The 226,977-nt window shown below is 40.9% G+C and overlaps 17 protein-coding genes and 2 long non-coding RNA genes across 33 annotated transcripts; 6 read left to right on the plus strand and 13 right to left on the minus strand.

The window, feature by feature from the left end:
* Positions 1-6,828: 6,828 nt before the first annotated feature.
* LOC6564484 (mucin-5AC) lies at positions 6,829-29,531 on the minus strand. Its single transcript, XM_001991616.3, has 7 exons — positions 29,509-29,531; positions 28,841-29,087; positions 14,020-14,149; positions 11,746-11,860; positions 10,809-10,969; positions 10,572-10,711; positions 6,829-10,474 (listed from the first exon to the last, which is right to left on the minus strand). Exons 2-7 carry the CDS (start codon positions 28,937-28,939, stop codon positions 8,411-8,413), a joined length of 2,709 nt encoding a protein of 902 aa, XP_001991652.1. The 5' UTR covers positions 28,940-29,087; positions 29,509-29,531; the 3' UTR covers positions 6,829-8,410.
* A 1,058-nt stretch (positions 29,532-30,589) lies between these two features.
* Positions 30,590-31,524, minus strand: LOC6564483 (arylalkylamine N-acetyltransferase-like 2). The gene has a single exon (XM_001991615.3). It carries the CDS (start codon positions 31,481-31,483, stop codon positions 30,830-30,832), a length of 654 nt encoding a protein of 217 aa, XP_001991651.1. The 5' UTR covers positions 31,484-31,524; the 3' UTR covers positions 30,590-30,829.
* Positions 31,525-37,763: 6,239 nt separating this feature from the next.
* Positions 37,764-38,976, minus strand: LOC6564481 (proteasome subunit beta type-7). Of its 3 annotated transcripts, none has more exons than XM_001991613.2 (3): positions 38,860-38,976; positions 38,558-38,737; positions 37,764-38,486 (listed from the first exon to the last, which is right to left on the minus strand). In XM_001991613.2, the coding sequence occupies exons 1-3, from the start codon at positions 38,934-38,936 to the stop codon at positions 37,841-37,843; spliced, it is 903 nt and encodes a 300-aa protein (XP_001991649.1). In that variant the 5' UTR covers positions 38,937-38,976; the 3' UTR covers positions 37,764-37,840. The 3 variants fall into 3 exon arrangements, with proteins under 3 accessions (XP_001991649.1, XP_032594142.1, XP_032594143.1); XM_032738251.1 differs by having other exon boundaries at positions 37,764-38,499; positions 38,860-38,925; XM_032738252.1 differs by having other exon boundaries at positions 38,554-38,737; positions 38,860-38,925.
* A 26,229-nt stretch (positions 38,977-65,205) lies between these two features.
* On the minus strand, positions 65,206-69,343 carry LOC6564479 (trichohyalin). 10 transcript variants are annotated; one of them, XM_032737941.2, is made up of 3 exons: positions 68,372-69,343; positions 65,580-68,320; positions 65,206-65,517 (listed from the first exon to the last, which is right to left on the minus strand). In XM_032737941.2, exons 1-3 carry the CDS (start codon positions 69,248-69,250, stop codon positions 65,466-65,468), a joined length of 3,672 nt encoding a protein of 1,223 aa, XP_032593832.2. In that variant the 5' UTR covers positions 69,251-69,343; the 3' UTR covers positions 65,206-65,465. The 10 variants fall into 10 exon arrangements, with proteins under 10 accessions (XP_032593832.2, XP_043072020.1, XP_043072021.1 ...); XM_043216085.1 differs by having other exon boundaries at positions 65,580-67,884; positions 67,981-69,343; XM_043216086.1 differs by having other exon boundaries at positions 65,580-67,480; positions 67,844-69,343.
* Positions 69,344-70,396: 1,053 nt separating this feature from the next.
* LOC116805544 lies at positions 70,397-70,940 on the plus strand. The gene is made up of 2 exons (XR_004365241.2): positions 70,397-70,506; positions 70,563-70,940. It is a non-coding gene; the product is annotated as an uncharacterized LOC116805544 (long non-coding RNA).
* Positions 70,941-73,070: 2,130 nt separating this feature from the next.
* LOC6564495 (NCK-interacting protein with SH3 domain) lies at positions 73,071-77,177 on the minus strand. The gene is made up of 8 exons (XM_032737944.2): positions 76,916-77,177; positions 76,691-76,840; positions 75,280-76,563; positions 74,838-75,035; positions 74,670-74,778; positions 74,034-74,243; positions 73,792-73,964; positions 73,071-73,718 (listed from the first exon to the last, which is right to left on the minus strand). The coding sequence occupies exons 1-8, from the start codon at positions 77,087-77,089 to the stop codon at positions 73,527-73,529; spliced, it is 2,490 nt and encodes an 829-aa protein (XP_032593835.1). The 5' UTR covers positions 77,090-77,177; the 3' UTR covers positions 73,071-73,526.
* A 16-nt stretch (positions 77,178-77,193) lies between these two features.
* Positions 77,194-79,311, minus strand: LOC116805543. The gene is made up of 3 exons (XR_004365240.1): positions 79,264-79,311; positions 78,312-78,845; positions 77,194-77,223 (listed from the first exon to the last, which is right to left on the minus strand). It is a non-coding gene; the product is annotated as an uncharacterized LOC116805543 (long non-coding RNA).
* Positions 79,312-82,050: 2,739 nt separating this feature from the next.
* On the minus strand, positions 82,051-96,489 carry LOC6564494 (glutamate--cysteine ligase). Of its 3 annotated transcripts, none has more exons than XM_032738353.2 (5): positions 96,353-96,489; positions 83,834-84,460; positions 82,637-83,754; positions 82,385-82,566; positions 82,051-82,307 (listed from the first exon to the last, which is right to left on the minus strand). In XM_032738353.2, the coding sequence occupies exons 2-5, from the start codon at positions 84,456-84,458 to the stop codon at positions 82,124-82,126; spliced, it is 2,109 nt and encodes a 702-aa protein (XP_032594244.1). In that variant the 5' UTR covers positions 84,459-84,460; positions 96,353-96,489; the 3' UTR covers positions 82,051-82,123. The 3 variants fall into 3 exon arrangements, with proteins under 3 accessions (XP_032594244.1, XP_043072026.1, XP_001991645.1); XM_043216091.1 differs by lacking the exon at positions 96,353-96,489 and adding an exon at positions 95,083-95,129; XM_001991609.2 differs by lacking the exon at positions 96,353-96,489 and adding an exon at positions 86,834-86,906.
* A 257-nt stretch (positions 96,490-96,746) lies between these two features.
* On the minus strand, positions 96,747-98,959 carry LOC6564493 (nudC domain-containing protein 1). The gene is made up of 2 exons (XM_001991608.2): positions 97,591-98,959; positions 96,747-97,307 (listed from the first exon to the last, which is right to left on the minus strand). Exons 1-2 carry the CDS (start codon positions 98,846-98,848, stop codon positions 96,823-96,825), a joined length of 1,743 nt encoding a protein of 580 aa, XP_001991644.1. The 5' UTR covers positions 98,849-98,959; the 3' UTR covers positions 96,747-96,822.
* A 436-nt stretch (positions 98,960-99,395) lies between these two features.
* LOC6564492 (transmembrane emp24 domain-containing protein 3) lies at positions 99,396-100,924 on the plus strand. The gene is made up of 2 exons (XM_001991607.2): positions 99,396-99,547; positions 99,645-100,924. The coding sequence occupies exon 2, from the start codon at positions 99,851-99,853 to the stop codon at positions 100,565-100,567; it is 717 nt and encodes a 238-aa protein (XP_001991643.1). The 5' UTR covers positions 99,396-99,547; positions 99,645-99,850; the 3' UTR covers positions 100,568-100,924.
* A 5,193-nt stretch (positions 100,925-106,117) lies between these two features.
* LOC6564491 (ctenidin-3-like) lies at positions 106,118-106,921 on the plus strand. Its single transcript, XM_043216217.1, is given in 2 exon segments — positions 106,118-106,182; positions 106,376-106,921. Coding segments are annotated over 2 exon segments (552 nt in total). The 5' UTR covers positions 106,118-106,176.
* A 5,744-nt stretch (positions 106,922-112,665) lies between these two features.
* Positions 112,666-115,806, plus strand: LOC6564490 (putative uncharacterized protein DDB_G0271606). The gene is given in 7 exon segments (XM_043216072.1): positions 112,666-112,744; positions 112,967-113,262; positions 113,512-113,727; positions 114,159-114,262; positions 114,264-114,354; positions 114,454-114,921; positions 115,009-115,806. Coding segments are annotated over 7 exon segments (2,052 nt in total).
* Positions 115,807-116,648: 842 nt separating this feature from the next.
* Positions 116,649-119,161, minus strand: LOC6564489 (probable cytochrome P450 28c1). Of its 2 annotated transcripts, XM_001991604.2 has the most exons (5): positions 118,931-119,161; positions 118,508-118,853; positions 117,923-118,333; positions 117,732-117,861; positions 116,649-117,403 (listed from the first exon to the last, which is right to left on the minus strand). In XM_001991604.2, exons 1-5 carry the CDS (start codon positions 119,125-119,127, stop codon positions 116,961-116,963), a joined length of 1,527 nt encoding a protein of 508 aa, XP_001991640.1. In that variant the 5' UTR covers positions 119,128-119,161; the 3' UTR covers positions 116,649-116,960. The 2 variants fall into 2 exon arrangements, with proteins under 2 accessions (XP_001991640.1, XP_032593960.1); XM_032738069.2 differs by lacking the exon at positions 117,732-117,861 and having other exon boundaries at positions 117,241-117,403; positions 118,931-119,135.
* Positions 119,162-120,561: 1,400 nt separating this feature from the next.
* On the plus strand, positions 120,562-121,705 carry LOC6564488 (transmembrane emp24 domain-containing protein 5). Its single transcript, XM_001991603.3, has 2 exons — positions 120,562-120,644; positions 120,710-121,705. Exons 1-2 carry the CDS (start codon positions 120,642-120,644, stop codon positions 121,427-121,429), a joined length of 723 nt encoding a protein of 240 aa, XP_001991639.2. The 5' UTR covers positions 120,562-120,641; the 3' UTR covers positions 121,430-121,705.
* Positions 121,706-122,050: 345 nt separating this feature from the next.
* LOC6564487 (NADH dehydrogenase [ubiquinone] 1 beta subcomplex subunit 7) lies at positions 122,051-122,727 on the minus strand. Its single transcript, XM_001991602.3, has 2 exons — positions 122,653-122,727; positions 122,051-122,584 (listed from the first exon to the last, which is right to left on the minus strand). Exon 2 carries the CDS (start codon positions 122,581-122,583, stop codon positions 122,230-122,232), a length of 354 nt encoding a protein of 117 aa, XP_001991638.1. The 5' UTR covers position 122,584; positions 122,653-122,727; the 3' UTR covers positions 122,051-122,229.
* Positions 122,728-123,131: 404 nt separating this feature from the next.
* On the plus strand, positions 123,132-177,130 carry LOC6565248 (E3 ubiquitin-protein ligase highwire). The gene is given in 23 exon segments (XM_032737903.2): positions 123,132-123,390; positions 124,062-125,148; positions 125,332-125,715; positions 126,058-127,162; positions 127,336-128,044; positions 128,113-128,252; positions 128,452-128,972; positions 129,475-130,531; positions 130,534-130,782; positions 130,856-132,543; positions 132,646-133,394; positions 133,862-134,006; positions 134,083-134,185; positions 134,260-134,395; positions 165,973-166,086; positions 166,547-169,404; positions 170,083-170,579; positions 171,267-172,634; positions 173,270-174,697; positions 174,756-175,097; positions 175,686-176,150; positions 176,226-176,419; positions 176,481-177,130. Coding segments are annotated over 23 exon segments (15,897 nt in total). The 5' UTR covers positions 123,132-123,319; the 3' UTR covers positions 176,968-177,130.
* On the minus strand, positions 134,673-144,541 carry LOC6565250. Its single transcript, XM_001991601.3, has 5 exons — positions 144,485-144,541; positions 137,128-137,641; positions 136,660-137,034; positions 135,966-136,125; positions 134,673-135,880 (listed from the first exon to the last, which is right to left on the minus strand). The coding sequence occupies exons 2-5, from the start codon at positions 137,293-137,295 to the stop codon at positions 135,165-135,167; spliced, it is 1,419 nt and encodes a 472-aa protein (XP_001991637.1). The 5' UTR covers positions 137,296-137,641; positions 144,485-144,541; the 3' UTR covers positions 134,673-135,164.
* Positions 146,817-160,960, minus strand: LOC122322819. The gene is made up of 6 exons (XM_043215934.1): positions 160,365-160,960; positions 150,943-151,213; positions 150,416-150,582; positions 150,040-150,329; positions 148,460-149,523; positions 146,817-147,488 (listed from the first exon to the last, which is right to left on the minus strand). The coding sequence occupies exons 1-6, from the start codon at positions 160,842-160,844 to the stop codon at positions 146,908-146,910; spliced, it is 2,853 nt and encodes a 950-aa protein (XP_043071869.1). The 5' UTR covers positions 160,845-160,960; the 3' UTR covers positions 146,817-146,907.
* Positions 177,131-182,761: 5,631 nt separating the features above from the next.
* LOC6565246 (potassium voltage-gated channel protein eag) lies at positions 182,762-225,973 on the minus strand. The gene is given in 17 exon segments (XM_032738300.1): positions 182,762-185,786; positions 187,443-187,730; positions 189,303-189,715; positions 189,792-190,044; positions 192,998-193,177; positions 193,179-193,198; positions 194,312-194,384; positions 194,498-194,653; positions 194,719-195,065; positions 195,128-195,224; positions 197,633-197,776; positions 197,862-197,974; positions 198,712-198,843; positions 201,611-201,661; positions 202,313-202,425; positions 207,529-207,649; positions 225,533-225,973. Coding segments are annotated over 17 exon segments (3,855 nt in total). The 5' UTR covers positions 225,612-225,973; the 3' UTR covers positions 182,762-184,511.
* Between the last annotated feature and the right edge of the window lie 1,004 nt (positions 225,974-226,977).

Raw genomic sequence — 226,977 nt, forward strand, 5'->3', positions numbered from 1 at the left:
CTATCTTACAGAGGCATTAGAGACGTAGAGACTATTAGATATTGGAAACCACAAATGTGCACTCATTCCTATTTTCATCAGTTTTTCCCATTCTTTTTCTTCTGTTGCTTCCTGTTAAGCGATCTGGTTGCAGAGAGCTTGAAAATTGTTTGAATTAAAGGGTTTTCTGTGTGTTGCCTGCGGATGCATGAAATTTAAACTTTGGTCATAAAAACCAACAACGATTTGGGCCAAGTTTATTGCAACTATAAATACAGTGGCCTGCAAGCATGAGCAGAGAGTTGAGCAGACGACAAACCAAATGACACACACACACACACACACACACACACACACACACACACACAAACACACACACTACTTAACAGTACGAGCGGATACATATGTAAGTAAATACATGGGACATTGGGATTGCGATTGGGATTGGAATAAAGATAGGAAAAGCGTTGAGATTCTTGTTGTTCTCAAGCTGGCCACAATGGCATGGGTGTGTTAGTGTGTGTATATATATGTGTGTGTGTGTGTGTGTGGCATGTGGCATTTACTGGCGTCGCGATGATATCTGTGAAGCGACCAGCTTCGTTCAGCTTGGGCACATTCGTTGCGGCTTTAGACTTGGTTTATTGTCAATGTCCTTTGTGTGGCACACACAAGAAAAAATAAAAATAAAAAAAGGACAACGGAGCGCAGCATTTGTTAATATCGCTGGCTTAACTAAGTGCCAATGCCTTTTATGTGATTTTCAGCGAATCCAGCCGCAACCTTCACCGAGTCCTTACAAGATTTCTATGCTCTCTCTCTCTCTCTCTCTCTTTTTACCTCGCTCGCACTCAGATCACATACATATTGAAGCAGCGCTAAAGTCGTGCTGTTTCCTAGAACTTGTGCAGGTGTGTGTGTGTGTGTGTGTGTGTATTTGTGTGTGTGTATTTGTGTATGTTTTGTTATTGAGGCCGCCTCGTAGTAGTGGGACCTTATTTAAGTGTGACCGTGTATGGTTTAGCAACTGCAGCACATTTGGTAGCTACTTCGTTTTGTATCTCGGCCTTAGCTGGATTCAACATTGTATCTTATTTCGGATTCAATAAAAGCACAAGCACAAGCACACACACACACACACACACACACACACACACACACACACATAGACAGACAGTAGAACGCACAGCTGAATCGGCGTCCACGTGCTGCCACGCCCATTTATTTCATCGCCTCAACAGCATACATAGTAAATTGCTTGTCTGGCATTTAATTTGATCTGCTGTTTGATTGTGTGCGTTTCACTTTAATTGAATTTTATGATGATAAACACACACACAGGCACACAGTTACACAGTCACTCACACTCACACTGGATAGGTAATGGCCGGAGAGCTGGCATTGAAAGGCATGGCAACTGCACACCACATCTCAGACCCCACCGCCAACTCTCCAACTGCCACACTAAAAGCCCCACAAACAACAAAACAACTAAAGCATTTCGGACACAAAGTCAGGCTCTTGAAATTCAACCGTGTTAAACTATGAAAATTTCTAGTTTTTAGTCAAACAGACACACAAACATATTTACTTTCAGATTGTTTTATCTAAAATTTAAGTCAGCCACGCATAGATTAGCCATAGTTTGCTATTAAGCTTACTTTGGAATAACTAAAATAAAAAAAAATCAAATAAATAACTGGATATTATTTATAAAAAACGAACACAAACCTTTAAAAAAAGTATACAATTTAAAATATATAAATTAAAACAATTCAAATTACAAATGGAAGAAAGAAATACACATTTAAAATAAAAATGAAAATTTGCTGTGTGGGGAGTATTAAAATATAAAGTGGTCCAACAAATATTACAAATATTGAAGAAATCCAGATAAGCACAAAGAAATAAAAAAAATCTGAAATGTTAGGCAGAGAGACAGAGGGAGAGAGAAACACAGAAAAAGAGTGAGAGCGAGAGTGAGAAAAGAAAAATTAGATTGACAGCTTAATTAAAGGATAGACCGTTCTTCCTTTAATTAAGATTTCAATCTTATTTCTCTCATTCTCTCTCTGTCTCTCTAACTCCTTAGCATTTCACATTATTTCTTGATTTGGTTTAATTAGGAAGATTAAAGTTAAGACGAAACTAACTATACAGAAAGACAATACCGAGTAGTGTTTAATGTTGAACCTTCGAATTAACGACGAAAGATTAATAAAAAGAAGCCTACTGAAATACGATGCAAAACGGAGACTAAGAATTAAGGCCAAGTCAGACAAATATAATTCCTTTTGAAGAGACGCAAGTTGATCTTGGACCAAACACATGGACAGTGTTCAAGATTGGGATAGACAAAGCACTCATAGGGAATTTTGATTGTGGATTGTTCAATGAGCCATAAAGGTAAATAACCACATGCTAATTTGAGAAATGTTTTGGGAACTTACATTAAAAGAGGACTGGCAAAAATAGGACTGTGGATTGGAACAGTTATGTGGTCTTTGTGAATCAGATTTGATTGAAACATTATCTGCTTATGGATGAATAGCCCTTAAATTATATATTACAGATGTGTACCAATTATCACAATTTGTTCTCTTGTTTCAAATTTGCCAACAAAGTTTGAGCAGCATCATGACCGCAACTAAATGCATGCAACATTTACTGGGGTTTTGGGGTGGTTGTGGCAGTGGCAAGCACAACGGACACTGCACGACGGCTGCGTCATTGACATTGTTGTAGCATTATCAAATTTCAACGGGATAGCGTTATTAATAAAACATTGCAATAAATAATAAATGTGAAACACAGCGACGAAAACCCCCAACGGAAAAGTAAAGAGACAAATTGCTAACTTTACAGCAGACAGCGGAGCAAAATGAGTTTCAATTATTAAAAACTAGCTATTCTCTCGATGTAACGCGACTGCAAAGTTTTTACAGACGATTAAACACTGTTATGCCAAAATTGTAATGTGTACACAGGGTTGGATTATCATTAATATTAAATTAAAAGACTTTTGGCTTTGCATGCATAAGATTGGTTTCGGAACCGGAATCAGACAATTTTTAAAACCCATATACTCGAAATAATATTATTTGTCCCGAAAAGGCCATTTCGGAACCAAAGCATCATAATGAAACATCATAACTTAGGTGTATATATCTTAATATGAATGTGCTTAAGCTGGTATACGAGAGCATATATTCGAAATTTGATGTCTTTAGTCTATGGGATCAATTGGTTCATATAGACGGACATGGCTGGATCGACTCTGCTGTTGTTTCTGATCAAGAATGTTTGCCTCATGGTGTAAAAAGATAGAACGGTTATTTTACGCATATCCTGCTGGCACTTCAATTTCATTATAAATTAACAAAAAAAAAAAACAACTTTTTGCTTAATCAAGAATTTTGTATTGTGCCATATATTGGTAGCGCACCGTCACTAAATATCATACAGAAATGTGGAAGAATTTCGGAATCTTTCTCGATATTTTTATACTTTACGTACCAGAATCGAAATCGGATCGAAAATTCATTGCGGTTTGACACCCTGCTTATTTCATACCCAATATAGGATTCTGGTATTTTAGAAGCGGCCATCTCTCTGTTTGAAAAATATTTATTTTAGACTAGGTCTTTTATAGTAACTTAACTTTTATAATTATAGACAGTTCATGTCTAAAACATACTCTCTAAATATCTAAAAGGTTGCTTTGCCTACTCTGTGTGTCAGAGTTCTCCTTGAACTAATTTAACTAAAAGGGCAAATGGAGCAGAATTGGCCACATCGTTGTCCTTGCAAATGTATTTATCCCCCAGCACTTGACTATAAGTAAATAAGGCAGTGAGTGTTTGTCTCTCTCTCTCCCTCTCTGTGTGTGTTTCTATTTATGTACACTCAGAAAAAAAGCGTTCTGAATTTAATTATATTAGCAACAAAAAAGCAAATGATAGAGAACATCTTAAATATTGGACATATTTTTTCTAAATTTTAAGCTTTATCCTGAAATTAGGAAAAGAAAAACAATCGTTTTTAAAAATATGCTTTAGTAAGTTGAGTTATTTTTGGCGTCAAAAGTATGGCGAATTTTTAAAATTCGGGGCCATGTTTTTTTTGAGTGTATGTATGTACATTGTTTGTGTGACAATAACAATGCCATTATTCTTCAAGGCTTTGCCACAATTTGAAATGGGGCTTTACTAGCGGTTTGCCTGTGGCTCTGTGTCTGTGTCCCTCCATTACTATCTATTACTTACACTTAAGCAACTGCGGCTAGTTTTGACTGCCACCAAGTGAAATCAGTCGGAATGAAGCAACAAACATACATTTGGAAATTGAAATCAATGAATGCTACTAAACAAGCTCTTTAATTAAAGATCCGCGTAGGGTATTCAACAAAATAATAATACCAAAAATTAACTGTTCAACTGTAAGTAGAAAAGGATGCCTCTGAAATTTCTTATGTTCATAACCCCAAATAAACCTACTACTACAGAATTTACATATCAAATAATTGCTGTGTGCAACTATTAGTAGCAACTTTCTAATTGCTAAACTAATGAATGCAACGAGAGGGATCTATGTTGCTCTCCTGCATTTAGAAATATAAGAAAACTTAACAAGTTCATTGTGAATGAATAATATCCGATTTTCATATAACAAGGCAGAATTACATCCTATTGCTGCAAGCTGTAATGATCGAATTTTAGCTGTATAAAATTCACTTTAGATATTTCAATTTTAAATTGATAATTGCTCAGAAAGCTATTTGGCATGGTATACAGATATAGATAGAAGTGGATCAAATTTAGTTGTTAGGATATATATCGCAGTGTTAATTGCAAAGTGTTCGTGACACGAGATTAAACACGACATGCGCCCATCACGAATGCGTACCTGACAACACCCTGAAGCCATATATGAAGCTTTTTATGGCGCTGCCTTTAGTTTATATTGTTAATAAAACATTTCATTTTACGCCAAATGATTCTCATTCGTTGGACGCGTGTCTCCGTCTGTCTTCATGTCTGTCCCTGTCTGCCTTCATGTCGGTTGTTATGTCAGCTGCATTTAATTTGCTGCCCAAGTTGACTGTAAAAACACGTCGAATAAAAGTGAAATAAAAATGTAGCACTTGGAATACATTTACTGCGAGCCCGTCTGTCAAAAGTTACTTAACACCCACACACACACACACACACACACACACACACACACACACACACACACACACACACACACACAGACGTGCAAACAGCAAGGATTAAGAGTAAACGAAAGAAATTACAGTTTTAATCATATGAATTAAATGCAACCACAATGTGAAAAGGGACAAATGCTATAATGCAATAGTTCTTTAAAGTTGAGCGCTCTTTAAAACCCATCAGGACCAGGCAAGCGTTAGGTAATGGCAGACTCACCAAGAGTGGGGGGCAGGGGAGAGCAGACAGTGTGTGTGTGTGTGTGTGTGTGTGTGTGTTGCCAGTGTTGGTCGCCTGCTGTGCATTGCTGCGTATGCCAAAGCTTCCGTTGGCTATCCAGAGAACTGTTTTTCGATGACAGCGATTGCCCCGGCCAGGAAAAAGCGTCAACGCTTCATTGGATATTAGGCAATCATAAGTAGAACGTCGCCTTCTGTCTGTCCAGCTGTCGCTAGTCAACTATCTCGCCCTCTCTTTCGTTTTCTCTCTATCTCTCTCTCTCTCTCTCTCTCTCTCTCTCTGTCTGTCTCTTTTGCGCTATCTGTCTGTTGAGTGTAAGTGCCACAACGACTGGTCTCTGGCCGCATAGCTGCCCTTTTCGCTAAAAGGGAAATGCTCCACAAAAAGTGGAGTGCCTGCGGCAAACGAGGCAGTGTTTGGTTGCATGACACGTTGGCCAGGGGAGTGGGAGGGGGGAGAGAGAGAGAGGGGGCGCTTACCGGAAAGCAATGTTAGCGTTGCCAGAGCTTTCAACTGCAGACTATGCCCGATTCAATGTGGCCTCTTTCTGCCCCCAGCAGGGGGTTGGGCCGCAAAATGGTGAGGGCGACTGCCAGCCAACTGCCACAAACGGACGTCGTCTTGTTCTCTTTGCTGCATGCTGAGCACTCAAATCGGAACATTTTTCAGATTTCTGTGTAGCATCCATACAATATTTATGCATACTTGTTTTTGCACTCCGAGAACTGAAACCAAGTGACATTGATATCCTATAATCATACAGAAAAATTATTTTTTAAGCTGAGGAGCTTAAAGATTTAGCTAAATTAAAAGAAACAACAGAGAACGTTGCAGTTGGACGTAACCGACTCCGAAATACTTTGATGCACGTAGCATGTAGGGTGGGTGTACCGACGAAGAAATACCGTTAAAGTTTGCCTTTCAAATTGCCGTAGATATCAGCTAGTAACGTTCCTTCGATCGGCATTGGCGATTATGGGCGCAGGTGCGGGCGTGGCCATACAAATTTATTATCAGTTCTTAAAGACGGCTACCAGCAATATATCTACCAATTTTGACGGCTCTTACTCAAAAACTGCGAAAGATATAGCCATTTCCGATTTTTAGGTGTGGGGGCCTGGGGTCGGCGGAGGTGGTCGTGGCATATGCCGATCTTTGACGGACCTCGCCAACCACATGAAGACAATTATCGATTTGCATATTTATTAAATTGGATAGAAATAAGCAAGGAGTGTCAGAATCGAATTTGAACGAGTTGACGGGAAGTAAAGTTGAATATTAATTTCTGTTCAAATTATTCCTTTGCCCACATTAATAAAAGCATTTCTGATTTTTTGTAATTTTTTTTTTGTATTTTTTTTTTAATGGGATTTTATTTGTATTTGAATTATTTATTTGGTTTATATTTATACTATTTACGCATACATATATTTCTATTTGCTTTACTTTGCCTTGTGCGCTTGACTCCAGATGCTTCTGCGCCTTTCTTCTCTGTTATTCTTTGACATTATCTCTAGCAAATTGATTATCATTCATTTTTTAATTTTTATTTTTCCTTTTTTGTTTTCTTTCTTTGGTGAGTACATAATTTTCTAGATCGAAGTACATGGATTTGGTTTTTTGTGTACTTGGGAGTGTGTTGTGTGCGTTTTTATTTCGTTTCGATTAGATTCGTTTCGTATTTTTTTATCTTTTTCTTTATATATCTTAATCTTAAGTATGTCTCAATCATTCGATCAAAAAGCTTTTCTGCTGCTCCACATTTGAATTCTAATAACTATGCAAAACTTTGCGATCCAAACTTACACACATATATTCACTATTTGGACAAAAAAAATGACCTTCACATCATATTTATGAATGTGTGAATTTATTTATATTATACGAGGCCCGTTTCGCATTTGGAGATGGTGAATAATACTTTTGTATGTATAATACTTGATGTTTATGGATCATATATATGTATATGCATATGTATGTATACTGCCATTTCAATTGTATTATAATGTGCACATAACCATAAATATTCGAAATGGATATCAAATATTTACTTTTTACTTTTAACTCGACTGAGTGCCGGCAAGGTAGGGAAGGAAAACGAAATAAAAAAATTGACTCGCTTCTGATGATTTTCATATTTTATGCGTATACGGCACGAGTAGCTCTGTAAGAATTTTTAGTACTATTTATCATACCTTAGATTTGGCCATTGGAAACGCGCACACGCACACACCAACAGCCACACCCACACACACACACACACACACACACATCTCTCTATCCGCCCTACGGTCTGCTCTTTACTTATTATTTTTCGCTTACTTTGACTGTCATTTACTTTGACAGACTTTTTCCGATGCCTGTCTCTACTAATGTGGAGGTGTGTGTGTGTGTGTGTGAGAGTGTGTGTGTATACTGTGTGCTGTGCTGTGGCGTGTGTGTGTGTGTGTGTGTATTTGTTGTGTGGTAGTACTTTGTGGCTTGTGCTGCAAAGAATTGACATATTTGGTGCTCCCAACTGGAACTTCTGCTGCCACTCTACACTGAAATGCTTGAGTTTTCTTTTGGCTGCTTTGCGTTTCCGCTTGGCGTTGACTAACAGCTTGAGTTTCCGGTGGGTGGCCAGGGGGGCGGAAAGGGGGTGTTACCAAGTTTTACAAACTTTGGCCAGAATGTGTATTTGGTTGATGCTGATGATGCTGATGATGCCGATGATTATGATGATGATGCTGCTGCTGCTGCTGGTTGGGTGTGTGATTGCTGGTTGAATCAGACAGTGACATCAACTTGATTCAATTTGCTGGCAATGCAGCTTTGATATTTTCCCTTCTTCTTCTCCTATTTTTTCTCTTTGCACGCCAATTACGTTGCAGGGGTGTCACTGAAATGGGGGTGGATGGGGATTATTGATGTGGGAAGTGGGATTGCTGTCGGAAATGGGTATTAACTGAAAAGAGACGCTTCAGTTGTGTGGAGCGCATTTAGCCCAAGATCTTCTTGAAATAGCTAACGGTTTCCGGTTTTGTTAGCGAACGTCGTCGATTTGGCTTAAAGGGCGCCTCAGTTTCCTCCTGCAGGAAGTTGTGACGTGCTGTTGTGGCGCTCGTTAACTCCAGCTCCTCCTCATCCTCGGCCTCGGCCTCAGCCTCAGCCTCGCTCTCGCTATCCACTTGTATCTTTGTATCGGTCGGCATTTGAGCGGCAGCTGCATTTGTTATTGCAGTTGCTGCTGCTGATGCTGCTGCTGCTGCTGCTGCTGTGGTCGCATTTGAGCTGTTTTCATTAGCTGTTGGCTGTTTTGTTGCGGTCGCTGACAGCAGCTGAGGCGCCTCTGTAGTCAGCACTTTGCCTGCTGCTGCCCCGATTGTTGTTGTTGTTTTTGAGGTTGCAACCGCTTTGGCTGCTGTTGTTGTTGTCGTTATCTCTGTTTCTGGTGCTGCGGTCGCTGATGCCTTGCTTGCGATATGTGCTGGCATCAAGGCCGGGAAAGGAGCGGTTGCAACTACTGTTGCAGCTGCAGCTGCAGCTGCTGTTTCTCCTGCTGTTCCTGCTGCTGTTGTTGTTGTTGTAGCCGTTGCCAGTAGATTGAGGATACCACGGTCTGCCTTATGTTCCCCATGCTCGACATGCTCCCCATGCTCCCCATGTTCGCCATGCTCACCATGCTCACCGTGCTTGGCTGGCGGCACATAGTGTGATTTGACCAGAAGCATTGGCGGTATGAAATGCGAATTGTCTACCGTTTCCTTAACATGTAGGTGCAACATTTCATCGCGCGTCTGCTGCACCGGATGTATGGGATGTGCAATGCTCACCGTTGATGTACCCATCGGGATTGCTGCTGCTGTGGTCGGAGCGGGAATGTTGCTGTTCATGCTCGTGCTGCTGCTGCTGCTGCTGCTGCTGCTGCTGGTGCCAATGTGGCTAGTGTTGCTGTCGTCGTTATTGAAAGTGTTGCCAGTTGTGGCAGCAGCAGTTGTATCTGAATCCGTTTCCACTTCCGCTGCTTGTGTTGCTGTTGCAATTGTTATCTTAATGTTCATTTCGGTTGTTGTTACGTCTGCTGTAGTTGTTGTTGTTGTCATTGAGGGTGCGCTTGTTGTTGTTGTTGTGGTTGTTGCAGGCACGGCAGAGGATCTGATTACTGTTGCTGTTGTTGATGGGGGTGCTTGAGTTGTTGCTGCTGCTGCGGTTGATGTTGCTGCCATGGTTGTTGCTGCTGCTGCTGCTGTGGTTATTGGAGGTGCTTCGGTTGTTGTTGTGGGTACTGCTACGGTTGTTGTTGTAGTTGTGGGTAAGGCTCTGGCTCTTGTTGATGATGGTGGTGGTGCTGCTGTTGCTGTTGTTGTTGTAGTAGGTGCTGTGGTAGTTGTTATTATTGTGGTCACTGGTGCACTGGTTAACGTTACTGGAGCTGCTGTTGTTGTTGATGTTGCTGCTGTTTCTTCGGTGACTGCTCCTGCTGTTCTTTCAGTTATGGGCTCCATTGTCTTCAGATCTTCCAGCATTATTTTCTTTCGGTGCGGCAGAGCCTCAAAGATCTCGTTAGAGACATCGCTCTCATGATCCTCGGCCAGTTGCTCATCACTCATTGGCGGCTGATCGCCCATCATCATGTCCAGGTGGGAAATTGGCTTCGGAGTCGTTTTGCGCTTCTGTTCCTGCTGTGCCTGCAGGTTCTTGGCGTATTCGTCGTGGATGTTAACCTTCTTGGCCGACTTCTTAACAGGCATGGGAATCTGGCCGGGGATGTGATATCGAATCAGTGGCACTGGCGCATGTGCCATCATTAAACTATCGAGACTGAAGCGTTCAACGGGCACGGGAGCGGCTGTGGCAGCAGTGGCAACCTGGATCTTAATTGCACTCGCACCATAGTTGGCCATCAGGGGCAGCAATTCGATGTCGTTGTTCTCATTGTTGTCCGTGGGCATGTTGTTGATGATCTGCAGTGACTTGAAGTGCGAGTTGGTGATATCGTTGATGCGTTGCGCCTCCAAGCGCTCCTTGGGACAGATTAACTCCCGAATGGCCCGCTCACGATCCTGCAACGAATGTGTGCAGTTTGTGCAGAGTTACAACTCTGTTATTACCGTTATCACCCCCCCCCCCCCCCTCTCTCCCACACCCCGCAACACTTACCTCCTTGCCCTTGCAGGTGTGCCGAAGTAGACCCTCCTCCTGACAGTTGCGGATCAGCTCAATGCTTGCCGTATCCGCCATGTATTGCATGGTCAGATTGGGCATATCCTTCAGTATGCAGGCATCTGCCCAGCTTGGCACTGTGCAGCAGACAACAACAAAAGGGCATACCATCAACTCATTTAAGCTCATCAAGTCAACCAGCCAACCCCTTGGCTTCCTCCTTTGTCTACTTACCAGGCATCTCGCACAGGAAAGAAGCCGTCTCGGGACCGCCGCAGCGCAGCGCATGCCAACGATAATCGCGTATGGGATCGATAACAGCGCAGAGGGGCGCATCCATTAGCGGTAAAGACTCCGCCCAGTAGCCAGTGTCCACCACCAAAGGTCGTGAGTTGCTATGTAATGTAAATAATTTCTTACTCCACACTCTAATCCAAGTTCTGGATAGATCTTCAGCTCAGCCTCTCAATTATAGTTAACAATTAATGTTTCTTTGTAATTCTGCTTATTTTAACCCAAAGTTTGCAATACTTTCTTATAAATATTAAACAGACAACAGACAACAACAGGGGAAAGTCAAATGTTGTCTGCCTTTCTTTGTTAAGTTTATGACTTTAGATATAACAGGAACGACAACAAAATATATTGAGACTTGAGATTTGATTACCCATTAATCTTTGAAAGCCTCACATGAATCTTATATAAAAAAATATTTTCTATGAATTGTTTTGCGTTTACATTTATAAAATTTAAAGGTGAAATAATACATTCAATTTATACTATCAGTTTCAGCTTATAGAAAATTACGTTACAGCTAAGATTTAGTATAGGATTAAGTGTAAAAACGATGCACTTTGAAGTTTGATATGCACACAATAAATGAAAAGTTAAAGCGTCACTAATCCAAGGACATATCGTGTTTAAATACACGCCGTATTCAGTTATCGACTCTAAGTTACGGCTCGCTCGCAAATATATTTAAAAGCAGACATAACATTCATCAATGCTCCGGCACCATAAATTCACATATCAACATCAACGATACAATTACAACGCAATGTTGTTGATTGTCGTTGCTTGGGTGTCGTTTAAATGTTGTTGTTGTTGCTGTTGTTTCTGTTCTTGTTGTTGTTGCTGTTGCTGTTGCTGTTGTGGCTGTTGTTTTACTTACGACCACATAAAACGATCCGAGTTCTGCGGTCGCATGAGTCCAATCCAAACGATGTCGTTCACATCCAATTCCCTTAGCAAGTCGCGAGTTGCATCAAATTGAAAACTGTTGTCAACTGGCAAAAAAAAAAAAACAACAAAAAAATATTAAAAAATTTAAGATACCGAACAAAAGGAAATCAAGAACAAAAGCGAGTGAGAAAGGAGAAGAGAATGGAAACGAAACAAATGGTTTTTATTTGTTCAATACGAATATTTCTATTTAATTTGCCAAGCGCATTGTTTTACCATGTTGGGTGTGGGACAGAGACAGCGACCCCAAAAGCACTCGACACCACTGCTCTCCATAGCACAACCATAAAACCACCTAAGCCACCACCAAAACAACCGAGGAGCCCCAAAGAGACAGCTGCTAATCCAGTCCGATCCTTGTAGACCAAGCTGTAGATATCCAATAACGAGCGACTAAAATACCCTTTACTTTTCTTGAACTGAACTTTGTTTCTAGTCGCTTTAAATTAAAGAATCACATTGAATCTAAAAAAAAATCCGACAGGGTTTCTATAATTGTGAGATAGTGTTTAGTTCATTCCTAGGTACTGTTTCAAGTTGAAACATTTTTGTACTTAAGAATTTCAATTTTTTACACTTCTTAATAGCTTCTTCATAACTTAAATCCATTAACTATTTTAGTGCAATTTGAATACAAATAAAACTTAAGACACTTTAAACCCTGAAAACAGGGAACGGAAACTTGGTTTTTTTCTTCTATTTGACATTGTTGATTTTTTGCTTATACTCGTTGTTTTTCAGCTGTGCAGTTGTGTATCAAGTTGTTCCTATTTTTTTACATCTTTTTTCTCATTTCATGTTGTTATTTCACACATTTACATGCATCCCTGCACCTCAAATTATTTGTGCACACTGCTCCTCGTCACACTCAGTTGACCCAAGGACAATTGTGCGCCCGAATGAACTTTTGGTGTTGTACACAAGTTGAAGGAAACTATATATAAAAAAAAAACATATGAATCTATTTATAAGACAATGTAAGCATAGAATTTGAGTGGAATTTCTGAGTTTACATATCTCTGGTGAATTTAAAAATTCGAAATTTCTGAGCTTACATATCTCTGGTGAATTTAAAAACTAAATACGGTTCGCAACTAAGAGTGGTATCAGTTCCAAGACCTGTAATTTAAGTATACCCGTCGAAGTCCACCAAGTGTCTACCACATTTTCAATGCATGTATTTGATAAATGTTGGTTAATTATCTCTTTTTATTTAATTAATTAAATAATTAAGCAACATATGTGACAAGCAATCGTTTAAAGAAATTGGATTTAGTTTTCAGCATCGAAAACAGCTGACCCATTGACCCACATATATCTTGTCGATATTCTGATTTGTAGCTCATCAGATTTGCAATATTTATCAGATTTTACAGATTTACAATGCGGCAATACAATTTGCATTATCTTTGAGTGGCATGCACAATTTATCAACAATCTACTTACGCATACTTATCCATTTACGAGGAGAGTATGCCCATAAGCCAGTTGAGCGACCCTTTGTTGATTTGGCTGTGTGTTCCCCACTTCCCCGGTTCCTGTTGGGCAACACGCTAAGGCCCGCATTGCAGTGACCAGTATTTGTCAAAAGGATTTATTGTGTTACGGACACAGTAGAGTGAGGAAATGGGAGAAATGTGGAGGTAGAGGGGCAGATAGACAGACAGGCAGGCATATGCGCATGATATACATGATAAATACTTAGCTGACCAAGTTCATCGGCATACTGTTAGGACACAGACATTGAGTGCTACATTATCCACACACCCCAATCCTGATCATACATAGGGCTTCAGCTCTTGGGTCTTTGGCACTCTGGATGACTGCATCAGTTTGCTGTTGTGTTCGTTGGCCAGCAAATAGCTGTCAACATTGTTACAACGGCTGCCGGACATTTGCAACCAAAGCCCCTCGACTCTCCACCCTTCACCCGACACCCTTTGTTACCTTGGTGGCCTGGTGTTTGTTTTGTGCTTTGTGCTTGGTCTCTTGTCATTGGGCTTATTTGCATTTCACATTGTGTTGGCGTTTAGCATAGCTTTATATATATATATATATATATATATATTCATTTCATTTATATATATAATTTCATTTCCCTTTAGCCCATTTGTGTAGCTGGGGACAGCAAATACAGCCATGTATTGAATATCCCTGCTGGCTTTGTGGCCAGCTTTCTTGTTTAGCTGTCTGTCTTGCTTACCTGTTACAAGATTGGCATGGTGAAACTGGCAAACGGCATCCGCCTCGAACCAGGAGATGCGATCACGAAAGAAGCGATAAAACACATTCAGGCCCTCCTGTGGCATTGTCCAAGTGTTGCTCACATTCACCTGCAAGTCACAAAAGGAGATATGTAGAAGATGGGCACAAGAATTTATAAAAATAATGAAGAAGGAGTAGTAGGACAAGAAGAAGAAGAAGAAGAGGAAGTGGAATAAGAAGAATGCGCAACAGGGGAAACCTGAGATGCATGGAAGGAATTTGTTACTTGTCGCTTTGGTTGTCAACGCCGCAGAGCTGAGGCGTATGCTTAATGCATTAAGTATACGCCACGTAAAAGTGCCTACATATTAAATGTTGTTCCTCACACACACGCACACACACTTCTTTAATGAGGCAGCAACATAAAAAATACACACTCTCACATATTATGCATGCAAATGTGAATATATATGTATATTTATATATATATATATATGTATGTGTGTGTTTTGTGCGTGCCTATGTTTAAATGCGGTTAAGAAAATAATAATAAATAAATAAAAATAAAACAAGAAAGAACAGCTATCTGGGGCTTGATGTACATTAAATACCCTACCACACTTGGAGGTCTTTTCAATTCAAACAACAAGCTGGTCAGTCATAATAACTTTGTGCCTGAATATTTGAAATATAATGAAAGAATCTTCAATTTTGTAAGGAGAACCATGATATCTAAAAATAAAGAGGCAACAATAAACTTACAACTCAATATTTAATGGATTGGGTTTGGATATGAAGTTTAAGCGTTTTTCACTGTGTCATCAAAATTAGAGTAAAATTTGCTTAAAAATATATTTCTATGTGCGATGGTATACATAAGACAGTTAGATATAGTAGTCCGATGTGATATTTGCGAAAACAACAACGTATTCGGTACACCGTCTCAATTTGCGACTGATTGTTCCTTTGTACACGGGGCCTACACATCAGCAGCAACATCAACATTATTCGTGAAGACTTAGCTGTTGTATGTTGTTTATGACCATATATACTATATGGGCTCAGAGATGTCTTCTTCAATATGTTACGCGCTTTGTGACAAAATTAAAACACACCCCTTGCCCCGGCAAGTGTATACAAAGGCTGCCACACGTGCGTCTGTTGGCAGGCATTCCACACATATATATACATATGTACTTCATTAGCTCAGGCAGCAGCCGGCTCAACGACGAGCAGCAGGTGACTGAGGGGTTAAGGTAGGAGGTGGGATATGGGAGGTGGGGGTTGGCAATATAGAAGGTGAATACCAGAGGGAGATAGCTGGCATAAGGCCTTGCATACTTAGGACAGGCCACCAACAGGCCACAAGGCCCAGAGCGAGTACATTTTTCACCTTTATGCCAACAAACAGGAAACAGTAGGCCTTGGGGGAGGGGGGAAGGTGGAAGGTTTGGGACTGTTGCGACGCTTTATGCCCGTAATGCCAATGTGACTGACTACGCCGGCACATTAACTAATTACAAATGCATGTCGGGGGTTGGGTGCAAATAGTATATGCATTAAAAACACCACACCAGACGTAGATTACGAGCACATCAAATCTTTTTATGCTTGTACACTCAGCAAAAAGGGTCTCGCATTGCAATGGGCACTTAAATTACAGTACAAATGTGCTTGACAAGCAGCCCGGAGAAGGCCAACATTTCTTGCTGTCATTTAAATTACGTTTATTCGAAACATTTGCCCTTCGTTGGCCCAGAGTCCCTCTCAGTAACGTTAACAGTAAGCTGACAGCACCTTATCAACGAGGCTAACAATAGCCTTGTTTGGCTTATGGTGTTGCCAGATGTGCTGTAAAAATATTTACTGCAGAGCGGCAACCTAAAGCTACTCAAATATTTAACAGTTAGTTAAACTTCTTGCTGTAAATGGACGGTTTTGAATTGAAATACTAAAATATAAGTTTGACAGGCGCGTTAAGGAGCGTGCATAAGGACAGCTAATTTACACACAGCTTCATCTAGACACACTCACACAAACACTCACACACACACACTCATACACACACACACACTCACACACATAAGTACCAGTATATTCTGCATATTAATGAAAATTCTTGACTTGATTTCACTCGCTTTTAATTATTTGGCTTTGGTATGCCACGTTTCCGTCCGTTTTACCACTCAGTCGTTGCTGAAGTTCTTTGCCTCTTCACTCAACATTTTATTGTTATAATTTTCTGTTTGTTTTTATTGTTTTTTATGTTCTCGCTGATTTTTTTTTTTCTTGTAACGCTTTCAAATTGCAATTAAAAGATGAAAGTACAGTGGCGCATACTTTTTGAGTCTGTAGAAAAATTTCAATTAAAAGTTAATTTAGTTAATGGAACGCTTTTTTTTTTTTGCCTCGCTTTTGAATTTTGTTTCCTTACATACACACACACACACAGACACAAATTCCAGTCTGGGCACGTGGCTCATATGGAATGCACATTGTTAATTGGCCCACAGCTAACAGAAGCAGCTCCCCTCTGACTGTGGAATCCTGAAACCAATTTGTATGTGAAACAACTAAATTTGTATTCGTTTTATGTCAGAAAAAGAATTTAATTTCTATCTGCTTCATTTGAAATACCTATTGCATCATCAATAGTATATAGTATATAGTATATCGAAATTGTCGCGTGTTTAATTAAACTTAATTTGTGTTAGTACTAAAATGCGCATTACCAACACTTTTTGAACAATTAGATATAATCTGGTCAATATTGGCATGTTTTGTATAAAATTAACTGTTCATTTAAGTATTTGTCAACTATTAAAGACCCAATGCAATAAATACCGTAGTTGTGAACTATTTAAAATATATGTCCTTATCGATTATTTCTCTTTCCATTGCTGACGGCAACAAATGAAATGGAAAATTTGCTGAATCTAAATAAGTAAAATGTTTGTGTGTAAATTCTGCATACATTAATGCAGTCATAATTAGTCAATTACTTATTCAAACACAATAATTTGAATTGTTTGCAACGTTTGCAGAAAAAATAATTATTGCGTTTACGCCCTAAACACACACAATACATATTTATTTTATATCAAGTCTGTCCAAAAAAAAATAAAATAAAATGCACAATCAACATTTTTATGAATTGATGTGCACGAAAATGCAAAAAATATTTTGTTTTATTGTTTTATTTTTGTTTTGAACATAAGCATATATAGAGGAGGGGACGAGAACAGCTCGCATATTGGGGCCACATCATGGGTCTATGTGCAACAGGAGGATGAGCAGCTGAGCTGCAGCTGCCCCACAACGGTTTGTTGACTCTTATGCCTTCTATTTGTGTTTTCATTGTTTTCTTTTCCATGTTTTTTGTTTTTATCTTTTTTATTTTTGGGGGTTTGGGGGGTGGGCGGTGGTGGCACTTAGCACTTAGTTGGAGAGCAAACAGTTCAGGTTCTTCAGCTTGTTTGACTGTTTGCCTCGTTATTCTTTGTTTGTAGTTATGATGAAGACGCGTCAAGAGCGGCCTCTTCCATTCCACGACGAGCCTGTTACAATTGCAACAAAGGAATAAGTGAAAGCACAAAAACAATATAATGCTCTTGAATACCCTGTTCGTACTCAGCAAATTAAGCAAACAGGGTATAAACTATATTTAGTAAATACCGGAAAAAGAAATGAAATAAAACCCATAGGATTTGATCACAGGGTATCTAAGAGTTGAGCCCTGACCCACTAGATCTCTGTGCTGTACAATTTCAGAATTTGCATTTCCGCTCTTTAGCCTCTTGACTTTGTCCCATTCCGTATCACTATTTGTCCTGCACTTAAGGACAAGTTTTTCGTCCGCTTTGTGTTTGTGCATCCTTTGAATATTACGTATAAGCCAAGGGTGGAAAAGGATGGGACAATGCATCGCTGGCTCCACTCACAGCCTTTATGTTTGGGACAAAAGAGTCGAGCTGCAAACTGTCCAAAAGCCAAATGCCATCATATGGCTTCGGAATCCATATTCTCCGGAATCTCTTTAGAAAAGATCGTAATGCTGTAATTTTATAGAAGCGAAAGCGCCTTAATATTTTTCCAATTGAACTGGCATCCCATTAAACCAATGTAAATGTTGCTGTTGCTGCTGCTGCTGATGATGATGCTGTTGTTTTTTGCTCTCAAGAAGTAAATGGCTGCCACAGTGGAACGGAAGGCAATGAAGCACCTTAATAAATATTGAGTATTATGCTTGAATGGCAAATAAATAGCTTCCTACACGATTGTCGATTAATAATGGCTGAATTAAGCCAACATAATTGCGGGCCATATACAGTGGGTGCCCGATAAGCGTGCCTCGCATACACGAGTGGTAATAATTGTGATTGTGTTATTTCTCCCCGGCTCCTTCTTCATCCACACACACACACACACACACACACACACACGCACATAGACAGCCTCGATTGGTTCCAATGCCACTTTGTATCCGTACATTGAAATTTAACATTCTTTATGCATAGACAGCGACACATACACACTCACTTTGCACTCACACACACACACACACACACACTCTCGAAGAAGTGGCGTGACAGTGGCGCTTAAAAATCAAAAGTGTGCAACATCCCTGCTGCTAGATGCCACACATAGATAGGGCGTGCCACTGTGCCCCACCTGGAGCTCGAGCACAGCACAACAGAGCAGAGTGTAGCCAGCATATTTTGTTTTTGTGAGTTGGGGGTTGAGTTTGGGGATTTGGCTGCCATACCTGTATTAGCAATCCTTTTGATATATTGTAATATTTTATGCATGCCAACGCTTTCAGCCTCATTTTAGGCCACACAGCCCCCATCCCTAAGCCAGACGCTTCGGAGCCTAAGTGAACATATTCTCTTCTCTTGTATTTTTTCTTCCATGTGTGAAGGTTAACTTAACTATGTCAAATGTCGTGTCATTCACAAACTCCCGTACTAACATTAACGGGAGAAAAGAAGATAGAATATCTAAGCATACACACACACACACACACACACACACCCGTACAGACACACACACACATATGCAACACCTGTCGTTACATTGTCGCATTGCGTTGGTTTATTTCGGCCCCTGATTGCTGAGTGCTTCTTATGGCCATTAAAGCAAATGTGGCCCAAATGCTGCCACGCCAGCTGAGTTTACGCACATACATACATACATACATAATATATATATGCCTATGTACATATGTAAGCTCTAAATAAAATATATTCTCGGTTGCACCAGTCACTTAAATGTACAAAGCTCTTTGCTTATACAGTGCGATTTTTGGGGTATTTTTTCGGTATATGTTGAAAAGCATCTGAAGTGTAATTTAGCAGAGCTATCAGTTTCAGGAAATGCAGTGAAAACAGTTCTCTCATATGCTGGAAAGATATTCGATTCTGTGAAACTCTAAAGCCACTCTAATGTACTTAAATTGAAAAAGAAAAACCTTTTCTATAAACGAAGGAATTCAATTTGTATTTGCCAAGAATATCTGCTCAATTGAGCTAAATCAACTCAAAAATGAAACAGAAAGCATTTGTTTCGTGTCGATGGATACAATATAACGATTATCTCAACAGGAAGTTATCAAAACTTTTCTGTTTCCTGTTTCCTGTTTCCATACACACACATTTACATTCACTTGGAACCCAGAAAGCTGATGAAGCAGATGAAGCTGAAGCCTGGCCACGCTCAATTTGCTTGGGTTTGCTGAAGCATCGTTGATAAACGCAATGCTAGAGCAATCCCAACGACTCTGACTGACGAACTGACGGACTGACGGACTAACTGACAGTCAGACTAGTAGCCAGACAGCACCAGCACCAGCACCAGCACTGGCAGCAGCACCAAGTGGATTGGGTGTATAGGGTCGGAAATAGGGGCCAGATGCCAAATGATAAATAGCGCTGTCGCTTTGAAGAAAAATGTTCGAAAATAACTAAAAGGTGGGTTAACCAATGGATGGGTGCTGGCCATGGACTTATAAATAAAACAGCAAGGCATACACACACACACACACACTCACACAAACACACACAAATACGCAAATGCATTGTCCTTGATATGACCTGCCCTTGCTGCTAGCCCCCAGCATAACAGTCTGTGGCACAAGTGCATCAGCAATTGCAACATAGCAACATTGTTGCCAGCGTCTAGCATAATTGTGGACCAAGTGACGTCACGTAGTTGTCGACAGCTGTCAACTGTCGCGCTTGCTTGCATACGAGTACATGCGGCCAAAAATTTATTAAGATTGAAGACAACTTGAATGTCATCCAGTTAGTCAGTGAGTCGGATGGCAGAAAATCCCCACCCTGTGCGGCACAAATGTTGCCTGCACCTTGTCCTAAAGCTGCTACATGCAGTGTGCAAAATCGCAATTTGAATCAGACGAGTTTAGAAAACAGATATAATTTGCATAAAGTTGAATTATTATATAGGTAACAAAAGAGCCAATATAAATATAGAAATCAATACAACATCCTGGTAACAAGGTAACAATTTTATAAAAATGCTAGTTGAATTTAAGAAATGCAGTCCTGGTTTTTAGAGAGCACAAATATATTCAATTTTAGAAATTAAATTTAAGGTGAGGATCCCTTGGCGCCAAGTGTACGAGTATATGGAATTTCTAAAATGCAGCGCTATTTCTTTTTCTGGCTGTGCCTTTCAGCTAGTTTGAAGTGCTTTATAGATAGATATAGATCTAAATAACGTACTAAAACTCAGCGAATTTCTTTTGTAAATGCTCAGTTGCTGGAACTCTCTCGCTTTCCAGCGATTTCTGAAGTTTTTTTTTTTCTTTTCAAAGCTATCTAAATAGCTGTTTATCCTTGGCTTTGTAGTTGTTATTCTTTTGTCACGCTAGGTTGAGTTTTCATTTAGTCGGGCTCAGTTACCAAAACGCTGCTACTGCTGCTACTGCTGCTGCTGCACTTGACATGAGCTTTAAGCCCAAGGATAGCAACGTAATTTGCTGTGTGCATGGTCTAATCCTTGCGCTACATACTGTCGAGCCAATGCTGAATAATGCACTCGAAAGACGCAAAAATATTAACAGTTGCACTTAAGCATGTGCCAGAGTACGTATGTATGTAAATATGTAAGTTTGTACGTATGCATGTATGTACGTATGTACATATGTATGGAGACGTGTACATGTGTATACATATTCCAGTATCTGGCATACACATGTCCACATCTCTAAGTCGTTTCTCATAAAATATTATAAGTATTTTCAAGCAGCTGTATGCTGGTGTGTGTGTGTGCGAGTGTGTTTGTGTGTGTGTGTGTGCCTGATGTGGAGGCCACAGTCTTAGCAAAGAGTGAGATTTTCTTTGCTTTTATTTTTGCAAGCGGCTTAAGTGATTTACTTTAAAAGTGAGCTGCATACATAGTTAGAGGGGGTCTGGTGTGGTTGGGTGGGGTGTGGTGGGTGTTTGGAAATTGCCAAGTCTTTGCAGCTTCATCACAAGACGTTACGAATGGCAGCTGAAAAGAAATTAAATTGCTGCAATGCAAAAGGAACTCACAGCAATGCGCTGCCAGCTGCCGTCAGAGAGAAAGAAACAGAGACAGAGGCAGAATAAGCAGCAGCAGCAGCAGCAAAAACCATTCGCCAGCTCAGTCACTGCAGCTGCTGACGACAATTTGAAACGAAGCACAACTAACACTGTGTGGATGTGTCTCACAATTGTGTGTGTGTGTGTGCGTGTGTGTGTGTGTGTATTTTTTTTTGCAAGGCAGTTAAAGTTTCTAATTGAAATTGAAAGAGATTGCTGCGCTGGGGTGCTGATGGCTGCAGCTAAATTTGTACGCAAAGAGGGAGAGATAGGGACAGAGAGTGAAAGAGAAATAGAGAAAGATACAGAGAGAGACCATGCACAAAGATGGTGCCCAAGCAAATTGAACGGTAACTCTAGCCAACAGCCAAGGCAGCCAAGGCAACCGAAAGTGTGACCAGGTATTCATTAGATTAAATTTCATGCTGTATTTGGCAAGTCAATTTTATTTGAATTTGATTGAAAACCAAATTAAATGTTATCTGTGGCTTTCTATGCAATTCACACTGAACGATATTTTGTTTCTACATATTCTTCGGATATGTCGTTGCTGTTGTGGACAGGTCTTTGCAAGTGAAATAAGTTGATAAGGCTACAATTATATGTTTGTACTCTATGCAATTTTGAATAATTTGCTGTGGAATTGCTGTGTAGAACAGCTTGTCCAATCACTTGGCCCACATCAAGGACATTTACTTTAATCTCAAGTTCGATTAAGTTGCTAACCGAAAAGTTTGCAAAGCCACAAAAGCAACAGCAGCAGGAGCAGGAGCAGGAGCAGGAGCAGGAGCAGGTGCATGCATTTAATATGTTTTTAAGTATAGTCATTTCATCTATTGTGTGGTCTGCACACGACTTGCCGTCTTGCGGCTGATCGAACGCCACCTGCGCCCAACGACAAACTTTGAAAGTGACACGCCCCTCAGCTCCATCATAGCTCCCCCATCATCACCTACAACAGCCACAAGTTGGACGAAGGACAGACAGGCTGCGGATTCGATTTGTAATTAAAAGCGCAAAACTTTTGGCCGTTGATCGAAATCGAAATTGTCGCACATGACGTTGGTATTTGTTTGCGGCCGAAGCTGCGACGAAGTCCAAAGTTTTGGGCTGGGTTTGGGCTTGTGGCGTGGACTGGACTGGAGTTGGCATTGGCATTGGAGTTGGGATTGTGGTGTTGGGCGGATCCTAAAGCATATGCCGCATCAAAAGCAAATGAATCTGTGCAGGACAATGCTTAGGAGAACGCCTTATTGGCGATACTTGACGATCGCATACCCTAGAATTCATCATTTAATTGTGTTCAACTATTTCCGAATTGAAGGCATATTTTCCTTTTAATTATTTCCGTGTGCAAAATGCAAAAAGATCTTTTTAAATGTCTGACTTTTAAATAGCTGTTCATTAGTTTTGCAAATCATATCAGAATAGTTGAATTTAGATAACGTTTAACAAAGAGCATATTTACAGTTGTTTTTAGGCATTTGTTGAAGGGGTGGCTGGGTGGGAGGGGGGTGGTTGCAGGTTGAGGCCTTGCTTTAAGCTTGTGTGCATGAATTGTGGCATTAAGCGAACATTTGTAATTTGCTGGCTCTGCGTTTCGGCAGTAAACTTTAAAATTTCATGACCACGAATCATTAAACTTAAACGAGCACTAAATTAACAATTAATGCACATGTGTGTGTGTGCGTGTGTGTGTGTATGTGTGTGCGTGGGTGTTTGTTTTATGACTTCGCATACACAAATTACTTAATGCCATGCTTTATTGTTCAATTATTAAGCAGCAGGGCACGAATAGCATAAAAAGTTTAACACACATTTCAGCTCAATGTTGTTGTGAACTTGGCTCAAGCGAGGCAAAAGAAACCACAACAACAAAGGCTACTGACTGCCTCGATTAATGGACCAACATTAGTTATCAATGATGCCCAAGTGAACGATAATGTTTCAACGCCTAGCAACCAGCTCCCTTTCGTTGAGTTCGACTGTAACCCTTGGCAAGCAGAGCCTACGGCTAGGCTATGTAGCAGGAGGCATCAACATCAGAGTCCGCATCAGGCCATCATCATCTCATCATCATTACTGTTATCATTATCATTGTTATCGTCGCCCATTGGCTCGTCAGGGCCAAAAACAAACTGTGCCTCATTATTGCAGCGCCTAGGCCTCATTACCAACAGCCACATTTATGCCTGACCTGAACTTTGACCGTCTCAAATGCCCGCAAAATTAATTTGCCTTTGACTTCAATGCTCCAGCAACAGCGCCAACCTCATCAACATCATCAGCATCAGCATCAGCAGCAGCAGCAGCAGCAGTTGCCATTCTCAACATATTCCCTCTTTGCAACTGCCTCTTCTAATTGGCGATACGCAACGGCAATCTTCACAAACAACATTCGTTATGTTTTGCACTGTGAAAAAGTGAGTGGAATTGAATTCACATTCAGTGAAACTATAATACAACATTATCCTCACAGAAAACAACTATATTAAATAGTTCTTACAAACACGTCGGCTCACTCCCCTAAGTCCCTCGTCGCCTGCTCCAAATTTCAAATCAATTTCAATTTTGAAAAAATATTTATTTTTAGATTAACTTTATTTAATCTCGGCTAATATTCGTTTTACTCGACAATAAAGTTGACATTATTGTTTTATGTTATTGAATTGAATGAACTTAAGGACTTGTACCTGAACTATTTAATCTAGTTTTTTCAACAAGGATAATAGCCTCTACAATTTTAATGAGGTTGAAGAAAACAAGCTAATAAGCTTACATTTTATTATTATATTATTTTTTTATCTTGAGTATTTGTGTATAACATAATATAAAATGTATTTAAGGTAGATTTTATAGACAATGAGGGAAGTGTTAAATGAAAGTAGAGTTGCCAAGCAAACAAAAACTATAAGTGTGATTAAAACTATTGAAAACGCCAGAACAATCAATCATTTAGGGTTGAAGTGAAGTACTTGATGCTGCCGCTGTTTGTGCTTTTGCTGCAAGTGCTGCAAGCTGCCTCATATAATTTGCTGCTAAATTGAAGTGAAACGCTTTGTTTGTGCATAACGAGGCGTGCAGCGCGTTGAACAAAGGATGCGTCCTAAAAGGCGCCACGGAATGGCATGCCAGCCAAAGCGAAGTGTAGAGAGAAAAGGTTCAACATGAGGCTGTGTGCCAGTGTATGAGTGTGTTAGCTTTGTTGCAACTTGCAAGTTGGCAGAGAAAGTTAGTAAGGGGAGGGAACCATACAACTGCGAGTGCAGTCGCGAATCGGGTCAAAGCTGACAAGGACGAGGCACAATTGAGTTGATTACCAGCAGTGAGGACAGAGACAAAGTAGATGTTACACCCAGCAAATGGTGCTCGCAAGTGGCAAATGCAATTGCGTCCTGCATCCTTCACATCTTCAACTCGATTGTACTTTAGCCATGCTTCCATCAAAATAAATCACACGCATTCACAATCTCACACCACAGATACGTCAATTATATAAATACATCTGTGAACAGAGCTCAAGTTGATAAAATACATTTCGATTACTTTTATATTTTATAGTCGCACATTTTTAGAGCATACTGTCTTGGGTACTTGGTAACTGCGATTGTTACGCCCAAAAAAGTATGCTACACATATTTAATGTTAAGTTCTGATAGATTAATCTTCTAAATATCTTGCTAATTACTTGGCTACGATTGACCCTGTGAGAATCTCATCGTTTTAGTTGAGTTTACCTTCTTCAATATATTTCAAGTCCCGTTGTGAAGAAGCAAAGAACCAATTAAGCAGATATATTCATGTAATTGTAATCATATTGAAAAATATGGCATAATTTGAATAAATACTTGATTCATCTGGCTTTCGCATCGAAATTAAAGTGTAAGCTAACCAATAAGCGAGTGAAAGTATAGTAAAAGTTGGCTCGTTTGCAAGTGGATAAGTGTGGCAGGCACTGTACGTTGCAGGTCAACTATTGTGAATATGAAGGTAACTGTAACCATGAGGGTAATTTGCATGGCACGCAACAACATTATGGCCTCAATCAAGAATTGTTCTCTCAATGTATGTGTGTGTGGGGTGTGTGTGTGTGTGTGTGTGTTTCTGTATGGTGTGTGTAGAGGCATGTGTGGCGCATTGCCTGCCACATGCAGCACATGCCATGGGATTTCCGTTTCCGTTTCTCTTCCTTTTTGTTCTTTGCGCTCTGGCCCTATCACTCTTTCTCGCTCACTCTCTCTCTCTCCCTCCCATTCTCTCTTTTTCTCTTTTTTGGAGCTGGGTGCCAAGTAATTGGCTGCGAAAATGCTGCCATAAATCAAAGCGATAATTATGTGGGCGACTGCGCTCCGCCGGAAGGTAAATGCCGTCGCAAGGGCAGAGACGCTGTGATGGGAGGATTGGAGGTGGTGGGAGTTGGGTAACAATTTGATTGCTCTATGCTGCCATAAATTATGATTTGATGTGCGAAATATATAGTTGCAGCTGGCTCAAGGTCAGGGACAATGTGCAAAACTTTTACAAAAAAAACAACAAAAAAATTCAATTTTTTTTTTCGTACTTTTTGTTCTTTTTGGTCTTTCTCTTTCTCGGTGTATGTGCTTTGTGTTGGCCTTCTTTGCACGTTGTTGCGGCACCCACATCGTAAATCGTAAATGCCACCGAGGGTAGATGCCATGACAGAGGAAAGGACAGGGGGGCAACAGCGTCTGAGGCAGCATCAAATGCTGTGCGTTGTTGCATTATTAAATTAGCTGCAACCGAGAGCAGCATGCATTACGCTCGACAAGACCAGGCCAGGCCAGGCCAGGCCAGTCTTTGTCAGGCTTTTGTGTCAAGCTAAAAGCACCCAACCGAAAACCAAAATGACCAGCAAAACCAGCTAAGCGACAGTCGCACCACCAGACGGTCTAAGTGCGTAAAAGGCTCTCTTTAAAAGGCAGCTCCTGCGGTGACTATGGCTATGCCAATGACTGTGGCTCCGACTCTGGCTGTGGATCTGGCTCTGGCTACGGCTACGGGTAAAAGCAATCACGATAATAAGCATAAATAAAAAGCCCAACAAAAAATTACACGACCATAAAAAAAAGGGCAAATGGCAATGGCAAAAGGCTAGGCGACCACTGTGTGGCAGGCAAAAGCGAGGGAACGAGGATTGTGTGGGACGTTGAGGGAAGAACATACAAAACGGCACCGCAAGGCAACCCACGAAATGCTGAAAGCAAGCTGAACTGTAAACTATGCACGTGTGCTCAACAACCAGATACCCTCTAAACAGCCTACACAATTTACAAAAAAAAAAGTATTTCCAGCTACCCTCTGATCAGCCATACAGAAAGTAGATTTTATATTATTATTATTATTATTATTATAAGCTACTATTTCTGTCTAAAATCGAACGTAAATATACAAAGAATCAAATCTATTATCATTGTTTCGACAGACTTGCAGTCAATAAGACTTTCACTCTCACATAAAGTGAAAAGCAAGAAGAAAATGTATACCCATTTAAGGGCATTTATTGTGTACAGGGTAGAAGCAACACGAGAATGGGAACACAAGTAAGTTTTGTAGTGGCTTGCACAACCGCTGAACAACATCGTAAAAACTTATTTAATTTGTGATTTATATGAATAAAATTTTCTAGTAAATTCCCTGAAATTATTCATTTCGTAGCGCGCTTACGGGCGGGTGGACAACAACAAGAACAACAACAACAAGAACAACAACAAACGACAACAGCAAAACAAACCAAAGAAAAATGGCACTGGCAAACTAGGGAGAGCTGGGTGGCTAGTGGGCTGGCAGGGAATTGGTTAGTGAGACTGGTGGATGGCAGACCGGTCAAAGGGATAGGACTCGCAACCAAAAGAAGTCGCCAGTTGGGCTGCGAGGAGCGGGGCATTGGGTTTCAGGACAGACGACAGACGACAGACGATGGCGGCGATGACGTCGCTTGTCTCCCCCCCCCCACACCCCCAAGCCCCAAACTCCGACTGAAAACAGCAAACAAAAAAAACAAAAAAATAACGTTTGACTTGACTAGCCGAAAGTTCACGTTTTTGATTTACTCACAAAAATATACAAACACAAACACAGCCACACACTGTGGCAGGCTCAACTTTGCGCATATAAATTGGGCAATTCGAATTTCAAAGTTCTGCCAGAAGCAGAGAGTTGCGTCTCCCCGCGTTGCCCCGCGCTGCCCCGCGTCGCCCATTGAAGCCTGTGGCGCAAAGCAGATGACTGCTTTGTAAGTATCGCTTAAATCTGCCCATTTACTGAGATAGATCGACTGATAAACTGCTGTAGGATTGCCATAGAGTTTGTATGAAAAAAGCTGTACCTGAAAACAAGGCATCTGTTTATTGCAACAATTTGTGGGAATAAGTTGATCTTTCAAATGACTTTCTGAGCAGTTCAGGAAGGAACGCAAATGTTTACCACTCTAAAGTTATTACAGCTATATTTATAAAGTATAAAGTTATAAATTATCCTATTTTTTACACTTATGATCCATGGTCACTAATCAGCATTACTCTGATAACTGATGAGTTCTCTCAAGAGCAAATAAAGTCTAACCTATACATATATAAAACCCATACTCTGATTCATATTTTCATTTTAAAAGTCATATTTGTAATGAGTGTTGAAACCATTCTGAACGTGTACTCTTAAAATATATTTAAAACATAATTTTGTATGCAAATAAACTGATTCAATTTGACGGAATTCAATTACTCACACACACAAATTTAGATTTCTCTTTCAAGCTTTCATTTTTTTTTTTTTTTTTTTGCTTTTAACATACTTACTCAAGGTGTACAAAATGATATAATAAAAATGTATGAAATAAAAATAGATTTGCTTAATATGGAAAAGAAGAGAAACGGTAAAAGTTTCATGCAACTATTTCAACTTTAAATGCTCTTGCTTAAACGTGTTTCTCGGGAGAGCACTTGATTTATCAATTCTGCTTTGTGCGACATCCTTAAACGCTTTGGCTGGCAATGGCGCTGCATTGCCTGTCGTCGCTCAAAACAAAGTAATCGCATTTTTTTTGGCTACGTTCTTTGATTTCGCTAAGCGAATTCAGCGCAAATTGTGGCCAACAGCCAAGTGGAGTCGGCCGCATGGCGCCGTGTGGAATGTGTGGCATGTAAGAGGGGGTGAGCTAGGCTAAGGAGCATAGCGACGGCCACTGAGTAATTTTATGATGTCTCAAAAACTTACCGCACGCGCATCGCAGCGCAGAGCAAAGCTGGCGAGGCATAGACCCAGCAGCGGTAGCATCAAAAGCCGGCTGCGTCTTTGTTGCAACTCGCGCGGCATTTTTAGTTGTTTGCTTTATGTCGTTTTCCTTTTCTTTCTTATTTTTTTTTTTTTTTACTTTATGCTTGTGGTTTTTTGTTGGGGATGTCTTTCAGAGTTTAAGATATTGTGGCTGGCGCTTTATGTTGTGACTTGCCCACGATATACACTGCAAAAAACAAACAGAAACAAAAACAATTTTGATAAACGGCCGCGCAACGCAAATTGTGTGTCTTTCAAAAAGAGTGAATCAATTTCGATCTCGAGTTTTGCTGCCGTTGCCGCTGCTGCTAAGTGTTTTATTCTATTTATTTTTTGTATTTTTTTTGGCAACGTTGGTAAGTTTCACATTGGACTGGGGTTCTTGTGCCGGCGCCTTGTTGTTTACTTTCACTAGACACACACACACACACATACACACTCACATGCACACTCTGCCACACACACACACACACAATCAGATAGTAAAAACAGCAACAAAACTGGCGCCACAAAAAACGGCACGTTTAAACGAACAAAATAGCGACACTGAATAGCAACAGCAGCAACAGCAACAGAAACGTCAGGAGCCACTGTTCAAGCGAACGAACCGAACGCGCACGCGGCACGAATTGTTCTGGCGTTTCGACAGTGTTGGGCGCTGTTTATGAATACCAGCAATGACAGGCTGAAGCAGCAGCAGCAGCAGTAGCAGCATTGTTAGAGACGGCCAAATGGTAAATGCGGCGAATTCACAACTTTCGCAGCGAATTCGCCAGCCATTGCCACCGTGTTGACGAGCGCAAGCAAGACAGCTGCTGGCACCACTCAGCGAGTGGAAGCGAGTAGGAGACATACAGCGAAATATGGACAAACGGCCTGACGTGCCTGCCATGAAGTTTATAAAATGGACGTGACTGTGGCTCGCATCACACTTGAAGTGTGTGTTAAGCTTTGCTGCTGCTGTTGCTCCTGCCCTTCCGCTTGCTCCAGCGATGCCTATGCATTTGGTATCAAATGTTCAAGGACACACTCGCTCTCTCTCTCTCTCTCTCTCTCTCTCTCTGTCTCTCGCACACTCAGCACTATACTCAATGCTTAATGCTTTTATTGTGTAGTATTTCTTTATTTTTAGTTGATGTTTTTTAAACATATTCAGTTAGCTTTTGATTTTTGTTGTTGTTGTTGTTGTTGTTTTTTTAGACAGGACTTGACCTTGAGCCGTGCGCAATCCGTCGCCATCCTAAACATTTGCTCCACTTATAAACAGGTTTCAATGAACAATGGTCGTCCCATAAACCTTGACTGTGACATAATCCGTCGTCGAATACTGCGCGTATTTCCCGTTTGTCATTTCCGGTTGCCATTTTGCCACTTCCTTTTCTTTATGGTGGTTCGTTTTTCGGATTACATCTGTTGTTGCCCTCATCTATTTGCACTGGAAGTGTGCATATATACTTATGTCATCTAATTAACTACGCGCTACAATTGCCCTGAAATCTGTGTTGAAAATTATGTAAAATATATACTTATTATATGCAAATATTGAAATAACGAGTAACAAAGGAGTAACTTTTAAATTGCCTTCGATATGTGCGCAAACCAAAAAAAAAACTCTTTTCTTTCAGCGAGATCGATGTCGATTACAAGTCTGGTTGCAAACCTTACAACTTCAATCAAAATACATAATCGTAAAAACACTGTTATTTATTTAACAAACGCAGAAATACATTCTAGGAAAGAAAACATCATACATATGAATAGTTTGAGTCGTTGACAACAATTACTGACGAATGCACCCATGATAAGAACTGACTTAATGATAAGTATGACAAAGTATTAAATATGCAACAACAAAAATACGACAAATAATACAAATCACATTTAGCTATATATGTGCACTATATACATGAAACAAGGATCTAACAAACCCTACAAGCGCAGCGCATAGGTCTCCATGGTCTCGTGTGGTGCAGGTGGACAAATGATCTGTTTGCCCGTCGCATCCACGTAATCCGTGTAGCGCATGGTGTTGACCAGATCGTAACCCAAGCGTTTCATCAGGCGAATAGAGTAGACGCTTGTGCAGTCGACGGTGAGCAGCGGATAGCCCAGCTCTTTGCCCCGAGCGGCCAAGGCGTTCATGATACGCTCGCCCAGAGCACGACCACGCAGCTGGTTATCAACGCCAATAGCATGCAGATGCAGTGCTCTATCGATGTTGAAGCGTTTGAAGACGTTCGCATCGCGCTCGGCGATTGCCAGAATGCCCAGAATGCGACCCCATTTGCTGCCGGCCAAGTGGGTGGCCTCTTCGAAGAGATGCGCCGCCTCATCGGCAGTCTTGGGACCGGCGACAGCGGCAGCCACGATGCGACCCTTGTGCAGTGCCAGCAGACAGCTACCATGCGGTAAATTGGAGAGCAGAAATTTTTCATCGGCCTCATCCGGCTCCGGTGGCTCACAGCCCGCGGTCAGCGGCTCCTCCCGATAATAGTGCACGTGGAGAAAGTCCATGAGCCTGTCGCCATCCTCTGTCGTCGCCACACAAATCTCGATATCATCATTTATCCCCGGGGCACTCATTGAGTACGATTTGTGGCACTGATCGATGCTCAAAATGTTTCTAATCTAATCAGTGTGACCGCGGCAATTATTCTAAGCAATAACAAATTCCAAAAAAAAAAAAAAAAATACTAAATAATACACTTTGATATCGATAATCAAAGAAAAAAAAGAATAATTTACTTTTTGGTTTTGTGTTGTACAATTTTAGAGATTGCCGAATTAAAATGTTTATTAATGAATATTCAATGATTATTCAATTATTTATTTAAATATTAAATTAATTCGTTTTTGTTTATGATAATCTAATTGGCCATGTGAGCATGTTCCGGAGCACAACTGAAGTTAGGATACGACAGCCAGTTGCTGCATTCCTTTTGATACGTCTCGTCCTTTTGGTATGCGTTGATTATCACAATAAGTAATGAACCGTGTCTAATGCCGAACTCAATGTGCCAGGCACATGTGGCCAGCAGGACAGATGGTGGAGGCGGATGTGAAGGTGAAGGTGGTGTCACTGTGCCAACAGCACACATATTAGGAATGATTTCAAACAGAGAGATTATTATAATTTTGTGCTGCAGCTTATTGTAGGAGACTTCTTATGGCACCATAAAAGGTTGCTATTCTTGATTCACTAACCAATTTAATATATACGGCAAATATTCAACTTTTTGTTGAAATTGATCAATTGATCTTTAGATGAAAAATGTATTTACTTACCAAATTTTCCGAACAAAACACACGAGCAATGTAAAGGAAATCATCATCATCGGATAACCGTATAAAATGCTCTTATTCCGGGCACTGTCATCTGAGAATATATACAATCTAAATAGCTTGTAGAATTAATTATGGACTACAACATCAAAATCTGTGCCCTATTTGAAAAATGCACTTGGGCAGCTGAAAAACCCTCACATTTCCACGATATGTTATAATTCTTGCTATTTTATTGTATACTTATTCTCAATGCGCGTCTTAATTTATTATTTATTATAATTTTTATGTAAATCGACAATAAATTTAAGGCTCGTTGTATTATTTTCGATGCAAACCATTGACTCGTTATTAATATATTTGTTTGCTTTTGTATTTTAATTAATTGCATAAATTTAAACTTCAATGTTTCATCGAAAAGTTTTACAAGTCAATCGACTGCTTAATGGTCAATTGAAGATTAACATATTTATATTTATATTTTTATTATATACATATATTTTTTATATTGGAAAAAATCAAGTGAGAACGTTACAGTGGGGCGTAACCGAATGCAAAATACTCTGATACCATAAGTAATACCTGCCAAATTGTATGGTTCTAATCCAAAAACTCTGGCCACTTCCGATTTTTAGGGGTGTGGGACCTGGGCTGGCCTAGGTTGGTGTGGCATATGCAGGTGAAGGACATCGCCAACAAACTACTTAAAAAAATGTGGTAACCGTAGCCTTTAAAGTGTTGAAGATGTGTGGTTTTATAGATTTGCGATTATCGACTTTATCGATTTCTTATCCTCCGACGTCAATTTTTTACTTTGTTTGACACGGGTACAGATTAATATATGTTCGAAGATCTAGGCTCTAGCTTTAAGGTTTTTGAACAAGACCAATATACTCTGGATACCTTCGGTATGAGAGTATAAAACAAAATTTAATCTTGTTTAATCAAGTAAAACTCTGGAATGGTATAAAATTCATTTGAGTGTTGTTAAATCCCTTAAATAAAACCAATGTCGGATTTTTTTTTAGCACATGGCTTATTGAGCTTAAAAATAGATATTTCCATTAAAAATAAGAGGACTTAACTTTAAGAGCTTAACTCGGCTAGTGAACTAAAAAGCAGCCAGCAAACAAACGCATGAACTGCTGATTTTATTGAAGTAGAAAAGCAAGTATTATTATATAATATACGTTAGTTACCATATGGTATATCTTTGCTCCAAGGCGTACGCAGAGGGTGGTAAGGCGGAAGGGGCGTCCCAACTAGATCTCAACTTTGCATAGATAAAAAGTGGTTTAGATTATAATTTCTAACAAAATTATTATTGGGCGCCCCTTTACAAAATTCGTCGCCTCCCTTTCGAAAAGCTGGGTACGTCCTTGTCTCTACTGCTGCTGCTGCTGCTGAGAGTAAAAAGCAAGCAGAACCCACCAGCACCAGCACCATGCAGAGCAACTGGCCACTGAACTCCACCGCACTGATAAAGTGACTACCACAATGCAAGCGACCCGCAACATCAGCTGAAAACTGACCGCACACGATTTGAATTTGGAATCATGCCGATGCGTTTGGCAATGTGGCGGGCTGATTGCTTTACTGGTTGAATAGTTGCCTGGTTCACTGTTGGTTGTGGTTGCCTAACTGTGTGGCACTGCTGCAGTTACCGTTACTACCAGCCAAGATAACCGCCAATTATTCATTGCTTGACGCTAATTAGGCGCAAGTGTTGTCGATAATGAACTGACGCCGTGCGCTCGATTATATCATTAAGCACTGTGTGCTGGAGTCCGCAACAGGACAATCAAGACAATAGCCGTATGTATGGCCGCGTGCTGTTTAAGCTGTGAAGCACGTCATCATACGTGGCTCGCATCACATGACGCACATCCTAGGAGCCCAAGGCGATATCTTGTCCTGCTGCTACACTCAGAAAACAAAATCGTCGAGAATTTCCAGAATTCGTCATGTTATTGAGCGCCAAGATTTTCTCATTCAGAAACTATATTTTTAAGAAAGTGTTTTTCTTTTCTTAATTTCAGGGTATATTTTTCCAATTTTAGAAAGAAAATATGTATAATTTTCTGGATATTTTTTCATATGTAAACAAATTAATTTTTTTGTATATAATATATAATTATATCTTAAAAAATACAACATAGTTTATAAACTCATATAATATAATTTGAAGAAAAAAAAAACGATTGTTAACGTCTTTTCTAGTTTTGTACAAATTAATTTCTGAAAAAAGAATAATAAAAAAAAAACATTTTTTTGGGATTGCCGAATTGGGGCAAGCCTCTTACTTCTTATATTTATAAAAGTTTTAGATTTTTTTCTGAGTATATTGCAGCTCCTGTTGCTCCTGCTACTGCTGGTGCTGTTACGCGTGCTCCATTGTCGTAGTGACAACTTTTTTTGTTCGCTAAAGACAAGCAAGTGGCTCGAGAATAGGCAACAAAATGAGGCAACCCTTCCGCTGCCGACTGGACGTGGTGCTTAACAATAAACTTGCTAAAGTTCTACAATTTCAAAGAGGACGACCAACTAGCCATAGCTGAAGCATATACTAAGCAAATACAGCTCCCACATTAGTTCTGCACTCTTTCTCACAGCCAACCAATTTAATAAGCCAGAAACTTGCAGTGCATGCCTGACAAAATATAAATATCTCATGGATATAGATTAGTATGCGTAGATTACTAGATCTGTTCAAGTGCACATTGGGCTTAACCTGAAAACTTCTCTTTTACTTTTACAAAGCTAATTTATTTCTCCACTGTGGTCAGTAAAACGTTTAAGAATGCGCGACAAAGAAGAAACGAATTAACACAGCATAAGTACAAAGGAAACTAGTTAAGTGTGTAATCAGAAGGATTTTGTTTTACATAAATTGTTAAAGCACATCTCGTTCTTACACGTAGAAGTATTCACATTTGTATGTATGTCCAAGCTCATCCCTAGTTATGCGTCCATCCCCTCATTTGTCCGTATGCCAGATCACGTGCTCTGTTTCTGCGTCCAGGGTCCATGACAAACATGAGCCTCATCCAAATCATCCATACGACTGCGGCAAATGGTGTGCACAAAATTTTAATGCGTGCCACAGTGGTGCGAGTAATATAAGTTAAAAAATTAATTATTTATTTTTTAATTTAATTGTTTGCTATTGATTTGGATAGCTTTGACAGAGACAATAACTAAACTATGCAAAACATATACATGAATCCAAATTCATAGCAAATCCAATTAACTGAGTAGTTGTGTTTATTGTTGACACACTGTATCTGGTAACTGGTAGCCGGCAACTGAACTGACTAATGTAGTTGCTAAGATGCACTGAAATACTTTGTGGCGCTTCGAAAGTAAACTGAAATGAACAGAAAACTCGGAAAACTTATCACAGTTTTCAAATGTCGCAGGTTGTGTGTGTTTGGGTACATATTAAAGATGTTTTGTTCGATTACTTCCATCCCTGTGGGATATTAAATTATTGACAAGCGTACTAATACCTTATGACAATACCAAATCCAAACACTTTTTTGACCTTCGTTTTCATCGTTTTTATCATTCACTGCAAGTTTGTTGAATTCAAAGTTTTGCTAATAAAAAAAGAAACAGATTTTCAATTATAATATTTAGAAGATTTTGTATATAGAGTCAAGTCGTTGTATCGTGTCGTGTCGTGTTTAATACGCATATGCGTGTTACGAGTAAAAACAGGACACGTACATCTATGCATATATTCCATATCACACACACACACACATATGTATATATATATATATATGTATTGGATATGTACATCTGTGTATGCACACATATAAATAAGAAATGCGGTTGGGTGTTCTTTTGTCTGCCGTTGGTGTCGCTGTTGTCGCCTTTTGTCGTTTTTATTGCCGGCCTGTCAATATCCGGCGGCATATTTCCTCGACTTGAGCGACAAATTTCGTCGGATTCGCTGTTTGTTGGCTTGCCTTTTTCACAATATGCTCTTTGATTCCATTTCCCGAGCGGCACATAAGTAATGCAGCCGTAGTAGTAGTAGTGGTAGTGGTAGTAGTAGCCGTAGCTTATGCTGATGCTGAGGCTGAGCATGGATCGAAGGATGTCACTGGCCGTTGCGTTGTTTGCATGCGATGACTTTAAGGATTTGTGTCCATAAACAACTGAATGTAAAATGGCAGCTCCAAGTGCCTTCGGGGAGTAACAACCTCATCCTGGACGACTGCCCGATACCCCTCTGTGACCTTATCTTGGTCTGGCTGTTACTCAAATATATGTGTGCCCACACCCCTGTCGCCTGTGTGGGTGCGAGCTTGTGGACATGAGCAAAGATATGGATGTGGGTGTGGATGTGGAATGTGGAATGTGAATGTGTGTGTGGCTATGAGTGTGAGTGTGGGTGTGTGCTGTGGAGGATATGAATGTCGTCGGCAACGTAACCGTAACCGGTGCCCTTGGCTACGCACGATTTGAATTAAATTGCACTCGACGCATTTTGCCTGCAGCGAAAACATTATCAGAGGCAAAAGGCAGAGTCAGAAACAGAGGCAGGCACCAAGGCAGGAAAAGTTGCTGGGCCAAAGGACGGACAGACGGTTGGCCAGAGCATAACCGTGTAGCTCTGCATCCAGACTTAACCACACCACGATTCAATTAATTCGAGACAACTCGAGTCACCTGCTCCCATGCGTACAGCTAGAATCAAGTTGAGTCCCAATTTAGTGAGTTTTATATATATTGGAAAATTGACTTCTACCAGAAGCCCAGCACACATACAGTAGTTCTTCGAAAATGTGAACTTTTCGAAATGGCAATCACACAAATCATATCTTTGGCATTTTCATTTACCACGAATGTCTTCATTAAAATTAAAACTAAGCTAGTACGTAATATTTAAAAATTAGTAATTGATACATTTTTTGCGACGAAAATCTGGAAATAACAATCCTATAAATTAAAGTTATTAGAAAAATATGAGCTCCGCTTGCGATTTGTAAGCGACTACTGCATCTAACTATTTATGTGTATGGCAGTCGGGGCAAGTGTGGGCAGAGTTTGAAACAGTTTTTTGTGTAATTTCAGAGGGATCAGTTGAAAGTTTTGCATCGGCTCGACTGCAGTGGGTGCAAGCAGTAAAGGTGACAAGGATATGCAGCAGACATGAACGTAATTAAATTTGTCAAATGCCCCCAGCTTTTTTTTTATCCTGTCCTGTCCAGCATCCATTGGTCAAAACTTAGTCTCAAAGCTTAGCATAAATGGCCAGACTGGTGTGCGAACATAATTTAATTGGAAGGAAGCCATAAAAAAACGGAACTAACAGTTGCACACATTTTTTGCAAATTCATTGCCCACTGAGCAGAAGTCCTTACCTCTCATAAGGCATACACGTCCTAGATATTCAAACCAAACCAGATTGAAAAATGAGTTTAGACTCGCTCGAGCATGTATTGATAATTTACTGGCTGCCTTAATTAAATACAGAGTATAACTAAGACTAAATTCTCTGTGTCAAATCTAGGATATAGTTTAGGAAGAGCACAGCTATAATTTGGAAAAATCTGAAACAACTTTGAAATAATTAAGAATATGTGCCAACTTTTGAATTGTTAAATGGAATGAGAGATATCTAATACTGTCTATAGATCGAAATTATTAAGTATCCGGCGAATGTTCATCTGAGTCCATTGACGAGTCCAAGCGAGACTGCTGGGATGTAGTATGGAACGAGGAGATGGAAGGGCGATATATGCGCTCCTCGACGATGTGAATGTCCTGCACGGAAATGCTCTTCACCAGGGTTGTATTGGGCAGGATGGCATATTTGGCCAGCCGCTCGCCCCGTTCACTGGCAACGGTCTCGGTGCGCAGATGATCGGCCCCGTTGCGCGTAATCACGCACAGATCAATGTTGGAGCCGGAGCCAAGATCATTGAGGACGCCAGCTGTGATGGCCTCGCGCACCAGCTGCTTACCCTGCTCTAGATCGAGTGTCGGCTGCCAGCCGTGCTCCAGCACAGACATGGCGGCCAGTGTGCCCGAGCCCATGGCCGCATACGGTATCTTATCAATCGAGCCGCACGGATGGATGCAATTGATGTGCGGCCCATATTTGTCCACGCCACCCATCACCAAGGCGGCGCTAATGTGTCCCTGGTAGCGGAAGAGCGTACGGCGCAGCAGCATGCTGGCACAGATCACCGGCACCTGGCGATTTGTATTCAGCTCCTGCAGATCCAGTTCCGCGGAGGTCACCAGTGTCATTTGCTCGGTATCAGCGGCAGTGCCGGCGCCACAGCAGCTGTCGGTTGTGGCTTAAATTATTAACTGACTTAAGGCTTGTATTCGAAATTACTGGGCGAGTGTACCTACAAGATGTGCTCCTGCAGGCGATGTATCTTCGAGCAGTTCTTGTCGGAGACAATCGGTCCCTCGGTGGCACGTGTATCGGCGCCCAGTATAACGCCATCATCGAATATAATACCCACAATGGAGGTGCCAGTACGCACAGCCAATGGTGCCCTAAAGCCATTCGCCAGCAGCTCAGCATTGCTATTTGCATATATGTGATAAACAATGTTATACAAGCGAAGTCTCTCTTATCTCAGAAATAAGCCTCATGCCAAATCATATGGCATCCATCCCACATGGTATACAGAAGCTCAAGCTCTTACCGTTTGGCATTCACAAAATTGAAGGTTCCTCGCAGTCCGCTGTTCTCCACGCTCGACGTTGCTGTTTCGTCGAGCATTTTTGTAATTCAACAAAAATGAAAGAATATATATGTAATAAAAAAAAGGTAATAGACAAAAATTTAAATTTGTAGTGAATGGCTTTGCTTTTGCGTTGTATGGCAAAGGTGATGTGATTGGAAAATTAACTTTTGTAGCACAGAGTCAAAGGATGCCACGCCTGCCATAACTAATTGGCTGCTGGCAGCACGGGCCAATAAACAAAAATGACAAAGAGTGTTCAGAGAAGGCCAAATAGCAAAAGGGAAAAAGATTGAGTTGGGACTGCAATTGAAAAATAGCCTTGGCCCCACAGAGGACACTGCTCCACTTTTCAGTCGACTAACAATTTGACAGTGCCTAATTGGTAAGTGTGTGCCACACTCGCTCACCCACTCACTGGCACCGGTATCACTCTCTCTCTCTCTCTCTCTCTCTCTCTCTCTCTCTCTCTCTCTCTATCTCTCTATCTATCTATCTATCTCTCTCTTTCTGTCTCTGTAGATTTACCTTTCCCGCTCTGTGGTCGGAACTGAAAGTTTGTCAATTTGTCAGTTTGCTCGTTTATCTGACACATGACACATTCGACTGATGCTGTTGCAGTTGATATTACGAATTTGTTATGTATGCAACGCATTGCGGAAGGTAATTAAGATAATCGATACTCAATACACAAGCACATGTATCATGAAGTTGTGCAAAAGTGCACTTAGAACAAAATTTAATTTAGATAATCTCGATATTATTCGGAAAGTATATTTCTAAAATGGTAGCTTGGGTATAGATATATTTCTAAAACGGTAAGTTGTGCCTTCCCAAAGCCTGAGTTTTACATCCTAAGTCAAAGGTAAAGTTTTCAAAAATGTAGAAAAATGAGAAGTAAAATTTCTGAAGTCGAGTGAGCTCAACTACGTGACACATATACATATTATATGTCAATAAGAAGTCTCTGGCTTTTAAGTGTATATAACTTGCCGAAGAAAACATCTCCAACCCCTTTAGGCTTATCATTAGCGTCAATAGCGGTATAAGATATAGAGACATTAAATTTTGAATCTTGGCTCTCACTTAACATAAGCAGATCGAGATTATTTTTCTGATATCTTTCTTTTTAAAGACTTAGGGTCAGTGTATCTCCCAATAATGTTTAAATATAATAAATAATTTATATTAAAAATGATGAGAACGTCATGATGGACATGGCAAATTGAAATGACCAATATGTTGATGAATTGCCGAGTAGAAAGCGATGTTAAGCCAATGAATCGTCATATTACGTAATTAAATGAAATGGCAATGTCTGAGCCTAGGGATAAAGGGGATAATCACGTTGGGATTGCAACTAACGATTACCACTGGTAACATGGCCATTGAGTCAATTAGGATTAATTATTTTAAGCGGCACTAGTATAGATGCCGTACGCATTTCCCAAATGATGTCCACAATGCAAATGACTCACACTTTGATTGGCGTGTGTATGGGCTGGGAAAATGAGTTTTGTTGCGCCAGGAAATGCTGAGGGAAATGCAATGGTCGAATATACTGCGTGCTGCAACTTGCAAATCATGTTGCCAACTTTTGTGCAACTTAATTACGAATGGAATGGGGACAGCATTCGGCAGTGGGATAGAGACTTTTTATACCGGTCAACTGATGGGGGACGAAAACAAGTCGCCAAGTTGCTGCCTGTTGGTTGCTGGATGTTGGTTGCCATCTGCCAGCAGACTGGCAACTTGGAAGTTTACTTAAGCGATTTTGCGCTGCATTTGGCCAAAAACTTTGCAGCACCAACAGCAGCTACAACACCACTCTCAAATCTCCAAATTCAAAATGCAACTTACTTTGAACAGTTTTGAAATTTGCCTTTAGCATTTGGGCAGCTGTGTCAGTTGTGCCTGAAAGGAATTGCCGTAGGTTGCGACTGGTGGTATTAGGGGGGAAATGTGGCTTTACACAACTTAATACATCTCTAAAGTCTATATTTATATCACAGCTCAAATCTAATAGGTAAATACTTGCAATCAAAGTAAATGGCAAATGAATGGTTTTGACACACTTTCAAAAACTTTTTCTTTACCTACTTCTTAATATTTTGGGGTGTGTAGATTGAAGTTTTTTGATATGCAATCAAATCAAAATCCCAAATTTATCACAATTGCTTTTGCTAGGCATTTTTGCGTATACCCTTAAAGAAAGTATTTTCATTTTGGTATAAATGAGACGCCTCTGACCCCATAAAGTATGTATATATATTGTATATATTCTTGATCAGCATCACTAGCCGAGTCGATATGGCCAATTTCGTTTATCTGTCCGTCTTTTTGCTTCTATGCTAACTAGTTACTCAATTTAAAGACTTGATACAATTTTGAAGGTATCCTTAAATTTCCTGCAGTCGCAAGCGACCATTTTCGAACTATATCGAACTATATATCATCTATTTGACATACGAACAATTACCAACATATTCGAGCAAAGAATTTTGTGCAATTACATAGCTGTGATAATACTTTGGTACAGTCTCATCAAAGCTGGGTAGTACACAGCCCAGGTTGCTGACATAATAAGGCATATACCAGTTACGGTTTTTTGGCCTTGGATATGCCCAATCTTGGATGCAATCTTAATGTCGTTTGACAAGATTGCTCATGTAGGGCATAATACGGCTTCATCAAGGGAATCTGCTGACTGTTAATAAATCATTTGGACGCCAACGCGTCATTAATGCCGCTTAAGCTGCTGTCGGAAATTTGGAAGTTTATTAGCTTGGCAGGCAGTCTAGACGCCCGCCTCCATGCCATTGCCACTGCCATTGTTCGCATCCCTTTCCTGTCTTCGCGCACTGTCTATCATTTAATGTCCACAACGCAGCTCAGCTTAGTCATTTATGTAGCTGTGAAGTTGGGGGCATTGAGACTTTGGGTGCGGTTGGGTGGTTGGGTGGCTGGGTGTTGGGGTTAAGGGCTTTGCGCGAGCTGAAGGCAGTCGACAAATTTGAGTCAATGGCTTGGAATCGCGATTTTCATGCCGCTCTCCTGCCCCTGTCGGCCCTCTAATCTCATCAAATGATTTATGCAGTCAAAGCAACAACAACAAAACAATAACTGACGCTGCAATTTGGCCACATAATTAAATTAGCGAATGCTGAGCTTTTGTCTTGCATACCCTGTGCTCAAGGCGCAGCTGTGGTATACACAGCCATTGATCGGGCAATTTTAGGTTAATGTTTTCAAGCTATACCAAATGCTACTGCAGACATATCAGAAACGGACATCCATTTTATACCTTGAACGAATTGAAAGTACCTTAAAAGAGTACAAGTTCAAAAGTATGTAACAGACAGAAGGAAACATCTGGAAACCATAAAGTGAACAGCATCAAAAGTCGAGTTGATTTAGATAAGAGTTCAAAGTTGGAGTAGTATCATACGCAGGTCTAATGCATTTTATTTAATGGATAGCTTCATCGGTTTCTCCAATTTCAATAAATATCTATTAGCAATAGCAAAAAAGCAAGTCTTTCTCATTGGCCAGACATATACCTCGACAAAATATTGATTATCGAAAAAGAAACAGGGCAGAAGATCTTATAAACATATTTACCAAATTGCACAGGAGCAAGTACAATCCTTTTTTGTAAATACATACTAACATGTAAACACATACATAAATTATTATTATTTATTTAAGACTTTAGTTTAGGGTATCCAAGAGTCGACATCTCTCGAAATGAGCATTCTTACTGGGTTTTAAATGTTTTCTTCTCGTTGATGATATTTTGGAAGTGGCCTATAAATTACTATAAATATATAATATATACATATATATACATATATATATATATATATATATATGTATATATCGATTTGAATTTTGGAAAATCCCCCTAAAATGAATCATTTTTAAATACACAAAACAACAAATTTTTCAAATTAGAAAGGCTTGAAGCCTTTCTAAAAAAAAGTAAACACTTTAAATAAGACAAATTTTTTTAAATTTTGGAAAAATTGTTTTTATAAAGACACAATCTTCCGTTTTGAAAATATACTTTCTGAATAATAAGGTAAGTTGCTCTTGGTGCCCATTTCGACTTTTTCCCGAGTGTTCTTGCTTTAAAACTCGCCACTTGCACTTTCCTCTTCTGAAATAGTTTTCTGTCTTCTGGCTTACTTAAAGTTTTGAGAGCAATAATTTGAGTCTTGATCGAAATCCAAAAAATAATAATAATTACTGTAAATGAGTGGATAACAAGGAGTTGTATATATTGGACACATATGTGCCTCTTTGTGTGTATGTGTTTGTTTGTGTGTGTATGTGCAACATGTGTAGCAATTATAGCAGAAATTCTGGCTTGGTTAGAGAATGCAAATTAAATGGCATCCAAGTCATGCGGGGATACGTGGCAAAAATGGTTTCGTCGCTGCGGTCGGGCTCTTGCCACACAGCTGCCGTTGCCGTTGCCGTTGCCGTTGAATTTACCATAGTTGGCGCCACATAATGCCATGCTTGAAAATACTCCTTAAATGCATAGCGAGATGGAACTATAAGCAAAACGTAAATATTCCCAAAGTTTGCATTCAGCCATCGCAACAGATTCACACAGATGTATATGTATCTGTATATGCATATGTAATTGCAAATGTGCGTGTTTTCTTACACAGACAGAGTCGTTGCGGCCATAAGTTCAGTGTTCATTGTTAACACCATAAAGGTTTAATGGGCACACTTATACATAGAAACACATGCCTAAAGACATACACATACATATATGTATGTATGTTGAGATACACTGACTTTGTAGTATGTGTGCTTTTCTTTTGCCACAGTTGTGCATGTTGCTGTGGCTGTGGCAACTTTTCCCCTTGCCCATTTTATTGGCGCAGGTGTAAAGTGCATCTCGTGCACAGTGCTACCAACACCAATTGTATGTGGTAAAAATGGATGCTTAAGCCTCGGCAAGCCACAACCAAATCGAATTTCCGATATCGCTTCCGCTTCCGCTCCTATTTCTGTATTTCAAATGGTTAATTTTGGTTAACGATTCCGATCCCGGCTCTACCATTCAAACATTCGAAATTCGCTTTATCCGTTTCATCCGCAGACCTATCAAATCACTAAGCATTCATTTTTCACTCTAAACCAACGCAATTCCATATTCACTGCTGTAATTTGATAACCAAAATACGCTGCACGACCCACTGTCGTCTGTGCAGGATAAACGCTTCATGTGGATCCACAGGCCGCATAGTTACGTTCATTTCACTGCGTTTGTGTAATGTGAATGTGAATGTGAATGTGAATGTGAGTTTGAGTCGAGTACAAGAATGTGCTGCTGTTGCTGTTGTTAGAGCTGCCTAAAGCTTATGACTTAATAAATACTTGCCAGTGAGCGCAATGTGGCTGGCAATTTAATAGCGAAAGCAAACGGCATGGAAAACCAGAGGAGCAAGAACGAGCAAGAACCAAACAACAGTAGTAGAAGAAAGACAACACTTTTGATTTACTCATATGCATGCCATTTCCACATGCCGTCGTCCTCGCCTTTGTCTTCGCCTGCAATTGCAGACACTGATTATTTCAACATAGTTCGGGTTCGCATATATCATTGGTATTTTAAGTAGAGAGCGGGAGGTAATGCAATAAACCTCTACTTGCCACCAGATGATATTTGTATATTCAAACATGTTTATATTCATATCCTTGTTATGTCCTTTATATTGTGCTTTTCAAGTGGAAAACGTTAACATGAAATGGTTATACTACATGAATATAGGACCAAGTTTGAAATTGAAATTTGAATCAAGCATAAATCTGGCTAGTCTACACAGCATTATATGAATAAATATGTTTATTACAGTTGATCTAAATCTAATTATACTAGAATGTATATTTAAGTGTTATAATTACAATACAATGCTTCTGCATACAACATATGAAAATATTAAGAACTTTAAAGAACTAAAGCCAATTTCCATGCCAACAAAAAAAAAAAAAAAAACAGAAGACAAATATGACGGGAAATTAATTCAATAGAGCGAAAAATATTCCAAATGGAATATGGAATAAGGAGAACTTCGCTCAAAGCTAAAAATACATATATATTTACTTTAATTATGACATAGCAGTTCAATGCTATGATTCTAATAAGAGGTGGCTCCCATCTTTTGATGTTTTTCCTCTTGGCCAGCGGAGTTTGCGAGCATGGGTAGAGTAGGATAGGTGGTATCGTGGGTGGTGGGTGTGGGGTATGGGGCGTGTTAAGGTGGAGATGTAAGGGGATTTGGTGCTGTCTCCTAAGTGTGCTGCGTGTAAATGGTGCGCAATGCTGCTAAATATTTGTTCTATCAAATTCAATTAAAGTTGACATGGGTTCACAGCTGGCCGGCAACAGAAATAGCACCCCAGACACGGTCCCAGATCCACGACGCCACCGCCACCCACACTCCGACTCGCACACAGGCCCAGACTGAGAGCCACTTTCCCATTCTCATTCTCCTCCTAAGCTGACGCTGACGACCCACCTACACACTGGCATGGGTCAAAAGTCAAAGATGGCCCCACAAGGCGCTGCAGTCCCAATTAGTGATGGATGCTTAGCGATTTTTTAACACGACAATCTATACAACACAATGAATAATTTTCTTTTCCTTAAGTAATATTTGAATTAAATAGAAACAATTTAATTAGGGGCCAAAAAAAGAAGAAAAAAACATTTATATACATAAGTAATGGGTTGGACTCGTGCCAATTGAGTTGTTCAGTCAGGAACCATAGACACGTGCCCATCTCTAAGCCCGGTGACCGGTCGACTTGCCTGAAACCAATTCTTGATTCAATTTGAGCACGACAAACACACACGGTTCCGCCTAGGCATACTCGTACAAGAATCCGGCAAGAAAAGCTACAAAGCACGGTCGAGGCCAAGCGCCATTTAAAGAAAATGCTCGCAAAAGATGCTGCGATGCTAAGCGGCGCGGGCTGTGGACTGTGGGCGTGCCACAGTCTGATTGGGGGCGTGGTATAGTGAGACAAACTGTTTGCAGTGATACGCACACAGCAGGCCTCACTGTAAAGTTCCCAACGTCCCCAATGCCTCAAACGCTGAAGCACCAGCAGCAGACACAATTCCGTAATAAGGTACAAGGAGTCGCAGTCGAGGCAAGAAGGTTCCAGCATTCACTGGTTTTTTTTTTTTTTGGGCAATTGCTTTGCTGTGTTCTCCAAATTAAAACAGGCACACAAACACTAAACACACACACACACACACACACAGATAGACGCACATTCATGCACATATACAGAGAGTAACTGCCACTGGCTCGGAGCCCGGAAGCACAAACACAAAATTTACAACTGGCTGGCGCTCCTAAAGTCCCATTTTGATCTGGCAAACGGCTTGTGGAACAGCAGGAAGAACAGCAACAAAGATGACGACCAAAAGGAGGTGGGTGGGTTCAGAGGGAAATGCTGCTAGACGAAGAACCGGACCATGCCGTACCGCTGACCGCTGCTCGCGCCTTTTGCAAGTCGGCTTTCAAAGTGAATTCCGTTGGTGGCCGCTGCTCGAGTGTAAATTTGCTCGTTAAATTTGTTGGCACTCTCGACTAATTTGCACTTGTAACGCAATGGGCCAAGGGGGCACAGAAGTCAGTTTTATGCGCTATTTAGAGGGGTGGGGAGTCGTGGGTTTAGGTAGTGTAGTCTGGTGCTGTAAGTAAGTTTCCTGGCAAAGTTTTTTTTTCAGTAATTGAAAAGACAACCGGCCAAGAAAATGGACACAAACGAATTGTTGGCCAAAGCAGAAGACGTCAACTTGTTAACATCATTTCCGCGAAGTTCTGCACAGATAACATACATACAAATACACAAATAATAATCTGCAGCAATTAGATATATTTGTATGACAGCTAGTTAGCTGTGCTGAAAGCTAAAAGTTACAAGTTTAATGAATGCAGAAGACAACAGGTGATGACAACTGGCAAGAAGTCTTCTTACAAAGGGGGCTTTAGTTGGTTTGGCGTTGACCAACCTCAAGTCAATTTGTAAGAAAAAACTTTTATTTCTTACGGACAATTATAGTGGAAAGGAAAAAGCAGATTGATGAAAGTTTGAATTTTTAATTGCATATCTTTTGCTGTAATTTGTATACCCTTGCAGAGGATATTCAGATTTTGTTGCGGAGTTTAAATTACATTGAAGGTAGAGGCGTCTTCAACTCCACGACTCCAGTCCGTTAATGATAAACGCCTTCAATTTACAGTTGCAACAAAGTTTTTAATCAAAGTTCTAAGAGACGAACTCGAACCGCAAATAGCGCTTGTCAATGTATCTGATGGATAACAAGATGGCTAGATGGATACGAAACCATCTGGGCGTGCCACAAGCACTAGGGAAGCCGCATAATCAAACTCATCAGTGGTTGACTGCCCTGGGGGTCGGAGGTTGGGTGTTGGGCAAGGGGGAAGAGGGAAGGGGAGTGGGAAGTGGGTTGGGGATTGGGGATTGGAGTATTACCAATCTCATTCGCATGCAGGAGAGCAATCAAGTGGCTTTGGAGCCACAGTCTGGGAACTTTTTGCCGATGAAATGAATAATTGTGCCACATTATGTTGCATTGTTATTCGTCAACGGCAAATCAGTTGCTAAATTAATCGTATTGAATTCATTGGCGGGCCACGAAGCTATCCATCCGGTGGCTCCATTTGCGCAGCCTGCCTGATTGATGGCCCTGAATGTACATATATATATACATATATATATATATATATATATTACAGATATGTATCGATAAATGTTCTATAGGCAACAACTTTGTGGAATTGAGATTACGATAAAGAAAGTGAGAGAGAAAGAGAGAGAGAGACAGGGGGGGAGGCTATTTTTAGGTCGCTAGGGAAGCTCAGTGATTACAGCAACCGTTGGCGCCTATTTGCGGACTAAGTCTGCGATCCGCCAAGCAGCTGTCTCATTATTATGCAGCTCATGAGTCTCGTTAGTGGCAAAGTTATATGAGCATACATCAGCAAGACGCACAACTTTGCAACATGCGGCAGCAGGAGCAGCAAGAGCAGCAACAAGAGCAGCAGCTAGGGACTGAGCTGCGGCTGCTGTTGCTGCTGCTGCTGCTGCGGCTGCGGATGCGACTTGCAAGCGGAAAGTGTTAAGCACAACGTACTAGTAAATGGTACCAACTTGCTGACTTTGCCACCAGTAGTTGCCAATACCAAAGCTAGAACGATGCCACGCGTTGCGTCCTCAACTGAGCTGAAGGCGCGTGCAAATAACGGAAGTGGCCCCGACTTGACTTAGACCACCTACACACGCCCCCTCTCTCCCCAACCAACTACCTACGCAACCCACCCGCAGTACTTGCAAATACTGCAAAGCTTTAGCGAATTCGCCGCAAAATGTTGTTGCCAACGCAATGCCAACATGCTCGGGTGTCGGGCTTCGGTTTTGTGCTTCGGTTTTGGTTTCGCCTCTTGGGCTCGCCGCCGTTATATAAGGAGGTGGTTGGGGTATGGGGGGGGTTTGTTTTCAACAAATCGACCATGTTTGCACAATGCAAAAAAAATAAAACGGCCTCCTACCACCACTTCATGGCCCACCACCGATGTCTGCTTGTTAGCCGAACCTTCGAGAATGTTCAGAGAAAACGCCACTACACTGAAATAAAACCAGTTGAAGTGGCGAATTATTTGACTCCCACTTTCCCATTTCGCATAAGTATTTCGAAAATAACATGAAATCGAAAAAAATCAAAACCTTTTTGCCAATCCGCATTCAGATAATGAAATACAAAAGCTGAGACACCAGAGTTTTGCACAGCATGGGCAGGCAAGGAATTTTCTAGCAGTGTATGGCACTTACATTGGGACTCAACTCGACAACACGATTAGCTTTAATTAGCTGCAAGTGGACAACGAGAGGCAACTCGAAGTGGCCAAGGGCAATGAACACTTTGGCCCAAGGAATTCAAGTGAATGCCTAACAAGAACAAGCAGAACGACAACAACAGCACACAAGAGAAGAGCTCCAAAAAGTATGCAATGGACGACGAAAGTCCTAATTCAATTATCCAAGTTGCTTGACAACCCCCCCTCCACAACCACTACACTATTCCCAGTCAGCCACATGATGATGGTATGAGTTATGGGCCAGCTAATGGCGCTGAAATGAAGTCCGAATGTTCGAATGGAGCAAATGAGTGATTTGTGGCAATGTTGCAAGAAAATTTGATGCTAGTTGATCTATGCTGGATAATGTGGCAGCAGCAGCGGCAAATTGTCGGGATTTATGGCCAAGGCAAACGCTGCGTAGCAGGTAAACAAAAACTCTTATAATGTACCACAGATGACAGCCAGACACACCCCGCTGCGATTCCACGTCAAGCGGTGCGTCAAGTTAACTGTTTAGCTAGGCACCACCAGCAACAGCATCAACAGCAGCAACAGCAGCAACAGCAGCAATAGCAGCAGTAGCAGCAGCTGCAACAAGAGCCAACCAAATGCATCCCTTGGGCGCAGTTGTTGCCGTTGCATCTGTTAAATTGCACTACAATCGTTTCGGGTAGCTATGAGACTGGGAGTTTAAAAGATTGGGGAGTCAGGGCGTCCGGCAGCTGGGTCCACTGTGTGCTTTCAGTTGGTCGAAAGCGCAGCGAAGCAATAATTAGCAACAACTGGCGAGGGGTTTGAGGAAGAACCAGAGCGACTGCCTGCAGAATGGCGTGTGTTGCTGCTGCAGCTGGTGATGATGGTGGTAGTGGTATTGGTGGTGGTCATGATGCTGGTGCTACGTGACGGGGCCATTTTGAGAGCCGAACTTAATTGAAATAAGCGCCAGCTGCAATTATTTTTCAGTCTAATTCGAGCTGCTCCTTGGAGGCCAGTTAAAGGCAGACAACGCCGCAACAAAAAAAAACTATAAAAAAAAAAAAGAAAGACCCATTGCCGCCTTTGGTCTGGTTTCCATTTCGTATCCGTATCCGTATTCGCATTCCACATCCACCAGACCGCATCCGCTTGCGCTCTAATTTGTAACCACGTCCGGGTTTCGGCTGTCTGTCTATATTCAATTTCGTATCAGTTGCTGCTCCAATTGAATTTCAATTTGAATTGAATATAACCAGAGTGAGTCGTTGTTCGCGAGATGAAGCACATTAAATGCCATATTATAACTTCAATCAATCTATTAGAGGAAATGCCTTCACTTAAATGTAAATATATTCAATTTGCTACTGTTAACTTTAACTACCATCTTGGCAGACTATTATTAACAACTAGGAAACGATTTTTCGATCTTCCTTTATAGTTAGTCGACTGAGTATAGAATAACTCAAGTAAACAAATAAAACAAAATTGTTTTAGCTTGCATATGATCTGATGATACAGATTTTGGAACGGATAGATAGACAGGCTTACTTATTTATAGTACACTGGGGTCTCCAATTCTGGTAGATAAAGTATACAAATAACTCAATCAAAGTATAAAATAATCCCTCAAAAATTGCTTGTAGGGACTGATCAAAATTTTGCAGAACCATAACTTTGTCAAAGCTCAACTGATACCTAAAAACCAGGACAGTAGTATAAATATGAGCGATCTGGGACAAGGGTTTTGGCGTTGAGTACTGGGGTGTTTGACTAAAGCTTTTATTGATAAACTACATATATAAAACGCCAAAGTGTGCAGCGGGATGTTTCTTTGACATGGTCATTGATAAGCTATAAAGAATTGTTCACCGTGTACAGTTCATGCGTTAGAAGTTGAAAAATTCTACCATGTTCGGTAACAACCAGAACACCTTCGCAGAAAAAATGAACATTTTGAATGCCAACAGCGTCACCACCAATTAAACCTAAGCCTAAGCCGCGGACCCTGGGTGCGCCATTAAAATTGGCGGACGAAGATCCCTTTTTTCGTAAGCGGACAGTCCTTTGATATCCTACGCCGCAAATGACAATTTTTCCATGACTGTGAACTACGGCGACTCCGTGAGCTACAGAACAAATAAACAGTCGCACAACGCAAAAAACCAGAGCTTTTTAATCATGCTTTGATGTCTATATAAATCCCACATTCACAGTTGAAACACCTATTCCAGCTCAAAATTCATGATTGCCTGTGGGCACGGATCAAAACTTTCCACAGTCATAACTCAAACGATTAAAAAAAAAAACCGTCTGTGTGTCCTTCTGTATGAAAAAAATGGATCTGGGAAACTATAGGAGCCGCAAAACTTCAAATTTGGAATATAAACTCATAAGTAACGTGATCTATCGTTATGATATCCGCTTTGTTGCTTTAGTTTTGGGGCATTTAGATTCTGATTCCTATTTAATAGGCAGATATGCGGTTCCGATTCCAATTTTGGTAGGACTCCCTGTTTTATACATATCATTTAGAGTTGTTCTTGAGTTCCATGACGTTTGTTAGGTGCTCTCATATTATATATAGAATAAATCAAATCACTTGCTGTAATATTCGTTGACGTTTGTTTAGGTTCTCATAGCATAGCCATTGCCAGTGCCAGTGCCTCACAGTTCAATGATTGAGGCTTGTTGCCTGCTGCCTCATTCTGACTTGGTCATTTTGACAATTTTGGTAACCATTTGAATTCTCGCTTTGTAGCTTTCATGCAATTTGCGCGTTTAATTAGCTGCAACGTCATGTGGCTGCAGCTACATTTTGGCATGTGGCCAAATTCGAGTCTATGTCCGTTGCAATATGCAATTTGTGCAACCATGTCACAGTCCATCAACACCTTTATATTTTAAACGCTTCTCCCGCATCCACCCCCCGATTGGGTGGGGTGGTCTCGCCACACCGTCCAGTTGTCTGGCCGCAGAAATTCAATTTGCTACACTCTGTTGCATAATGAATGAAAATGTGGCTGCGGATGTGAATGCCGATACAGTTGCCGTTGCAAAATGTGATTACGACTCTGGCTCAGGCGAATTGTGCCACGGGGTATAACGCAACAGTGGCCAATTGGACCTTTCACCCCCAACCCCACCCACCCATCCCCCTCATCCCTTATCGTAAGAGGAATAAAACGGCACCGATGTCAGCTGCACTGTAACTATTTAAGTTTTTAATTGTATTTTTAAACTAACATCGCCGAACCTAGCTGCCAGTTTTGAAGTGCCAGTCGAGGCTGAAAACATTTGGCACGGAAAGTCGTGACAAGTGCAACTGGGGCAACAATAATGCCATAACGGTAAACTGAAACGACGACCATCTTTATTAATGCACTCCACGAAAAAAAAAACAACAATTAGGGTAGCAACTAAAGCCCTAAAACTGCCAACGAAATGGTGTGGAAATGACACATAAAGCAAACAATTAAGTTTTTATGCTAGAAAGTCAGTTCGTAACTAAAATCGGTAGTTTTTGAATTTCTTTTGCGAACTTAATTCACTCAGTGCAAATTTACATTAATGTCCTTGCACAGCTGCATTATGTTGCTGCAACACTCTTTTTTGTGTTTGCATTATTTGGAGCATTATCAAACAACAAAAGTGTAGTGAAAAAAATGTTAAATGCTTTGTGATATTCAAGTTGTGTTCGCTGCACTTATCCACTTTGAGCTACTTTTAAATCTCTCAGCTTTGAGAAGTTTTATTTTATATATTCGACATTGATGAATTTCGGATAAGTGCTAAACAAAAATAAAGACGCCTTTTCACCTTCAAAACTTTCAATTTCATTTAAAGCTTTCAGAAACTTATTAATGTGCCAAAACACATGTCCAAGCAATAAACTTTGAGTGCAGTCCTCGTATGAAGCATTCAGGCGTTTTCCAATTGACTTTTGTAGCTTTTCGTCTGACGTGCTCCACAATTTCATTTATTTCCACTCTCATGCCAAATTGATTTGTAATTTACTTTTTGAAAGAGATCGACTGAAATTGAATTTTTTTTTTTCTTCATGCTTTTGAACCCAAAACTTGTAAGCCTTAAATAACACCATCTTGATGACTCGCCACACAAGAAGACCGCTAAATTTCTATACACTTACATATATATCCTTATATTTATATATATATATATATATATATATATATATATATTTATATATCTTGTAGTACATCTGGTAAGTATGTATCAATGTCGTAATGGTACCAGAAAAAAATTGCTAAGCTGCAATATGCTCCAAGTCCTTGCTGACCGCTGGCACTGGCCAACTGTGCCACACTAGTTACCCCACTGCAACCAGCACCACCTACTACATCTACTACCTACACAGCACACACACTCAATGTCCTTTTACTTAACTTTACAGTACTCCGCCACGCCGGCACCCCAACAATTCGCAGCTCGTTACTCTCTTTCCTTACTTTTTGCTGTTGACCGCTTGGGGCTGCAATTTGGCCAGTGCCAATGTGAGCGGAATGCGCTGCTTTGTGGCATCAACAAGAACATACCACTCGAGGGCGACTCTAAGATCCTTCTGCTTCTGCTTCTACCTCTGGTTCGTTATTTTTTCTCTTCTATTTTGCTAAATTGACTTTGATTTGCCGCTGCTGCTCGCCCCCAACTGACCGAACCGAACCAAAAGCATTTCCTCCTGTAGCCAGAATGCAGCCATTTTTTATGCTTCGTTGCGCAACAGCTCACACACACAGACTCAGACACACACACACACACACACACGCACACACACACGCACACACACACACACACACGGACACAGTTGGGCACATTTGTTAGCAAAAGCAAAGCAAACACAACTTTTGCTGCAGCTGAAGACTGTCAGCCGCAACCCGCAATCGTAGACCTAAAGTCAAAGCCAAAACCAAAGCAAAGCGATTGTAAGAGCGCAATCTATAAATATCTAAAAATCCCATAAAACTCGAGGACGTGGCATGTGGCAAGAGCAACGAGTTGGGCGCGCCAGTAAATGTCATCATTGAGATTGTGTGCAGCAGCACCAACAGCAACAGCAGCAGCAGCATCGGCATCAGAAGATGCAGCAGAACAGGCAGCCGCAACCAAAGTGAACCCAGGTGAGGGCCACCTGCTCCCTGGCCACCTATTCCACATCAGTTGGCCAGGGAGCAGTATGAGTAAGAGGGTGGGGAGGAAAAGAGTTTGCGGCAGGTCGGGGGCGACATGCTGTTCGCCTACCAATTGACTACGCTTGCACTTGCTGAGGCGTTTGCTTTCCAATTGATCAATTCAACGACGAGCCGTGGATTATCAAAACTTCTCATGGCACAGCAACAACATATATCTCTGTGTCTGTGTGTGTGGTGTGTGTGTGTGTTGTGTACTTCAAATAGAGATGCGTGCGTGCCACAAAGTCAGCAAATGTTGTAGTCAGTACATATGGTATCGGAATCAGTATCGACCGATCTAGAAAAAATATGCTGATTTTGAAAATGTATATTTAAGTAATATAATAACGAACAGCAAGGGTATGCAAACTTCGGTGTGTCCCTTCTATAAATTTCTTATTTAATTAAGTACTGTGTTTTTTCTATTTTTCTTTACTTCCGATAATGAACATATCGTGTACGGCTCAACGCACGCTCGTGTCACGAAAGCTAACACGAATTGCTCGCAAATCAAGTGTCTACATTTTTATTTATACATATATAATATAATATATATATATATATATGATATTTAAATGTGTGTGTGTGTTTGTAAGTGATTTTGTGTGTGTGCTTAGACAATATTTGTGGATGATTGCATGCTTGTGCAAACGGCTTTCATGTACGTGAACAGCAAATTTATTTGCACGAGTGCAATGGATGCTGGTGCCATGTTTGGTACCCGAAACCAGAGACCAGGGAGAGAACGAACCCCCTCTCCTCGAGGCAAGCTCAGACCCCAGTTGCACTCTGCAGCAGACCAGCATCAACATACATATACGTGTAGTCCACACTACACTCAGAAAATAATCGTGCTGAATTTTTCGAAATTCGCCAAGTGTTCCTCACCTTATTTTTCAGAATAAAAAAGCAAATTTCCAAGATTGAATGTTCTGGCTTTCTGAAAACCAGGGATTTCATTTCATAATTTCAGGTTGGATTTTTCTAAAATTTCGAAAAAAAATATGTTGCATTTCCAGTGTGTTGTTTTCTATTTGTACGTTTGTATACACAAATTTAAATATTTATAAAAAAAAAAAGAAACGTTCTGCTTGGGATTGCGATTAATTTTTTAGAAAAATAATTTGTAATATTTATAAATTATTTCTAAAACCAAGAAAAATGTTCTTGTTTTCGGAACGGTTTTTTTTTGCCTGAGTATACTACATATAGCTCCAGCTCGTTTCTATTTAGAAATTTACCTGTGAATGCGATGCGCTGTCAAAGTTTGCCATTGCCAAATGCTTCGCTCGTTTGCCCCGGCCTCTGATGTGCACCATAAAAGTCTGTTGCATAATCCAATTTCGCATTTGCTCGCACAAATGCATCTGAGCGATGAACGGGTGGTGGGGGTTTTGGGACTGAAGAGGTAGCGATGGGGGGTGGATGTGACTGTTTGAGCTTGAAGTTGGTCCTGCGTATTGATGGGGGTGGGGACTGATTGGTTGGGTGGGGATTATGCAGACTTTTGGTGCTGTCAACGCAACTTGTTCGCATTGGAAATTCGATGAGCGCCTACCCAAACCCGATATGGACCGACCTACCATAGAAAATCGTCGTTGATAACGTAAACCGCTTTGATTTTTATTTAACTGCACATTTCGCTTAGGGCGAAACACAGCTTCAATGCCGTCCCTGCAATTCCGCCAACTCAGTACCAAGTCAATACTAACTCCTACTATTTGCCAGTGGCGAACTGCTTCTGCGACAATCCAACAATTTCTGGGCCCTATTTCGCATTCAGCTCTATTGACATTTAATGGCAACTTGTGGTGAAATTTCGCTGATGCTGCTCGAATTCCTGCGGTTTTCCCACCCAAATTTTCATGAATTTTCACAAAATTTACCCAATTCATTCAGTTGGCAATTTTACGCTTTATTTTGTATTTTTTTGTACCCATTCGTATTCCCATCTCCATTTTCCACGTATTTCTTTTATCTATATATTTATTTATTCGTTGGATGGCTGCTCAGTTGCCGTTGAAATTGATAATTTAGAAAATTGCTAGCAAATGTCAAAACAAATGTCGCCCACTCCAACCCATCAACCCATCAACCCACATAACCCAAACCCTAACCAACTGCATGTTGGCATCATTGATGTGGGCGCAAAAGCTGTTCTCATTTAACAATCAATTCGTAATGGTTTTCATGGTGACTGCACTCCCCATCTGGTTAGAGAGTGCATTGGGTGGCAACTTAAAGTCACGAGGCACATGCTTAAGGAACAAAGAGGATCTCTCAAAATAGACTTGTTGTAGCTTTATTAGTACATTAACATTGTTGAAAAATCGTTTGATATTATATTGTTTTAATAAAAGACTCATATTTTTAGTTTAGTAGTATCTTATTTGTTTAAGTTAAAGTACTTTCAATATGAAAGAATGACTAAAAGCAAACAATCTGCGCAATAAGCATAGCTTAGCTTTTTAAAAAGCATATTTTCTAGTTTTTTATGTCAGGTAGTTTGACTCTGATTGAGTGACTCTCGAGTTCTCCAGCCATCAAACACATCCGAAATCTGGCTGTTGCATTTACTGCAAAAGCAAACTCTTCTCTTCCGGCACTTTTCCCTGTAGCTTTCTGCTGATACATGGCACACGCCTTGCTCTCTCTCTCTCTCTCTCAAGAAGCATCCGCCTGCTTCCAGTTTAAGTATTTATTTGGTGCTTCGCTGGCTTTTGACTTGAGGGTAGTCGGATTTTGTGAACAAGCATGTAACGAATTGAAAACCATTTTTAAGCTCAGCATGGGGTAAATGGAATTATTAGAAATTTATAATGGGAACTTTAGCTGTAAAATTATGAGTATTTTAAATCATTCGTAATTTTTTGGCTTTAGAAGGAGGTGATTAATGGTAATTTACATATGACTATTTGGTGACTTTAACTCCAAAACAGTAGAAGCTATTGGTATTTTCGAGCAAAGACATAAAAATATAGCGATTTTAGAAGGAATTCAGCAGAAATCTACTTAAGAAATTAGGTATTATTGTTATAATTGTGGGAGTTCATGCATTGTGGCCTGGTGAGATCTATTGTGCCCCCTTCTGAGCTCTTCCATCTACTCTGATTCTTGCAAAAATTCAAGCATTTTTGTCAGTTTGAGTACTTCTATGACTTCTGATTTTAAAAAGTGTTAAGCTAGGATTTTGCACCCTCATCTGGCCAAGGAGACACAATCCGGTATTATGTGCTTTCCAGAGATTCCAGAGACCTCTTGGTCTACTCTGGCATTAAAATTGTGGTAAATATAAGGTTTTATCGCCTCTGCATTTTATCTGACCAATAAGTATGCCAAAGTGTTTAGCTTCAAGGGTAGATGATATGTGGATAAGATGTATACTCTTCTGCATATAAAGGGAATTGTTCTTCACACTTAATTAAAAAACTTTATTCTCAGAGCGCATATTTATATACCATATTATATTATTTACTTGCCTGAGTATGGGAAAATATGCATAAATTACGTATATACCAACAGATGCTTCTGACATTGCTCGGATTAATGCACAATCAGCTTAAAACTCTTAAAACCAAACCGAAACTATAAAGCATAATAACACAACAACAACAACAACACCAGCAGCAGCAGCAGCAGCAACAACAACAACGGTGACAATGACAATGTTGTAAAGTTTGTTTTCGCATTTAACTTGCATACGTTTGCGGCGTTTTGTGTAAGCAAGGATTGGCTGAGGAGTGTTGTTAGAGTTTTAGATGGAGAGAACTGGTATTATACCGGCACCCATTCCCAGCGTGCCCTCTTACACTGAGTGAAAAGGGCGAGGGAGTGAAAGCATCTGCGTTTATCCATCTGTGAAGTGCCTTTCTATCTGCAGCAGGCAGCAAAATGTTTGTCAAACTGCCAAAATGTCCGCCGGCTGACTGACAACTGGGCAACAAAGAGGCACGAAAGGGGAGCCACTCCCCCAGAGTTGGGAGTTGGAAGTTGGGAGTCGCGCACAGTGTGCGACAGTCAAAGAGATTTGCAATTCACATGCATAAACAATGACAACCAGGCAACAGCAACTTCAGGCAATAGGCATCATTCAGTGGACAGCAGGAGGCAGCATTGCAGATGCCAAAGCCATCGGACAACTAGCAATGCAAATCGACTTTATTTATGACTATGCTGAATACATGTGTGTGTTTTGTGTGTGTTTGTGTGTGTGCGATAGTGCGTGGGTGAGAGCTCTAATGGGCATTACATACACTCTGAAATAAAACACAAAAAAATGAGCAAGAATGTGATTGACTGAAGTATTCCCTAGGATTAGGTAAATCGATGTAAGATCTAAGAAATTATTTGTTGATCGGTTAGATAATATAGATATAGTACTAGACACTATACAATATACCCTTCGATCGGGCCTAAGCTAGCCCAAAATACAGTTGCAATAATGCCCCTTATAAAACATTTTCAATTTAATTTTAGTGTCAGTCTATGCGAATTTCTAGTTAATTTATACATGATATATACATAAGTAGTTGTTGTCTAATAAACTAAATTGCATTTAATTAAATACTCAATCTCATATCATTACAAAAATTGTTATATTAGATAGGATTACACACTTTATAACACCCCATTTTGATCAATTTGGAGTTACAGGGTATTGGTGTAAAACGTATTTGGACACAAAAACTTTTTCATATTTTTCCCATTTGCTCTTTAACATCATTCCAGGCAAATTTGTATAATTGGTGAAAGGGTTTTTAGAAATTGAAGTAACCTGCTATCTGCAGAGTATGTGGGAGAAAGCAATCCAAAATTAGATGGATGCTTTTAGGCAATTCGACAACTATTCCAACTAATATGCTCGCTTTCAAGTGCTTGGCCACAGGGTATACAAATAAACCAATCTTTTTCACTCGACTGCGAGCGTATCTGGTGAGGTAAACCAGTCTCATAATCTCACATTGCGGCTTACTCACGGAGTATGCATTTGACTTTTCTCCGTGTCACACATCGAAGTACATACAAATAGAGTTCAGCCATTGACAGTTGCAGTTTGCGGTTTGCCTCTGCTGTATTTGTCGTGAATTCGCTAACGTGCCCACACTTGTGACAATAATATTGGGCACGGTACATATTGTTAGAGTTGGTTTGGTTTTGAGACAGAGAACGGAAATGCATTCTCAACACAAAATAGTAAGTCAGAATTTAAGCACATTTCATTGTTGAACGGAATACCAATATACAAATTGACAAACACTCAATGCCGGATAGGCAAACAGACGAACATGGTTAGAATATATCTAAGACGTAATTTTATTTGTTAATATATGCAGAACTTCTTCAGTTTCAAATCTATTTTGATAGAACTTTAATTAGGAATGACTGCTAAGAGTGACTCCCACCTCAAATTTGTATCCGCCATGCTGCCCCACTGGAAGTAGTGAACTTTGGCATCACAACATTAGATTCGAGCTGTCTGCTCTGACGAGCAGGCCTTAATTTTATTGAAAATCCTTAAACTTACATGTCTTAATTATCAAAATCAGCCGCTTGTAAGGTGATCGCTATAAACCTCGTCTGCGATCTCTAAAAATAGCGTGACCCTCAAGTACCTTGAGAATTCCGAGTGAGTGCGCCATTTGATTAGAGCGTCATATTTTCATACGTGAAGAGTCGCAGTTCGCTTATATTGTATTGTTCTTAGCATGAATGTGTCAGCTGCCTGATTACATTTGTAACTCGCATAACCTGGCGTTGGCACAAGCACTGCCCTCCCACGATGGATTTAATAATGAAACCACGCGTGGTTCGTGCTGCTCGTACCTCAATCATCTGCCTGATGCAAGTGGCTCTCAGGGTTGGGCACACGTGCATGTCGGTCGCCATTGTTGCCAATCGGAGTCCTTGAGCAGAGCGCCAGGACTAAATCCCCATTGGCAATGTGCATGCAAACACGTTTCTGATTAGAAATCATCCAAAATGACAGCAGCGAAAGTCAACTTGATGATGGAATGTTCGCATTCATTTTCAAAATTACAGCATGCAAATACCCTGCTTAATATTAGTATGATTATTGAAATTCTCGTTGTTGTTTAATAATATAGGTGGATCAATAAATTGAGATGGTTCATACACGATAGAGATCAATAACATATTTAATTAATAGGAGCTTAACATGAATGTGCACAACGAAATTCGTTAAACTATTCTTAAAAAGATATCAAGGAAATGGCATTCTACATTAATAATTTGCCACATCGACATCTTATTTACTGTTAAGCCTGCAACTATATATATAAATACGTACACCTTTGTACATTTATATATATATATACTCGCATAAGGAAATACTTAAAAGAAAAGGTTCAACTTCATTATTTGGGCATTTTTGTGCCATGATTGCCTGCAGCTGTTCTTAAGTTCTGTACACAAGTATTTATATGCATTATTATCGTTAGCAGTGAAGAGCCTAAGGGCTGCTTAAGGTTCTAATGGTAATCATTAGCCCCATAGTTGGGGCTGCAAAGGCAGGATTGGGAGTTGGTTGGGGAGTGGGTGGGGTGTGTGGCAAATTTATGCAACAGCTTTTGCAGCTGGCATCAAAATGCTTAATCAACTTGTTCTAAATTGTGCAAAAATTAAATTTTTTCCCTGGCAAATCGCATTATAAATGCGAGAGAGCGTAAGATATAAAAATTTCAATTTTTGAAATGCAAATGGAATACAAATATTTGCATAAACACGGGCAGAGCTCGCAAAGAGAATGGAGAGCACAGGCCAACACCAACGACCATCTGCCAGTTCAGCATGGCTTAGGAATTTTTTTATTTTTTATTTTTTTTATTTTTTTAGCAAGGACGCAGCTTAAAACATGTCCATAATGTGCTGACTACCCAATACCCTGTACATTTGAATTTTAACCAACATTAACTTGTGCAAATTCGTATGAAATGAACTCAAAAAGAGTTTGATAATCGATTTTCAAATAAATTGAGAATTGAACACATCAACAAACTGGTAGTACACATTCGAAACTGATTCAGTTTGAATAACTTTTTCATCTGAATAACTTTTTAATCATCTCACCGACCATCGGCATTTTATCCAGGCAAACATGCTTAACTGTTCACATTGTGCCATGTCGATTGATCGATACAAAATGCCAATTAAATTCGACACCAAAGTGAACGAGGATTGTAATTTGAAAATGCTGAATTCAACCGTGGATGCAGCCGCAGCTGCACTTCAGCGCCCCCATCTTTGCCCCACTTCAGCAGCTCCCCACACCAAATCATTACCATTCATAGTCGCTCAAAAACGCTGGCAAGCAGCGCTAATCAATGTTGAAATATGCGGGTCGAGCGGTTGGGTGTTGAACAGGGGTTGCTGGTGTAAGGGAAGAGGTAGATGGCGAGTGGGGGGTTGCTTTTGGGGTGCGGGTAGCGTTTGGTTGTCTGTTTGCTCGACTTCAATCAATATGGAAAATAAGAACGTGATTCATATTCAGTACGCGCAGCGCTCAACTGAAATGAGCAGCAGCAACAATTCGAGATGGGGGCGAGGACACTGAAAAAGGAAATTAAATACACGCTCTACTAGTGTTGTAGTTGGGGGTGGAGGGGTGGTGGGGTGCGGGTCCTATTTATTTGCAGTACGGAAATTACGGCTGAGACAAAATACGCAACTCACGCATAAAAAAATCTTATAAATGAATGATAAATTTGAGAATTACGAGCACAACAAATAATGATTATTGAACGATTTGTTGTGACACTTGAAAGCGTTTTCACGCTACGTACGAGTGTCCTAAGTCTAAGTCTATGAAAGCGGAAAACAAACCAACAACGCCCGCTCTCCAAAAAAAAAAAAAGGGCAAAAGCCTACATCTACTGCAGGCTTAGATGAAGACTTACCTAACTTAGAAGGCAGATTTTTATGACACTTTTTCTAAGATTGGGAAGTCAATTTATTTATTCAACCCGACACCAATAATTGGGAGATTCTATATCTCTCGTAATTTTACAGATAAAATCACCAAATTTATGAGGCACGTTAATGATTATTCAATGGTATGGCACATTCACATTCAGCTGCTCCAGATGAAGGTTGGTTGCCACCAGTTATCAGTTGCTAATACATTGATAACAGAATATTCCACAAGGGTTTATACCCGATTGCAACGTTCTCGCTTGTTTTATATACTTTGATAGCATAGGTATCATATTCAATTGGTTTAGAGCATTGTCCGTCATGGTGTCTGTCCATCAAACATGGATATACAGGTCTGTGCCCGCGATAATGTGTACAAATTTGTGTGCTACGTCCACTAGGAGAATAGGAAACCGATAAAAGTGATAAAATCGCAAATCGATAAAGCCGCATATCTCCCACAATTGTCTGATTAGTGCTAGTGTGGAGATATAGTGATAGAATTAAGTACATGCCTCGGGTTCCTCACCTTATTGTTCAGAATGTAAATTTGGAAATATGAAAGTTGTCGCTTTGTAAAAAACACTTCTTGTATTTCTTAATTTTATGGTGGATTTTTCGAGGATGGTGCTTTCAATATGTACACCGTGAATAGTTGTTAAATTAGCATTTTTGTAGCTTTATATAAATTATTTAAAAGTATATTATAATTGAAAAGTTGTATAAAAAGTCAACAACAAAAGATTTTCTCATGTTTAGAAATTATTTCGAAAAACAAGAAGAACTCTCCAATTTGTATGCGATTCTGTAAATATCAGAGGGATTTTATTACAGTGTACTCAATTCAATATATTGCATATGTGAGTATCTAAGGGTATTTCAAATTCGATATCTCCGTAAAAAAGAAAATAAACTTTTTTGCCTTTATTGAAATTTATGATTTCTGAAACAAAATTTATGTTGTTTTGCATTTGGTGTGTCTGTGTGTGTGCGTGTGTGTGTGTGAGGGGTTGTGTGTGTCTGGGTGTGTTTGTGAGTGTGGTTAAAAGCATAAAATAAACCTCAAATGCTCGTAAAATGCCGTACGTACACAAACCCAAAAGACCCAACGGAACCCGAACTGTGTAAATGCCAGCGCCTTTATTCAGTAACGCTTCTTGAGCCCTTCCGGTAGTCTAGCCGCACACACACACACACACACAAACAGAGGCACGCATTCACAATTCAACCGCTCGCAGTTCCTCTATGTGTCTCTCTCTCTCTCGCTCTCTCTCTCGCTATCTCTCTCTCGTTTGCTCATACGCTGCTGGGCTGTGCGGTTTTCTTTTGCCCAGATATGGTACTCGGCCCAACGCGCGTGAATTATTTAATTCGAATAAATATTGAAAACTCAATTTTTTATGATATTTTCTTGTTGGTTTATTGCGCTTTTGTGGCATTTTAATATCGAATAACCCTGCTGCGAGTGTCGCCATTTGTCTGTGTGTCCGTGTGTGTGTCTGTGTGTGTGTCTGTGTGTGTGTCTGTGTGTGTGTCTGCGTGGGTGTATGTGTGTGTATGTGTGTGTGTGTGTGTGTTTACCTTGGACATGCATATAACAACCAAAGTTACACAGAGCTGAAAGTGTGCGGTTATAAGCTCATAAATTGAAAATTGTTGTTGTGCTTGCCAAGCTAATAGCAAAGATACACAGCAATGTTTATGGGTAGTCAGCTGGAGTTCGTTACATATTGTTTATAGCTGCAAATGACAATTAGGTAACAAATATGAAGTAAATCGAGCCAAGTCCAGCTAATTATGTGAGACAAACAAATGGCGTTCACGCCGTGGAGCACAATCTTCTCATAAATTTCCATTTTATTGCTTCGATAAGCGCTTAAACGGCTCGGGGGATTTTGGATGCGTACATAATTATCTAAACTGGCTTCAAAATCGATTCAACTTTTGCAATCAAGCCGAACATTAAGCAAAAAGCACACAAATGTTTGAATAATGTGTAATAAAATAACTTAATGTGAATTTTTGGAAAGAAAGTTCAACATTTCAGATGGTATGCAACTTATGTCATTGAACTTTGCTATAGTTGTATAAATATACGTATTTTATTTAATTTTAGTTTTAATTCTAATTTTGTAGAAAATCGCCCTGAAAACTATAAAGTTTCTATTGTTTCTCAAAATAGTTTGCAAACAAAAGAAAAGAAATATCTAAGAAATTAAATAGGCTTTCTCTAATTCGTCAATCCCAAAAATACGGTGCTTTGAAGGTATTTCTAAAAAGTATAAATGAAAATCCTCATTTTTGAAGAGAAAATCCTCTCTACAATTCAGAAACAAGTAATGAAATTTTCAGGCTTGTCTTTTATATAAGAAATTAGCTGTCCTCTCCGCGTATCTCAGTAGGAAGTCACTCGACTCGCGACTAATCAAGGATAGTGGACTCAAATCGTGTTGAGTTTTTTTCGAAATTAAATTAAATTAAATCTAAAAATACTAATGTTTATCAATAATAAGAACCAGAAAAGACTAATTTTAGAAGTTCTTTGTCTACATGTGGAAAAAACACCCAATTAAGAAGAGAAAAACAATGATTCTAAGAAATATACTTTCTGATTAATAAATACAGTTACATTTTGCGCCATGAGAGAGAATATATTTAATGTGAAAACTGCAAAGAAATTTGAAACACACACTGCAAGTGTTTATAATCTGTTTGTATGTATGTCTGCATATCCGTCTGTCTATGTGGGTGCAAGTCCTGAAATTGAGTACACACACATTTACCATTCAAAATAATCCCCAGTAGAAGAAAATGTGTAAAATTTGTGTTGGTCTCACTGATTAAGGATGGCTTACGGGCTCTAGTCGGTCAGCCTTGGTGAAATCCTCTGAAAACCGAAAGATGTATAGACCAGTCCGGCAACTATGTGCGATACGATGATACTCTCTACCCTACAAAAGGCGAACAAGGATGAAGGCAACTGACATGGAAAATCGCAATAATATTTTTCCACTTCAGACCTGTGCGTGAGTGTGTGTGTGTGTGTGCGAGTGTATAGCTTGCTTGCTTGTTTGCTTGCGTGGGATTGCCCAAACTTTTAAGTAGGTACAATCCGTACTCGTATGCATTGGCCACTGCTGGCAAGGCCAGGTATGTGCTCGAATATGCCAAGAGGACTATTGGAGCGGCCCTGGGGACTGGTGCTATGGGCGTTACCCTGGCAGCCCAAGTCTATGCGATTTTGTTGGGCCGAGCAACCGCAGATGCCCACACTAGGAAATAGAATTGAAACACAGTACTCGGCTGCATATGCTCAACTATGTATAACTTATATTTGTTGGTTGCTAGTTTCGTGTAGTTTTTAGTTACAATAACGTTTGGATTAAATTGTACAATGCATTTGTAGCCACATCTCAGATCCACTCTCTGCGTTAAACTCGTTGCTCTCTATGTTGTACGATAAGGGACATATGGTCCATATAATAGGATTTAGCGATTTATTAGGTACTTATGCGTTTCAGGTTATCCGGTTATCAGGTAAAGCCTTGTCTTAGAAATCCTAACAGTCGATTGGATGTAGAAAGCTCTGGATATGATCACCAAGCTTATTCCTATGGAATAATATAAATATTTTAAATATAGTATGAAAAGCAATTGCGCCACAATCGCTTACCCAAGATCGAATCCTTTGCGGCTGCTGTTCAACTTGGTATATAGTAGTAACAGAATCAGCGCCTGGCCAGTAACCAAAAGTCCTTGTTGGCAGTAGTTATTGCTTAACCAACTAATTGCCTTTTTCTGGGTGGTGTGCATTTGGTTTTCCAGACTCTCGTCTAAATACATTAGCGACAAATCTCGTTCCTGTCTTCGCTGGGTAGTCAACTTCCGATCGACTTCCTGTTCTCGCTCCTGCCGTCGTTCCTCCTGTCGTGGATCTTCTCGTCGGAGATCAGTATATCGCTCTCGTCGGCTTTCATCACGATCCACATTTCGTGAAAGACTGTCCCGCTTCTCTTCCAAACGATTGTCATTACGATTGTCTGTGCGCTCACGGACTTCCCGTTCCTGTAGTCGGGACAGTTCATTCTCCTTACGATTTACTCGCTCTGTATTCAGACGATAGCGATCCTCACGCTCCTGTCTTCGAGATAGGTCTCGTTCCTCCTGTCGGATTTCATTTCGATCCTCACGCCTGAGGTCGTCTCGTTCCTCACGTCGGCGAGCATTGCGTCCCTCACTTCGGACGAGATTGTCTCCTCGTACTTCCATGCGATTTACATTACGACTATCTAAGCGAACGCGATCTTCTCGTACTTGTCTTCGTGTCAAATCATTCGCCACCCTTCGCTCCATACCCACACGAGAGTGGTTTTCACTCTCCTGTCGTTGAGATGAATCTCGTTCGTTTTGCGTTAGATCAATGCGACGAACTTCCATACGATTTTCTAATCTACCATTAAGAAAATCTTCTCCTTCTTGTCTTCTGGTCAAGTCTCTTGACTCCCGCCGCATTTCCTCCCTATTTTGTCGTCTGTTTATTTGCTCCACTTCCATTCCGCGGCTGTCTTCACGTTCCTGACTTCGAGATATATCTCTTTCCTCATGCCGATGATTGACACGTTCCTCTCGGCGAGGACTATCTCTTTCTCGGTCAACGCGCACCTCACGTCGTAGATAATCACGTTCCTGCCGTTGCAGATCTTCTCGTTCCTCACGTCGGAAATCACCTTGTTGATTCCGCCGAAGAGTGCCTCGCTGTCCTCGTTTTAGATCGTCTCGATCAACTTGTTTGTGATGGCGAGCAGTTGAGCGCTCTTCAACTTCTCGTTGCAGTCTTCGGGTAAGGTCTCTTTCCTCTCCGTCCAGCCGATTATCCATTCGCTCGACATCCAAAAGTTGGCGTTCTTCACGCTCCTGTCTTCGAGAAACATCTCGTTCTTCTCGTCGGAGACTAGCTGGGTCCTCTCGTCGGAGATCGGTTCGCTCCACTTGACGGAGATTGTCTCGTTCTTCTCGTCGGATACTTGCTCGGTCCTCTCGTCGGAGATCGGTTCGCTCCACCTGTCGGAGATTGTCTCGCTCCTCTCGGCGTAGATTGTCTCGCTCTTCTCGTCGGTGATTGTCTCGCGCCTCATGTAAATTATTAACGTGATCTTCTCGTCTTGATAGAGAGCCTTCACGCTCCTGTCTTCGAGAATCATCTCGTTCTTCTCGTCGGAGACTAGCTCGGTCCTCTCGTCGGAGATCGGTTCGCTCCACTTGACGGAGATCGTCTCGCTCCTCTCGGCGGAGATTGTCTCGCTCTTCTCGTCGGAGATTGTCTCGCGCCTCATGTAAATTATTAACGTGATCCTCTCGTCTTGATGGAGAGTCTTCTCGTCGGAGACTAGCTCGGTCCTCTCGTCGGACATCGGTTCGCTCCACTTGACGGAGATTGTCTCGCTCATCTCGGTGGAGATTGTCGCGCTCTTCACGTCGGAGATTATTAACGCGATTCTCTCGTCTTGATAGAGAGTCTTCACGTTCCTGCCTTCGAGAATCATCTCGTTCTTCTCGTCGGAGACTAGCTCGGTCCTCTCGTCGGAGATCGGTTCGCTCCACTTGTCGGAGATTGTCTCGCTGTTCTTGGCGGAGATTGTCTCGCTCTTCTCGTCGGTGATTGTCTCGCGCCTCATGTAAATTATTAACGCGATCCTCTCGTCTTGATAGAGAGTCTTCACGTTCCTGCCTTCGAGAATCATCTCGTTCTTCTCGTCGGAGACTAGCTCGGTCCTCTCGTCGGATATCGGTTCGCTCCACTTGTCGGAGATTGTCTCGCTCTTCTCGGCGGAGATTGTCTCGCTCTTCTCGTCGGTGACTGTCTCGCGCCTCGTGTAAATTATTAACGCGATCCTCTCGTCTTGATAGAGAGTCTTCTCGTCGGAGACTAGCTCGGTCCTCTCGTCGGACATCGGTTCGCTCCACTTGACGGAGATTGTCTCGCTCCTCTCGCTGGAGACTGTCTCGCTCTTCTCGTCGGGGACTGTCTCGCGCCTCATGTAAATTATTATCACGCTCCTGTCTTCGAGAATCATCTCGTTCTTCTCGTCGGATACTTGCTCGGTCCTCTCGTCGGAGATCGGTTTGCTCCACCTGTCGGAGATTGTCTCGCTCCTCTCGGCGGAGATTGTCTCGCGCCTCATGTAAATTATTAACGCGATTCTCTCGTCTTGATAGAGAGTCTTCACGCTCCTGTCTTCGAGAATCATCTCGTTCTTCTCGTTGGATACTAGCTCGGTCCTCTCGTCGGAGATCGCTTCGCTCCACTTGTCGGAGATTGTCTCGCTCTTCACGGCGGAGATCGTCTTGCTCCTCCCGTCGGCTGTCATCACGTTCCTCACGCAATGAGCGATCAGCGCGTCGATCTTCACGTTCCTGTGTTCGAGATAGGTTATTATCCGCCCTTCGCAAGCTCTCCCGACTTACGCGTATTTCCATACGCTCCGCATCTACACGTTGATGGCCATTACGTTCTTGTCTTGGAGATATATCTCGTTGCTCTCGTTGCAAATCATCGCGTTCCTCTCGTCGGAGTCCTTCTCGGTCCTCACGTCGATGTTCGTCTCGGTCCTCATGTCGGCGATCATCGCGTTCAACTAATCGTAGATCAATGCGTCGGGAGAGATCATCTCGCCGCATATCCCCGCGATAAGCATTGTGAGTATTAAGCTGCGAATCACGTTCGCGATTCATTTGCCTGCCCAGACGACTTTGCATACGCTCTACATCCACACGTCCGCTGTGTTCACGATTTTCCCTTCGAGACACATCTCGTTCCTCACGTTGCAAATCATCGCGTTCCTCTCGTCGGCGGCTATCGTGTTCCTCTCGTCGGCGGTCATCGCGTTCCTCACGTTGTAAGTCTTCGCGTTCCTCTCGCTGGAGCTCCTCTCGATCCTCCCGTCGACGATTATCGCGTTCCTCATGTCGAAGATCATCTCGGCGAGAGAGATCAACTCGTCGAGCTTCTCTGCGATTGACTTGCCTCTCGTCTCGCTCGAGTTTTCGTAACAAGTCATTCTCCTCGCGCCCAGAAGCACGTTCGATTTGTCGGTTATCTTCTCGCGTTAAGCGCCTGTGCTCAAGTTTGTCATTCCGCTCAACCATTTGTCTGTACACAAGATGTTCATCATAATCTTCCAGCTCGCCTCGGCGGTCTTCCATCAACCGATCCAGCGAGCCCAAAGGACACTGCTGGACACGACTGTCGCAAGTCTGACTGTCAGCGTGCACGAAGCCGAACCAGACCAACTGCGTAAGCAGTATGAGGATATTGAGCCTGATCCATTGTCGATTTGCGGCCATCTCGGTGTTAGTGATACTCCCAAGCAAATGCGTTTTCCAGCTACAGTTTATTAGCAACGGTCTCGCAATTCGATTAAACTCTGTATTACCAGTTACCTCAGCAAGCTTCGGAACTTGAATGATTTTCTCTGCTGCGATGCTCCGTTTTTATACAAACATTTCTAGCCAAGGACCCAATAGGAAGGACAGCGCCCACGCAACGTTTAAGACGCAGTTTTCCGAGTGAACTTCTATTTGCCACTGATTGATTCAATTTCGCTTATCGCACATGTGCACCAATGCGCATCGTCCATGCCACAGCTACAACTCCGCTGAAGTGTTTCTAATACGTACATACTGTTTCCAATCAACAAATTTTATGAATGAAATTGAAACCATTCAATGACGTCAATGAAAATAGAACCCTGTCACCGAATGTATTGATTTTAAGTTGCTCAAAATATTTGAAGTATCGTTTGTGTTGTTGGACTTAAGGATATATATTTATTTAAGACGCATAAGAATATACAAGTGATACCAACCGGACATATTCCAAGCGAGTGTGGTGCATTGGAATACTTTGACTTGATCTTTAATCATGTGTAACATTCAGCTTTAACATATACGTACATGGAGAGTAAATATCCGAACAAGTTTTTCTTGTTTTCTTTTTAATAATTTCCATATGTAAGAAAACATATTTCGTAAAATTATAATTCGTTTTTTTTAATCTGAAATGCAAACTCAGGTTTTAAGAATATCTGGCGCCAAAACTAAAGCGAATTTCTAAAATTCAGTGAGATTTTTTTCCGAGTGCATACTTAGCCTATATATTGTTTGCTAAAATGAAAACAAAAATCGTCGGAAGTGACGTCAAGGATATAAGCATATATGTACAAGCACATGTTAAGCAGGCGAGACTGTTGAGCATAGTCTGGTGTTTGGGATGTGTGCACAATTGCGATAAGAGTGCTTCCAATCAAAATCGAATTAAAGTGCAATGAACAATATGCTTGAGCAGTGTTGGACAAGCGCTCAATAAATGAATCAGGTTAGATGCGCATCTGGGCGTAAAATTGTGTACAGGACACGCAGATGGGGCCAAGCAGAAATAACGGTATAAAAGGCGCCACTTATCGCCCACACGGCTGACAGTTGTGCTTCAACTTGGGGCGTGAACGCCTCCAACGATAGTCGCCCCGCGCGACAACTCGGTGGTGCGGCGGCGCAGCGGCTAGTCGAAAAACAAATTGGAAAACAATTGTAATCAGTGAGAGGTAAACTTAAGTAGCAGTGCTAATGGTATTCCTAATAACTTACGGCACTCTTTCAGCGCTCTGGAGGAGCAGTGCTTGACAACACTTTTGTTCGACTACCCTACTAGTAAGGAAGATGTGAATCGCCATTATGGAGATCTCTACGGGAGAATACTACAATATTTTTGATGGAAATTTAGTACAGTTGCACTTGTAATCCCACTAGTTAACCGACTCGTAATGGATGTACGTAAACTAATCACATATATAGTATTATACTAATGAATGTCTATGTATATGTATAAACATGTTAACTAATTTACCATAGCGGTCCTATGCCGTAGTTAAATGTTGCTGTTGTTTGGGATCGTATTGTCAACAGAATGGCAAATGTCTTCTTGTCAAAATTCGATTAGCACTTAAATTTATTACAAATATATGCATTAGAAACAATATTCTTCAATATATATATATATATATATACATATGTAATTTATAAATTTATCACATTTAGCAGTTGATACTGTTATACACATGTCTGCCACGTCTAAAGAAAGGTAGCATGCAAGAAGCACAGATGATAATATACCACTTAAATAACATAACCGTGTCCAAAATTGGCACCTGCTTACATACATATGTACTCTATACTCGTAAATCGCAAAATAAACTAAACTTACCCATGTGTTGAACAAACAAAGATGATTGGAATTTCTTTATCTTATTATTCACAAGGCTATTTTTATTATTTCCAAATTGCCGCATATAAATTTAGTTTGGACGTTTGGTAAAATTTCATGCGGAACAATTATAATTTTGAATAAATGTATGCAATTAAAAAGAAAAACTATGGAAAATCGTGTGTGTTATGAATCTGCAATTGTAATTGATCTCATTATTAAAGCATATTCTTAGGGGAGAAATATCAAAGCTACTCTTCCACAAATCAGTAGCATAGTTCTGGGCTGAGTCAATACGCAAGGATAATTCTTTAAAAAAACTATATATATCTATCTCGGCCAAATCCCTTCATGTTTTGCAAAGGATATAATGCGCAAGGATGAGCTCTATCTATCAAAAATTTTCAGAAAATTTCAATAAGTCAAAGTAAGACAATAGTTATTAAATGCTAGCCCAGAAACCCATAATACAAACCGGCAATAAAAATGTAAATTTTATTTTAAATTTTATTTTATATCATTATTATATTGTTTTACTCTTTACAATTACTGCAATTTCATTGTTTGTTACATTTTCAATGCGTCTTGCGTTGCTTTTTAATTGTCTTTGAATTTGTTTTATTTATTATAATAATATAATAATATTCGTGTGTTCTCTTTGGTTAAAACTGAGCAAATTAACAAAGTTGAAAACTTGATTGCTAAATTTTTATAAATAGTTAAATTTCATTTAAAACGTTTCTCTGCTGATTTTCTGTCTGTTTTAATGGTCATTATTGGCATTTAAATCGAAAAAGTACAAAATTTGAAATGCAATTTGCTTTTGAGTACTTTTGAGTATGAATATTTTTGTATATTTGATTTAAGTGTGCGGCTTTTTAATTGCATTTGGTTAGTTTTTTCTTTTCTTTTTTTTTGCCCCGATCAATCATTTAGATAATAATTGTTTCTTATTTTGTACATTTCTTTTACTTTGATACAATTCAACAATGCTAACAATAAACTTAATAGTTTTATAAACTTCGTTACCAATGAAAAACGGCTTACAAATAAATAAACAAATTTATAAAAACACATTTTAAATTTCACTTGTTCAATGTGTGCATTAAATAGAGAGAGAGAGAGATACAGGGATAGGGATAGTAAGAGTCTGAGTTAGAGAGAGATAGTGATTAAGTTAAGAGTGTTTTGTTCTATCTCAACAAATTTGTATATTTTTCTATTTGTATTTGTATTTATTATTCGGATTTCTTTTTCTTTTTTTTTTGTTTTGCATTTTTGATCTTACTGTCATATATGGTTTTTATGCCTTTAGCGGCTGAGCTTTAACAACAGTCGTCGATTTTGTGTATTTCAATTTGTTTCTCATAGATTATATAAACAAATGTAACATTAGTTTCGTCACCGAATTCGATTTGATTAAATACCAATTCTCATATATTGATTGCAATTAACATTTCTCTTTTACTTTATGGACTTACAATAAATATAATTTGGTTGAAGTGAGTCTATAATGTTTGTTCTTTTCCAAAAGTTATTAATTTGTTATTTATTTATAATTTTAGATATATATATATATATATTTTTTTTGTTGCTAAACAAATCAATTGCATGCCTTTTTTAACTATAAATTTTTATGTAAAATTTGTGTCTTGTCCTTTCTATAAATTTGGTTGATAGTCTCTAAAAAATACACAGTATGTATGTATGTGCACATATGTATGTATATATTATACACTAAAATAGTTTATTAAAAAATGAAAATGCCTGCATTTTAAAATCAAAATTATATTTTTATCATATCATCCAAACATTGCAGTAATGATTTTGGCTTTTCTCAGACTTAAATATAAATGTCTATGTATGTATGTATAATCAATAATCATATATATATATATATATATATATAGTATATAGCAAATATAGATACTGGTCATAGTTCTATAATGGTGGCATACATACGTAACTTGTATGCTGCCTTTGCTTCATAAGATACACTACGAAATGTCATGAAACTGAACAATTTGCTGGAGACCGTCAAAACGAAACTTAGTATTAAGCTAGATGTATAATTATGTTTTTGTAAAAGTGTGAAATGCAGTGGATTTGATAAAGCTTTCCGAAAGTTGTATAATGCTAATGCCTGCTGATGCGCTGTTTTTTTGTAAACTATTTGAAATTAAAATTGAACAATTTTTTGGCTTCATTTGGTAGCCTCACTAGCAACGCTTTACATTTTGGATTTGGTTTTTGTTTTCGTTTTTCATTCTTATTCATTGTTTGGTTTATAGGAGTGTTTTCTTAATGTTCGTTATATTTTTGTTTTTATTTTATTTTATATTTTGGTTTCCATTGTTAGGTTTATGCCTTAAACAATTGAGGAAATTCGTTGGCTATCTCGCGCACAAGCTGCTGATCGGATGCGCTGCATTCGGTCTCCTCGCAGAAGATGCGTGTAAAGATTTTCATGAGATCATGCTTGCGATGCTGATGTTCCTGATAATTTGTATTGCGCAAAATGCGGCGGCACAGTTCCAAATAGCAGGGACGTGTCTACCACAAAGTGTACAAAAAAATTGAGAAATTAGCTTAATTGGCTGGCTATCATATTATTTAGCATATTTACCGGACTGCCCGCATCCAAATCGGAAAGCTGACGCACCACAATGTCTATTAGCACCTTAATGTCATTCGTATAAAACATGCCAGCCGTATCCGCATGACTGAATATGTCAATAAACATACGCAGCACCGTATTCATATTTTCATTATGATGTTTGAGCAGTCGCGTCGGATCATCTGTTAAGATCATTAAAAGTGAAGAGAGTTAGGAATGGGCTAGTTACTAACGAATAGTGTGCAACTTACCCTCACGATTGAGCAATAGCAATAGCTTCTCGGTGAACACTTTGCCCGTGGGCAGATTCTGCATGGCCTCAATGATCACATTGACCGTATGCTCCCCGAACTGCTGATTAAAGGCCAGTATTAGGGCTATTACCATATCCACCAGCAGCTCCGGATTGTTCCCCTCAACAATTTCCAGCAGAAAGCTGGCAAAATGCACGCCCAAGTAATCTGCAAATGGAATTATTAAATTAATTATAAATCTATTCTGTATGTAATGTCCCATTTCAAATATGCTAAATGCTTTAAATTACTTGTTACCAATTCTTAATTGTTTTTTTTTCTGACTTACATGCAGCTAAACGAAATTATAAAGTTACATGTACAATTTAAATTTACAACGAATTTGTATTGTTTGCAGTTTGTATACATGTCAAATATCATATGAAGTTGCAATATAGTTAATAGTAAAATATAAATGCATATATAAAATATTATTTGAAGTTTTGATTGAGGTGTATCCGTTACAAAATCGATCAGTTATATTAATGCATCAATTATTAACCGATCAAATCATAAGAGAAAGGCACAATAAATGCAACACTTGACTCCAATTGAATACAAATCCTAAAGGTAAACATTTGCCGAGCAACGCACCTTGATGATTAACTGGCATTAGCTGTCCCAGTGAGAAGATTACGGTCAGCATTTTGACCAGTTGCTTGAAGCGATCCAAATTGGCAAAGTGTGTCTTCATGTCCTCTACCTGATAAGCAAATTCGATTTAATTGCAATTACTTTTGATAGTCTTCTATACAGTCTCACAATCTCTAGGGGCAGAACCGAGGTTAGAAGTATGTCAACAATGATGTGGTCCAAGTGACAGGCAGCAGTGAAAGTCTTAAGCAAAAGGTGTTTGATGGACCAGCGTGTCTCCATCTGATAGTATTGCACCAGATTGATGAACATCTGGTATTGATCGCACGACATCTCGTAGCAGCTGATGTTCTCATCCGCATTGTTCTACAATGATGAGAAATGTGGTCCAATTAAAATATATTAAATTATAAATGCATATAAATCATTTTCGGATTTTTTAAATATGAGTAGACTAAGAATTCACTGATGATGTTCTGAGTATATCATCATTATCGAATATTTAACAAATCATTTTATTCAACTACTTTCTTTGGGCAACAAAATCTCAACGACTTTCGAAAGGATTTCCCAAAAATAAATAGTGGTTTCTTTTCTTTTTAGAGCTCACCAGTATCTCAACAAGCTCCTCGAGAAAATGCATAATGTCCTCCTCATCCTCGTAAAGCATCCAGGTGCGCTGCTCCGTATCATTCTTACAATCGGCCAGTTGGGCAAACAGATACTGCAACCGCTTCGAGTCGTGCGTGATGCCCAGTAGCTCTTTGGGAGTAGCCACCTTGCCGGTTACGTGCACAGCGACTGCCTCCAGATATGGATTGATGGCACCATTATACAGCTGCTCCAGGCTAGTTAGCACGACGCGCAGCGCCTCGCAGGACAAATCAAAGCTAAGATTCGTATTGCGTCGCAACGCATCCACAATTTGATACACATCCGATGATTCAACCTTAAGCTGGCCACGCCCATTACCATTGCCATTGCCGGCAGCGAGCGCTGCACCGAGGCGATGCGATAGCGATGGACTCTCGATGCTTTCGTCCAGCGCCTGGCTATTGTCGACGCTGTTGTTGGCCGCATCGATGCAGCCATTGCAGCCGTCATCGCTCGCCTCCTCGGACTTGTCGGCCGCACTATCCGCCCCCTGGCTGAGGCTCAGACTGAGCGGCTCGTCGTGGCTGGCAGTGGCACCAGTGCTGCTGCTGCCATTGTGCGGCTTGTGCGATGCAGCAGCGACGGCAGATGATGATGATGCTGCTGCTGCACCTGATGCTGCGGCTGTTGTTGCTGTGGCGACGGCGGCTGCGGCGGTTGCAGCTGCTGCTGTTGTTGTTGCACCGTTGCTGGCGCTCAGCTGACTGGTCTCCTTGTAGGTGGTCACCACATCCTCGCTGGTGGTCGTTGTTGTCGTTGTCGTCTCCGATGGCTCCGAGGTAATGCTGTTGTCCTGCGTCACATCCGAAACGGATGCGGACACCTTTTGCGCTTGTGCTTGTGCTTGAGCAGCTGCAGCTGCTGCAGATGTGCTGGCCACTAGCGGAGGCGCTGGCAACGGCTGCTGCTGCTGCTGCTGCTGTTGCTGCTGCTGTGGCGTCTGTATGGTGCAACTGCTGCTTTGGAGCTGCTGCATGCTGCCCATGCTGGGCGATTCGGGCATCGAGTGCGGCATTTTTCCGCCCACCGCCGGACTAGACATGCTCTTCTTGCTCATGTCCAGGCGTTGCATAGCAGGCGGACTGTTGCTCCCTTGCGATTGGTGTGAATGCAGCTGGTGTGGATGCGTGTGCGAGTGCGAGTGCCGATGCGAATGATTGTGGCTGCCACTCAGCTGCTGCTTGTCGCTGCAGCTGTGCGAATACGACAGCGACGAGTCCCCATCACGCTCCCAACTCTCCTGGAAATATAAGTCACTCAATTAGTTTAATCGATCAAATTTAAAGGTCGCTTCGAAATTAAAACTGGCTACAACATTTTAACAACAATGTGCTAAGCAAATCTAATTTCGGACGAAGCATTCTTACGGCATAGAGACGCTCCATGGTGTTCTTCTTTTCGCGCAGCCTGTCGAGCAGCTCATCCTTGGACATGATGCCATTTATCTCTGGATCAGTGCACTTCTCCAGCGACTCAATCGATGAGTTGAGAAAACTGATGAGAAAATCATGTTCCACCTGCATAAAAATAAAATCAAATTGATTGTGGCTGGCTGGCTAAGCAAACAGGAATTGCTGTCTGTCGACACCTACCTTAATCTTCATTACGTAATTTGATGGCACAAAGCCAATGTTGCCCTTCATGCTAACCACCTGCCACCAGTTACGCTGGCGTGCGGATGTCTGATACAATATAAAATATTCGCCCTCATCGAAGCTAATCGTCTTGGGATAAACCGCCTGAAAATCATAGAGTGCCTTCAGCATCTCAATGCCGTTCCCAGTATCGATGCCGACGCCAACTTCAGCTGCCGCTGCAGTTGTTGTTGCTGTTGGTGCTGTTGGTGTTGCTGCTGCTGTTGCTATTGTGGGCGATGTTGACACTGCTCCTGCTGCTGCTGCTGAAAAACAACAACAAAAATAATAATAATAAATTAACATATAGAATATTTTAAATTTATACGCAAAAAATGTGTCCTTTTTTGTTGAATAACTTTACATTTATAATACAGTCATCACTCACAATGTTGAACGCTTCAAATTGCCAAAAATTATCAAGTGCAATTTTTGTATTACTCTGCAATATGCGAAATATATAAATAGAAATATCAGAAAGTCTAAGTTTAGAATATATTGAAAATGTTAATTAGTAGAAGTTCAATATATCGGATCGACCACTGTAACTGTAAAGGGGCGTGAACAAATCGCACACACACACACACACACACACACAATCACAACACACCGCAAAAGCGCAGTGAAGCGAATTTTGATGCACTCGCCTGGGCTTTTGCTTGTGCTAGCGGCCCTTCCTGGCAGCCAGGCGCTAAAAAGTTCACTGCCGAGGGCTCCAACTGCTTGCAGAGACTTTGGCTATGCACACACACAGACACACACACACACACATACACACACACACAGTGGGAGCGAGGCACGAATGCATTAAACGAACGGCGTCAGTAACAAAAAAAAAAACAGCGAGAACAAAGGCGCAAAAGGCAAAAGACAAAAGGCATTATTACAGCGCACAGAAAAATGCAATTTGTATATTGTGTGTGTCCTTTTGAACTTTCTTAAGCTTACATTGTTTTCGTCACACACACACCTATACCTATACAAGTGCGCATGCTAAAACCTTTTACTGTGTGTAGGAATAACTAAAAGAAAAACCGTTTCAAAACAGGACATAGCACTTTCCCGCTCGCAAACAGCGGCGCTCGTTCGCTCACTCTCAATGTTTTGTGCTCTCTCTCTCTACCTCTATCTCTCTCTCTCTCTCTCTCTCTCTCATCCTCCATCTTGCTCTTGCTCTCTGCGTTTCTGGTATCTAACTAATTTAACTGTCAATTGCTACTGCGGCGGCCATTGTCACCTGCAACTGCTACACTACACTCTCAATTACACACTCACACTCACACACACAAACAGACATATACATACGCACATACACATTTGTATATTTTTTTGAAATGTTAAACAACCCACTTACCCATATTTTTGTAGCACACCTTTTTTTCGCTGTATGCCCGTCCTTCTGTTTGTTCTTTTTATGCCTGTTCCAGTTTTAACGTTTGCCGTTACCAAGGACGTTACGTTACTTATTGTTACACTTTGCGCCACTTGGCAACACTGTCTGCGCTGCTATTTTTGTTGTTGTTTGACCAGGAGTATTTTCCTCGTATGCAACACTTTATGGATTTCGCTATGGGCGTGTTACGACGTTTCCGCGTTATTTGTTATAAATATTTATATAAGCATGTAAAACCACATGCATCTACGTATGTGTGTGTATGGATGTATGTACTTATTTACAGTTGCAGTTTGCGATTATTTATCACTTGTTGTTGCCTCGTCATTTATCTTGTCCGCCCAACAGTCCACTCCGTCTGTTGCCCTTATGCCGACGAGTATTGTATATTGCAATTTCTTGTTAATTTTCCGTGTTTTCAATTTGTAGCCATACTTTTTGCCCGTTTTGCTTCGCCTGCCCAGCTTAACACATTTGTGGTCTCATTTCGTTCTTCTAAGAGCGGCACACAACACACATACACTAGAGAGATTTTAATGCGGAAACGGAGCAAAAGGATACAACAGAGCATCGCAAGTAAATACATTATTCTTAATGTTAGAGTTGGGCGCGTATCGTGTTCTCTATCACGACAGCCCAGCTTTGAAGTATTATGGCATAAAATAAAACCATCTAAATCAAGCAACAGTAAAAACTGTAAACTGATGCCAATTTACGAAATATCATAAATATTATATAATTAAAGAGTATAAGTAAATATATTGCATAAGGATATAGCGTGCAACTATTAAAATTGTAATCGTATACAAATTTCGACACGCGTCCATCTCTAGCTAATATGTATGTATGTGTGTATAACTGTATATACGCATACATCAAATATATACTCCACCCAAGAAAAGCACACACATACATAGACTCGCACGGCGGCGCACTAACAGTTTAACGGTATTTTTCGTGTTTTTGTTTTGCTCGGAATGCAGAATGTGATTCACAAAACAAAACAAATTAAATAATTGCAATGACACATTCACAACACTCGATGCTTCGACGCTTTAATAATTAACAATATATTTAATTGCAGTGCACGAACGTGTCGCGTAACACTCACATAGGAGACGGTAGCCGTTTACTGTTTACAGCTGATTTTCTTTATTTAATTATTTGTTGTGATCAACTAAATTACATTCAAACATGCATGTGCAAATGCACAAATATTTGGACACCACGCAGAGACAATGCAATATATTTGCTAGAAGGGTTGGACATTGTAACGTAACATTTAAACACACACGTTGTCTTCCAAAAATAAAAGAATATGTAAATTGAAAATTGTATGTTAATATGGGGCTTGAGATGTAAACAAAGCAAAAAGAAAAACACAACGTAATTGGCCCAACGTAAGGTTAACAGAGCGTTAACAGGCGGCAGCATAACGCAGAACGGAGCAACATAGTACTAAAAGCGAAAATTGGTACGCTGATACACAGGCAAAATTGATGGGCAAGACCAATTTTGTGCATGCGCCCAAATCAATTTTATGGCATAAATATTTGGAAATAAAAATGAAAGTCTTTGCAAATCAGCTGCAATATTGTTTTTATTTGCATTCGATGATTGGTATACATATGTAGATATTAATATGCACTTGATATTATGAAAATACTGTTAGCGCCCATTGGCAGAGCTGGCAAATCAACACACCGAACGAACGAACACAAATTGTTTTTGAAAATATATTAACTTAAATGCTGTTCTGACCACACCATGTGCAAGACAATTTTCAAGTGATGTACATATGATTTAAATTGGCTAAAAATATGGTTGCTTTTATTATTATTTCCATTTTCTTTTTTTTTGTTTTTTTTTTCCGATGCCAAAATTTATTTTGTATAAGTACAATTAATTGTATGTATGGATTGGTGTATAGTAAGTAAAGTAGCACATTCTGATCATGCATTATATTTCTTTGATTTCGCTATTTACGCTAGTCTAGTTAAAAGTTCATTGTTTCCCTAACTTTGCTTCGTTTTATCTTTTTCTTTCTGTGTCTCTCTCTCTATATATGTATATATGTATATGTATGTATGTAAGTCTAAGTATAATTTGTTAATTTTTTAATATGTATGCATGTATTTTATATATCTCATTCAGAAGGCATTTTATCAAAAGTTGTTTCTTTATAAATCTTACGAAAGGAACAACACATGCACATATATACACATTCTTGCAAAACAGTTATAAATCTATGTATTTATATAAATTTTTGTTCTGTTATACATGTATATATTTTTATTAAAGAACAACGATCTTTAAACTGTCTTCTTTTTTTTTGTTTTTGTTTTGTTTTTGTCTTATATAGGGCACAACAAATTAACGTATAATTAAGTTTCAACAAGAGTTTTCAATGTGTTTGTTTTATTTTCTTGGCTTTCGGTCACACTAACTGCAGTAATAATGTTTTTAGAGTACGATAGCCATAATGATAATAATAATAATAGTAATCGTGTTACAAGTACATACACACATAATAAATCATAATAATACAAGTTTTTTAATGCTTTCATATCATTTTTTTTTTTTTTTTGTTTAGCATTTACATATACAAATTTAATAACAGCACTTTGTAGAAAATTAGAAAAAAAAACCAAACATTTAAAAAATATATATATAATTGTATATATGCATGTAAATATATATAAAAAAAAAACAACTCGGTTTACTTTGAACTATATATTTCATAATGGTTAGGTAGATTTTGTTTATTGCATCATGTGGAACGACTCTTGGTTCAGATTTAGCTAACTGCGCCTGGTCATATAATTTTCTTCTTCTTTGGGTTTGGGGCAGAATTGGGGATACGGGGGGAATGTGGAAACGAAACGAGATACCCAAACGCAGTTGGCGGTCTTTAAAGCATAGTTTGCTTAACTTGCGGCTAACGTAATTATTTAGTAGTAATAATAATACAAACAGATCTCATTTTAAAAAACAGAAAAACTAAAAAGAAGAGCACAGAATATTAAATAATAGTAAATGTATATAATAAAGTAGCCAGTAAATTGTAATAATAATTATTATGCATTATGTAATAATAGTTTTGCAACTAGCGGCACACGCCTATCAACTAATTCGCCTACACTCCGTCCTCCGTCCCACAGATCCACTATCCGCTAGTCCGTACAACCATCCATTCGATACATTGTTGCAATCAATCTCGAAACATATTAAACATGCCACGCCTTCGGCTTTGCCCTGCGCGTTTTACACAATCTTTCTGGTGCACTATATCTCCCTCTCTCTCTCTCTCGCTCTCTCCCACACACGCTGTGTGTTGTCTGGTTTACACATTTGCTCAGTTTGCGTTGTAATTGTTAACTTGTTAGAATTATGCTACAAAAATAATAATATTGATAAATGTTGACACCCCCCCTTCCCCACACCACACCGGGTCCGGTCCCCCTGCCATCGCACCGACCAACATCGATCGCCCAGGACCCAATGTGCGCAATTGCAACACAAGCGCACATCCTCCTCCGCATCTGCATCCGCATCCCCTCGTCACGTTTCGTCCACCAGCGGCTGGTCAGCTCGATCTGTGTCAGATTCAGCTTTAGCTGCTGCCAGCGTATATACATATATATATATATATGTACACATAATGATATATATATATATATATATCTGTATATATATGCATATGTTGTATGTATGTTATGTTGTTGTTTTGTTGAAGTTGCAGTTGCGAGTTGCGATTGATTGATTCAGCGCGATCATTTGTCCTCGCAGCAGCAATTCTCGGCCAGCTGCTTCTGCAGGGCGGGCGGAATGAAATCTTTCGTCTTGGAATGATTGCCCTGGCCAAGCAGCGCTGGCTCAATATGCTTGCCCTCCTGCATGGCCTTGATGCACTTGAGCAGATCATAGTTAATGCGATCACTGACCACCGAATCTTTTCTGCAAATGCACAAACACACGGAAATCAATTACAATCAATCAATCGATCAATCAAACAATCAATCAATCAGACTCACTTGTAATCCGGATGGCTGAGCACCTGTTCGCGTATCCAGGTGGCCGTTGTTATTAGCTCACCGGCAGCGCGCTTCTGTATGAAGCGCAGATACTGTTCAATCGTGCAGTGCGTGTCCGTGTCCACCTCCATGGATTGCAGATAACTGCGTATTAGTGGCACCAGGCCAGGAAATACGCCAGGCTGCAACACACACACAATACACACAAAAGTTAATAATAAATATTCAATATTTAGCACTTGACCCACTCACCTTGCCATTGAAGATCTCATTGATGGAGAGCAACTGGAACATTTCGTTCTCCTCATCATCCGTATCGGTGTGATCGCTATCGGTGCCATTGTGTATATCGCTGCCATTGCCATTGCCGTTGCCATTGCCGTTGGCATTGTTACCATTGCAATTGAGTCCATTGGCATGACCATTTAGCTTGGCGGTGCCATTGGCGAGTGGCTGCTCATCGGTTCCATGGCTTTGGCAATTTGTTGTGGCTGCCAAGCCGCCATTCATTTGGGCACGAGCCGCACGCTGTTCCGTCGACTTGGATGATTTGCGGAACCAGAACTTCTCCTTGCGGCACGCGTCACGCTTCTGGGCCGTCTGCATATTTTCATCCACCTTGCTGATGGGCGTAAGGAAATTGAGTTGATACGAGAGAATGACACGGGTGAGCAGCACCACAAAACAGACAATTGCCGCATTCTCAAAATCAGAAATTTGCGCCTCGCACGGACGAAACTCGACACGCCAGCCAATTGAGCTATTTGGTGGCGGCGGCTTGAAGCGCATCGTTTGCCAATTGGTCGACTGAATGTTCTCAAAATGATCGGTATCCTCGTTATCATTCTGATGCACCTTCTCGCTAAACAGCGACACCGTGTCCCTTATAAACAAATGGGCCACATGCTGCGCAAGCAGATGATCGATGCCTCCCTCGATTAGACGCTGATAGACATGTTCATCGTACGTCAGTTTCACATCGTTATATTTGGCGCCCTCGGGCGACAGATACGAATCGATCGAATCGTATCGTGATTTCGCAATACGAAACTTATTCTCACTGAGCGGCTCCAGGCCGCGCTCCTCGGGTGTACGACAGTCCACCGACGAGCTAATCACATTCCAGCGGCAATCCGATTCGGTTAGATAGCCGCGATAAACCGGCGAGGCGGCGGTCAGTGCCAACATGATTGGACAGAGCGGTGCCAGTTGATCGTAGAGGCGACGTGCCTCCGTAATGTTGCATGCCTGAAAGGTCAGCTGGAGGCAGCAGCAACCCATGCCAAAGCCCATCGCATCCAGCAGCACCACATCCGGTTCGCCAGGCGGTGCACCCTCAACGGGCAGCTTTGTGTTCACATCTTTGAATACTGCAACAAAATGAATGCACGGTTAGCAAATAGATTTGCAGACTCTCTCAACAAATAGTTGAACTTAATTGATGATTACCCTTAAGTTTGATGGAGACCTTCTCGCCGCGTCGCATGCGAATGTTACGCGTGAGCGTCTTGAAGCGTGGATGGCCCGGAAAGATGGCCTCGTCCGGGAAGTACAGGGATCGGGCCGCACTCAGCAGATCATCGGGACGTGGCTGATGCAACGGATACGTAAAATTGGGCGCACCGAGACGGGGAAAGTTTGTTATCGACATCACACACTCATCGCTGGCCAGCAGCTCGGTGACCTCCTCGCGTCGATAGCGCATATTTGCCTCGACCAAATTGAAGTGGGCCATTAGGCCGCCAAAGGGTTTGCCCGGTGTGCCCTCGATCATGTAGGCGCCATATTCGGGACGCCACAGCGATTTAACGCCATTGGGATCGGCAAGCTCCTTCTCGTTGAGCTTGGCCAGCAGATCATTGGCGCGGAGCGCAACACGCGCCACCTGCTTCTCATCATCGAACTTGACTATGATGTACTCGACCTCGTCACCCCATTTGAGTATGTCGCCCTGGCGATCCTTGAGCCTGTGATACAGATTTATGAACTGATTGATGCCATGCTCGCGTACATGATCCGCCAGCTTTTTGGTCTCCTCCCACGACAGTGGATTGCCCTCGCTTAATAGGCCCATTGCTGGAATGTCATAAAGATTGAGAGAGAGTTAGAATGCGAGCCAGTATTCTAGAGCTTGTAGAAAAGGTTATCGTTCTAAATGTTTTCTTTAAATTTTGAATTTTCATTGAAACTGAAACACTCGACTCGACTCGACTGATATTCAATTGAACAACTGCCAATCCCCAACAAAATCCAAGCTTCTCAATCAATATGATTCATTTTGATACATGCAGACTTAAAATTCATTTGGCGCCAAAAAAAAAAAAAAAAAACAAACTAAAAAAGAAGCTAATCGGTCAAATAACTGCCAGATAGCCCCATGTCTATGACCGATCAAACGAAAGCCACACAGCAACAGCACACAGCACAACATCGGATCATAATCTACCTGTTTTATTATTATTTTTGTAATTCCTGATTTAGCAACAGTTTTAGCTATAATCTATGAATAGCAAACATGGATCGTATTATTATCAGAGCATGGTTTATGTGGTCTGCTGTTTCTAAAAAAGACTATGATGCTTCCCCTGAAGTGATATTTTTGAATTGTCTGGCATGGATTACAAATTAAAAGTCAACTTCAGCTAAAACACAAAATAAATGGAAAATCGATAATGCGACCTATGCAGCACAAAAAAAAAAGAAATACAAAAATTAACAACAGAAAAACAAACAAAATTTTGTATATTATTGATAAGGCAAATTATACCAGTCTAAGGCTATTTTTATATGCAACAAATGCCACACATCAATGTATATATTTTTATTTATTTATATGCATATGTATATGCGAGATGTATTATTAATAGGTAGCAGAGTCTATTGACTTTGTGCAAAGTCTCTTTATACTCTGATACCAAAGGTAAAAGACTATATTAATTTTGCGCAATGTGCGTCATGCTGTCTGTTTGCCTGTTTGAATGCAACTTTGTTTGATTGACACCCTTAGACTAGAGACTAGAGACTAGAGAAACTTGTAACATATACTGTTCTGTACCTATTTCTATCGAAATTTTAAAGCTAAACTTCTGTGGCACCTGATGATATCAGATGGTATTACCTACGGTCTCAGAGTGTCTCACAATCGGTTACCCCCAACTGCAACATCCTCGCTTGCTTGAAATCTATATATTCGTGCTTCTGTTGGCACTCGTCACCAAAGTGACTCGTTAAAAGCAGAAAAACTATTTGTTGACCCAGTGGCCCAGTGGCGCCCAAAAAAAAAATATAAATCTTATATCCCCAACAAAATTGGAAACAATTATTAAGGAATTAGAAGTGTCTAAATAATTCCATTCGACGATTTGTGAAAGAAAATTGTTCGTTCACGCCCACTTTTGCGCCCACAAATGATTTAACCCACATCTTGCATAGTTTTTGGCTACACTCACAGAAAAAATCGGTCTAAAAACTAGAAAGTTTTTCTGTTTTATAAGAATGAGTTGTAAAAATAAGAAAACGTTTTTCTTAATATTATAAAGACTTGATCTAAATCGACAATCCCCAAAAATATGGTGTATTTTTCTATTCTTTTCAAAGAATATTCAACTTTGATTTTTAGATAAAATCATTTCTGAAATTCAGAAAGTGGAATTGAATTTTGCTCTCTTCTTTATCGAACGTTTTTTTCTTCAAATTGCGAGCTATGTGAAATGTTTGTATATGTGAAAATTTAAAATACTAAGTAAAAAATGTTATGTTGGAATTTTATTTACACACACATAGAAAAGAAACAAAACACACATGGAATTTGCACATCTTTTTTTTTGTAAATTATCGAAAAATTCGCCTTGAAATTAAGAAATGCAAACCCGGTTGTTTAGAAAACTACAACCTTCACTTGCTGCCACTTGTTGCACGCAGATTTTTGCTTAATTTAAATATGGTAATAGCAGCAATAGAGAGAGAGAAAGATATATAAATAGCGAGAGAGACAGAGAGAAGTGGCACAGATGTTTGCTCTGAACATATATTGACTTAAATTTCAACTCTTTGTTTTTCAGCTCTACAGATATATATTTAACTGATTCCGACTGAATTGAACGATTGTTTGACATACAACAAAAAAAAATTGTTCTTCAAACTTGAATTTTAAGCAAAACCAAAAAACCGTATTGAGAAACTAAAAAGAGTTAATTGCTTGATCTGAAATCACATATATGTGAATTATACGTTTGCAACAACACAAATTAAATTGAATTTGAAAACAGCAAAAACAAGTTGAAAAAGTGAAAAACACAATTTCGCAATCATTTGTCTCAGCAATTACAAAGCCATGCAACACTTTTCAGTCTGTTCGATTAAGATCACTTGTTGTATTCTGAATATAAATTATAGGTTATTATTGAACTTGCAATAATGCACAATGATGAAACAAAAGTATAAATATACCTTAAGTTCAGATAGATAATACACTGCAACACAATGGAAAATGTAAGTAATTGTATGGATATACTATTCTTAGTTATGAATCGTTTGGAACACGGTCTAAACTAGAACTGGGTTCCTTCACAACCCAACGACGACTAAATATACCCGCAGCCAGACTCCAGCTTATTATGCGGTGGATGTGGACGTCGCAGTTGCCGCTCGGCCAACTTCAGTCGTTTCCGTCGCCGTTGCCGTTACACCCGTTGCCAACCGTCTTACCCAACGAAGACCACAGCCCATTAGGCGAACCAGCGATCGTATCGAATTGATGATGACGACGCTGACAACAACAACAAATCAAACAAACACATCTAAAGGAAGCATTACACACAGAAAAAAATCACACTACATTTTGGCAAAAAATCACTCTAAAAACTAGAAAGTTTTTCTTGTTTTTGGAAATCATTTCGAAATATAAGAAAAAACAAATTCTAAAAATTAGAAAGAAAAAAGCTTGCCCTAAATCAATATTCCCAAAAATATGGTGTTTTTTTTATTATTTATTTTTAAAAACAATCTTTAAAAAATAAGTAAGTGAAATTAACTGAATCGGCTTCGATATTGGAACTGAGCTAAATCAGTGGGAAGACACTCAACTCGCCGTAAAATCGTATGTTTTTTAAACTAAATTGAATTAAGTTGAATTTATAAACAATCTATTATGTTTTGTGTATTTAAAATACGAATGTTTAATAATAATATGAGTAACAAAAAAGCTGACATGAGAATTATTCCAAGTGTATGGCGTTTTTCTAAAACGTTTTCTGAGTGTACAAATTATTGAATTCACTTCTGCAGGCACTTGAAACTCTATCGATTGCCATTTTAAATATTTGGTCTCTATAATTTACAATGCATATTTAAAACTAAGCAAACACATAATACATATAGTTGATTATAGAGTGCATTTATTTTGTTATTTGTATGTGTTTTTTATAGATTCGATTTGACCGACAATTTAGTTTAGCACACCATAAAGATTATAATAAGAATGTCGTATTTTAATAGACCATAAATTATGCCCAGTAGCTATATTTTATAAGTCACGTGGGTGGATCAAGAAAAAAATATATTTATTTTTATTTATATTGCGTCAAATCAATCAATGTAAGTGTGTCTATGTAAGAGAATTTCTTTCCAATAAACCAATAAACAGTTCTTGAAAAATGATAAATATATTATTATATATCGTATATATATATAAAATATATAAAATTGGAAATATAGTTCCCAAAGTGATAAATAAAATTAATAAAAAAAAATGTTTAAAAAAACCTACTAAAATGTGATTTCTTTAATGAAGATTTCCGTAATCTTCCAAACTTTTTTTGCGGTATTCGGTTACGCATTGATCCTTGATTTGTACCATATCTGTATGGCTTTAGAAGACAGTTTTCAAGCCTGTATCGATCGACGAGTGTAGTACGCAAATAATACAAAATATGTAGACATGAAATATATCAGAAATATTAATGTAAAAAAAATATGTCCAAAATGAAATCTGCAAGGACATAATCATTGCTAATGCAAGAGACGAGATAAGCAAACCAACTGTAAGATATTTCAATCGATTTAAGATTTGGCATTATATATATTAAACGCCTGATAAGATAATTAATTCACTTTTCATAAATTGACAAAAGTTTCTAGCCATAAATATGATTGTCAAACAATATTAAAATTCTTTTTAGGTGCTAAGCTGTAAAATTCAATGGGTATATATAAATGTTTTTTATTGGTTAACCTTCTAATAATTATAAAATACGCCTTTGACACATTGTTAATCTCATTGCAATCGACTAAAATGTAGAAATTTAAAGTGGAAATAAAAATAAACAAGAGGAATGTCTTAAACAGTTTAAGTCGAAAAGCTGTTGGTGCCGGTCTTTAATAAATTCAACAAATTCGAAACATGATCCGAGAACTCTTGTGGAGGCGTGTTGGGGAATGGAGGGAGGTCTTTGGAGTCTGAAGATTGTGGAAACTGATATTCGGTTTCGTTGTTAAATCGGAAATCGATTCGATTGCTTTTCATGGAACTGCAACCAGACGTTGCTAGTGAATCAGCAGTCTGATATGATTTTCAACAGAGAGAGCGCATTGTGCAACAATTCTATTGAAGTAGAAACACTAAGCAGCTGCGGGAGTTGTTCAGAAGATCGATACCGCACAAGTCGCAGCTGTAGCCAATTATAATAAATTCCATACAAAAAAAACACATACACACACAGAAGTCATTAATTCAAACTTATCACTGAAGGAGGAAATGGGTATAGAAACCCCAAAATCGATTCTGTAACCAACAATTAAATTTATCATATATATATATATACCACTAACGTCAAACAATTGCTTATAAACTATGTAAATAACTAAAATAGTTATTGTTGAGGAAATGGCTTATAATTAAATATAATAACATATCATTCACAATTTATTCGAGAGCAGGCAATGGAATTATCTGCTCTGCTCAGTTAAGTTAAATGGAATATGCGAAATTATGTTTGCTTGACTCATTCGGCATTTGTGTTATTTATGTGGAATGCCCACAATTGTTGAGTCATATTATAATCTGGTATGGAACCACACAATAAAAATAACGAGGTGATCAAAAAAGTTCTTCATACAAGAACTTATCAGCTATACGAAAATGAAAATTTGACCGAACTTTTAGATTTTAGAAATGGTTTCTAAATATACGAAAAAGAAATAATAGAAAACATTTCTAAAAAGTAGTACAAATCCATCCTGAAGTTAAATCATACAACAAATAAGAAGAACTCTTTCCCCATGATGAATAATCCTGGTTTTTTTGAAAGGACTACTGTTTTTTATATGTATACTTTCCAAATAATAGGGTGAGTTAAACTTGGCGACAAAAGTAATCAGAATTATTGTTCTTCTACTTTTAATGCGTTGCACATTTCATGACAATATTTTGATACCCACTACAAGAGTATTGAAAATACACACTTAAAAACGTAGTTATCAACTTATGTGCTTGAAATTCAGAACCTGTCAATCATTAATTTCGTTATGTTTCCTTCTGATTAGCACCAGGTAGTAAGATACAAATAAATAAATGAACATATATACACACTTTAACTGATTAAACTCGGCAATAATAATAACAATTGCATTAAACATCTTTTGGAACTTAATGTCTTAGAGATGTTGCAGAATGTGCAAAGCGCGAACATTATGTGTGTATGTAAATTGTGCTTGAGTCACATTGCATTCTATTTAGAAGCTAATTGTTGCCTATTTCGCTTATCGTGTAACAGACAGAACAGAATTGGGAAAATGGCTGGAAAGCCAAGTAAATAAATGTATACAGAAATGAGATAGCGGCTGGCTTCGAGCACACGCTTGTAAGTCGCACTTTTAGATAAGGGTCGATGTAAGAGGGCCTGCCGTTAATAATTGAACAACGTGCGACGACAATTGGTTATTCAATCAATTATTCATATTTATAAGACGTAAATTGTACATGAAAAGTTGTATGTAAATGCTTTATTTATTAGTAGGCATGGCACTACTGACCAACGCAATTCACAGTTGCTTTCAAATATATAGATATATATATATATATATATGTATATATAAAGCGACCTAATTCTGCAAAGTCATTTTAAACAATTGCCAACTGTGTGTGTGTGTGTGTTAAGCATAAAAATAGCTTGAGCCAAATGTGTGTGTGTGTGTGTGTGTGCGGTCGAGTATGACTCATCATTCTGCATGAGTCGAGGGGATAATTAGAATGTATATTGGCAATATTTACACTTCTAAGGGTATACAAGAGTCGAAAACATTCAACTGAGTATCAAATTGACATTTTCTTTTCTTTTTTTTATATTGTTATTGTTATTGTTATTATTATTATTTTATTGTTTGTTGTTAATTTGTCGAACAAATCAATGATAAGCCAGCTGATTAGAGCATATTGGGTTGTTGGGGGTGGATGTGCCCTTCACTGATTAGAAACAATGATAAACGTTGATAGTTGATGATGATGACAATCAAAGCGCAACAATTGCTGATGTCTGTTTACATTTCGCTGCATATACGGCGTATACGTAATATACGTGCAAAAGTCGCGAATCAAATGCGGAAAGAAGCAATACAAAAAAAAAAAAGAAGAAAAAAAGCATGCAAAAGCCAAAGCAGCAATAATAATAAACATAGCAATGACAATTCAGGGCCATACAGCGTAGACAAATGAAATAGAAAACATACAAAGTCTATTGATAGATAGATAGATACATCGATAGAGATACAGAGATACAAATGCGCCACATACATACATATTTGCGAAGGTTTAACTGCAACGGAATGTAAACAAACGGTAAACGGCAGATAGGCAATAGGAAACTGCAGTTGCTGCACTTGAAATATTTGCACGCCATGCAAGATTACGACAGATTACGTATACGACTCGTAAAATAGGCAAAAACAAACAATCATAATAATAATACTAAAATATATAATACAAGCATAATAATTATAAAGAAGACGCTGACTCAGACAAAGCCGGGTGGAGTGCAAAGGGGTGCACGAAATAAAATGTCGGCCGACACAAAATAATACTGCGACGTAATTGAAATGTAAGAGCCGTCTAGAGAGAGAGAGAGAGAGGGATAGAGACGCTCTGTCTGAAAAAAAGAGAGCGATAGAGACGCTCTGTCTAAGAGAGAGAGAGAGATGAATGGGTTTCATTCCGCAGATAAGCAGTTGTATGTAGCCGTAGACACACACACACACACACACATACAAACAATATGTATATATTTGCATGTAGCTCGCCTGAAAATGGGTCTCTGAATTTGGCAGCTGTCAATTCCACGAATTTGTCATTTGCATTTGTTTCTTATGCAGTCAAACTTAATTTGGGCGACATTTTACACTTATCTGTATGCGATTTGTTCTAAATAAATACGTTAAAGTTTCACTTTTCTATCTAACACTTTTTTTTTTTGTCAAGTGTGGCTCTTCGCCAAACCAATACGCTATTTCCTAGAAATTATTTACAAATGACCAGACAAGGGCAACAGCAATTCTCAAATGTTGCTCGTATATAATAGAGACAAATAGTGATTATAACGATAACAAGCCTGAGAATGACTTCCGAAGATTGCTCAATTACATAGAAATGAGGAGCATTCCTTTTGGGTTTCACAAATTCTTGCAATAAATATTTAAGCATTTGACATTTGAATTAATTAATTTTTAATTTAATTTTTTTAAATTTAAATTTCAAATGTATTATATACATTTTTCAATTTAAATATGAAATTACATTTTGAATTTTAATATGAACTCCAGGTTCATTCCAAAAATAAATGAATAAAAATACAAATATATACTATGTTTCCAATGGGCATCAAGTGGCTGAATAATGATATGGTCAAACATGGAATACAGATTGCATTCACTTTAAACACACAATCCGATTTATTATCGTCTGTAAAATTTGCTTGTTTAGGTATTTATGGAAAAAGTTGATATTGCTCTGACTATAATTGCATTTCGTAAAGCTTTTCTTTGTTTCAGACTGAATTCTATTTGCTTGATTTATATTTGAAGATATTTTCGACGCAAGGCAAACAAAATCCCCCCATATAATTGACAGCGACGCGTGTTGTTGGCCCGTGTTTTATTTTTATTTCACATTTGTTTATATAGCCAGAAGAATTGAAACTGATATGTCGTTTTTCCAAGCATTTGTGCAAATACAAACGAAGATACAACTTTAATTTATATTTCTTAGTTAAAATTTTCTGTGGAACATTTGTGTGAACAGCTTTTAAATTATAAAACACGTCGACTGGTCGCAGCACGGACTAGGCCCGACTACGAGATACCCCGTTTTTTATTCCAAGAAGAAAGATCTTTGGGATTTGAAGGAAAAAATATATTGAATTTTTGTCGCTCCTACTTAATATAGATTCAAAAAGTTTTTTAAATATAATTTTAAAAATTAAAATAAATATATATATTTTTTTTATTCAATTGTCATTTGTTTGGATTTTATACAAAGGCAAAGGGAATTGCCTAAATATGAATCACACTTAATCTGCTTAAGTATAAGATCCACAAATACAAAAATTGATAGCTTTGTATAATTTCCGAGATCAGACTGGCAGGCAGCAATATATACATACATATATAAATACAGGGAGTCATTTATATTTTTGATTGCGTAAATTGAGCGAGCAAATAATTAACTAAACACTACAAACCAAATAGCAGCCCTTAGAATGACGCACTGCAAAATATTTCAGAACAAATGAAACATCATTACTCTAAAAATGACGCTAATGACGATGACGCAATGGAGAAATTAAGCTTTTGTACTCCAAAGCAATAATAATTGCACAACTGAATTGAGAATAGAGCTTGACAAATCAAATGGGAGGTATTTAGATACCAGATGGTATTTGCATTTGCTAGAATATTTGTCAATAACAGTTTTGAGTGTTGTATAACGACATCTTAAAGAGACTGCGATTTTCCCACAATTGATTATGAAATCAATTGCGAATTTCAAAATAAATAAAAACAAAGCAAATGACAAATAGAAAATATTTTAAGACTGCAATCGTTTGCTTCAGTTTGCCGTTCATTTATTTATCTTTTTTTTCAATCTTTCCTTTTTGCGTTGTTATTTGGCATTGCGATTAGTCCAAGAACGGCGCCGTTTGGCACCAGGGGCCGATTGAGGTCGATTTTAATGAGTTAATAAATGCAAGGTCAAATATCTCACACACACACACACACAAGTGATACAAACGCACAATAATAAATAGTTATCTATGCGCACGAACTTATGTATGTGTGCATGTGTACTTAACTGTTGATAAAAAAAATAACATGACAAGCGATATGATTCCAATAACAATCGATCGTGTGCAGAACAAGTGAGTCCGAGAATGGTCATATGTGCGAGGCCAACTGCATAGCGTGCCGTGTCGTGTTGTGTCGCGTCGTGCCCTATCGTGAGTCATTCGTGAGTTTGCTGCGTCATGATGAGATAGATGTTAGAACATGATATGCTAATTCTCAAATTGTTCTAGTATTTGCTATTATTCTGTTATGCTATCTCTTTTTTGCTGCTTGTTTGTCTGGTGGTGAAATTGCAGCTCCTACATATACTTACATACAATATGTATATGCGTTACACGCACATGCATAACAGATATCAATGTAAGTGTATCTCGATCACACTCGCTCTCTCCCAGTCTCTCTCTCTGTCTTTTCGTTTTGCTTACGAGAGTGCCTTGAACCTCATACTTCCACTTGCCCACAACTGGCCGCTCCTCATCCCCTTTATCCCATACTACTGCATTAACTCGTTTTCAAGTGTGGTTTTCACACGCGACTATTGCATGCGTAATGCGAAAGTGACGTCACAACAGCGGCAGCAGCACACTTTGATTATAGTTATGCTTTGTTCTTTTTCGTTTGTGTTGCGCTGTGTTTTTTGACTTTATTAATTTGACTGATCAGCAAACAAGTTAAAATTGGCACTGTGTGAATGACTCCACATAAATGTGGACAGTTAATAAATAGATTGCGATATAAAATAGTTTGTATGTATGTGTGTATTATGATGTACTCTATGTACTTCATTTCTGATTAGTTTCAAACTGATTTCCAAAAAAAATTAAATAAGAAGCTTCCAGACCAAACACTCAATGGCCTTGAGTGACTTGAAACTTTCAGTCCAGTCCAATTGAACAATGTGTAAGCCGGCTGGCTGCATGCTCACTCAACTCGCACTGTCTTACACACGCATATACACACGCACACACACCAGCGATTGGCATGCACATAAATTTGTATGGAAAACGAATGTCAAGGTTATGCCCGGCCTGGACCTAGACACACATACATAGCGGCAATAGAAATAACACCAAAGCGAATTGAAAAAAATCTAATTGTCTTGTAATTTACGAACAGAAACGAAAATCAATATTGAAAGAAAAGGAAAAAAAAACCAATTCCTGAGAATAATAAAACTACGCACTTAAAAAATTTTCGTCGAGGTTTCAGAGCAAAAAATTGAATATTAAAAAAAAGTTACTGATATATAAGCACATACATAAATACATACATATATATATATACATATATATGATTCCGTAATATACATATATATTTTTAAATGTGTGTGTGCTAATACAGGTTATACAAATAACAACAACACTTACCGGCAAATGCAGATGAAGAAGAAACAACAAAAGAAAAACAAGAAACGCTTGTGCTCCAATAGGACTTTTTCTTATTGTTGTTGCTGGTGTTTTTTTTTTTGTTTTGTTGGAAGCTGCTCAGCTGTTGCTCTCCCTGCCGGTTGTTGAAAAACTAACGACGTCAACGCCGGGAACACAGAACAAAAATGACCTGTTTGTTGTTGGTGCTGCTGTCCTCGCTCTCACTGTTAGAGCTGTGCTTGCTGTCTCTTTTGCTCACTCTCTCGCTTACATACAGCGGCACTATGCTTGCATGTGCGGCGTATGTGTGTGTGTGTATATATTATATCTGTGTGACCGCGTGCTGCTGCTTTTTTTTTTCTTTCTTTTCTGTTCACGTTTTGTTTCTGATTTCAAATGCCGATTCAGAATGTCTGCTGTTGTTGCTGCCTTTTACTATTGTTGTTTGTTGTGTAATCCAAGTGACCAGCGTTAATTTACCAAAAAATGCTCTCAGATTTGTCCGATTTATCGACTCTTGTTATTGTTGTTCCACTTGTGTTTTTAATTATATTTGTATTTTTGCTTAATTGTATTGCCGCGATGTTCACAATTTGCTTAATAAACAAAAGAAATTAATATATGTAACTACAGTCGTCGCTCGATAATTGAAACGCTTTCGTCTCGAAAGGTGTTTCTGTAAATTCATTTAAATTTAATTCAAAATGTACCTTTTACCATCAAATTTGTGTTCCTCCCAAATATTTAAAAAATGAGGATACATATTTTAACTTAGATTTTTATTGCGATGGACCACTGTACAAACATTTACATTTAGTATCATCTGCTAAGTGTATATACATATGTGCATGCATGCATGTGTGTGAAAATTTGTATGTGTATGTGTGCGTGGTGTGTGCATGTTTGAGAAAACAACAAAATGTGCTGGCCGCGTGTTTCTTATTTTTTTCTTCATATTTTTTTGTAACTCCCCTTACAGCTGGCGACGACGTCAGCGCTGGCTGGCGATTTGCTAATATTTGTTAATAATAGACGCTGTTCACCCACACACACAAAAAAAAAAAAACAAAAGCCTTTGCACATGTACTAAGTAACAACAACTAAAGTGTCTTTTTTTTATTTGTCGCATGTGAAATATATGTACATGCATGGATATGTATGTTTGTATGCCTATGTGTATGTGTGTGACCAAGTTCTCATTAGAAGACGCGCTGCTGTTTGGCATGTGTGTGTGTGTGTGTGGGGGTGCTGGTGCGATCCAATTGCTTACTGCTTATTTGCTTTCCGATCAATGCCTGATGTCGCCGCACCAACAATTTCACAATTCCACAAAAAATGCACACTGTTATTTACTAGAAGTTTCACTCGAAATCTCAATAAAGCGGCGGCGTTGAATTACTTTGTTTTAACTTTTTTTTATGTTGCTGTAATTAGTGACTCAAATTGAATTTCCAGCGTTATAACGACAACGATATTCAACACAAATTCCAAAAAAAAATAACTATAAAACCTGCCACTGCGCGCGGCTATTTATGTAAAAAAAATGTTGTACGTATTTCGTGGCGAGTGCTGCCAGACAATGCAAATTCTCTTATACATGCGGTGCATATGGCAGCACAAACAGCTGTTTGTGCTCAAGATGGGCGCTCAAATTCAAAAACGCATTGACTTTTACATTGAATGTATTTGAAACAAACAAAAAAAAAAAGAGGAAAAACGCAGCTGTTGGAATCACATGTTCTATACTTGTAAATAGAGTAAAGCATTTTCGGTGAGAATAGTGATGACATTCGGAGCTGTGGCCAAGCCCATCACCTCGCCCACATCATGGTCGAGTGTGACTAAATTCTGCTTGCCGATGACCACCTGCGGCCCGTTTCGATTGCGAAGGCCTCCGGCGGAATCGTAGCGCGGCTTATAGATATACACATGGCGATAGTCCTCCGTTATGACCGCATAGTCCAGTTCCGGGCAGCAGTCGATGAATTTGCGCTTCCTCTTCGATGCCTGCACATAGCCAAACGCATGCAGATTCCCCTCGTGCCGCACACCCCACTCGTCCGGTCGTGCCGGCTGAAATTGTTGCAGCCAGATCGATGCATCCACACCCTGACGTGTCGCAAATGCCGCCGGATAGCCGGCGCGCAACGTGGTCGCAAACAACGGAGGCGCTGCCCCCAATAATATTGTGTGCGTTATCCTTGAGGCGGATAAGTTGAATCGAACTGCAAACGAAGGGAAAATTTCAAATTTTTCCTTTATTTTTTCAACAGTCACATTTCAAAAAAGTTTAAACCGTCAGTTTTTTTTTAATTAGTTGAAAACTCTTTGAAATTTGCCTATTCAAATTTAGAATTGGAATCATGACTAAAATTGTTAAATGCAAATAAAAATGTATCCCAAAAAATGCAATTTGAAATTTGTCTACTAAAATGTCGTATTAGAATCTTATCTGAAATCATCCTTAATTCTTTTTCTAATTTCTTTTTTTTTTGGTTTTCTGCTCACCCATTTTAATGTCAGCGTCGCTGTCGCCCAGCGGAAAATCGCATTCTTCAATAGGATCCTCCAGATTCGGTATGGGGAGCTGAGCTGGCTCCGAGTCTGAGTCCGACGATTCTTCTGTCGCCGCCGGATGCTGCTCAGCTGGCAGAGTCGCCGGTTCGGCGTCTAGCAAAAGTTGTGGCCAAAGCTGCTCCACTCGCTTGACGAGCGTCAATTGCAACGACTGCCCCTCCACCGTCCACGTGGTCAGCTCCTCCGCCACGCTGGCAAAGAGGCCCCCATCGAGCAGCGCCGCCTGTTCCTGCATCTCCACCAAGACATGATCCTGTGTGCACTGTATGTGTAAATCATTGCGATTGACGTTGCTGGGTAGGGGGAAGCGGACAACGATATCATCGTTGGTCTGCGACCAGCTGTATGCAGTTTCGGCTCCGTCTACACCTTTCTCCTGCCTCAAAAGCCGGGCAGCAACGGCTTCCGCTTCGGCTTTTGTTTGGATTTCGTGATTGGAGCAGAGCACCAAGGATTCGGCACGCGGCTCAAAGGCACAATAGTAAAGGGAACCCGTCGTCTGCAGTCGCTCGCAAATGTTGTACATCCATGTCGAATCGGGCAATGCGTCCAGTGTCCAACGTGACCAGATCAGCTGCCATGCATGACCCGATTCCATACGCTGTACATGACCCGCCGCAATGGAGATTTGTTTGCGCTCATGCATCATATCCAAACGAGCATCCAAGAGTACAAATCCCCGTTGCTGGTCAGCCACATTAATGGGCGCCATGCTCACCAATTGCCACGTGGACGAGTCACGCCTGCGATCTCCAGTCTCGAGCAGGTGCAGCGCCAGCATACCATCGCACAGCACACAATACTTCTCCGAGATGAAGCGCAGCGTATAATTGTAATCGCCGGCAAGATGCGCGAAGCCATCGCCATGATTCTCACGCTGCAGCGTGTAAACGATGCGCTGCTCACGCGGCTGCCCATGGAGCTCATCGTATGAGCACAGTACGATCTGATGGCAATCGTTGACGTAGTAGCTGCTGTGACGCGCCCACGGATCGCTCTGCAGCAAATTGTGGCGGGCGAAGAGCTCAACGTGCAGCAACGAGTATTGATTTGCGTGCGGCTTCAATCGAAACGGATCGCGATCGAAGCTTTGTCGCAGCACCGGCACCGCATCGAAGGAGAGTTTGTAGCCATCGAATTTGGGACAGAGCAGGTTGCGGTCAACATTAAGGTCCACCACCGTCGACATGCTGCTCCGATTTCCACCTTACTAAAGCAGATAAATTTTAAATAAATAGTTTTACGAATACAAACACAAAGTTGCTCGAATTTCAATTTTGCCAGTGCAGTGTTGCAAAACGGTGTAAAGTACTCTGTTAACATACTATGCAAGGATGACTTTTCTGTAGCTCATTCTAGGAATGAATTTGCTATGCTTGCTATGTAATTGATAATACATGAATTCTTATATTAGTTTCTTGAACAATTTCATAAGCCTCATAAGTTAACATAAGTTGTAATTAAAATATTAACAAGGTGGCAGCGCTCTACCGACTCAGCTGTAAACAAACATTTCAAATGCATTAGTTAGCGCAACAATGAGTTTGGTATTTACAGCTGCAAACAATATGCAAATTATTTTCGAATAAGCGCCAAATTGATTACCTCAAATATATTGAGAAAAATAATTAATAAATAAATAACAGCAAGTGTCATTACAGCACAGCCATTGTTACTTTGCCCATCTGTTAGCAAAGTTGGCATACGTGTTCTTTGCAACTCTGCCCGTCCAGTGCTGCACAATACACACCAAAAAGAGTGTTGACACGTTGACAGAACATTTGGCAAGTGCCTTATGAGAACTTAATTTTTAACAAAAAAAAAAACAAATTATTTTTAGCCAGCAAGCGAGTCACAAGAATCAAGACGAAACGGGTTAATTGAACAGGTGAATATTGTTGAACATACGCGCCTTTGTTATTCGATGTAATAATATTGCCTGTGTGTGTGTGCGTGTGTGTGTCTTGTCTGGATGTATTTTGCAGCTGAAGTAGCCGAAGGAGAAGAAGAAGAAGCTGAGAAAAGCCGATATTGACGAATAACGGGGATTTGAGGGCCTGTTTGTCGTCGGATGCTGCAGCGTGGCAGCAAACACACAGCACCCAAATACACACACACACACACACATACGCTTTTAATTATAAACTAGCCGAATACCAAATAGTCAACAAGCAATAACAAAAAAAAAAAAATGCGCGACAACCAAAGCAAAAACTGCAACACCAGCAGCAGCAGCAGCAACAGCAGCCGCAACAGCAGCCGCAACAACAAATGGACAACATTGATGTGTTTGTCGTTGTCGCTATCATTTTTGGTGTCGTGCAGCGAAGCCGTTGAATTTACATTCGATTTGGCGGACAATGCCGAGGATTGTTTCTACGAGGAGATCAATCGGAATACAAGCGCCTATTTTGAATTTCAAGTCTCCGCCGGCGGCCAACTGGATGTGGATGTTGTGTTGAAGGATCCAAATAATCAGATCATCTATTCGATGGATCGAGCGACCTTCGATAGCCATCAGTTTACGGCGGAGATGAAGGGCGTGTATACGGCATGCTTTAGCAATAAATTTTCAGCGTTTTCGCACAAAATCGTCTACGTGGACTTTCAGGTGGGCGAGGAGCCAGCGCTGCCCGGCGTCGATGAGCATGCGACGGTGCTGACACAAATGGAGACGTCATCGCAGGCGATACACAAGGCGCTCAACGATATCCTTGATGCGCAGACGCATCATCGCTTGAGGGAGGCGCAGGGACGCAAACGGGCCGAGGATCTTAATCAGCGTGTCATGCTTTGGTCATCGGTGGAAACGGCGGCCGTTGTCCTCATTGGACTGCTGCAAATTTTGGTGTTGCGCAATTTCTTTACGGATCGCAAGCCCAGCCAGACGCAATATGCACGCCTCTAGAATAGTTAAGGATGAATCTGAAGGAGAATACACACAGAATGCAGGACACACACAAACATTAAAAAAACAGGATGCAGAACTATCTCTTCAAACCATACATATAAATTTACATACACAAATACGATCTTCTTGGGCTAGCTCCTCACATGTATTCCATTCCCCCCCTGGTCATCTATCGATAATTGTTTTTTTTTTTTTTTAGCCACGAACCCAAAAAAAAACCAGAGCAGAATGCTATTTTTTTGCCTAAAATATAAAGAAGCGATAAAAAAAAACAACAGCAAAAAAAAACACATTAAACAAAAAACAATGTAAAATGCTGCGTTTGTCCTTTTTTTGCCAATAACAATTTCGTTTCCTTTTTTGTTGTTGTGAAGATGGGTGTAGGGAATGGCGCCACAAATGGTTGCCATCAATTATATTAGCTTGTTGTGGCACAGACAGAATGTTGTTGTTGTTGTTGTTGCCGCCGCCATGCAGCAGTTGCTGCTTGCAGGAAGCAAGAGAATTACGAAACAGGCGGAAATTCGCGAAGCTCAACTCATATAACTGAAAACGATAGCAACTATTACAGCTGGCTGCTATTTGTTGGTTGGCACCGTGGCATTTTGCACTCAAAATCATCATATTTTGATCAAAAGTGCTTTTTGGCTCGTTCACTGCCACAGGGCAAAGCGGCCCAAATCCACAAAAAAATAAAACAAAACAAAAAAAAATTGTGATAGCTTGACAACAACTGTATAATCAAAGAAGTTGCACGGAGAGAGGGAAGTTCGCACAAGTAAAAAAATGTATATATATATATATAGATATATATATATATGCTTAGCATGACTGAACCGTAGCCGCGACGGCGAATTCGATGCGGCAATATTGTCGGGGCTCACAGTTCAAGCAAGCGACAGGCAGTCGGCAGTCGGCGCAATTTGTACGAAAGCAAACAACAAAAACACGTTTGGCTCCAGCGACAACAGCAGCAGCAGCAACAACAATAACAATTGCGGCAACTGCGATGACGGCGTTCATTTAAATGAGGCGCACAACAGCAGCAACTTGAGCTGCTGCCTGAGAGACCTGCTGTTCCACTACACCAAAGAGCAGAAAGCAGCGACGTCATCACAGACACACACACAGAGAGAGAGAGAGAGAGACACACACACACAGACAGAGACACGTGCATGCAAGTGCCTTTAACATAGGTCGAGGTTGTCGCGATTTCGGATGCTGCTTCCTCGTTTCCAGCTCAAACGACAAAAGAAAAAGAAAAAAAAGAAAAGGAAAAGAAAACAGAAAAAAAAACTTTTTCAGACACCTAAATACTCTTGGCAACTTTTAATTGAGCTTTAAGATTTGGTACTTAATTGCTATTGTGGCGCGATCTTAATTCAATCAATTTTCAATCAGAAAGTAGGCTAAAAACGTTTATTTTCCAATTAACAGTCGCAGTCGCTGTGCAGCCTTTTACAGCTAGGCATTCATAATTGGCACAACAAATTAAATATTTAGTTTAATATTTCATAATTATAATACCATAACACAACCTTGGCGTTATTAGTTAATTAATTAGTTATTCATTCTTGACAAGTCATTCACTGTGAAAACTCAAAATTAAAACACTTTCTTACTTTCTAAAGAATGGAAACCATCTCTTAGTCAGAAGGCGAATTATACTTGGAAACCTTCTTATTAAAACACCTAATGGACGCAATTGAATTTCAAGCAACTCGTTTGTTAAAATTGAACACCATTCTAAGTCATTTGCTCAAGAAATATGGCACAAATAAAGTCACGTTTTGGAAGAAGACTAAATCGATTTTATCCAGAGCAACTTGCTTTAAGTACCCCTGGCACAGCTCCTCTTGCTCCTCCTGCTTTAGCATTATTCAAGCAGTGAAGTTGCAGTAATTTCCATACAATCGTTAACATTTCTATATATATATATATATATATATATATATATAGAAAAATATATATCAGATATCAGCTATATCAGTGCATAGATGTAGCTACTTGAATTGAATGAATTATTTATTTTATGTAGACTACTATCAATCGACACAGCGCAATTACAAGAATAAAAAGATGTGTTTCAGGAGGAATACCGACTTGGCTTCGAAATATATAAATACTCGTATATATATATATGTATATATATAGGTAAAATTAAAAATAAAAAACACTTGTCCTGGAGCCAGCCAAAGGAAACAGGAAACAATTGAAACAATCGATTATTTTTAAGAAATAAGAAAGTTAAAACTTGTGTGAGAGTATTTCAAGTTGAATATTGCAATTTTGCCGTTTTTATTTTACTTGACTCAGCTTAACATTATTTTTAAGTTTTGAAATGAAGTATTGGCAATATTATTTTGGCATGTGAAATAAGATGGGCGTGGCGTCAATTTTGTCGTATTAACGTTTACATCCAACATATAATGCTGATTCCCTAATTTTGTCGATGGGGGATTATTGGACACAATGTTGCCTGTTACGAGACAAAAGATTTAACTGCATTTTTCTGTTGAGCTTTTTTCATTTGATTTGGTTTTTTTTTTGTTTTGTTTTTTTCATCTGCTGCATCTAGGCGGGGGGCGGTGAAAAGCGGTGTTCACTTGACTTTTACCGTTGTCTTACGACCGGCAATATTTTGTTTAGCAACGCTGCAATTTGCGATTTTCCTCATGTTTTTCTTCGGCCCCTTCTTTATTTTCATAGCTATAACATTGTGTAATTGTCGCTTATTGATTATTATGATCTTTTTTTATACGCATTTCATTTCGAAAACTATTTATGAGTTTTGCTTCTTTTTTTTTTGTCTTAATAAACTATTGTCCGTAATTATACCCAACACCCATTGCAAAAGGGATAGAAAGTGTGCCATCAACTTGTGCAAGTTGATGTAACAGCCAGTCATATATATTTGTTCATTTTCTTTTTTTCAGAGTGTATTTGCCTGTAAAGGATTGTTTCTACTCTGCCATTCACAAGCACTCAAAGACAGATTTCCTTATTAAATGTGTGTGTTTTCATCAAGTTGTTTGTAAAAGGCTGTCGGAAGCATAAAGCTGTTTTCCTTTCCTTTAAATGAATGAATAATGAATAAAGAGTATCAACTTTATACTCCATTGCAGATCGATTCAATAGGCAGATTTTCTTATTCAATTTGTGTTCATTTAAATTGTTCGACCAATTTTTGCTTACACTTCGATTACTTCATAGTTCAGTTGAGGCCAACGGGTTTCTTATCTGCAACTGTCTGCCTTATCATAATTATAATGATTGTGTGGCACTTACTTAAATTACGGACTATTTAAAAATACAAAAACTACACAATTAAATTGTGTTTATATATTTACACAATGATACCGAAGGTTGAATATTGATAATAGCATATCTATAAAATCAAACATCTTCCACAATTTTGCATCAAGATTGATTAAAAGCAGATTGCTGGTGAAACATCTTGAAAAATTGAAATATAAAATACTCAGACACGCCCCTGCGCCCCTGAAACTCGGAAAATCCAGTTTGTATGCCCTTCAAAATTTGAAAGCGGGTATATATATTTAACTGGCAAGAGGTAGCATCTCCGATCCCATAAAGTAGAGAAGTAGTATAGTATAACAGAGGCAGAGGCTATAAGAGCTACAGACTTCTTATTTTAAATATAAGTTGTTGTGTGCCACAGTTTGATTTTATTATTATTTATTTATTTTATATACTTTGTTTTATTTGTTTATTTATTAAAAGTAATTGACTCATTATAGATGAACTGTAAAAATTTCATGAATGTCGAATATTTCATATTGAACAATCTGATATCAGCAAGCCTATTATTATTATTGGCTTGATTCTAGTTAGATATATTATTCGTTGGCTTAATTATCAAATTATTATTATTAATAATTATTATAATAAGAGTTTTTACTTTTTATAAATCAAACTTAAGCCACCATTAATTTCCTTCATGGCCAATTCGACGAGACTTGCTTAGCTGAACGCCTTATCCAATCCCGACCCCCACGCGTGACCCCGCGGAGTGCATGGTAATTGTGTTGAACGTTTATTGTTAAGTGAATAAACGCACAAAATAAAGCAACTGAAGTGGGTATTAACCGACTGGGGAATACTCGGTTAGCAGTGGACTGAAATTTGAGAATCAACCTTCAATATTTGGTTACTCTAATAATAAAATTACAAGGGTTACAAATGATGATCTGTATATCCCTGGCCAGGGAATATGTATGTAAGTCGACGTATAAGGAATTCTAACTTCGCTATTAGGGTTATATAACGCCAGAAGCAATGCGTCGTATACGTGTTGCACATATTGCGTATACGCAGCGGGTGTGCCAAGATATGCCGGATAGAATCGAGAAGTGGCATGCACTAATGGGGCAAATGTAAATGAAGCAATGGCAGCAGCAAACAGCAAGACACGTTCAGCAAAATAAGCAGCAAGTTGCAAGTTGGGCCGAAGCATCAATAGCAGCAGCAGCAGCAGCAGCAGCAGCAGCAGCAGCCGTTGCTTATGTAATGGGAAAGGTGCACTTAATGGCTGTGTGGCTGTGTCTGAGGTTGCGGCTGTAGTTGCTGTTGCTGTTGTTTTTGTTGTTGCGGATGCAAACGCAAACAAGTCGCCCCCAACCCTGGCAGATGCTGCTGCCGCTGTGGCAACTGCAGTTGCAGATGCAGATGCGACTAACACACCGTAAAAAATATTTGCAACGAGTTTATTTATTTTTTTTTTTTAATTTAAGCAATGCATTTATTGGAAATATGTTTTATTATTTAAACAGGTTTTATTTGTATAAGAAGTCTGTAATAAATGTTTTGTGTTTTTTCCTTAAGTATTCTAATTGTTTTTATTTTAACATTGTAGCTGGAAGTATCTGGAAAGAAAAGTTGTACAACAACAAAATAATAAAATGTAGGTGAATAAATGTCAACAATAGTCAATAGAAAAATATATTGTAATTATAGTGTGTAGCAGCATTTTGTTGCCTGTTATGAGTTGTTGCCAATTGCTGGCTGGAGTAAGGCTAAAAAGAAGTACGATAATGAAAGGGGGCCGGCGTAGGGGCGGGAAGCGAGGGTCTATTGGTATGCCGTCTGGCTGGAGTCTCACTTTCGCCTAATGCCAAATGATGCGGCAGCATTTGGCCCATATTGTAAGAAAGGTGCACACACACACACACACACACACACACACACACACACACACACATAGATACAGCGTGGCAGACGGTTGGCAGTAATCATGACAGCATCGGGAAAAATTGTAGATGCACAAGCGTTGCTTGGCATCTCATAGCGCAACAAATGCTGGGACTTGGGACTTGGGACGGGGCAGGCGAACTGTGTTTTGTTGTTTTTATTGTCTGGGTTTTTCTTCTTTTTTTTTTGTTTTTGGTTTTGTTTTTTTTTTTGTTGTTGTTGGAAAAGCATTTTTCCGGTTAACGTGTGGCACAATTGCCAGGGGTATAAAAGTCACAACTGCCGGCTGTGGTCATGTCAGTCTTGATTCGTGCTCCACACCAAGCGTGCAACACAGGATATAAACAGATTATAAGCCGACAACAAATATTACAAAACTTCAAACGTCTTCAGCCATGAAAGTACGTACGCGAATTCACGTCTCGTATACGTGATAAATATATGAGCAAACGCTTATTGCGCATACGCCGCGTGCAACATTTGCATTTGTTTTTTTGTTTGTTTGTTTTTTTGTTTGTTTTGCTGTTGTTTTTGTTGTTAAGTGTTTTGTGGTATTGCTCAAGTGTTTTGTTTGCTTTGTTCTCCCTTTTGCAGGCCTTTGTGTGTCTTTTGCTGATTGGTGTCGCCGGCGTTACGGCCAAGCCTAAGCCAGGAGGAGGCGGTGGCTGGTCCTCGGGCGGCGGTGGCGGCGGCGGACATGGCGGTGGCGGTGGCGGTGATGTCCAAGTTATCAAAGTCATCACTGAAAGCGGTGGCGGCGGCGGCGGTGGCGGCTGGTCTTCCGGTGGCGGTGGAGGCGGTGGTTGGTCCTCTGGAGGTGGCGGCGGCGGCGGTGGCTGGGCTTCTTGCGGCGGCGGCGGCTGCGGCGGCGGTAGTGATATAAAGCTGATCAAGATCATCAGTCTGGGCGGCGGTGGAGGCTGATGCGGCGGACATGGTGGCGGATATGGTGGCGGACATGGCGGCGGCGGTGGCGGACATGGCGGCGGCGGCGGCGGTGGTGCCACCAAGATCATCAAAATTATTAAGCTAGGCGGCGGCGGTGGTGGCGGTCACGGTGGCGGCGGCGGCGGTGGTGGCTGGTCCTCCGGTGGTGGTGGCGGCGGCGGTGGCTGGCAGCCATCTGGTGGCTGGGCCTGAGCTACTTAAGTCAGGCAACTGTAAATATTGTAAATAATTGAAGCGATATTTGTTTTTATGTTATTTTTTGTTTTGTTAGTTTTTTTTTTTTGTTTCAAAACATTTCGTTTCATCTGTAAACAAAAAAATGAAATTTAATTATGCAATGCAAATTGCAAAGATTTTGTATTAAATGTTATTGCACAACTTGTGGTCCGAACTTGGCCAAAAGACTACCGCATATTTGAAGACAATCAATAAATATATTATCAACTGTTATTTTATAGCTGCCATCTGTCTTTTAACTAAATCTATTTATTGGCTGACATCTTTGACAAATGTTCATTGCATATAATACAAATAATAATAGTATGTAAAATGCTGGGTTCAAAACCGTTTTGTTTGTTTTTGAACGAAAAGATTTGAGACTCGACAGCTTTTGTTTGTCACTAAAACAAAACACTGGAGTCAAAAGGCCCAAAGTATACGACTGACTTATACCCTGTCAGGTAAGGCTAGGTTAAGCGGTTGTCAACCTATAAGGTCGACACATTTATACCCTGTAGCCGCTGCTGATTTCTCTATTTCAAATTAAGCAGAAAATTAACTCTTCGAGTGAGAGAATAAAACATTTTCCAATTTACAAACCGACTCGAAAAACAAGCGAACTAAAATGTACTTTAAAAACAGAAAATGGAGTTTATTTTGTAATTTGCTGAACATTAAATATCACTGTTCCAATTGCTGATATCGAAGAAGTAGTTCAATTTCCGACAGTTTCCTGGAAACTCCCTAGAAATGGAGAAACTTTTCGGCATTGCCAGAGGAGCTGGCCGTGGAAATAGTGAAAGATTATTTGATGCTACAATTTTAGAGCTACTTAAACTCGCCTCAAAAGATTAGCATATATATCGCCGAGTGTTTTAGAGGTAAATTAGGCCAAATTCGCCGGAAATAGTGTTAGCTACATATTTGAAAGGTATTGCATAAAAAAGTTGGTAATGAACATTCAAAGAGCCATTAGTGATGAGCTAACATCATACTGGGTATCTGCTCGTTGAGCACTTTCCCTATCTGATCATTCTATGCTGGATGGATGACAACTGTTAGATTGCTTTGTTGTTAGATTGCTTAATTTGTTAATAATAAATAAATAGTTAATAAATGGCAATTAGCAAATGGCAAAATCTTGGCAGTTGTTAGTAAAAACCACAATCAACAAAAATTGCCAGTGTTTCTGTGCTCTTTTTTTTTCACGCGTTTTTAGCCGCTGGCCTTTTTTTTTGTTTGATGTTTTGGGCCACACACGTCAATAAAAGTCGACTGAAATTTGATGCACAGATGCAGGTGAATGGGCCCAGATGATGTGAAGGACATGTGTAAATGAATTTTGGGGCTTGAAATTGGTGCGATTAAACGATTGGAGCGATTTGATTGATGTAATTTTGTTTAATGCTAATTATGTACAGCAACAGCCAGTGGAGACTTGATTGGAGAGCGGGGAAGTGTGGCCAGAAAGCTGTCTGTCAATACATATTTGCCACATTAAAAGCCCATTAAAGATCAACACGACTCACAGCAATCTGCTCCCCACAGTTGGTAGACCCCATGCCCCTTTAAAACAAGTCTTCATGCATTCATTTATGCCTTTGACTGTTTCCACACACATTTCGATTTGCATCCACAGCACTCATAATAGATGATGCCAATCAATGAATCTCAAATTCCACCAAAAAAAAAAAAAAAACACAAATCAAAAAAGGAAAAGAAAATAAATAAATAAAAAAATCACAACAATAAGAAAGCATATTAATAAAATCAACCTCAACACGCCCCAAAAAGCAGCAACGGATGATTTGAGCAAAAGTTTGACGCCGATTTGGCTGCCGCGGCTGCAAACGCTTGATGCTTTATGTATCAATTAGCTGGGCTGCTAACTCAGCTAGTTAATGCTGAACAGACAATGAGGGAGATAGCTAAAGAGAGAAAGAGAGAGAGAGAGAGAGAGAGAGAGAGAGAGAGAGAGAGAGAGAGAGAGAGAATGCGGCAGATCGGACATGACAGCTTAAGCGCCTTACGAGAGTCAATCAATGACTTTCAGTTCAGCCAAATTAATTCACAGAGTTCATTTAATTTTTATATTTGTAATAATGTTATATTGTTTGGTGACCACTTTTTAATTTAATTTAATGTGAATGAAATGCCTAAGATTAAAGCTAACGAAGAAAGAAAACAAATTTTAAAGAATCTGCCAATTCAATCATCATTAGTTAAATACATTTTGAATAAAAATAAACATTAATATAATAATAATAATAATAATAATAATAATAATAATAATAATAATAATAATAATAATAATAATAATAATAATAATAATAATAATAATAATAATAATAATAATAATAATAATAATAATAATAATAATAATAATAATAATAATAATAATAATAATAATAATAATAATAATAATAATAATAATAATAATAATAATAATAATAATAATAATAATAATAATAACAAGAATAAATGTATGCCTATTAAAAGAAATCTTAAAAATCTTTAATATTTTAGATTTTATTTTTAAGACATCCAAAAATACACTGTCAGAAAGTTTGCCTGAATCAGACCGATCTTGACCAAAGTGGACCAAAAAAATGTACAAAAATATTAAGTTCAATGTGATCAATTGATTGCATTTTTGCAGAGCGATCGTGTTGAGTGCCACTCGCTGGCCAATTTCAACTTCAGTTTCCCCTGTTTGTTTTCTTGTTTTTTTTTTTTGCTATATAATAATTTATTTATTTTTTTATGTTTTGTTGCTATTGTTTATTATCAGCTGTGGCTTTGCAAATTTTTGTTGAAACAACATTGGTATTGTGCGATGCATGTTGTTATTGTTGTTGTTGGCTGTTGGCTGTTATTGTTTGGCTGTTGCTACTTTATTGTTTGGCTGTTGCTTGTGCCACCCGATCCCGATTGGGTTGTAAAACTCACAGATACAATAGCTTTACGAGTATCACGGATGACATTATCGCGACACACACTTACAAATTGATAAATGATTTGACAATACAATTCATGTTTATGCAAATGAGAAAAACATTTGAAATCGCAAAACATCAATATCAATATATCAGTTCAGATTCGAGCATATCAATAATTGTGAAAATCTTTGAAATTACTATATATTAATTGGCATATATAGACGTTCTTGGAGCCTTACTATCAAAATAAATACAAATACCTATACAAATTGGGTAATATAATGGCAATGGAAATGATTACGATTGCGGCTCTTATAATTTACGACTGCAAATAGATAAACAAATAATATGTAATTTGCTTCACACATTTGAGTTTTAGTTTCATTTGTTGTCGTCTCTTAGGGGTGGTCAGGTCTGGCCCACTGTGTTGACCAACTTGTTAGCGCTTTTATTCCGGACTACAGTTTAAGCTTCATGTGCCAAGGTTAACAGATAGGAAAGTGATACACAAACCAAATATGGGGAAAAATGAGTGGAAATATATTTTCGATGCCAGTCGAATGATTGACATTGAATTCGTTTTGAGTGATTCGTATATGAAGATGAAAATGAAAAGTGAAAGTATTCAAAATAAGTAGCTTATGCTTGTGTCTGTGTTTGTGATTATCTTCGCTGGTATTTCCCCCTAAAACCCATTTTCAATCCAATTCCCACAACATTCGAAATACTACGCAAAGGTCAAACCTTTAAATATATGAATGAAATCTGATCTGGCTTAAGCGCGAACCAGTTCAAATGCGTTAGTCAAGCTTCGTAACAGATTTGTTAATAGCAAAGCTCCTCTATACAAATATCTATCTGCTCTTTTATTTTAATGAGATATGCTGGAAAGATTTAAGCTTGATCAAGTTTCTTTAATAAGGATGTTAGACAATATATACAATAAAGTTATTATTATTGGGTCGGCTATTGAATATTTCATTTTTATAAATATTAACACATTTGTTCATTGCCTTTGAATATTTGTACTTTTATGAGTTGGTTTAGTGCTTTAATAGTTTATTTATATTATTGCCTTTAATAGAAATAAATTACTCATTAGATTAAATAGATTACAAATGGTAAATGCTAAATGAGTGAATAAAAATTATATATAAATGTAATAAATAAAATATATAAAATATAAATAAAAAATATATAAATATAAAAGTGAAAACTAGAATCTGTCCAAGTTGTTGTTTCGAAGCAGCCGAAGAAAGTTTTGCTTGACAACAAAATTGTTAAAAATAAAATGATTATTGTTAGTTATTTAGCAGCAGCTAAATAATGATTAGACTGTTGAAATATGATTTGTTGAGATGTCCCCTAAATGAATATTAATTTAATTTAATTAAATTATTACGGCTGCCGACTGCCGACTGCTGCTGCTGACTGCTTATGACCCATTAGATAGTGGCCAGGCCTTTTGCTCAATGCATATATGCCAGATGAAACTGCTTCATTAATATTTATATTTGCATATATGCATATGATGCAGACGTTATTAAGTGTGTGGCCGATGGGCAAGGGCACACCCATCATTCGGATCGTACATCCCGCTTGGAATCGAATGGAATATGGATGGCGATCCAAAGATAGTTGATAGACCCGAATACGCATAGATATCACTTCCCTAATGAGCCGACACGTTTATTAGTGGATAATTAATGGACCTACAGCAACTATTTAAGTATGCAGTGAAGGAAGACACGCTTCACCTCCCCTCTCAACTACCACCACCACCCAAACCAACCCAACCATCATTCGCCATTCCTTGCTGCTAATGATATAATAATTTTGCTGGGCATTATGAGGCAATGACAGAAAACTTTAGCAAATATTTTCGTAAGAGGTAATTAGAGTAGATAAGCGGCATATGCAGATATACATATACGAAAAAGCGAATATGAAACAAAAGAGATTCCCTTTGCCCCCAAAAAGATCAAGTTACAAATCAATAAAAAAAAAGTAATCCCAAATATAATTATACATAATAGATATTTAAAGCTTGAGCACAGCAGGTTGATATCAAATTAAAGCATTTCGCGGCGCATTAAAATGCAAATATTGACAAGAAATTGAAATTTGATCAATAGAAATCAATTCCATAAATTTGAAGATTATGCAAGTGGCAAATCGAGAGATGGGCAAAAAGAGAGAACAGTTGGCGGCCTGGCCTGGCCTGGCCTAGCCTAGCCTAGCCTAAACTTGATGAATTATGACAATTGTTGTTGTTATGATTTTTGTAGTTGTTGTTGCTGCTGTTGTTGCTGTTGTTGCTGCTGTTGTTGCTGCTGTCGCAGGCATAATAATAACATCCGCACTGGGCACACAATCGTGGAATTGGCATGGTGTCGACTTTTGGAGCATTACGAATGAAATGTTTGTGATAACTCAATAAACAATTTGCATTTCAAGCGGGCCACGCCGAAAGCGAGACAGACTGCAACATCGAGTGGCAGAGGAAGAGAGATAGCAACAGCAACAGCGACGGCGTCTAAAAAATATAAAAGTTAAAACGCAGCTGCAAAAAAAAAAAATGAAAAAAAAAAAAAATGTTGCGCAGGCGCCAATGAATTAATGAAAGGCCAGCGCACTGTTTGGGCCATGGGTTTTGGGATGACTCTAAGTCAAATACACACACACACACACACACTGAGGCTGTTTTTTTTTTTTTTGTGGTTTGGTACTGCGCAGAGGCTGAAGCAAATGTTAAACCAATGCGCGCCCTTGTATAAAATGCGTGGACGGGTCAAGCTGGCTCATCATTTAACGGTTGGACATCGAGGGCTCCAGCACGACCAACGTGAAGATGAATGTAAGTGCAACAGCAGCAGCACCACCAGCAGCAATAAAATAATAATCATAAAAAAGTGCCAGTGACAATATTCAAATTATAAATATATAACAAATATATTTATTTAGTATTTTGACGCATATTTCAATTGATTTTTTTTTGTTAACGTGCAACTCCTTTTGCTCTACTTTTTTTTTCTTCGTTTTACTTGTGGCTTAAAGTTAATTGGCGCTTTGTTGGCAGTCGCCGCCGCCTGCTCACTATGTGGATTAAGTGCAGCGGATATATCGCTGAAGCAACCGAATCGCTTCGAGGAGAGCAGATATGGCAATTCGCGCTATCAGATCTTCGAGGTGCACAATCACTACGAGGGCAAGAATAACGCCTACTTGCCGCCAGTTGACACCCAAGCTGGTCACGAGGAGATACACATACATCATCTGCAGCAAACGCCACATCGGCAACATCTTGCAGCAGTAACAGCTGCTGACGATGACAATTTGGATGTATCTTTTCTAAGCTTTGCCGATGGTGGCCATGTGCAGCAACAGCAGCAGCAGCAGCAGCCAACGCAGCTGCAGCCACAGCCACAGCAGCCGCAGCCGCAGCGGCCACTGCCCGTGGCAACAACTGTTGCTCGGCCAGTGCCAGCAACTGTTGCTCGGCCAGTGCCAGCAACTGTTGCTCGGCCAGTGCCAGCAACTGTTGCTCGGCCAGTGCCAGCAACTGTTGCTGTACCAGCGCCAATTACACACACTGTTCCGGTGCCCTTCCCCTCCAACTATCAGCACGATTTCCAGCGCAAGCAACCCACACCTCAAGCTCAAGTCCCTTATAATGTTCGTGCCTATCTGCCGCCCACAGCTGCCACGCCCAGTCACGCCAACCAAAACTATCAGCAGTCCAGTTTAAGCTCTATTTTGAGCTCAACGGCACCACAGGTCTTCTCAGAACCGCCGCCGAGCTATGAGGCGCCCGCCTTCTCGCCACCCTCCAGCAGCAATGTAGGGCAGCAACAGCAGCAGCAACAATTGCAGCAACAAGCACATCAGCAACAGCAGCAGCAGCAGCAACTTGTGTCTAAGCCCGCTTATAGAGCCAACAACTATCTGCCACCCACAACAACAACGGCTGGTGCAATTCCCACCTATCCACAGCAACAGCAACTGCCACAGCAACAACTGTCACAGCAAAAGCTGCCACAACAACAACTGCCACTGCAACAACTGCCACAGCAACAACTACCACAACAACAACTGCCACAACAACAACTGCCACAGCAGCAACAGGTCTATCGGGCACCACCTTATTTGCCACCCATCAGCAGCAACAGTGTCGCCAGCAGCAGTGGCAACAGCTTCGCCAGCAGCAGCGCCAACAGCTTCGCCAGCAGCAGCGGCAATAGCTTCGCCAACAGCAACAGCTTCGCCAGCAGCAGCGACAACAGCATCGTCAGCAGCAACAGCATCGCCAGCAGCAACAGCATTGTCAGCAGCAGCAGTAGCACCGCCAGCAGCAGCAGCAGCACGACTCCTTCGAATTACCAAGCGCCAGGTTACCTGCCCCCAGGCTATGACTTTAACAATCCAAATGTTGTGCAACTGCCGCAACAGCAGTTGCAGCAGCAACAGGTACAACAGCAATTGCAGCCCGTTGCACCAGCAACAACAGCTAATTATCGCGCACCTGGCTATTTGCCACCTGGCTATGATTTTAACAATCCCAATCAGTTGCCTTTCGATCAAATTATTGAGCAGCCCGTGCAGCCAACACAGCCAGTTGCTCCCGTGCAGCCAGCACAGCCAGTTGCTGCTGCGCAGCCAGCAACTGTTGGTGATTACCGTGCACCCAACTATTTGCCACCCCAACAACAGGGCAACATCTATCAGCAGCCATTGCAGGTGCCACAGCAGCAGCCATTGCAGGTGCCACAGCAGCAGCCATTGCAGGTGTCACAACAGCAGCCATTGCAGGTGCCACAACAGCAGCATCTTGGTGCGCTGCCCGAGGGTTATGAGTTTACCAAGCCCGAGAACTCTGAGGCAGCTATTGCCGAGCTGCACAGCCTGCAAACGCAAACCAAATTGCTCAAACAGCAGCAGCAACAGCAACAGCTGCAGCAACAACAGTTCCAGCTGCAGCAGCAGCAGCAACAACAGCGACCAGTTGTCCAGCCCAGCTCTAATATTATTTATGGCGTGCCCAAACATCAGCAACAGCCACAGCAGCCGCTAGCGACAGCAACAGCAACCGCCAGAGCAGCAGCACCAACAGTTGCTTATCAGGCGCCTGCTGTGGCTGCCGCTGCGCCGCTGCCTGCACCACCCACCCAACACTCACATATACACACATTAAGCAGCTATATGAACACAGTGCAGCCTTACGCACGCTATGGACAGCCACAGCAGCATCTGCAGCACCAACAGCAACATGTGCAGCAACAGCAACATGTGCAACAGCAACATGTGCAACAGCAATTTGTCGAGGTGTCGCCCATGTATCGTGAACAATCGAATCGTCCACTTTCCTATGCGCCCGCCATGTCCTATACACGCAATGCGGTGCCCACACAACTTCACCAATTCCATCAGCACATACATCATGTGCAGCAGCAGCAGCAACAGCAGCAGCTCAGTTTGCAGGCGAAACAGTCGCTGCAAAAGTTCATGCCACGTGAAATGCAATTGGCCGTCAATGTGGCAGTTGCCGCCACCGGCCCAGTGGCACGTGGCAGTTCCAAGGTGCGCACGGTGCAAATTGTGAAACCGAATGCGGTGCGCACATTCAAAGTGCTCGAGACTCTCGATGCTGCCGGTGTGAAAACAATCAAAATTCTCGGCACTAGCAATGAGCAGCCGCGTGGACAGCATCACATTGTCAACGTGGTCACCCAAGATGCCAACAATGTGGAGAGTCATGTGCAGACGGTGAAGATCTTCGATGAGCCGCAAGATTTTCAGCCAGTTGCCAATGGCAACGGTAATGCCAACGGCTACTTGCCACCAACTGTGGCACGGCCACGGGCACGCGTTGTGAGGCAGTCGTCGAGTCCGTTGCGCCTATTCCCTGTGCCCAGACACTAATCAGCAATTATAGCCACCAATCCATCTAATCAAACAATCCTCGTAGTACTGATTAGCTATTTAAATTCATCACAACGAATCCAGTTTTCGGCGCTGTTTTTCAAACGCACCCTTCATTTTACATTTATACAAGTTTTTTTTTTTGAAACTCTGCTTAAACGATTTCTTAACTAATAAATCGACTTATATTTACATACATGTACATAATTTGTGATTTAATTAATTAGCAATACCGATGAAAATCGTATGCGTAGTTCCAGATGCGCTACGACGACCTTCACCTCGATATTTTTGTCTTGTGATGGGTTTGGAGGGGAGTGGGGAGGTCTTTAAGTGAAAGTCACACATTTAGTGATTTAGTTGGCCGCTTGATTTGGCCAGTTTGACTATGGAAATTCAATGAAAAGCTGGCGAACAAAACGCAACAAATGACAATCAAATCATAATCAAGACTCAATGACAACCTAATCAATCGCAGCGTATTACAACTGATTTAACATTCTTTCTCTCTCTCTCTCTCTCTCTCTATTACTCTCTTTCCCTCTCTCTCTCTCGCTCTCTATCTTCCTCATTCGCTTTCTAGCCTTAAATTGCTTAACGTGCGGCGATGATATAACTCAGTGACACACAATTGGGTTACACCCATCACCCAAATGACGCGCCAATCATTTGCCAATGGTCGCAATGTCATCATTTTGATGGTTATATCTTATTTGCTTGTCAACTGTTTTGTCTTTTTTTGTATTTGCATGTTGCCGTCTCAGTCTGTTTATTTTGCCATCTATTTGTACTCATTGATCCCAGCAGATAAATTGGTTCCACAAAGTAAATCTGCTAGCTGCTATTTGGGCTCTTGTTTACTTTTCAAATCTTTCACCTCTCGAAATCACTCGTTGCAATCCAAGGCGCTGTAATCATCTAAAACTTAAAAATAGGTTGTGCAGACAATAAAATAAAAAATAAAAAGAAGACCCTCTGACAGAAATGAGTCTTTAATCTTTCCCAGAACCGTTGCAATGATTTTAATAACTTAGTATCAAAGCAGTAAATCAAACCGAATTGAATTTGGACTTGGGTTATGCTTCTATATATAAATCCGTTAATTTCGATTAACGTACCCTGCCATGTGCACACCTCACAACCTCAACACTGAACTACTGTCTGCTCGAGCGTGCCACAAAGTCCAGCCAAATGCCGCCCTTGTGGACACCCACAAAGATGAGCGGATCGAGCTCGATGCCATCGAGAGTGCGTCCATTGATGTGCACCTCGAAGCGTCGCACAATGGCCGCCAGTGCAGCCTTGGTTTGGGTCAGACCCAGCCGTATTCCCACACACTGACGCGGCCCATTGCCAAAGCCGAGAAAAACGCCCAGCTGCTGGAATCGCTTCAGGCCGCCATTGAGAAAGCGTTCGGGTCGAAAGGCGTGCGGCTCTGGATAGTAGATGGGATCGTGATGCAGTCCATAGATGGGTATCATCACATTATCGCCTGGTAGCATTTTCAGCGGACTATCGTGTTGGCTGCCATGGAAGGTGTAGGGCGCTGTGCAGGTCTTCGATGCCCAACCGCCAGCCGGATAGATGCGTAGACTCTCTGCGGGTCAAAAGATAACTGGTTTATATTTTAAATGCTTACAAATCATTTAATGAATTTCATTAATAAAAATTCAGATAGCTTAATTTGAGAAATCAAACTTGTAACTATGTCAAGCGCATATTTAAATCTTCAAATACTAATCTATAAATTGTTCTATGAGAGAACACAATGGAAATTCTATTTTTGAAAAATCCATCCTGAAATTTGTTCACAGCTATGGGTAGAAAGGTAAGGGTAAGTGGCGAATGTAATTGAGAGGACAACCTCATCAAGAATAATAGTTTCAAATGAGGTATTTACATAAACCTGCCCTGTTTTAACCCACCATTTAAGCAAGCACTCAAATAGGGTAGCTCATTTAGCACCTCAAAATCGGGCAGCAGCTGATCCCATCCAGAGCAGGCATTGTCAATCTCTTGCCACAGCCGCTCCTGGCAATCCGGATGGCGACCGAGCTGCGCATAAGTCGGTCAAGGATTTAGGCAAGGATTAGGATTAGTTAATTGCTCAACTCACGAGTAGCAGACAGTGTGCTATGGTCGAGGATGTGGTGTCCAGTCCATCGAACATGAAGGTCATCGCATGCGATGCCAGCTGCGCCTCACTCAACTGATGCTCCCGCTGCATGTCCAGCAAATGATTGATGAAATCGTTGCGCTCCTGTCGCTTGCAGCGCCTCAAATCAAATGCCTCACGGACAAGTTCCCCAAAGAAGCGATCATATGAGGGCGGAATGATCTTGGGCCGCAGGCAGAGCGGCAGGCAAGGAAAGAGTCCGTTCAGAGCGCCAGCAAGAGCCAGACGGCGATTATCCTCGGACATCTCCTTGTTGTGCTTGGCCACTGGCAGCGGTGAATCGGTAAAGCTACGCGCTTCAATGCCCAGGACGCAATCGAAGAGATTCTCGCTGGTAAAGCGCAGTCCAAGCTGAACAATTTGAATGTGAAGTGAGCTTTAAGCTTGATAAATGCACAAATGCATTTCGTAATGGATTTATTACAATAATTTGAATCTCAATATAAACTTTGAGATGCAGTCAGCAAATAAGCATAATTCTAGCCAGATCACTGAACGTTTTTGATTTCATTGAATACTACTCACATCCATGCCATTTTGTGGCTGACCACAATCCGAACACTTATCAATGTACTCGCAGAGCATGTCGCAGATGCGTTTCATATTTCCGTATGCATTTCGTATGCGTCCACTGGTTAGCAGGGGGGAGAAGATGCTACGCTGCTTTCGCCATTCGTCGCCATCGAGTACGAAAGGATTGCAGGCGACAAGGGGATCCTTTCGTGTGTCAATCATGCGCGACGCATCGTTGTTCTCAAAGTGCCGAAAGGCACTCACGAACACCTCATTGATCAGCTTCGGCTCCAACAGCAGCAACTTGGGCGCTCTCAGCAGATATGTTCCCACGTAGCTGTCCGTCTCGCGATATTTCCTTAAAGGATCCATGGTAAATTTCTATTTCTAATCTTTGAATTTGGTAACGGATTTGTGGAATCTGAGCTCGCTCACATATAGATATCACGCATATCGTTGGAGAAGTGTCGACGCGGCCATACGATATTCGGAAAGGAGCCGAGCAGCGGCAGGGCACGCGGCTCCCGAATGCCGCGTCGACGCCAATGTCCAAAATTCCATACCAGAAATGCGTACAGCAGCACGAACAGTGCGATGATAATGAGGGTCAGCAGCAGAAGCATCCGATACATGCCGGCCAACGATCACAAACGTTGAGCAGCAACTGACTTGGAGCTGCAGCAATTGCCTTCAATTGGAATCCAGCAAGTGGCATAATCAACGTATTCACAGACTTGTTTCATTTGTCACCCACCCACAACTTAAATCTGGCATTGCGTAATGGGACAGCGGCACGACAGTTTTTTATTTATGACGGAGTGAATTGGGGATTTTCATTTTCATTATCATTATCGAATTAGATGCTAAGTGTGTTTGCAATGTGTAAAATGCGGCGTTTGTTTCTGAATCAGCATTTCCATGTAACTTGCTAAGATATTTATCGATAACAAATGATATATATTCAATAAGTATAGATTTTCAATATAATAATCGATGTACTTTAGCTAATTGGTAAATTTCTCAATGACCATTCTCATTTTCGATAACTGAAAACTCCATATATGATTGATTGATTGATTGATTGATTAATTTCAAATACATACTGTCCTAAATACATTAGTTAAAAGAATATGATTTTATTTTGTTCAGATTCATTTAAATTTGTAAACAAAGTATTTGCAATATCCTCTCTTGCTTTTAGCCCATGGAATAAGTGTCTCAATCAGCTTAGCGTAAGCCGTTCCGTTTCGCATTTTGGGATTAATTAATCATCTCTTAAGCGATCGATAACTAAAATTTGTTTTGGCTGCGCCGATTAATAAACAACTCTCTTAAGCCGTAAGCTCAAAACATTAATCATAGCTCTGGCATACACGCAACTTATTAGCATTGCTAGACAAGGTCAAGTATGAAGATTGCAATTTCATATCTATACTGTCAACCTTGACTTTGTTTTCCGGAACGTGACCAATTGAATGTTCACTGTCGGCAGCTCGTAATTTATATTTAGATCCCCCCATTAAAGTCACTTTTATTTTGCTATTGCATACAAGTTTTTCTGACAGTAAGAGGCAGATGTTTGTTAGTCGTAACACGCGATAGCTAAGTAAATAATACGTCAATGATATCTGACAGATTGAATATATATATTTTGTTTGTTTTTGTTTTCGACAAGTATTCATTAAACGGGAAAATTAATTTAGTTTATTACACATGAAATGGTGTATACCGTGTTCTATATTTGTGCGCAGTATTAAATTTGAAATATATTAAATAACAAATTTATTTCTAAACAAATTTGGTAAAAACAAATACAGTCTTATTAATGAATCTATAGTTTTCTTTCACATTACGTACGATCGGCTTTTAAATATACGTTAATTTGAAATTTGGCATAGCAACTCAGGTGGCGCCATCTATGCTGTTAGAATTGTTCTTAACGATATCGAAATATCGAAACTTGGTATGTACCCCTGCCGTGCAATTGTGGACGTATCGCTTTTGTTGTGGGAACTTTTGATTCGTCAGTGCAAGCAATCGATTTGCGATATTTTTAAAAATAGTATCAGCAACCATATAGGGTGTATCGCCATTTTAGGCAGGTCGACGCATCTTGCATTTGCCTTTGATATTCAAACAAATTGAAATGGTAAGCGAATCGTATGCAAATCAAATGCAATGCCACTAAAAAAGCTAAACACATTTGTTTTGCAGACCAATTGCCTCGCTGTCCGGCTGTCTCTTGCTCTCTTTCTGGCGCTACTGTTCTGGCCGGCGGCCGTGGTCAGCGGATATGACAAAGAGATGACAGTTTATGTGGATGCCGGAAAGAAGGAGTGCCTCTACCACACCGTCAAGGCTGGTGAAATAATTGACTTTGAGTATCAGGTGATTGATGGCGGCCATGGTGATCTGGACATAAGCTTTGCCCTGCTAGACCCCATCGGCCTGGTCATTGTGAGCGACTACAAAAAGCCAGAGAATATGCATCAGCACGAGGTGCAGAAGGAGGGCGACTATCGTTTCTGTTTCGACAACAGCTTCAGCATGTTCAATCGCAAAACCGTCTTCTTCGAGCTGATCGTGGAGCGCGAAGGCGATCAACATCATGGCGATGATCAGTGGAAGGAGATTAACGAATTGACGGGCCTAACGCCCGACGAGTATTACGACATGAAGGTGCAGGATATTATGGACTTCATTGGACGCATCCGCATGCAGCTGACCAAGGCTCGCCAGTTGCAGGACGCGCTACGCTCCCATGAGGCGCGCGACCGCAATTTGGCTGAGGCCAACTTCCAAATGGTCAACAACTGGTCGCTCGTACAGATCAGCGCAATGATTGGTGTCGGCCTCATCCAGGTCTTTATGCTGCGCAGCATCTTCGAGACGCACGGCCGCATGCATCATTTGTGGCGTAAGCTGGGCATTTGATGAGGCAGCGGCGACTTCAAGCGTTTACCAAAGATGTAGTTGGCATTTCAGCCAGTTGCAAATTATTACGTACATATTAGTCACAAAATACTTATCAGTTTCAACAAGCGTTAGTTAGTAGCCCTAGTTAGGTGTGTGTGTGTGTGTCTGTCTGTGCGTGTGTGCGTGAGTCTATATATGCATTTATTATACAAAATATATTGTATTCAGGTTACTTCAATGATCCTCATTGAATAAAACATTGAATTGTGTAAAAAAATCCCACCTTTGCAATAACAGAAAGTGTTTGTGTCGCCTGTTGGAATTATATACATATATATGAAATAAGAACATTTAAAGCATAACGAATTGTTGAAGCGATTTAATAATATAGAAACTCTAGATCATCAAGAGAGGCTTATGCGGAAGTGATCGCTAAATAACATCTTTTGATGTCAATTACTTGTGTATTTTCTTATGAAGATTCAACATTTCTACGACAGAAGGTTTCCAAATGCGTTCAGGGATTGAATTATTTGATGGTTATTTGCCAATTAACACTTAAAATTACACTTTTTGGATTAAATAGTTTTTAGTTTTTTTTTTTTTGCGTTTAATTTACTAAAAAAAAAAACAGATCCATATTATTACTAGGCATAGTATTTATTATTGAAATTTCCGATTGCGACGGGCAGTGTGTGGAGTCGCTTGGAGTTTTTGTTTGTTTTGTTGTTGACTGCTCCGCTGCTCCGCTGTTGACGCTGGAAAGGTCGCACACCGTTAACTTCTGCTCTGCTTGTCTATTGAACTGTGCTCAAGGTTTAGGCATGCTTGTCGAGGCGCTTCTGGCGCTCGAGCAGCCGACGCTCGCGTTCAAACTCCTTCATGCGGAGCACATAATCCTCGTATTCGCAGGTGAGATAGTCGTGCTTCTCGTGCGCGCACTGATAGACGAAGGGGAACTTGTCGGAGCGGCAGGACTGATAGGCGAGCAGCTTGTGAGCGCAATAGTCACGATCCTCGAGTGGCAGCTTCGCCGACTCCATCTGTTCTTTGGTGGCAATCATTACGCGCTGCTTGCGCGACTCAAAGCCCAACATGGGATCGAAGCTGGGCACCACATCCGGCCCGGGCGTCACATCTGGCTTTATGTAGTGGTTCAGAGCGTTGCCCATGCTGTTCAAGTTGTAAAATGTACATTAAACAACATGCAAAATGCAATCAAAATAACAAATATAAATTACGTAAAATGTTTTTCCTCGGTTGTTGCGGCTGCGGCGCTGCTGTCAGTTCAGCTGTTGTTGTTGTAAACCATTTGACAGCTGTTGCCAAGCAGGGCTGCACGCAAGTAAATTCAATTGTGTAACTATCGATAAGAACGGTTAAAATTTGAATAAACTGTATTGCAAAAATATTGCAAATAATAAATTGATATGCAGTTGATAAGTATTCAGCTAAAATTCCATAAAAATATCTAGAAATTTGCATTTGTCAACAGCAAAATGTAGAATACCGATAGTATCATTTGTTACAGCCTTTGCTATCGAGTGGCACGAAAATGTCCTGCTGCAATTAATCGATAAGTTTACAGTTCGCAAAAGACAGTGGTGCAATCATACAACAAAAAATATGCATTAAGTTCGCAAGTAGAATACTTAGTTAATTCCTAGTTATTTTGTAAATTGTTGTGCAATAATATTTAGCCAAAATCATAACTGACAAGTGTCCAGTTATACAGTGTAGGCGACTCGTTGGCCCGCGCACAACGTCGCCGAGACGAAAAGAAGTGTCGGTGTAACGGTATAGCCCAATAACGGCCCACGTATGTACATACACATGTACTATATGTAAATGTAAGCGCATACAGAAAATCGATTTGGAGGCAAATTTTGCAAAATTGTTAACGGTGCAATGGTCGGACTATTGAATCCAATGAAATATGGCGATCATTTCTATGAATTGTACACCAGCAACACACGCAGGTAATGTAAATAAGCACAAAGGACATTTCGGCGGGGTGGCGGCAGCGGCGACGTCTCCCTTGCGTGGGGGTTGAAAAATCGATCGGCATGCCGTTCAAATGTATGTAGGTCTTCAACCCCTAGCCAAGGGTCGCCGCCGAAGCCGCAAGCCAGCGGTTGCTGTTTGACGGGGTTGAAAGTTTGGCGCTTGCTTGCTTGCTTCTGCACGTCAAGTGGGCAGCACTCGAACAGCTGATCGATAACAGCTGAGCAGAGATCGAATTTATTGCCAATCGGCTGGATAACCACAACCTGCATTAATTTTTTTATTGTTAAATCGATAAAGCTGCCAAACACTTGAAATATGCGAATATTTCTACATCTGAATAAAAATGAGGAGTGTTACCAGCTACCAATGACCAAAATCCGCCTAAAAATATGCTAAACAAATTGAGTAATATCTGATATTCTATGAAATCAAAAACTATCTTAGAATACTTGAACATACAACTTGACCTTTTAGCAAACATGCAATTAGTACAATATAAATATGTTTTTGTTTTTGTACGAAACAAATTATAGCAAAGTTGGCAACACTCCTCTCAATTATCGATTTCTGCAAGCAACTCTTACAGTCTCTCTCTCTCTCTCTCTCTCTCTCTATTTCTGTGTTATTGTTATTGTTATTGCAGAAAGTTGCAAAATGAGCGGAAGGCGCTCACGAAGCGAAAGAGCCGCAAGGAGAAATCGGCAGCGGCATTGGCAGCCGTTGCTGCAGCCGCTGTGCTGGATGGCAACGGTGGAGGGGCCGGTGCTGGCATAGTGAATCCCTTGGATCCACCATTAATTAAGGATCAGCTGCTTCTGATGCCAGCGTTTCCCGTTGCGCACATCGAGCTTGATCCGAATGCATCAAAATTTGCCGTATTCTCAGCGATACGCTCCACTGTGCTGGAGGCAGAGACGCGCTTTGCGCTCTTTCACGAGGGCAACGGACATGCGGCCATGTCAGCCGCATCGGCGATCAAGAAATGGAGCGGCAATATGGGTTCCTCATGCTGCCTCGTTTGCGCCGGCAGTTGCATGGTCAGCAACCTGGTCGATTGTGCCTGCCATGCGCCGCTCGCAATGGGTGGCGGCGGCGGTGGTGGCGCTGCCGGAGCAGCTGGTGCCGCTGGCGGTGCAGCAGCAGTTGCTGGCGCAGCTGGCCCAGCGGACAAACGGACGACGAACAGCGCCAATAGCGATGCCGACTCGGACACGGAGGAGCCCGAAGAACGTGAACCGGTCTATGCCACGGTGCCGCTCATTGTCGGCGCCGGGCTGCGCAGTCTTTTCGAGCTGATCGCGGACGCACGTCACATTCAGCCACTGTTGTGCACCAAGGCGCTGAAAGCACTACTCGATGTTATTCAAGGCCAGCAGCCGGAATCGTTTAAGCTTGAACCGGAAGACCTTATCAATCCGCTTTACGATCTACTGCTCGATCTGGCCACTATGCCGGCGGCAATAAGCTCCACAACCGGTGCCGAGGCCAATTGGTCGGCGATGGCCTGTGCGGCTCTAATTGGCCTCTGCATTGCCCGCGGCGACACTGGCAAAATGCTAAAAGCCATTGCCGCCATGCTCATGTCGCCCAGGCAGCTATCGGCCCAGATTGTTCAGCTGCCCGCTGTGCTGGCGGCACTGCAGCATACGGTCGTCAGTGCGGCGCTCAATAAACCAACGCGTCCCGATTTTCACAGTCATGGCGTGCCACACAATTCACTGATTGATGAGGTAAGTGCGTATATTTTACGGGTTCACTTGAAATGACTTACTTTTTAATCTCGACAACAGCTTGAGTAATTTTTTAATTGTATTCTGTAGATTTCTACAATCCATCTATCCGTAAAATTGTCGTATAAATATATATAAAAGCATCTTAGACAAAGCTCTAATATAATCCCATTTGTTTTCCAGTTCGCTTTGAAGCTGCCAATGATGACAACTGCGCAGCAGCAAATGGCGCCAGCAATGGCCTGCGATGGCGTCTTTGTCTACGTGCTGTATTGCGGTGCACTGTTAAAGATTGGCACTGGCTTCGGCGGCTCCTACAAGGGACACATCTATGCACAGAATGAGGACTTCAGTCGCGAGCGCAACGCTTGGCTGGGTTACAGTGCCGGTCAAGTGTATTTCCGGCGCAATTGCAAGCGAAGCGCCGATCAGCTGCAGTTGGTGGGCATGGATACGCTGGCGGTGAAATCAATGAATCCCCTCAATATGCTCTCCATGCGCGAGGGACTTAACTACGTACTCTTCACGGACGATGATTCACTACATGCCATCTGCAGTAATCGGGATGTGAGTTAAAGTCTCTAAGATCTTCAAAACATATGCTAGACCAGCTGGAATTTCTAGGCTACTTAGCACATTGTGGAATAAGCTCACTGCAACTAGTCGTAGTGCTTTGCATTATATGTCTCCAATTTACATAATATATAGGAAACTAGTTGATAGGATTTCAATAACTTGAATGCCAGAGGTTCACAAATTGAAGAAATTTAGAAAATTCCAGGAGAAAGTTCGATTTGAGAACAGCAGGAATTTTTGAATTTTTTTCTACCTTTAGACAGAAATTGAAGTTAAAGTAGAAAACTGGGAAACTGATGTTGAACCAAAGCCAGTAATGCTCTTTCCTTGCAGGACACTCTGGTGGTCAAGAAGCTGAATCTATACCACAATAGCTACAGCAGTGAACCGCCCCCGTTTGAGCTGCCGCTGCAGCTGGCACGCAAAAAGTTTCGCACACTGGGCTATGCGGCGTTCGAGGATGAGCTGCTGAATCAGCAACAGATCCAGCGCATCCAGTCGGCGCACAATATATTTGAGCCAAAGCTACCGGCGCCGTGTCGCGATGCCGATGTGCTCGGCCTGGCCTGCGGCAAGGACTTTGGACTGGTGCGTGCCAGCAATGGGCGTGTTTACTACTATGGCAAATCGGCGGCGCTGGGACTGAAATGTGTGGGTCGCACTCCCACGCTGAAACTGACCGAACTGATTGTTTCAAAGGCGGCGCATATTGTTCATGTGGCCGTTGGACACGATGGCGTTCATGCGCTGCTCGTCAACGATGATGGCACCGTCTACTTTGCGGGCACGGCGCGACGCGGTGAGGATGGCGACAGTTCCAAGAATCGACGACAGCCCAAACCGGTGAAGCCCAAAAAGATGACCAAAATCGATGGGCATGTTGTGGTGCATGCCGCGTGTAACAATGGCACCTCCGCCTTTGTGACGAAAACGGGCAAACTGATAATGTACGGCAAGGATACGGCCCATTGCGATTCGATGGGCTTTGTCACCGATCTTCTCGATCAGCATGTGACCAAAGTGGCGCTGGGCAAGGCGCACTGCGTCGCTCTGAGTGCCAAGGGGCAGGTGTTCACATTTGGGCTGAACAACAAGGGTCAATGCGGTCGTGTCTTCAACAAAATGTTGCCCGTCCGCGATGTGCCAAGCTCGTCGTCGGCGTATGCGCTGCTCAGCATGCATGTGGACAAGCTGCGCCACAAAGTGGACTTCTCATCGCTGTGCGACTACGACGATCACAATCTGGTGCAGGGGCAGTGTCGCGTCTGCATCATGTGCCGCGAATGCACCGGCTACAATGTCAGCTGTGTCTCCGCTCTCAATGTGCCTCTCGAGCAGCGTCTGCCCGGCAGCATTTGCCCCTGCGGACACGGCGATGCTGGCTGTGCCAAGTGCGGCCTGTGCTCCGCCTGCGTCGCGCTGCAGGAGAGCGAAATAAGTAAGTTTCAAGTTGCCTAAATACTAACGCTATAATTCCTAATTTTATTATATAAATAGTATCATTTAGTTGGGCAAACATCATATATATATTTATATTTATATTCCAACTGGAAATCACGATCTGGTCAAATCGGTCTCTTTCTTTATTTAATCATAATCCAATTTTTGCAGTTGCTGCCGATGCCAAAGCGGAGCTGAAACCGCTACCAGGTGAATTGGTGCGTCAGCAGCGTTCCAAGACGCTGATTATGCGACGAAAGGAGAAGAAACCATCGGAGCTGGAGACTGGTGCCGCTGGTTGCACTGGTGGCGGCGGCACACCCACCGATCTGGAGAAGGATCCACCGCGTGTGGCACCGCTGGCGCCACAGTCGCTGCAACTGCCGAGCAGCTCACCGGTAGTGCAAGTGGCATGCGGCCTGCACCACACCGTGGTACTAACGCTCTCCGGCGAGGTCTTCACATTTGGTAGCAATCAATACGGCCAGCTGGGCAGTGGAGATCTACAGGCGGTCACCGGACCAATACGCGTTCAAGTGCAGGGTGCCATTAGCCAGGTGGCTGCCGGCAGCAATCACACGGTGCTGCTCACTCACAAGGGCGTGGTCTACACGTTCGGCAACTATCAGAAGGGTCAGCTGGGTCGCTTGCCCAGCGACTTTGGTCAGAAGCCAACCCTCTCAAGCGTCGCTGCTCAGCAACAGGACCAACAGCACCAGCAGCACCAACAGCAACACCAACAAGAGGATGCAGATTCTCCACCGGAAGCAGTCTGCCTGCCCGGTGGCTCCAAGGAGTGTATTCTTGTACCGCCCAATACGGCTGCTTTAATTGCGCAGCGTCAGAAATTTTTATGGAACTGTGGGCCCAGCGCCGTCTTGTAAGTTTATTGAAAATAGCCCAACTTGACTGATTTATGTATATATTTATATAATTGATATTTTACAGCGGTCTGGGTCCCAGCTATGGCAAAAAGGTTACCTGGATCGGTGCCAATGGCGACCAGACCTTCATCAAGATTGACGAGTCACTAATTACCGCCCAAATGCTGCCCAAGATGCATGTGGTGGCCAACAAAAAGACCATACGTGAGTGTTAATACGATTTCTGTCTGGGCAATATTACGGCTATGTAAATTAGAAATATTATTGAAGCGGTTCAGAGACCAATAAACAAATTTGCACTCATAATTGTTGACATAATTGTTACGATAAACATGTTCATTTTGCATTTCAATCCACCTTTTTGCTCACTTTTATTCAAATATTTCTCTTATCACTCTTCTAGTGTTAATTCCCAGCATTCCGCTGTCGTTTCACACGCTATCCATAAATCGCAGCGACGGCAGCTGCACGCCACATTATCGAGGCCAAACGAAATTTGCACAGTTGCTGCAGACACAGCAGCCACATGGTCTGCCGGAGATCAATCGTAACGTGGATGTTGCGACACCGGTGGTAGACCAGCAACCGCTGGCCAGCGCCACAACGGCCGGTGTGCCAATCAATGAGCAAATGTCGCGCAGCATGCACGAGGCGCGTAATCACATCTTCGAGGAGCAGGTGGAGACGGCACAGCCAGCATCGCTGACAGCATCGCCACGATTGCAGCGGCGAGTGCGAACGCGCCAAGAGGCGGTCGCCGCATGCCCAGCATCGCCGGACAAGCAGCAGCAGCAACAGCCGCCGCCACCACAAATTGCCTTTGCCATGGACCCCAGCTATAATGTCCTGTGGGTCTTCGATGGCGTCGCCCGCAGGCTGCGCTGTTACAATGTGGTCGCCAGCGAAATAGCCGAAAGCAATATGGTAAATAAAGCACAAAACACACACATAAATAGAGAGTGCAACTGACACATAAGGAAGGTGTCTGCATGCCACCTGCTACCCGCAAGCTAATTATCAAAGAGACATGGCAGACGCATGTCAAACAATATATGGAAGATTTCAGTTTCTTGATAAGCATCCGTCCGTCTGTATGTCTATCCGTTATTCTGTCTGTTTCTAGCACATCAACTTGTCTGTGTCCAAGGAGAAGCGTTAGATCTTTGATGTGAGAGAGTTGGACGGCTTTTCGTTATATGTTTAATATTTATGCTTGGGCTGCATCTAGGTTTCTGTCCAAGTAGTGGGCATTTGTGAACTTAGTTTGTCCCAATCGGATTATGCTAGTAATTATTTATTTTTCTCTCTCTCTGAAGACTATTTGTTTGGAAGCTTTGTCAGTTGCACTTGATCAATTAGTTTCCTCTTGATTTTTGTTTAAGTATGCACAAATCCAAATTGTTTAACTAATTTGAATCATTTGCAGAACGCTGCCAATTACCGAGCGCTGCTGTCGCCGGAACTATCGCTGCCCAGCAAAGCGGAGGCGCGCGTGTCGCGTTCGCAGGCATCGCTGAATCTGCTTGCCTGTTTGGATATACTGACATCGGCACAGGATAATATACCGGGCTGCTTTGAGCAGACGCTGACGCAGCAGCCGCACCAGGCGGCCGAGGCACAGAGCGGTGAATATCAGGTTGTGAATCGCTTCGATAACTTCGGCGGCGGCTGGGGCTATTCCGGGCACAGTGTGGAGGCGGTGCGCTTCTCGGCGGACACGGACATTGTGATCTGCGGCTTTGGCATGTTTGGCGGACGTGGCGAGTACAGCTGCAAGCTGAAACTATTCGATCTGGGCGTCGATGGCGGCGGCTACGAAAAGGAGGGTGTCCTCATCAGCGAGACAAAGGAGGTGCCATATGAGTGTGCCGCACGCAGCAAGCATCACATTCAGCTGCCGAAGCCGATTAATGCGACGGCGGGTCGCTGGTTTCTGGTTTGGGCACGCATCGCTGGCCCCTCCTCTGATTGTGGATCGTGCGGCCAGGCATCGGTGACCACCGAGGATCAAGTGGTCTTCTCATTCAAGTCCAGCAAGAAGGCGAACAACGGCACCGATGTGAACTCTGGCCAAATACCGGCGATACTGTATCGCCTGGTCACACAGGACTGCAAGCAGCCGCCGTTGCCCCTCGACGCCGATCCCGTTCAGCGCATCTCGCGCGCCTTTGCCAACAGCGTGAGCCGCGAGTGCTTCGAGAGTCTGGTGGTGCTGCTCAGCTGGTCGTGGGACTGTTTCAAGACGCAGCTGCGCGAGCAACGCGATCGCACCAGGCCGCTGCAACTGCAACAGACACTCCAGTATCTGGGCTATGTCAACAAATCGTGCCTGCGCCTGCTGCGCAAATACACCAACGAGATCTATCCGCAGCGCTCGAGTCAACCGTCAGCTGCTACGGGTGGCTCAATTGGAAGTGGTGCGATTGCCGCCGCCCTCTCAAAACTCCAACAAAAGCCAAATAACAAGGGTAATACACCAGCAATCAGCATGCTGCTGCTGCAATCATAATCTCTAATCCATTGCGCCTCCTTACAGAAAAGACACCGAGTCGCATGCTGAGCAATGCCACCGCAGCGCTGCCCAGTTCGCTGTCCGCTGTCGGCTCGGGAACGCCGCTGGCACGCAAAACCAATCTGGAGAACATTCAGTTGGCCGAGTGCATTGGAAATGTGCGTGCCCTTCTCATTGGCATCTTTTGCGATGACATCTTCAAGGACATTGCCACCGAAGAGGGTGAGTTTGCCATAAATGAATATAGTAGTTGATGATTCCCCTAACTAATCATGCAATTTTGACTTTTTGTTAGGGTACGCCTTGGTGCTGGAAATCCTAGACGAGTGCCATTTGAGCTTTGTAGCATGCTTCGATGCATTCTATCCGACATCGTCACTCAAATGGAACTGCCTTTGCGATCTGCTGGCCCAAATGGATCGTGGCGCTTTACATTCCCGCCTGCTGAGCGCAATTCTTGCCGGTCTCTGCTCGCCCAGTGTCAAGTTGCGTGCGACATTTTCGTTGCTGAATGTGGCCGGCAATGAGCGCCAGTCGATAATCAGTCCGAGCGATAATTCGGGTCTGCCGATGCTATCGTCAACGGAGGCGCATCAGTATCCCATATTGGTGGAACAGATGATCTATCGCACGCAGCAGGAGAAGAGTGACTTTCTCAGCAATTCATGGACGTTTAAGGATGTGCTGGTGCGACTGCTGGATATCATTGCTAGTCCGATTAGGGCGCGCATTGAGGTCATTTATAGCCGTTGCCTGGGTGGCACCTATGCGTTGAAGGAGTGCATCAATCAGGGACTTATCGACAACTGTTGCCATCTGCTGGCTCGCGTCCTGGCCGAAATTGTCTACCAGACGGCACTCGGCGAATACGATAAACTGTTTTTGCCGCCACGCACGCTGCACTCAACGAGTTCACGCTTTGCTCGATGCGATTTGAGTCGCACCTGGAATACGGGAAACTTTGGACCGGATGCCATTGCCTTCTCTGTGGATCGACCTGGTATTGCCATAGCTGGCGCCATGGTCTATTCCGGTTCGGGCAGCTATGACTATCAGCTCGAGCTGCTCTATGACAACACTGTTGATCTGCAGCCGCAGCACAAATGGGAGACATTGGAGTCCATCTCTGGCAGCTATGATCCAGAGGCTGTGCACAACGATCTCGCCGAGATTAAGTTCGAGCATCCGGTACACATTAAGGAGCATGCACGCTACGCTCTGCGCCTGTGCTCCCAGGGTGCACGCACCTGTTCCGGTGATTCGGGCATGCCCACAGTGCGTGGTCCCTGCGGCACCAGCTTTCATTTCTATGCCTGCGATTTGAGTTTTAATGGCACAACGCCCGCACGCGGTCAACTGCCCAGCGTTCTATATTACAGCACGCCTATCAAGCAGCAGCAGCTGCATCAGCAACAACAACAACAACAGCAGCAGCAGCAACATCAACATCAGCAACAACAGCATCAATTGGAGACAGCCACGTGCTCAGCAGATGCTGCACATGCTCTGACCAGTAACAGCAACGAGGTCTCAACACGCGATACGGCGCTGCAAATTGCGGCGGATATAACGAAAAAATGCACGGAATTGCTTATTCTGGCACGGAATGCAATGGCTGCATCGTGTTCGCCCACAGACAACTCGTCGTCGAATCACACACAGACCATCGACTCGGAGCACAATATAACGCCCATCGAGGAGCATATGGATATTAATTGGGCGAATAATTCGCGGACCGCTGCGCTGCCCGTTGATCCGCAGCTGTCGACAACTGCAAGGGATTTGGGTAAACGCATTGAGTCCTTCTCCAAGGGCATTATGGAGACACTTAAATTCGATAAGCGCTCAACGAATCCATTCGAAATGGAAATCGAAATTGGTGCCACTGAAATTGGTGTTGAGGAAACAGCCGAACTGAATTTCTCCAACGTACAATTGGCCGCCGCCAAGCTGAATGGTAACGAGCGGGCTGAGTATGAGCTGGCGTCGGAACAGCCGCTGACCTCGCAACAGCAACAGTTGCAGGCACAACAGCAGCAGTTGCATACGCCACAGCAACAGCAGCAGGCACCGCAACAGCAACAGCAACAGCAGCAGCAACAACAACAGCAACAGCAGCTGCTCCATTCCGACTCGGAGGAGGCACATGTTGTTGGTTGCGGTGCCGGTGGCGGCGGCGGCGGTGGTGTTGCTGCCCTGCAACTGCTGGAGGTCTTCAATTTGGCTGCATCGAATATGTTTCACACACTGTTGCCGCTAGTCTATGCGCACATTGCCAACTTGGCCTGCAGCGATCCAAAGAGTTCCGTGCAAATACTCGGCCTGATCAAGGAGATTCTGCCGCATATCGCTGCGCTCAATCAGCTGCACGTCTCCAAGGAGCAGTTGCGTTCGGAGCCGATACCTGTGCCGCCCACGCCAGCCAGTAGCACAACAAGCAATCACTATTGTGTGGTCGAAAGCGAGCATCCGTATCGCAGTGCCAGCATCAGTTGCTATCGCGTCGAGTTTCCGCCCTGTGTCCAATGGCTAACCATTGAGTTTGATTCACAGTGCGGCACCGCTCAGCTCGAGGATTATCTGTTGCTTTCGATACCACTGCGCACGTCTAACGCACCACAGCCGTGCCAGTCGGCAAATACTGCGGCGGCGTCGGCAGCCTCTGGCGAGGATTACTTTGATATGCTCGATAACAATATAATCGGACAACATGCCCACAATGCCCAGCTGTTCGTGACCAGCTGCAATCGGCCGCCGGGCAACCCATCACAAGCACAACTACGCACTCAGGAAACAGTGGAGCCCGATTGGATTGTGGTCAAGAAGTTTAATACGTAAGTGATTCGCATTCGTAAGTCTTGAACCCATTGAGAAAGGGAAAGATCAATAAGTTGTGTAAAAGCAGATGACATGCCGAAAGAACCCAAGATAGATAGATATCTATAGCGAGTCACTATATGTATCTACCACATCGAACTTGTTTAATAACTTTTTGTTTTATATTTGAGGATACACTTCTGAGAAGAGACAAAAAATTTGAATTATAGATCTCGTGGTCGAATGTTATTAGAAGAGTCGAAAAACTTAGTTATCATTTTGATAATGTTCAAAAAGTGGCACCCAATCGCTGGCGAAATATTCTGATATCAATTAGTCAGATCTGATAACAGGTGCCATAGAATAGGCTTGCACATTGCACAAAAGCAATTTATATGATACAGTTGTATTTATAAATAAAGATTAGATAGCTATTTTTTTTAGAATGTTTTATGAATTCACTGACATAACTGTTTTGCCGCAGTGCGCATTGGCTGCAGAACGTTCTCATTTTGCCCGGAAATTGCGTTGAGTTCTCGCTGGAAACCGCTTCGCTGTATGCTCAGGATCCGCATAATAATCGCTATGGCTTCAAGTGCCTGGTGGTGGGCTATGACAATCCCACAGCGGTAAGCCATGGCCCTATATCATATAATTATTATATGCCATCTCTGTCTATTGCTAATCTATCGCTGTCTCGCTCAGATCAATGCAAGCAATTCGTGTCTGATTCGTTTGGAACAGGAACTGGCCTATCTGGGCGGCATGTGCAGTGCGAATCTCATGAAGAAGGATCTCAATTTACCAGGTATGGTGCTTGATTGTTATTTGAATTTCATGTTGTATACTGATACAGATATTATTCCTTTTTAACGTATGCAGATGACAAGGACATGGACGACTTAAGCGGCATTGAGGACACAATTAGCGCACATCATGCTCTGCTCTCGAAAGGCTTTGCACTTTCCGAGCCACAATTGACGGTTCATCAGGCATTGGAATCATATCTGCCCATTGGGTATGTCAATATATATAATTAATGACTTGTGAATTCATCCCTTTTCACACTATTAAAGTCACATCTTCATTCACATTTACCGAACATCGATTTGGGAACTATATGGAGAAAACTATGCGCATATCCGCACATATTGTTCCAATTTTGCAACTGCTAACATATCAATTAGGTTTTCAAATCCATTAAGTATTGAAGTGCATCTTAATGTTAATATTATCTAAGATGATTGAAACACATCAGCAAACCTTACATTGCGAGGATAACTTGATTGATTCGATTCGATTCGAGTTATTATCATAGTTTATAATTGGGCTTAAAATTGAATATGTAGCTGTGAATCGAAGCTAGCAGGTCCAAAAGTAAATGATTCACTGCTCCTTAAGATAACATTCATTGTATGTGCTATTAATTTGGAATAGAGATGAATCACGAGTGCAAAATATTTGCAAGAGTCATAGTTCTTATTTACAGCTTAGATCATTTCTCCTGTTTTCTCTTTATATGATAAACATAGATACAATGTTATAGATACGATGATAGATAACGTTACACGATTACTTCATAGACATTACTAAACGTAAGCTAACAATTTGGTACAACGAAAGGTCACTCTTGGTGGTTCTTCTTGGTGGTGCTGGTTGTGCTGCTGCTGCATGCCACTTCGCTTCAGCTAGCGTCTTTCGGCTGTGTGTGTGTGTGTGTATATGAGTGTTTGTGTATGTGTGTGAGTTTGTGTGTGAGTGTTTGTGTGTGTGTGCTTTGTGTAGCTTTACAAATCAGTCTTGAGCAGGCCAGCATTCTCGATTTGGTATACAATCTGCGTCTCCTTGTAGGTGCGCGGTTCCGGTTGCACCACGTCCAGTTTGCGACGTCGTCGCCGCTGTGCGAGTCGCCACCACAGCAACAGCAACAGAAGCACTATTAGCAGCGCCAACAGCAGGCTGCCCAACACAATATATGCTGTATAATTAGTACGCTGACACTGATCCACAATCAGCTGGCGCATCGGCACAAAAGCAACAGCTCCTCCACCATCTGTTGCTGTTGCAGTTGCAGTTGCCGTTGCTCGGAAGAGCAGCTGTTCGCTGTGCTGGCGAAAGAATTCGATGCGCGGCTGCGGCGGCTGGGCGCTCATGTCCAGCTGTTCACAGTCCCATTCGTTGTCGTAGTGCAGCTGGCGAATGCTGAGCGCGAAACGCTCATCAAATCTTAGCGGCTGTGGCGGTGGTGATGCCACAGCCATGTCAGCGCCATGCGCACTGCTCGACGGCGGCAGTACGCTGCGCACGGTGTTGTTGTGGAAGCGCAACTCCAGCCGCTCGCTCAGCTGATAGTCGCGATGAACGCCCAGGCTGCGAAACGCAATATCGCTGGTGGCACCAAACTGATTGTTACGCAATGCGACCGCGTCGCGAATGTACGCCTCCAGCCACTCCCCGTCGACGGCCGCAAAGCGATTCTCGTTCAGGCTCAGCTTTGAGATGACTGTCAAAAAAAAAATATATATATATATATTATTATTATTGATAAATTATGAACTATAATTCACTAAGTGAAACTTGCAACTTACGCTTGAAGGAGAAGGCGTGCGAGTGCAGCTCCTGGAACTGATTGTTGAGCATCGCCAGCTCATTTCTCACCTCCAGCTCGTAGAAGGCGCGCGTCGGCAGATTGCCAATGAAATTGCAATTAACAATTGTCATCTTCTCCACGGCAAACTTCTTAAAGGCCTGCAATATGAGTCATAAATCAATTAAATGAAAACTCTTAAGCAATTAAACCTTCCCTCATTTTTGGGAATTTAAATCAGTTTTTAGCACTTATGTAACACCCGCAGAGATAATATCCTAACTGACACGATATTAATTTTTAGGTAGGTTTTAATATTCATGATTGTTGAGGGTGAGTCACATAGTGCTTAACTCGTATATTGTATTTATATAGCCTTGTATGGGGTATCGGATTGATTCATTATGTCATACAAAACTAACTCAACAACTTAACTCACTAGTTATGCGTCGTATTCAGCTCCTAAAATTACTATTTTACATAGCTGTCATAGGAACAAAAGTTCTATTTTTAAAATGTATATAAATGTCTGCCATTTGACTACTACAATCTTTGTGGTGCCTAAGATTGTAATTATTTCTTGTTTACACATAATAGCATGCGTTAAAGTTGATGTTAACTTTGACACGTATCTGTTAGATGATCGTTGCACTTGAGACATTCGCAATTTAAACAAGGCTTTTTGGGCAACTCACCTGACTTTCGATGTGATTTATGGTAACACCGTCGAGCTTGAGTAATATGGCACTATCCTTGATGGTGGTAAATCCAAATGGATGCATCTGTTCGATGCGTCCACCGGTAAATGAGATCTCCTCAATGTTGCCGCTAATCGCATGCGAGTCAATTAACTGAAAATTAACCAACTCGAATTCGACAATTAAAGCCTTGTTGCTCTCACGCGAGACACTGAGAGCGTTCTTCTTGAGCACCAGCTTATCAAGATGCTGGAAACTGATCTTGCGCAGACCCTCTGTGTTATCCAAAGCATTTGGCTCCACGGTCAAGTCGCGACAATTGCGTATTTTCACCTGGTAAACGGTGCCATGCAACTGCGGCAATACCAGCGGCTGTGTGTATAAACAGTGTAAACATTGGTTGGGTGGTGCTATTATTTGTTATTTATTATTTTTATTATTATTATTTGTGGGGCATTATCTCACCTGCTCATCGTTGTTGCAATCGCATGTGATTGTTGTGTCGTGATCGGTGCAGCTGACCTTTGGCAATGCGGTTGCTGTCGTCGCTGTGGTGCACAGCCAGAGCAACCAATAAAGTAGCACCACACTGGTGGTGGTGGGATCCTTCAGATTTTTGATTATATTTCGCATTTTGTGTGCTATCCGTTGTTGTGGCTGGCTGGCTGTCTGGCTTTTCAAACTTATCGCAAACTAAGCATAGTAGTAGTACTAATGGTCGTAGTAGTACTGGCAAAATTAAAAATGTTCCGTTCCGTTCCGGTTTCTGGTGAGTTTTGGTTCAGCCCCTGCGTTCCAGTGGCACCTGTTTACTGCTATTTCGCGTGTTCTGTTTCAGTTTCACGTTTCACGTTTCAATTCTACAATCTAACATCGCTCATTTTCTCTCTCTCTCTCTCTCTATGTCACTCCTCCTTCGCTCGCTCGCCTGCTCGCCCGTTGCAGTTTCCGTTGTTCCGTTTGAAACTTTTCATAAGCGCTGATAAGATTACAAAAAAAAAAATCGTTTTTTATCGCTGAAGGTGCTTTTTGCTTATCAGTGTTGTGCGTCTGTGTGTGCGTCTGTATGTGTGTGTGTGTATGTGTGTTAGCCTGTTGTGTGTGTGCGAGTGTGTAATTTAACGCGCTGTGAGTTATGAGTTCTGACTCACTGCGAGGCACAGCTGAAAACTCAATTTTCTTCCTTTTCTAGAGTTAGTTTATTATTTAGTTGTTTGTCTCATCAATTTTTGATTATATTTGTTTGCCATCCGATTTCCACTGACTCATAAAATTTCAGCTCCGCTCTTGTCAGGAATTTGATAACGTTTCAAATAATCAAATGTGTAGACATTTATATACATATATAATACATATGCAATTTCAGAATGCCTAAGAACAGAAGGCATTCGACTCGAACTGCTGCTCGAACTGATATACATTCTATTTGGAACCACTAACTAGTAAAGGCTTTTAATTTAGTTGTGGAAACTAAATTGTAGACAATATTCCCCACAGAAGTTTCAGTTAGCTCAATGAAAGTTAGAAAGAAATTCTAGTTTCTAAATAAAAAATAATCATTTCAAACGATTGCAAATTCAAGTGATGTTTTTTTTTTTTTTAGATCAATGATGATCGATTACACATTTCCACATTTACATACAACTGTTTAAAGTCAATTTGTTTAACGTGAGCACCTGCCGGAATGGCACGGTGCGAAGCACAGGAATTAATTTAAGCGTCAATTAACGCCCCATTGGAACTAATATTCCGCAGGTACCAATTTGAAGTCACTACTGTTTGGTCGTGAACTTCCACCTAGGTTTGGAGGGCCGCCTATCTAAAGCGACTTCCGATCTATGGGTCACGGCACCCTGTTGTATAGCGCAACAACACGCCGAGTCAATAGCTCTACCCGCATTTGGGTGTCAAACCGCAGCCACCACGAAACTCCCCGAAGGGCCGCAACCAAAAACCAGGACGGAAACTAGGTTCCGCAGGTTCATAACTGAACGAATTCAGACCGCTAGGCGGCCAGCTGCCAACAACAGCGCTGAGAGCCGAGGGCCGAGACCGCCCCTGAACACCCCAAACGCCCGTGGTACCGGATCAGTCCTCCGGTCAGAACTCGTACCACAAGGATACTTCCAGTTTTGCTCCATAAAGCCGGGACTGGTGACCCCCGAACGCAACTCAGCAATCTATTTACACACCCCCACATTCATACCCCCAACAGACATTCAACATTCATCCAACTTCTCCACGTATGAGACGTCGTCTGGCAAATGCAGCCCGTGCAAACTCACTCATTCTCCTTACCCCTTCACAAGTGGAGAGTACTTGACTTACGTCAAACCCATAAATACCCCGCGTTATCCCAAGCACACTTAGATCTCGCAGATCTGCATACAAAGGGCACTCACAGAGGACATGTTCCCATGTCTCTCCCACCCAACCACAAGGGCATTCCGGGCTATCACAAAGTCGTCTTGAATGCAAGAATGCATTCAGCGACCCGTGGCCCGTCAACAAAAGTCCAAAACTCAGGTGAAGCCTGAAGTCTGGACGGTCAACAGCAAATGTGACCTCCCGAATAAACCTATGAGTGACCCTCCCATTCTCGCTAGTATCCCATCTGACCTGCCAGTCAGACAGAACACACTCATTTAGCAATTTCTTGCACTCACTAAGCCCTAAACTCTCCACATCCCTATCCGCTAACCCTTCACTCTGCAGCAACGGCAACCGCCTCTTGATCTTATAGCTCAGGCTTCGGCGCCTGATCTCTAAGTCCAGAGGGGCTACTCCTAGCAACACCTGCATTGCCTCCATGGAGACAGTGCGGCATACAGGCAGACACCCTAACAACATAACACGCTGGCAAGCCAGCACATTCTTTCTGCCTACAACAGTCGAAACTACTTTACACCATACCGACGATCCATAAGTTGCACAGGCAACAAATAGACCATTGTATACGGCGCGAGCAGCAGATCTGCTGAGGCCCCAGTCACTTCTCAAAATCCGACGCACTTGTCCAACCACACTGAGCAATCGCCCTTTCAGATATGCGATGCGATATGAGGAGTGAAGCACATCCTCTCGCCAAACACAATGCCGAGGTATTTCACCTCCGACACATACCTCAGGCTGCCGCCATTTAGCCTAACCAATGGAGGTCGACTACGCGACAATCTGCCCTTAAGCAGCATTGTCACGGTCTTGTCCATTGCCAGACTGACGCCAACACTGAGACCCCACTCATACACAACTCGCAAGTACGTTGCCGCACTTGCCTCTACATCCGCTCGCGATTGCCCCTCAACCAGAATGAGCAGGTCGTCCGCATACTTGCATGCACGCTCGAGCTGCCATAGCAAGGTGTCCATCGTGAGGTTCCATATAAATAGACCACAGATGGAACCCTGCGGGCAGCCACGAACCATATTCAGGCTTACACTTTCATTCCGACCTACAGCACACGCTCGTCTACCAGAGAAATAGCTCTCCCAAATAGCCAATTCCCGGCAGCCACATTTGCTCAACCTCTCCAACACACTCGGCCAACTCAGGCAGTCAAACGCCCCTTTAAAATCAACAAAGATGCCTAGAATATGCCTGGAGTTGCCGGACTCAACGGAGTCGCTTACAAATCTCCACGCATATTCTACACATCTGCCCTTCCTAAAACCAAATTGCCGATCTGACATTTGGCTACTCACTCTCTCTTGAAGCCTTTCTACCATGACTCTTTCCAGCACTTTACCCAGCACTGGTAGGAGACTGATGCCCCGAAAGGAACGAGGATTGCTCCTGACCCTATCGGGCGACTTCAAAAGCACAATCACCCTTGCACACTTCCACTCATTGGGGAAATATCCCTCATTCATACACTTTCCATACATTGTATTCATATAGTCTGGAATTGACTTCCAGACACTCTTACACATTTCCCCAGTAAAACCATCCATACCAGGTGATTTCCTCGACTTTAACATCGAGAAAGCCACCTCCAATTCACTATCCAGGAGCGGGTCAACATCACTGATGACCCCAGGGGTCGTCCTTATTGCGCTCTAAAAAGGAACGCCATTCATCCTCTTTCACTCTTACAAGCATTTGCTTGTACTCTTTCATACCCTGGCTGTAAGCTAACCTAAGTTGGCCAGCGTTCTCAGCAGCGTTCTCAGTTTCAGTTAGCTCAATGAAAGTTAGAAAGAAATTCTAGTTTCTAAATAAAAAATAATCATTTCAAACGATTGCAAATTCAAGTGATGTTTTTTTTTTTAGATCAATGATGATCGATTACACATTTCCACATTTACATACAACTGTTTAGACATTAAACGTTACGAGAAGTGTCCATCATCATCATCATCATCATCGTCTAACATGTGGTTCTAATTGAATCAGTTTCTAACACGCCACTTTATGCAGTGATCTTGATTTTGCAAGCAAGACTACCCGTAGTATGTACTCATAAATGAACACACTCATATGTACATACATACTTACATACATACTCATATATACTTATATATATATATATATATGTACATGAAAAGCTGGTGGCTCCAATCAGCGCCAAAGACTGTTAATTGAATTTGGAGGTCGACACACACAGAGACGCTTTAGATAGAGACACCAGATTCGTCGCCTGAGAGCAAACATGATCAATTATGCTTTGGTATTTGTTTATGGTCATTTCTTTCTTTGTTTATAGAACTTAATTTATACGTAAATAAGTAAATGAGAAAATGTAGTCATCAAGCAAATATGCCGCGATGCCACAGCTGTGTGTGCCGACCTGCCTCTCCCTTCTCTCTCTCTCTCTTTCTCTCTCTCTTTCTCTCTTTCTCTCTCTCTCTCTCTTTCTCTCTCTTTCTCTCTCTCTGTGTCCTCCTCAACCAATATTTTCAACTATAATGTAAAAGAGGTGTTTCAATATTTGCGCATTACTCATCAGATTCGAACTCTTGGTACAATTCGGACAATTCGACAGTAACTTTTGTTGAAATTAACTCAAGAATGAAGTTTCTTAAAAATATACATATATCTGCGTAAATAGTTTATACTTCTTTATAAACGTATTTTGTATTTTTGAATATATCATAATTTAAATAGAAAAAAACTAGAAATTAGCTTCAGTCAAATTATATATGACTTGTATTATACGTCGACAGTTGATCAGTGATGATATACTATTTGTATTATATATTAGTGTTTTTATATTATGATCAATTTTCTATTCAACTTAGAAAAAAACTTTGCTTAAGTGGAGTTATGTGTGACTCGAATCAAATTGAGATTTCTGTGTACATTTAACTTTATTGCTCGAATTTCTACACTTCATTTGAAATTTAGATGTTAAAAATTTGGTTGATTATTATTAGTAATGCCATCTTTACTATCGATAATTATCGATTAAATCGACAGACAGTTGTATAGAAAACAAGTAGCCTTTCACAATTTCTGCCATCGAAAAGTGAAAGAAAAAAGAGAGATGGGGACTACTTCAACTGATTTATTTTCCACATGTGGCTTGCCACATATTTTTTTTTAGCTGAACAGCGGATGCGCCACAGGCGCTTGAAGAACCCTTTAAATGTTCAGCTCTGTTATTAAATGGGCTACTGACGCATAGGAAATTTAATAAAGGCAAAAATGCATTTCCTGTGCGACACCTCCTCAAATTTACTCCCCCCACGCCTCACTCCAACTCTTGCTGTCTCTCTCTCTCTCTCTTTCTGTTCTCCAATCAAGTAAAGCTCAATTAGACGACAATTATGTGCACATTTCATGGATTATAACAAAATTGCAAAACGAGCCTCGACTCGCTGCAAATTCGTAAACACGTCCATTAAGATTATAATAATGTATATATAAATATAAATATATTTACTTTTTTTTGTGTTGCGCACAATTTGCAAAAACGCCCAGTTTTTGTTTCTTATCGCAATATGAAGTAATCTTATCTGAGGCAGAAAACATCGATTAGCTAGCATTGCGAGACAGCAAAGAATACAGAAGATCTTACGACATTTCCTGCTGAATCATACAATAAAGTGGAACAGGGGAATAGTTAGACATAATAGGATATAATATCGAACTGGAAGCAGAAACGGTAACGGAACAGTGGAATCTGGAACCAGAGGAATATTGGAAATTAGCTGGAATGGGGAATGTGCTGAAAGTGACAATTAGATATGCAAAATATGGAAGAGTAAGAGAGAAATCTATGTGGAATATACGGACAGAACAGAAGAGAACACAACGGAAACCGTTAGAAAACTATTACTCGCAATTATGCGAACTTTATAGCTATTATTCCTTAAAGCAGGCTTTTTGTTTCGCTTGCGAGACGCACTCCGTCTTTTGGTCCCATTCAATGTAACATTCCCAATGTGCTGCTGGGCTGCAGTGTAGATTCAACGACAGCAACAACACAATGTTGTGGTAAGCACTTGACGGGTTAATGTGCTTCTGCCTCATTTTTAGTTCTCTCTTTTGCTTCGCATTGTTGTGATTTATTCATGTTGTTGTGGTTGTTTGCCTTTTTGCATGTTGCTACAAATTTCGTTGAACTTTTCATAACTTTGACTTTGTGGGGGCTGCTGGCAAAATTTTCGTGATTTTCAACGTTTTAAGTTCATTTGTTCTTTGCTTTTGTTTTTTGTTTTGTGTTTATAAGCGCATTAAATCTGTTTAGAATTTTATAGCCCGTCAACAGAAAAATACAAAGACAGTACAGCAACGATGTCAGCAACAAAAACTAAAAACAGACTTTGTTCGTCATACTTGTAACCTTGAAATATCGAAATAATTTGCTTTGGATATGGCAATATAGCAATAAGTATGAAAAGCTGCCATTTGCGACGTTTTGTTTGACAACCATCAATGTGTGCGTGTGTTTGTGTGTGTGGGGGAGTGGGACGTATTCATTGTGAGTGTGTGCGAATTAGCTCAGAAATGCCATTTGTTGTTGTTTTTTTTTTCTTTTTTTTATGCTTGTGCCTTTCTTTGCACTTCTCACAAATCCCCCCTAGTTCGCTCACTCACTGAAATATGCAAATGGTTTTGAATTGGTTTGTTTTGTTTTGTTTTGTTTGTGGTGCGTGGGTTGTTGTTCCCAGTTCTCATTCTGTTCTCGCTCTGTTCACACTGACTTACGTAACGCGAACGAGAACAGACAGATCAAAAACGTCGAAGCCTAGTCAAGACAAGCACAGAAACTACAGTTACAGCGATACCGTTCGAGCAGCGAGTGCGCACATAATCCTGCCAAAAAAAATATAAATTCGCCAGGCAAAGCCAAGCAAAGCATTTGTGCAGCTGCAGTTGTTGCACTGTCAGCGACTCGCTGCCTTATAGCGCGCACGGCTATTTGTTTAAGTTTTATTTATTCGCTGTCACGCGTTCGCCCTCTCTTTCGCTCACATGCCCGCTCTTGTTGTTGTTGTCGGCATGCAAAACAAACAAAAAAAAAAAAGAAGAGAAGCGAAGAGAAGAGAAGATATTTCTGCTTTGCTGCACTTTTTATTGCTTTGAACTTTTTGTGGCCGCTAGCCGTTGGCCATTGGGTGGATTGTGGTTTTGGGGCGACACACACACTAAAACACACACCCGCACACGGACACACACATACACATACACACACACACACACACACACACGCACACAGCTTGTTATTGAGTGTGTAAACAAAATCAAAAATAAAACGGAATATGACGGCAAATAACTAAACGCAAATATTTGCATAACCTATGAAATCAGCACACAAATTTGAAACGCGCGACGATCAAGAACAACAACAACAACAATAACAACGAAAACAACAACTAACCAATAGCTGCCGGGTCTAAGCTCTCGTTTGGCGCGACCGGCGTAAGCGCGTGCAAATGTCAAACTGAGCGCCAAAACGAACAACGAAACATTTACAGCCGTCTCAGCTAACAGTCGCGACGGCAGCGCGATATCAGCAGCAACAGCAGCAGCGCTAGCAGCAGCAGCTGTAGCTGTAGCTCTAGCATGAGCAGCACTAAATGGCGTTCTCACTATCTCGCTCTTGCAAACGATAAGCATGAGGCAGCGCCATTGCGGCTGCTGCGGCTGCGCAGCTTTTGTAAGCTTTAAGAATGTTTTGCGTTTTGTTTGCCTTTTGTCGTTTGTGTGTTTATTTGTTTTCTTCTGCTTGTTGGGTTGCTATGTGTGTGTGTGTGTGTGTCTGTGTCTGTTTTGTGTGCCCCAATCCAGCACGGTGGTCTTGTTGCCTGCCAGCCTGCCTGCCTGTTGCTTTGATTGCTCGCGCCGCGTTTAATTGAATACGCCAGCGACAGCCAGACGGACACGCATCGCTTGACACTTGCTGCCAGTTGCTGTTGCTGCATGTTGTTGTTGTTGTTGTTGCAAGTGTGTAACGTGTGCCCCCGCAAAAAAAAAACCCAAGTTTATCTGCCTTGGGGCCAAGCGGCCACTTAGACAACTTGTTGAGATCCATCACTTGCTGACTAACTGCCAGCGGCTGTGGTCAAATACGACACGCTGTCAAAGACAAAGCAAAACTACCGCTAAGCTTAACAGAATACATATATTGTGCACATACATAATATATGTATGTTCACTGTATGTTAACTGAACTTAACATAAAATGCAAATTCTTTAATGGTTAACTGTCAGAGGACGTTTTAGGGATGGCTGCACTGCTAGCATGAATGGCACAGCTTAAGTGAATCTGCCAAAACAAAAAAGAAAAATAAATTAAAAAGTTCAACAAACAACTGTCTACTGTATTGAAACGTATTGAAAGATAAGTAAAACATAGACTCAACAATACGTTGATTTTAATTAACTCCTTACTAGCAGCTGTTAACTGCACCCAATTAGCTTAACAGGGTTACGGCTGTTAAGGTTTATGTGCAGCAACAGTGACAGAAAATAATAGACAGGATTAAGAGTCGCATTATGTTAACAAATTGCTGCAATCAACTGCACCAAAATGCACTTCATTTGTTAAGTTATAACCAATTCTAGATAATTAAGAATTTTGCTTAATATTTGCAAATCAAATTCTTGATTATTTGTTAAATAAGATGTGAGAAATGAGAGCTACAAATATGGAATAACAGATATGGGTACACAATCACATAAATCTTTTATTCAGTATGATTGAAGTGAAAAAAGAGAAAAAAAACAGATTTTTACTGAGTTGCAAATACTAAATTCTCACTGGCCATATAAACAAATATTCAAATTCAAAACAAAGATGAAAACAACAACAAGCCGAATGCGCTTGCAAATCAAGTTATTCAACATTTCATTTTACTAAATACATATATAAGTATATATATCCATATCCATATATACAAACATATACATTACATATAGAAGTAATCATATAACCCCACAACTAGCCGGCGCGGGGGTGCTCAGCCACAAATTGGCCAACGGAAAATGCTCAACGGAATTCAGCAGACTTGTTGCATTTCGACAAAAAAAAAAAAAACAAAACAAAAAATATCTCATTAAAAAGTATGCCACACGCGAAGCGACTTTTGTTTGCCTGTGCATGCAACAAAATTATTTTCAATTTGATCGGATCGACTAAGTTGAGAAATGAACAATATGAGTCAAGACGATATTATCAGGTGCCTTAAAATTAGTACAGATCGGCTGGGAGTAAATATTTCCAAACGTACAAAAACAAAATAATATTTCTAAATTCTGCCAAGGATAATTCTGCTTTCGTGCTTTTTCTATGTAAATAATAATCTCCTAATACGATATTACAATCAATTCAGTAATCTCAATTCCCAGATTGGACAACATTTTAAAGGTTTGCATTCACGGAGTTAATAGCCAGAGATATTGGATTTCCTATATTTATAGGTATATATATATATATATATTTTTTTATTTATAAAAACTTAATTGAAAACTAGATGGGCTCAACCGGCTTTGAATGTAACTTCCGTTACAAAGCCGGGATAAATGATTTTGAGCTAGTCTTATAATATGTACATGTGTGTGTTGTGTGTGTATTGGTTTGTGTGTGTGTTGGTTTGTGTGTGTGTGTGTGTTGGTTTGTGTGTGTGTGTTTGTGTGTGTGTGTGTTGGTTTGTGTGTGTGTTGGTTTGTATGTGTGTTGGGTTGTGTGTGTGTGTGTGTGTTGGTTTGTGTGTGTTGGTTTGTGTGTGTGTTGGTTTGTATGTGTGTGTGTGTGTGTGTATCACATGATTTTATTCGGCCGCCTTGCCGTGTTGCATAGTTTTAGGCATCTCCATCGGCATATTCGATATCTTCAATTTTAACAGTCTCATCGCTGCCGCCGGAATGATCGGAGCCCGAATCCGGTGGTAATGCGGCCGCACCCCGCATATCCATTAGTTCCATCGCCGACATTGTGTCTACCCCATCCAAATACTCGAAACTGCGTTTGCTGTGATTCATGTTCGTCTTGCTGGGCGGCGGCGGCCCCCGCAGGTTGCTGGGAAAGGGGGAATGCAACTGATTTTGATTGCGTAACGAGTTTAACTGATTGGGATGAATTTGTGGCATCGCCTCGAGATCCTGACGCAAATCGCGCACATGCCTCTGCGGCAAGTCGGGCGCCATCGTTGTCGCTTTACTAATGGGCGTGGCATTCGGCGTTTGCCGCCAAACGGGCGTCGCATAGCTCACATTGCTTCCGCGCTGTGGCTGTTGCTGTTGTTCTTGTTGCTCCTGGCAGTCCCGACCGGCGGCGACTCTTGTGGACGGCAGTTGTTGCTGTGTGGATGGTGGCGGGGGGTGGCGCAGTGGTGTGGCATACTGTGGCATATACTCATATGCCGGTGGCATATCATCCGCATCTGTAAACAAAGAGAGAAAGAGAGGCAGAGTTAGAGAGAGCGAGGGAGAAAGAGAGAGAAGTTGAGTTAGAGAGAGCAATGGAGAGAGAGACAGAGAGGGAGAGTTAGAGTTAGAGAGAGAGGGAGAGTTAGAGAGAGCGAGGGAGAGAGAGAGAGGGGGGGAGAGTTAGAGAGAGCGAGGGAGAGAGAGAGAGAGAGGGGGGGAGAGAGAGAGAAAAATCTAGAGATAGAGGTAGATGGAGAGAGAAAGTATCGATTGCTATATTAACAGAAAACTAGCACCAAGGACACACTAGACAAGATCATCGACCGAGAAAGCAGGGAGAGAGACAGAGGAGAAGTAAGCGATAGAGAGAGACAGTGAGAGAGATAAGATAAGAGAGAAGAGAACTGTCACCAATATTAACTACAAGTCTGGAGATACTTTTCAATTTGTATACCTTTTTTGGGTTAATGCGTTCCATAAATATAAATGTGGCTTGCCTTTATTACCTGTGTATATTGTCTCTCTGTGTGTGTGTGTCGAGTGTGTGTTAGTTTGGATCAAGTTAGCAACAGTAGCCAACTGATTGTGCTCTTTGCATCATTTCGTTACGTCAGTGCTTATGCAAATATATACATATCTAAATACATATATATATATATATATGCATATGTTTAAAATACATACATTTGTTACAACAGGAACTATATATATATAGGTGTGTGTGTGCTTGTGAATCGTCTTACAATTCGATCTGCTTTCTGCGTATTATTTTGAGCATACTACTACAAAATACATAGTTAATAGAAATAATCATACAAAATATGCGCTCACAGCCAATAGAAAAGTGGTAGAAAAACGGACAAATAAATAAAAATAAATAATTATAATAAAAAAAAATGAAAACAAGAGCCAAGAGTCGTCTGTCATTTTTTTGTAGTTGTGCAAAAAATTTGAAAGTAACCGGAGCCCGGCACCGGAAACTTACTGGCTGAGTTGATGGGCTCCGAATAAACGGGCATTGCCGAAGGATCCTGTGTATCGGATGGCCTTGCATATTGACTTGGGAGCAATGGCACTGAATAGATGTGATCGGTGGGCGCACTGGCATAAAAGCCATCATTTGGGCCCTGCGCATCATCGGCCGCAACAGCGATTGACGGTTGGGGCACACATTTGGCGTGCGCCTCCTGTAGATGCCGGGCAATCAAATTCTTCACTTTCTCCGGCAGCTCATTGCACGACAATAGATCGCAGATGATGTCACGGCATTGCTGGCGTTTCAGTTTGCCGCTGGTCAGTTTGCTGACCAGCTTCTTGATTAGGCGCTGATTGGGTGTATCGGTCATTTCGTTAACAGCCTGACGCAGTGTATAACAGTCATCCTGCGATGGCTGACAATAATGATCCGGATTGTGACGTCCACAGCATTTGAAACGAATCCACACAATACCGGCACTGAGCAAAATGATGAAAGCCATAAAAACGAATCCATAGACAATCACACTCCACGTTGTGGTGCCCCTCTGTTGCTCTTCGCGCTCCTGTTTGGTGTAGAAGCCATCGTTGTACCGCTCCAAGGTGCTGCCATCGACGCAGCGCAACGTGTTGCGATTCTTGGCACATGCCTCGTTCGCATATCGTTGCATATGCACCTTGCTCGCATTAAAGCATCGATCGATCCGCTCACCCAGCATACAGTACAGCTCCGAGCGGAGATCGTGATCGGTAATTGTGGGCAGCCACTCACGCTCATCATCACATCGACACACCCGATCCACGGTGATCGCACTCACCACACAGATGCTGAAGTTGAGGCTACCCGGCTGCAGATCGCCCAGCCAATTGTTGGTAAAGTTGCAATTCGATCGCTTCGACTGATCCTGATTCAGATTAATCGGCACAAAGATGCTGAACCAATTATTCTTGATCGTAATCTGGTCGCCATTGCTCACGTGCAGCCAGTTCTTGCCCGGGTTCTTAATCCGATTCCCTTCGATGATTACATCCACGCTGTGCACCTGAATCGCATTCTCCTTGATTGTGTCAATGCTAAAAACGACGAAATTCAACAGTTTCAATTAGAATTTAGATAGTATTATTTTATTATCGATAAAGTCGATAACTGCAAATTGAAATAATATATCTACCAAGTTTTAAAATTAGAGTCACCAAATTTCGCTGATGGATTGTTGGCAATGCCCCTACAAAGATCTACATCTGCCACACCCACAGCCCATAATCGCCAAAATCAAGATATCTAAAAGGGTAAATCAATAAAAACGCATATCTTCAAAGATCAACATATAAATATCCAGACTATGTCTTCCGTAAATGTTGAGCTAAAGTTACCGAACTTGGTGGGTGGCCTACTGGGAACTTAACCCAAATATAGACAATTTTTCAGCCCCATCGAAAATAGACTATATCTAACGTTACGAAACTTCCTTGCAAAAATTGGTAAGTACACGTGCACCGTCCCCAAATATACCCTATATCTACCGTAATTTTATTATCTTTTCTTGTGGTTTATTTTCTTTTTATTTTGATTGGGAGCTGTTTACTTACGTATTCTCTCGGAGCGTTAGCTTGGAAATGCCGCTGCCCATGATGGCCTCGCTATCGATGGTGCCAATTTGGGTACCTGTGATGGAGACGTGTTCGCTGAACAGTTTGTTGGTGAAGGCTCTTGCCTCAACCTTCTTGATGCGGCAATTCTCAAAGCACAGCTGATTGATGTTGGTCACATCGAAGGCCTCTTTCTGAACGCTGCCAATGGTGCAATTGACGAACACAATCTTGTGCATTGACACATTGAATCGATTGATTCGATCGATGCTCGAATGTTCAATATGCAGCTATACGAGTGAGTGAGTGTGTGTGTGTATATATATGTGTGTTAATATTTACAGTTCGAATAGATAGCTCCATATGGAATACTCACGTTTACACGGGCATTGACACTGCTATTTGTGCTGGGATTGAAGACCTTCTCATTGATCTCTAGTCGGCGAATGTTCGTAAAACTGCAGGACATGTTCATGTTGGTGAATGCTTCGGAGAACAATACCAGCGAATCGCAGTCCTTCACACGCAGCTTGATTTCGCCACCTAAGAAGTTAAATTCATTTAGTACAAGTTGATTTATGTAAACTGATTGCTGTGGTCTGCACTTAAATGCTTCAATTATGATTAATTAAGTTTAGTGGATTCAATTAGAGTCTCCCGGCAAAAGCACACACAATTATTTATTCACATTTTGGACTTACTTTGTCAGTAGTGATCAGTGGTCAGTCAATACAATTCAGTTCGCTGGAGCTTTAATGTGCTCTTAAAGCTTTTCTAACGTTAGCTTTCAATTTTATTAGCATGTTTTGAAATTTAAGTTATTTTTTCTTTTCTTTTTTTTTTAGACTATTTTGTCATGTTAAATAATATTTGCTTAGCTCCAAAAATAAAAGCCAAACTCACCTGAGAATGCGTTTTTGCGTATAAATACAATGCTCGTGCCGATTATCTGTATATCCGGATAGCCGGCGTGATTGCCGCTAAATGCGTTTTGCACCAGCTCCACCTGATCGTTGCCCTCAGATACGATTGGTCCCTTTATCACAAACCGATTGACACGGTTCTTGCGAAAGACCCCGCCGTGCAGTTGAAATTGTGTGCGCTCCGTCAGCTGCACTTCCATGCCGGTGATATTCGTCGGAACAGAGTACGTGCTGTTCCATATGGGCGACAGCTGTGAAGAGAAGAGAGAGAATACAATCTTTGAGTCAGTTGAGTCAGCAAAAACCAGGCAATCAAAGGAACGGAACGGGACGGGATGTGACAGGGGGTTATGGCACTATGGACTTGAGACTAGGAGCTAGGGGTGCGTCTGTCCGGATACCAACGCCATCGTCGTCAAATGAGATACACTAACTAGAACGGGTCTTCATGTTACCCATTAAAAATATGTAAAATGGGTATAATGGTTTTGTGCAAATGTATGTAACAAACAGAAGGTAGCATCTCTGCTGCATAAAGTATATATGTTCTTGATCCGAGTCAAGTCGCTATAGCCATGTCCGCCTGTCTCTATGAACACCCGGATATCAGATACAAGAGCTAGAGATTTCAAAAGTTTTAGAATAGGTGCTCGTACACCCAGCGCAGATCAAGTTTGCTTTATTTGATCGATAACTGCCGCCGTTTCTCGTTTATCGATACATTTACATTTCCGATAGCAATAAATGTTACAATTATAAGGGAGAATCTTCTAATTAATACATAATTATTTTAAAATAAATATTATTGATCAACTGCTTAAATTTCATCAGGATCGTATAAGAAACACACAAGTTATGGTCGGAAATATATTATAATATTGATCTGTATGCCAAAAATATCGACGCGATCGTCAATATGTCTTTGTGTGTATTCTGCTGAGATATATACATATATGTATGTAGATGCATGCATTTGTCGCCAGCCAGTTAAGCTCAGTTCGGGCTTGGGAATAAAAATATGCGCTGCATTCGTTTTTTTTTTTTGTTAAAGAGAAAGTTGCCAATAAAACAATATACGAGTAAACAAATATATTTAACAGCTGCATTCAGGATAAATCGTTCTCTTACTTGTTTTATATTAGTACTTTCTGCCACTTGTATTTATGTCCAGACTCTAGACGATGACTGCACAGACAAGTATATAGTTTGTTGGGAAAATTAATTGCACCGGTTTCATTCGAAAAACTCAAAAATTTGTAAGAAAATAATAATTTAAGTCAAACCATATAATATTTTTGACCATTACTAATTCGTAGCGCCAACAAAAATATTGTTCCATTAGCGCTGATTAACACCCAGCTTAATTTCAATAAAAATATTATTTCCTTTTTTCATGGTAATAACAAAAACAGTTTGCCGCAAAATACTGTTCTCCTGAAGAACATTTTTTGTTTCAGTTTGTCGATGGGTTTGCGGAAATATCCCATCGTGTTCAAGGCCATATTCTCCATTGTATATGGTATTTATAAGAGTGCCTTGTCTTTTGGTAACAATATATTATATAGATTATTATATACAATTGACGCAAGTTGAAGATTATAGATGAAATCAATTGACAGACGGCCTTGATGCATTGGAAAGGGTATTTAAGGTTTGTCATTGGTTTTCTTTTGTTTCCCTTCTTTTGGCTTGTAGTTGCTTCTATGTGTGTGTGTGTGTGTGTGCTGATCTGTTGTTGCTGTGACGCTTGACTTACATTTCTGTGCCCGGCACTTGGTATTATTTTTAAATGTCTGTTGTCGCGACAAGAGCAACTGCAGCAGCAATAACAACAATACAAACAACAATACAAACAACAACAACAACACCAACAGCAGCAGAAGCAGCAACAATTGCAGCAATGCTGCAGACAACGGCAAGTTGACCGCGACGTTCATTGCTCCAGCCCCCAGTCGCGGTTTATGTGTGTGTGTGTGTGTGTGTGTGCTTGCGAGCAATTTTCTCATTAAATTAAAAGAAAATAGTTTGACTCCCAAGTACTGGGGTGACAACAACTACAACAACAGCACAATTGGGCTGGCTACTGTCGATTTGTCGGGGTTTGTGTTGATGTTGATTGTGCGCCTCAGTCTCCATGTTACAGTGGTGGCTATACAGTCAGCGATCAGAATATTGGTAACGATCAAAATATTGAAATTTAGGAGAAATTGTGAGAAAAACAATTTCATCAAGATTGGTCTGAGTATTTTGGTATTATTTATTAGTAAATTCTTCTCAAACTTTATTTTTATTAGATAATAATAATTTAAACTTTTATTTATTATTATTCATATTTTCAATTTCAATTTAATTTTGTTTTTTATTATATTTATGTTCAGCTTTTCAGGGAGTGCACATTTTTGGGTGTGGCATGCTTTTGTACTGCTCAAAAGTCGCAAACTTATGTATCTCCAGCCTGAGGCAAAACCTTTTTCCCGTTATCTGAAAAAAACTTGCATCGAGTATGGAAACAAATCGAAAATTTGTAACATTCAACAAACAAACAAAAATCATTTGAATTTTCCACTGGATAAATGGAGAAGTATTTTGTGGTCGGGCGTAAATGGTGGCCCTCCATGTGTAGAATACAAATATTGAGACCCGATATTATCATATTATCGGTTTCTATATAAATAAGTATATATTCCGATTTGTGATCAACCGTTAACTTGCAATAGTGCCTTAAAGCTAACAACAAAGCTAAAATAAAGCGTTGCCACAATTGATGTCAGCTAACAGTTGTAGTTAAGAGCTTAGAATTCTCTGGAAATCATAACTCGATTCTAGTTGCTGGAACATTCTTTTTCTCACTTCTCATGTGAAAAAGAAAATAAACATCACTTTATTTTCGCCAGCTTACTTCGTGATCAGTTGCGATCAACTTAGCATCGCTTTCAAGTGCAATTACTGCACATTATATAATCTACAACAACAACTGCAGCCCAGCAACTGTTCATGTGTTTTTTTTCAAGTGTGTGTGCGTGTGTGTGCGTGTGCGTGTGTGTGTGTGTGTGTCTGCATATACATGAGACAATGTGAGCGTACTTTCATAAAGTTATCGTTATCGAAATACACTTGGAGGAGGAGCAGAGCAGGTCTACGTGCTGGGCTGAGTGTCTGCTTGGCTTCCGCATAATTGTCGTGAATTCATCAGCAACAACAGTGAGTCGACCGCCCGCTCCATATTTGGTTCACAATATGTTCGAAAAAATTCGTGTATGTGGGGGTGGGGAAGTCTATTGTGAGTTAGGTGGCAGCTGGCACCTGACATCGACTGTCCAATCTGTCCAGTTTCTTTTTAACCGTTAAGTGCAAATTATTTTGTTTTTATATTTTAAACGGCAATTTGAAACGGCTGATTAAGTGAACCAAAAACATAATTGCTTATCTTATTTACTCGATAGCGAATCCATTCACATTTTATAACACACATTATTGTGTATATCGAAGCTCTTTAAATCTTATCTTATATACATGTATGTTGCAGCAACTGAAACAGTGAAATATAACTAATACTTGTGCATTCACTCTTTGTGTATGCTTCTGACTCGTGTCACGCGCTCATCTTTGTTGTAGCGCATCATCTCTGAGGTTCAATGGTTTACCGTTTGCTCTACGCCCAGCTGCAACAATTTCTTGAGACGCACTTGTTGTTATTACTCTTCCCTCGCTCTTCACTCGCAAGAGCGCGAGTGCGAACGAGAAGGAGAGCGAGAGCTCCCTAACATCTTTCTGCACAGATTTTCTCAGACATTTGCTGTTTATTATTATTGTTATTCTTCTTTTCTTGTCTCCTATACTCTCTTCGCTGTCTGTCTGACTGCTGTCAGTTGACTGTTGTTCGACTGCTGTTGCTGCTGCTGCTGCTGTTGTTGTTGTTGTAGTGCATAAGTTTGCAATTGGTTTTGCTTTTGATAAGTATGTATGTATGTCGAGTTCGTCCCCACACACAAATCCATATACATATATGCATAAGTATTGGGCGCAATTTCTTACAATTGCTCCAGTTTTTGTTTTTTTTTTGTTTCTTTCTGTTTTGTTTTTCTTTGCCTTGATCTGTGTTCGTTGTTGCTGGCTAAAGCGGAAATCTCAATTACGTTGTCTTTGTTGTTTTTAACTTTACTTTGCCTCGCTCCACCCCGCCTGGCCCCACTCAGCGTGACGTATAAGTTTATAGAATGCCAAAAACAAAATTAAGTGAGAGAGCATCAGAGAGAGAGAGAGAGAGAGAGAGCGAGAGAAAGAGAGGGCAACACACAGCTGTTTTACTTTATGAACTTTTTAGGGGCCAAAACTGAAGCGAATCGACATAATAAACTATAGATAGCTATAGCTATATAGATTTATATCTACAATATATATATTGGCTATATTTAGAGTGCTTACGACGTATGTGTGTGTGTGTATTTGTAAGTGTATTTGTATTTGTGTTTGTGTTTCTATGCGTGCTTTTTTCATACTTTTTAAGACGGACTGCACTTTTCTCCAGATTCCGCTGCCCATTTTCCGTCGCATTTTTGTCGCCGTCGAATTTATTTTTAGAGAGCCTAACTGAAAAATCAGAGATGATGGACTTAAGGGCATGGTGTATAGGTGTCCGGGTGGGGGAGGGTGCTGAAATAGGCGGAAATAGCAGACGACGTTTGGCTGATTTATGTGTGTGCGTGTGTGTGTGTGTGTATGTGTGCATGCATGTATAAATAAGCCAAACTGAAATCCAATTAAAAATAAATTATGATGTGCATTTGCGTTGAAGATTTTGCGGCACATGGTGAGAATATTTTTTCTCTTTCCTTTTTATTGTTTTTATTTTTATTTGTAATTTTTCTTCGATCTTGGGCACACAAACACAGAGAGAGAGAGAGAGAGAGAGAGAGAGAGAGAGAGAGAGAGAGAGAGAGAGAGAGAGAGAGAGAGAGAGAGAGAGAGAAACATATGTGAGCCGCATGGCTGGGCAGGATTTTCCAACAGCGAGAAACTCGCCTTTTTTCTGCTCACGTGCACGTATCTGAGAGCTACGATTGTATCTACAAGTCTACGTGGCGTTCGCTTGGCACAATGTATCTGTCTCCACACACACACACACACACACACACACACACAGACACACACACACACACACACACACACACACACACACACACACACACACACACACACACACACACACACACACACACACACACACACACACACACACACACACACACACACACACACACACACACACACACACACACACAGACACACACACACAGACACACAGACACACACACACACACACACACACACACACACACACACACACACACACACACACACACACACACACAGACACACACACGGACACAGACATATTGCAATGTCCAGCAAACAGTTTGTAGTTTTCCAATATTTCAATCTAACTCTCTCTTTCTATCTATCTGTCTATCAATTTCTCCACTACCTCTCTCTCTCTCTCTGTTTCTCTATCTTTCTTTCTGACTGTCGTCTTGCATATTTTGTATACAACTCAGTAATTAGATAAGGATTACTCATTAATCCGCAATCGAAAAGGTTATGATATCGAGTTGTTGATAAGAATTTCTAGTTTGGAATTTGCTAGCTCATTTCGCTTCTGCAGTGGCAATGAAGTGCAAATATATATGTAATCCTAGACAAAGGCCAGCTGGTAAATGCGGAGATGACAAATTCACTGACTCGTACAGGGTATCTAATGTGCAGAATATTGAACACTTACTCAGAGTCTACACAAATATAAGCAGACATGAAAAAAGACTGCAACAACAACTACATAATTCAAATGGTATTCAGATCAATCGAAAATAGTTTCTCAGATGACGCACAAATGGCCGGAAAACAAAGAGTTGTTTAATTAATGGAAACTTATCCAGAATTATGTTTTAATAAACTTTGATTTTATTATGCGCATATCCTCGTCGATCTGACTGAACAGATAATAAATAAAATGTGTTATACAAGTCAAGTATTTTATGTACAGATTTGTTTACACATTTGTTCCTTTGCCAGTGTTGAAGAAAATGGCTTTCGAATATACAAATAAAAGTATCTTTAACTATGCGATAAGTACGTATATATTGTATACTGTATATCGATCGATGATATCGATCCAAATGAAACATCTGGAGACCCACTTATAAACCATTGTGGCCACTCACATTTTGTTGCACCTCCTGCCGTGTTGTTGCATATTGTGTGTGAGCGAGAAAGACAGAGAGAGAGAGAGAGAGAGAGAGAGAGAGAGAGAGAGAGAGAGAGAGAGAGAGAAAGAGAGAGAGAGAGAGAGAGAGAGAGAGAGAGAGAGAGAGGAAGGGAGACTCGTTTGCCACTTGATGGATTTTAGTATCACTCATACCCAATTCGAAATTCCCATTTCCATTCGCATTCGGCTTAAGTAGTTTTAGTAGCCATTTGAATGGTATTTAAATAGTCATTTCTAAAACAAACAAACACATACACACACACACACACACACGCGTTTTCTGTGTCTCTCTCTCTCTCTCGTTGTCATTCTCGTTCCCTTTTTGGTTCGCTTAATCTATTGTTGAGTATGTTTGAGTGTGTTGCATGTTTATATCTCGTCGAGGAATGCACACGAGCTGCATTGGAAATTGTGAAAATGTCGAAAGATCGTTTATAGTTTTATATTTTCAGCATTTGCCGTCCAATATACCCTGCACACATGTGTGTAAGGCGTATCCTCATCAACTTCGCGATATTACAAAAATCGAAACAGAACTTTTCAAAATTTTCAGCTCTATTAAATAAACATGGACAGAAAAAAGAATCACATTTTGAACAGTAGCAGAAATCTTTGAAAACTTATTTGCAAAAAAATAGTGAGCTGCCAAATTGAAATATGCAAAATAAGAATTAACTTTTTGGACTCCAGGTTAGGATTTGGGTGTATTCTCTGGCAAAAAAGTTTGCCGAAAGCCAAATCTTAAAAGTTTTCTCCCACAAATATCATCTACAGAATTTAAAGTCCACTAAATGTGCTTATCACTCTTAAAATTGAGCATGCTTCTCGCGGAATTCCCCATTCAAGACAGGCTCGTGACAAAAATGCCATTTTCAATTTTATAGGAAAAAATTGTTTTTTTTTTAATTGAATATATATATATATATATATATATATATATATATATATATATATATGTATATAGACTTAATGATCTTAATTCTACAGTAAAACTTGAAACTACAGTTTTCTGATACATTTCGAGGAATTTTATAATTATAGTAATATAATCTTCGCTAAAAATTATTCGATCTCCGAGTTATGTTCAGCCTTTTCTATCTATAATAATTCTAAATTATAATTTACAAACTCCATTCTCATATATATATTTTTGTGTACATATAATATTGTAGTTGCAACCGAAAGTGCATGCTATATTTAAAGGGTATCTGCTAGTCAAGTACACTCGATCGCAGTCGCATTTTTACTTGATTCGTCAACTTCGCACATTGCCCGCAAAGTGAGGGGGTGAGTGGAAGGGGGCCGAAGGGGGGGGGGGAGAGAGGGTGCTTTGGTCAGAGCGTGGGTGTTGCTCTTGTTTTGTGTGTGTGTGTGTGTGTCGGCATCTTATAGATAGCTGAAAAATGTCTTTACTGTAGCAACACACACACACAACTTACAGCTTTTATTGTTGTGTTCGAGCTACAACAACAACAACAACTATTAAGAACAAACATAATCACACTTGTCACGTCATCTCAGCGAGAGCGACAGCGACAGCAAATTACAATTGGCTGCTGCTGCTGCCGGCACGCCCACATCCGGTCGAACGCCCATAGGCTTAGACACTGTGCGTTTAGTTAAATATATATGTAGTTAAATGCAGTAACGCAGTAACAGTGACAGTTATCAGCAAAATGCGTGCGGAAACAACAACAGCAACATCAACAGCAACAGCAAAAAAAGCAATAAGAACTTCTTTTGAGCGCCAGCCGAATTTAAAACTAAACACTCGACACACACACACACACACTCGACACACACACACACACACTCGACACACACACACATGTGTATATAGTACACCTGATTCATTAGCATAACCAGTTGAACGGGTCGGTGGCTCATGAGCTGGTTCATTTCGCGTTGCTGCTGCTGCTGTTTCTGTTGTTGCAAATTGGCGCCTCAGCTGCGCGTTTTGTTTACCTTTTGATTCAATGACGAATTGCGTACTCATAAGTACATTAATTACCCATATACACACGCACACACTTGCACATGTTATCTGCGTATTAGCTGCCTGATACATTTTTGGAATTTGGAAAGAAAAGAACAACAACCGGTGAAAGACACATACAATATATAAACAAGTTTTATGGAATCTTGACTGCTTCGTATTTTTCTATTTTGATAACCACTTTTACACTCATTATGATTATGATCATTGAATTATTGTTAAATCATATTTTTTTCTTTGGTTTGTATGAAAAGTGCATAGAATTAGTAATATGAACTATTTTTATTAAGAGTTATTTGTTGTTTGTTTTTTTTTTTTCAATAATTGTTTTTGGCATTCTGCAAAGAGCAATTTTTTCTCTCGAATTTGTTGTTAAATTGTAGTTCATCAAAGGGTTTTGTAGCCTGCAGATTTTCTTTTTCTTTCTTTTTTGCCGCAATAAATTGAGAGCATTTCGCTTATGTTTCTATATCTATATCTATCTCTGTCTCTATATCTTTATATCTATATCTATCTGTATCTGTATCTCAGTCTCTATCTCTATCTATATGATTTATCTGCGTCTCTGTCTCTGTCTCGTATGTGCCTCCAGACTTTGGAGTCAATTAATATATCAGTTAAGTGAACGAGATCCTAACTCGTATCTCTTATTAGCTGCACACACATATGCATACCTACACACACACACGCACACACACACACACACACACACACACACACACACACACACACACACACATGGAGGTATTTATAAATAGCGCAAAAATTGAATATGGCCTCCAAGAAAGAAAAATGGCACATTTGCAAATTTTTTTTAATTATTTTCGAATCATTCCGACTCGATTCGAATGAGTTGTTGTTGAGCACAGTTAGACGAGAGCAGTTAAATCGTAGGTGCAAGGGTCAAATTAACAGCAGCAAGACACATTTCTGATCAAATATTATGCATGTGCTTAACTCTGCCACAATACAACGTGTGCCACAAAAGAAATATTGTTATCTGTTCTTTATTTTAAAGAGAGAGAGAGAGAAAAGTGAATGTTCTCTGAATCTGAAATCTGTGGCAAATGTGGCAACTTAAGCCTGCGTCAGATGACAACTTAAGAACATTAAATGATTTTTAATTTGATTCCAAGATACTTACCGTTTTATTATGCGCAAAATCACAGATCACCGTCAGTCGATTACAATAGCAATGTGTGCAGATGCTCTCCGGCTTCGGATCGGCATTATCGTTAAGCGGCCACGCGGTGGCTGAGGGGGCCTGGGTACCGATTGTGGCAGCCACAAGTAGACACACAACCAAATGCCACATGATAGCAGCTGTGCTGGGCACGATGAGATGAAGATGAAGGTGGTGGAGATGGAGGTGGAGCTTTACGTCAAACGCAACTGAATCTTTTGTCGAGAATTTGTCTTTTGTTTTGGATTTTTTACTTTGTGTGTGTGTTTGTGTGTGGTTTGGGATGTGTTGTTGGGTTTGGGCTCTGGGGCTGGGAGTTGATAAAATTCGATGTTGTAGGGTTTTTGTTTTTTTGATTTGCACTTCCGCTGGTTCAATTAAAGGCGACAAATCGTTGGAGTCCGGCCACGATCCGATCCGTTGCCACTTTCTACTACGCATACATTCACAATGGGCATACGTAAAAATTTTACCAGAGTCGAAATCTTATTTTGCTTAATGCTTCGCTAGCCGCAAATATTATACATATTAATGTTGTTAGGCGTCATCAACAGAAATATTTTATACACAAGTTCAACAAACAAAAACAAAAAGTATTTTCCTCAACAGAAACTCAAAAACGGAGCGAAACGACAACCAGCAAAACAAAATCTGCCAACGACCAAACGCTAGCGCTTGTAAATTGTGACTGAACTGGCTGCGGCGATCGGCATTACTCAATTGAGCATTACTTTGCGCTCTTTTAACGCTGTTGATTCATGCTCTCTCTCTCTTTGGCGTTTTTCTCTCTTTCGCTTGCGTGCTTGTTAACCTTGTCTAGTTTCTTGGCTGGCCTGTCACGTCCATATGCATGCCTATCTATGTGTGTGTGTGCATGCTTTTAGTCATTGCTCTCGCACTCTCTCGTCGCTCTCTTTTTATTCTATAACTGAAAATAACAATGCAAACAGAACGAACATGGTAGAATTAGAAATTGACTTATATACAAACATATCTGGATGTGTTTCGAAGCATCTGTTTGAAATAGTACAAACATTAGTACATACTGTTTTTTTTTTGGATTTTTTCATTTCAATATATATTCGACAAACATATGTGTGATAAGGTTTTTGTACAGTGTAGCTTCACTGTTCTTTTACTTTTCACAGCTGATCTCATTTAGTTTGCTCTCCCGTTCTCTCGCTTTCTAACTTTTGTTCCTGCTCTTCATTCATACTCTCTATCAACTATCAGCTGAAAGCAGTCTGGTTCTTCATAATAAGAAGAAAATCAACAAGTACAAATTTTCAGCTTTTGATGCAGAATCAAAATATATAAAAAGGGCTTCATAATGTTGAAAGAAATTCTAACTTCTGACAATTATTGGCGAAGATACATCCATTTGAATTTGGAAACAGAAACTTAATACGTCATCGTAAGGCGAATAAATAAAATGATTCAGTGCAGAAGTTTGCTCTTTGCAGGGAAATTAAAGAGATTGGCATGTACATATATGTACTTGAATACATATGTATGTATGTGTGTGTATTTTTTTTTATGTATGTAATGCTTTGAGATGTTTGTATGTATTATTTCTTTATTTATTTAATGTCAACTAAAGTCAGTCAACACAAAAACAAGATACAGAAAGTAAAAAATAGAAATTAAATGTAAATTTAAAAATAAAATAAAAAATATGTATTTATATTATTAATCCATATATGCAAATTTGGCATTCAAATAACTAGGTTTTATGGCCATGCTATGTTACAAAATAATTGCATAGGCACATATGTATATGTATATATGTATGTATGTATGTATGCATATGTTTGCACATGCATGCACATATGTATCTCTCCTCGAACTCGTTTGTCTCCGACAAAAGCCCAATTAGGTACAGTTCTATGTACGAATATGTTCATATATACATATGTACATATATATGTATATATATTGTTAGAGCTGACAATGTGACTTACTCTAGATCTACTTATATTTTTTCTTAACTATTGCATGCTATTTTACTTGTATATGTATATGTATAAATATTGATTTATCCACAATTTTGAAACCCTTTTAAAGTCACTCGTTCTCTCTTTCTCTTTCGCTCTCAATGTGATTGCTCTGGCTCTTGCTGTCAATCTAAATTCAGCAATATATTGTCGAAGTGTATACAATTTGCTTCAACTTCAGCCTGTTCACGATGCCATTGTTCAAATAGATAAATCGGTATTATTTTTAGGATTTAACGACGCATGCCATGAATGAATGAATGAATGAATGAATGAATACAGCCTGGGGTTGCTCTTGGGTAGCTTGAGTGGCTATTTCAATTGGGTGACATGCCCGCCTCTAACTTAATTACCGCTATTAGAGACAGTGAAAGACAGCGAGAGAGGAGACTCATTGCCATCCTCATCTTCACTGCACCGCGGTAAGTGGAGCGTCGTCGGGCGTCCGACTTGCAATCAATTTGCGTTCCATTTCCATCCGACACACGACACACGATGCCCGATGGATGCAGCGGATGTAGAGCGACCCTTCCACCCCCTCTCGTGTGTAAATACACCAGTGTACCAACTGTCAATGCGGGCTGTTTCCCTGCCCCCCCGTTCCTATTTTTCTCCCCCACTCTATTCTAGTATGTGTATCTGTATGTGTGCGTATGCCTGGACTGATCAATTATTAGATCGTTGAATCGGTGATTTTTGGTTACCAAGCGTTTCAATTGTTCATTGCAGCTATTGCCCCATTTCACTTCTAAAGTTTATTGTGCGATAAATGCATTGATATCTTATGTACACACACACACACACACACACTCACACACACTTAACTTATTTGGGGGGGGCATCGCAGCGTTAGTCAGTCATATGAAAGAAGGCATGAAATCAGTAACGAATTAAGCATAATTTCATTCGTCAGGCAGACTCATAAAAGATATAATAAATAAATTTCTTATTTATTATATTCCTATGAACAAAGAGGCAAGCAGCAATTTGGCAATAGAAGATAACAAATAATAGTTTTGGACTGATTATGTTTTACTGGGATTTTCCTACAGTACAGGCAACAAATGTTGAACTATTTTGCATTTAACTATTCCCTGAAATCTTATAAATATTTATTATTTTCTTAATTTAAATTTAAATTTTCAATAATTAAATAATTTAAATAAATACACATAAAATATTTATATATTTATGTAAAGCATTCATTTGGGAATCATAGTCGAAAAGTTCATGATTTTGTGGTGCTACTCGTCATGCTGTCAAGTTCAGCTGGGTATTGTTTCTGCCGCAGTATGTTGAATGAATGAATGAATGAGTTGTGGCAACCTGCAACTTGCTGTTCTTGGTTTCATTATTTTTTTTTGTTGCTATGTGTTTTTTGTTTTTTTGTTTTTGCTTCACTGCTGCTGCACGACAGCGCGTCATTTGGGCTTCGGATCTGGATCCCCGGGGGTCGGGCTTGAGGTAACTGCAACTGTGGCTTAGGGTCCATGTCCGGGTCTGGGTCTCGGTCTGGGTCTGGGTCCGAGTCTGAGTCTGAGTCTGAGTCTAGCTCCACGCGCATTGCGTTCAATGGAAGTAAATACATATATATCTCTATATGTATGTATGTATGAGTGTAAACGTGTTTCCCACAGGTAGCACACACACACACACAGAGGCAGGCACACACACAGAGACACACACAGGTAAATACTCGCCACAGTTGGTTGCTGTTATTGTTTTGTTTACGTGTTTGCCGCTTTGCGTTTTTTGGGGCAAGGGGGTCGCACACACATACACACATACCACACACACACACACACAGACAGACGTGTGGCTTACCTTTTTGTGTGTAGCTGCTCATTTCACTGGAAAAGTAGATTCTTTTATTCTTATTCTCATTCTCATTCGCATTTTCATTTTCATTTCGTTTTTGGTATTGTTTTATTTGCTTTTTATGTAAATGTACGCGGTTTGTTTGCTTTCCCAGTTTTTGCCCCCTTTCATACAGCAAAGCATTTGGCCTGAGTTGTGGGTAAGAGCCGTCATTAGTGCGCCTGCCCCTGTCCCTGCCTCTGTCTCTGCCACTCTGCCACTCTGCGCGCCCTTCACTTTGACACACACTTCACTGTTGCCTCCCCACACACACACACACACACACACACACACGTTCATTGTAGATATATTTATGATTAAGTATATCTAAATATGTTCACAATACCACGGAAATCAAAACTTCAAAACAATTACAAATGTCAAAAATGAAAAAAATGGAATATTTATTGTTAATTCTTGTTGTTGGACACATTTTCTAGGTTATAGAATTATCGACTGCATAAAAAATCTCTACCAGCAATTACAAAAATTGCCTTAAGTTTTCAGGTGTACAGATTTGAGATTCCGATTGAAAGTCGAACAAACTTATTGTTTATTTAGTCTACGATTTTGGCAAATAGCGGAGTCTGCTTATTCATACATATATGCTTATTCATACATATATATGTATGTATGTATGTATGTATGTATGTAATTTAAATCGGAAAACCCCTAAGTGAATATATCATCATTTGCCGTATCTACCACATGTTTGTTTCCAAAATCGTGTGTGTTATCTTTCTACTAAGTGCTACACGTGCGTGCTTGTCTGCAGCTAATTTAAACATGCGCGAGAGGGAGACAGAGAGCGAGGGACAGACAGAGAGAGAGAGGGAGAGAGAGAGAGAGAGAGAGAGAGCGAGAGCGAGAGCAAGAAAAGCTGCGGGCTTAGTCACCTGCTGTGAAAAAGGGACCGGTACGTGCTCTTTCCGCCTGCCCATCCCGTTGCCTGACCCACAACTTAAACGCTCGGACGTGACCTTTGGTCAAACCCTCTGGGCCAGGAGTGTGGGAAAGTGTGCGACTGTGTGTGTGAGAGAGAGAGAGAGAGAGACAGAGAGACAGTCAGAGCGAGAACCGGAACAGACGTGTCGGGCAGCCTTTGATGCTGCTTGATGCTCTCTGATTGGACTTCACACAGTTCGTTTTAAATTAGATCTGATCCGATTATTGAGGGTGGAAGGGCTCAGGTCTTTTTTTGGTTTGTTTTTAATAACCTTGCAGAGAGCATTATAATTTTGCCGTGACGTGTTTAACGCATTGAAGGACACGTCTCCGACTCTATAACGTATATATATATATATATATATATCCCTTGTTTATTATTATTTACCAAGATATCTGCATATCACTCGTTACAAGTTTTATTATGCTTCAACTATATCTTCTCTGGAAGGAGTCGACTTCGCTTCCTGGTGTCCCCCTTCCTTACAGATACCCACCCAACCCAGTCATGCTCACAATTTATACATATTCATATATATATATATAATATTCTTGAATCGATATAAGAGATTATAAAAGTAATAGACTCAAAATTGAATATGAACTTGTGCTTTGCTAAGCCATAATTTGGATAAGTTTGTTGAATCATCGATTGCTCTAAAATTGCAATAAATATCAATTTTTAAGCAATGCATTCTTTCAAGCTCGATTTCTATTCGTTAAACATTTTTTTTTAAATTGATTAATTTATGGTTATTTTCTTCTCCTTGCAGTTCGCAGTCGAATGAACGACAGTTTCTCAAGGATTTCATTAGCGGGGCACCGGGCTCATCGGGAGCTCGCTTGGCCGCCTGGCTGCAGCCGGAGTCGCGACTCGATCCCAATAAGTAAGCCAAATTCAACTTATTATAATAACTATTCCTTTAGAGACCCCAGCAGAGTTTTGAAAATAGCAATGAGAATTGAACATTTTTGATTTACAAATTTCCCATAAATGTTATTCAACAATAACCAGATATGCTAAATCAGCTAGTTCTTAGTTTCAGAACTTCAAAGTATTTATGTATTACTTACAAATGATTTGCACATCAAACAAATCAAGTTTTTCATTCCACAAATATCTGTCATTGATAGTTCGAATTCAAGTTCAATATAAAGTTAATTTTACTTTATCGATAACTATCGATTCAAAGGCACGTCGTTTTTAGTTGGATATACCCAAAAATAAGATTGATCAACTGAAAAATGACATCCAGATCGGAAGAGAATCGTGTCGAGCTCTCTCGACAGTAGCATTCTTAGATGGGCATCGATACTCAGTCGGCTATGTTTTGTATTTAATTGCAGATGTGAGCTGAACACGATAACGGAACCGTTGCGCTATGGTTGGCCCACACAGGTGACTGTCACCATACGGGATCAGTATGGCGATGCTGTGCTGGTGCCGGAGCTAAAGGTGGAGATCAAGGCGATACCCACCGGCCCGGATCGCAGTGGCGTTTCTCACGGTGGCGGCAATCTAAAGATGCGACGCACCTCGTATGCGGAGGAGAGTGCTGGCAGCCATACGACGTTCGGACATGGTTTGGGCGCCCAGCTCGGTGGAATGGCGCCGCCGCCACGTCTCAACTATGAGGCGACCACCAAGGAGAAAATGTGCTTCAAGGCGATCACATTCATGAAGCCCTACACCAATTATTCGTTCGAGGAGCTGCGCTTCAGCAGTCCCATCCAGACGCGAACGACGGAAACGCTTCACGCCCAGGACATGGAGGATGGCACATTCAGTGTCCACTGGACGCCCAATTCGGTGGGCAGCTATTGTCTGGCCGTTACCATCGATGGCATACCACTCGAGGAGGTCTATCGCGTCGAGGTCAAAGAGGGCGTCCTACCGCCACCCACCCAACGCTCGAATGCGGCACGTCGTCCGCAGGCGCCGAGCAAGTTGCGCCGCTTTCAGGCACGCCACAGTGCCGGACTGCGGATACGCTCGCATCCGACACTGCAATCGGAGCAGGTGGGCGTTGTGCGGCTGGGCGGCATCATAACGTTCATCGATGAGATCGAGAACGATGACGGCATCTGGCTGCGTCTGTCCACGGAATCCATACGCCAGCACTGCACCATGGGCTGGTATCCAACGGAAGCCTGGTGCCTGCAATTCAATCAGCATCTCGCTCGCACTCTCCTCCAGCCGGTGACGGAAAATGGTAGCAAGGCACGCGCCAAGGCAGCTGCTGCTGCTGCTGGTGCTGGTGTTGCTACTGGTGCTGGTGCCGGTGAACCGTTGGATGCGGCGCCATCAGCGACGAGTCCCTGCGGCAGTGCTGCCGACAGTCCCGCCACCAGTCCCGGTCCCAGCAGTCCCAGTAAATACGTCAAATCGCCCACAGAGCGCAAAATCTTTGAGTTGCCCGCAGCAGGAGTAGCGGGACCAGGACCAGGAGCAGCAGCTGGAGCTGGAGCTGCAGCAGCAGCAGCAGGAGCAGTTTCAGCAACCGCATCTGCATCCACAAATCCGTTTCTGCTGCCCATTAAATCCGTCGAATTGCAACCAGAGGCGGATAGTTCGCTGGCGTCCACCGCCGAATTGTTGCCCGGCAATTTGGGCTCGGCCATTGCGGGCGTTGTGGGCGGCGGCGCCATCAAATTGCAGGCGTTGCAAAAGTGGTTCAAGGGCGATGCCCTCGATCCGGCCACCCAGCCAGCAGCAGCAGCAGGAGCAGCAGCATCAGCAGCCGCCACGGCTCCAGCAACGGCCTCGCAGTCCGCCGCCTCGGTGTCTGTGCGTGATTTGGTGCGCGTTATGGGTGCCGTTCAGGAGCAAGCGTCGCCGCTGCCACGCGGCAATGGCAACAGTCGCGAACAGGAAACGAGCAGTGCCGTCACTGCCGCCGTCGCCGCCGCCGCCGCCGAGTCCGACTTTGATGTGGCCAGTCTGCGACGCATGAATTATACGGCCAGTCAGACGGCAGCGTTGCTTTCAACACCAAAGCATACGCCGCGACGCAATGCTGCACTTGGCTGTGCACAGGAATCATCGTTGCCAGCGCCGCCGGCATCGTCGCAGCTGGCACAGTTGGAGGATGATCTCAGTATGCTGCAGATAATAACGACAACGACAACGACCACAACAGCAGCCGGCAGCGAAACGCAAAGTGAACTGCAAATTGGCGTTAGTTTGGCCGGCAGCAGTTCGGCAGCAACGGGGGCGTCAACTGGTGGCGCCGCATCGAAACGGAGCAGCAGCAGCAGCACAATGATGGGTCCCATAAAGCGAGCGATGCCGCCATCGTTTGCGGAGAGCATACGTGCCGTATTTGCAGCGCTCCTCTGGCATGAGGGTGTCGTACACGATGCGATGGCCTGTGCCAGTTTCCTCAAGTTTCATCCCGGGTTGCCCAAGGAGGGCGCCACTGTGATGACACGACGCGATGCAAACGATGCCAGCCGATTGCAGCTGTCCCGCGAACAAAAGGCACAACAGCGCCATTCCGTTGAGGTGGCCAATGCCGGTCACTATCTCAATATACGTCCATCGACGCTGGAAACGCTCACCAAGAGCGGCAACAGCTCGCTGCACAATCGCAGCAAGCATCGTAAGAATGCACCACACACTGCTGCTGCTGCTGGCGAGGATCAATCGCAGCAACAGCAGCAGCAGCAGCAGCAAAAGCTTCACGCGTTGCCGGAGCTGGTTAGCGTGTTGCCGCCGGCGTTGCGCTGTTTGGTTTATCTGTGGGAGCAAATCTGTGCCGGCTGCGTTCACATTGTCCAATCGAATGCTCTCGAGCATCGGGAGCAGCGTCTGTTGTCGCCAGGTGGTCGTGACGCCAACGGTGATCTCGATGGCAAGGAGTGCAAGTCTGGTGAACTTGGTGCGGACACCAAGGATCCCAGCAAGAAGTGCAAGCGCAAGAAAAAGGATGACGGCAGCTGGTGCGAAATCTGTGAACTCTTTCTGCCCATGCCCGTCACATATCACATGCGAATCGCCCATCCCGGCTGCGGCAAGTCCGCCAAGGGCAAGGGCTACAACTCGGTGGGCATCTTCTGCGAGGGCTGGGCCGGCAATTGCGGTGAGGGCGGCAAGGGCGCCTCCAGCTGGTTCCTCATGTGCGACGCCTGTCGCGACAAGTATCTCGCCAGCAGTCGCAGTGCCAACAATATTAACAGCGTCGCTCAACAAGCCGCCAATGCAGGTATGCATTCCTAGTACCTCCTCCTAGTACCTCCTTTTTTCCTCACCCTCTTGCAATTGTTACAATCGCGGATTGCTTGCCAGACAAGCAGATAAGCAAGAAGGAACGCTTAGATTAGACGCCGAAGATTACAGACCCTTGCAGACCCTTTTCTTTCTTCTGCTAAATGATAAAATAGCGATAAGCAAGCGATATAAATATATGTATATATAGATTGATTTCAATAATGTCAATGAGTTTTTACCATATCCAAACATAATTGATATGGACACGAGATCTGGATTTGAGTCGGAATTTTTAAATGAATAAATTGAAGAATTTGACATGAATAAATTGATTTTAACTTTCAATGTAAGCCATATAATTAATCTGATTAGAATATATAATTGCAAACAAATGTTAAGGTTTTATTTATTTTTATGCAGAAGGAATCATCTCCGATCCCATAAAGAATATGTATTTATTTTTGATAAAAATCGAGATAGGTATCTGTATAAATCGTTTATTGGTGGCAATAAAAGCCACATAGCTTTTAATTTCATCAAGATCGGTTAAGAAACTGGAGAAGAGAAGAAAATCGTATATTCAAGAGTTGCCCCAGTCGAGCACTCTCGACTATTAGATTCTTACTTGATTGTTTTTAATTTAATTGTAAACTTGATTTGTGCCCTCTTGCAGCAGCGGAAATGAACCTGTTTGGTGTGAAGACGACAACGCTGATAGCCAACTCGGAGGTCTATACGACCATGCGAGAGAATGCGACCTTTTTGCTGGAGCTGTGCTCCTCCTCATCCACGTCGGCGAGCAGCCTGCAGTCCGCTGGCAACATTGGCAGCCAGAAGCGATCGCCGCAACAGCAACAGCACCAGGTATCGATGGCGATGCCGGTGGTTATCGAGCATCAGCATTTGGGCATGCAAGATCTCAATTTGAGCAGCAAGCCGAGCACCAGTCGGGCAGAGTCTGCCCGGAGCAGTCGCATTGGTCGTCTAAGCGGCAAGTTTACGCCCTTTCGCAAGAGCTTTGTGGGCGTGCCGCCGGCAACGCCAGATAACGTTTGGCTGGCGCCCGACAGCTTCGCCTGCCTCGAGTGCCTCGGCACCGCCGCCCACGAGGATCTGCCCTACGAGATGCTCGGCCTGGGCGCCAATGCCAACGAGAATGGATTCGATCGGGTAAGTTTTCAGCAATTTCCAGTCAATTAGCTGGCGTCTACTCACAGTAAAAATTGTGGTAAATATTAGAAATTCGCCAAGGGTTCCTCACTTTATGATTGAGAAAGGAAATTTTCTTAAATTGAATGTTGTCGCTTTCGAAAAACCAAAGCTTGTATTTCTTAAAATTTATTTAAAAGTTTTCTTATATTAGCTTCTTTGTTACTTAAATTATTATTTTAAGCATTACCATTTTAAGATTTCACAAATACAAACAACTTCATTCGAAAAAAGAGGCGTCTCCGGCGCCTAAAAGTAGTCGCCCTTTGTCCCCTTATCCATTCCTATTCAAAGTAGTCCTTCAATTTTGAAGCTATTCTGATGAAACTTGGCATAAACATTGGCAGTACAGATGTATATCCAACAGCTTTCATAGCAAAGATTAATCTGTTGTTCATCAGTTCATCAATTGTTTTTATCGATATACATTAATCGATGTTATCGCTTTCACAGCCGGCCAATTTGAACACTGTACCTGATTGCGGGCAGGGATAAATATATTTTTTACACGTTTCATTCAATATACTTGTTTATTGAATGAATTGAATGTTAAATCACATCTTATTTATTGAGATTATTGCATTGAATGCCTTAAAATAGATTTATTACTAATTGTGATTATTGTTTGTAATTTGTGAATTCGAACAGCCGCTTTCGGAGATCTCGTACGAGTCATGTGATCCGAACAACTATGAAATGATGTCCGGATCGGTGGCGAATGCGCCAACTGTCACTGGCGGCACACTGTCCAAGTTCCATCGCAGCTACTCCATGGGCCAAGGCTGGGCAGCTGTGGCACAACAACAACATCAACACCAACAACAACAACAACAGCAGCAGCAGCAACAACAGCAACACCAAACAACGGCAACTGGTGCATCAGCGGTAGTTGTGTTGCCATTGGAGGCACAGCCGAAAGTTGTCTATCGGAGACGGAACAATTCGACCAGCGAAGGCGATGGCTCCTTGCTCATTTGCTATCCGTCGGAGCATCTGCGACGCCTGGTGCCACAGAAGCTGCTCGCCAGCGTTGCCGTGCTGCATGCCACCAACACAACTAATGCAAATGAGCCGCAGTCCAAATCAGCAGCCGCAGCCGCAGCCGCTGGCACTGATTCCAACAAGGAGCAGTCAGCTATTAGCGGAAGTCCCGTACCGGATCCGAATAGCGCACTGCTCACCCGACCGGCGATGGCGTTCATCACGCAGAAGCACGAGCTGGAACGATTGCGTGGTGCAATGCGTCGCAGCCTGCGGATTGCCACCTGCCGCATCTATGCACTGCAGGCGCTCAACTGGCTGCTGCGCAGCGTCACCCAAGGCATTTGTCTGCACGATCTGATGTGGTGGTTTGTCAGCTCATTGGCGCAGGGCAGCGCCGAGTTGATCGATGGCAAATATGAGGATGCCGGCGAACCGGCGCTGGAACATCCGGTGGCCTATACACAGATCAGTGGACGTTTCGCCCATTTGATTACCCAGTCGCTGCATGTGTTGCTGCAGTCGGTCGCTGATTTGACGTTGCACTTGCCGCTCGGTTCGCCGCTGCAGCGTGTGGCCATTCAGTGCTTTGGCATTCGATTCCGTCAGGCGGACCATCAATTTCTGCATAGCTCGCATGTCTTTGGCAACATCTCCAAGATATTGTCCAAGTCGGATGAGCAAAATGATGCCATGGCCGTCTCAACAATGCTGGCTGCCGCCGCCGCTGGCGAGACCCATTGCGATGCCGAGCACAATATAGCAACTGCCAGCAATCAGCATCAAATTGCCGCAGGCAGCAGCGCACCTGGTGGCAAGGTCATCTCCTACACGGATCTAGCCGGCATGTTCGAGGTAACCGTCTCATCACGACCCGCCATGGCCGAATCTCTCACGGACAACTCAACGGAGACATTCTGGGAGAGCGACGAGGAGGATCGCAACAAGTGCAAGATCATTGAGCTGTCCATGAGCAAGCTGACCTATGCCTGCAAATTTGTGCTCGTTCACATCGACAATAGCCGCGACATTCAGGTGGGTAACCAGTTAATTAGGTCGACATTTTGCCGGTCAAATCTTTCAGTTTCTATTTGCAAAGCGTAACAAAAATTGGGCTAACACTTTCAGGAGAAAATAGGAATTGTTATATGAAAAATCAGCAGATTTGCATTTGGATTTACTTGTAATTTGTGTCAACTATCGTAACAATTTATTTGTATAAAGTTGTTTAGCTCATTGCGATAATCACCGAGGAAGGATAATTAATTATTAATTGATTATTAATTATTTAAGAAGATCCACAAAGTAAAATGAATTATTTTTTGAGCACATATTTTCCAGTATATCCATAATTTGCAGTTTACTTTAGATTATTGCCAATTTATAAATAATTAAATTGTAATTAACTTGATGTAATCAAAATAATTAACATTATTAAATGATTATAGTTAATTATTTAAGAAGATCCACAAAGAAAAAGTACATCTATAATTTGCATGATTCAAGTTTACTGCTCTTCTAGATTAATAATTGATCAACTGTATAGACGTTGCCAGATGATAATGAAAGTAGCCCATCTATCCTACTCTATAACTATCTATAGACATGAACTTGTTTTGATAAGTTGGTGAATTTGTTTGCTCACAGCATAAGTCTTATTTGAATTGCAGAACAAGGTGCTGAATGTGGTGTTCTATGCGGGCCAATCCCTGGGCGACACGAATCTAATCAAATCTGTGGATGTGGATCCCAAGGCGTGCATTTGGATTGCAGCCAAAATCAGCGACGAGAGCTGCACGCACTTTCGCCTCGAAATGCACGGACCGGAGAATACGCTGCGTGTGCGTCAAATCAAACTGCTTGGACTGCCAAGCTATCAGCAGGGCATCGGCATTGGCATCGGCATCGGTATCGGTATTGGCAATGAGGAGCAACAGCATGCTGAGCATCAACGTTCCAATTTGCGTCTGGCGCATGCCGCACGCATCCAACAGCAAATCTGCGAGGCGGAAACGTTGCGCGTCTTTCGTCTGATCACCGGACAGGTCTTTGGCAAGCTCATCAGCAATGTGAGCGATACTGTCGCATCAACGGGCGCACCTGGCTCTGGATCTGCATCACAGGATGCGGCCAATTCGATGTTAGCCGATTCGCTGGATCTGCGCGAGCACATGGTCGGCATTTTGTTCTCACGCAGCAAATTGTCGCATCTGCAGAAGCAGGTGATTGTCCACATTGTGCACGCTATCAAGAAGGAGGCGCAGCGCGCCAAAGAGGAGTGGGAACTAGCCAATCTGACGCATGTGCTCAAGCATCAAGCATCACCGCCCGCATCAACAGCAGCAACAACAGCGACGACAACAGCGTCGGTTGTCATCCCAACAACATCGACGACAACGGCGACGGTTGCCACGTCCGGCGAGAGTAGCTCGGAACGCAATCGTGCACCGGACACCTATTGCTTTGAGATGCTCAGCATGGTGCTGGCGCTGTCGGGCAGCGTTGTTGGTCGTTCCTATCTGTCGCAGCAGCATGGCCTGCTGCGGGATCTGCTCGGACTGCTGCATACGGGTAGCGATCGTGTTCAGCGTCAGGTGACGGCACTGTTGCGTCGCATTCTACCCGAAATCACGCCGGAGAGCTTTGCCGACTTGTTGGGCGTACAACGGCTGCCGCCAGCCGATTACAGCATTGCACATCAGAGCGCCAGTGACTTTGATATGAGTCGATTGGGACTGTTGGACATCTTTCTGGCCGTCATTGCCAAGTCGCTGCAGTTGCAGGTCAAGGTAAAGACAAACACGGCGAATACAGCCACCGGAAGTGGCGGGGCCAAGTCCGGACAGGTGGAGAAAACACCCGCCTTTGTTCGACTCTGCAGCTCGCTGGATTTGTCCGTGCAGCTGCTGCGATCGCGGCCGATGACAACGGAGCATGGATCGGCAGCGATTATAGGGAATGATCCCTTTCGCTTTGACCCAGTGCCCCCGAAGAAGGAGACGACCAAACGGAATCTGAACCAGCGCTGGTTCCTCAACGGGCTTATCTCCACCAAACAGGCAGAGAGCATCATTGGTCTCATACGGGATCTGGCAAGCGTAAGTCGTTGAATACGATCACTCACTAAAGTAAACTAATCAAATTTCATGTGTGCAGGGCAAGCTGAGTGACAAGTGGTCACAGATCACCAAGGCTGCTATCGCTGAATCTGTGCTGAATCTGACACGACTCGAGGAGATCTATCGCACGCCGGAGCATTGTACAAAGACGGCGACACTCTGGTTGGCGCTGGCTAGTCTCTGTGTGCTGGAACGGGATCATGTTGAGAAGCTCTCCTCTGGGCAATGGTCGAAACTCTGCGACACACGACCCATGTGCACCAATCATGACGATGGCGAAACAGCGGCCATCATTCAATGCGAGACATGCGGTTCACTCTGTGGCGATTGCGATCGCTTTTTGCATCTCAATCGCAAGACGCGCTCACACAAGCGTACGGTAAGTCAATACGCAAATATAACAATCAGTCAACTAATTCATTTATCAGTCGTTTAATTTTAACTTAAGTACTAATCTATCCAGAGCCAGTTAGTCAATTCAGCAGTTAGTCTAACAATCAATCAACAAAAACTCAGACAGAGTAGCCTGTTATAATCATAATAAGCGGTTGATCAATCACTTACTTAATCAATCAATCAAGCAACCAGTCATTTAATTAATATATCGATGAGTCTGCTATTCAATCACTCAATCAAACACTTTGGCTGCTGCCAACGCAGCTATTCAATCAATCACTTAATGCATCTCTAGCGAGTTAATCAATCATCAAAACTCTTTTTATCAATAGGTTAATTATTCTATTAACCAATAATAGTCAAACGAATTAGTTGATCAATCAATTAGTTAATCAATCAATTAGTTAATCAATCAATCCAACATACAAAAATCATCAATCTTACAACCAAAGAGTCTATTATTCACTCACTCAATCAACCAGTCAATATCAAAATGAACAATTAATTAAACTGTATCAATCAACCGACCTGTTAATTCAATCAATCATTTTCCTTTTGGTTTCTTTTAAAGGTGTGCAAGGAAGAGGAGGAGGCCATACGTGTGGAGTTGCACGAGTCCTGCGGACGCACTAAACTCTTTTGGCTTCTTGCCTTGGCCGATTCGAAGACGCTGAAGGCCATGGTGGAGTTTCGCGATGGCAGCCACACTATTATTTCGGGACCACAGGAGGCTGTAGGCCGCTGTCGCTTTTGTGGCCTCACCGGCAACTCGGGCCTGCTGGAGATTGGAAATGTGTGCGCCGATGCACAGTGCCAAGAGTATGCCTCCAACTCGTGCCTCAAAACAAAGCCCTGCGGCCATGCCTGCGGCGGTGTCACCGGCGAGCGCAAATGTCTGCCGTGTCTGCAACATGTCTGTCATGTGCGCGAGAACGAGCTGGCCGAGGAGCTGCGCGATCCGAAGCTCACCCAGGATGCCGACGACATGTGCATGATCTGTTTCGTAGAGGCTGTTTCCTGTGCCCCAGCCATACACGTAAGATGCGTCTGGTCACATTTGAATAGATGAATCTCTATCCATCTCTCTCTCTCTCTCTCTTTATTTGCTCAGCTGGAGTGCGGTCATGTGTTTCATTATCACTGCTGCAAGGCGGTGCTGGAGAAACGCTGGAGCGGACCGCGCATCACCTTCGGCTTCTCGCTGTGCCCCATTTGCAAGGCAGACATACAGCATCCGCTGCTGGCCGAAATACTGGAACCCATCAATGGACTCAAGCAAGATGTCAAACGCAAAGCGCTCATGCGGTAAGTTTTAAGTTTCTATAATATATATACATCCTTTAAAGAGAGTATTTATTTCCAACAGTATCAAGTATGAGGGCGTGGTCAAGGACACTGATAGTAGCAAGGATGTCACACAGCTGGCGATGGATCGCTATGCGTATTATGTGTGCTTCAAATGCCAGAAGGCCTACTATGGCGGCGAGGCGCGCTGCGATGCGGAAATTGGTGAAAAGTTTGATCCCGAGGAGCTCGTCTGCGGCGGATGTTCGGATGTGGCGCGCGCCCAGATGTGCCCCAAGCATGGTACCGATTTCCTCGAGTACAAATGCCGTTACTGCTGCTCGGTGGCAGTATTTTTTTGCTTTGGCACCACGCACTTTTGTGACACGTGCCACGATGATTTTCAACGGCTGACGAACATACCGAAGACAAAGCTGCCCCAATGCCCCGCCGGACCGAAGGCCAAGCAACTGCTGGGCGACGAGTGTCCGCTGCACGTAATGCATCCGCCCACCGGTGAGGAGTTCGCTTTGGGCTGTGGCGTCTGTCGCAATGCCCAAACCTTTTAGCAACAGTTGGAAGTGAAACTACCGATCGAGGATCGAGAATCGCCAACGGAACTGCAGTCGGCAACCGGTGATGTGGAGGCGGCGCAGCGCAGCGTCGGGGATGGTGCCGAGTGGCAGCCGAACGACCCGTAGACCCATTTGCATATATATATATATTTATATGTATATATATATATATATATGGAAAGCTTTCCACAATTAGACATTAAATAAATATATATATATATACATATGTATGTATGTAAATTCACTTTTTTTTTTTTAAATATTATATGTGTAATTCGAAAGATGCAATTTTAGCTATATGTGTGTGTGAAATGAACTTATTTATTTATTGTAATTGTAATTGTAATCTAATCAGCATTTGTTTAATTTTTTTATAAAGTTAATTGTACACATTCATACAAAACACACTGTCATAAATATTAATATATTCACACACACACTCACACACACACACACACATACAGTCACGTACTTTTAAGTAGGATTGAAAATAAAGGTTGCGGAAAATGATCGCATTTATTCTAGATGTGAATTGATTGATATTATTGAAATGTGACAATTATCTACATACATATATGCAATATTATTTGTAATACTCGAAAAATTATTGTACCTAAATTATTTATTTATTATAAATGTGACAACACCAAAACAAAAAAAAACAAAAAAAACATCCCAAAGGAGGTAAATAAAGACCCAAATGTAATTTAATAAAACAATAAATATAAAAATGCAATCACACAAATTACTATAAATGTTTTAATTATATCTTTTTTTCTTCATTATGCTAATAAAAAATTAAGGAACTCAAATGTTAGACAAAACTTATTTACGATATTTGTTTCATTTAGAATCACCCTGAAACTCAATTCGATTAGTTTTTACCAAAAAGATTGAATTCTGAAAAAAATACTAACGTACCAAGTAGAAAGAACCTCCCAAACTTTTGAGCAATAAAAAACGAAATTGTTCTTAAAAACATGTATGTATTCTGTATTTTTTTTTTATTTTGTCATTGTATTCTTTTTTATGTTTTGCTTTGTTTTTTTTTTCTTTAATCAAATCATTTGCATCATTTTAGACTTGCTCTGCATATTTTTTGCTGTGATAAATGTGTTTTAATATTTCTCCATATGAATGCAGTAGTATCTTTTATCTTTTCCAACATAGTCAAAGACTCTTTAACATGAATGTTTTTTTGTGTGTTAATATCAATGTCATAATAATTAGTTTACTATACACATTAATTACAGCAATATTTAATTGAGTTTTTTTTTTCAAATAAATTTTACAACTATATTTTATAAAGGGTCTTTTAATTTTTGGTATTTTTGTTTTTCTATTTTTGAATAACAGATGTATTTTTTAATCAGTGTTTCATAAGTTCAGCTTTGATCGGTTCAAGCATTTTGCGGTTTATCGACTACCTAAATATGTAGCTGTAAATATATATATATTTTTTGTTTTGCCAGTTTCTGGGCCAATGAACGAAAAAAAAAAACAAAATTTATTATATGAATGAACTATTTTTGAAATGTACCTTTTCTATACCCTGTACCCATTAAAAATTTGCTAAAATCGGTAATACGAAGTTGTGCAAATGTATGTAACAGGCAACAGGAAGTAATTCCGATCCTATAAATCAGCATAACAGGCGAACAATAACCGTCTGTCCGTCCGTCTGAACATACGGAACTGATTGAAATAAACGGATACAGCAAAGCATTAAGTGAGCTGAAATGGTTGAAAAGGCAAAAAGAAAATAACAACTTGGCTGCTAACTGCTTTTATTGCACTGCCAAGAAGAGCACAAGGCAACAAATAAATAGGGAAACAAACAAATGCATTTAGTAGATCACAAATTCCGTAATATCTTTTATACAGTGTAAATAAATCCATAGGTAAGTACATTTTCACGCCAATGTACATAAGCATTGCGAATAGACGTAATGATAAATAATAAATAATACAACTGCTGAGAGTAGCTCGGGAGAGCATTAGTAATAATTTGACGTGGGTCTTAAAATCAGTATGCCTCGTCGTTTTCAACTCATGGTAAGTTAATTAGCCTCGAACTTATAAAATAATAGTGCTCAAGTTGTGTTCAATTAATGATAAAATCGCCGAGTAATTGGCTTTGACCTGATTTCTGTTTTAAATGGTCAAAAGGAGCTCAAAGCCTGGCGATGATAATCAGCATAGAAATTTGACCCTAAATATTTTCCTTGTGTCTAAGGGATTACAACGTGCATTCGAAAAACTGCAATAATAATAATCATAGAAAAGTCATTAGAACTGTACAAAAATGACTCAAAGAAGGGCTTTTCATGTGGCGTATAAAAAATCAGGAATGCCGCCTTCTTTCTGCCCACCCACATACAAATGTTGGCATTTCAGTCAAGTAAATTCTACTTTCTGTGGCATTCGGGTCTGTTCGCTTCAGGGCCAGTTCGACATAACTCATTCAATTAAATTTATATGCAATTTTGAGTGCATTCTGGCAGACCTAAAGTATGTTTGTTAGGACTGGGTACAGGGTATCTTCTAGTCGTGTACTCTCTATACGAGCACTTCTGTGTAATAATTTGCTTATTGTTTGCTGTTAATTAGCTCGTAAGTATATAAATGGGCAGCATTTTGAAATTGGAAAACAAAGGGTGTGTGTTCGAGATCATTTGCATGAATCCGTTGTACAAATTTTTGTATATAGTGTTGTATATATACATATATATATATATAAATATATACATATATATATATCTCAACTATGCTCCTCAAATTGGTGGAAAATGTTAAATATTGTTTTCATTGGTTTGGTTTTCATTTTAAGTTGCGGTTTTGCTTTTATTTATTTTTGGTTTTTGATTTTGTTTTTTTTTTTTTGGTTTTTGTAAAATTTTGGTTCTTTTTTGTCTAGAGACTAGAAACTAGTATCTAGAGCATAACGCTTGGTATTTTGAGTATTTTCTTTCTATTTTTGTTTATTTTGTAGCTTTTTAGCTTTGCTTGCCAAAAGTGTTTTGCAGTGGGCTTTACAAAAAATGGGGCGTGTATTTGGTACTCAAGTGTTTAAGGCTTTTTTTTTTTGTAATTTGTATATCTGAATAATTTAATTACAATTCATTTAGTTTTTGTATACATATTTATGAATTAAGTGGCGTGTTTAATTTTTTTTTTTTTTTTTTTTAGTACTTGTTAATTGCCTTTTTGTTTTGTATTTGTTTATCAGATTAATATTTGTATGTGTTTTTTTTTTTAGTATTTTATGATTTTGCTTATAAAAAAAAATCTGGCGTATAAAAGCTTTTTAAGTTATTTTCCTTGATTTTTGGTTTTTAATGTATTGTGTTTGTCGGTTTAAGCTTTAATGTGTTCATTTGTATGTGGTATATTAAGTATTTTATTTTCAGTTTGGTGCTTCTAAGCGATTGAAGCAGCTAAATCTAAATATATTTATACATAAATATGTATGTATTGTATATATATAGCTGTGTATAATGTGTGTGTACATATATACATTCGATCTCTGGCAAAAATTCATCATAGGCATCGCATACGCTATGCTGCTGTACTAGTTTTAGTTTTTATGAGTATTTAGTTGGGCTTAAGCCTGACAATGATTCTTCGACTTTGAGTTATTCGTTTTGTTTGTGAAATTCGCAATTCCTCCGTATTTTTGCTGCTATATATATAAGTATATATAAATATCTTATCAATATAAATTTTCTTATCCATATAAATTTTGACTAATTGTCGCTCTCATTTAGCTAGACCTATAAATTGTAATTGCACCTTTTTTTTAATTTTTTGTTTGTAGGTAATAATTTTTTTTATTATTTGTAATTCGTGTATTTGGTTATTTGTTCATTCGAAAATGTATAAGGCTCTGTGTAGTTAGCACTAAAGTCTACAAAAGATGACAACAACCAATTCAAAAAAATTTAACATCATAAAAAAACCATAATCGATCATTTAAAATTCGTTCCGCTGCGAGTAATGGGCTGAAAGCGGAAGCGTGGGGCGAACACTGTTAATCTTACTTAATGTCTTTATTCTTTGTTTATCATTAATATTTTGGTTTTTTTTTGTGTTTTTTTTTTTGTTGTTTTTCTTTTTGTTTTCCATCATATTGTATGCAAAAGTCAGTTGAACAAAGTTTTGAAAACTATCAAACAGTTAACTCTAGTACCGCTAGTCATATGCCTCATACATATATGTATGTATATATACTATATAAAGGTAGGTAAGCACTCGCTCTATACTCAAACTCGTATCGTTTGGTATTATCTCGCATATGCCAAATACTACATGTATAATGTAAACTATTATTATTATTATTATTATTATTATTATTATAATTATGCTTTATAGTTAGTTGAGTCATTCAATTTGCCATTTGACTGTGCCCCCTAAGCTAAACGCGTAGTTTTGTTCAATTTGAAGTACCTACTATGAAAAAAAACGTATAACTAGAACTATACTTCTTAATTCCTTCACTATGTACAATGAGCCTGCTGCTAGCTTCTCTATGTATATATATATGTATATATATATTATGTCATATATACTATATATATTCTAAACATATGCAACAAATTTTTGTAACTATTTCGTTATTTTATATCATTATTATCAAAACTTTCGAAGGAATATATCGTTATGTGAGTGGGAGTGTGAGTGTGCCTGTGTGTGTGTGTGTGAATAATTCAAATCTATGTATATGTATATGTTATGTACATAAATAATTAACATCATGTTGTGATAATACCACTTGAATTGCTTTTCGGTTTGCTGGCGAACCAAAGTTTGCTAGTCTATAGTTGATAGCGGTGCTTGCGATGGATAGATTAGCCAAACAAAGAATCTCAACAAGAACTTGAGCTATGTATAACAGAGATTTGCAACGATAACTCGGTATTCGCTTATCGATATCGATTTACAATCCTACTCGTATCCGCTCGACACGTGAGTGTCCGAGTGTTGATCGTTCATGATCGATGCAGCTCTCTGATGTGTTAATAGTATTTTGTGAGCCAGATCAAGTACAAAGTACAACTAAGTAAAACTAACTCTCTGCGAATCCCACACATATCTCGAGTGAGTAGTTTGTTCCGGGAAGACAATAGTTTGTATTGCTTTACATATACACATCTGTATGTGTTGTATTTTTGTGTGTGTGGTTAAGGAGTTTCCTAGCCACTGTCTAATAACGATCTAACTAGAAATGAACTAAATTAAGTACTCGATTTAATAATAATAATGAATCAATCAAGTGGGCAAACAAAACTTTGTTCGCAAGCGACTTAAATTTTAATGAAACCTTTGCGATATATATGTACATGTTTTATGTATTTTATATTTACATATGTATATATGCATGTTTTGAGTATATAATAAATAAATGTTGTCCATACATACATCCATATATACATATATTTATTTTGTAACTTTTTCAAACGGGGTTCAGCATTGGGTTCATAATTAGCTACTGAATGTATTTCATAAACTATATGCAGTTGCAAGCCTTTTATTTGATGCGAGCCTAAATAATATTATAAGCTATAAAATTATTATTTCTCTTTTTTTATCACAAAGTATGTTTTGCATGTGTGTAGGTGTGTGTAGGTGTGTTAAACAATTGGAATTTTAAATAACACTTATTCGTATTTCATAAATTTAATTTGCCTGCCTTTTGAATTTAATTTAAATATATTTACAGCGTTTTTTTTTGTCATTTGTGTTTTTTGTTTTAGGTATAAATATGTACACATGTATATAAGTATGTAGACATACACAAGTACTTTGTATATATATACAATTGTATCTCGTTATACATAATTGCTGTTAAATAAATTTTTTCTCTGTTGTATTTTTTGTTTTTTTTTTTGTTTTTTAAGGTATGTCGATTGTCGTTTTGTTTTGCGGCATCATTTTGGTGTCTTTGTCTCGTATTTTGCTATTGTGGCTGGGATCTTCGTATATGTTTGTAGTTTGTTTAGTTTGCTGCTGCTGTCTACTTAAAGTATAGCTAGTGCTCAAGCAGTATATGTTAGGACAGGACGGGTTTTATGACTATACATATATATGTATGTATATGCACCAAGCGACGTGGGCACCGAACTAACCAACTAACTAAGCCCAAGCATCGAACACTACTTCCTATGGCTCCATGGGACTATGTGAATAGAAAAGAAAACCTCCTGCCGATGAGTAATCATCGAATTTATAACTAGATCGCTCAAGTACAGGCTTCGCAACTCTCATTACCATATCAGTGCATTGTCAGCCTAAAAAACAAGCTAATCGATTGATTTTAAATTTAAAATGTAGCCCAAGAATTATTAAGAATTCAATTTTTTGGAAACTATATCGAATACATTGTGAAAACAATTCATACAAATAAAGAATCCCATGAACGCTGTACTTTTTTAAATATGATGCTCCTAAAAGTATTCTACAAATAATCTGCTTCACTCGATTTTACTTCAGGTAGACTATTCGATTATTTCTGTGGCATGGATTTTGAAATGGAATTGAAAATGTAGTAGTTTTTTATTAACTTTGGTATGCACACTATAAAAAAAAGATTCAGCTGGGATCGGCTCTAAATGGAGCTGACTTTTCGGCTCATCTCTTTTTCTCCTGTCTTATTTTTCTACTACTAGAGTAGGAGTATGTAAAATTCACTGGCTTTAACTGCTTTGGTTTCTGCTCCTGCCTCCTTAGTGTTTTATCACAAAAATCTTCATTTACATATGTATGCGTGTGTGTGTGTGTGTATAGAAATATCTAGTTAGTTTGTCTCAGTTGATCTATGTATAATATTGTTCGTATATAAAGGTAAATAATTGCATTAAATAGCAAATTCGTAAGCAGTATGTTGTATGCCTTAATCATAATCATATCCGAGCCTTCCGCGAATGGGCTCCTTTTCTACAAAATACATTGAGTGCTTGAAACTTTGTACCGTTGGCAAATGTTGCCCGGTAAACAGGGACACACAGAGTTGATGGTAGAGACAGAGACAGAGACAGAGAGAGAGAGAGAAAGAGATAGAGAGGGTAGCTTCAATGGTTATCGTTATAAAAAGAACGAGATATATATAAGGAGAGAAAGAGAAAGAGAGAGAGAGAGAGAGAGAGAGAGAGGCTGTTTGTATGGACAAGACGAAGAAAGCGAGATAGAGTCAAGGTAGCGTGTAGTTTTGTAAATAGCGTATATATATATATATATATATATATACATATATAGAGAAAGACAGAGAGAGAGGGAGGGAGAGAGCGTATGTATAGCTTAAATTAGTTACAATTGCATGTACAGTGTATACACATACATACATACATATATACGCATATATATAAGTACTTATATATATATATCTGTAGATAGACTAGCTAAGCGTGTATGTGTAGTCGTTACTCAGAATGGCCTTGGCCTTGACGCTCAGCCTTGACGCGGCTCAGTCTGGCCGAGTATTGTTATTATTATTGCTCGAAGCTGCTGCTATCCGCCGACTGATGGCGCACCATTATCTTGGGCTAGAGGAACTCTCTTCTTACGCTTCGCCCGCTGCCCGTTGGCGTTGTTGTTGCGCTTGTTGCTGTTGTTGTTGCTGCTGCAGATGCTGGTGCTGCTCCACTTGCTCCTGCTGCTGTTGTCGGCGTCGTTGGCGGCGTTGTGCTCGCCGTTGTTGCTACAGCTGCTGCTGCTGCTGTTGCTGCTGCTGTTGTTGGCGTGCCGGCCACACTGCCGCTTAACTGTGCGGCGCTGAAGTCCTCCTCGAGCAAACGGAGATGTAGCAGCTCAGCCGCAGCGGCAGCTGTTGCTGGACTCGCTGACGCTGTCACGCTTGTCATACCAGATCCAGTCACAGTTGCCTGCTTAGGAGGCGCCGGTGCTTTCCTGCTCTTCGAGCGTCGCTTTTTGAGCATCAGCGGCCCCAGGCCGTTGCCTCCCGCGCTCGACACGACTTGGACGCATGGATTTAGTAGACCGCTGCCAGCGCCAGCGTTCGCTGATCCTGTTGCAATTGCTGTTGTTGTTGCTGCTGCTGCTGCTGCTGCTGATGTGCCACTGTCGGCTGTCGGCGATGAGATGGTTATCACAGTGTCCACTGGCGTTGTGGCCGTTCCCATTGCCAAGCCCGCTGATGCTGTAGCTGTTGTCGGCGTAACGATAACGATGCCGCCGCCGCCCGCGCCGCAACCCGCACAGATCTCGTCGCCAGGCGTTGTCTGGCCACTGCTATCCAGTGTCGCTGGTGCCAGACGCTTGCACAGCTCACCGAGCAGATCCTCGATGCGTCCAATGCGCTGCTGCATGCGCTGCAGCTCGAGCCGCACATCCACCTTCATGTCCAGCACGGTGGCAATGAGATCGCGCTGTGCCAGCGTGGGCGGCGTCTCCCTCAGTCCCGTATCGTACGTATCCGATGTGGTTGCCCGCGAACTGGCCATCTCTATTTGACGTTCGCGCTCCATCGCCAGATTGCGATCCTTGACGCCACTACCTGCAGTGGCGGCGCCACCAACAGTTGCAGCTACAGTACCTGCTCCTCCTCCAGCTGATGCTGCTGCTACTGTTGCTAATCCTCCGCCTCCTGCTCCTCCTCCTCCAGCTGTAATAGCACCTGAGGCTATAGTTGAAGTCGGCGCTGTTGTTGTTGTTGTTGTTGAAGTGGCAGCAGCGCCATCGATGACCACCCGACTGTCCCGACTAGGTGGCGAGGAGTCAACCTCGCCGCCCTCATCGATGGTGTCCTGGCGGGCGAGTGTTGCCTGGCTAGCTTGTAGCTTGGGCGCTTTGGGGAATACCTGGGAGGGTGACGTTTTCGATTTTTTTTTTTTTTTTTTTTTTTTTTTTTTTTGTAATGGATGCATTGGGCGGGATGCAGAGGCAATTGGCGGGTTTGAAGAATTGGCGAATTGACAGGTTGGACAGGTTGATAGAAGTTGGTGGAGGTGGTGGTGGTGTTGTTGGTGGTGACAGATCGATCGATGGCATTAAATGGCAGGCAGGTTGTTTGGGTTTGCATTGGTTTCGTTCAGTTAATAGATTTGACAGAACAGTACAGAAGGATAAGAGAAATTAAGAAAAGTTGTTGGTTGTTTGTTGGGTTTACAGTTAAGTTGGATTGGTTGTTGTTGTTGTTAATATTGTTGTTGCGCATTCATTCATTGATTGTGTCAAGTGTAGTTGTTGAAAGATTGATTGGGTGGTTGATTGGTTGGTTGCAAAAGGTGCAGGCAAAGGTGATCAGTGCAGTTGGGTTTCCAATCGGTATTTGTTTTTGCAGCATTAATTTTTGGTTTCAGCATCGAATTCAAATTGTCCGTATTGTTGTTGTTGTTGTTGTTGTTGTATTTTATAGTGGCAAGGCAAGCAATGTTTTGTTTTTCGATTATATTCGTTGTTGATTTTCAGAGTGTTTTTTTTTTTTTTGTTTTTGTACAAGAGCAAAAAGTAGAAACATATCAATCAATTTGTTTAGTTATTGCATAAATAAAACTCTAATAAGCATTTTTGCTATCGTGTTCAGTGCATACATACGCGAGCACACATTTTGGTACACATGCGCGTGTGTGCGTGTGCGTGTGTGTGTCTGTGTCTGTGTGAGCGCGCGCGCGTGAGCTGTTGTGTGTGTGCGTGTGTGTATGCGGATTGAGCAGCGCGCTAAAGTATATCTTCGACTAAACACGGGCACAGAACGGCGATGTATCGATGACACGACCAAAAACATCGATAGGCATACCAAGGGAATGCTCTGATTATGCAAAATGCGATTGACACACAACAACACACTAGTCAAATGCATCGCTGTTCTGGCCGGTGTCCATATGTATCTGTGAGTATATGTTTATGTGTATGCATGTGTAAGTATTTATATGTGTGTGTATGTGTGTGTGTGTGTGTGTATGTGTGTGTGTTTGTGGCTATACACATATCGATATGTGGCTACCGATAGCGATAAACGTAGTGTGATTCGTGGGAGGGTGAGCAACTAAATATACATACATACATACATACATATATGTAAATATATATGTTTGCGTGTTCTAATAGCAGTTAAACAGCAAAATGATCGATCAAAACTTACTTTGCTTAATTGTAAATGCTTTCGAACGTAAAAGTCGATAACAAATCGAAAGAACGAAATGAAAGCAAAATGACGAAGAGTTGGCATCGAGAAGAAAGAACAAAAACGATAAACAGGTGAGCATTAAAACTCTCTGCTAAAGTATGTTGTAAAAAAATGTGAGACAAAAATCTATACAAGAAATCAGTTGCATTTAAATTTTTCATTTTTTTCTCCTTTTTTTCGTCTTTTCTTTGTTTGTTTTCAGTTTCTTGTACTAATTTTTGCTAGCTTGCTTTTGACTATTTGTATTTATTAATTTGATTATGATTATTGTTTGTATTGTATTGCGTTTTTTTGTTTGTTTTGTTTTTAATTGGTTAACGGTAATTACTTTATTGCCTTGTCCACCATTGCTACTCGAAGTACTACTCTGCCTCGCTTGGGCAGTGCTCTCACGCAGACTTTCGCGGGCGCTCAAACTTCTCGAGACGGCTACCTTGGCGCTAGTATCGCTAGCTGAATCGACACTTGAACTGCCCAGAAGGCGTCCCCATTTGCTAGCACGGGTACTACGTGCAGATGGTGGACCCGATGAGGGCGAGGGTGATGGCGATGGTGAAGGTACGGCGGCGGTTGTTAAAATGCGTGAGTCCTCGGTTAATGTTAGTTTAGCGGGTAGCTTCTTGGATAGGTTTTGTTTGTTTGTTTTTTTTTTTTTTGGTTTATTATTAGCGAGCAATTGGAGGTTTTTTAATTAAGTTTGGTGGGCACAAGACAGCAGGTTTTCGGGAGAGAGAAAAATAGATAGAGAGAAAGAGAGAGAGGGAGAGAGAGAGACAAAAATGGAAAGAAAGAAAAGAGAGTGTGTCGGGTGGTGTGGTAAGGAGAGCGGGTACGGACAGTTAGATATTAAGACACGGAGCCGGAATTGGTAAATTGGGAGCATTTGAGTAAGAATTCGTGTGGGAGGCAATTGTGGAAGGTTGTAGATTTTTTCAATAAGGTTTCAGTGTTGTATATTTTGTAAGTGATTTATGGTTGGGGGGAAAATAATTTACAAATTTTTCGTTAGTAATTTTGTTTAAATTTAGATTGTCAATATGGCCAAATTTACAACAATTTTATGTACAGCAATAGCAAAAAAAAAAACGTATGTGAATAACAGAGCAAGAAAGAAAGACAGAGACAGATAGATAGAGAGAGAGAGAGAGAGAGAGAGAGAGAGAGAGAGAGATATAGAGATGGAGTGAAATGGTTTTATTTGTGAAATGTGTTTTGGTGATAATGGGAGTTGAGCAGAAAAGAAAATATGAACCATTGATATCGATAACAATAACGATAACGATAACGAGCGTGATTGAGTGAGACGAGCATAAGTATGTGTGAATGGAAGCGTGGAAGAGAAAGAGATATACATATATATATATTTATATATATATATATATATATAGAGAGAGAGAGAGAGAGTTTTATATGCAGTATTTGTATTTGGTCGTTTAGAGCGTAAGCATGTTAATGGAAGACAAAGAAAGATATACAACGAGCATAAGTCATTTGTATGCATTTGATATAACAATAATATACACTATATATTCAAATGTTGAACAGTTAACGGTAACGATAACGGTAACGGTAAACGCTTAAGGGTGCCAGCTTTGGCCACACGGCCCAACAAACCTGAGCTGTGGCTGTGGCTGAGCTGTGGCAGTGAGTGGATAAGTAACGATAATGCTTCAAAAAAATATAAGGTTAGTTCAAATACATTGTTTACATTAAATGCGGCAGATATACACACACACACTAACTCTTACGCAATTACACACTAATACACATGGAAATAAATAATAAAAAATGGAATGTTAAATAAAATCATAGTTAAAACTAAAAAGCGATCGTATTCGAAATCGAATTCAATACAAATTCGAATTGAAGCTCAATCGTCGAAGGCGTCACACAAAACGACGATACTAATTGTGTCTGAGTCACAAGGGTAGTAAATAAAAGATCTTGGGACAGATTCAATAGACTCACTCTTGAAGAGCTGCCGTTTTGTGTGCGCTGTCATCGGTCATCGGTAAAAACAAAAACGGAAAATGAAAACGAAAATGAATCAAGAGTTGAGCATGATAAAAACATATAAAATGGCATTGAAACACACACAAATGCATTGCACATCAAACAAACGGAATCGGAACACGAAAACACATAACGCATGGAACTGGAACAAGCGGAATGACTCAGCTGAACTAACCTTGGTGCGCTCGACCTCGCCATCCCCTTTCTCGACATCACTTTGACCGGAGCCGACCAGCTCCTTGCTGCCGGCCTGCACTTGGGGCGTCCGCCTGAATTTGGAGAAGATCTTGCGAACGAGATGATCCTGATTCTGGGGCAATTGTGGCTCGTTCTTACGCCGTTCGGCCAATTCTTTTTCGCGCTTCACATCGGCCACCTTGCGAAAAATCAGTCGATGTCTGAGATTGTAGGTGAGCACCAGATTGCGTGCAAAGCTATTCGCAAATGCCGAATAGAAATCGAGGACTTCGAGCAATTTATCACGTTTGATGGCATGCAAATCACAATAGGTCAGCGCACGCACATTGGCGGCACTCTGGCCAACGGCCGAGTCCTTCCAGAATTGATCGCCGAAGACGTCGCCTTTGCCTTAGCATACATATAATTAATAAATCAAAAATATGAATTTCAATATGACACATTTAATACTTGATATTCAACTTACCCAATATTGCCACAACCTCGTCATCCTGTATGACCTCCAGACTACCTGTCACAATGAAGCACAAACTATCGATACTCTCGCCAGTATGATAGAGCAGGTCCCCCGGCGCCGAGTGGGACATCATGAAGTGCATCGCTAAGGCGCGCAGACAACCATCCGAGGCCAGACGAAATGCTGGATGCTCGTTAAATACTTTGCGATTTAGATGAACACATATGTCAGCCTTCATATCTTTCGGACAATAGTTTAGTACCTGCGAATTGTGAATGAGTTGCGAGTTGCGTTGTGTGCTCTGCTATACTCTTTTTTGTTGTTGTTGTTGTTGTTGTATCGTCACCAGTAACCCGCAATCACATCGGAATTGCAACCCTTCTTAGCTCCCAAAACCCCTTTTTTTTAGGATCTAGGATTTTGGGGTTCTTTGGGTATCGGGGATTGGATTTCGGGATTTCTTTGAATGCAACGTGAGTGCTAGCTAATGGACAAGTACGGACATTGCCTGTGGGCTCTGGATGATAAATAGTTGAGTAACAAACAATATATATAGAGAGAAAGAGAGTGAGAGAGAGAGAGAGAGAGAGAGACACACACACGCACACATACACTAAAACACATATACAACATTGAACAGTGTAAAAAAGACCTGGGTGTGTCTGGTTTCTGTCTGGGTGTGTGTATTTTGGCGACTATATTCTATGTGTGTGGGTGTCTAAGTGTGCAAATTGGCTCTTTGTACGTCTGTGTGTGTCTGTGTGTGTGTGTCTGTGTGTGTGGTGTGGTTAAGGCACCAAATAGCTCAAACCGTTACAGACGCATAAGTACACGGCCCAATCCTAGCATCAAGTACTAGTGCCTTGGAAACCGAAATTAGATTGTTAAAGAGAACTTGCTTTTCTGATTCCCAAATGTGAAAGGACTCTTACATAAGGATATTAAGTCAAATAAACGGCATATCTGAGTTAGATTCTCAGTTCATTTTTAGTTCATTTAGTATAATTTGGTATATAAGTCTTAAATTACCGATAACAATAAGCGACTTTATTGTGGAACAACTTTATTGCTAACAAATTTCTTATACGTGAACAAAATCATATTAAAATATAAGAAATACCTGATAATTTTATTATTATGCCTGAGTTTTATATAGAATCCTTTTAATATATCTTAATATTTCATATATAATTTGTCAGAAGAACGAATGACTGAAAAAATAAGCAACTTTAATTTTGACTTTTGGTTTGATTTAAATGTTGAGCCAATCCAACTGACAAGTTGAAAGCAATTTGATTAAAAAATAATAGTACGTCTGCAAGGGTATTAAACTTCGACGTGCCGAAGTTGGCTGTTCTTTCTTGTTTCTTGTTCTCTGTTTTTAGATTTTTCTCGAATTGCGGCACAAACTACAGTCAACGAAATAGGTATAAAGGTCAGGTATTATTGCATCGGCTTGAGCGCGGGCAATTCATGAATTGTTTATGTAAAATATGATAGTTTTACATTATCTATTGTAAACCAAACATTTTGATATTTCAAACATTTCAAACGGTGAACGGTGTTTGGCGTTCGGTGTTTGGTGTTTGGTTTAGGTTCATCTAAAGGCATGAATTTGACGGACGCTTTTCGTTTTGGCACGGATTTAGCTCACGCGCATGACGCATCGACATGGAGAGAAGAACGGTACAAATTTGAAAAAACAAATGGAAAACACATAGTTGAGAAACACAGAATAGTTGTTGTTTTAAATAAGATGTTTTTTTTTTTGTTAGTTTCGTATTTTTTTTTTTTTTTTTTGCTTATATAAGAGATGCGTCCCGGCAGAACTGCCACAGATATTTACACACAGAGAGAGAGAGAGAGAGCTTACCTCGACCTTGACCTCGACTTGGAGCTCAACTTGGACTTGGGCCACTTGCTGTCGTTGGACCTTGAGCTGGACCTGTTCCTGTACTTTTCGGTTGAACCCGGAGCATTGCATTTCATCTTCATGTTCACATAGCTCTCGGTTCTCACATTAGCTTGAAATTTTGATATTTCTGGTATTTGGTTGCGTGGTATTCTTAACTACTTCTAAGTTGGCAACAAAATGTTGTCGTTGCTTATTATTTTGGACTTTGTTTATTTTTAGGTTGATTTTGTTTTTGTTATTTTATTTGTGAAAGCGTTTGATTTAAGTTGAGCGTTTGCTGTAGATGCGAGAAGCGATTTGAACATAACAGGAAAAACAAAGCAAACAGCAGCGAGCAGTGGCAAATGGGAAATTGGCAAAAGCTATTTTGCCATTTTCATTTTGAAACGTACTTGAGAAATGTGACGAACTTTGCTGTACGTTCGGGTGTATATGTATGTGTGTGTGTGCTTGTGTGTGTATATGTGTATGTGTGTGTCTGTTTGGCTGTGTTTATTTGTGTGCGAATGAAAGCCTTGGTCTTGAAGTACAACAACTGTGAGCCAGAGCCGGGCATCATTTTGCGCTTGTTAGTGGCGGGAATGGCGAGTGATGGATAATGTTAGAGTAGCGAGAGAATAGTCAATAATTTGGTTAGCATTTAGATATAAACCTGAGCATGATGGCAGATAATGTTTTGTTAGTTAAGTGCGAATAGCGAAGCAGTCCGAGTGGTAAGCAACTCTCGTTAATATTAAACTAAGGCTAATGACTGATGATGATTTCAAGTGATTGCTAGATGGTGTATACAGCGAGTAACGAGTAAAGATCCACAGACTTGCTCTGTGTGTGACCCAACATCGTTTGTGTTAAAAAATTAATGATTGACTAGCGAGTGGCTGCTAATGAGTAGTCCGCTCTCGTTGCTACAAAAATATAGCTTAAGGATTTGTAAATGTTTGTTACCCTTTTGACTTAACCAGCTGATTTGGTAATGCAAATCAATAATTATTTAATATTCTCACCTCGCGAACAATGAGAGTATGAACGATTAGATGGATCGATTGTAATTGTGGTTTTAATATTGTTAAGTGCCAAAGAGTAATACAGATGTATTTGTACTCTTACATGTAAGTGAATTCGTTTGAGAAATTCACAACCATTAGGTAAATTCACTACAAGAACTAACTAGTTGCGAGGTACTCGTTGGTTTTTGGATATATATTCATTTCTTTGATGGACGATTTCAAGTACCCAAGTCCCAGCTTACAGTTAATCCATATACACTTACGTACGAGGACCAATTACTGGCCGCACTTACCTTCTCGGTATCGAGACCCTTGGTCATGGCCCATGTGGAGACGACATAGTCCATAACGCGCTCACTTAGCGCCTTGGGCACCTCGTGCAGCTTCATGAACTCTCGCACATTGTTGAGCATGTCGTGGTACTTGGCGGTGGCCGATGTCATTTGTTGTATGATGGTCGTCACATGACCGAAGGATCGTCCCGTACAGCAGAGCTATATATGTAGGGAGAGAGAGTTTGGCATTGAAAATAAGCGAACGAGTTGTGGCAAAAGATTCGTTACACATTTGGACACGCAGAAGTAGCGAGACAAGTGTACTCGTTATGTTTTGTGTCGTTGTGTCGCAGCTGTAGCTGTGGCTGTAGCTGTAAGTGTGTGTGTGTGTCTGTGTATGGGTCTGAGAGTAACGCTTACAATATGCCAACTAGTTCAGACAATGGCTATGATGTTGTTGGTTTTTAAGAGAGCGTGTCAGAAATTTATAATCGCTGCAGATGAAACGCGCAAGTGCGCAGCTAGAACGGTAATAAATGCGACGAATTGGACGAGCGACATACAAAGAGAGCGCGAGCGAGTGAAGAGACACAGCGAAAGCGAGAGTGACAGAGAGGGAGGGAGTGAGAGCAAGAGAGCGAGAGGGAGAGAGAGAGAGAGAGAGACAAATGGCTTTTGTACATTATGCAAACGCACGCAGTAATTTTGGGCTGTGAGGCTCAAGCACTGGTCTTTGTAGTGTTGATGGTGCGTATGCGCAATATACCTTTGAAATTTGTCTCATGAGTTTATAGTGGGGCGAAATGGATGAGGAGTATGGGAATTTTGTGTGTATGTGTGTGTGTTGTATTTTGTGTTTATTGTTTGCAGTTGTTACAATTATTGAACACTTAAACACCGATAACAAAAAAAGAGAACAACAAAAATTAACATAACATCAATTAGAACTCACACATGGCGACGAACTGTGCAACTAGGAGCGTTTTCAAGTATTCGGGGTATACGAATAAAAAAATATATATAAAGAATAATAAGTGTTAACTATCATAAATCGTTTTGCTTTTTGCTCGGGGAGGCTGCTGTGGGTGTAGTGGGGAATCTGTATAATGGCGCTATCATATATATATGTAGATGAGTGGGTCAATTCGATTGCGGCTAATTGTGATTGTCTTATGTCTTTGTCTGTTGGCTAAACCAATTCCAGCAGTTATTAGTTCTAGCGGCACTCAATTTGTGTCTAGCTTTTCAATGACAGAGTATTCAAAAGCGTTGCGGGGGCGTGAGTTTTGAGAAACTTTGGACGCGGCAACGGAACGTGTTTGGACACAGCACCTGCAATGATCATCATGCAGATGGTGAACACCTTCTCGTTGTCTGTCTCCGCTGCGACATTGCCGAAGCCCACCTGTGAAAAACAAGAGTAAAATTTGCACATGAATTGCTTGAATTGAACTATCAATGTTTTTTTATTTTTTTTTTTTATCAACTTTCTGCGGCCCTTCGCTGGCCCCAACTTACCGAAGTCATGCAAGTCATTGTAAAGTAGAGGGCCGTCACATACATGCTCTTCCTGGAGGGACCGTTGACGAGCTCGGGGCCCGTATCATTACTCCATATGTATGAATATGGTGACTGTGTCACATTTGCCAGCTTCCACAGCCAGCTATATTGGATCTAAAGGGAATCAGGCAACGTTAAGCGGCCAGAATTTTGGAAACTGTAGAAGTTTCCGAGCTTACCCCATTATCCGCATCGCTGCGCCCAATCGAATACCAGATGCAGGCGAGCCAGTGTGCAACCAGCATATAGAAACAGAGCAGGAGTATCAACATGGCCGCACCATACTCCAGATAGCGATCCAGTTTGCGCACCACTCGGCCCAGGCGCAGCAGACGCACTACTTTCAGGGCGCTGAACAGCGAACCGATGCCATCCTCGTCGCGATCGAATGCATTGAAGACATCGTAGGGCAGGCAGCTGAGCAGATCGATGATGAACCACGATTTCAGATAGTTCATGCGTATAACCTTCGGATCACTGACCACCTCACCGCCGGGGCCCACAAAAGTGGTGTGAAAGTTCAACACTTGAAAATAATAGGCAGACCTAAGAATATATGCATGTGTGTTAGCTTAGTTTGACTCTTACCAATATCTATAAAGAAGATAACATCCACAATTGAGTCCACAACGAGCAGGGAAACATCCTCTGAAGTTTTATTTTTAAACGCTACATTGTATGGCACCTGTAAAGCGACACAAGCAATCAGCATTAGTCACATCAACTACCAACTGATAAGCAATTGCAGATTCAGTTCCAGTTCCAGCTACGTAAGACCTTCAGGTCCTTTGTCAGTCAGTGGCCAAAAGTAAGCGGCTTAGTTATTGTTGTCTGTGCAACAGTTTGGCCAGCCAACGTTTTGCTGCTATTATTGTGTTGCCTTTAATCCTTAACGTTGCTTCCCTCTCAAGTGGCACGCTGCAAGCGTTCTGCCCCAGACCAGACTCTTTCTTCCTTCCTGCCACCTTCCATCTTCCATCTTCCGCCTTCTACCTTCCATCTTCATGCTCATTTCCATCTCCACCTCTTGGCGAATATTAATTTAAGCACATAAAACATATAACCACCGTCTGGCAGACATAGAAGCAGACATAGACGCAAACATAGACGTGTAGATGGAAACCCTAGGACCCCAGACCTCTGAGACCTGCCAGCAGACCTACATCCCTCCCTCCAAAGACGCCCCCAATCCCACCCATCTAGGCACTTTGCCATGTAAATGTGAGCACTTGTGGCAGGCCATGTAAGTGTCAGTGAGACGAGACTATTATCTGATTTCTTGACTTGTACTTGCTTTTATCTGGCGAATGGGTGAAGAGCACTTAATGCAATCCCCACCTTCAACAAAACGTCGGCTTGTTGGGGCTTGTTATGGTCGGGCGTGCAACAGCAACAAGTATCAACGAAAGTGGCCTAACGAGGCCAATTCACATGATTGCCACACGGATGTGGCAAACATTTAAATTTCTGCAGAAATTATTTTTTTCCATTTATTTTATTGTCGTTGTTAATGTTGCTCATTGAAGTGGGAATAAGTGACTCCCACTGGGAGTTCAATATGGAAACATCTTTGCTGGCATCTTTCACCTTTCATGTGTTCTATCAATCGACTTATAAGCAAATGTTTAAATGTGTAAGTTGGCTGGCAAACATAAGTTAAAGCAATTAGTTGCCATAAAGCAGACGGCTAACGATGGAGTGAAAAGACGCCTTTGCTTCCTGCTCCTGGTGGAACTACTAATAAGCCTGCAAAGGGTATTACAATTTGTGGTGAAGTTTGTAACTGATTAAAGGAGAAATTTGTCATCCCGTTTATATATTCGTGAGCAGCCACTAGCCGAGTCAATATAGCCATGTCCGACTGTGTAGCAGCTCTCATTTTTTTGCACCCATGTTTTTGATAAGTGTTTGTGCTGTCTTGTTGACACTTGGCATATATCTTTTTGAAATATATTAAAACAACTTCAAAGGCAATTATTTTTTTACACAGCCGAAAATACGTAGGAGTTGTATACGTCAGAATACGAGTCGTTGAAAGTAGAGTATCTGGTCTCACAAACTGGCTGCAACTGACTGAATTGGCGATTAAATGTAAGTGAAATTGAACTCGTCTGCCTGCCAAACAGTTTGTATCAGTTTGATGGCATAAAAGTGGTCGGCGCTGTGCGGTGGCAAAGTTGGGCGCAGTTGGCGCCAAAGTTGGTAAACGGCAACAAAATGCGATGAGGCCGAATTGCATTAAAGAATAACAAAAGCAATGAAAACCGATTGCGTAACAACAGCAACAATGAGCAAACTAACACAGCAAAAGAACAACTTTCGGTCCAAACTCTCTGGAGGATGCAGCACATACACACATACACACACAGTGTGTATGTGTGTGTGTGTGTGTGTGTGTGTTTTCTGATGGATGTTTGTGTGTGAGGTAAGCTGTGCTGAGCGCAATTTAAGCGAAATGTTAACATCTTGTTGACGGAAATAGGCACAATTCGAGTAGACAACCGACGAGACAACAGCTGCCCTGCTTTGCGGTGTGCGGCATGTAGCATGTGGCATGTAGCATGTAGTATGTGGCATGTGTGTGGTTACGGCAAAGTAGCCAGAGCAGACCCATATCGTCGTTCCAGAAAAACAAACGAGCTGGCAACGGGATTATGCTCAGGCCCCAAGAAAGGAAGCAACAGACTCTGTCTGCCGGTGACTGAGTTGATAAATGTCCCTCTCCTCATCCACTTCTTGTGACAAAATGTAAAATGTGTGCAAATAAAGTTGATCTTTATACATGGTTTTGAATGCCTTTACTAATCAATAACAGAACCTCCGTTGCCTCTGCTATACTAACTATTTATGTACGCACACAGGAAAGGTTTCCGCCTGTTGATAGTAATGAAATCCAGATGAGAATACGATCTTGGTGCAACGTACATTATATCGATATATCGACTCGGCTGATTAAGAATATATATATATATATATATATATATATGTAAATATCTAATGCTTCTTTTTGTCTATTACGCACTTTTGCACAAAACTATTATATCCTTTGAACACATCTTGGATTTGATTATTTGAAGGTAAAGCTCAACTTACCATGATGGCGGTATAAAATGTTAAACACAATATAACCCAGTCCCAAATTGCTTTAAATGCACAATAATGCAAGAGTATGTGTGGCGGCGTCTTTGGCGCTTCCTGTCTATACTGTGGCATAATATCCGCACTCAGTGACATCATCTAAACAAATGGATTCAGATAGATGAATGTTAAGTGGGTTTTTAGTAGTTAGGGCAGAGTAGTTCGGGTCTATTAGAAATCTTACATGCGCCAGATTCGACTGCTTCGTTGGATCCTTGAGCGTGGGCAAATGGGCGCTGAACTGGCGGCTGCGTGTTACGGATCGGGCCAGTTTGGCGAATTTGGAGAGACCTAAAACTGGAAGGAATAGATTAACTGCTACGATATGAATGGACACGCACAGTAAGGAACGAAAGACGAAAGACAAGAGACAAAGAAAACAAAAAAAAAAAAAAACAAGAAAAAATAGAAATAGAAATAGAATAGAGAGACAATTAACAATATCCACAAGTAAACGGCAAAAGATACAAAGAGGCAAGCCATAAATTATTGAATGAGACACATACATATATATAAGGAGTATTTGTGCGATCAGTTCAAGTACATATATGGGATATATATACGAGAATTATACAATGCGTAAGCGTGTGTGCGTGTGTGCATTTTGTTGGATAACGGGAGTATGTGGGGAGAAACAGAGACAAAAGAGAAAGAGAGAGAGAGAGAGAGAGAGAGAGAGTAAAACAGTAGAGTGATGTACAGTTTGGTAAAATATTAACACAAACGAGACAGAGAGAAAGAGATAGGCAAATTTAACGAGACAGAGAGAGAGAGAGAGAGAGACAGAAAGAGGGCGTAAAGGGGTAGGGAGTGTTGTGCATATGTGTGTGTGTGTGTGTGTGGTCGGGTGTAGCCAATTCGTTGATTTGATGATTTCAATCAATTTGGAGAATTGGAGTTGGCAGTTTTGCTGGGTTAGCGATATGATCATTGCTATATATATAAAGACATATATGTACATATAGAGAAATAGTGATAGGGTACAGGGACAGTGTGGGGCTGTGTGTGTGGAGCACAGGACTGGCGCTACTTACCACCTTTGGTATCCTCGCTGTCGATGGGCTGCTTTAGGGCCGTTATATCCCGAAACGTCAACAAAAATAACACAACCAAATCCCTTTCGTTGCGAATGGGCGCCACCTGAAGCAGCAGCCATAGCGGCGTTTCTGAGCGTTAAAAATTTGGACGAGATAATTATAGAAAGAGAAAGTGTAACAGAGAAATAGATAGATAGAGAGAGATAGAGAGAGAGAGAGAGAGAGAGAGAGAGTGGAAGAAATGTAGAAAGATAATCATTAGTGAGAGTACACAAGATCATAAAACACTTAGTTATACCTTGTACCGCTCAATAATTCAAATGTACCTAAAAGTTCTAGAAAGTTGTTTCCTTGGTTAGAAGCTAAACATATATAAAATGGCTCCAGAAGTGTTTTATAACTTCGAAGAGTACATGCAATAAGACCGCATAATCATAAAAACAGATTGTGGTGAATAAAAATGTTATTCTGACAGCAAAGTGGCTTTTTTATTGCATTCTTATCGCTAGCGAGAAAGAGACCGATAGAGAGAGAGAGAGAGAGAGAGATACAGAGTGGATGTGCGCCAGAGAACGGCACAGAATGAGAAGGAAGTTTATGAATGTATCTAACTTTTACTTAAGTTTCGTTTTTCAATTACTTTTTCTCCTCTTGTTGATAAAACTACTCGTCGCTGATAATCAATACTTAAAGCAATATATTCATTTGACTCATAGTATTTAAAAGTGATTTAAAAGCATTTTGTTTCCTTGTTATTAGTTTGTCTCTCCTTATCCTTATATAAATGCAATTTTGCAAAACTTCTTGCAATCATTTAAATTGTTGAATTGAATTGCTTCGTTAATTGCTTTTTCTGACTGGGATTTCCTAACTTAAGAGTCTCTTTCTGCCATAGAGTGAGTCAACTAATTCACATGATCTTACATGGATCTTAATCTAAATCCCCTTACGAATCAGTTGTATCAGTTGTATAAATAAGTTTGAAAGGCTTTTTAATGCATTTAAAGGCATTCAATGCGAAATAATATTCGAATCGAATTGATTATACAGCTGTAGAGCTTTGTTCATAATTAATGATAATGATAATGCAACATGTCAAAAGACCTTATCTGAAAACTCTGCATCACTATGCAATTTATGTGCCTCTATGTGACCCAAGTGCTGGTTCAGCGCTGCAATTCACGCAACGATAATCGAATTGTAGTTGCAATTGCAATGTATTGAGGTCAGCGTACACAGTCGGATAGGCAGACAGACAGGCAGACAGGCAGACTGACAGACAGAGATAGAGACAGAGACAGAGGCAAAACACGCATGAGTACAGTTTGGCGCATTGCAATTACGGAAATTACGCGAGCCGTTACAGTGTTGCTTCGCCCCCTCCCAGCTGCAAAATGTGCTATGGCAAATTAAACGCACACACACACACACACATAATCACTCGCAGATACACAGCACACACACACACACACACACACACACACACACACACACACACACATATACCATAGTCATCCCCTTTCTGTCTGCCTGTCTGTTCAATTAACAATAATTGCAATTCAATTTGCATTTGCAACACCGCTGACCCACGTGGCGTATGCGCAATTGTTGTTCTGCCAGCCAGCGGATTGTTCGCGCATGGCTGCCATTTTGAAAGCATAATTATTGACTAATTTTATGCGCAGTTTGTTAGCATTTCCGCTGGTAATTCCGCTTCCGTTTCCGCTCTCTCTTTAGTCTAACCATGCTAAAAAAACAGACTATTATCCATATTATGCCATACATATGTATGCTTGAAAATATGTTATTTTTGGCAGCTGTTGGCATAAACAGCAATAGTAAACTTATCCAGGGCGCCCCAGAGACACCTGTCAGCCAATTCAATTTGCCCCAATATCGAATTGCCGCCACATGGCGCCTTCCAGCCTCCCTAACAACCTGCCGCCTTGCCACCTAGCCACCTTTTGTGGCAATCTTCTTTGCGCAACGTGGCCGCACAGTTTCCTCGCTTATCCCGGCACTAGGTCAGAATAGCAAAAGAAAACGGAAAAGCAGCTAATAGAAATGAAAAATGACAAGCAGCAGCAGCCAACTACCCTACAACCCCCCCCCTTCCCCCACCCTCTCAGAAAAAAAGGAAAGTAAGTAGCAAAAAAATATGAGTCAGCTATAGTGAAAACCTTAGTTGGACGGAGATTCATCGATTCACGCTTCTTGCTTATCATTTCAAATAATATAATTATCACGGCTATAACTTTTATCGAGTTTAGTTAATTCTAAGATCAACCTCGTCCTACTCTACTAAGCACAATAAATCATGGCTTTAATCTCATCCAATGCTACAAATTAAATCTTCTTAGCCTTTTGTGCTTATCTGGCATCACTTCATTGAATGCCTTTGGGTTTGTCAACAGCATTTTGTTGTAGAAGCATTTGCTTATTGCATACTTTTGGGTTCTTTTTAATGTCGATAGTAATTCGAGAAACCTACTCTACTCTAATTAGTCATTTTTGGCGACTGGATAATTTATGCGATGTAAAATTCAAATTGATTAGTTGAAGCTGATTAGATAATTGAAACTTGGGAGTCTTTTGATTCGGTCCATGCATAATGCAAGAACATTGATTGTTACACGCCTACAACTTTAGTGAAATTGTTTCGCACACATACACATACATATACACACACACACACACACACACACATACAAACACGCACTCGCTCATAAGCACACATAAACATATTGAAATTGATTTATGCATATTAGATGATGATGCCATCCAGTGGTTAAAGCTGGCCACAACAAATACACAGACGAGATGCTTCAGTTATATATATATATATATACGAGTATATATATATATGCAGATTTGCTATAACCATTAAAGTTAGTACCTTGGGTTTGTGCCTTGCCAAACTGCGATAGGGCGCAGCCACATTGTACATCTGTAAATTGATACCCGAAGGCGTTAATCCATTATAATTGCACGATTCAGCAGCGAATTGAGTTTCGAGCCAATTTCAACTAGCAACAGTTTCAATTACATCACCTGGCACATAGGGTTGCTGAGCTGTGGATTGGGGCTGATGATGAGGGTGAGAGTAAGAGTGAGAGTGAGTTGAGGGTCTGCTTGATTGATGGGCGCCACTCAAAATTGTTGCGCTACCTCAATTTGTTTGCATTATACAATGGCAACGGCTGACGCTGGCAACAAATTAAAAGCAGGTAGCGAATATATAGTAGCGAGTGGCGAGTAACGACTAGCGGAGTGGGATAAGCATGGCATGAATTATATGGCTTGCAGTTGGGATAGGTATGTTGGCTGGCCACACGCAAAGTGCAACAATTTATTATGGGGTAAGGGACTTTGCATAAATCCTAATCAACCCCAACCGAAACCGAGAACTGACGGCTACTTTGAGTTGGGTAACTGTCCGCTCCATGACACTCCAACGATTAAACATAGTCAAGCTATGCTAACTGATTGTGCTAATATATGTAGTACACTTTAATAATATACAGGCAGCTATAGGTAGCGTAAGAGATAAATACACATATATAAACATATTTGTGCCTTCTCCAAAATATATACTCACTGTTCTTTTTGTAGAGCAATATTTCGAATTGATCCTGCTGCTGATTTTCCAGTGTGTATTCCAGTCGTCCCACCGTCTCCTTGTCTGTCAGCTCGCCGTACATGAAGCCGCATCTGTATTTTATTTATATATTTTTTTGTTGTTTTTTTTTTGGATGGGTGGGGGAAGGTGTGGATGACATAAGAGCAGAATATCGCACATATACGAGGTATTATTCTTGATTAGTTTCAATCTGTAGACAGAGGCATATTAAATACACACACAGACACGCACAACAACTCACACATAAATACATATTATATTACATATATACATAATGATTATAAATAATATAATTAGAGCATGCAAAGGAGACCAAAAAACACAATTAAATGGTTTGGGGAGCAAGTTGCAGACGCCTTCTTACCTGAATGGGGATGAGAATTAGGCCTAAGCTGTAAGAGCATGACTTCTCTTTTTGGCGATGCTTTTTAAATCTCTATCGGTTTACGTTTCTTAAAGTCAGCTAAGAACATTAACTAAAGATCTAAGACTTGCCAAATAACTATATAATCTAATCAAAGTGTGAAGAAGGCGAGTGACATTATTCCAAAAATTGTTCTCGATCCAGTTTGAATAATGAGTGTTTGTGTTTATATATTTCACTGGCATACTCAGAAATCGCGTAACTACTATTTTTGCTTAAGGTTTTCACTTTTTTTACTGCACATTCATAAAATAAAAATATATATTCGATTTGAATAAAAATTAAATACCGAGGAAATCTTGTCAACGTTTATAAAATGATAGTTTTTATTTGTCATCCATTCATGTCATGCAATTTTCAACGAAATATTTCAGATTGTTAAATAAGAAGTCATTTCATAGCTTTGCTAATTCAAAGTGTAATTTTGTAATTCTATTGCGATAAGTATATCTAGTGTCTCGCTTCTCTTACCTGATTTGCATTTTGCATAGCTGCAAGGGTGAGCTAGCCAAACATTCTCAGAAATTAAAATAAGCATCCATTTGGTGCTGCATACTTAGTTAAACGAGCATGTCGAAAGCTAATGATGCAAATTCCCAGAAGCTTCTCTTTGGATACCAGATATTGGCTGCTTTTGCTAATGATTATGTCATATTATAATAAGCAATGCAAGCCAAGTGATTTCTCGGAAATTAACGCAAAATTTGAAGAGCCCTCAAATTAACTTTCTATTCCAAATAGATTTCTAGGAATTTCGCGATGCCCGCCCCAGAGTGGTGGAAACTATAATGGTAATGTTTAACCCGGATATACTGGAAACCTTGAACAAAGCTATTTATAAAAAACTATTCTTAGCTATAAAAACTCAAGCTGCTTATGTATTGACATTTGCCTTCCGAGAAAATAATTTCTGAATGGCCCTTGTTAGAGAAGAGAGATTATATTCTAGTCATGTCCTCTAGCAGTTGTTTCATTTCACTGCAAGCTGAAGTCAATTCTTCGAATGCAATTAGTTGAGCTTTTACAAACATGCTCCTAGAAATGCATTTATGCTGAGTTAAGTTTGTAAATGGACTGATTTCTGATTTATATCTGGCTTTAATTGGATGCCATAGAAACCGTTCTCTAATAGATTAAACTTAAAATAAAACCAAATTATTTATGATTTTCAGGAATTATAAAAGCAAAGTGAATTTAAATGCAATAAATTCTTGGATGTTCTCCATTAATCAGTTGAATTTGGGAAGTTAATGTAGAAAATCGAATAAGCAAAATAATTTAAAGGCAGTGAATCCATAGAATAGAATGCATCACATAAATTAAAAAATCTAATGAATTCCTCGAAATCATTTTCTTTAATATAATAATTGAGTTTTGCATAGGGCCCAGCCCGTGTATGTATGTATGTGTATGACAGATAACAGATCAAAGTACTCAAAGTGGCCACTCCTTTGCAATGTCAGGTAATATGCCAAAGTTGCCTACCTGCCTGCCAGCTTGCCATTAATTTTGGCCACGTTGACACCGACCATGGCAGTGCTGGCAAGCACGAGTGATGATGGAAATTACCATATCGTATGGCACATCTTTAAGCTATGGGCTATGGGCTACTGGCTACTGCCTACTGCCTACTGGCTTCTGTCACAGGCACAGGCACAGGCACAAATGCACAAGCAAAAATAAGTTGACAGCCAGCCAGAGCTGGAGCGAGACCAAGGAGAAATATAAAGTGAAATAAAAAATAGAAGCGTTGTCAAGGCAGCGCACGTGCGAAGAGAAATAAAAAAATGTGTTGCATGCTTTTAGGGCGCGCGCGAAAATATGCAAAAGTGGCCAAGCGCTCAAAATGTAAATGAGAGCGAATGTAACAAGAGATGTGGAAGAGAGTGCAAGAGCGCATCAATTGCAATGACGTCAGCAGTCGGCAAATGGATGGAGGTGAATGCGAATGTGAATGTGAATGCGAATGTGAATGCGAATGTGAATGCGAATGTGAATGTGAATGCAAGAGAAGACACAATAAAAACTGTTAATTTGTGTTTGGCGACCGCCATTGTTGCTGTTGCTGTTGTAGTAGTTGTTGTTGTTGTTGTTGTTCGCTCGTTCCTGTTGCAGTTCGACGAATAGTTTATTTTTTTTTATTTTTCGGTGTTTGTGTGTGTGTGCGTGTGTGTGTGTGTGCGTGTGTTTGTGCTTGTTTGTATTTATTTATGCCATGACAAAGGTTCAACAAACTGTGACGACAACATCAACGGCAACGGCGACGGCGACGCTGTTAAAGCGGCCAACAACGTCACAAGTAAAAACGCAAAGCGACTCATTTCCGCTCCGCCGGCCATTTTGTGCATTGAATAGTTTTGATGCACAAGAGTATCTCTATACAGTTGAATATTCATATGAGTATACATACACATATTTGCCTATATAAATCTATATATATACAGTGGTGGCTCGCAAGCGACAACGATATAGTATCCTATATGATATTCGTAAAGCTGCATTAATAATTGATTATGATTAGGAATGAATGATTCTGATTTTTAAAGTATTCTAATTTAAGAATCGTACAACAAAATTAATCGAACTTCAGCAAGTTATAGTTTTCAGTTTTCGAGCATTCACTGTACGTTTAGGTGTGTGTGTGTGCACTTGGATTTGTGTCTAGGCATCGACAAGCATACAATTTGGGTTACAAGGCAGGCAACACAAAAGCCAGAATAGGTTTCGACGAGAGGAGGAGGGGGCTTAGCCAAGAAGGCGCTGATTTAGGCTCCACTCAATAGAGTCTAAACTAACAGCAGTGTGGTCGAGTAACTGGGCGGGGGGGTGCAGCTAAAGGGCGCCACAAACTGCTATAATGGCAAATTGAAAGAAAGTGCGCGCAGTTAAGCAAACAGCAACAACGACGCCAACAGCAACAGCAACAGCAACAGCAATAAACAAACAAACAGAGAGAAAATGGGAAAAGTAGAGATTTTCTTTTTTTGGTCAACCTTTTGCTTGGCTTTTCTTTTTGCATGCGGCCACAGACACACATACACACATACATAGATACACACAAACAGGCACACACACACAGTCACAAAGTAGGTCAAAGCGCAACAATAAATAATACTCACAAGAGCAAAAGAGACACCGACAGAGACAGAATGAAGGAAAGAAAGAAAGACAGGGAGAGAGAGTGAGAGAGAGAGAGAGGGAAAGGGAGGGAGAGGGAAGAGCGCGCAACTAAACGGTAGATTGGCATTATAAAAGTTTAGCCTGGCCCAAAAGAAGCATAGAAATAAGAACAGCGAACAGGACGTCGCTAGGGAAGGGTGTGCTTCTGAATGAAAGGGTGAGGCAGAGGGCGGGGGAGAGGGAGAGGTTCGTGCATGTTATGCATACGCTTTTTTGTTTGGCCAACCGCTGTGGCTAGTTTTGTTCGCAAATTATAAACAATTCGCTGGAGAATTTCAATGTTGGCCTCTGTTACAGTTTGACGGCCACTTGAGCTGGCAGCGCGACTGTTGCTGCCCTGCTGCGACTACTGTCATAACAATTTGTCTCCCATTTAGGACCCGCTTGCCAGCTTACATATACTTTTAATATCCATATGTACATAAGCCAAAAACAACACAAAACGTCCATCGCATCGCATCGATTTCGCCATTATGCTTTTAGCCTCGCAGCTGCTTTCCTGTAGCATACTTTGTGGCGCCGGAGACAAACATTCATTCCATTATACAATAAGTTGCTAAAAGTCTGAGAAGCGCATTAACAGTGGCCACATGTTTTTTTTTATTATTATTATTTTTTTAATGGTATTCCATTCTTGCATGCAGCTGGCAGTGAATTTTGCCCAGCGGAAGGGCATAGTTAACCGGAACTCTGGCGGCTTGCTTTTGCTTTTAATGCGTGCTTAATGCTTTGATAAATGGATAAATGGAGTCCGGTCGTGCAAAGACTAAAGCTGTCTTTTGACTTTTGAGTGTTCATAGTGCTCTGACAATCGACTATGGTTTCAGTCAGACAATGCGCATAAGTCCAGCTCACAGTTTCAGCTTCACTGACATTTGGGTAACTTTGGCAGCAGTTGTGTGTAAATAAACAGCCTAAACTGATGTAAACAACATTAAAAGTGTGATTAAAAGTGCAGTTGTTCATTTCTCTTAAGCATCCTTATTACTTAACTGATTTGGCTAATGGCAATTCGCTTATAATTCTGGTTGTTTTTATAGGGATGAAATCAATATTTGCTTAGGACTTATTAGCCGACTGCATAAAAACCGAAGCAGTCCCATTCTATTCAAATCTTAATAATGTTTGATCTATAATTGTATCATATATTTATGGCAAGCTGTAAGAAAAATAAAAGACATGCAAAACGAGTACTACGAAATATGCAACATGAAGAAAAGCTACATTTGATGTAAGAATGAGGGAATGGTTATAAGAACGACTCTCTGCTTTTGCTGTGTGAGTAAGAAGATACAGAGAGAGATAGAGAGAGAGAGATAGTGAGAGAGAGAGAGAGAGAGAGCGCTGGCGGCTGTGGAGCGCGGGAACTGCATGTAGTACAATACTTAGGCTATGTCGATACATATATGCATAAATATATGTAAATATAAAAAGCACGTATAGCATATATATATATATATATATATATATATATATATATATATATATATAATAAAAGAATAAAAAAGTATATTGAGTAAGAGAGCGCAACAGAGCGAGTGAGTATAAATCGGGCAATACGTACACATACCTGCACGACTTCTGCATGACCTCGGCACGGTTGTAGCCGCTAATCTTGCAGAAGGACTCATTGCAGTAGACGATCGGGAAATCGACGATTTGTGCGTTGGCCAATAAAAACGAGCTATCCGCTGCAAGAGACAGAGAGAGAGAGAGAGAGAGAGAGAGAGAAAGAGCATGAGTTAGAGTTAGTATCACGAACTTTTTATCCATAACTGAAACAAATTTGTGGTTAGCTTAGATTAAAGTATTTTCTACATTTGCCACAAGAAAGAGGCGTATACAAATTACGAGTAATTGTTTATAATTTTGTTTATAGGCCTTTGACACAGATCAATATCTAGCGTCTTTCCTGAAGATGTTTCGTTAACTTTAGCCGTGCTGAAAATTGTTTTGCATAAGAAAATGGGCGAAAAATTCTTGTTCCACAACTCTAGCTTAGGACAAATTGTTATTAAGTCTAAGTGTGTTGCTATCTTCGAAATATATGATAATCAGATTGTGCAAAATGTGAAAAACAGTCACAAAAGGCGGCCAATTGCTCCTCGTCATCCATTCTATAGGCAACAACAACAACAACAACAACAACAACAACAACAACAACAGCTATGACAGCAGATGCTGGATGTTGATTCACACAAATCGCTTATCACATTATCCATGCTGGAATTGCCTATTACTGGGCGCAAGTGTCACTTTCGATAATTATCTAAATTGGCCGATATCTGTTAAGGGCAACGTTGCGCTATGCTTTTGTTGACGGCTGAGCCGATCAGTGTGTCAACTTGTCAGTTTGTCAGTTAGTCAGTCAGTCAGTTATTTAGTAAAGCAAGACGGCGCATCTATCAAAATATTTGCGCGTAATTGCTACATTTCAAATGTTGTCATTCATAATAAAATGCCATTTGATGGCGCAGCTCCCTTTGAAGCCCTATTTGGTTTGGCTCAGTCAGTCAGACTAATGGCGGTTGCTATTGGCCCAGTCATGTGATTGTTGTTGTTGGTGGCTAGGCGATTGAGGGGGAGGGGCGGAGGGAGTCAGGTAACATGGCACATGGTACTTGCTACACATGGAACATATGTACGAGTAAGTAAACCACGCGCTGGCATCGCATGGCATCCAAAATGGCATTGCCTGACTTTTTGTTTGCCTTTGGCAAAAAGTGACTTTTTGGTTGTTGTTGCTATTGCAAGTAATTGCAGTGGCACTCACACGCACTCTGTTGCAAATACATGCGAGCTAATTTTGAGTGCAAATACTCGTCGGTAGTTCCAAAAATATCACATCACATTGCAAACGGTTCGACAAGCGTTCAGTTACAGTCTTTGATGTGTCATAAAAATAACACTTGAACAAATATTTTTGACTAAGTTGAGTGGGAATAAGTTTGTAAGTAGATAAATAAAATAATAAAAACTTGGGATTTTATTTTCTATATATTTCTCGATCTTAAACTGACAAACTACAGGTAAAAAGTATAGCCTATCATTGGAGGAGGAACAAGAAATCAGTAAAGATCGATTGCAGACTCAACTCAATAAATGAATTGAAAATAGTGTAGTTCGTGAAATGAATCACTGGGAACGGTTGCGACAGCAGTAAATTGCAATATTTCGACATGCGACAGTTGAAAATAAGTTGACGTTGGATATCAACTTTATATTTAAATACATTTTATGCTTGGCACTGGCCAGAGGTATGGGAATGGATATGGATATGGATGTGGATATGGGGTTAAAGTGTACTTTATGCCGTGAGCATGGTGACTTGCATGCCAAGCGGACACAACAGGCAACACACTAACCCACATACAAACAGATTTGAATTTCCACATTCACAATTCACGCTTACAACCAATGGATACGAGTCTGTGAGTGTGAGTATAAAAATATATGTTCTGCACATGCAATCGCTCGTAGTCAGCAAATGGGCAAATGCATATTTATATGATGCACACACACACACACACACAGACATACACTGACACAAAAACCAACAGACCTGCACTCAAACTTTGATTTGGCTGAATTCACGCTTGCATTTTTACAACGGCTGTAAGGACAACAAGTACAACTACAACAATAACAACAACAACAACAGCAGCTGCTACTTTATAGTGTCAACAGTTGCCGCCCTGCTTTCCACGCCCCCGATTGTGTTGTGTTTTAACATTTCAAAAAGTAGTTTTTCTAAAAATAAGAATTTGCAATTTTAGTTTTTCGAAATATTTTCTATAATTTTAGCATATATATTTTTGAGAAATGAATGAAATAAAGCATTTTTAATTTTAAGAAATTCGATTTCTTTTCAAATATTTAGAAATTATTTTCGAAAATAAGAAAAACCTTCGATTTTCGTTTTAATGCGACTTGCTAAATTTCAGTGCGATTTTTTTCTGAATGCATCGATTTGTGACTTGACTTTTATATAATTTTCAGGTTAGCAGCATATTGGCCTGGCTCGGTATACTCGCCTAACTTATAAAGCCTTAACTTAAACCGCCACTCCATAAAACTATTAAGCTTAAAGAGGCACTCAGCCGCGTGAAGCTAGCTGAGAGTTATGCAAAAAAGATAAGTTAATTTAAGAAATAAAGAAATAATGAAATATATCACAACAAAGAGACAAACGCATTTTTCTATTTACACTAAAGATTACAAATGAAATGTTAACGAAATGGTTAAGGCCTAGAACACAAATACTGATAAGATATATCTAAAATCTGTATAATATGCAAATCCAAATAAATATTTAGAAACTCACCGGTGAACAAATTTATTCAATTTATTTTTACAAGGCTTAATCGTAGTTGTTTTCAAAATTTGATCCTTGAGTTCTCGAATTCGTGTCACGAATCGAGGGCGTGCTGAATACTGCTGACAACGAGCTCATCTCTAGCCGTAAAGCTTTGCATTCGAGCATGTTTATTTTTATGGGGGCGCTCAGTCACCCACATAAACCTGAAGGCGTATCGACCTCCTCTCGCCTAGCAGACAGTATTTGTGAGTGTTTGCTTTTGCCATTATGTCAACGTCACTACGCTTTACTGTATCAACTGCCACTCGTAGAGTGGACAAGTGCAAAGTGGACTGCTTTTTGTGGGCGGACATATTGGGGCGTGGCTGCACCATAAAACTACACACGAGACTACATTATACTATATATATTCTGTATACTATAGTACACTACAGCTAATGCCATTCAATGGCTGATGGCTGGCCGAGTTTTGCAATTTGTTTTGGGTCATTTGACAGAACCGATTTCTTTTAAAGACCCAATGAGGCGGCAGGTGGCACCACATTGATCCAGGTGGAGTTGCTGCCAAATGAACTGTACATGGGCCACATACATGCAGAGATGACCAGGATAGAGACTTTAATGTATAGTCTACAATAGAAAGAGTTCTCTTTTAGCACTCTCCACCTGAATGCACAGCAGCTAACAAACTTCGTATGTGTTCTCACAAATATTAATGTGGCTGAAAGCGCTCTACGAAGATTTTTGATAAGGCTAGTATTTTTTTTGTGACTGCATAGTTTAAGTGCAGTTTGATATTGTAGAATATTTATGTGGAAGTAGCTAAATATAGGGCGCAGTGCATAAGCTTTCCTAATTTTAGTAATAAGAATAGTTATACTGTGAAATGTGGTTTCCTGGTTTTGTTGGGAATTTGAGAACTAGTTGAACTTTAATATCAATAATCTTGTGCTTTAGACTATTTTTTTTTAAACTCCATAGTTTCAGTACTGTGTAGAATATTTATGTGGATGTAGCTATCATCAGAGTTAGCCAGAGTTAGCTGTGGCATGTCGCTTCTTAAGCTCGGCAAACAAACAAAAGAAACTTGATGTGTGTGTTAGCTGTATTTCGCATGACACGACACGACACGAGTATAAACATGAACATGAATGTTGAATGTTGTTCAAATGTCACGAGTAAAGCCCAAGTCAAAGGCCAGTCAACAGTCAGTGTAATTAATGCGAATTTGATTTGAAGTAATCCGCCAAAAAAAAAAAAACAAAAGAAAACAAAAAACCGAAAACAAACAACAATAATAAAATATACCGCAACCATTTTAATTACAATAAATTCATCATTAATTAAAGAGATGAAACTGCTGGATGCGCCACGGGTGAGAAGCGGGGGGGGGGGGGGGGGAGGGGCTCCACAATGTGATAGCTCAGTTGAAATGTCGCCGGCTGCTGCCGCTACTGATGATTGATGAGCTGCCCCAAGTGCGGGCTCTCTATCTCTCTCTCTCTCTCTCTGTCTTTGGTCAACTGGCAGAGGAGTGCTCCTGCTCCTGCAACGCCTTCTCCGCCCTGCACCTTAAGTGGAATGTGGGATTGGTTGATTGATATGGATTTGGTTTTGCGTTTGGTTCTCGTTTTAATTTCTTTTTGGAATTCGTATTTTGGTTTTGTGTGAGCAGCGCGTAAGTGGTTCTGTGGCTGCAGCCTCTCGTCTAGAGACACATGAGAAAACTAGTCCATTAACTAAATACAGCACACACACACACACACATACACTCACGCACACACACACACTGTAAGCACACACGTTATGGCCGTGCAAAAACTTTCATTTCCGCTTGGCCGCTGCTGCCGCTGCCGCTGCTGCTGCTGCTGCTGTCCAGGATCTGCCTGCCTCACCCACTGCCTCACGGCCCCTCCGCTTGCTAGTGCCCTTAGCCATCCCTCCTTCCTCCCCCTTCGGGCACACAACACTTGCTGTTGCTTGTGCTGCCTGTTGAAGCCATTTTGTGTCATTATTTTCTGTGGTTTTGCATTTTCCATCTTGTCGTCGTTTGCCTTTTGTTTCGTGCTTGCCACACACTCATAATAAACACACACACACACACACACACACACACACAGACACAGACGCACAGACAAAAGCTGGATTTAATGACATTAGCGTACGCTTGCCGTTGTTGCCATCTCATTCTGTCTCGCCCCCTAAGCGCGTGCCTTGCAATTATCCTTTATGCACACACACACACACACACACACACACACAACACACATACAAAGGTGGGCAGTGACAATAGCTAGCTGCTGTAGCCCCCACTTTTTTTTGTCCGCTCGGCTGGCGATTAGGCCACAGATTGCCAGCTGGGCATGTCATTTAGCTGCACACCCCCAACAACTACCCCCTCCCCATCCTATAGTATGCACAGTCGAGTGCATAAATTTTATTGTCCGAAAAGTATAAAAAAAAAAAAAAATACCTAACCCCTTTTAGCAATGCGATTTAATTACATTACAACGGACGGAGAGCAGGTAAACAGTGCGGTGCGGAGAGGTTTGCGGGGTTTAGTTGCGCAGCGGTTCAAGTACAAGCAAAAGCAGTGCACTGGTGGGGGGTTGGGGTTAGGGGATAGGGAGTCCCCGTTCCCGCCGGGCCGCGTCTGTGAAAATGGGGGGAGCGTGCGTGTGTTGTGCGTGTTTATGTGTGTTTGTGTGTGTGTGTGTGTGTGTGTGTGTGGCACTTGGCATTGTTATTAAATTTGCATAATTAAGTGCGAACCTGCCCTGAGCTGCGATGCGTCGCGCTACCAACGAGCGTCTCTTCAGTTACTTCCTTTTTTTGTGTGTTTCTTTTATTTTGTAATTAGAAATTTGAGACAACCAGCGACATATGTATGTGTTAGGCGGCTGAGTGTTTGTAGGGATAGATACAGCTTTCTGTTGAATATTACATGACGTCTTGCGCTGCACACTGAAACGCCCACACAAATACCGCACAAGGAGTACAATTATAGAAAATGTACAAAAATATATGAATCTTAAAATCCTAAATTTAGAAAGCCTTTTTTTTTTATAAATAACTGCACAAAAATATATTTGAAAATCTCTGTTAGCTGTTAAGCTATTTAAGCCATTTCAAATGTTTGTATGTGTGAAATCTTAATGCTTAATAATAAAATATATAAGTCAAAAACAAAATCCAATGTAAACATTTTGTATAAACAGCAAAAAACAAATTAGAAATTGAAATTAGATTCGATTTTTCTGAATATTCGAAAATCGACATGGAATTAAGAAAAGAAAAATTCCCAGTTTTGAGAAAGAGACTATCTTCCTTGTTAGAAATATACTTTCTGAATAATCAGGTGATTTTCGAAATGTCATGGCTATTTTTGCTGAGTGTAGAGTGATAAATAGTTGTAAATTAGTAGTTTCATATGAACTAAATGTCAACGATTTAAATATTGTTTTATATTCAGCTCCGACTTTTGGATGTATTTAATACAAAATGTTGAAAACGTGGCAATCGCTTGTAGCACGCCTCGTATGAGTGATATTTGATATGTCAGCATGTATTACGACAAACTGTTTGCAGATGAATAAAAGCTTCGTCCGTAGCTTAAAATCAATTTTTTTATTTGAAGCCACAAATTCAAACACTTGGCAAAATTTCATTTGCGACTTTGTTTTTGATGCGATTGCTGTTGTTGTTGCTGTTGTTGTTGTTGTTCCTTTTACCGTTGCCATTTCGAATTGAAGGTCAATTGTGTTTTCGTGCTGCCACTGCCACGCCCAGGCATCATCCGGCGCTAAGTGGGTTGCTGTTTGCTACAGCCAACGATGATTGGAGGGGGCAAGAGGTGGGCGGATCGTCGGGTCACATCAGAGAGTCATCATTTACATTTGGTAACCAGAAACTCAAATTATTGCTATTTCACCAGCGTTGTTTGTGTGTGTGTGTGTGTGTGTGGGTGAATGTTTATGTGTAATTGGTCACATCCACACACACACACACACACACACACACACACAACACACATGGGGCGCCATTGGTTTTCATGCTTTGCAGCTTTTGCAGAAGTTTTGTCCTCATTTCATTTGCCTCATGCCTCATTATCATTTGTGTGAGTGTTTGTAAGTGTGTGTGTGTGTCTGTGTATGTGTGTGTGTGTGTGTCGGTGCCCGAGTCTGTGGCTCCATATTTATGCCATGTCCCACCCTGTTCCGCCACAAGCTCAAAAATAGTTGATTGCGTAAACTTTTCGGCTAAAAACAGCAACAGCAAAATTCAAGCAGCAACTTTGAAAATTGGTGCTGCAAGCGTCAGTTATGCGTGCTTATGCGTGTGTGTGTCTGTGTGTGTGTGTGTATATACTTCTGTGTGCTTATGTACTTGTATGCCTGTGTGTGTGTGTGTATGTGTATGCGTGTGAATTGTTGTTCTTTTGCATTTGTTGGCAAGTTTGGCGCGTTGCGTGCAACGAGCGCTCCTTAAACTCTGCAATACTTTAACCAAATTAGGCAACTCATACACACAATCACAACTAAAAATACTCACACACACACACACACACGCTGACACGCATGCTCTTCGAGTGTGTGTGTGTGTGTATGTCTTCTTGTTCGTGCAATGGCTTTGCTCTACTCTGGGTTGCCCTTTCTCTTTCAGTGCAAACTTTTTGGCAGCGACAACTATGAATATAAATCCTTGTCGCTGATCAGAACACGCGATTTCCGAGTGCACGAGTGAGTGTGAGTGTGAATTAGTCAGTGAATGTATTCAAGCATTCATTGAGTGAGAGGCTGTCTAAAGCCAGTGTATGCTATAAGCATAACTACAACAAATACTATGTAAATATCTGTCTTAATCATTGAAAACCTTTTGCAGAACTATTTCGGTTAATTGAATTTTGTTGCCTTGAAAATGATTGAGAAAGCGGTTTTGTAGCAATAATCATTTTAAGTAGTTAACGGAAAATTTCGAAGTTATTAGCGTGAAAGTTTTGATTAATAAATATTTTATTCCACATCTAGTTTAGTTTCCATCGAACACATATTCCTAAACAGGGATCGAAGAAACTTTATTTCAAACTAATAAGTAAATGAGATCCTTTCAAATCCTGGCTTAGTATTTATTCTTTCATACACACACAACCCTTGAGCTATTCATTTAGATTACACTACGAACCAATTCAACTGACTCGAGTGAGGACTATTCATAAGCTATACAAACGTTGCAATTGTGGCTGTTGCACCATGACCTTGAGAGTGTAGTTATGGTAGTTATGGGTTGGGTACTCATGAGTGCTTGCACTTGGACTAAGTCTTGCTCTTTGGCTTTTCTGTGGCCTCGCCACAGTCCGGCACTTAGTCATGACAAGCGGACAGTAGACCACATCAGAAATCGTTTGAACCCTTCCACCCGCCACTTAGCCCAACCCTCCCCCTCGTCCGCCTCAACAGCATAAACCAAGCCAAACAAAACAAAAGCGCCACCAACAACTTAATCCAATTTGATTGGCTTCACAAGCCGGCAAAGAACGTAGCGCCGCATTCACAATGAGAGCCAGTGACACTCTCCCTCTCCCTCTCCCTCTCCCTCTCCCTCTCTCTCTCTCTCTCTTTCCTGCACTCTCTCTCTCTCTCTCTAGTTTTTTGCACCCATTATAAATTTCTTGACTTGCTTTATTTTATCAGTAATTACCTCCGTTTCTTGAATATCGATATATTTCGATTTCCAATAGCAATAAAAGCCACAAATTTTACAGCAGTGGCTTCTAATGATATTGATAAAAAGTAATATAACCTGATCAACGCCCAAATTGAATCAATATCGAATAAGAAACACCTAACTTATAATCGAAAATATATTCTCATATTGATCTTATTTCTATCAGCTGACGCAAGCGAAATTGATCTAGCTTTGTCCGCCTGTTCGGAACTTAGATACTTTAAGCCACAATGTGAAAGATATACATAATAATATTGAAATATGATTTACGTGGCCATATTGAGAAGGGGACAGCATCATCATTTCAACTTATGACTTTATGTTAATTGCTGTATGTAAGTAGATAAGTAATAGACAACTTCTATAATTAATGAAAAAGGAAGGCGGTATTTTTGGCAGTCATAGGGTCATCAAATATTATTGGCGAGTTGAGTTTCAGCAAGAAGGGTCACCACATATTCATGGCATGTTTTGGCTAAAAGATGCCCCCAAGCTTGACTTATAGCATGAGTCAAGTATTCCCCCTGTTAAGTCCTTTATTGATCGGTTTAACATAACTGATGCAAGTAATCCGGTTCACAATCAAGAAGTTAGGGCGAAATAAGTATGTGGGTTCGATATTCCATACCCTGCGATACAGAGACTTATTCCTATTGGTCGATGATGGTCAAAATATAGATGTGCATCGCAAGAAATTTTGAAAATAAAATGCAGATCCTTCTAGAGTTTCCGCCCGATCGTGAAAATATAGAATTTCCAAGCAATTTGTCCAACGATCAACCTAATATTAGTTAAGAGTGTTACATAAATGCACTTAGGTCATTAAAAAAGAAGCCAAAAATATGTTTAAAGCGATAATTCGCCTAACTCTTACAATACTCAATTGCAACGAACTGGGTTTAGGGTATATCGTAGTCGAGCTCACTCGACTACAGTATTCTTACTTGTTTCACCTTTGTTGCTGTTAATATTTGATGAGCATGGGGCATTCATAGACCACTCATAATCATGTTGGTTGTGTGCCTTAAATGGCTTTTTGTTTAATGCTAAATGTCGCTTGGTACCCCCTCCAAGACCTGCCCCAACCTAATGTCGCCGATGTACAATTATATCGGCAGCATGTAGATACTAGAAATCCATGTAATTATCTATATGAATTGTCCGTAACTTACACTCTGTGTATGCCAGGGCCAATGCGATAAGGTTGTGAATAAGGATGAAGGGTGACTGTGTCACACACGAAGGTTATGGTTCATTTGTGAGTTAGTTTTAGTGTGTAAGGTACGTGTGGACAATGATGTTGTGTACGGCGCAAGGTAGGCAGGTGGATAAGCAGTGTAAGAAGTGATACAAGCGTTGAGGTTGGGGTAGAGCATAAGGGATTAGAGGTAGTGTTATTGACTAAGAGGTTAAGGTTCAGTAGTGAATTTGCGTTAGAGGGTAGAAGATAAGGACGGAGAACGAAGTTCAGTGCAGAGTAGGGTAAGCAGGTGGATTGACAGTGACAGTGAGTGAACTTAGAATAAGAAGAGATGTAGTGATCTATGACGTTAGGTGGAGGTAGATCGACAGTGAGGTCTCTAAGTGTCTAAGTCTAGCAGTTAAGTTCAAGTGTACTGGGAACTCCTTGCCATCCGTCTGCCATACAATGGTTATTTGTGTGCGTTGACCTGGCTCCGCCGTCTGGAATGTGTGACCATCAAAAGCGCAAAAAGCAACAAAATCTTATGTCCAACGACCCTTTGCGGAGGTGCTAATCATTGCGGGTACTTTGGTCCACATGGCGTATGATTTACGGGGCAATAACCAACTCATTAGCTCGTGTTTCATGTTCTTTTTTTGAAGACCTTCCCGCTCCAAAGCGAACTCTCCTTGGAATTAACTTAACATTCTGACATTATTTTTTGTAACTTTATTACTGCTTTCACTTCGGCGACTTTTGACCTTCTTAAGCAATGGAAGCGGGCTTGAAGTGGAAATGCGCTCGCGGATCAAAGACGCAACCACGTCAAAAGTTAAAGTGTCACAAAGCAAAGTAAAGCAAAGCAAGGCAAAAGCAACGCTAAGGTTACATTCAAAGAACGTTAAAAACAACAGCAACAATAATAGCGACAACGACAACGACTACGACAACGACAACAGCAACAACGACAACAACATGCAAATGGCATAGCCAAAAGGGGCGACCCATCAAAAAATCGATAAATGTAATGGCGAAACTTGAAGGCAGCCGTTGCCCCGAACCTATATTCGACTGAGCCCAGCCCAACTTAGCCAAACAGTCGTGTAGTCAACGTTAATTTACACGGCGACAGCGAAACAGCAACAGCAACAACAAAAGCAACAACAACAGTAACAACAAAAGCAACAATAAAACACAATAAGCAAAGGAAAATCAATAATTCGCTGGGCTTAAAGCAGGCGAAGGAGGGGGGTTGCCATTGGTCAGGGGGTCAGTGGTTCAGTGGTTGAGTGGGTTGCTGTCGTGTTGTGTCGTGTCGTAATTGCAATTGTTAACTGCTGCCTCCGCTTACATTCCCCCCTTGGCCCCCAACTCCGCCTACTGCACTGCACCCGCAGAGATGCTAAGATTCGCGGGGCTTGTTGCATTTGCTTGAGGGTGGTTTGCAGATTGATTGATTGCTTGACCGTGTCCGAATACGGGCTACGGCTACAGTTACGTCTACGGTTACGGTTAAGGTTACAAGGAATACTTGAAATACACGCATTCCAATATTTATGTTCAATTGGCGCGCGACCTTTGTCATTACTTGGATAATCGAAATAATTATATGGAACACAGTTGCATCGCAGCTTGAGGTGCAGAATGAATGAAATATGAGCTAGTTTCGTTGGTTAACCTGAGGAAATTGAATTTACTGTGCACTCAGTTGCCATAAGCAATGTTAATGTTTATTTACTTAACAATTAATTATTATTCGGCGGGTAGACAAGGGTTATTCAGTTGTCATTAAGTCCTCTTTTGAATGTCAGTCAGATCGCATTGAGTGCTCATTTTCTATTCATTGAATAGTCAATTAGTGTCGTTCTTAAGATCACACTCAGTTCTCAGTCCCTCAATCAGTTGCCAATCAGATATTATTCAGCTGTCATACAATACCCATTCACTCCATTCATTCAGTTCTCATTCGGTGCTTATTATAATTATGCGGCTGTCATTTCATTATCATTCAAATGAGTATTCAGGTGTCATTCAATTCTCATTCCACTGTCATTTAGTTTGCATTCACATCTCATTCAAGCCTCAGATTTGGGGGCTGTGGTGCAAATAGTTTGCCATGAAGGACATTCGACATTTGTTGAAATATGGTTCTCAGCATGAGTTGAGTTTGAAAATACCAAATAACAATTTCAGCCTTTAAATATTTGCTGAATTAATTTTGAAACACTTGTGAACCGCTACTAAACCGGTTCACGGTCTTTAAGCATTACGTATTCGAATTTTAGGTTCTGCTTTGGCCAAGTAAGCTGAAAACAAACATAAAATTGACCTTTTCTAATTGCTCTAAGCCTAATCACTGACCATACACAAACAATGTCAATAGCAAGTATAACAACAACAACAGCAGCAGCGGCAACAACAAACACCAACAAGAAGAACAACAACGAAAAATTATGAGCAAACATTTTGCACGGCAGCAAAATTCACAAAAGCGCAAAATTAGCAGAAAAAATAAAGAAATATAAAAAAAAGGCTGAGAGGGGAAACTTCAAAGCCAGCAAGTCAAACGAGTGGCTGACACTTTTGGCCACAATATTGTTATTGCTCCTCTTGCTCATGCTCTTGCTGTTGTTGTTCTTTTTGTTGTCGTTGCTGATGCTGTTGCTGTTGCGAGTAGCTGCTGACGAAGATCAAACAGCGCGTGGTCGGAGCGAGATAAAAGTGCGAGGCACACCACAAAGGCGACGACACAAATTTCAAACATTGCCACTGTGCTTTTCAAGGGGCTTGCAGAAAAACACTGAGAATCACACAGAGGGAGAGAGAGAGAGAGAGAGAGAGGGAGACAGATATGGTTTATCCTGTGCTTGTGTGTCGCCAGCTAAAAGCTTGGGGTCAGGACACAATTCGGGGCTTGGGCTCAAGCTCGTATTTCGGGTTCAGCATGTGCAAAACTTTTGGCCTCAATTTCAACTTTAATGAGTTTGCAGTAAAAACAACCAACACTAACTTGTCTAGCTCCTCCAATGTGTGTCACCGGCAGCATATCGAATAAGTTATGCTTCTGGCTGTAAGCCCTGGAGCTAAATAGCCCAAACATAAACACAGCGTCAACATAAACTATTAGCTCAAAATTGTTGTCTTTCAAATTACTGTGTTTTTCTTCTTGTTTTTTTTTTAAACTTAAATCTTAAATCAACACTTTGACTGTCAGTGGAGTCGGCTATATCGTGTTGCACAGCAATTCCCAAATGGGTCAAGCATTAACTAAACTAGCGTTGTCCAACAGTTCTTGTATATATATATATATATATACGAGTATATATATATATTAATCGATATTGCATAAAAAGTCAACTTAGCAAAAGGTGCTTTCAGAACTATGCTAGGCATAAAACCAGTTAATACGCTTCACGTTAATATGCGCTGGCCACTGGACTTGGCCAGATAAGGCAGAGTAGACGTCTCAGTGGCTGAGTGGGCTCGTTGATAAGTTTGTTATTATAATAAATATAATGGTCTTAAAGATATTATGAAAATTTTCGCTTTGTTGCTCAGTTTTACGCCAGTTTTGTGGGGCGGGGGCGGTGGGTGTGTAAACGTTGGACGTTGGACGTTGGACGTTGGACGGTGAATGGGTGCGAGCTGTTAATCATGGGCGCCTGCGAGGCTTTTGTTTATGGCTGCAACGATTTGTTAACGTGGCCAGAAAAAATGCCTCCACAAAACCAATCGACCCAAACAAACAGAGGTTAGAGCAGCCACCAGTGGAGCAGGACACCAGGGGGCGGGCATGATTGAAAAACTGTCGAAATACAATGTTCGAGCTGTCCGAAACGCCACTGACTGCGTATACGTAATGTGGCAGTTCCGTAGCCTCGCGATTGGATATGCAAATTTTTTGGATGAGATGGGCCAAAAACAAAAAAAAACAAAAAAAAAACAGAAGCGGAAAACACGTGTACATACTATGCGAAGGGGTTAAAGGGCGTGAGGCGGTTAGGCAGTTCACATTTGTTTATCCTTCATTGAATTACAACGGAGGCGAAGTGTGCACAGCGAGTGGGCAAAGTGAAAAACTGTGAAGTAGCCCCGAGCAATACTGAAAAGGATGTTGAAATTACAGCAAGGCTTGGCCTTTTTCTGCATGTGCCACATAAGGTAGGCCAGAGAGAGAGAGAGAGAGAGAGAAGTCTGAAACAGAGTTACGGACTGAAGTATCCGAGATCTGCCAAAACTAAAGGAAAGCATCCAGTTGCAGAAATGCCACATGCCCGTTTTCAACTCTTATATAAAACTTGGAATTTCCTCGACGATTGCCACTTTTTCTCACTTTTCAGATTGTTTTCCCACTCTTTTTTCATTCCACTTGTCTGGTTTTGTTTTGGCATTTCCACGTTGGTGGCGCGGCGGCAATTCTTCATCTTTCCTACCCCTCACCACAACATTTCCCTTTCCGCCCGCAAGCGTAATTTGCTCGACTTAATATGCGACACTTCCTTATTTCGCAGTCACAGTCTCTTCATCATTCACATCCTTAGCCTTATCCTTATCCTTATACTCAGCCACCCAGCATTTCTGCTCTTCTCCATTTTCCTACGTATCTGTGCATTTCCTTTATGGCATTTTCTCTTTACACTCTTTTTTTTTACCTTTTTTAGTCGCTCATGCAAAAATCGTGGACCAGCATAAAAAAAAAGTATATAAAAAACCGAAAATATTACGAGGTAGTCGCATTTTCTTTTTCACAGTTGCTTTCACTACAGTTTACCCCAGTGGCAGCCATCAACTAGCTCTTGTCGGTGTCTATCTCTGCCCTTGTCTATCTCCTCGGCCGCCATTCCTCTCTGACTGCTTTTATTTTGTCGACATTCACTTTACTCGGCTCCCAAATCCTTTTGAAAAAGGCTTAATGTCTGATTTGGCTGCTGAGTAATCCGCTTTAGACTCGCTAAAGACTCTCTCTTCCCTATGAATATATACATAAAATGTATATAGATATATAAAAAAAAAAACATGATTATTAAATAATCCCCACCCGTTGCACCCACCTGGCTGACACGTGTCGCCTTCAAAAAGTCTCCCACATGACACTCGGAAAACCTAAGCAACACTTTCCAAGCAAAAATTCGAATCGGAAAAAAGAAAAAATGCATAATTAAATATCAATGGGTTGCTTTTAATAACATGGGCATGTTAGCCTGTCAGTTGTGCTGTCAATTAAAAAAATTTAAATACCATCTAATCTAATCAATTTTTGCGACAGGAAAATTACAAGCGGATATTCACGCAAAAGAGCAAATGCAACCAATAAACACAGCTATTTTCTTAGACAGCCTGGCAGCGAACCCACAAGATTGTCTCAATAATAGTGAGATCTTGAATAAATTGGTGAAGCGGATTAGGGTAACCATCTATTGGATCCCAGCACACACATTGGATAATCAAATTGCTGACGTCTGGATTGGACTGGAGTCTCTTTGTGCCATAAAAATGCTTACTGCTGGCTGCGCAAACACTTATGCAACCCAATAATTGTGGAAGATGCTAAGTGCAATCTCTCTCTTGACAACCCAATAATTGTGGAAGATGCTAAGTGCAATCTCTCTCTTGACAACCCAATAATTGTGGAAGATGCTAAGTGCAATCTCTCTCTTGACAGTGACGAAACATTAGAACACTTTATGGAGCACAGCCTGGCAATCAACAGACTAAGACTCCAAGATCAGTGAGGGGATCCAAGATCAGTGGCAATCATGGCGCTCCTGCAGCTGATAGGACTGGACCAAGAGCTTTAGCTCATTTATCAGTGGGAGGCACAGAGTCTACCAATAATAATTAGCATAAGATTATTAAAAGTTAACGCTTCGTATTCCAAATATAGCGCTTTGAGTACCACTAAAGCCAAGAACATTTCCATTCAGCTTTATGTCTATTTTATTCTATAAATGTAGCAGAGTGTAATAGTTTATGAATAGAACAGAATAGTTGCATAAGCGATGTCATTGACCATTTCGCTTGCTGCACTTATTGCTTAATTAGCATATTGTGTTATTTACAATTCACACAGCTAGTAGAAATGCAAGTCTCGAAACCACACAGCCCAAAACACACACAAAAACAACACCCGCCAGCTGCACAGACAGGCAGTTGTATTCACATGAAATACAACAAGTGCTGCAACAACAACAAATGCAATTGTGTGGCAACTGCAACTGCAACTGCAACTGCAGCAACTGTCTGAGAGTTGACTGTGTGGTGTTAGTTAGCTGGTTTTGGCTGGATTGCATTGTGTACATTTTGAGTGGCTGCAGCTATTAGTTTGTTAATTGTCTGCTTGTTGCTGTCAGTTTGTTGCTCTTTGTTGCTGCTGCTGCTGCTGCTGCTGTAAAATGTAGCTGACTGTTGAGAATTGGGTTATGCAATTAATATGCCTATTTCTGAGTGCGCGCACTCGTATGTGTGATTTATGAGTGACTTTAGATAATTAGTTTCATCATTTCAAGCCATCAGCCTCACAACCTTTCATATCCCTTGACATACTCAAGCTTATTGCTGTTTCCAGTTCATCATCGTCGTATTCCTAGATGGATATGTTTATCTACAATTAGATCCCTATTATCTACAAGCTCCAGCCATATCTAGCCTCATATTGCTTTATATATATATATACATATATCTCAGTCATATGCATATCATTCATCATAAAGCTTCTCTTTGATGCTATTTTCTACACCTCGATTTACTCTCTTTTTCTCTCTATCTAACCTATATCTAGCCTCATATTGCTCTACTCATTTCTAGTCGGATACATATATTTCATCTTATAGCTTCGCGTTGATGCAATTTCTTTTCATAATCCGATTTCATGGCCATTTCCCGGTATAGTCCACGCTTGAATCCCGCTTATATAGTTATGCCATCCAATCTGTAATTCCAATTTGCATTACTGTTTCATTTCACAATTCTATGCCCATGCACAATCCTATTACTTTGTGTATTCTATTTCTATTACTGTTCCTGTACCCTATATACCTACATAATCCCCTACACCATACACCCCCCCACATCCATTCCGTTTCTTTTGTTCAGTTGGTCAACAGGTTGCTGCCGCCGTTTTAATTGGCCCTGGGGCGATGTCAGCTCAGCAGTCGACGTGTCTGGCGGGTGAGTTGGGGGCGCTTTCTCGGAACGTGTGTCTATTTATAGAGTTAGGCTGCTGTCAATGGCATACGTGTATGTCTGTGTGTGTGTGTGTGTTTAGCCAGCATCCTGTACACACACACACATACACACACACACATACACGCACGCACGCACACAAGCCCAGCGCGAGGTGTGAGCGTTGACAACTTAACGGAAAATCATTTCACATTCTGTTTGCATTGGCTTTGGCATCGCCATCTTCCATTACCATTGCCATTCCCATTCCCACTCCTATTCCTATTCCCTTTCCGTTCACATCGCTCTCCCTATGACCATCGTTGTTGCCTTCCATTCCAAACTGGCAATCGCAGAATGCTGGACCACAACTGACCACAAATGGGCGTGTCAGTGCTGAGCTTAGAGGAATGTAATTTTCAAACAGACTACCTGGTCCATTTTATTGGTACATATCTGAATTGGAGCTGAGCTGCGGTTCACACTCAAAAGTGGTCTAGTGCCGTGCGGCATCCCTATTCAACAAGTGTGTCTTTCAACGATGTCCATCATTATCTCTTTAATGTGGACTGATTACATGTTGCATGTCAGCCAACGGAAGTAGTTCGATTTAAACAATTTTAGTGGAATGCTTAAGTCTCTGTTTCTCTATATTTAATTTGGATCACTTTTTATTTAGTATTTATTTATTTACCTACATTTTGAAAACCCCTTTGAAATATATGGTATTTATATAAAAATTTACATGAATTTTACTTTATTACTCAGTAAGTAAATTTATAAAATTGAGGTTTTCCAGTGCGGATTTTTCTTAAACTTAAACTAAATATAAATAGCTTATAAAAATCAGGTACAACTTTCTTTAGCTGCTGAGCTAAGATAGCAGCTCAGTCGGGAGACTATATTTCATTTATATTTTCAGCATTTCAGAACGGATTTTTCCAAAAAATCATGATTTGCATTTGTACGCTTTACAAATGCATTTCTTAGCAATAGAAAATAGTTCTACAAAATACATACATAAACATAATTTTCTTTCTAATATTAATTTGTAAATTTTATTTTGAGTGTACAGTTTGGATCAGGATACAGTTAGCTTTCGTCGGAATTGAAATTTGATGTATGCATATGGAGCAGGTATAGGTTGTGTCGGGGGGAATGGGGGTTTTCTATTGTTTGTCTACTTACGCTGCGAATTGGAGCGCCTTATGATGTTCTCGAGGAATGTGTTTTGCGGCGCAACCAGTCCGCGTCGTCCGCCAGGCATTTTGCTGCCTGCCTAATTGCTATGCCGCGTCGCCGCCCCGCGATGACTGGAAGTGGCAACTGAACGCTGCACCTGCTGCAGCTGGATGGTTGATGGATGGATGTGGCTGCCTGCCGTCTGCCGCCTGCCGTCTGCTCCTCCTCCTTCTCCTCCTCTTTCACGCCGCCTTGCGCTGCTGTCCCTCTGTGTGCTGTGGGGCGGTTCCCTGCTCGATCTTTGAGCATTCGCTTAGATGCTGGCGACTCTGTTGCTGAGCAGCGCTGCATTTTCAATGCGCTGGCCGTCCGCCATTTTGTCTAGGAAACTAACACACTAACACACGCACACACCCGGATATTCACACACTCACACACACTCGCGCGCACACACACACACACTCACACTCACACACACACACACGCTACGCGAGGCGAGTCGAACTTTTAGTTTTGATGCTAATTTTGTTGTTCTTGTTTGATTATTCTTGTTGTTTGTTGTTGCTTTTTTTGTTGTTGTTGTTGCTGCAGCTGCTGCTTGTTGTTGACCACCTCACACAGTCTTATCGGTTGCATATGGCACTGCAAAGATAAAACAATTGTTTTAGCATAAAATAGAGTAAATAAAAACATTGCGAGCAAGTGATACTCATAGACTCAAAGAGTGAGAGAGAGAGAGAGATAGAGACAGAGAGAGAGACAGAGAGAGAGACAGAGAGAGAGACAGGGAGAGAGACAGGTGAAGCATTTTACAATTTAATACCCCCGATCAATATTATATTTATAATTTAATTGCTCCCTTTTAACCTGATTAAGTTTAATTTGTAGTTTTAATTCGAATTCGAAATATATAATGTGAAATGTTTATTTTTGGCTGCGTTTTATAAATTTGTGGACTTTATTTAGGCCACATTAAATAAAAAGAGTTGGAAAATCTCAAGTAGCAATAACATAATCGACTCGTTTTGATTTTGGTTGCCGATTATACAATCGCATTAATTTGCATGTGCATTTAAGCAGAAAATGTGCGCAAATCCTGCGCAATTATTGCTATCAATTATTAAAGCATTTGTTGCAACCACAACAAACAGGTCGTATACGTAATATGCATTTTCTTAGCTGGACATCTGCTTGCGTCTTTAATTCACTGACAGTTGCATGCTGTGGCGCTGTGGCGCAACCAAGCATGCCCAGATTATAATGTTATTATGGCCAGAACGGAAGGCCGCATCAACCACTCCATAAAGTATACATTTGTATACACTTAATTACTTTCTGGCTGAGACAGCCTTCAGGATTGGAATTTAAGCTGTTGTATCACATATCCAAATCAAGTTTTATTTCACTTTATCGATAACTTTGAACGTTTGCCCAGTATAGATGCAAAGCGA

The sequence above is a fragment of the Drosophila grimshawi genome, unplaced genomic scaffold, assembly GCF_018153295.1.
Source record: "Drosophila grimshawi isolate 15287-2541.00 unplaced genomic scaffold, ASM1815329v1 contig_848, whole genome shotgun sequence".
NCBI classification, from domain to species: domain Eukaryota; kingdom Metazoa; phylum Arthropoda; class Insecta; order Diptera; family Drosophilidae; genus Drosophila; species Drosophila grimshawi.

Coding starts and splice junctions, on each gene's coding strand:
- LOC6564493 (XM_001991608.2), bottom strand. CDS start 98,848: ATGTCGACGGTGGTGGACCTTAATGTTGACCGCAACCTGCTCTGTCCC. Junction 97,308..97,590: donor CGACGCTGACATTAAAATGG/GTGAGCAGAAAA, acceptor CTTCGTTTGCAG/TTCGATTCAACTTATCCGCC.
- LOC6564495 (XM_032737944.2), bottom strand. CDS start 77,089: ATGCTGAAGGCACTCTATGATTTTCAGGCGGTTTATCCCAAGACGATT. Junction 74,779..74,837: donor CGGTTCTGCCCCTAGAGATT/GTGAGACTGTAT, acceptor TTTGCTTATCAG/GTAGAGGACATGAAGACACA. Junction 73,965..74,033: donor GCTATTGCTCAATCGTGAGG/GTAAGTTGCACA, acceptor TGATCTTAACAG/ATGATCCGACGCGACTGCTC.
- LOC122322819 (XM_043215934.1), bottom strand. CDS start 160,844: ATGCGTAGTAGAAAGTGGCAACGGATCGGATCGTGGCCGGACTCCAAC. Junction 151,214..160,364: donor ATTTTGCGCATAATAAAACG/GTAAGTATCTTG, acceptor TTCTCTTCACAG/CTGTCGCCCATATGGAACAG. Junction 149,524..150,039: donor CTAACGCTCCGAGAGAATAC/GTAAGTAAACAG, acceptor CGTCGTTTTTAG/CATTGACACAATCAAGGAGA.
- LOC6564489 (XM_001991604.2), bottom strand. CDS start 119,127: ATGTATCGGATGCTTCTGCTGCTGACCCTCATTATCATCGCACTGTTC. Junction 118,854..118,930: donor GATATGCGTGATATCTATAT/GTGAGCGAGCTC, acceptor GGATCCTTTAAG/GAAATATCGCGAGACGGACA. Junction 118,334..118,507: donor AGCCACAAAATGGCATGGAT/GTGAGTAGTATT, acceptor CAAATTGTTCAG/CTTGGACTGCGCTTTACCAG.
- LOC6564483 (XM_001991615.3), bottom strand. CDS start 31,483: ATGAGTGCCCCGGGGATAAATGATGATATCGAGATTTGTGTGGCGACG.
- LOC6565250 (XM_001991601.3), bottom strand. CDS start 137,295: ATGCGAAATATAATCAAAAATCTGAAGGATCCCACCACCACCAGTGTG. Junction 137,035..137,127: donor ATTGCAACAACGATGAGCAG/GTGAGATAATGC, acceptor TTATACACACAG/CCGCTGGTATTGCCGCAGTT. Junction 135,881..135,965: donor GCACGCCTTCTCCTTCAAGC/GTAAGTTGCAAG, acceptor TTTTTTTGACAG/TCATCTCAAAGCTGAGCCTG.
- LOC6564492 (XM_001991607.2), top strand. CDS start 99,851: ATGCGCGACAACCAAAGCAAAAACTGCAACACCAGCAGCAGCAGCAGC.
- LOC6564479 (XM_032737940.2), bottom strand. CDS start 69,250: ATGGCCGCAAATCGACAATGGATCAGGCTCAATATCCTCATACTGCTT. Junction 65,518..65,579: donor CGCAAAGGATTCGATCTTGG/GTAAGCGATTGT, acceptor ATTATTCCATAG/GAATAAGCTTGGTGATCATA.
- LOC6564487 (XM_001991602.3), bottom strand. CDS start 122,583: ATGGGCAACGCTCTGAACCACTACATAAAGCCAGATGTGACGCCCGGG.
- LOC6564494 (XM_032738353.2), bottom strand. CDS start 84,458: ATGGGCCTATTAAGCGAGGGCAATCCACTGTCGTGGGAGGAGACCAAA. Junction 82,567..82,636: donor ATGAGATCTTCAATGGCAAG/GTGAGTGGGTCA, acceptor TGTGTGTTGCAG/CCTGGCGTATTTCCTGGCCT. Junction 82,308..82,384: donor CTCAGCCATCCGGATTACAA/GTGAGTCTGATT, acceptor GTGCATTTGCAG/AAAAGATTCGGTGGTCAGTG.
- LOC6564481 (XM_001991613.2), bottom strand. CDS start 38,936: ATGCTCGACGAAACAGCAACGTCGAGCGTGGAGAACAGCGGACTGCGA. Junction 38,738..38,859: donor AATTTTGTGAATGCCAAACG/GTAAGAGCTTGA, acceptor ATATGCAAATAG/CAATGCTGAGCTGCTGGCGA. Junction 38,487..38,557: donor CGCCTGCAGGAGCACATCTT/GTAGGTACACTC, acceptor CACAACCGACAG/CTGCTGTGGCGCCGGCACTG.
- LOC6564484 (XM_001991616.3), bottom strand. CDS start 28,939: ATGCCGCGCGAGTTGCAACAAAGACGCAGCCGGCTTTTGATGCTACCG. Junction 14,150..28,840: donor TGCGCTGCGATGCGCGTGCG/GTAAGTTTTTGA, acceptor TGTGACTTGCAG/GTGAATGTGAGCAACACTTG. Junction 11,861..14,019: donor CCATGCCAATCTTGTAACAG/GTAAGCAAGACA, acceptor TTTTTTTGCCAG/TTGACAACAGTTTTCAATTT.